The sequence below is a fragment of the Schistocerca americana genome, chromosome 1 (genome assembly GCF_021461395.2).
Source record: "Schistocerca americana isolate TAMUIC-IGC-003095 chromosome 1, iqSchAmer2.1, whole genome shotgun sequence".
NCBI classification, from domain to species: Eukaryota; Metazoa; Arthropoda; class Insecta; order Orthoptera; family Acrididae; genus Schistocerca; species Schistocerca americana.
In genome coordinates this window covers 144,106,177-144,362,216 of record NC_060119.1, presented here as the reverse complement: position 1 = coordinate 144,362,216, position 256,040 = coordinate 144,106,177, and the positions used below count along the sequence as shown (strand labels likewise).

Genomic DNA, 256,040 nt, shown 5'->3' with positions numbered 1-256,040 from the left:
GCACTCTAAAGTAAAAGTCAAATTTTGCGATAAAGTCTGGTTATCGCTGTTAGCATTCAATTGCGATTCTTATACATATTTTAACAACGCGTTTCAAGAGACCATGCTCTCATCAACAGGTTGTAAAGTCTATGTCATGAAATTAAACGGACTAAAAAGACAAAAAACCATCACAAATAGTTGGGAAGTCCATAGAGTAAAACAGAATTAAAAGTATATTGGACTGTGGGTCCTCGTCTTACATTGAAGTTGTTTACACAAGTCAATGGCTGTCCCATAGCTACCAGATATGCTGTCGCACTGCGCCGGCTCGGGAGCTGTTGTGGACTGACGTGCCTAGGTGTTGTGGCGTGGTTACAGCCATGTACTTGACGGTAACGCTATGCTATTGGGCGCCTGATTTCCTTATTGCATTGGTCTGCCATCGTTAGCCTCTCGCAACTCTGTCATTGACATGCTACAAGTTTAAAGTCGCATGCCTGCCCTAAAATAATTCTAAAAACCCGCTAAAAAATCTCATTTCTTTAAAATTATCTTGGACATTTAGGATATTGCTTTGTTTCTTTTCATGGATAGCTATCTCGAATTCCTCTAGTAAATCAAGTTTCCTCCCTTTCTTTTCTACATGCAATATTTCTACGTTGTCTTCTATGCTATTAAGGGGATGGCCTGTTTCATATATATGGTTCGCAACAGCTGATTTGTCATAATTTCCTAACCTGAACGCATCTTTATGTTCATTATACCAGATCGCGAATAATCTTCCTGTCTGCCCTATATATTTTGCATCACAAGTTCTGCACTGAATCTTATAAACTCCCGATCTCTCTAACTTATTTCTCTTCTCGCCAATATCGTGCTTAAGGCTATACCTCACTAGGTTATTAGTCTGAAAAGCTATTTTGACATCATATGGCTTAAAAATATTTGCTGTCTTTTGTGAGACTTTTCCGTAGTATGGCATCGTGATAATTTTCACTTTCTCTCCATCAGGTTTATTCTTTTTGCGCTTATTACTTTTCCGTAACAGTTTTTAACTATATCTATTCTGTAACCGTTATTCATCGCTATTCTCTTAACGGTATTAATTTCAGTCTCCCTATGTTTTTCACTCATAGGTATATTGACTGCCCTATGCACGAGACTACGGAAAGCAGCTTCTTTATAAGCCTGCGGATGGCATGAATCATTCTGGATCACGGCATCAGTCGTAGTTTGTTTTCTATAAATGGAGAACGCATGTTTGTTGCCCTGCTTTTTTATATTCAGGTCCAGGAACTGTAAACAATTGTCAGTTTCATACTCCATGGTAAATTCTATTTTATTATGTGCGTCGTTGAACTTTTTTACCATTTCCTCAATGTCCTCACAGGAACCATCGACAAGTAACACAGTGTCTTCTACATAACGTTTGTAATAAACAATTTTATCCATAATGTTATCGTCAGAATTTAGAACTTTATCTTCAAGGTCATTGATAAAAATGTCCGCCATAGTTCCTGAAATACTGTTCAACGACGCACGTAATAAAATAGAATTTACCATGGAGTATGAAACTGACAATTGTTTACAGTTCCTGGACCTGAATATAAAAAAGCAGGGCAACAAACATGCGTTCTCTGTTTATAGAAAACAAACTACGACTGATGCCGTGATCCAGAATGATTCATGCCATCCGCAGGCTTATAAAGAAGCTGCTTTCCGTAGTCTCGTGCATAGGGCAGTCAATATACCTATGAGTGAAAAACATAGGGAGACTGAAATTAATACCGTTAAGAGAATAGCGATGAATAACGGTTACAGAATAGATATAGTTAAAAACTGTTACGGAAAAGTAATAAGCGCAAAAAGAATAAACCTGATGGAGAGAAAGTGAAAATTATCACGATGCCATACTACGGAAAAGTCTCACAAAAGACAGCAAATATTTTTAAGCCATATGATGTCAAAATAGCTTTTCAGACTAATAACCTAGTGAGGTATAGCCTTAAGCACGATATTGGCGAGAAGAGAAATAAGTTAGAGAGATCGGGAGTTTATAAGATTCAGTGCAGAACTTGTGATGCAAAATATATAGGGCAGACAGGAAGATTATTCGCGATCCGGTATAATGAACATAAAGATGCGTTCAGGTTAGGAAATTATGACAAATCAGCTGTTGCGAACCATATATATGAAACAGGCCATCCCCTTAATAGCATAGAAGACAACGTAGAAATATTGCATGTAGAAAAGAAAGGGAGGAAACTTGATTTACTAGAGGAATTCGAGATAGCTATCCATGAAAAGAAACAAAGCAATATCCTAAATGTCCAAGATAATTTTAAAGAAATGAGATTTTTTAGCGGGTTTTTAGAATTATTTTAGGGCAGGCATGCGACTTTAAACTTGTAGCATGTCAATGACGGAGTTGCGAGAGGCTAACGATGGCAGACCAATGCAATAAGGAAATAAGGCACCCAATAGCATAGCGTTACCGTCAAGCACACGGCTGTAACCACGCCACAACACCTAGGCACGTCAGTCCACAACAGCTCCTGAGCCGGCGCAGTGCGACAGCATATTTGGTAGCTATGGGACGGCCATTGACTTGTGTCAACAACTTCAATGTAAGACGAGGACCCACAGTCCAATATACTTTTAATTCTGTTTTACTCTATGGACTTCCCAACTATTTGTGATGGTTTTTTGTCTTTTTAGTCCGTTTACTTTCATGACATAGACTTTACAACCTGATGATGAGAGCATGGTCTCTTGAAACGTGTTGTTAAAATATGTATAAGAATCGCGGTTGAATGCTAACAGTGATAACCAGTATAACGACAACTGCTACCTCGACTCCATAATGGATTATATCAAATGTGATAAAGTCATTATAAAAATGTGCACAAAAACTCAAAATTAAAATATATTGCAAAAATCTTACGTACTACAGTAGCAAAAATGCAGACTCGCAAGATACAAAAAGATATAATGTAATTGTATGTGTATCTCATGAGTTACAGATCCCATCAACTTGAAAAATGTTGTTTTGAAAAAAAACAAGCTTTTAAAGTTTCAATTAGTGCTTTTTTAATACTGAAGTTGAACAAACCTTTAATTGGCAATGCTAGCATCATACACTTGCCCTTTTCTTTCTCTCTGTGTCGAAACACTCCCATTTTGACAAAATAACATTGACTAACTGACTTTCATTTACAAATCGAAGAATTTTTTGCACAATTTGGATTAATTTCCAAACCTTTTCTATTCATATAAATATGTTTCTTTGTTAATTTCAATCACTTGCATTTTACTTCATATAAAAATGCAACCAAAATGACAAGTTAAGCAGATGTGGGACAAGCACATGCTTTCAGACTGTTTACCATAAACACATCATGTTACGAAGAGAAATCTTGTTGAAAATAGTATTTTAGTTGATACTTATACCCTCTGTGTTACTATGCAAAACTGCAGTTTTAACACATTGTAACACTTATGTCACACTTTATATGAAAGAATCTTAAAAACGGGCTCTCTGTGGAACATGTTAAGCCAATGAGAAAATTAGGCTAAAAAAAAAAATTCTGCCCTGGCCTACCTCCTTCATTACATTTTAGTGAGTAAAGGAAATTAAGTAGGGTACAGTCCAACATTGAAGTGAATGTCCAAGCTCTTCAGATGTTTTACTTATTCATCCTGGCAACATTATGGCACCAAGTGAGGTAGTGCAATGGTTAGCACATTGGACGCGCATCTGGGAGGATGACAGTTCACACCCGCTTCCAGCCATGATTTAGGTTTTCTGTGATTTCCCTAAATTGCTTCAGGCAAATGATAGGATGGTTCCTTTGAAAGGGCATAGCCAACTTCCTCCCTGTCCTTCCCTAATCCAATGGGACTGATGAACTCCCTGTTTGGTCCCCATCCCCAGATCAACCAGTATTATGGCCATCAGGTCCTGTCTTACATCTAATCATGGTCTACATAATTTATATTATGTTCATTATGATACCTATGTTAAACTGAAAATTATTTTTTATCTCATTTTAACCAACTTGTTCGTTTTTTCATGTCATTTTAGATAACTTGACCTCATGGAATGCAAGCGCTTGCCTGCTTAACTTTCTTTTTTGATTTTTTACCCTGGTAGGTCCACAGTGGATGTAAAGTTAAGTCTTACTCCATTTCCAAAAGGATAATACACTGTAGTGCCAAAGAAACTGGTCTAGGCATGCGTATTCAAATACAGAGATATGTAAACAGACACAATATTGTGCTGCAGTCAGCAACGCCTGTATAAGACAACAAGTGTCTGGCGCAGTTGTTAGATCGGTTACTGCTGCTACAATGGCAGGTTACCCAGAAATTAAGTGAGTTTGAACATGATGTTATAGTCAGCGCATGAACGATGGGACTCAGCATCTCTGAGGTAGCGATGAAGTGGGGATTTTCCTGTATGACCATTTCACGGGTGAACCATGAATATCAGGAATCATCAAATCTCCGACCTCGCTGTGACCGGAAAAAGATCCTGCAAGAACAGGACCAACAATGACTATAGAGAGAATTATTCAACATGACAGAAGTGCAACCGTTCTGCAAATTATTGGAGACTTCAATGCTGGGCCATCAGCAAGTACCAGCATGCGAACCATTCAGTGAAACATCATCGATATGAACTATGAATCCATGGACCTAGCGTGTCATCGGGAGACTGTTCAAGCTGGTGGTGGTCCTGTAATGGTGTGAGGCATGTGCAGTTGGAGTGATATGGGACCCCTGACATGTCTAGATACAACTCTGACAGGTGACATGTACATAAGTATCCTGTCTGATCACCTGCATCCGTTCATGCACATTGTGCATTCTGATGGGCAGTTCCAGCAGGACAATGCAACACCATAAATGTCCAGAATTGCTACAGAGTGGCTGCAGGAACACTCTTCCAAGCTTAAACATTTCCGCTGGCTACCAGACTCTCCAGACACAAACATTACTGAGCATATTTGAAGATAGTAACTGTTCTCGAAAGAACAGGTACCATTGATGACCGTGCAGCTTCTCTAGAATAAATGATAATTAACTGAAACCCTCAGCTGCTGACAGATGTTGTTGATATACCTCGGTGGGGACAGCTGAAAATGTGTACCTCAACCAGGACTCGAACCCTGGATCTCCTGCTTACATGGCAGACGCTCTATCCATCTGAGCCACCGAGGACATAGATGAATAGCATGACTACAGGGACTTATCCTTTGCACGCTTCCCATGAGACCCACATTCCCAACTGCTCGCAATCTACATACGAAATGTTCCTAATAGATATCTAGGATGCCTTGCAACAAGCTGTTCAGAAGAGATCTTCACCCCCTCATACTCTTACGGATAGCCCTGCGGGATTCATGGCATCAATTCCCTCCAGCACTAGTTCAGACATTAGTCGATAGAGTTCATGTCATGTCAAGCTGTGGCACTTTTGCTTGCTTGCGGGGCCCCTACATGAAATTAGGCAGGTGTACCAGTTTCTTTGGCTCTTCAGTGTACATTATACTATGTCTTCTTACTATAGAGAACATTCCAATAATCCCATTTAAAATTATACTGAGAGAGTTTTGCAGCATCACATATCTATATTTTCCTAAGATATTAGCTTAAAAATTCAAAAAGACAGAAGAATGAGAAGTGTTGTAATGTTCCCATGCTGGTTCTTTCCCCGATTGCAGATTTTATCTCGAGCAGTTAATACTAAATATTTTACTGCTCTCCTTTTTCTTGACTGTGGCTGTGTCAATTTGTGGATTACTAGTTTGAATTTTGCAGCCTTCACTGGAAGATAAATACTTAATGCAGTACTCATTTTCATAAATAAATGCAACTCTTCTCCGCTGTATTCATGCTAATATATTCTTCCAGCTGCGCATGTGGAACACTCTAATACAATTGCTTTCACCTTGTAACAGAACTGAGAAAATTACAACCAACTCATGATTCCAGATCAGAAATACACATGAATAACAATCTTTGTTTGTCTTCACAAATCAATACCAGGATGGTTCAACTTTTATTGACTTGCTGTTTCAAGCTGGGCGATGATACATGGAATGTGCACAAATGCCTACAAAGATATTTCCTCTCATAAAGTTAGTGTGATCACCATCCCACCATGAACATACGTGTCATCACTTGATATCTACATCTACATCTGTGCTCTGTAAAGCACTGTGAGGTGCATGGCAGGGGATACATCCCATTGTACCAGTTTTTAGGGTTTCTTCCTGTTCCATTCCCATATGGAGTGTAGAAAGAATGATTGAACACCTCTGTGCTTGCCTTAACTCTTCTAATCTTATCCTCACTGTCCCTATGTGAGCAATACATAGGGGCTGTAATATATTCCTAGAGTCATCGTTTAAAGCTGGTTCTTGATACTTTGTTTTAATAGACTTTCTCGGCGCAGTTTACGTCTGACTTCCAGAATCTTCCAGTTCAGTTCCTTCAGTATCTCTGTGACACACTCCCACAGATCAAACAAACCTATGACCATTCATGCTGCTCCTCTTTATATACATTCAATACCTCCTGTTAGTCCTATTCGGTACAGGTCCCACACACTTGAGCAGTATTCTGGAACCGGTTGCACGAATGATTTGTAAGCAGTCTTCTTTGTAGACTGCACTTCCCCAGTATTCTACCAATAAACTGAAGTCTACCACCTGCTTTACACACAACTGAGCCTATGTGATCATTTCATTTCATATCCCTATGAAGTGTTATGCCCAGGTATCTGTACAAGTTGTCTGATTCAGTAGTGACTCATTGGTGTTATAGTCATGACACGACGTTTTTTTTGTTTTGAGAAGTGCACAATTTTACATTTCTGCACATTTACAGCAAATTGCCACCTTTGCACCACTTTGAAACCTTTTCAAGATCTGACTTAGTATTTATGCAGCTCCTTTCAGACAGTACTTCATCGTAGATAATTGCATCGTCGGCAAAAAGTCTGAGTTTACTATTAATATTGTCTGCAAGGTCATTAATGTCCAACATGAACAGCAAGAGTCCCAACACACTTCTCTGGGGCACATTATGGTACTGAGTCAAATGCTTTTTGGAACTCAAGAAATACTGCATCTTCCTGACTGCCTTCATCCAGAGGTTTCAATATTTCATGTGAGAAAAGTATGAGTTGGGTTTCACGACATCAATGTTTTCGAAATCCAAGCTGATTGACACTGAGGAAGTCATTCTGTTCAAGATAGCACATTATGTTTGAGCTCAGAATATGTTCAAAGAGTCTACAACAAATTGATGTCAAGGATATTGGGGTAGTTTTGTGGATCACTGCTAGTACCCTTTGTGTAAATGGATGTGACCTGTGCCTTTTTCCAAGACCTGGGCACTTTTTTTTTTCCTTTTTCTTTTCGAGGGCTCTACGATAGATAACAACTAGAAGAGGTGCTACCTCAGCCGCAAATTCAATATAGAATGGGATACGAAACTATTGGGCCTGGAGCTTTGTTCAATTTTAATGATTTTACTTATTATTCCTCTTTCCAGTGGTATGACGGCTAAATTGAGGGAATTCTCCTGGGTTTTCCTTCGTAAAGGAACCTTTGGAAATGGAGTTATGCATTTCAGTTTTTGCTTTGCTGCCCTCAATTCAAGTTCCTGTCTTATTCACTAGGGGCTGGACACTGACTTTATTCCTACTTACAGCCTTTACATATGACCAGAATTTATTTCAGGTTTGTGAAAAATCCTTTGACAATATTCTGCTACGGTAATCATTTGAAGGCATCACACATTGCTCTCTTGACAGTCAAATACATTTCATTCAGCATCTCTCTGTCTATAGCACTATGCTCTGATTTACAAGTATTATGCAGCATTCCCTGCTTGTGACTGTGTACTATGGAGTTTCCCTCCCCTTATGAACTATTCTACTGGTTGAATATCTATCCACTGCATGGCCAGCTATTCTTTTAAACTTGAGCCATAGATCCTCTACATGCTCCTACTCTGAGCTGAAAGTTTCAAGTTCTTCTTTGAGACATGACACTACTAATGTGTTTTGTAGTTTACTGAACATATATTTCCTTCTGCTTGTTTTAGTTGTCCTTTGTATCTGGGTAAGCATCATTGCCACATCTGCAGCGTGTTCACTGATACCAGTTTCAAAGTGGATATGCTCAAAGAAGTCAGGTTAATTTGTTGCTATTTTCATCATGAATGGGGTTCCTAATTATCTGTTCTTGGAAGTTTCCAGAGAATGCATTTAGTAATGTTTTGTAGGATGTCTTATCATGCCCAACACTAACAAAACTGTATTTCCCCAATTAATTGTTGGGTGATTAAAGTCTCTGATGATGATTACAGTATGACTGGGGAAATTGCGTACAAGTGAACTGACATTTTCTCTAAAGTTTTCAGTTATATCAGGAGATTTTATGCCCACACCTAATACTGATACTTGCCCAAACAATCTCGCGTGCAGCTTCAGTTTCTATCACCTCTACTTCCTATTTGTCTATCCTTTCAATAGACAGTTTTTTTTTTTTTTTACAAAAAAAGTTGCTGTCAATTTCAGGTATATACGACTCGCCACATGAAAGATAAATAAAAAAATTGCAAAATAGTTGTGCTCTCTTATATAATAATGCATTGTATTATTTTATTGTTTGCGAGTATCAGTCATTGGAAAGGTAAACATAGGGTTACACATCACTCTTTTGGAGTGATATGTAATACCACATATTCCTCCAGTAAGACGGCTGATCTCATGACAGATTCATTTATTATACTTCATTCACATGTTAATTTATGCAAATAAATAATTACTTTCACAAGTGCAATCAATTCCTTACACAAAAAATTTCCCTACTGCTATCTCATAAGAGTTAATTTCATTTTAAGCTTTTCTTTCCTAACCATCTTGCTTTAGTGTTTTTATATACACAAACAATAAGTTCTTAACCGGAGTTACATCCACATTTAACACTTATAGCTACCTCCTATTATCTTGTTCATATCTCACATTTAACATCTTATTATCTCCTTAACTTCTCATTTCCAAGCAGCTGCAGCACTATTTTCCTAATGTTCTCTTCAAAATCGAATTATAAGATGCAGCTTTTAAAATTTTCAGCTTTTGGGATAACAGAACATATTCTGCAATATTCTATGTAATAATTTGTTACACCTTTTTATCTCAATAACCATACATGCAGAGTTACATTTTGAGACATAGTAATCTTAGACTTCCTTGCAGTTTGCATACAATGCTGCTTTTACCTTCTGAACCTTCAGTATTTTAACCACACAAACTCGGGCACTTTATCTAATTTTCAGTAATTTCTACCTTAATTTATTCAGCCATCTACTACAACTCAGGTACATTTACTTTAGCAGAAACTGTCAGTAATACCTTCCTCAGAAGCACATCTCCTTTAAGTCACACATTTTCCAAAGAGCTGGTGTTCTTATATATTGCCAATTCCAGATCAAAGTGGTCTCAGTCACTGATGTGCAGCATTTCAAAACAGAGTTTTTTTCCCCGAATGCTACAAAAAAATCAGTTTCCTTTGAAATTCTACTTTCTTTTGTGGTAGAGGAAGGACCAGTGTAACTTAGAGCATTGATACAGTGGTTGTATCTGTGGTGATAACTGTAAATTTTGAGGAATAAAGACTCAGACAACTTAGAAATTAATCAAAACCAATATATTGTTGAGTATATATAATCTCCCATACCCAATAACCCAAAAAAACATCAAATAATTATTTCTGGGGAAGCAATTTTTTATATAAGTGGTTAATTATGCAAAGTATGATATTAACTATTTTCTAAACAGTTTTTGTAAACAGAAACAAATAAATAAGACACATTTTTATAAATATGCCTAATGCAGTTTAATAGATTATTAATGATGTTCTTCTGATAGGTGGTAGTATTTGGAATATTTTCCTTCTAACTTTTTCTGCTGCAAATTTTGAAAAGGCAGCATAAAACTTACAACTTTAGCTACTATTTTATGGCCGGCCAGTGTGGCCGAGCAGTTCTAGGCGCTTCAGTCTTTTGATGACCTCAGATGTTAAGTCCCATAGTGCTCAGAGCCATTTTTTGAACTATTTTATGATTAATAAAACCGCCAAACTAGACTTGGTGTGCTGCAGATCTGGAATATTTTGTACCACCTCACATTTTTCTGAATGAAAAAGGTATCTCATGTTCACCACATAAGCCTTCAGCTACAACAGTAACTGAGGAAATAACAGCTAGGCCTATTTTTAGGTTCATAAAAAATTTTAATTTTTACACATTGACCTACCATCAACTGGGGCTACATTGGCCCAGTTATTTGCAAATTCTAGTTTAATTCTGTAATATTTTGAATAAATCTTAACAGATGTTTACTCAACTATCACACCACATTAATGGCTTCTGCAGATCTTTTTGGTAACTGATTTTATGTTTTCAAAAAGTGGGCCAATTTTGTACCAAAGTGGGGCTACTTTGTCCCAATAATTTTTTTCCTTATTAATAACCCTTTTCATCGTTTTGGGTCAATTGTACATCTGATTATAGCGAATTGTGATAGTACAGCAACAAAACATAGCAATATTTCAAGGAATTTTAGTTTATTTACAAGAAAATTCTGAACTGAAAAAATCCATTACCCATAAATGCATACAACAAATATTATTGCTACACATTACAAAATTAATTTAAATATTTAAACAAAACAGTGGAATGCTTTACACTATATCTGATATATACTGTCTTCCCCTCTTGGAAAGCAGTTTTGGTGGGGAAATTTTTCTTGCAACAGACGATCGCAGATATTTCATTATGTCTTTCTTGTGGGGCCACTTCCAGCATTTCTTACTTTTCTCCATGCAGTCCACTGTAGGGCCTTCCAGCAGGTCTATTTTTAGGATCACTCCAGGGTATTCTTGTTCATCATAAATAACTGTCACAAAGTCACCCACTTTTACAATAGTCAACAAATCCTCTCTTGGTAATATGTGTAGATTCTTGCTGCTCACTGATTTCTTCCTCAGAAATTTCCAACTCTGATAATAAATCATGAATGCTGAAATTATCAGACTCTGACTCTGAAGATTCAAAGGCCTCTTTTATTTTTCTTGGTCTTCCCTTCTTTTTCAGAATACAACTGCCGTCACTCGAAACAGAGTCAATTGTACCTGAAGTTAGGGGTGAATCATCCAAGTCTTGTGGGCAGATACTTTTTCCTGGTGGAACATTTAATTTCCTGCGTCTCCTCTTTCCTACTGGTGTCTTACATTCATTCCTTTTCTGAATCAGATGCTGTATGAAAGCATTGCTGACATTCTCTACTGCAACTTCTTCATTTGGCAAAGAATTCGAAACAGCATTTCTATCAAAGGGATGTATTCCACATTTACGGAAGCCAGAAATTAAATTTTTTGCCTTTCCACTGTGTTCCATCTCTGACATTAGTTTCCTCAAAAGTTGTGAGAAAACATCTTTTGGCAGCACTTCATGTTTCTTTCCACTTGGAGAGTCCTTCCACTGTCTCAAAATATATCTCCAGGCTTACTTCATTGGAGCAAAATATGCTACATCCAGAGGCTGTGTGAGGTGGATGGAGATAGGAGGGAGACACACAAATCTAATGTTATTTTCCTCACACTGTTGTAGGATTTCTGGATTAATGTGAGTAGACAAGTTGCCACCAATCACTAATTTCATGCCTTGCTGTTTGTTGAGTCTTGGTAGCAAAAGAACCCTAGACCAGTCCTCAAATGTTGCACCATCAAACCATCCATGTTTAGTGCGATTGTAATGGCATCCTACTAGACCACCTTCAGTCCATGTTGTCCACAGATTCTCAGCTCGATAGACAACACCTGGTGGCAACAGCTCTCCCACAGCATTCCCACACAGCATAACAGATGTTGAAGTTTTTGAGCTATTCATGATTTCCTACACATATTTAATCCTTTTCTTGCAAATTACATTGACTGTGCCAGGATTATCACTAAGGTTGGTCTCATCATAATTCCAAATGTTTTCTGGAGAGACATCCTTAACTGAAACCTCAAGGTGGTCAAATGACAGTCTTGTCAATTGCTGCTCTCACACGTTTGATACTGCTACAAAATCGTGTGGTTAGTTCTTTATGCCTTCTAAGGAAGGATTTAATAAATTTATAACCAGGCAGATTGTCTTTGAAGCAGTTGATCAAAATGCCTTTCTTGTCCAAATAGCTTTTAATAACAAATCTAAGATCAGTTTGAACAAGTGGGAAGCCAAATTCAGCCATTTTACTGATGTGATCCATAAACATTTTCTCCTCCTCAGGGCTGAATGTTGTTGGGTGACCATGTTTGTTACTAAATTTCCCTTTCAGTTTATTCTTTAAGGTCCTCCTTGGAATTCCTTATGTATTTGCAGCAGTTCTCTGACTTTTTTGACCTGACCTAATTTCTTCCAAACACTTTTGTATAATTTCTGTAATTTCTCACCCCAATCTTCCTTTTATATAGACGAATCATATTTATAATCTGAAATTAAAAAAGAAAGAAAAACAAAACATTGAAAAACAGACCTAAGACAAGTTGAGAACCGTAAGCTAATTTACCGGGGGCTACTTTGGCCCGGGACAAAGTAGCCACAAAAATGTTGCCAAGTAGCTCACAATTTAATCATTTCCAAATTAACCATGATCTACAAAGAATTAATCAACCTTATCATCTCAGCGTAATAGTAAATGCCTTAGAGGATAAACTGTCTACTTACCAAATTTTTCTCGCTTGTGCTAGTCATTCTACAACACAAAGTAGGCACAGAACAAAAATCGTACTTCTTTGTTGCAGTCAGAAAATGACGACACTGCACTCTGGTGGGCATTGTGGGAAGTTTTTGCGACATCACAAAAGTTAGACGGTGCTGCCACCTGTGATGAAGTATAAGTACTAGGAGCAATTGTTGACATGTTTGCACACACTGAAAATCAAAATCTTTTTTTTCGTTGTGGGCCAAAGTAGCCCTCGCAAGGGCCAATGTAGCCCCGGTTGACGGTACTTCAGTGGTCTACTAGATAGTAATGATGTGATTTCTATTTCAATGTGTTTATGCCTTGGATGAATAGTTAAGTTGTCACTAGCCACTTTTTATATTTTTCCATTTAGCTAAAAGTGGTTGGCATATGAATGTCAAAAAATGTAAAAAGTAAACAGTTAATCATCCTCCAGTTTCACCTATGACAAAAAATTATATGACCAACTGCTTAAAGAATTTTTTGTTAACAATCCAAAATATGTGTTCCATGTAAAGTATAGGCACAGAGTCTAAAGCGGATAGCATATTTACCAGAGTACAAGACGAGCTGCCCCCCCCCCCCCCCCGCCCCCCTTTTTGCCTTCAAGAGGTTACTTAAGAAAAATTTATAACGTATTCTGACCAATGAAAATTACAAACCGTTTCATTGACAATAATGCAAGGAGAAATAAAATAAAAAGAAATGGTTTATATTAATTTGATCCTTTCTTTTCTACATTTTTGACTTACTAACCCTGTCATCTATGGTATCACTATTCTTAATCAACATCATCATCCTAACAGCACAGCTATGAAATTTTTGGCTGTTTTTTCCGAATATGTTGTGATTTCTGACGTTGTGGTTTCTAACCGAAAACGTATAAGATTTTGCTTCTGTGCTGATATATGTAACAATGTCTCTTGCTTACAAACCTATAGTCTGCCTGCCACTCCCTCGTTGGCTGCTTAGGAAATTCTAACCGCCTTCCTTCCTGTCATACATTACGATAATCGTCGACAACATTGCAGTGCGAAAGACCGAAGTAATCACTGACTCTATCTAGATTTTTACCGTCTCCTGCAGAAATGAAGATTACCTTCCAGTTTTAAAGTCAATTCAGTTCCAACTACAAATATATTCAGGCAAACTGTAGTTTGAACATAGCAGATGTACCCAAAAAGCCAAAGTATGCGGTATGGCTTCCCATGGTTGGCAACACGGCATAATTTGCTGTTGGCTCATACGCTCCTGGCCACACTACGCTAGTTTTTAGGGAGGCTGGTAGTATCACAGTTCCCCCTCCAAACCTTCAGTAGTCCTGTGCTTGAGCAAGTGTGAAAGATGGACAACAATATCATCTAGGGTGCAAGTCATATGTAAGAACAGCAACTAATACATAAATAAATGGTCGCAACTGCAATTCAAGCTAATTTTTGAACTCCCACTCGTCTCGCGATCTAGTTACATCTGTTAGTACTATCTCCATGATTGGTCTTGCCATTGTAATTTGTTCTCGCGATAACAATGACACAATTTAATATGATTTATTTCATTTGGTAGACATTTCATTCTGGGTTAATTTATCTTCATTGTTTCATCTTAATATCACCATCAGTTCTAAAGCTGAAAATCTTTAAAGCCACTAACTATGAGAGCTTTTTTTACAAATATCTTCAGTAGCTACAACAAGAGTTTGTAAGATGATATAATTTTGTGCTATTTCCTCGTGTGTTTCACAAAATTGTCAAATTTTAACCAGAGAAATGGACTGTTGAAGTAGTTAGTTCATAGTTTTGGGATGTTCCTTGCACTAGCATCACGCGAATAAAATGTCGTGTGATTGTTCGAGCAACGTCGATTTAGTATAGAATGCTTACTGTGCGCATCTGGAAATCTTGAGCCTGTTCGAGAGCTAATAACGTTTTCCAACCCCTGCCCTTCCTAATTTTTCAAAATAAATATGCCTAAGTTTCATCTGTAAATGTAAGGCAATTCCTATATACTCTATTAAACAGCGTAAAAATGTCAACCTCGGAAGCAATAGCTTAATCTGCAGATATAAGACGACCCTGTATTTTTTAAATGACGAATCTGGGAAATATGGTAAGTAAATAACGTTGACAGTAAGAGGAAAGTGGTTCACTTTACACATATAACAATATAACCTAAAAATTTGTTGCACTACACAGTGCCCCTTCGAAGATTATTTGCATAAAAATTCGAGATCTTACCCCTCAGCGTCAAGTATTATTTCTTTCAGGAGTGCTAGTCCTGCATGGTTCGCAGGAGAGCTTCTGTAAAGTTTGGAAGGTAGAAGACGAGAGGTACTGGCGGAAGTAAAGCTGTGAGGACGGGGCGTGAGTGGTGCTTGGGTAGCTCATTTGATAGAGCACTTGCCCGCGTAAGGCAAAGGTCCCGAGCTCGAGTCCGGCACACAGTTTTAATCTACCAAGAAGTTTCATTGTATAAAATGTCTCCGATCATATTTTTGTAAAGAATATGACACTGTATGTTTAGAAATTGAAAAACTGAGAAGAATAAGCCGAAAATTTATGAAAAATGTTGGCCTGTATGAAAACTGTGGACGAATAACCATGCTATGGAGACTTAAAAGCACAATTGGGGAGGCAGACATTTGAACGAAAGAAATGATCGTTTAGCTTCTCAAAAAACTACTGAAAATTGAAATTAAGTATATTGACGATGCAAAAAATACAAAATTGAAAAATACAACCACCATTCTAGTTGCTTCTGCCGTCTACGAAATTTCCAAAGATGTGCAAAGATGTTAATCATATATCATCTCATGATTAAAGTTGTATAAACAAATAAAATGCAAATGACGCATTCAGAGTTGATTAACTTGCACATAACGACTAAGAGCCTCCCTTCAGTATTTCTCAGATTCAGGAATAGTCACTAAAATGCTACTCTTTTAAATGAGGAATAAATATTTCAAACTGGTATATAAGTCGCCATTTACTAGCTAATGAAATCTGTTTCCAGTCTTATTGTTGCTTTCTGAAAACTCATCAGGAATTTTCAACATTAAATAATCAGGTTCATAACCATAAAGCAAGGAACAGGGATGATTTTCACAGAGACACCCACAAAGGAGCACTCTACCAAAAAAGTGTAAACTACCAGCACAAAATACTTTTTAGTGCATTGCCTTCTGCAGTAAAGAAAATTTTCATAAATTCAAGGTAGATCTTAAACAATTTTTACTAACACGTAGTTTTTATAGCATTTAAGAATATCTAAATATGGAAAAGTCATATTATTTATATGTACTGATATAAAATATTTGTATTTATTATCCAAGTTTTTGAAACATATTGAAGATAAGAAACTATATTGTAATTGACTAGGCCTACATCCATACAATGTATATTGTTAATGGATGAATAAAGAGATTGATTGATTGATTGATTGTTGCAGTTTCCCAAGCAGCAAATGTAAAATCTCGCTGTGATCTCCTTCAAAATTTGCGGACAAAGCCTCATCATCACTTCTTATTCCTCATACCTCTGTTATTTTGATACTTCTTCACATACAGTCACTTTTGTGTTTTCTTTTTCTGTCACCTTTTCATCACAATAAATGTAACAGAAGCTCCCAAGCAAAGAAGGGAATTCATAACAGACTGCTTGTACAAGGAGATAACATTTGGACATGAGAACGCCCATGCGTTCTTTCCACAAATGTTTGTGTATGCGCTTTTATTCCCATGAGTATGTGACTGCACATGACGATTGTTTTAATGCCTCTGTGCGTCCAGTAATTATCCTAATCTTATCCTCACAACCCCTGTGTGAGCGATACGTAGCGGGTTGTAGTATATCCCTAGATCGTATTGCCCTTCGCTGTATACATTCAATATCCTCTGTTAGCCCTATTTGGTACGGGCCCCACACACTTTCTTTTTTTTTCTCATTTTGTTCATTATTGGTCGTTGCATTTGTTCGGAACACAGGTCCCATGACACCTGTTCTGGTTCACCGTCGATCCGTTCACGCAGTTTTTTTTTTATTATTACGGAGGGCAGCTAACCCTCTGACCAAACACGCTGAACCAAGCTTGAGCAATGTTCTGGAACCGGTCGCACGAGCGACTTGGATGTACTTCCACGGTATTCTACCAATTATCCGAATCTACCACCTACTTTACCCATGACTGCAACTATCCCTACAGTGTGTTACACACAGGTATTTATATGAGGTGGCCGATTCCAACAGTGACCCATTGAAATTAAATAGGATACTACTTTTCTCCGTTTTGTGAAGTGAAAAATTGTACATTTCTGAACATTTAGAGCAAGCTGCCAATCTTTGCAACGTGTTGAAATCTTATCAATATCTGACTGAATATTTATGCAGCTTCTCTCAGATAGTATTTGATTATAGTTGACTGCATCATCTGCAAAAAACCTGGTTTTACTATTCATATTGTCTGCGAGGTCATTAATATACAGGGTGAAGCGAAATTACGCACTTGGGCTTCGCAGCGTAACTCCTCACATGCCAAGGATAAAAAAGGTCTGTCACCAAATTTCATCCGTCGAGTACATCCGGCAGAAAAGGGATGTTGAAGAGTGGCAATATGGCAGTACCTCTGTCAGCACACCTAAGTAGTGTTGTACAGTTGGTCTTGGGTCAGCAAGCAGGAGGTCGATGGCTTGATCATGAGGCATGTGTTTTTTTTATTTGGCAAATGTAGTCCAGTTGGTACGGTATCTGGCATCTTAATCATCAACAGCAATTGCAGCAGATCCTCTGGAAAACATCTGCACTTACACACTACAATCATAGAAGTGCAAGACTGCTCAGCTTTGAAAGAACCCCTTTCCACATCGTGGGCATTAATTTATTCACACCACACCGTCTACTAGATGCGAAACCTGTTTTCTTTGTACCCTCCTCCAATGGCCCCATAGATTAGTACCAACTATTATTCTTGCCTCTTTCAGGTCCATTACATTTAGTTAGGGCATTACATTACCAGTAGGACTAACAATGTACTTTGCGAATAATGCCCAAACTCAGTTACTGTTTGTATGTTCACCATGGCCCTACTAACTATGTATTTCAACATTGAGTCTGTGTAACTGCATGCTGTTTAGTATGTATCTCAAGGCATTATTATTATTATTATTATTATTATTATTATATTAATGGGATTGTGAAAACATCATGTCTATTACCATTAGGGAAACAGTGTAATTTGAAACCAAACATAGCAAAATTAGCAGCATCCGGATGCATAATGCAGAACAATATCTCTCAGAGGGGCAATGCGCATTAGGTGAAACAGCATGCAAGACTGATGGCATGTTTATACTCTATGTGCTGTCCACCAGACAGCGACTAGTTGCGAGTGTAACGTGCCTGTGACAGACTCCAATGTACATTCGTTCACATATCGAATTTTCTCATTGTAAACCTCTAAACCAGTGTGGCAGATGCATGGCATACATAAACAATGAATATGTATATATGCTTCTGGTCCTTGGTGCATCTAATAACCGGGCCGATGTTGGTGCTCGTGAATATGTTGCTAGATATGCTCGTCAAAATGTGTTTGGTCATCTGGCGCTGTGCCTTCAGGAGTCAGGTTCTCTCCTTCCATCATCGCATGACAGAGGTCATCCATGTACTTGCCGTACTCTAGCTACTGAGGAAGCTATTCTGGAGGTCATACACCAAGAACCTCAGGGAAGTACACACAGCATAGCAAGGCAGCTGCAGGTCTCACAATGCACGGTCGTTAACGTGCTGCATGAGCATCGGCTGCACCCTTATCATTATGCTTTCACGTAACACCTGCATCATGCGGATCACCATCAGTGGATGCAATTCTATGAATGGTTCCTACAACAACAGGAAGCCAACAATGACTTCTTGAATGTCATAATAAGATCGGATGAAGCAGCATTCACTCATGAGGATGTCTTGAATATGCACAATGCCCACCTCTGGTGTGAGGTTAACCCACATGTCATCTGCGACCGTGTATATCAAGTTTGCTTTGGCATCAACTTCGGGGCCAGAATATTGGGCGACAGGTGTTTGGGCCCCTACATGTTACCTGACCGGTTGACTGCACAAAGGTATCATGCATTCCTCTCAAACTATCTGCCTGACACACTGGAAGATGTTCCACTACATGTTCGGCAGAGGATATGGTTCCAACAAGATGGTGCTCTTCCACACTCTGGAATTACTATGCGACAGTATTTGGACCGAACAGTTCCAGGGAAATGGCTTGGATGTGGAGGACCAGTTGTATGGCCATCACATTCACCTGACCTAAATCCCCCGGTCCTGTGGGGACACTTGAAGGAGCATGTGTAGTCTCTACTCCGCTGACAAATGGGGAAGGATTGGTAGCACATGTTCATGCTGCTCATGTTACTGCACCAACTATACAACACAATTAATATGTTCTTATAGAGGTAGTTACCATACATGTGGCTACAGTGTTGCCAGACTGCCACTGTTTAACATCCTTTTTCTGCCGGATGTACTCGCCAGACAAAATTTTGTGACAGACATTTTTTACCACTTGCATGTGAGGAGTCACGCTGTGAAGCCAGAGTGTGCAAATTTCGCTTCACCCTGTATAATGTCACTCAGTAGGGCAAGCAAGTACTGCCCCCCCCTCCCTCTCTCTCTCTCTCTCTCTCTCTCTCTCTCTCTCTCTCTGTCTCTCCCCCTCCCTCCAAACCCCATCCCTTTTGTCTATTATCTAAGTACTGATTTGCAACTCATTAGCCAGTTATCATCTTCACTGACTTGCAAGTACAGGGTGTTTCAAAAATGACCGGTATATTTGAAACGGCAATAAAAACTAAACGAGCAGCGATAGAAATACACCGTTTGTTGCAATATGCTTGGGACAACAGTACATTTTCAGGCGGACAAACTTTCAAAATTACAGTAGTTACAATTTTCAACAACAGATGGCGCTGCAAGTGATGTGAAAGATATAGAAGACAACGCAGTCTGTGGGTGCGCCATTCTGTACGTCGTCTTTCTGCTGTAAGCGTGTGCTGTTCACAACGTGCAGGTGTGCTGTAGACAACATGGTTTATTCCTTAGAATAGAGGATTTTTCTGGTGTTGGAATTCCACCGCCTAGAACACAGTGTTGTTGCAACAAGACGAAGTTTTCAACGGAGGTTTAATGTAACCAAAGGACCGAAAAGCGATACAATAAAGGATCTGTTTGAAAAATTTCAACGGACTGGGAATGTGACGGATGAACGTGCTGGAAAGGTAGGGCGACCGCGTACGGCAACCACAGAGGGCAACGCGCAGCTAGTGCAGCAGGTGATCCAACAGCGGCCTCGGGTTTCCGTTCGCCGTGTTGCAGCTGCGGTCCAAATGACGCCAACGTCCACGTATCGTCTCATGCGCCAGAGTTTACACCTCTATCCATACAAAATTCAAACGCGTCAACCCCTCAGCGCCGCTACCATTGCTGCACGAGAGACATTCGCTAATGATATAGTGCACAGGATTGATGACGGCGATAAGCATGTGGGCAGCATTTGGTTTACTGACGAAGCTTATTTTTACCTGGACGGCTTCGTCAATAAACAGAACTGGCGCATATGGGGAACCGAAAAGCCCCATGTTGCAGTCCCATCGTCCCTGCATCCTCAAAAAGTACTGGTCTGGGCCGCCATTTCTTCCAAAGGAATCATTGGCCCATTTTTCAGATCCGAAACGATTACTGCATCATGCTATCTGGACATTCTTCGTGAATTTGTGGCGGTACAAACTGCCTTAGACGACACTGCGAACACCTCGTGGTTTATGCGAGATGGTGCCCGGCCACATCGCATGGCCGACGTCTTTAATTTCCTGAATGAATATTTCGATGATCGTGTGATTGCTTTGGGCTATCCCAAACATACAGGAGGCGGCGTGGATTGGCCTCCCTATTCGCCAGACATGAACCCCTGTGACTTCTTTCTATGGGGACACTTGAAAGACCAGGTGTACCGCCAGAATGCAGAAACAATTGAACAGCTGAAGCAGTACATCTCATCTGCATGTGAAGCCATTCCGCCAGACACGTTGTCAAAGGTTTCGGGTAATTTCATTCAGAGACTACGCCATATTATTGCTACGCATGGTGGATATGTGGAAAATATCATAATATAGAGTTTCCCAGACCGCAGCGCCATCTGTTGTTGAAAATTGTAACTACTGTAATTTTGAAAGTTTGTCTGCCTGAAAATGTACTGTTGTCCCAAGCATATTGCAACAAACGGTGTATTTCTATCGCTGCTCGTTTAGTTTTTATTGCCGTTTCAAATATACCGGTCATTCTTGAAACACCCTGTATCTTATTTTTGTTATTATGTAGTTACACTTTATGAAACTGATATTAGGCTACAAAAAATAATAATGTTTGTTGTTATACAGGCTCACCGTTCTCTTTAAATATAACATCATAAAGAATGTTCTAAGTAAAGTACCTCACCTAATTTTCCTCATGTCAGCATCATGTTGCTGATGTCTTTAAAGTGACATCTTACTGCAGTGCACACTGTGACAGTAATTAGGTTTCTGATTTTGAGGAAAGGAAAAAAAAGTTAAGTGGTATATAATGATGTAGCAGTATGTTGCAGGGTAGATATTTCATGTAATGAATGTGTAATCCTGACTAATTCAAAAAAATGAAAGAAAGAAATAGAAAAAAGATTGGAAAATGTAACTGCAACAGAAAAGAGAAAGGCTTTTTGATGAGAATTGTTGAATGCGGAAAAACATGAAGGTTGACTTTGTACCCAAAGGGAAAAAAGTTATAAAGGAAATTGTGACATTATTATTAAAATTAATATAATTTTGTAGGGTGTACTCATCCGACTGCTTTTTATCTGCTGCTACCCCAAGCACTGTGTCCCTTCATATCCCCTGTAACTTGGTTTTTACACCAAGAATGACCAATACTAACATTATGTTTCAGAACCTTTATTCTATATCACATCATAATTATTATGTTACATTGACAAAACTCAAAAATACTGACATACTTACAACACTAACGTACATCTTACTTAAGCAATTACATGCTTCGTGCACAAAATCTCATAAGACACTGATGTAAAATGCCAACATGGCTTCCCCTTTTATATAATTCTGAACAATCCTTGGTATTGTTATAAAGGGTTTGTAATAAAATTACAATTAAAACTGTTGCCTCAAAATTAATGACATATTTCAACAGTTGCACTGGCTCTTATAGAGCAAATACATATATGGATTTTCAAGCATTTAACATTTTAGGAGTGTGCAAATACTCAAAATATGAAATATTAACAATACATTTACTATTTTTATAAAATGCAAAAGATACATGGTTCGGAAATGTTCCTGTCAATTACAGGACCTATACATCTAAATACAGTTATAATTTAGTAACCAGTTTCATTGCAATAATTCTACAAGCACAGATACACCTTTTGTTTACATGAGTGATTCCTGTTTATTTGAAATTGGATCGAAAAATTCGTGTTTTAAATGGGTTTCAATGGACTGTTAAATCTCAACAACCCCCAAAAGAATTTGTGCAACTAAAAGTTGAACAAAACCTTTTCTGGCATATCTATGTAACAGTATTCATTCTACACTCAATTGGATGGATTAGCAATTTACATATGATATGAGATCATATTTCTGCTTAATCTCCAAAATTAAGTGTACACATACATCACAATGAACTTTAAACTATGTTTTCAATTAAATATGTAAGATTATCATAAATTATTTTGTATCAGTTTCAACTGGAACTGACAAAATATTGGTTAATTGCACAAAGAGAGAACAAGTTAATTCGTAGGATTGTCTGTAGCTTGTATTTCAGCATGAATATGAGGTAAATCTATTTCAATCAGAATAATTATCTAATGGAAGTTAGCTGAATTGGTCTTGTTTCTGAATAATTATGCCAGTCATTAAAGCCTCCAATTTTCCTGAGTACAATGGAGACACTGGTGTATATAACTCTTTCTCAATACTGGCAATGCATTGTGGAACAAGTGTTTTTATCGGATACTACAATACTCAAAAATCCATATTAGACTGTACCTGGCAACCTCCTGTTGTAGGCAGATGCACCAAGTTCTTCTTACTAATGCACAGCATTAGACCACAATATACCAATGTGTTCAGTCGCCTCCATGTGTAATGAGGAGTACTGAATTGAAGCTCAATGTGGCTCTCTGCTTGTCAGAAGTTAGTCGTTGCAACACCTGGAATGTGGTTCATATTCCAATCTTCATAATCATCATATTTTTTGCAATTGATTCTTTTGAACAGAATTGTTCAATTCAGCATAATTCCAACTGATCATATTTAAATATTTCCTGTCTTAAATCTCATTTTGCAATTTTAACATAAGGTATCACTAAAAATATATTCCTATTTACTACATGAAGTAAAATTGTAACTTTGGATTTCAAATTATATAGCTAGTACAAAATTCTCAAGTGCTATTGCACTAGTCTCTTCACTTTACACAAATATTCTCATATATTACTGAATAATCACACTTCCACACATTGCCATTTGGAGCTAAGAGACAATTCTCCACAGAGTCCACTTGGGACTACATGTACAAATATTGATTGAGTCACAGTACACAGATTCAAGATTTTTTGTTTTTTCATTATTATTATTATTATTATTATTTTGCTTCATCAAATACATTATTATAATATGGTACTACACTTTATAATACAATAAATTTCTTGAAATTTGGTTCTTCAACAGTTAACATTATTTACCCTATATGCACAGAATGAAATGTCTGACCAATGACCAATTTCTTTATATTTCATTTGTCAAGACACTTTCAACACTTCTTTCCTACCTTTACAATTATTCAAACATTAATTAATGGATCACTTAAGTAACATTAATGCAACACAGTTGTTGCTTTTTCCTTCACAGTGAGTGCTAAAACACAACAAACTAAAACATAAGCAAGTAATATATCATGACAGAATATGTTTATATATCAGTATGTGTTCACCACTTTGGGTTCCAACACACAACAAAATGAAACATAAGTGAATAATATATCATGACAGAATATGTTTATACATCAGTATGTGTTCATCACTTTGGGTTCTAACACACAACAAAATGAAACATAAGTGAGTAATATATCATGACAGAATATGGTTTTACATCTATACATAATATATGTTTAAATCATTCTTATCAAAAACCACCAGTACATAAAGTTGAAAACTGTATATTTGCTCTCAAGTTAGCAAAAGTGTATCATCAATTATTGCAAAGATTATCTATACATGTGACATCTTTGAAACTCAGTATATTTAATAATGCAGAAATGCTGGCTTGTTTCCTGGATCCTCCTATACAATAGGCTTTAGTCACAAAGACAAGAACTGACACGGCAAATGAGAAGGGTTTCACCAATAGAGACATATGCATGTGGACACAAGGAAGGACAGCTCGGTACTCTGGTGAGAAGTAAGAAATGAAATTGAAGATTCAGAGTGTTGGAGCTGAAGAAGAAAAGATGACAGACCCCCTAAGACAGGAAACCCCCTACTGTTAAAGTACTTCACTGTGGTGCCGGAGGGGGAAGTGTGTTCGGCATTCCCTACAGAATGGACTTGCCACAGCTTCACCTTCCCAGTCCCCAAAAATTAACCCCAACACTCCCTATTAACTGATTGATGAAGGGTAAACAATAGCATTCTGCTAGACAGAGTAATTGAAATATTTAACTTTGTATTGGTTAATACAAACTACAACTTACAAGCAGTTCGTCTGATTTCTGGTTCAGATCAAACATAATTAATACATAAACATGAAAATATAGAAATAAGGTACACAAATATCGTATCAAATAACTATAAGTTTCAGGTCAATAAATAAACAAAGTGGAATGCCTCTTTGGGCTGATCATCCAAGTGCAAAAAATGCTCTCATTTTGAGAAGAAGTTTCCCATGCATAATTACATAAGATAAACTTATTCAATTTTTTTTAAATGAATAGTGTGTTTACCACAAGAAACAACATCTGATGAATATCACTTTATCAGAATCAGCAATATGTGTCACTGAGTATTCATAAACTTTCATTTAATTGCTAGACACATTAAAGTCAGGTGTGAAAAGTGACAAAAAAAAATTATATAACATTTTTTTTTAAATTCCAGCATAACATGGACATGAGCCGTCTCCACATCTCATCTTATTGAATTTGTTATGTTTTTGTTTCACTTGTGAATATGTATCATTTCTGGCCAGTATTTTCTTTCAGGATGCAGGTCTGAGAGATACAAAATCAAGTTACAGAATTCTGGTCCATGCATCACATATGTTCTCCTTCCAATCGACAAGGCATATGTAAAGTATAAGTTCAATGACATATTTCATGTAAGAAATCAACTTCAAGTAATAGTATATATGGTAGAGATAAAAGCTATTCAAGCAGAAAGCATGTAAATAAACAGCCGTAAGTTTGAGAATGCACAGACAATAAATGAGTATTGGAAATTATGTTACATGTAACAGTACATCAACAGCTGCTGAAGTTAAAATGGATCAAGTTAAACAGATGATTACAGTGTGGATCATATCACACTCCATAAGAAAAACATCTCTAGTCGTAATCCAGCATTAGTTCATTTCAAAAATAATTTCTCCTGTCTTACATTTCTTAGACGTGACTTACAAAATCAGCATAAAATCTTACCACCTCTTACCACAAAAATCTTTCTTACTCTGTTGTATTTTACTGGTACACAGTGACAAACTACTATATGCTGAATCTTAATAAGAAAAATGGATATAATTTTTGAAAATACTGGTTACTAAAAAATGAAATTGGTGTTGTTTTCTTTTCCCACACTGTAAGTTAAGTGACTGGCCAAGATATAGTCTTGTGTCTTGCATGTTGCACACTGTATACCCTAGGATAGTAAAAGAAACCTAACTGCTCTTACTATCTAGATAGGATGGTAGAAGAGGAGTGATTCCAGAAAATAAATATGAAGTTATGGGAATGGGATTGGTAATCGGGCTATAGAAAACTTAATTCCCATATATGTCATAGCTCGTATATATTGACACTTGACAGTGCATCCATACAGAATGAAGTATAACAAAGAACTGACCAAAGTAAAGTTAAGATGGAGGCTCAACAGAGCACTTAGAGTTCACAGATATTAATTTTCGTGGTTGATACGAACTATCGATGCCACAAAGTCACTGGATGAGGCAAGGCACCGTATGCCACATGGTGTATCTAAGAAAGTACCACAGATCCCCTACCTGTTAAATTTCACCACAAAATGACTGATGGGCGGGTGCAAACGCGTTTGTTGAAAATGCGTGTGCATCCGGCTAATGAAATCTGGCAAGGGGGGAAGTTCCTTGCTAACCTGGGGAAGAATAAGTTCCCTCGGTAGGACCATATTCTCACTGTAAACAAATTCGGATATAGTCCCCTGTAGGTCAGGTTTATAGGTTGAGCGTAGACCAAGTAGCACCCATGGGAGAGATTCCGATCAGAGACAATCATGGCATCGAAGGGCCTTATTGAGGGTGCAGTGCCATCTCTCCACCAACCCATTGCTTTGTGGGTGATAGGCGGTAGTGTGTATTTTTTTAATACCGCAGATATTGCAGAGGATGGTGAAAAGGGAGGATTCAAACTGTCGACCCTGATTGGTGGTGATAGTGGTCGAGCACCCGAAATGAGCGATCCATGAGCCAATGAAAGCCTTGGCTACAATCTCGGCAGTAATGATAGGGAGAGGGAAAGCCTCGACCCAGCGAGACAAATGGTCGATAGTTGATAAGGTATATCTATGGCCCTCCAAAGGAGGAAGAGGCCCGATCAGATCAATATGTAAGTGACAGAATAGTCCTGCGGGAATGTGGAACTTGCCCAGAGGTGGGGAGGTGTGGCGGCTGATCTTGTTGCACTGGCAAGCTATGCATCTGCGTGCCCAGATTTGACAGTCCTGTTTGATATTCTTACAAACAAAACGTTCTGACACGAGACGTGTGGTGGCCTGAACGCTCAGGTGGGCTAGGTTATGCAGGGCAATGAAAACGTGTCGGCACAGCCCGGGTGGTAGCATAGGGCATAGGGTGCCGGTCAAAGAATCACACCACACCTCGTCAGAAATTCCAGGAAATTTAGCCTTTGTGAAAACAAGTTATGTTTGTGGGTCTTGTAGGAGAGCCTAAGAATCTTCATTGGAAGCTTGGAGGGAGGCCAGATTGGAAAGATCAACGATGTACAAAACAGCACTGATCCATGAGAAGGAATCCGCAGCGATGTTATCTGCACCCTTGATGTAACGGACGTCCATTGTGAATTGAGAAACCAGGTCAAAGTGGCGGTAACATCGAGGGGATGGGTTGCAGAACACTTCTGCCAGTGGTTTGCTATCGGTGAGGACGAAAAACGAACATCCCTCAATGTCAGGGTGGAAATGTTTGATTGCCTCATAAATAGCAAAGAGCTCTCTATTGAATGCAGAATTTTCTCTGAGCCGTAGATAGTTTCTTGGAGAAGAAATGAAGGGGAGAAACTGTGTTGCCACTGCGTTGTCGCAACACTGCCCCCACCGTGATGTTGCTGGCGTCCATAGTGATGAATAACTCGGCCGAGGGGTCAGGGTGGGCGAGTGTCACAGTGTGAGCTAAAGAAGTCATCAGAGCCTTGAAGGCCTCTTGCATCGGAGCAGTCCAAGAGACAGGTTTGATACCAGAAGTTTGTTTGCCTGATAGCGTGTCCATCAGGGGTGCCTGAACAGTGGCAGCGGAAAGCAGATGGCGACGGTAGTAATTGATGGTGCTGAGGAAACGGCATAGCTCTTTGTAAGTAGCCGGGGGTGGCAGAGACATGATAGCCTGTGCACGAGATTTGGAAGGCTGTATTCCGTCAGCAGAGACGGTGTAACCTAGAAAGGAGACTGACGCCTGGCGCAACTGAAACTCGTCTTTGTTGACCTCAACACTGTTCGAGTTCAAGGTCTGGAGGACCATAGACAGATGATTTTCATGTTCCTTCGCTGAGCTGCTGAAAATGAGAATGTCTTCCAGATAAACAAAGCAAAACTCGAACTGTCGCATGATAGAGTCAATGAAACATTGCCATGTTTGTGCCGTGTTCTTTAGGCCAAACTGCATGAAGTGGTATTGGAATAAACCAAGCGGCGTGATAATAGCCATCTTAGGAATGTCTTCTGGCGCCATGGGAATCTGGTGGGAGGCGTGTTTACAGTCAGTAACACTGAAAATTGTGGCGCCCGATAGCATATGAGTGAAGTCATTGATGTTCTTCTCTGGGTAATTGTCCATGATGGTATGAGCATTTAAGCATCTGTAATCACTGCAAATTCGAAAAGATCTGTCGTGTTTGGGGACGAGGTGGATTGGTGAAGACCAGTTGCTGTCTGAAGGTTGCAGAACACCTGCTGCCAAAAGTTCATTAATCTGCTGCCGGGCCACGCGCACAACTTGATAGGGTTGAGGCGTCAGATCTTATGCCTAACAGGAGGGCTGGCTGTGGTAACTATCTTGTGTGTCATTCCATCGGTGACGGAAGAAACTGAGAACTGCACATGAGATAGGTTAATGTCCTGGTGCCGAGTCTTCAGACAAGTAGGGAGCAATGAGGCGTAGCCGTTAGCGTGAGTGGGGAAAGGTAGCACGAAAGTCACATGTCTCTTATGGGAGCGTGGCGTGCGCTTGTGTGGAGTGCTGAGCGAAGGGGGACAGGTGGCGATTGTCTGCTGTTTACCTTGCACTAGACAACCATTGAGGGCGAGAGCAGTGCTGGCGTCACACGTGGGACCACAAAGGCTGCTGGGTCATGTGGCTGGTGAGTGAGAGAGGGGGAATGTTTATCAACATGTGCAGTAGCTGTCCGAGAGGTGGGCGAGGTCGCAACACGCGTGCGACTGTCATTAGCAGCACTGTTTGAAACACATGGCACTGGATGAAGCGACGATGACAGGGGGTTTGTAACGTCACACTCAAGTATAGTTTGTGGACTAACCTGGTGAGAGCTCGAGCTAGGCTCAGCCGAGCAATCTTGTTTAGGTGGTGGCGCCATCGACTGCAGTTGCAGAAGTGAGGTACGAGCCGCGACGAGCTCACTGTAAGTGGATGCAATGCATTGTTTCAGCTTCTTGTTGTCCTGGCGGAGCTGTGTCACCGAGTTGTATTTTGACAGTAGGTCAGTAATGCTGGTCACAGTGTTGCCTGCGAGGGGGGAGCACTCGCGTATGATATTGTATGTTGTGGTGCAAACAGAGCATTGGACATAGGTGCGGGTGCACGGTACATGAGTGTTCATAGGATGGTGGTGCACTGAACCCTGTACAACTTTTGGAGATAGTTTATAATGAGATGAAAAATCCATACCAAGGATTGGTTCATCGATGTCAGCAATGTAGAACATCCACAGAAAATGTAGAGAAGGAGATGGGGTCACCGTGACCTTTACTGAGCCTGAGGTAGGTAACGTCGTTGCGTTGACAGCTTGTAGAAGCAACTTCGTCTGTGAAGAAGTGGGTGGAGCCATCAAAGTAGGTATGATCGACACGTCAGCACCAGTGTCGACCAGGAAAGCTAGACTTGACGCAATGTCACTCACATAGAGACGACCACTCAGCTGGGTGGACAAGTTAACGGAGTGTAATGTAAGAGGACGCCTGTTAGGTTCCCCGCAGGACTCAGCATCTCTTAGTTCGTGCAGTTAGCGTTAGGGTGTTGGCATAGCAACCTGCACATCTTGGCGTCATCGCTGAACACTTTGTGGTACCAGCAGTAAGGGTGAGGAGGAGGTGGAGACTGCAACAGCAGGGGCGGCTTGTCCTCGTTGATTTGTTCCGGTAAATAGACCAGTACGTAAGGTGGGTGGGCGATCCTGGAGTGCTCGGACAGCAGAGAGAGTGAGCCAATGCTGCCAGGAGAAGTAGAAGAGTTGACGGCGGAGCGAGTGGTCATGGAGGTGTGTGACGAGGCAGAGAAACTTTGAGCTGTCATCAGACACATGATGTAACTCGAACAGATGCTCAACAAGCGCAAACCACGATGCTGGGTTGTCCTCGTATAAGGGCGGTAGTTTCAGTAGGTGGCCAGGAGGGGGTGACGACGGTGGCTTCAGTGTCTCCTGGAGTAGCGTTTGAACTGAGGTTAAGTCAGAGGCCGACGCAGTAGGCCCGGATTTAAACCAGGTGAGCGAATCCGTAATAGCAGCAGCTGGCATAATTGACTGTGTGTCACGAAAACACGGCGTGGCAGGCACGGATGGTACCGAGCAGATGGGTGGATGGACGGCACATGAGGGGGGCCCGGAAACTGTACCAGGAGTGGCGAGAGCTGGATGGAAACACCTGCTTCCAGAACAGAGCGAGAGACTGGCGCGGCAGACACAGGCGGTGCTGTGTGAGCAGCAAGCGGTTGAGCGACCGGAAACGAGGACCCCTGCAGGTGAGGGGGGAGGGGGGGGGGGGGGGGTTGTAAATGCCACCCGTGTGGAAACTATCTGATGTATAACATGCCTGTAGTGCCTGTTGTGGGCCACAGAGGCGAGGTAAAGGCTCCTTGCTATGCAAAACACTGAATTGTGCATGTAAATTGGACACAACTGGAACACCACGTGCGCGGAACGGATCTGGCGTGGTTTGTAATAATGGCAGCGTTGCAAACCGCTCAACAGTAACTGGTGTAGCACGCCAGTGGATGGCTAAACACGTGTTTGAATGGAGATCACTTTGTTCTTGAAACATTCGATTTGAAAAGACACAATTCAAAATTTTGTTCAGTTCACATTTCACTGTTGGATGGGCATAATCCGGTGACGCAAAACTTGAATCCATTGTTTACTCTAATAGCATAGTTGTTGACCATTGAAAACTAATGAGGTTAGCACACATTGTTAATTGAGAACGTGAATCACTGTGCATAGATGATGAATACGCCGTTGCCGAAGAAATGACAGAACTTGGCGAGCGGAGTTGTGCTTCCAGATCTTTAAATAATGCATTATTTGGTGTGGTCATTGCGTACTGCATATAATCTGTTGCATAAACACCAGCGCAGAAGACGCTAAACACGAACGAACTGTGGGGTCGCCACATGAGAATGGGCTCGGTAATCAGGATATAGAAAACTTAATTCCCATATATGTCGTGGCTCGTACATATTTACACTTGACATTGCATCCATACAGAATGAAGTATAACAAAGAACTGACCAAAGTTAGGATGGAGGCTCAACAGAGCCCTTAGAGTTCATAGATATTAAGTTTCATGGTTGATACGAACTATCGACGTAACAAAGTCACTGGCTGGGGCAAGGCCCCATATGCCACGTGGTGTATCTATGAAAGTACCACAGATCCCTTACCTGTTAAATTTCACCACGAAATTACTGAAAAAATCTTTCTGAGAGAATTTTCACCGCCAGATTTTGCCTTGACTATACAGTGCACAGAATGTTGTCTCAACTATTTTAACTCCTCAAATCACTTTTTAATTTGTAATTCATGATGGATATAAGAATTTAAAAAAAAAAGTTTGAATATTCAGTGACAACAGAGATGAGAATAAATTTCTTTCCTTCTATTAGTTATTTCACTTTCACAGGTTTAAAGTACTCACCGTACGGTTTTGCTTAAGTATACAGTATGATCTTGACTGTGTAATGTAAGTTGCATTTCAGATAAATTTCCGATGGTGTGTTCAATATCAAAGGACAACTATCATAATGCTAAATGGGTAATTAAGGTTGTCTGTGCAATTTTAGCTGTGTAACATTCCTGAGTCTAAATAACCTTTTGGACTTTGGATAGACAAGTCTGTATGCATTTGGATGTGGGTTTTCAACAATTTCAAATGGTCATACATAAATATCAAACAATTTTTTAAGTTCATTATTCAGAGCTTTAGATTTGGTGTAACTTTTTGTCAAAACTAGATCTATAACTTTGAATTCTGTGTCTTTTATGCATTTTTCATGTCATTTCTTTCTTTTTTCATAATAGTCTTTCATGGTTCTTCTAACTACTTCCTCTCTTTCAGCTGCTGTTATGCTTTCACATGCTGGAAACTCTATAAGTTCTTGAACTAAGTAAGGTGGCTTTTGATCAAACATGATCTTGTAGGGAGAGTATCTTGTGGTAGTATGTTGTAGGCTATTCATAATATCTTCAAATTAATTGATATAATTTAACCAGTTAGGATGATCTTTATGACAGTAAGTTCTACATAATCTTCCAATTTACCTTATATAACTCTCAGTCAGGTTACATTTTGGTGAATAAGATGAAATTAAGATGTGTCTGATATTATATTCTTCTACAAATTCCTTCCAAAACTTTGAAGTAAACTGACTCCCATTGTCTGATGAAATTGCTTTTGGTATACCCAAATTTAATAAAGTAGTCTTTCACAAATTTGGTCGCTATTTTCTTGCTAGTTGCTTTCTTTAAAGGATAAAATTTTACATATTTTGAAAATAAATATAAAATAACAAAAATATACTGAAACCCTCCTTTAGCTCTCGGAAGTTGGCCATACAAATCTATTCCCACTAAATCCAACTGTTAATGAGGTTTCACATTTTGTAAAAGACTGTTGTTGGTTTTGTTACTAACTTTTGTTCTTTGACATAGATCACAACTGGTAAGTAAAGTCCTAAACCTCACAGACATATTATGAAAATATATACGTTCTTGGATTTTTAAAATACATTTCAATGCACCACAGTGTCCAAAACTTTCATGTGTATATTTTATCTAAATATTGATGTGAGAATCTGGCCAGCAAACTTTCCATACATCACTGTCTGGGTTGTGTCTATAAAACAGAATATCTTTGAAGACTTGGTAGTATATTTGTACCTTCTCATGACCTTTCTTCTGTAAAACTTTTAACAAGCTTCCAACAATCACCACCATTTTGCTATCTTCTCAGTTGATTACAGATTTTCCTAATTTCATTTTCTTCTTTCACATCTTTAAAGTACATAATTTTGAAATTCTTTTCTTGACTATCATTTACATTTCCCACTGACATTCTTGACAGGGCAGCAGCAATTACATTTCCCTTTCCTTTTATGAAATGAACTGTATATCTAAACTGCTGTAAGAACATTTACCACCTGGTAATTCTCCCATGATACAATTTACATTCCTATATGTAATTTAATGCTTTATGATCTGTATAGACTTTGACTTCATGCCCAAACAAATGATTTTTAAATTTTTTGAATCCACATACTATTGCCAAAAGTTCCTTTTCTGTAATCATATAATTTCTCTCATGTTTTTGTAAGGTTCTACTTGCAAATGCTATAGAATGATGTTCTATTTCCCCCAGTGATATCCTTTTCTTGGAACAAATGTACCCCCAAACCATGACCACAACTGTTAATCATCAAGCAAAATGGTAATGATAAATCAGGCCTATAAAGGATTTCACTTTCTATCAACTCTTTCTTAATTTCCTCAAAAGCTAATTGACAATCATCAGACCAATCCCACATGGCATTTTTTCTTAACAGGTTATTTAAACATAGTGCCTCAAGTGCCTGTGTTTTCTCATATTTTCCATAAAAGTTCACTAATCCAAAATATGACTTCAAATCTTTTTTATTCCTATATTTTTGGAATTTTGCGATGGCCTCAATCTTTTCTCCATCAGGCAAAATCCCTTTCTCGCTTATCCAATGGCCAATAAATTTTAATTTTTTCATTGCAAATTTACATTTTTCTAATTTTAGTGTCATACCCCCCTTCTCATTTTCTCTCCAATTGCCTTTAAAATTTGTATATGCTCTTCCTAGGTCTTGCTTGACACTAAAATATCATCCACATATATGATTAATTTTTCCAAGAGTTCTTCACCCAAAACAAAGTCTAATCCTCTAATGAATTCTGCCACAGATACATTTAAACCAAATGGTACAACACAATGCTGAAAACTTTTCCATTAAACAAAAATGCGATGTACTTTCTAGAATCTCTCTCCAGTTCAATCTCATGAAATCCAGAAGCTAAGTCAAGACTAGTCACATACCTTACATTTTCAAACTTGTCAAGCAGTTCATCTATACTTTCACGATGGCCAGTTTCTCTCTCTAAGTATCTATTTATATATCTAAAAACAAAGATGATGTGACTTACCAAACGAAAGCACTGGCACGTCGATAGACACACAAACAAACACAAACATACACACAAAATACTAGCTTTCGCAACCAACGGTTGCTTCGTCAGGAAAGAGGGAAGGAGAGGGAAAGACGAAAGGATTTGGGTTTTAAGGGAGAGGGTAAGGAGTCATTCCAATCCCGGGAGCGGAAAGACTTACCTTAGGGGGAAAAAAGGACGGGTATACACTCGCACACACACACCTATCCATCCACACATATACAGACACACGCAGACATATACAGAGGCAAAGAGTTTGGGCAGAGATGTCAGTCGAGGCGGAAGTGCAGAGGCAAAGATGTTGTTGAATGACAGGTGAGATATGAGTGGCGGCAACTTGAAATTAGCGGAGATTGAGGCCTAGTGGATAACGGGAAGAGAGGATATATTGAAGAGCAAGTTCCCATCTCCGGAGTTCGGATAGGTTGGTGTTAGTGGGAAGTATCCAGATAACCCGGACGGTGTAACACTGTGCCAAGATGTGCTGGCCGTGCACCAAGGCATGTTTAGCCACAGGGTGATCCTCATTACCAACAAACACTGTCTGCCTGTGTCCATTCATGCGAATGGACAGTTTGTTGCTGGTCATTCCCACATAGAATGCGTCACAGTGTAGGCAGGTCAGTTGGTAAATCACGTGGGTGCTTTCACATGTGGCTCTGCCTTTGATCGTGTACACCTTCCGGGTTACAGGACTGGAGTAGGTGGTGGTGGGAAGGTGCATGGGACAGGTTTTACACCGGGGGCGGTTACAAGGGTAGGAGCCAGAGGGTAGGGAAGGTGGTTTGGGGATTTCATAGGGATGAACTAACAGGTTACGAAGGTTAGGTGGACGGCGGAAAGACACTCTTGGTGGAGTGGGGAGGATTTCATGACGGATGGATCTCATTTCAGGGCAGGATTTGAGGAAGTCGTATCCCTGCTGGAGAGCCACATTCAGAGTCTGATCCAGTCCCGGAAAGTATCCTGTCACAAGTGGGGCACTTTTGTATTTCTTCTGTGGGAGGTTCTGGGTTTGAGAGGATGAGGAAGTGGCTCTGGTTATTTGCTTCTGGACCAGGTCGGGAGGGTAGTTGCGGGATGCGAAAGCTGTTGTCAGGTTGTTGGTGTAATGGTTCAGGGATTCCGGACTGGAGCAGATTCGTTTGCCACGAAGGCCTAAACACAGGTGAGCACAGTAGTAATGGCAGATCAAGCACCCATAGTATCCATAACACTAGCACTATCATCAAAGAAAACAAAGCTGGAAAAAATGGCAGCAGCAGCAAGTTACTCGCCAGAGCACAGAGAACAACCCTTGAGATGCAGGAAACCTGTAATTCTCAAGGATTTTTGGAACCTCACCAGCACACAGGACAGAACATGATACTGAATGCTGTAAATACGCCTGAAAAACATTTTCATAATAATAAAACACTAACTGTGATGCAAGTGAATTTACATAACATTAGGAATAAATTGTTGGAATTGGAGCATTTATGCAGTAATGAGAAAGTAGATGTTATACATGTATCAGGGCATTGGCTGAGGACTAATGAGGTAGATTTCATTCCTCAAGGATACGTTGTTGCTGATGCAATGTGTCAAGAAGTGAAAAGAAATGGTGGGTCAAGCATATTTGTTAAAGAGGGTACAAGATTCAAAAAAATTGATATTAGCTGATACTGTTCCAAAACAGATGGGGAATTCAGCTGTGTAAATCTTATGGATCATAACGTAATCATTATAAGTATCTACAGGTCTCCAAGTGGTGACATAGGTATTTTCTTTGAGACTTTTGAATTAATAATGAAAAATTTGTTAAAATCTCAAACGAAAATTGCTATCTGTGAGGATTTCAATAAAGAAATGGAAATGAGACTGAGCAAGTCACTATGTCAATTTTCAACTTCCTCAGAATGTTCAATATACACTGTAGCAATGGAAATGGAACATGTAATGAAGCATGTAGAAAACCATTGTTAACTTTGAAAGGGATTTTGACTCTATCAGTATTGTTGGTGGATGATTTGCAGACCATGATCAAATACTCCTTAGGCTTAACCAAAACAAAACTGAAGGATTCCACTCTAATGCCAGTCCCAATGCTACAGGAAAGGTGACATCGATTAGAGAGCGGAAGAAATAAGCAGTAAACCAATTCATTCAGAAACTTAGAAATTTTAAGTAGGACTGTATATACCAGTGTCAGACTGGTATAAATGAAACTGAAAACTGCTTTGTGCCAAGCTGAATGGAATGTTGTTACACAAGAGCATTACACGAATCACAAAAATAAGATATATCTTGACCCAGATAAAATTATCTTTTTTTCAGGGATTCTGTACTGATATTAGGAACAAAATTAATTCTACAAGTACCAATGCAACACCAACATGGGAACTACAGCCTTAAATGGAGGACAATCTCACCTACTTAGATTACAAAAGCATTGGCAAAGTTCTCAAGCTCCAACAGCATGGAATACTCTTGGTTGTCTAATTGTATAATTAGAAAAACAGTACATATAATTATTGAACCATTGGCCTTTCTTTTCAACAGATGTCTAAAGTCTGGAGCATTTCCTACAATACTAAAAATATCAAAAGTTATTCTAGAGTACAAAAAAGGTAACAAATGTGGCCTCAAAAATTACCAACCAGTTTTAATAGTTCCTATTTCCTCCAAAATATTTTGATCTCTAACTAACAACTACTTTGAGTCACATAATATACTTCCCAGTAGTCAGTATGGCTTCTACAAGGGAAGAAATATTGCCACTGCTGTTCTCTCAATTTGGAATGAAGTAATAAAATAGAGAAACAGAGGGCAGGACAATGGGCCAAAGAACAGGATAACATGATTATTGAATTAAAGGGAAGGGCTATAAAGAATGATTCACAGGTAACAAGGGCATTTATAATCATTTTTAAAGCACATAAAATTAAATCAGATGAGCATATCATTTACTTCTCCCTCTGAAATTAAGGAAATTGCATATTTTCTCAAAAATAAAAGTCCTTATTGATTTGATGGAGTTTATAACAGAATTCTAAAGATTTGTTCCCATAGCTCTGTCTTATCTAAAATAAGTAATGTATCACTTACTCAAGAGATTTTTTTTCAGAGAGGTTGAAATATGCCATTGTTAAACCCCTCTATAAGAAAGGTGATGAGGGACGTCAATAATTACCAACCTGTTTCACTACTGACAATATATTTCAAAATTTATGGTAAGGTAATGTATTCTAGAATAGTATACCACCTGAGCAGCTATAATATCCTCTGTAAATCACAGTTTGGATTTCAAAAGAGTTACTCTAGCAATACTGCCAATTACACATTCACTGACCATATATTACAGGAATTAAATAATGAAATAGCATCAGCTGGTATTTTCAGTGACCTATCTAAGGCATTAAACTGTGTGAATCACAATATCCTCCTAGATAAACTGTGGTTTCATGGAACTGATAGTATAGCCAACCAACGGATAATGTCGTATCTAACCAACGGAATGCAGAAAGTTGTACTTAGCAATTCAACCAATGTGGTCAGGGGAGATTCATCTGACAGAAGTAATCACATATGGAGTTCCCCAACGCTCAATCTTATGTCCAACATTGTTCCTCATATTAGTAAACAATCTTCCACCTAATATACAAGAAACAGAATTTGTGATTTTTGCAGATGGCAATAATATTGTAATCAATCACATACAGCAACAGAAGAAATGGAAAACAATGTTCTTAACAGTGGAACTGACTGATTTTCTGTGAATGGTCTAACTCTCAATTTTAAAATGACACAACATATTCAGATCTGCACATCTGTGGGTACTACACCAATGATGAGCATAATAAATGGTGAAGAAATTATAGACTGGGTCCAAACTTCAAGATTTTTTGTGCCCATGTTGGTGAGGAATTAAACTGGAAAAAGCACATTTTGGAACTCATAAAACAACTTAATTCAGTAACGTCTGGACTTAGATTCTTTGCAAATTTTGGGGAGAGACAAACAAGCAAGATGATATGTTTTATACATTCACTCAACAATGTTGTATGGAATAACATTCTGGGGTTTAGAAAGTTTTCACCTCTCAAAACTGTGCTGTTAAGAATAATATGTGGTACTAACCCATAATCACCTTATAGACATCTCTTTAAGGAGCTGAGGATTTTTATTACTACTTTACAATTATTTATTCCTTCATGATGTTTGCTGTAAATAATCCACACTACTTCAAAAGAAACAGTAATGTACATATGAGGGGGCGTCAAAAAGTTTCTAATCCGAGATAGTTACCATAATGTCTTGTCCAAACAAACCACCTACTTTTATGGTGACCCTTTGTGGCTATGCAAGTCAAATTTCGCAGCTCCAGCTTTGCTAGTTTTGTCGCTAGGATGCATTGTATACTTTAGTGTAAGCAAAATGGCGATCTCAGTTGAAAGGAATGATGCCCAAGGAAATTGTGGAGGACATGTGGAATACACATAAGGACAATGCTCCTGGGTGTCCGACTTCAAACATGGAAGTACGAGTGAGAGGTCTGTCACCATTACCACTGATGAAACAGTAACTGCAATTCATGATACGATTTTGCAGGATCGTCAAACAACATTGCAGCACATTGAAACCACATTTGGAATCTCCCATGGGCATGCTGATGACACTGTTGTGGATGTTTTGGAAATGCAGAAAGTTTCATCTTGGTGGGTCTCAAAAGACCTGAATGCAGATCAGAGTCAGGAGCATGTGCAGTGTTGTGGAGAAATCATCTACCAATTTGAAGCGGGTGGGGATGGCTTTCTTGCAAGGTATGTGGCTATGGATGAAATGTGGGTTCACTACTTTGGTCCTTAGACAAAACAACAGTCACAACAATGGAAACATCCTTATCCCCTACCCCGAAAAAATTCCGGGTGCAAAAATCAGCCGGTAAGATGATGGCATTGGTCTTCTAGGATGCAGAAGGGGTAATTATGATGAATTACTTGCAAAAGGGTGCAACTATCAATATATCATACTATTGCACCCTCCTGCGCCATTTGAGCAAAGAGAGAAAGAAAAAAAGGCACAGAAAATTGGCATGTGGAGTTCTTTTGCAACAGGACAACGCCCTGGCGCACAAAGCCTTTGCAACACTGGAAACTCTGCATGGCTGTATGTTTGACTAGTTACATCATCTGCCATATTCGCCAGATTTGTCTCCATTGTAATTACAATGGAGGGTCAAAAAGTTTCTAGCCTAACAAATAAAGAAAGACAGAAATTTCATAACACCAATTTATTTTTCAATATAATACCCGTGCACATTAATACATTTGCAGGCAAGCCCAGGTTAACTTCTGCAAACAATTCAAATAAAAGGTCTTCGATTTTGAGTCCAACCAAGCGTTCACAGCATCAATCACTGTGTCCTCATTGTTAAATCATTGTTCTTTGAGGTCTTTTTTTCCCAAACCTAAAAAAATATCTCAAAGGACAATGACGACGCAGTGATTGATGCTGTGAATACTTGGCTGTACTTGAAATCGAAGACGTCTTATTTGATTGTTTGCAGAAGTTATCTGAGCATGCCTGCAAGTGTATTAGTGTTCACGGGTACTATATTGAAAAATGAAATTGGTGTTATGAAATTTCTGTCATTCTTTATTTGTTAGACTAGAAACTTTTCGACCCTAAATCGTATACAATACCAGAAGAAAAAATGACATTCCTTGCTACACATTAAGATTGCCATTAGTGCAAAAGGGGTGCACTATGCTGCAACTAACATATTTGATCACTTACACAGTGAAATTGTGGCAACACGCTCCTCGACATTCATGCATGCTCCTCACCTGCTGAAGCAGATGACACAAACGCTACAGCAGAAGACGTGTGGCAATGTGCTAAACTGTTTGTATGTAACAAGCACTCTAGCATGGCATAGATTCTCTCCCCAGCCACCTCTTTGCTGTAAGTAGGTTCAGAGGCCTTAACCACATGACTGATACTTCCGGCATGGACACTGAGCAAGTGACACCTCAGATACCATCGGTGAGTGATTTGTGCAGTATGTAATCACCCAAAAACAGAACTTAATGGTCTCCCACATAGTGCTCTGAGATATGTGTATGAGCATTCAGAAAACCTATGTACCAGTAGGTTGGCTTTGTGTGACTATGCAGCAAGAGCATTGCAGGCTACTTGCATTATCTTGGAGAACCAGTGGGTCTACCCCTTTTATACAACCGGGAACCCATGGCCCCATTGCCCAGACAGTTATTCTGGATGTCACATCGGGCATTGTGGAGTATATGTTGGCTGTTTGAACACCCCTTCATGTAAACTGATAATTAGACGCATGTGCCACATATCTATTCCATTATTACCTCTCACCTTCACCTGAGATTGTAGACTCATGTGGTAAGAGACTTGTACCCTTTGATTTCTTATGTATATGTAGATTTAATTTGTACACTGCTGTAGTGTGCAAACTCCACACCCCTTTTTGTGAGTAGAGATAATCACTGTGCCTTTCCTGTAATGGTAGCTAAGTGTTGAGTAGTCTTTAATGCAGTGTGCATCTAGCCTGCTAAAGTAGGTGGATAGACATGTTTTCAACCATTTGGTCTCACTAGGCTTAGAATATTGACGTTTTAAACCATTTGGTCTCACTAGGATTAGAATATTGTACCCCGTTTTCTTTCTATAGATGTAAGTTGTATGTAAATGTGACCTACATCTAATAATACTGGGATAAAAATATTGTACTTTATGTTCTCTCGTATAAATGTAAGTTAGATGTGTATGTCCCACATAATGTACAGGATCTCTTTCCCTATCCTGAGAAAATTAACTTTTTATGTTTGCCCATTTTGGCTGCATTAGTGGGGAAGTGTATCTGGCCTGGATATGACAACTGCATCGTCGTGTACATTTGTCCACCTCTGCATATTTGTATATTCTCCTGTCAGGATATTGGCATCAGCATTCTAGTATGTTAATTTGTTGTATAACCCTCTGCAGTAGGTACAGTTCATTCCAATAAAAGGACCATCTGTATGCAATGCATTTAAATTGTTTTCACTCCTTCCATACCTGACATGCCTACCCCTTAACAGTCAGCTTGTATAATAGTCACTAGCGATACAAGTGAGAAGAAAACTAATTCCCACAATCTAAAATATCTTACACAAGATAAAGTAAAATTTAAAACAAATTGAAAAATTATTGCCTTCACATCTCCTACTCCATAGAAAGAATTTCTGTTACTGTTATGTGTAAAGATGATGTGTAGGAATTACTAACTCACATCTGTAAATTAAAAATAAATAAACAAACTTATAAATGTTCATCACATAGCCATTGCATGTGGCCATATTCACAAATTAATTTGTGATGTGAATGTAAAATGAATCGTTCCCCATCATTACGATTTATCATGCAAATGATCCATGGCACATGAAACTAATTAACAAACAAACTACACCATAAGGTAGTGTGCATGATGGAATGTAATTCATACCAATATTAGCCACTTTATATCCTATCACATTTATGCACTCATCAAGAAAAAAAAAATGACAATGTATACACCTTGATACTAACTCTAATCTCTCTTAGCTTATTCTTATGATTCCCACATAAAATGAAAGGGCAGAACCATTATAGTCTTTCTCAAGAATCATTTGTCTAAACTTTCCTGATAAGGTTTCAGGGAAACATCATCACCTGTCTTCCTCAGATTTCCATTTTATTCCACTAAGCATCTATTTTGTAAAGATGTCATGAGTCTTCTATATGCCGTCACTAACACTGATTTCATATTTGACTTCATAGTAAATCACTTTGCTAGTCATATAAAGAATGAAGCACTATGGGGGAAAAAAAATAAAAAAGAAGAAGAAGAAGAAGAAGAAGCTGTATGTGATTGGTGTAGAAACACTAGAAGCTGATAATAAATTTAACACTACATCACATTACCATAAAAAAGGTTTCAAATATTTCCACAATTTGCCTAAACATGTAGAAAATTAAAACAACCTAAACAAATTTCTGGGTACTCACTTTATTCTTCATTTAAAAAATTGTAAATCTGATCAAAGATTTCCATTAAATTGTTTTATGATGAATTATACAGCATATATGTATATATATTTGTAACAACTGTGAAAGATAACATTTTAAAATGTAAACAATTGTTATACAGCATGATATTTACATGTGTTAAGATTATCTTGAAATGCAATCCAGAATATTTATTTAAGAAGTATATTATAAAAAGATTTGTAACTTTACATTTAATCTATATATACTAATGTGTTTTTACATGTTGACTTCTTATAATTCATACCAAAAATGTGCACACTGGCATATTACAAATTTTATCACATACATCTTTGGATATTTTCAATAACTGATACTGGTAACTGAAATAAATCAGACTTCACACAAGGTTTTAGCTTAACCCTGTATTTGTACAATCCTTTAGTGATATTTAAAAAGTACTGTAAAAATGTGATCAAGGGGATGGCATGTAGGAACTGCAAAAATGCAACCTTAGTGTAAAAAGACATATAGTAATTTCTATTCATAATGATTGCTTCCTCAGTGAAGACAGAAGTGAAGTATACAGAGTATTCTTTATTTATGTTATTAATATACTACAAAGTCTTATCAGTACAGCTGGAAACTGCAACAGTAAATTGCCAATGCAGTACAGTTATGTATTTATAAGAATGTTCACTGGCTTCTCAAATTATTTAAATCTTGATTAATTTGGTGGAAGGATTTGTACAGTTCCAAAATCTAATGCTACTTTGCACAATTCCGTTAGAGGGAAATACATGTTCTCAGAAGTAAAAAAATTAACAATCCATGTACTGTCTTTCCTGCTTCTGTTTTGGCACTTGTTCCTGTTAAGCAATATTCAGTCTGCTTAGTGTAGGACATAATTGGTGCTACTGCATCAACAGTGTCACACATATTTGCTCTTATGAGGGCATCGCATCGGAAGACTCTTCAACATCAATTAAACAAAGAGTCAGTCTTTAACATGAGACTCTGATCAGTTAAAATCAGGAAAGCATCTGGTACCCTTAAGTGACTCAGGAAAGAAAAAGCAATAAGCAACTGCAGAAGTAGGTAAATACCAATAAATGATAAAATAAATACAAGAAAAGCAGCAGATTTAATGGAACAGTAGTCACTTCATAGCAGTTCTGCATGTTATTACAAGTCAGCTTTACCCAGCTCAAGCTTGGTGAGAAGAGGCATACACTTATTGCAACTGCAGTGTGTCCTACAGCACCAAGATTCAAGCACCTGGCCTGCACTAGTGTGACAATGATACTGTCATAAGCATTAAAATTTCATTGCATCAACTATAAATATTACAGTATATCAAAGAAAATATTTTAGGCAGATGGAATGAAATTCGTGGAAATTCATTGTCAGGTAGTGGTACAATGAATAGGCAGCAGATAACAAGGTGTCTTGTACACTGAATAGTTTAAGGAGGGATGTATAAAGGGCACTCTGGTTACTCAGTATAAAGCACACTGAAGCACAAAAATAGGTAGGTGCACTGATCTCAACAGACTGTCAAAGATTAGTGCCATAATTTTGGTCCACGTGATAAACCAGTAAATAATTCATATTTGTCAAAAGTCATAAATGGGATACAGATGGTGAAGTTCATTTAAATAAATGCTATGTGTTTGTCAGCCATGTGAAAGTCTTTCAAATTGACATCACTTAGTGTGCTCAGATAGTGGTACAGAACTAAAAACATTATTTTTTGCAAGCATACAAAAGTATCTTTCCACCATAATGGTACACAAGCTTGCAAGGACATAAAGTGAAAAAGTGACACTTTCATTTTAGCATAGTGACAACTGTTTTAAGTGAAAAAAAGGAAAATTAATTTTATTTTCTCTCATAAATGCACTTTTATATTGTAGAAAATTACCTAAAATAAGTACGAAAACTATTATTTAAGTTGACCTAAAAATATTTTAATTGTTCATTAAATAAAACTAATGATGTGTAACTAACTATAAAGATATGGTAATTCTTTATATCAAAGAATATCATCTTATTTTGGCATCACAGATTTACCCCATAGAATTGCTTAAGGTATTGCAACAGATCTGAGAATGCTTATCTTTTTCTCCTCTCCTAGCAAATGAATAATGCAGTTGAGGAGCAAAAGCTGACTACATGGAGAAAGCAAAATCTAAAAGGTGCATTGCAACACATACACACACCAAATCTAACACAATCTATAAATCACCACTACTTATCACAAACAAACAAAAATGGTGATTTTCTCTTAAGTTCTGTGGCAAGAAGGTTATACACAGTTGAAATTTCAAGTGACTCGTATGTGTGACAAAATGAATGCCAATATTTATGATAAAAAAAGCACCGTCTTAAAACCAAGAGGAAAATGGAAAGTTAATAATCAGTACTTTCATCAATGAATTACACAAATGACAGTCATCAGTCACTTACACTGACATGGTTTTCTCACACAACTTCAACTTTTTTCCAAGTTATCTCATAACTATGTTCTTCAAAATAAGATTGCCCATTAATCACTCTTAGTTTGTTCTTGTCATTCATTTTACTAATTCTTTATACGGTAACAAGAGAGGAGTGTGACTGAAAACCGGAGATGAAACACTGTAACCAGTTACATCTAAGTTAACTCCTCTAAAATTTTCAAGCTTTATTATTTATTACACATGCCAGAATTCTAACTCAAATTTTAATACAGTACATATTTCATGCTGTACATTGTTTTGTTATTACAACAGAGTAGGTTGAATTCTTTAAGTAAAAGACAAATATCTCCACCATTTGAATCATGTGGGATAGGTCAATGAAGTACTACAGGCACAGACCAGCTGAAAATTAAACATATTCCAGTTTTTTATACTGATCTTTAGAAGACATTTATTCCACAACACACTAACTGAAAATGATGCCACTGTCTGATTTATATGACCTTCCATAAAATATCAAAATTTGTAGTTTGCCTACTGTTATTAGCTTGCAATTAATGAAGGCCTCTCATGGAAAACAGGACCAAATTGAAGAAAAATGAACTTCTACAGCTTTTGATGTGGTATCTCTACAGTCTCTATTATGATGTCATACATGTATAGAATCTAACAAGGAGCAGTTATCTATTCGTTTCCAGTGACATTTTCACTTAAAAAATAGAAATAACAATAATAATAATAATAAAACTTCAGGGAATAAGTCCTATATATATGTCTTTCTTTCAATAAACATTTTCAATTAAACAAAACCACTCAAAGATGGTTAATGTATGGACTTGGAGTATGTCACAGAATGTGTCGGTGATCCTCCTGTTCATATCTAGCCTTCTATCATTGCATAAATTCTGTACGACTTTTAGGCAGGTTTCTATTCAGTCTCAAATAACCAATGCATGTGCAAGCCAGAAAGTACACAGAAATGAGTGTAAGAAAAATACTGAAAATATGTTGTATGAGATGATATAGTTCACAGAAATGATATTTCAGTGACTTACACCATTCAGCTCAATTTAAAAATCTCGTCTCTAGCAAACAAACAACAGTAAATTGTGCAGAATAACAAGATATGCCAATTACTTCCAACTGCAAACGCCAAAAGGTAAAATGTATCAAAATTATGTGATTTTTACAAGGAGTTTTCGGTACATGATATACAAAAGCTTTACAGTAAAACAATGATTTGGTTATTTGCCTAATTTAGTAAATACAATGCACAGTATCTAAATCACTTATTGAAAATAAGTAATTCTTTGTTAACAATCAGGATGTTTGGAAATACATACAATAGAATGAGGGAACTCGTTCTTAACCCTGGAGTACTTAAATCTACCATACTTAGGCATAAATTACCTCATACTCAGAAAAATTTTTATGAAATTTATACAGAAATGTAGACTGTCGGTAACAGTTTCTCCAAACCAAAATAACTTTTCTCAAGGAGCAACACAATTTCCTCATTATTTTTTAACAATGGTACCATATCTCAAATGATCACAGACCATGATTACATTTTAGAGAAAACCAAACTTTATGTTCAGAGATTTCAATTCTGAGTCTACTCCAGCATGTACTAGAATGGTTTTCTGAAGTAACCAACACAAATTTCCTTGTCAGATCTCAAGTATGCAACAGGAAAGATCTCTAGTAATTTCAGTATTAAAAACCAATTCAAAAGTGGATCTTCATGGAATAACAAATTTCTGGCAAGAATGTCATATTTTTCTTGGAGAATGTTTTCCACTGTTTCACTCACAAAACTTACATCAGGTATGTGGAGTCCAGTTTCTAAACTCTCTGAAGAGCTTCAGCACACATAGGCCTATACTCTTCCTCTATTGCCACAATACATAAATACTATGTTCTTCAAACAATAATGCATATCAGTTTAACCAGCAGCACTATTTTTGCCCCTACTGTATTTTATCAACAATTTTGTAATCTTCATTTCAATTATTCATTACATAATGCTTTTGCTGTTTCCACTTTCAGAACCGCTCTAATATACATTTAAGTGAACTATTATTCCTGAACATGATGTGCGTATTACTCAAATTTTATTTTACAACTGGGCTGAGATTCTGTTGGTCACATAAATTCTTTTATTATACTTATATGTAATTTCACATGGAAACAAAATTATTTTGAAAGGTGAAGTTTTACATGCCCTTTCAATAAAGCAGCCCCAAATTAGACTATGAATATTTGTTCTGCCTGTTTGTATTGACAGGGGCATTAAAACACGAAGAGTAACCACTAGTCCAGCAGCACTGCTGCATGGAGGCAGCAGTTAGCACAGGCAAGGGTGGTGCTATCGCTGTAGGAGTACTAGTTATTCTTCATGCTTTAATGTCCTTGATAATGCATACTCATAAAACGAATACTGTACTAGTAGAATTTGGGAAATCTATATCAAATGTGCATCCAAAATTCTGCCTTAAAAATTCTTTGTTTGTAACGGAAAGAAACTGGCTTTTCCTGTTGAAACTGGGCATTGCATGAAAGACACGACAAGCACTATTTGTTTGGGCTGCCTCCAGCTACACATTGGAAAAAGCAAATTGCAAATATCTGCCAAAACATAAGAGAAAATGTGCCTGATGACTTTTAGGAGGAACACCCTGCATATTTATTTCATGTGTCTAATCTTTCCCGCCTTCCTCCCTGAGCATGGAACTAATAATTCTGAATGCTAGAATTAGTTTTTCCAGTTTTAAATGTGTTAATCAGCATTACTGGAATTTTGTCTCCAGTAAGTAAGAACAGATTGTAATTTTGTCATATCACTGCCTTATGTGATTAATCTAACTCACAATAAATGAAAAACATGGCATTTACTGTGTCATGCTGAACAACCTCCATCAGCAGTGACAGCAGCAGTGGATTTCAGAGAAATTGTTAAGTATGGAAATAAAATTTGTGAAGCAGAAGAAACGCAAGAAAAAGCAGAAGAAACTTCAGGTCAACATCACTCTATACTTCCATGAAAGCACGGACACCATATATAAATTATTAATAGTCATCAATCAGGTTTCTCTCATCTCTCCATGGTTTATACACTAGGGGGTATGGAGAAAAAAATTAAATGTTACTACTTAATTAACAGTAATGTGTAAAGATGTTCAGGATATAGCAATATTATGAAAAGATAGTTGCTACTCACCATATAGTGGAGATATTGAGTGACAGATAGGAACAAAAAGACTGTCAGTAAATGAGCTTTTAGCTAACAAGGCCTTCATTGAAATAGACAACACACAGACACGCACTCATGCAAATGCAACTCATACACACTTCAGCACAGTCTCACTGGCCTCAGCAGCCTGTGGTAATATATGTGAGAGTTACATTTGTGTGAGTGTATGGTGGGTACGCTGTCATTTTCAGCGAAGGCATTGTTGTCCAAAAGCTCACTTTATGACAGTCCTTTTGTTGTGCCTATCTGTGACTCATCATCTCCTCTATATGGTGAGTACCAATTATTCTTTTCATAATGTTACATTCCATGCTAGATTTTCCCTTGTTTGATGTTCAGAATATCATATTTTGTAGATGAATATTGAGATAAATCATGAAAAATTCATAACCTGACTAAACACAGAAAAATCTTTCACGTAAGGATTGAGTGACATACAGCCAAGGTAGAATTTTTAACATTTGTACCTCATACATATTTAAATAAGGAAATAAGGCAAATAAATTAATTATAAAGTGTGCTCCTTCAATTATACACTGAGAAGAACTGAAGTGAAAGCAATGAAAAGAAAGGGCCTAATAAAAATATCAGGACAGGTTACAAAAGTTTCACTGATGACGCTGCCCTTCTCACTGAATGTAAAGAATCTACAAAATAAATGTGGAATGTAATGAGCACACTTCTCAAAGAAACACTAACTTACCAATGAACAAAAGAAAATAATGAAGAAACAAAGAAGTTGAAACTTTCTGGCAGATTAAAACTGGGAGTTGAAACTGGGACCTTAGCCTTTCATGGACACATGTTCTAACAAGCACAACTCACAATCTGCCCTCACAGCCCTGCTCCACTGTACCTCTTCTCCTACCTTCCAAACTTCACAGAAGTTCTCCTACATACCTAACAGGACTATGACATCTAGAAGAAAGGATATTGTAGAGAAATGGCTTACCCACAGCCTAGGGGATTGTTTCAAGAATGAATTTTACTCTGTAGCAATGTGTGACATGATTTGAAACTTTCTTGAAGATTTAAACCATGTGGTGAACTGGGACTCAACCTGCGTCCTTTGCCTTTTGCCGCAAGTGCTCTACAAGGTCGCCAGGCATGCTTTGATAGCTGTCAGTGGAATGCTTGCCAGTAAAGTTTATAGTGAAAGGGTGATGAGTTATTTTACTACAGGCTAGTAATGATCACAAAGATCTGAGAAATCAAACTGTGCAAATAGTGTCAACAGACTGGGAAATACTGTCAATAGCTTCACAGTGAAACTAATGATTTTTCAGTATTTTAATCAAAAGGAAGAATAAAATATACCTGTTTGACACATTTCACATTCTTAAAGATTCTCCTGCATGCTACTACATGCAGAATATTTTGTGTAAGGCGTTGGGGAAGTCTCACACAAAAATGCATTTTCTCTTATTATTTTCACTTACAATATTGATAATTTGGTTTTCATACTTCCCATATCTTAGCTGCACAAATCCCATGGCAGTTATTTAAAAATACTGGGTTCTGAACAATAACTGTGAACCAATAACAGTACAAAAATATTCCATGGCTTTCTCACTGACTGACAAATGGAATGTTTTAATTTTTAAGTCATTCTCATGGCTTTTCTAATGTTAAAAATAATGAGAAAAGGACAAAAAAGGCTATTTCTTTCCAACATAACACATAATTTTGTAACATGTCTGGAATTTTGGTGTTAGTACACAGCAAAATTATATTTTAATTACGTTATAATAAAATACATTTATTGGGACTGAAATCTGACAGTATGCTATTGCTCTGGCTCCACACTGAAATCAACATAAAAATGTGACACAAATTTTTATGAGAGCTGTCAACTGGCTTCACAGTCACAACTCCCCTTGTTGTAAAACTCTTAAATGTTATATATTTGAAAAAGAGGGTAGTGGTTCCTCGATGTTTGTTCCAGTGGGAATGCACAAATATCATCCAAACTACTACGGAAATCAGAATTTGTGAGTAGTGAGTTTAATGGACTAGGGAGGCTGCATTACAGCATGTGATAAGTTGGAAATTTGAGTCAGTCAGGGACCATGTCCAGATGGCCAATGTGGTTAAGGCAACCATTCGTGAGAAGCGTTACATTGGGTTCGAGTCATGCTCGGGGACAAATTTTCAACTTTCTCCACTGCGTTACCGCAATGCTCTTGGTGGCTAGCTGTCAATTTCCCACCCATCCTTTCTCTTTCCTTTACAGTTAAATATTATCTCCTCAAACAGAAGTGAAGCCTTTCTACACACTCATATTCTTTATAGGTTTGTCCTGCTTCTAGCACTTTATTAATAGCAGTTATCTCATACAGAACTGAAATTTCATTTTAAAGCAAGATAAGAATACAGTGGAAGTACTATTACCATGTAATTGTACAAAATTGTGCGTAGTTTTTGTGATTGTTTGAGTATCTTAGGTAATTTTAAAAAATCAACATATATATTCATTGTCTGTATGTACAACAAGGCCTAAAACATTTGTGTGTTCATCAAGGGCAAATATAATACACAAGTGACATATACTGCACATCTTAATACTATTAAATGAAAAAAAGATAATATTAACTATTTCTGTTCTTGCCAAAAAAATAAATTGCACTTAACCACAAAAAAACTCAATTCTTTCATTTCAGGTAAATAATTCCATTTCACAAATTTTCCCACAACAGCTATACACAAATTTAGAGTATTTTAACTTGCATATTCAAACGTTCTTGCATGCTATCAACAATCAAAATGAAATAGCCTGAAGTTTTTCACAAATTACTTAGTGCTAATTATAAAATAGAGGAAATGCGCCCATTTCTTTGGCATTACAACTCATTTTCTTTTGTTTTATTTTTATGTTTTGCCACTTAACTGTAAATAATAATATATATGTAACTGTTCACAGAACAGAAATAAGCTTAATATTTGTAATACACATGATGTTTTTAAATGCATAAGAATAGTCAAGTCGTGCACAAGAATGTATACACTGACAAGTGAAAATTTGAAAGAAAGGCTAGTGTCTGAACACAGGAAACTTCTGTCATGGACATGAGAGACTGGAATACGTAAATAATACTTGTGCAATAACAATCATTTAAATGAAAAGCATGAGGGAACTTGTCAAAGTGATAGTTCCCATCTTTCCATTATAGTCATTCTGTATACTGGTACTCTCAAATATGCAAATCTACACTGAAAATGAGGTATAAAATGAGTCAACAGACAGTTAGCTTATCAAATGCAATCTCAGCTATCAGTTTTACTGCACAAGTCACAAACAATTCACAAAACTTCTTCCTGTGTTGATGCAAACTATTTCTCTTGACGATGCATAAAAATATTTGTCAAACAGGTAGAAAATTCAGCATATTTCCAGCCACACTATTTTAGCCAACAAGAGATTCACTCATTTCATGGAAGTCTATAGATGAGAAAATCAAAGCATTCTCTCAAAGTAAACTATATCATGATATCAGTACTATGATGACTCATTGCACAAAGAGGAATGACTCAAGCTTCTCATTTAGAAGTTCATAGGTTCATTTTTAGCTTACAGCCTTCTCATATGAGGGTGGAGGCGACTCATCACCAGGTGGATGTGGTCTCTGCTGAACTGGTAGCAGAACTGCAACATGGTAGGGTGGGGGAGGTGGTTCGGGAACTTGGACTGTATTTGACGAAGGTAAGGCAACCACTTGCCTTTCAGCCACTTCTTGCTGAACTGTCACACTCGTTGTTTCAACAGGACGTTCACGAGTCTGGTGGACAGGTGTTGCTGATGAAGAAGTTGCTACAGCCTGGGCAGATTGGACATGAACAGCACTTGATGCTACTGCAGCTGAAAGTAATTCCCGGGTCACTCTTGATCGACACAACGACACAGTACAACCTGCGAGCAGGAACACAACCAGCAACGAACAGAACACCAACACCTCCAGCCCAGTACCATGTACTCCCTGCAATAAACAAGGGAAAAAGTGATTTCACATACACAACAGAAATGAGGATGTGGCAAAATTTACTCTGCAGGCTTTGTGGGTCTTAATTTAGACAAAACTGTTTGTTAAATTTTAAAACTACACAAAATTCTTGGTTTTTATTAAATAAATGATGCAGTGCAGCTCCACTTTGCTGAGGAATCTGTAAAAGGATCCTGTGAATGCAGAGTCTGAATCAGGATCAGAATCTTCTGATTTTGATTCACCTTCTGTTATGGAATCAGACCCTTCCAGAGATTCTGTAACAAACTGAAATTTCACTGCATCTGAGTTATGGAATTTTAGGTGTGGGTTAATGATCTTAATACTTTTTTTTCTACAGCATAAAGAGAATGCAAAATTATCACTTTAAAGTATATTTACTAATTCATTTCTAACATCTTTCCATTCCCACAACCTGACAGCAAGCTAACATTTTATAAAGTGCATTCAATGAGTAAGCAAAAAATTGATACCAACAAGCTCAGAGACAGAATTCGAAATTTACTTATGAGTTACCAAAATTTTAACACTGGACCGAGGCTTACACACACACACACACACACACACACACACACACACACACACACACACACAGAGAGAGAGAGAGAGAGAGAGAGAGAGAGAGAGAGAGAGAGATTGCAAGAAAAGTTCCTTTACTTAGCTTTTAGTCACGGTTGTACCTTATGAATAGAAGTTGTATTCCATCTTTATTTGATTACATTATTAAGGATACATAAAACAATTGTGAGACACATAATCAACTGATTGCATTTTTCTTCAGAAGTAAGAGTTTTTCTTGACTTGACGAAGCTGATTTGTAATACCACCATGTAAAATTTCTTGTAAAGCTTAGAGCAGCATATGTTAACTGAAATAATACTCACAAACACATAAATAACTTGTCTAGAAAGCTCTCAACCATATGCTATGGTTTAAGAATATTAAAGTCAACAACAAACAAAACAACAGTGCTGCAGGCATATTCTGTGTAATTCCACTCTCACTGCTTCTATATGGGATCATTTTCCAAGGACACTTAACTTATAGCATAAAGGTTTTTAGAAATAAAAAAAAAGAGCTCTACAAATAACTTATGGGCTTAAAAAGAGATAGCGTCCTGTAGTCTTATTTTACTGAGCTTGATGGTATGAATGTTCCAAGTTTATTCATTTGCCTTATTCGCTAGAGACTACCTCTTGAAAACAAGCAAACTACCACAGAACAAAAATGAGCACAACTATTGAACCAGAGGGGAATCAAATATATATCAAAAACATCACAGAACAACAGGCTATCAGAGGAGCATAATTAACATCAGTGTAATATTACATAATAAGATACCTGATAGAATAAAAATTGCTGTGTATCAAATATTTAAAATTAAACTAAAGGCATTTCTAATAAAGCACTGTTTCTATTCTGTAAAAGAATTTCTGAATATATAACAAAAAACTTAATTAAATTATAATAACAAGTAGCAAATTTTAATTTGCCTACTAATTGCAAATACTATGTATTATTGCAACTTTTCTTTGACCTGTCCAATATCAATTGTACAGCTCGTGCTGTATGATAAAACTGGACATATAAAAAAAATCAATAAATCATAGAAGCAATATAGGGAGAAAAGAGTGATCTGGGCTAGGCTAGATGTCTAATTACGTAAAAACTGAAATGAAACTTAAGATCATCATGATGTTGTTGTTGTTGTGGTCTTCAGTCCTGAGACTGGTTTGATGCAGCTCTCCATGTTACTCTATTCTGTGCAAGCTTCATCTCACAGCAACTACTGCAACCTATGGTACATACTTCTGCATCTGTTTAGTGTATTCATCTCTTGATCTCCTCCTACAATTTTCACCCTCCACGCTGCCCTCCAATACTAAATTGGTGATCCCTTGATGCCTCAGAATATGCCCCACCTTCCTTCTCCTAGTCAAGTTGTGCCACAAATTTCTCTTCTCTCCAATTCTATTCAATATCCCCTCATTAGTTATGTGATCTACCTATCTAATCTTCTGCATTCTTCTGTAGCACCAAATTTTGAAAGCTTCTATTCTCTTTTTGTCTAAACTATTTATCGTCCACGTTTCACTTCCATACATGGCTACACTCCATACAAATACTTTCAGGAACGACTTCCTGACACTTAAGTCTATTCTCAATGTTAACAAATTTCTCTTCTTCAGAAACGCTTTCCTTGCCATTGCCAGTCTACATTTTATATCCTCTCTTCTTCGACCATCATCAGTTATTTTGCTCCCCAAATAGCAAAACTCATCTACTACTTTAAGTGTCTCATTTCCTAATCTAATTCCCTCAGCATCACACGACTTAATTCGACTACATTCCTTTATCCTCATTTTGCTTTTGTTGATGTTCATCTTATATCCTCCTTTCAAGACACTGTCCATTCCATTCAACTGCTCTTCCAAGTCCTTTGCTGTCTCTGACAGAATTACAATGTCATCGGCAAACCTCAAAGTTTTTATTTCTTCTCCATGGATTTTAATACCTACTCCGAATTTTTCTTTTGTTTCCTTCACTGCTTGCTCAATATACAAATTGAATAACATTGGGGAGAGGCTACAACCCTGTCTCACTCCCTTCCCAACCACTGCTCCCCTTTCTTGTCCCTCTACTGTTATAACTGCCATCTGGTTTCTGTACAAATTCTAAATAGCCTTTCACTTCCTGTATTTTACCCCTGCCACCTTCAGAATTTGAAAGAGAGTATTCCAGTCAACATTGTCAAAAGCTTTCTCTAAGTCTACAAATGCCAGAAACGTAGGTTTGCCTTTCCTTAATCTCTCTTCCAAGATAAGTCGTAGGATCAGTATTGCCTCACGTGTTCCAACATTTCTACGGAATCCAAACTGATCTTCCCCGAGGTCAGCTTCTACTAGTTTTTCCATTCGTCTGTAAAGAATTCACGTTAGTATTTTGCAGCTGTGACTTATTAAACTGATACTTCAGTAATTTTCACATCTGTCAATACCTGCTTTCTTTGGGATTGGAATTATTATATTCTTCTTGAAGTCTGCGGGTATTTCGCCTGTCTCATATATCTTGCTCACCAGATGGTAGAGTTCTGTCAGGACTGGTTCTCCCAAGGCTGTCAGTAGTTCTATTGGAATGTTGTCTACTCCCGGGGTCTTGTTTCGACTCAGGTCTCTCAGTGCTCTGCCAAACTCTTCACGCAGTATCATATCTCCCCTTTCATCTTCATCTACATCCTCTTCCATTTCCATAATATTGTCCTCAAGTATATCGCCCTTGTATAGACCCTCTATATACTCCTTCCACCTTTCTGCTTTCCCTTCTTTGCTTAGAACTGGGTTTCCATCTGAGCTCTTGATATTCATACAAGTGGTTCTCTTTTCTCCAAAGGTCTCTTTAATTTTCCTGTAGGCAGTATCTATCTTACCCCTGGTGAGATAAGCCTCTACATCCTTACATTTGTTCTCTACCATCCCTGCTTAGCCATTTTGCACTTCATGTCGATCTAATGTTCGAGACGTTTGTATTCCTTTTTGCCTGCTTCATTTACTGCATTTTTATATTTTCTCCTAATAAAGTTTGAAAATTCCTCTGTTTTTCCACATAACTGTCATTTTGGTCAATGCAGTTTTGTAAATGCTAGTGCAGTTTTCATATGTTCATGTTTTACCACCTCATAACAATGTCAACGGCTGGACCTCAGCTCTCACTCTGTCACTGCTCCTCAAGCATCTTTTCACTAAATGTTCTTCCAATTTATTAAATAAATGGTAGTCATTAGTTTCCATGTCTGGAATATACTACTGCAGGCAGTTGATGACCTAACCAAACTCTTCCAGGTGAGTGACAATTTGACAGGTGATATGGAGCAAGCTTTGTCATGGAGAAGACTTACACTCTTGCTTCAATCCTTCTTCGCCATCTCTATATAAACTGTCTGAATTGCCTAAGTGTCTTACAATATCCAATGTCAACTATTGCAGTCTTTTACTCCGAAATACAGTTTTTACGACTTTCGCTGCACAGTGTTTGTCTGAATTTTTGAGGCCTGGGCAAAGGGGAATACCAACACAATACCAACGACGCTGCAATACAGTCAATGGTTGACCTAAAACAACTGAATTCCTATATATGTTGTTTTCGTCTCCAAAGCCCTAAATAAATTCATCAGAAGAGCCAATGCACATTCCTTTGTGGCATCATCTGCACACTCCTTCTCATGTTCCACCTTTCCAGTCAAAATCAGAAACCAAAATGCAAGAGATCACCAAATGAGATCCCCAAATTTTGACTCATGATTAGTTCAACATTCAAAATTTTCTCATCAGACTATGATGGTCTCCTTACTTCTTTCATTGTCATGAATTTCAGTGCAACCAGACATGAACTTCCTACATCACTTGTGGACATTTACTCATCCAGGTGCTTTCATTAGCTGGTGATGAATTTTGATAGGATTAATACCTTTTTCCATTCAGAACCTTAAGTTCAGCATATACTTCAAATGCGGCGGAGTGGCAAGCAAGAGATTAATTACAGACAGTTGTAGAGCCAAGAATGAGCATCCCATGCTGAGTGATGGCTTGTCTGGGATTGGGGAAAGTGACAAACATAACTGTGTGACCAGCAGCCGTGAAAACAGTTCTTTTGCAAATCAAACACTTTGCAGACCTTACCTGAACCATTTTCAAAGAGTTTCCTGTCTACAAATGTTCAGTTTCAACTATAAACTTCACATCCGGTACAGTTCTCTTCTTTTGGCACACACAATCCTTTGTCAGTCTTGCAAACGTGATGACCTCATATTTCAGTTTCTTCATAGAGGATGTTTCACAATTCATGTTACACATTTCTAGAGGTTGCAGAGGGGCTTCATAGATCAAGTTTAACATGGGAACCGATGTCTGGAAACATCATCCAACAACAGTAGAGGGCATCAAAGTTACTGATGTCAGTGGCTGTAAATGTATGTACACACAGGGTGATTCTGTGATGATGTTACAAGCTTTCTAGGATGATGGAGAAGGATAAATGTATCAATATGAGTTAACGGTTCCTGTACCAGAAATGAATGAATAGAAAGTTGGAAGTGAAAATTGTTCTGATACCTCTGACAGTGGAATACATGTACTGGTACTGTTAGTGCTAAGATTGCAGGGTAGGAAACTTTCAGAAGTGGTAGCATGGACACAAACAAGAAATAATGTCTAGTAACCATGGGCGCCAGACTGCATACCTTAGAGCTATGAGCACTTCTTCAATAGAGGAGGCATATTTCACACTAGAGATGAACAACTGCTCATAGCTCCTCAGGTATGCATTTTAGAGCCCATGTTTATTGGACATTTCTCCCTCTGAAAAGTTGCCTGTGCTACAAGCTTAGCAACAACAGTACGACTACACGTATTCCACTATCAGAAGTATTAACACAGTTTTTGCTTCTAACTTTTGATTCATTCTCTTTCGGTACAGAACCCTTACCTCCTTCTCCATCATCACAGAAAGTTTGTAATGTCGTCATGAAATTACTCCATATACACATACATTTACAGGTGCTGGCACCTACAACTCTGACGCTTTGTAGCATCACTGGATGACGTTTCTGGACATCGGTTTCTATGTAAAACTTGATCTACTAAGACCCCTCTACAACCTCTACAAGTGCGTAACATGAATCGTGAAACACCCTGTATGTTAAATCCAGTAATGTATGCACAGCCATAATCTCTGAGTCATTGACTGCTGTGGTGTCCTTCAATAAAACAAGTTTCTTCATTTTAACATCATCATTCTTGCAAATTATACAACAACCTTGCAGTTTACTGAGGAGTGGTAGAGTAAATACCACTATACAGAACACAATAATGGAAATCATGTACGAATATTTTAAAAAAGAAAACTTCTCAGTTTACTCAGTCATCCTCCTAAATCATCAATGATCTTTTCAAGCATATCTAGCTTCCTTAAGACTACCTGGACGACTGCCAGAAGAATTCTCTCATGTGACGTCTTCAAGACAAAAGTATTATGGTTGAATGTTTCTTTTTCCAGTTCTGATCTCTACTGCACTGAACTGCAAACCTAATCTGTCACTACACTGTAGATTTCTTATAACTTGGTTGTTCCATTTTAGTTATCAGTAAGTTTCAGAGATTCTTTTTCTGTGATCCTGGGATAGAAACGCCGAGGAAAACTTCACATGGTATCAAAGTCATGAAACATTACTTCACTTGGACAAAAGTGGGATGGAAACTGAGTATGGTCTTTCTTAAGGACCCATCCCAGCATTTGTGCAATATATTCAGAGAAACTGCAAAAAGCTACAGCAGGATGACTGTGTAGGAATTTGAATATCACTCTTCCTGATTTCAATACCAGTGTGATATTCAAGCCATTTCAATTGTTGATCTTCTGCACAAAATATTATTGATTATCAAGAGAGAAATATGGCTGGGTTCTTAAAAATGAATCTTGTCACTCATAAACTGGAACTGTAATGTAATAGACTTAGCTTCTCTACATATCGTGTTGAAAAATGCTAGCAAAAAGAAATATTCAAAAAAGATAAAACAAGTTTCTTTCATTTGGAAAGTAGTAAAAAAGGAGAAGAACAAGGAAGAGAAACAAAAGGACAGAAAGGGAACAAGAAAAAGAAACAAGAGGATCTCTGCTAGTCTACATCCAACAGATGTTCAGTAGCTATGAAACATCTGACAATTCAATTCATTTGTATAATGAGGATCAGGAACCATTCAGCTTTAGGTGGAATGCAGATTGTGGACAAGCACACACTAAGATCAGATACTGACAAGCTATGTTTTAATCTTTCATTATCCTGCCTTGACATGCCAACATTTGAATGCCCCCCTCCTGCACACACACACAGGCAATCAGACACAACATGTACCAACTGCTAAGTGGTTGTCAAGACAGAAGACTAAGAGAGTAGATGGATAGAGGAGGGGAAGAGTGGAGCAGTGGAAAGAGGAGGGAGTGATGGGGACAAGGAGGAGTTAGATAAATATTTTGGAGTGGGACCAGAAAAGGCCCTCAGCAACAATGGTGAAACTATGGATTATTAGTATTAATATCTGGTGGCTGTAATTAACATACAGTTCTCCGAAGGTTGCAGTGCAGGCTATATATATCATAGGATATTGAAACGTCGTAAGTAGTGACCAGATTTACGAGGTGCTATCCAAAATTTTCGGGACTGGTGCTGCCATCTGTTGAAAACCTTACCTTTGGACTAATGGTCACCATCACCCTCGAAGTAGTTCCCAACCACACATACACACTGGTCCCAGTGCTTCTGCCACTGGTCAAATGTTTTCTGGATGTCCTGTTCTTTGAGGGTGTTTACCACCACCAACAATGCTTCTTGAACCCTCTCTAGAGTGTCGAACCGACAGCCATTCAACTCGAGTATCAGTTTTGGGAACAGTACGAAGTCGCAAGGTGGTAAATCTGGCGAGTACGGTGGGTGGGGTACAACCACCATGTTGTTTTTTGCCAAAAAGGTCCTGGTGAACAAGGACGTGTGACAGGACATGTTGTCGTGATGCAGTAGCCAGTTTCCTCGATGCCAAAGTTCGGGCTGTCGTCGCCACACATTTTCACAGAGCCGTCGCAAAAGGTCACAGTAGTATGTGGAATTCACTGTTTGGTTGGGTGGGACAAATTCTTTGTGCACAATCAAAGAAAACGATGACCATGGTCTTCATTTTGCTCTTCACCTGTCTCGCTTTTTGATCTTGGAGAGCCCGGGCTCTTCCACTGGGACGATTGTTGCTTTGTCTCTGGGTCATAACCGTAAATCCAGCTCTAGTTGCCGTTGATAACCCGTGACAAGAAGGTTGGATCATCAGATGCAGTCTGACAAAGGTCCGTGCACACTTCAATACGCTGTGCCTTCTGATCGGCAGTCAAGATCCTTGGCACAAATTCTGTGGCTACACAATGCATGCCCAATTCATCAGTCAACATTTGTTGACATGTCCCATACCCATACTCACTTCACCCAGAAGACCTCGAATGGTTCGACATCGATCCACACGAACCAACTTTTGAATTCTGGCAACAATGTCTGGTGCTGTGCACCTAATGGGCCTTCCAGTGTGAGCATCGTCTTCGATGTCTGTATGGCCGGCCCCGAACCGAGCGTGTCACTCAAACACATGCGTACGGCTCATGCTCTGTCCCTCAAACACTTGTTGAATCACTGCAAGGGTCTCCGTAGCACTTTTCCCGAGATTCACACAGAATTTGACACACACACACACACACACACACTATTTTGTTCACAGATCCATCATAAAATTGCCACACACCAAACACAGAGTATTACGGAAACCACTGCGGATACGCAACCCGTCCTCCCAGCTGAGTGCCATTCTGCACACTGACTCATCAGATATGCAGCTCTTGCCACCTAGCGGTGCAAAGATCTACTACTCCTACTTTCCAGAAGGCAGCACCAATCCCGAAAATTTTGGGTTCCACCTCGTATGCATTTGCATGTTGCATATGCATTTGCATATTTGGCTCCTTTTCACAGGTTTTGCATATTTTAACTAATAACTAGTGACGATGCATATTTTCACTCTATGTTTACAATATTTTAAAAATTTAGACATGCAGTCTCTAGCTCCATCTAGTTTTGATGTCTCACAGATCGACTGTCACCTAGAACTGCATGCAATCACTAACCAAGAAGCCACTGCCTAGGCCTTTACAAATGTCTGCTTGTGTCTGTGTATGTGCGGATGGATATGAGTGTGTGTGAGAGTGTATACCTGTCCTTTTTTCCCGCTAAGGTAAGTCTTTCCGCTCCCGGGATTGGAATGACTCCTTACCCTCTCCCTTAAAACCCACATCCTTTTGTCTTTCCCTCTCCTTCCCTCTTTCCTGATGAGGCAACAGTTTGTTGCGAAAGCTTGAATTTTGTGTGTATGTTTGTGTTTGTTTGTGTGTATCGACGTGCCAGCGCTTTCGTTTGGTAAGTAACATCATCTTTGTTTTTAGGTATATTTTTCCTATGTGGAATGTTTCCCTCTATTAATTCATATATATATATATATATATATTTCATTTGGTAAGTCACATCATCTAACAAAGATGATGTGACTTACCAAACGAAAGTGCTGGCACATCGATAGACACACAAACACAAACATACACACAAAATTTAAGCTTTCGCAACAAACTGTTGCCTCATCAGGAAAGAGGGAAGGAGAGGGAAAGACGAAAGGATGTGGGTTTTAAGGGAGAGGGTAAGGGCTCATTCCAATCCCGGGAGCGGAAAGACTTACCTTAGGGGGAAAAAAGGACAGGTATACACTCGCACACACACTCATATCCATCCGCACATACACAGACACAAGCAGACATTATATATATATATAAGGGTATTACACAGTTTCTACTGCTCCTGCAAGCTGATGAGCAACCTGCACTGGAACATAATGGCATGGATTCTTCATCAGCATCACCACCCTAAGGAAATTTCGCCAGGTGGGAAAACAAAAGGTGAAATCTAATGTAAAATTTGAACTAGCCATCTGAGGATGAACCTGTCAGTTCGAAACCGGTAATGGCGCTGCTTAAGTTAATAATTAGCACTGTAAAAAGTGGCTAATTGCTGTAATCTTCTGTGTAAGAGTCAAACTATAAATATGAAAAATTAACCTTGAAGCTTGGTCTTTTATAGCAAGTCTTACCTTTTAAGACATGTCAGATACAAATGTGAAAGTTAAATTTTAAGTAATGGCATAAATGGCTGGTCTTTTCTGCCCATAATTTTTCTTTGTGGATGGTTCTCGAAGTGTTCATGTTTTGAATTATATTATGAAAAGAACAGTTGCTAATCACCGTATAGCGGAGATGATGAGCTGTGGATAGGCACAACAAAAAGATTGTCACAAAATGAGCTTTCGGCCTATGAGACCTTTGTCAAAAATAGAAAAGAGACATACAACCTCAGGCAAACTGCAACTCACACACATATATGACCACAGTCTCTGGCAGACTACGAGTCTGGCTTCAACTGCCAGACTGTGGTCATGTGTGCGTGAGTTGCGTGCGTGTGTGTGTGTGTGTGTGTGTGTGTGTGTGTGTGTGTGTGTGTGTGATTTTGTGACAGTCTTTTTGTTGTGCCTATCCGCAACTCGGTATCTCCAATATACGCTGAGTAGCAACTACCCTCTTCATAATATTGTTACATTCCATCTTGGATTTTCCTGCTTTTTTCCTGGATTCCTCAGCTGTCTCGGGGCATGTACATACTGGAACACCTCTCTGAGAACATTTCAGGTAAGGTGTCTTTGATGTGAGGATGAAATGAGAAATAGTCAAAATCCTGGAGAAGTTTAGTGTGTACAGCATGTTATATTCCCTGCATCTACTGATGGCTGTGCTTGCCCCAGGCGGTCAGCGGAGTGTTTGTGTGCTTGTCGTGTTCCAAAATGTGCCTTAACACTGTGTAAGATGATTAAACGTCTTGAGTCATGACATTCTTTTGGAGTTAGTAGCAAGACTGTTGATGAATTTTGTCACCTGATGTTATTCTCTGAATGAAACTGGTTAAAAAATAAGAAAAGTATCTAAATATTATTTCCTGGCAAAAGAAGTGGTTGGATTTTTCTGGGCATGTGTGGTGTTTGGTAATAAGAGAAATTTTGATCAGTGGTTCATTAGCAGCAGCTTTGGGCTTGTCGAGGGTCATGGAAAGAAATGGTGTGGGAAAGCCATTTATGAAATATTTAGGCAGGGTACTGGCTGTATTTGCCTGCCGTCAGCATATATAGATAACTCTCACTTCCTGTAGCATTTTTGAATGTCAGCAATATACAGAGTGCACCGTAATTAATGGTGTAAACATATACAGTTGAAAATACATGATAGTAGAAGCAAAAAGGTCACAGTAAACATAGGTCTGTAAATGAACCACCTGTGAGACAATCACGAATTTGTGGTTACCAGTCACTACTGATGTGATTCTGTGTAAACAATGCATGCCAGTCCATTGTGTAGTTCTTGATTACATTTTCGAAACCTGGAGTTGTAAACAGAATGGATATGACACTAAAGTACACAGTCAGAGCACCACTCACGTCATTCGTTTGTGGAGCATAAATTGAGTTGTATGAGTATATGGGGTAACATGGAACATTACAGTAATGAGGAGTATGCAGATATGCATTTCATGTATAGTAGTGCTAACGGCAATGCACAGGAGGCTGCATGCTTGTTCCAAGAACCATACCCTACCCGAAGGCACCCTGAGAGTAGATCGTTTACATGGGTGCATCAATACTTCCAAGAAAATAGGAGATAGGCACATGCTGTGGGAGTGGGTATGCCTGCACAAATTATACCTGTGCTTGAAAATATAGTGCTGGAAACAGTCGAACAGTATCCAGAAATCTTGACAAAAATGTTCTGTCAGTGGATGCGACAACAAGCTGTAGGCAACCCTATGTTTGACAGTTACATTTTATTTACAGACGAAGTAGGGTTCACTTGTGATGTGTGTGTTTAATTATCACAAGTCTCATGTTTGGGGTCATCTAATCTCCAACCCACATGCTGTGTATGTCTCCAAATCAGTGACATTTCCCACTGAATGTGTGGTTAGGGGTACCAGGTGATCATTTTATTGGGCTATACATGTTACCAAACAAACTCTAATCCTTGGTTTCTTCATCATCATCTTGCAGGACTGGTTGAGGATGTTGCCTTCTAGAGCAACTCCAGAGGATGTGGTATACGCATGGTGGAGCACTGGCACAATTTGCTGCTATGATGAGACAATATCGACAAAGATTGATTGGGCAAGGAGGACATGTACCATGGTCTCCAAGATCAGCTTATCTGAACCCCATGGATTTTTGTGTTTGGGACCACCTTAAAGGTTAATACTATTGAAGAATTGGAGCAGAAACTTGTCAATGCTTGTAAAGAATTTTAAAGTGATCCAGGTATGTTTGAAAGGACTCGAAACTCATTGCATGGACTGGTGCAGATCTGCATCTGGGTACAGGGACGACACTTTGAACACTTCATTTAACTATGAGTAGTTATATAACTAATGTGTTTGTTCAAAACACCTGCACGTTTTTCTTAATGTTGTACAGTACTGTTACCTTTCCTCAACTCAGGTGACTTCTACACAGAACAAAGTCAGTGGTGGCTGCTAACAATGAAATCACAATTATCTCACAAAGTTTTCATTTGTGACCTGTGTTTACTGAGACTTTTTTGCTTCAAATATCATATATATTCAACTGCATGTGCTTACGCTATTAATTATGATACACTCTATATAGGTGTTAAGTACAACTGTGGATGATCACTGGTAGAGGGATTAAGTACATAGGTTTTGGGATAGGTTTAATGTTTTGAGGAGTCTTCATGATCCTGGGAAGTGAACTTAACGGCAAAGTTCATAAGTGGTGTTGTCAAATACCTCGTTTGGGGCAAGAAGGTGAAGACAAGTTGGAAATTTGGAATTTCTGGTGGGGAGGCCTCACAGCTTGAGAGGATGGAACAAGACAAAATTCAATAAGTGCTTTGGGTTGGCTTGGTTAGTAAGGTAGGTGACAAAAGAATGCTACTTCTTAAGAAAACATGAAAGAATAGGAGCCCTTGTCAAGTCTAGCATGGTTAAGCCTGGGTCTTGGCCTCAAGGCAAGACCTTATGAAGGGGACTTAGAGTTCTGTTGGCACAAGGTTTATAGAAAACATTGCTGACAGTATTGAGTGTCGAGGGAGTGGTTTGAAAGAAGGTTCTATGGATGCAGGAATGGATTAGATGAAGAAGACAGAGTCTGACAATTATAAGAAGCTGATAAGGAAGGTTTGTGGTGTATAGTCAAATAAAGGAGGAGTGATGTTACTTGGGAATGATAAATCATCTGGTGGGTAGTCGTTCTCATAGGAAGGAGTAAAATATAAGTAGTTTTGATAGGTTTTCCAGATGGTGCTGAGAAAGTTGTTTGGATCTTGAAGCAGCAGAAGCTCAATCTAAAGACAGGGTCCAGGAAACTTCTGTTATGGAATAAACAGTCTTTGTGGTAGGGACGGATATGATTTAGAAAGGCCTGTGCTTGGAAAGTGTTGTTATTTATGGCTACATTGTTGAGGGGAAGGGAGTTATGGAATCTGAAAAGTTGAACTTTTATAAGATCAGTAATATTTATTTCTTCTCTTGCATATGCTCTGTCTTCTGCCCATCCAGTTTTGTTACCACTAATAATAATCCAAAGTTATGCCATTGCCCCTTAGAACCATCCAAATACAATTTCTTGACTCCCAGTACTTCCCTGCTGACTACTTGTTCCACACATCCTATCCTCCCCAATCCTCTCCCTAATACGCAACTACCCTCCATCTTTCTCTCAAAATATTCATTGTTTTGCCTGACTGACACTCTTAGATACTAATGCTGGAAAGAAAAACAAAGATTACAAAACTAGAGACTGTGATTCACCCACACTCATCTAGATAAGAATGATTTACCTATCCTCACTGTTTGTCTGTTGCTTCCATTTTTGCGATAAGCCCATTTATAATCCTAAAACAAGATTTCCGCAACACACAGCTTTTCATTTATCTTCTGAATTATTATTTATCATCTGGCACAATGCATCATTAAGCCTGTCTTATACACTAATGTAGAAAAATAGAATAATATGTACATAATACGACTTAGTATATAACTCATCTAAAAACAAAGATGATGTAACTTACCAAACGAAAGCGTTGGCATGTTGACAGACACACAAACAAACACACAAAATTCAAGCTTTCGCAACCAACGGTTGCTTCGTCAGAAAGAGGGAAGGAGAGGGAAAGATGAAAGGATGTGGGTTTTAAGGGAGAGGGTAAGGAGTCATTCCAATCCCGGGAGCAGGAAGACTTACCTTAGGGGGAAAAAAGGACAGGTATACACTCGCACACACACTCATATCCATCCGCACATACACAGACACAAGCAGACATTTGTAAAGGCAAAGTGGCCCAAACTTTTTGCCTTTACAAATGTCTGCTTGTGTCTGTATATGTGCGGATGGATATGAGTGTGTGTGCGCGAGTGTATACCTGTCCTTTTTTCCCCCTAAGCTAAGTCTTTCCACTCCCGGGATTGGAATGACTCCTTACCCTCTCCCTTAAAACCCACATCCTTTCGTCTTTCCCTCTCCTTCGCTCTTTCTGACGAAGCAACCGTTGGTTGCGAAAGCTTGAATTTTGTGTGTGTGTTTGTGTTTGTTTGTGTGTCTGTCAACATGCCAACGCTTTCGTTTGGTAAGTTACATCATCTTTGTTTTTAGATATATTTTCCCACGTGGAATGTTTCCCTCTATTATATTAGTATATAATTCAGCACAGATTCTGTTGCAAAATACTGTACCTCATGATCAAAATAGAATTTTGCTCCTGCCACAAAAACTGTGGCAAGTGCAAATGATGCCCACATGCCACACCTAACACGACCTACAGGCAGCAGCTGTTGTTGAGCTATACTGTGGACAGTGGCTTCAGTTGCTGGTTCCAGTGGCAAGTCTAGGAAGACACTACTGTCCACCTCAACCGCATGAGGCCCAGGCTGTCGGTGGGAGCCAGAGGATGAACTAGAAACACATATAAACATTATATTGAGAAAGCGTAAAATTTACAGTTTTCAAAAGCACCGGCAGAAAAACTTTCTCTTCCAGCTTCACAATAATAAGATTTCAACACTCCATGAACAAAAATAAAATAATTAAGTGAATGATAATACAACATTATAACTGAAAACACTCTTACAGCAAATTTTTTTGAAATACATGGAACATTAATATCTTCATCACAGAAATGCTTCACGAGCTGTAACAAAGTAGACACTGATCACACAACTAATCATCTGAAAACTTATGAATCTCAGCAATGATTTGGTGTACATGCTATTATAAACAAACAGGTCATTGTTTCAGCTAAGAATAAACACCATCTTGATGGACCTGAGCTATGTTTCTAGAGGTAGAGGCAAATAACCACATACTCCCAGATATGGGATATTATATGCTTTTCTGAATGTATGAAATGTGGTCACATCAAGCACTTGTGATCAAGTCTGCAAGATTTACAGGAAAAAGGTTGCCATGTTTGAGCATTTAACCCACCAAAATAATAGTGTAGCACCACAGGTTGCCTGCACACAAAAGAGCATGGCAACAAGAGCCCAAATAATGTGTATCCATATGACAACACCACCACCACCACCAGGCATGTTATTGACAATAATTCACTGCTACTCAGGGTGTTCACCTCACCAGCAGGCAGCAGTGGCATTGCTCCTAGGAGGCACAGATACCACTGACCTATTTGCTTCCACCACAAGGGGGGAGCAGGGGCACAAATAGTCCATGACCAAGCCATTCGCCGGCCAGTACTTAAGCAATCACATAGTCAGTATCCAGCAGTTGAAGCCAGCCTGCAAACCGGGGAGTGCTACTGGAGCTACTTGGAGCTGCCAGTAGTCTTTGACCCTGCTTCACTGAGACATGGCCTCTTGAGGCTTGGCCTCCCACACTGGTATCTTGGCTTGCTACTGTCATGCTCAGAGATTATCGTCTCACCTTGCGGTCCTTGAGACACAGACTTCATCAGTTCGAGGCAAACTGTTTAGTCTTCAGTTATCCTACTAGAAGTGTTAAACTGAGACAGTTACATTGACTACTAAACTGTTTTGTGTTCTTGTTCATTAATGCTCCACTATGGAGAAGAGTGAATTAATGTTATCAATAAATCTATTGTTTGTTGTCTACCTGGTTACAAGTCCTTCCACAACTAATCCTGTACAGGCTGCTTCAATTGGCAATAAGGTTTTCGTGTGAATTTAGGCTGAACTTCTGTACTGCACCCCACGCAGACCGTGCTTTTATGTGTTTTCCCACATACGTGGTGCATTCACATCAAATTTCCATTTCATTATGTCCACAGCCACCACAGATGTCACTACATAAGTACTATTGCTTTTGCAAAATATGCAACGGGCACAGGAACTGATGTTGGAGAAAATTGCACCCGCTACCACATCACTGGAGGTTTCTAATTTACTATCTTACATCGACACCATGGTGTAGGGCTTCACGATGTCACCACTAATGTTCCCGGCATTCAACAAGAAGGCAGAACCATGGCTGATTACGTCACTGACTTACAACAGCATTTCATTGCTCGCAGAATCTCAGGTGATACCCAGCAACACCATTTTCTGTTGGCTTATGCAGGGGTAGACATCTCTCGCCTCCTGCAGCAGTTAAACCCTGAAGCACAACCATATGCAACGTATAGGGAAACATGCTTGTTGGACTATTTTGATTTGCAAATTCAAGTGGCAGCTGCAAAGCACAAATTTCTTAGTTGTTGTAAACAGAACAGGCAGTTCTACCAGGAGAGGATAGTTCAACTGCAGGTACTTTCCATGGATTGCCATTTTCAGTGCTCCAGTGGTAAGAGCAGACAGTCATATGTCACACTGTTGGTTAGGGAAATGATTCTAGACCGTTTCAAAGATGAAGGGCTCTGGACTGACATTCTCAAATTAGAAACTTGCCTTCCACTTATTCAAACTTCCAAGCTGTCAGTCTGTTCCTCAGTGGCCCTGCAAGATCTGTCACGCGTATTTTCCACCCACCCCAACCACAAGACCCAGGCCTATACCGCCCCACAAACCTACTGGTTCCACCTGACAAGTCCCCTCTAGAAAGAACATTGCAGGTAACTGACACAACCAGAAGTTACCATCATGCAAAGACTGTTTCATCACATATCACTGCTCGCAATGCTACTTTTATTGTGTGAAGTGCAAGTCTGTTGTAAAACTGGGAAATCAGATATCTGGCAGTCCATAATTAAAATGAGTGTTGATAGTACCTGTCTGGACAAAATTGACTCTGGATCGGATGAAGCGGACTGTGTGCATGGCTCAGATGCTCTCCATGTGCAGGCCATTCTGCCCATCTCCGACAGACTATCGATGTTAGAGATAGTAATCAACACCATGCCTGTCACCTTTCAAATAGATGTTGGCTTCTCCATCACCTTCGAGAACTGGGACACTTATAGATGCCTTCATTCACTACCACTACAAACATAACGCACCATAAGTCACTTCTGCCATTGTTTAAGTCTCACTCTAACATACCTAACAAGACTGCCCGCCATTGGCTGCTACCTTGCATGTTATTCCTCTCTGGATGCTGCAACAGCACTCATTCCCACTCAACAACACAGCATGTTAATGCAGGCGTATCATCCCACATTCTGGTAGAGCAGGATCTCAACTTTGATTCTGCTTTCCATAAGGACTCAAGAGTCAGAGGCCACAGTCACACATCTGCCTATAGATGCCAATAACAACATCCAGGCAGTCGTAGAAGATCCTGTCCTTCATGATGTCATCAAGTTTGCAGAATGTGGGTGGCTGACAGATTACAAATTCATACAGCATCCAAAGGTTTAGGAATACTAGCAATATCAGCATGGATTATCAATGCCCAATGGTATCCTCTCACTGCACGATGACAATTGTCACACTAGAGCCGTCATAGTATGAGCCCTCCAATGCTGGATGCTGACAATGCCGGGTACTGACACAACTCAACCAGATTCAGTGTGGGATGGTCACCACTGAAAGATTGGCTCAACAACATTTTTTCTGCAAGGGAATTGACAAAGACATCAAACAAATGTTCACAGTTAGCCAGGGCAAACAGGCAGCCAAGAAAGTCAGCATTTCCCATGGCCTGTCACAACATCTCCTCAGTCACGGATACATCTGTATTTTGGTGGGCCTTTGTGGGCTTCTCTCCTGTGGTCAATGCTGGCAGCAAATTTCCCTAGACTCATAGATGCAATCAACTTCATCACCAAAAACAACAGAAGCCTTATACTGCATTTTTCACTAAAAAACTACCAGAAACCATTGTAGGAGACCAAGAAACTCAATTCACATTGGCACAATTTTACCACTTTTTGAAGAAAAGTGGCATCCATTTGGTCCCTATGGTACCATTCCATCCAGCTTCCAATGGTCTGGTGTCAACATTTGTATGCAACTTTAAAATCCAGATGGCAAAGCTCCAAAAGTCATGGTCTCAATGACATCCTTAAATTGTTCCTTGTGTCCTACTGCTTCAAACCCCAGGGCAGGACAAGCCTGACAGAAGAGCTTTATGGTCAACTGCAATGATCCCAGTTTCCCATTGTCCATCCCTCCAATCATACACCCTCATTCTGGCAGCCTCCCTGTCACTGTTATTTCTTTTGGGACAACATATGGACAATGGCATTCTCTAGGGTGCCCACTCTCATCATCTGCCTCCTCAACAGGGCCATGGTCAAAGTCCAGCTGACAGATCAAACAAGCTGCCTCAAGCACCTCAATAAGTGCGTTCTCATAAGGCAGAAGAATTCTCCTCTATTTATGTTCCAGATATTGTATGCCCAGCATCTGGGATTGACAACTCCTGACACTGGCTGCAATACCCTCAGGAACCAGCAGCCTTGGGACTCACAGACATCAGTCTCCCAGCTAAAGTGCCTGCAGCAGGTGATGCTCCCCTTTCCCATGGACATCGATAACAGTCAACTGGGTTTGTCACTTCCTCCCAACATTAGCATAAGTGATGGCGACATCTGAGACACTGAAATATATCACAATGTCTCATCTACAGAAGGGAGGGGGAAGGGTATGCAATGTTTGGGTGTATAGCCCATCAATATGACTGTACAGCACCACTGGTTACCTATACACGAGAGTGTAGAGGTTGATGACAACAAGATTCCAAACAATAAGTGTCCATACAACAACGACACCAGGCGTGTTACTGAAGACAATTCTGGATGCCACCACTGTGACTCAGGGTGCTCATCTTGTAGGCAGGCAGCAGCGGCGCCGCTCCTAGAAGGCTACTACAGACCTCTTTGCTTCCACCACACCACGTGACCACAAATAGTCCGTGAGCAATTCGTCTGCCAGCCAGTACTTACGCAATCGAGTGGTCTGAATCCAGCAGTTGAAGCCAGCCTGCAAACTGAGGAGTGCTACTGTAGCTGCAAGCAGTCTTCATCCTTTCTAAGCTGAGAGTTGGCCTGTTGACACTCAGCCTCCTGGACTTTGGTACCTCAGATAGTTACTGTGATTGTGCTCAGAGACTGTTGCCTCATCTTGTTGCCCTTAACCAAAGGCTTCATCTACATTTATACTCCGCAAGCCACCCAACGGTGTGTGGCGGAGGGCTTCATGAGGTAGTCACTGAACCAGACATACTATGTGAACGTCAGTCTTCACTTAATCTACTGGAAGTTTTAAACTCAAACAGTTACACTGACTACTCGCCTATTTTGTGTTCTGGTTCATTAATGTTCCAGGACAGAGAAGAGTGAATAATGTTGTTATTAATAAACCAATTGTTTGGTATTTACCTGGGTGTACGTTCTGCACCGAGCCCAGCACGAGTCACTTCAAAGGTAATCATTATTTTGTACTCAGAAATGCCACAACAAACATCATGCAGAATTACAAAAAATTTAAATAAAAATCAAACATAATCGCATAGGTGAGTGTTACCCACAGTAAGCTTATCAGCATTCCTTCAAAAATGCAAGAACAAAGCATGCGAAAGCACTCTCGCTGAAAATGTAGCAGATATTACAATCAATCATATGAAGTAGATTTAATTTTTTAGGGTGAATGTCAGTTACTTTTTGGACAAATAAAGTGCATCGGGAGGTTTAAAAATATTTGGAATTTATTTATTTAAAACTGGTTATTTTTTCCAGCTACTTGTTTTCTAGAAACTTTATTTCAGCTCCTACTTCAATATCACTTAGTTTTTCTTGCTGTGTTTTACTAGCAAACATTTTTCTCCGATGGTTACACAATACCAGTTATCTCTCATTAACAGTATATTTAATCTTTATGCCTCACTTGCTTCTTTCTTCATTTCTTTATGTTCTGTTACAGATTATCATGGATACATCAGTTGGAGGTATTTATTGACCCCATCTCTTACACGAACATTACAATGATCTCATCTCTCACATGAACATTATAAGTCTACACTTCAATGTTTCTCTCAAAAGTATTCTTTCTGCTTACAAATTACATATTAACAATTTCTATTACCCGCATATCTACTGTGCAGATGGATTATTTTCTTGCTAGATTCAATGATTACTTAACAGTGAGGTGATTGGAAACTGAGCACTTGTTCACTTATTGATATGACTGGGAAATAAGAAATAATTCAGGATGGCTACCAAAAACCTGAATTTGTATAGTTAGAGGGGAAATTTAATCTAGCTCATCAAAAAACTATCCCAGTGTTTCTCACTTGGTTGCCACATAGTTAACCATTGCTACTGCTTACACTACTGTTATTTCTCAAACCTGCTATTTAGATTTTAACAGAAATTCGTAATGAACATACATAAAAAAAAGCTTTACATCACCCCGGTTCCTAGAAATCCTGAAGAAATACGTTGACTGTGGATATTGTATCACAGACACAGTCCCTTTGACTGTTCAGAGATGTCACTAAACCTGCCCAAAGATGTAAACAACCATGAATTGAGCAACGCCTATAAGATGGAGGAGGCCCGATATCTGATAATTTGCAGTCATTCCACCAGGAAGGAAGTACACGTGTTGTCTGTAGTTCAACCATGCCTCGACGGTCAATACTGCGGTTCTATTGCGTCCACATTGTTACTTTTTGCCAGGAAGGGCTCTCAACAAGGGAAGTGTCCAGGCATCTCAGAGAGAACCATAGCTATGTTGTTCGGACATGGAGGTAGAGAGAGACAGGAACTACCGATGACATGCCTTGCTCAGGCTGCCCAAGGGCTACTACTGCAGTGGATGACTGCTACCCATGGATTATGGCTCAGAGGAACCCTGACAGCAATGCAACCATGTTGAATAATGCTTTTCGTGCAGCCACAGGATGTCATGTTACAATTCAAACTGTTCGCAATAGGCTGCATGATGCGCAACTTCACTCCCGATGTCCATAACGAGGTCCATCTTTGCAGCCAAGACACCATGCAGCGTGGTACAGATGGGCCCAACAGCATGCCAAATGGACCGCTCAGGATTGGCATCACATTCTCTCCATTGATGAGTGTCACATATGCCTTCAACCACGCAATCGTCGGAAACGTGTTTGGCGGCAACCCGGTCAGGCTGAATGCCTTAGACACACTGTCCAGTGAGTGTAGCAAGGTGGAGGTTCCCTGCTGTTTTGAGATGGCATTATGTGGGGCCGACGTATGCTGCTGGTGATCATGGAAGGTGCTGTAACGACTGTACAATATGTGAATGCCATCCTTCAACTGATAGTGTAACCATAACGGTAGCATATTGGTGAGGCAACCGTCTTCATGGATGAAATTCACGCCCCCATCATGCACATCTTGTGAATGACTTCCTTCAGTACAACAACATCACTCAACTAGAGTGCCCAGCATGTTCTTCAGACATGAACCCTATTGAACATGCCTGGGATAGACTGAAAATGGATGTTTATGGATGATGTGACGAACCAACCACTCTGAAGGATCTACGCCGAATTGCCGTTGAGGAGTGGGACAATCTGGACCACAGTGACTTAATGAACTAGTGGATAGCAAGCCACGGCGAATACAGGCATGCATCAATGCAAGAGGACATGCTACTAGGTATTAGAGGTACCAGTGTGTACACCAATCTGGACCACCACCTCTGAAGGTCTCATTGTATAGTGGTACAACATGCAATGTGTGGTTTTCATGAGCAATAAAAAGGGCAGAAATGATGTTTATGTTGATCCCTATTCCAATTTTCTGTACAGGTTCTGGAACTCTTGGAACCGAGATGACACAAAATATTTTTTGATGTGTGTCCATGAAGAAGATAATGCTGTATATATCCTCATATCTTTGACAAGAGAATTTTTATTTTATTTTAATTTTTAAAGGAGATATTTCTATTTCTCTATTTGTTTAAACAATTTTAGTGTCGATTCCTTACACCACTTTTGACTAATGGCGTAAGGGATTTTATAATTGCATGCAGTAACACAAACATAGTTAATGAATGGCATGATGGAACCACTAAAAACTGTTGTAATGAATATTATTAACAAAAAACTATTTTTGATCCAGCAACCATTTTCAAGTCACAAATAAACAAAACACTGAATTTGAGTAATGTTCCTTGGTGTCCATGCTGTATTTTAAATAAATATATCAGACAAAACATTAGTCACCTCTGGACACATCACACTAATGGCGTGTAATACCACCTCCGTCCTTAATAATCATCCCAGTTTGATGAGGAATAGTGTTCAACAGTTTCTTTAGGTATGCCAAGTCCAACTGAAGCAATTTACTAATGCGTAAATCCTGTAGAGTTACCAAATTGAGGGGATGTTGACAACTATGTTTCACCTGCTGCTCCAAATATTTCCAGAGATTTTCTGTGGGATTAAGGTCATGTCGTTAAATGGGCCATTCAAGATGTGACAGAATGCTTGAGTGTTCATCAAATTAGGAATGTGTGTGCATCCCTGTTAGCATGGCTGTTGTCATGTTAGACAGTGCAAGTGTTCATGCATACTTCTTGTAGATGTAGTAGACACATAATCACTGAGAATGTTGAAGCATGCAGGCTAGTTCATATTCACGATAACTTGAATGAGTGGGGCCAATTCATCACAGAATGATTCCACAGTCCACACATTGTGGGTACTCACTAGAATGCCCCAGAAAGAAATGCAACTGATTACATATTGAGACTTCAAACGCGTTAATTTATCTGAACTTGCAACTAAGATGCAAGAAATAGTTCAGGGAACATCTCTTATTCCTTCCTCAGATATAAACAAAACTTCATTAACGAACTCACTCAACTATATGACAAATATGCTTCCCTAAAGACTGGAAATGTAAGAAGGAAACCTGTACTTTGGCTAACTGAAGAGCTAAATCAGCTCACAAATCTCAGAGACCCTGCAGATCAGGCATACTAACAATGCCTCAAGCCTGAAAATCATATTGCTTACAAGAAGAGGCAAAACAGAATCCTTCAAACAGTGAGAAATGCAAAACTCAGGCATGCCCATAGATTTACTGGCAAAGGATATATAACAGCTGTCCTATGGAAAAACCGGCATCGTTCTGGTACAGGCAAAGTAAAAGCTCCAGCCAATATCATTGTCCCAGCTGAAGAAAGTGATGCAGTACTTCACATTACCTACAACAGTTGAACTACAAATGAAACACAGGGTCATTGATTACTTTATGGAGGTACCGGACTGAAGCCATGAAAAATTCTATCTAAAACATCTATCAAAAAATCCATCATGTGAATCAGATCAGCTTCTACTGCACACGATGACAACACAGTCCAAATGATGAAGCCAAGTGCATTGCAATGGTTTCACTCACGCTTGTCATCTTGCCAGTAATGTGTCGTGTCTGGCACCGTAAGGTCACAAAGAAGACAGATAGAATCAGGCATCCCACAACATTTGGTATTTCTTTTCATTATACATAAATGATGTGTCATCAGTTTTGTCTTACTGCAAATACCACTTGTACACTAATGACCTCCAGTTGATCTAACAATAAGTGCAAAACCAATAAATCTGAGGAGAGCTATTGAGAATCTCCGTTCTGACATGTCTTCACTATCAAAATGAGTGAGGGATATAGGGTTAAAGCTCAACCCATGCAAAACTCAAGCACTACTCGTTGGTCATTCTAGGCATATTAGTCCAAAATATCAGGAATCTCTACTACCTTAAATGGGATAAATATCAACTCATCTCCTTCAGCAAAGAGTCTAGGACTTATAATAGATGAAAATCTAAAATGGACTGAGCATGTAACAACAGTGTACAAGGAGGCATCAGCAGCTCTCCATCCCCTACAAAAATATGATGTGTGATTGGAAAGTTTTAAGACTGGGCTTGTAATTTTATAATGGTGGTACTTACGTGCTACTGTGATGAATCTCCTTCAAAATAGCCCCTTCTGACTGAACACACTGACTCCAACAGCACTTTTGGAAACATTCCTGGAAATTTTTTTTCTGAAGTGTGTTAAGGATTCTCTCCATATTTGCCTGGATGTCTTCAATCAAGTCAAATCGCTCCCCTTTGAGTGAAAATTTCAGTTTAGGAAATGGATAGAAGTCCACAGGGGCCATATCAGGGGAATATGGTGGTTATGGAAACACAGGAATTTTGAGTTTGGTCAAAAATTTAACAATGGAGAAGGCACGAGGAGCTGGAGCACTGTCATGGTGTAGCACCCAAATCCTGTCTTTCCACAATGCGGGCCTTTTCTTCTGCAACTTTTGGCACAAACACTCAAGGACACATATGTAGTATTCCTGGTTAATTGTCTGTCCTCCATGGGTAAGTTCATGATGCACAGTACTGGTAGAATCGAAAAAAATCACCAACACTGTCTTCACCTTCTCCTGACTTTGCCATGCTTTTTTCAGTCGTTGTGAACCTGGAGTCTTCCATTGTGAAGACTGCACTTTGGTTTCAGGATCATATCCATATACTTATGATTCATCACCTGTAATTACCCTGTTTAACAAATCTGGGTAATATTTAGTCCAGTTAACCAGTTCTTGGCACACTTTAAGTCGGTACTGACTCTAGTCACTTGACAACACTTTTGGAATGAATTTTGCGGACACTCGACACTTGTTCAGATCTTCAGTTAAAATTGACTGAAATGCATAGGAACTTAAATTAAGTTCATCAGCCATCTCCCTAATTGTAAGCCTACAATCAGAGCACACAAAGTCACACAATTTCACAATATTTTCATTCGTTTTTGAGGTGGAAGGACGGTCGGACTGTGGTTCATCTTCAAATGATTCACAGCTATTTTTAAATCTGTTGAACCAGACAAAACATTTGACTGGCTCATACAATTATTTCCAAAAGCTGTTTTTAATAGTTTGTAAGTCTCAGAAGCTGGTTTCCCAGTTTTAAAACAAAATTTCACACAAACTCGTTACTCTGTTTTTACATCCATTTTCACACAGACAGAATCCAGCTACAAGCCCTTATAGACCTGCACTCAGCCAGCTGCCATAATGAACTGAATAAAGGAAGCACAGTTTCCTATCAGAGGGCATTCAAGGACAAGGCAATGACTCGCTCCCCACCCTCCATGTACCTGCCCGCCAAACCAGTAAGCAGTAGCGGATCCATTCTTAAAACTTTCCAATCACACTTCATACACACAGCTCTTCCCTCTTGCCCTGAAAAAGAAACTTGTACAAACACCTACACTTCCAATGACTGATAACAGCAATGTTATCCTGCAACACCTTTCTCTGGAAAGCTCACAGCACCTGGAACTGGTTATGACAGCCTGTGTTCATTATATCTGTGATGTTTGACTCTTTGATCATATTTCATTATCACATGCACAGCTATCTTTGCTGTGCAGAGAAAAGTGCAGAGATTTTCATATCCTTTGTGTTCTCTACTGTCTTATCAACATACACTGTCCCCATATCTCTCTTTGACCTTAATACTAATGTCTGAACAACACAGCAGAAACACCTGTTCCCATCGGAGCAAAATCCTTTCTGTCTCTCTCCATCATTTCAGCCACTTTCTCGACATCCTTACCAGTAGTAGGAACCCGACTCAGGAATAGTCTCCATTCTTTTTTACGTCTGCCACTAATCTTATTATTATATTATTATTATTTCTTTCTTTTCTCAGACGTTATGTCTGGTCAAAAATGGAAAGTGACGCGGACCTTGATCAAGCGTGACTTCCTTTTAACTGTACGGTATATGTTATATTGCATTTAGGAACTTTCGGGTAATTGAACATGTATCAATAATTACGGATTTCTGTAGTTGTATATATAAGTTTGGACGTAGCTGTATTGCATTGATGTACTGGTGGATATTGTGTGGTATGACTCCTGTAGTTGATAGTATAATTGGTATAATGTCAACTTTATCCTGATGCCACATGTCCTTGACTTCCTCAGCCAGTTGGATGTATTTTTCAATTTTTTCTCCTGTTTTCTTTTGTATATTTGTTGTATTGGGTATGGATATTTCGATTAGTTGTGTTAATTTCTTCTTTTTATTGGTGAGTATGATGTCAGGTTTGTTATGTGGTGGTGTTTTATCTGTTATAATGGTTCTGTTCCAGTATTATTTGTATTCATCATTCTCCAGTACATTTTGTGGTGCATACTTGTATGTGGGAACGTGTTGTTTTATAAGTTTATGTTGTAAGACAAGCTGTTGATGTATTATGTTTGCTACATTGTCATGTCTTCTGGGGTATTCTGTATTTGCTAGTATTGTACATCCGCTTGTGATGTGATCTACTGTTTCTATTTGTTGTTTGCAAAGTCTGCATTTATCTGTTGTGGTATTGGGATCTTCAATAATATGCTTACTGTAATATCTGGTGTTTATTGTTTGATCCTGTATTGCAATCATGAATCCTTCCATCTCACTGTATATATTACCTTTTCTTAGCCATGCGTCGGATGCGTCTTGATCGATGTGTGGCTGTGTTAGATGATACGGGTGCTTGCCATGTAGTGTTTTCTTTTTCCAATTTACTTTCTTCATATCTGTTGATGTTATGCGATCTAAAGGGTTGTAGAAGTGGTTATGAAATTGCAGTGGTGTAGCCGATGTATTTATATGAGTGATTGCTTTGTCTATTTTGCTAGTTTCTGCTCGTTCTAGAAAGAATTTTCCTAAATTGTCTACCTGTCCACAATGTAGGTTTTTTATGTCGATAAATCCCCTTCCTCCTTCCTTTCTGCTTAATGTGAATCTTTCAGTTGCTGAATGTATGTGATGTATTCTATATTTGTGGCATTGTGATTGTGTAAGTGTATTGAGTGCTTCTAGGTCTGTGTTACTCCATTTCACTACTCCAAATGAGTAGGTCAATATTGGTATAGCATAAGTATTTATAGCTTTTGTCTTGTTTCTTGCTGTCAATTCTGTTTTCAGTATTTTTGTTAGTCTTTGTCTATATTTTTCATTTAGTTCTTCTTTAATATTTGTATTATCTTTTCTTATTTTTTGTCTGTATCCTAGATATTTATAGGCATCTGTTTTTTCCATCGCTTCTATGCAGTCGCTATTTTTCTTACATTTGTCTGTTCCAAAAGCCATATTTATATCATTGCTGAATACTTCTGTTATCTTTAGTAATTGGTTGAGTTGTTGATTTGTTGCTGCCAGTAGTTTTAGATCATCCACATATAGCAAATGTGTGATTTTGCGTGGGTATGTTCCAGTAATATTGTATCCATAATTTGTATTATTTAGCATGTTGGATAGTGGGTTCAGAGCAAGGCAGAACCAGAAAGGACTTAATGAGTCTCCTTGGTATATTCCACGCTTAATCTGTATTGGCTGTGATGTGATATTATTTGAATTTGTTTGGATATTAAGTGTGGTTTTCCAATTTTTCATTACTATGTGTAGGAACTGTATCAATTTAGGATCTACTTTGTATATTTCCAATATTTGTAGTAACCATGAGTGGGGTACGCTATCAAAAGCTTTTTGGTAATCAATGTATGCGTAGTGTAGTGACCTTTGTTTAGTTTTAGCTTGATATATCACCTCTGCATCTATTATCAGTTGCTCTTTACATCCTCATGCTCCTTTGCAACAGCCTTTTTGTTCTCCATTTATAATTTTGTTCTGTGTTGTATGTGTCATTAATTTCTGTGTAATTACTGAAGTTAATATTTTGTACATTGTTGGTAGGCATGTTATGGGGCGATATTTAGCTGGGTTTGCTGTGTCTGCTTGATCTTTAGGTTTCAGATAAGTTATTCCATGTGTAAGTGTATCAGGGAATGTGTATGGGTCTGCAATGTAACTGTTAAATAATTTAGTTAGATGTGAATGTGTTGAGGTGAACTTCTTCAGCCAGAAATTTGCTATTTTATCTTTTCCAGGGGCTTTCCAATTGTGAGTAGAATTAATTGCTCGGGTGACTTCATGTTACAAAATTATCATTTCAGGCATTTGTGGTATCATCTTGTATGTATCTGTTTCTGCTTGTATCCACCGTGCATGCCTGTTATGTTGTACCGGGTTTGACCATATGTTGCTCCAGAAGTGTTCCATGTCTGTTATGTTTGGTGGACTGTCTATTTTAATGTGTGTGTTATCTATTGTCTGGTAAAATTTGTTTTGGTTTGTGTTGAATGTTTGGTTTTGTTTCCTTCTATTTTCACTTTTTTTGAATCTTCTAAGTCGTTTGGCCAATGCTTGTAATTTCTGCTTCTTTTCATCTAATTGCTCTATCGCTTCTTGTTGTGGGATTTTACCTAACCTTTTTCGTTTTTTTTCTCTGACATTTCATTTCCTATAGATTGTGTTAGCTGTCCGATGTCTTTTCTCAGTTTTTCTATTCTGATCTGTAGCCTGTGTTGCCATGCTGGTTTTGTGGGTTTCTTCTGTGTGTTGGTTGGTTCTGATCTCTGCCTAGTGTGTATATTTAGTGTAGTGAGTGCTCCTATATAAACCAGTAGTTGTAACTCTTCCATAGTTGTGTTTTCATTTATTTTGTTGTGTATGATTGTGTTGATAGTTTTTATTGTTGTTTCGACTTGTGGGTTATTTGGCAGTCTATGCAAGAATGGTCTAATGTCTGCATTTGTGTCTTTGTATTCTATATATGTCAGCTGAAATTTTTCTTCTATATCTAACATGTGTGTTACTTTGAGTTCTATTTGTGCTTGTTCTGGTGGCTGTCTTAAGATTTCGTTTTCCTCTGATTGTTTAATTGATGCGTGTTGTTCTTTGTTTGTTTGCTCTGGGATGTTTGAGTCCATTACTGTATTTTCTTCTTCTTCTGATTGCACATTATTTTGTTCCAGTATTTGTTGTACTTGTTGCTTGATGTTTTCTAATTCTGACTTGGATATCCTGTTATTTTTTATTATTACATGTATCTGATCAGCTAGTCGTTGTTCTGTTAAAAATTTTAATTCTGGGTAACTGATAATAAATATTGTGTATACTTGTGATCTGTATCCAGTTGTGTTGGTTCCTAGGTTTGTTGCTTGGTAATAACAGAACATGAGGTGTTGATTAACTTCATCTGACCATCTCATCCTCTGTCTTTGTTTTCCTTCTAGGGTGGTTGCAGGAAGCATATCCTGCAAAACACCTCTATTTGTATTTAAATCATTTTCGAGTTGGCTAGCAGTGTCGTTACCATTGTGGGCGGGCATAGGGTTCAAACGTTGTCCCTGACCATGATGGCGCTTGTCCGAGGCTTCTTTAGTTCTGTCCTGAACCAACTAATCGCACTAAAAAGGGGGGTTAGCCCTATTAGTGGTTTGTTCTTTTCGTCGCCTTTTACGAATGGCAGAACATACCGGAGTCCTATTCTTTTCCCGGGCCTCCAAGGGGCTTGTTATTATTATTACTATTATCACTATTACTGGCAGCAGCTGTAGTAGAACAAGTATTGCCAGTATTTATTATTTTATTATTATTTACTGACATTACCACTTCAGACACTCAAATCATTTTAATACTATCTGTCATATTAAAACTGTTACTTCTCAGGTGACTGAAGGAGAAGAGGTACTGTATGTGTGAATCCCTCGGCTGATGTAAGAGGGGCCAAATGGCCCTAATCAGATCTAGTTAAATAAATAAATGCCTCATTCTGCCATTGGTAAACTCAACATGTTGCATTATTTGGAAAAAAAAAAAAGGCAAAATCATGACATCAGCACTGAAACTGCACACACTTCCAGTCAACTACTGTCCATTTTCTGTCATTTGGCCCACTGAAGATGTGCAGTTTAGATGCTGCTGTGATGCAATGGCCTTCTGCAAGGCATCAGACTCCAATTGTACTTTGCAATGTTCACTCGGAAACTAGTTGAGGTTGATCTGCGTTCACTGATAAACAGCTGTTCCTTTTTGGTTTGAAACCATCTGTCACTGACAAGGCATGACAATCTTCCCTCATCCCTGTCGGTTGGGATCTTTTTGCAACCACTCAGTTACATGGCTTGTACACTTAGTCGACAGTCAGTATTGATACATCCACAAATTATGCAACATCCATGGTGTGGTCACTAGCATGTCCAGATATCGTTGCTCCTTTCTGCCATTGTATCACATCTTCATGTCAACCCACCAATGTACAGCAGTTCTGGACAACCAACTGGCATATACACATAACTTCACTGCCACAAGTTACAATCATTATGGAGTGTCACATTACCACCCAGTACCAGTTCCGTATCACCCATAGTCTGCTCTTTTAAGGGAGGAGGGGGTCGGGGGCACTTGTGTATTTTGTCCAGTGAGCTTACACTGAAGCTGTGCAGCACTGTCTACAGAAAATATTTTTGTTACACTGTTATAGGCAAAGTGACAAAAAACCACTCAGTATTAAAAGTATCATCATGAATATGTATTAAACATTCACTCAGCATTAAAAGTATCAAGAATAAGTATTAAAAGTAAACATACCCGAATGTGGGCGGCACTGACAGCTGGCTACGCCGCCCACAGTCAATCGGTGTAAACCGGTGGACAGGTGTAACCATGGGCTTGCAGCGGGGCCGTCTTGTCCCACAGCCCATAGGCAGTGAGCGCCGCCCGTTATACCCACACGTCTGGCTGCGCTTGTCAATCCAGAAATGCATGAGGAACTTTCCATCAAGTGTGAATGTGATTTTCACCAGAAAGCTTTCACCTGCATGCAACATAATTGCCAAAATCAGTAACCCACCTACGCTTTATGGGTAGTGTAAATAATAAATGCAATAATTTCTCCCATAAATGTACCTATACACTGTAAATATACTGTGACAGAGGGTACATTTTGGCATATGACACAAGAATATATTCTGAGCGAAACATTATTAATCTGATTTTATCTTAACAGCTCTATGGGATTAATTACACAGGGGACAGAAAACTAAAAATTGCCCTATGACAGCAAGTTCTACAAATTATTTAAAGGAGTTTTGTGACATCAATTGCACCATTTTTTGGGTGTATGTCAGTTTCAGTTTATGAAAATTTAAGCTTATTTACCTTGCCCCCATTCCTTCTTAGCAAATGGAATTAAGATTAGTATAAAAAGTGCCTCTATAAGTTCATAGGCCTCCACAGCCAGTGTCATTCTGAATAAAATAATTTTGGGTGTTGGGCTCCATCATTTTAAAACACTAAACCAACTAAATTGTCAATGTCTTGGCTAACTTGCTGTGGTGTCCTTCAGGGTGGTTAACCAAGAGTTAACTAGGGAATTAACTCCCTGAAAACAAGCACAGTAAGTCAGTCAAAATGTTGGAAATTCAGTTGCTTTAGTGTTTTAAAATGACATGGCCTAACACAAAAAAATTTTATTCAAAAAGTGCTTTTGAAATGTGATACAGCTGGCCAAAGAAAGAAAAAGTTCACTATGAATTTTATCAAATACTTTACCAGAATGGGGCAGAGAAACAATAAAATGAAAATTTAAAGTGAATACTACGAGAGCAATGTCTAGTCAACAAGAACGATGAGGTGGGAGTAGGAAAGCGCTCGGAAGAAGAGTAAAGGGCAGAGGAGGAGAGGAGACAGGTAACTAAGCACAAATTGTGCTAGAGACATTACAAATAAATACAATCAGTGGGCAATCAATATTGTTGTTGCTGTTGGTAGCAGTGTGGCCTTCAGTCAGAAGAATGGTTTGACACAATTATCCACACTAGTCTACCCTTAGCAAACCTCTTCATGTCTGCAAAACTACTGCAACCTACATTCTTTTGAACCTGCTAAATGTATTCAAGGCCTTGGTCTCCCTCTACAGGTTTTATCCCCCACACTTTCCTACTTTATCAAACTGACAATCCTTGGTGCCTCAAAATGCATCCTATCAACCAATTATTCTTTTAGTCAAGTTGTGCCATAAATTTTTATTTATTTATCTATTTATTTTTATTTAGTCCTCCTAATCCTACATGTATGGAATATATACGAGGATACTGGGCATGGCTAAGTCTTTACAACATAAAATACGGTCTGTATTGCATTGCTAGGGACTAGATATTTAAATAATTTAGCAAAGAATCTTATATACAATACACATCAGAGACAACATACAAAGTAGAATATTCAGTATGCATACTTATTTTTGTTGTTTGGTTTCTAGATACTCTGTCAGACCGTAAAACCAATGATCAATTAAATATGCCTTTAGTTCAGCCTTAAAACTACTGAGTTTACTTACTGATTTAATATGGTTAGGCAGATTATTGTAAATTTTTATCCCAATATCTAGAGAGCCTTTTTGGCACAACAATGTTCTCACCTGCTTCATATGAAGACCAGATTTTTGTCTTGTACTGTATGCATGCATATCTTCATTTTTAATAAGATACCTGGCTGTCTATTGTTATATGAAAACTGATGTTTCGTAGATAAAAATGCAAGTCAGAGGAAAAATTGGCATTTTTTTGAATATGGGTCTGCATGATTTCCTATTGTTTACACCTTCAATAATTCTTAATATTCTCTTTTGCATCCTGAAAAGTTTAATATTTGTTTTTACATTGCCCCAGAAGATTATGCCATATTTAATTACAGAATAGACATAGGAGTAGTATACATTTAACAGGTTCACTTTGCTGCAACAGCTTTTTAAGATCCTCATCATTTAGCAGGTTTTGCTTAGTTTTCTTTGCAGATATTCAACGTGTACCTCCCATCTTGTGTTGTTCAGAAGTCCGAGTCCCATAAATTTTGTGCTGTCAAAACTTTCAAGAACTATGTCCCTTAGTTCTATTTGTATATTTGTTCAGTTCAGTACCTCTTCATTGGTTATTGATATACCCACCTAATCTTCAACATTGTTCTATAGAACCAGATTCCAAAAGCTTGTATTCTCTTCTTGTTGAAATAGTTTGTCATCCATGTTTCACTTTTCTACCTGCCTACACTGCAGACAAATATTTTCAGAAAAGACTTTCTAAACCCTTAAATTTACATTTGATGTAAACAATTCCTATTTTTTAGAAGTTTTTTTTCTTACAGAGTATTAAATTAACTCCACATCTGCCACAATCAAATATTTTGCTGTCCAAATAGAAAATCTCTATTACTTTTAGTGCCTCACTTCCTAATCCAGTTTCATGACCATTGCCTGACTACATTTCAATCCCTTGTTTTACTTTTGGTGATGTTCATCTTATAACCTTTTTTCAAGACATTATACCTTCCATTCGACTGCCCTTCCAAGTCCTTTGCTGTATCTGACAGCATTACATATCACTAACATACCTCAATTCTTTTATTTATTCTTCCTGAACTTTAATGATCCCATTCTAACTCTCAGCCATCTCCCATTCTTTCAATCTGACCAGATCTCATCTCCTTAATTTCCTAACTTACTGCAATTCTTTCCAGTTTTCCTCTGCAGTTTATAACCAAAAAATTATGTCCAGAAGCCACGTATGCCACTGGAAATGTTTTGCAGTTTAAAATCTGGAAACAAACTCTCTGTCTTACAATTATATAATTTACCTGAAATCTTCCAATGTCTCCATTTATTTGAAATCTTCCAATGTCTCCATTTATTTGAAATCTTCCAGTCTCCAATTCTCTTCCACATATACAACATTCTTTCATGACTGATGGCACACTGATATTTCTTAAAGCAAACACAGTCTTTGACAAGTCCCAGCAAGTTCCTCAGTTTTACATATCTCAAAAAACACATTTTATTTTGTGTCTATTAGGGATCCTTCTGATTCTTGAGGTATTACCATCAAAGTACACCAAAAAGGCTTTGATAGTACGGGACATAATTTCTTTACTTTTTTCAGCTAGAATTTGCAATGAATTTATTTGCTGAACAGCTCTTCTATTAGGAAACCATCCTCAGATTTTGGAACTCTTTTAGCAGACTGGATCAGAAACAATGCATGCTTTCTGCATCAGTCTGTGCAAACCCCACCACAAGTGGTGACAACTTGCAGCAAACAAAAACAGATCAGTTTGAGTTCACTTCCAGTACAAGCTATGCCCCAGCATTCTGCTGACTGCACTTTGTACCAAAACATCCAGGATGGCTAATGTGCCAAGTTTTTCCACATCCAAGGTAACTTGTGTGTTTGAATAGATCAAATTCACTGAGGCTGAAGAACATGGGTAGTGTTATTGCTGAAGGAGGGCACAACAGAAGTGTATCATCAATATAACACCAAAAGCATGAACATTTAAAGCAGCTTACTCTAGTGCTTTCTCACCACTTCAAAATACTGTTGGAATGTCTAAATGAAAACTTTCTCTCCACCCACTCTGCACTGTTCAGTTCCATAAGCTGTAATATAAACTCCATCCTCAAATACTGAAAAATAACTGAATTGCCTTATCTGTTGCATTTTAAACAGTATCTTATTGTTAATATTGTGTGGAGAGAAGACCTGTATTTAAACTGTTATCTATTTCACATAGTATCAATACTGTGGAGTGAGAAACTCTACATCTAATTTGGAATCTGATAAACATAACAAACAATTACTTACACAGACATAAGCAATATACTTTTATCATTGAATATTGCAAAAGATTGTACCATCATTGCAGGATCACTTCAAAATGACAAAAATTAGTGAAACGAGCTCATCATCATGTAAATATAATGAGACAATAACAGGTCAATCACAGAAAAACAGTTTGAAAAATATATATGGTGGTCAGAAACAGTCTGAAAAGCTTGTCAGGTTGTGATGAGAACTAATTGTTAGGAAAAAAATTCGATACCCTATGCAATTTCCGAGTTAATTAGCAACGAAGTCAGCCAATCAGGCCATCGTGTGCTAATTCAAGCGGCTCCCCTCCAAATACAGTGACACCAAACACGTTCTTCATTTGGTTTCCTAAAACCAAACAAGATGGCAACATCTTCGTTTCATAGTACAACAAAAAAACAATAACAACATATTAGAAGCAGTAACACTAGAATAACAGCTTGTAACCAAACACCAACGTTATGTCGAATACAAAGTTATAAAATATGTCAAAAAGTGTCTCTTCATGCATAATAATTACTATATTCCATAAAAGACCCAAAGCAAAACCAGTTAAAGTTATAGCATTGTTACAAATACTTGTATATTTTTCTTTCTTTTGTTAGAAACTGTCTTCTACCCTTCTAACTTATGGTATATAATGTCTACCTATCATAGTTTCTCTTGCACTTTGTTTCTACTGTAATGGTCTTCAACTGTTCTTTATCAGAGTTTCATTATATCTTCTCACATTCTTATGCAGACATTTACTATAAGTTTTGTTTAATTCAGCATGCTGCATCACTTTCCTGTTGTCTTTACTTGAAACTCCTGCATCCTCCTTTAGTATTCGACTCATTCCATCTGAGATTCTCTTTTCTTTTGCATTCTTTTTGCACGCAACATCTTTCGCTGTTTGCATATGAACCTTTGTTAAATGACTGCTTCTTTGTTGTCTATGTATGTATAATCTTTGTTTTCTAAAATTCAAAGCCTGTCATCATTTTTAAATCAGAGTTTATGTGTCTGATTTTCTGCTTATTGAGTCTGTGTCTTTCCAGCTTTAGACCAACTTTTACTCTGTACTTTATGAAATTCTAAAGTGGTTTAGGCCGTCACATGCAGTAAAATTCCTTTTTAGTTAACAAATTATTACTTGAGTCTGAAGAGATGACTACATGCATCCTCCTCTATAGAATACAACAGACTCTGAAGAAACAATGTGAAGTCCAGAATGGGATAACTTGGTGCGCACAGACAGTGGCCATTTGTGTGTGAGTTGTGCTCTTTCTGCTTTGAAAGAACGACTTTGTCTGCAAGCTTACACATTTTTACAGTCTTTTTTATGATGCCTACCTGTGATGCAATGTCTTCTCTATGTGGTGAGTAGCACTGTTTTCACTCTCAACAGAAAAAGCTACAGTAGGAAATACGATACTATCAGATAAAGAATAAATGAATGGAATTTCCATGGAATTAAATATGAGTGCTTAATGAAAATGATATATTAGTACATTTCAACTTACTAAAGGAATGCAGTGTGATCTCGCATTTCCATTGCTGCAAATAGGTGACATATCAATGGAAAGGTGAAAAATTTCTCTGGATTCAGTCTAATAGGAATTAACATGTGTCAATGGAGAACAGAAACAGGGGAAAAAATGACATCCAGTATGCAGCAGAGACCTTGAAACATTTATGTGTTTATATGCCTGTGGGTTAGAGACAGCATCTAGCACATACCAGGAACTCAAAGACTACGTTATAAAAGATTTGAAATCTTTCAGATTGTTACCCTCCCTGACAGTCATGATCAGAAAATACTTAGGTGAGCATAATCACAAACTGACCAAAAACATGAAACACAAGCAAATTCACACTTTCCATGTCGAAACAGCAAAGTGTGAATTTTTGAAGAAAACAGTAAAGTGTGAATTTTTGAAGAAGTCACTATTGCATTTAGAACATGTAATGTCACCCATAAAATTAAACCCAACCCAGTGAAGTCGGATTCCATCCATAACAATTCAAAATATCAAATCAAACTAATGATGTCAAGCATAGTTTGGTACCATGGATGATTAATAAACCATTTTAATATGTTTTCTAACTACCTGTAAGCTAATTAGCATGAAACAAGCAACTATGAGGAAGGGGTGGGAGGGGGTGGAGCATGGAGCTAATGATACTACTTGTCATTGTCTATTCCAATTTCAGTAAGCCATTCATCATCACTATTGATAGCAATGAAGCCACAATAAGCAAACAGAAGTTATATCATTATGCCAGTGGTGACATGCCATCAAAATCTCATCTGAACTGACAAATTAAATGAAAAGAAAAATACACTAATGAGCAACTGAATGGAATATGTCCCCACCAGTATACAACACTTCATTCAACCAGGATAACAGCAACGGTTTACCATCCTATGGACTTCACTAATCATACTGGGGAGACAAACTAATTCATACAATAATCAATGGTAATGAAGTATCTCCATATGGATGGCAGTTGTCTTTTGTCATACAATTTTCTGTATTCCCTCTATGATCCTCCATTATTGTATTTATTATTCCACAGCAATTACATAAATGTTGAAATGAGATCCAGGTATACACATTGCTCCTGAAAAGTTCTCAGTATCGTTGTATGAGTGTGGTTCAATAGTTTCTATGCCTCTTGAAGTAACTTGCTTGCTGACAAGTTTCTACATTTGAAATCTTCATCTGAATTACAAGCCAGTGAACAGATTAAGTTTAAGTTTCATAAATGATGTAAAAACTCTTTAGCACGTATCTACTCAACTCCCCAAAATGTTTTCTAACAACGGCCCCTTAAAACTTTAATAAAGACTATCATTTTTTCTCCCTCAATACTTTACAGTTCAACCAGCATGTAAACGTAAATGTAACAAGGATGGTTGTGCGAGAGGTTGGAGGAGGGGGGCAGATGATATTATCCATAAAAGAGATGTGATAAATATTTTGAGTTCTGTTACTATTATATGTCTTGCATGTTTCTTTGTTCATTTCATTCAGTATCTAAAGGGGGTTTTCCATTTTATACTTAAAGAATCATACTATTAATCATTTACTTCAAGCGGCTCCCTCTACTCATTATGATTTCTGAGTTTCCATTCAAATGAAATAGTTCAGCGTGATTGAAAGGACGACTGGATTAGCAGATCCAGAAAAGTTTGATCTTTGAGAAGTAATTAACAAGGAAAAGTGCCACAGAGTTGTGTCATTTACCAAGAAAACGTTGAAGACTAAAGCAAAGTACATTAGAATATGACTGTTTTGATTTGTTATGGCAGTTACTCAGGTTTGAGAGGCAGGCAATGTGGACTTATTGCATAAATTGAGAAAAAGCAATCTTATGAACTGGTAAAGTGGTGAAAATAACATACCAGTAGCTATGTGTAAATGGTATGTTACAAACTACAACTTTGGAGAACAATGACATTGTGCACCATAAAAAAAATGAGCCCACATAGGTAGATTTAAAAATGCACTAAATTGCATTGACAAAGAATTTATCGACATCATATTAGAATGCTATATAAAACACAAACATGTAGCACGTTGTGCAAAAGTAAAAAGATTCAGGATGGCTATATTTTTCATGTGCTCCTCAATGAAGAGCAGAAAAAATACAAGATGTAATGTAAAATAATTTCAGTTGAAATTGCGTAGTAAAAAACGTTACATACAGGTACGAGAGGATGGTGACCCTCATTATCGAAGAAACTCATCCAATTTCGTAGTTTAAGAAAATGATGACGGCAAATTTATTAGGAAATGCCAGGACCAGATAATCCAGTTTGTCACAACAATACGTAAACTGTAGCATAAAACACGAAATTCAGAATTATTGGCCCTAAAACATTTATATATGATATCTGCTGACAGGTACTGGGGCAAATACAGTATTAGGCAAAGTTCACATTTGATCTCCGTTTCTGCACCATATGTTGGGATTTTAAATATGCACCGGTACCAGTTACGTGTGAAGAAAGAGCTATGTTACGTGGAATTTGATGAGGAAACAAATGTGCTGCTTCTGTGCAATGAAAATAAACCGCTTGTGGCCTTGTAATATTTAATACTAACACTGTAAATTTCCGTATAATTGACTGAAACAAAACTACAATCATCCTGCTGTACGTGCGCTTCTTCTATCTGTTAAAGCTATATTTACTTCTGAACCGTTATTTCACGTGACAGCTTGACAAATAAATATGCGCGAATTTAATATACAGATTAACGTCGTACAACCGTGTAATATGTCTAGCGGTATGTGTTTGAGTTTCAACATCGCCCATTCTGTCATAGCTATAATTATTAGCTGTGTTTCTTCGCGCCGTTATTTTTCATTTCCTCTACGAAAAATATACTATCGGTACAAACAGGTGGAAGCGCACACTTGCAGACGCTAATTCTTTGTTCTTTGTGTGTTTACGGTAGACAAACAACTGACACTAGACGATCAACAATTAAGCATTATTGTTAAGAAACGCTAAAGAAATGCTAAATGCATTTCATGTTTCACTTTTTATTGTGAAAACAAATGCCGCACTACAATATTACGACTGTGACTAATAGGACGTCGTAAACAACAGCCACGGTAATGTCTACAAACCCTGTTCAGCTTTCCGAATGTGCCTACCTGACACACCTCAGCGATGACATTCCACTCCGACAGCATTCCAGCTCTTGATGCCTTATTACTGGCCACCTGGTCACTATTGTGCTCACCAGACAGTACTGTTGATACAACAATCATATTACTTGTGAAAGAAGAACGAGAACACTAGTCATGGCGATGTACACTTCCACAACGCGCATGTCCGGAGCCCACTGGCAGCTGCGTTAACAGCTCCGCTATTGATCACTTCCAAGCTAGGGCGAGACATTCAGGATCTAGGGGTGGAAGGCGCAAGAGCAGCGAAAGCCAGAAATAAAGTCAGTCTTAAAATACACAAAGGCGGAAAACAAATAGAAGAACACGGTGAGAGAAGATGTAAAACACATCAGAGGCAGGAAACATACATTTTGGAAGGCTACAAGAGCCTCAACGTGCAGAACGATAGTGGTCTCTTTGTGTTGCAATTTCGCTGGGCTAAAGCGCACTGGGGTCATATTTAAGAGGACTAGGATCCATAATTTTAGATGTTCTGGTACGAACAAGAAACAAATCCTGATGTGGCCATAGAAATTTAAATCTTTTACGATTCGCTGTCGGGGCGACAAGTGAATGCTGCGACAATTCGTTGCAACAAAAGTGTCCTTTCTCTGTCCGCTTCAACCTGTGTGCTTCTCTCCGATAAAGGCCGGCGTTTAACATAAACTTTGTCCCTCCGCCTCGCTTTGACCATGTTCAGCATCAAAGGACTCTTAATTTAGTCGACTTTATCAAATACGTAACTTACCATACGCCACATTATCCTCGCTCAGTTGCATTATTAAAAAAAATATAACAAGGAAGCGAAGCGAACAGAACTTAACGTACCAATTTTTCAAAAAAAGACAAATCGATGACATGTTCTGTGCAAATTCGCAGTTTCCCTTCGAGCATATTGATACGCTTATTTGTAAGTAATGAGTTTAAAATGAGCGAAACGGAGATTAGATTTAAGATCTCGCCGAAATGGAGGTCATAGGAACGGAGTACAAACTCCAATCGCACAAAGATGGGCAACGGACTGGTTGTAGCATTGTGATCCAAGGAAAGTATGAAAAACGTAAATGAATGTATTTTTGGATCCCACTCCAACCAAAAGTGAGATTAGTCATAGCATATTCCTGCAGACGAAACGTGTGAGTTTTGCTCCGACGGAATTAATTTTTAATCTGGAAAACAGTTTTCGCATCTCAGAACTTACACAAATGTCGGCCACCTTTCGAAGTTCAGAAAGCAATGAAGAATTTGTGTTTGGTGAACCCGGGGTTATCAGGCTACGAGCCCTCCAGCCTCGCCAGCCCTCATATTATTGCAAGCTCTTGAGTATTCTTCAGTGAGCTCTCAATTGATGTGATTGTTACGCGTTGTGTGTCATACAGTCACCGCATTTACATAGGGCTTCCAAATCCGGATTTAGTAAACCGAATTTCCAATGCCGCTTATGGGCGGTCCAAACTGATTTTGGAAATCCGCGTCTAGTTGCCGGTTTTGCAATTACGCAATCCATTTTCGCTCCCATGTAAACGCAACCAGTTTTGAAACGTGCTTGGATTGTCAAGGTACGTCTTGTTTTCAGAATATTCGGCTAACGTGAACTTATGTGCAGTGAAGCAGAAATATTAGATGAGCATGAGCTGTCTAGCTGTAATATTTAAGTGAAGAGAAATAACGATTGTGTTGACTAGCAAATCCGCTGCAGATCTTTTTATGTAAATACGACAGCCAGCGTCGTATTGCTGGGGGAACACAGGTCCACTCCGTCCCCGTCCCCCCCCCCCCCCCCCCCCCCTACCACTTTTTTTCCAGGGTGTACACGTTTCCCTGACAAGTTCAGGTGGAGAATATTTTCTTTTTACAGTAACTCTCTTTCATCGTCTCTCTAAATTAATTATCGTCGATTTTGAGTTATGACCGTGGCACGTAAAGTGCCCTCCGCCACACACCGTTGAGTGGCTTGCGGAGTATAAATGTAGATGTAGAACTCTTAGAACATGTTAGCTGTGGAATGAACTGAGCATCGATAAATGGCCCAGACAAACAGCGCAATAGAAAAGAACAACGAACATCAGGCGTGTAGTGCCGGGCATCCGCGCAAAGCCAGGAAGAAGGTTCGGCGCGGCCGGTGGGTACGTCATAAGAGAGAGCGCCGCTCTGCACAACAATGAATAAGTTCGGTACAGTATCGGAACATCAGAGGAAATGAGGGCTCTGTTTAAACGGCATTTCTCGTTTACCTTTATTATTGACACACATGCGAGTACCACTGGAGCACTCCTGGACACCTACAAAGACTCTGCTCCTTTCTTGGCAGTTCTGGGCTGCTCTGCGCCGGCCTGAGCGATGATGCGCGGAGTTGCACATCCGATGTCGACTCACCTTTAGACGCTCACATCGCGTGACATGATAATATTGTCTGAAAACACTTACTTTCCTTCTTCGGCACTCTGTATTCTTTAACCCTTTAACGCCCAGTGACAACTAAAGTTGCATATGAACTTAAAAATTAATGTTGGCAAACCTGATTATGCTGTACACAATTTAACTGTTGGAAGCAGTTATGGACACTTTTCTTTGTTCGTCTGTGCGGCCATCTTCCGCAGCAGCTGTTAACATCTATTATTATACACTACCGGCCTTTAAAATTGCTACACCAAGAAGAAATGCAGATGATAAACGGGTATTCATTGGACAAATATATTATACTAGAACTGACATGTGATTACATTTCCACGCAATTTGGGTGCATAGATTCTGAGAAATCAGTACCCAGAACAACCACCTCTGGCCGTAATAACGGCCTTGATACGCCTGGGCATTGAGTCGAACAGAGCTTGGATGGCGTGTACAGGTACAGCTGCCCACGCAGCTTCAACGCGATACCACAGTTCATCAAGAGTATTGACTGCCGTATTGTGACGAGCCAGTTGCTCGGCCACCTTTGACCAGACGTTTTCAATTGGTGAGAGATCTGGAGAATGTGCTGGCCAGGGCAGCAGTCGAACATTTTCTGTATCCAGAAAGGCCCGTACATGACCTGCAACACGCGGTCGTGCATTGTTGTTGTTGTTGTGGTCTTCAGTCCTGAGACTGGTTTGATGCAGCTCTCCATGCTACTCTATCCTGTGCAAGCTTTTTCATCTCCCAGTACCTACTGCAACCTACATCCTTCTGAATCTGCTTAGTGTATTCATCTCTTGGTCTCCCTCTACGATTTTTACCCTCCACGCTGCCCTCCAATACTAAATTGGTGATCCCTTGATGCCTCAGAACATGTCCTACCAACCGATCCCTTCTTCTGGTCAAGTTGTGCCACAAACTTCTCTTCTCCCCAATCCTATTCAATACTTCCTCATTAGTTATGTGATCTACCCATCTAATCTTCAGCATTCTTCTGTAGCACCACATTTCGAAAGCTTCTATTCTCTTCTTGTCCAAACTATTTATCGTCCATGTTCCATCCAGCCTTTCGCTCCCTGTATTTTACCCCTGCCACCTTTAGAATTTGAAAGAGAGTATTCCAGTCAACATTGTCAAAAGCTTTCTCTAAGTCTACAAATGCTAGAAACGTAGGTTTGCCTTTCCTTAATCTTTCTTCTAAGATAAGTCGTAAGGTGAGTATTGCCTCACGTGTTCCAGTGTTTCTACGGTCGTGCATTATCCTGCTGAAATGTAGGGTTTCGCAGGGATCGAATGAAGGGTAGAACCACGAGTCGTAAACATATGAAATATAACGTCCACTGTACAAAGTGGTACAAAGTGACGTCAATGCGAACAAGAGGTGATCGAGTCGTGTAACCAATGGCACCCCCAACCATCACCCCGGATGATACACCAGTATGGCGATGACGAATACACGCTTCCAACGTGCGTTCAGCGCGATGTCGCCAAACACGGATGCGACCATCATGATGCTGTAAACAGAACCTGGATTCATCTGAAAAAATGATGTTTTGCCATTCGTGCACCCAGGTTCGTCGTTGAGTACACCATCGCAGGCGCTCCTATCTGTGATGCAGCGTCATGGGTAACCGCAGCCATGGTCTCCGAGCTGATAGTCCATGCTGCTGCAAACGACGTCCAACTGTTCGTGCACATGGTTGTTGTCTTGCAAACGTCCCCATCTGTTGACTCAGGGATCGAGACATGGCTGCACGATCCGTTACAGCCATGCGGATAAGATGCCTGTCATCTCGACTGCTAGTGATACGAGGCCGTTGGGATCCAGCATGGCGTTCCGTATTACCCTCCTGAACCCACCGATTCCATATTTTGCTAATTGGATCTCGACCAACGCGAGCAGCAATGTCGCGATACGATAAACCGCAATCGCGATAGGCTACAATCCGACCTTTATCAAAGTCGGAAACACGATGGTACGCATTTCTCCTTACACGAGGCATCACATCAACGTTTCACCACGCAACGCCGGTCAACTGCTGTTTGTGTATGAAAAATCGGTTGGCAACTTTCCTCTTGTCAGCACGCTGTAGGTGTCGCCACCGGCGCCAACCTTGTGTGAATGCTCTGAAAAGCTGATAATTTGCATATCACAGCATCTTCTTCTTGTCGGTTAAATTTCGCGTCTGTAGCACGTCATCTTCGTCATGTAGCAATTTTAATGGCCAGTAGTGTTGGGTATGTTTCATGAGCTGGGCCGGCCGCAGTTGCCGGGCGGTTCTACGCGCTTCAGTCTGGAACCGCGCGACCGTACGGTCGCAAATTCGAATCTCGCCTCGGGCATGGATGTGTGTGAAGTCCTTACGTTAGTTAGGTTTAAGTAGTTCTACGTTCTAGGGGACTGATGACCTCAGATGTTAAGTCCCATAGTGCTCAGAGCCATTTGACAATTTGTCTTGAGCTGACTGCAACCTAGTTCAAAAGAATTACACTATATGCGTTTCACTTTTATTTACAAAGCATCTTCTGTGGTATTGGTGTTTCTTTACATAATCTGCTCCTTCCCTTCTTGCTAGCAGTGGTTGCTGTCGACTGGCTTCACTTCGTATTTGCACTTGGCAGTTTTTGGCATTTTGCGTTATTTCCTACACTGCACTATTTACAATTGAGTTTCTTAACTGTTTTTCATTCATCATTGCCACACTGTTTGTCACAAACACAGTAGCCCATGGCTAGATGAGGAAGAAAATCTAAGAAGAACGAATGAGCGTTTTCTTAAAAAAAAAAGAAAAAAAGTTCGAATGGATCTAAGCACTATAGGACTTAACATCTGAGGTCATCGGCCTCCTAGACTTAGAACTACGTAAGCCTAACTAACCTAATAACATCACTCACATCCATGCCAGAGTCAGGATTCGAACCTACGACCGTAGCAGCCGCGTGGTTCCGGACTGAAGCGCCTAGAACCGCTCTGCCACAGCGGCTGGCCCGTTTTCTTCTTTCTTTTCCAAATGTAAGAGAATTTTTCAGAGATTATATAGACGACAGTGGACAGAACATTCCTGAAAACCTGAAACCAGTTTTTGTTTGTTTTGATACAGTCTCTGTGAGAGCATCGGGCTGTGAAAAACGTTTCAGCGCAATGAACTTCGTTATGACAACACTGCTGAATTCGGTTTTTCTCTGCCATCTCTCATCCTTAATGTTTATTTCAATTATGGGGCCTCCACTGCATCTCTGGAACCCCGAGGATTACATTAAAGTATAGATCAAAAGCCAAAGGCACGCGGAGCACTAAAATGCAAAAGGCTAACCCACATGTGCAGCAGAGTGACCGGTACTCCAACATATGGGAGCCTCTTTAGGTCACTTGCCAATTGTAGCCAGCTGATTTTAAATGACCAGTGACTGAACTGCAGCAGGCGACGGGTTTTGTAGCCCTGAATTTAAACTCATGTTCTAACCTAACCACAACCTCGTAGTATGCAATGTAGCCGAAAAAACGACGAACAGCAATCTGGGGCAGAAATAAAATCATGATCGCTTTTTTCACGGTTTTTAAGGCTAACCTCTAAAGATAGGAAACTTTCATAATATGTTTGTTTGCACAGCCATCTTCCGCAGCAAAATTTCAGTTTTATCGGTAAAGGCAAACTGTAATTTCTCGCTGTCGTTGGTTACCTGATACCTTTCTAACGCTGGCTACACGGGATGCTGCGTCAACAACCGATGAGCAGTCCTAGATGGCATTTGATTGCAGATTTCCGGCAACACAAGCAGGCTCCAAACGAAAAAACAGAATAATAGGAAGAAAAATAAAATCCAATAAAAAAGCCAACACGATGATGAAAATGACGTGGCAAAGTATTAGAAATAAAAGAATTACATTTAAACCAATTAAATGAATAAAAATGATAAAGTCTTTCGATTAGATTTGCAAAACTACAAAACCTCACTACATTTGAGAAGATTCAAACCTTTGACCTTTTACATGGCATACGCTAGGAAGTTGAATTTATAACTCTCGTGTACCAGTCGCAACAATTAATTGTGCGACTGCTACGGTCGCAGGTTCGAATCCTGCCTCGGGCATGGATGTGTGTGATGTCCTTAGGTTAGTTAGGTTTAAGTAGTTCTAAGTTCTAGGGGACTGATGACCACAGCTGTTAAGTCCCATAGTGCTCAGAGCCATTTGAACCATTTGAACAATTAATTGACATCCTTAAAAAATTCGGCGTCACGGAATGTCTTGTGAAGCTTCTATAATGAGCCCAAATCTGTGATAATAATAATTGTACAAAGGACGCTGAATCGCGTCTCGTGAGGAAGCATTCAGTAGTGTGCTGATGCTGTGTATGAAACGTGTGTATTTCGTCAGCATCGTTGTGTGTGTGTTGGTTGAGGTGTGGTTATCATATGTGATGAAATACGAGATAAAAGAGCCAGACCCAGGAATCGGAATCCAAACATATCAAGAAAGAAATGCGGACAAAGAATTGGAAGTGAACTAATTGTTGTTGCAGTTCGGCAACAGCGATAGCGTGTCAACTCTCCAGCAATTTTAATCGGACTATAGTCAGTATGGTAGAAACCTCTAGTTTAAAAGGAAACGGAACCCTCTACGTCAATGCCTGCAATACCACACACGTCATTAGAGTATGAATTACAGGATTGCGGTTTTAACGTCCAGACAAGGTCGTTAGGGAATCTCAGATAGAGCAACGAAAGGGGCGAGAATCAACCGTATCCTTCTCAAAGGAGTTGTCTTAGAGATACCTCGATCAGTTTAAGGAAAACATAGGTATCCGCAAGGTCGGAATGGGGAAAGAGAGGCGGAGGGGAGCTTGCCCCTTCCTGAACTCTGTACACAGACTTTTTTTTATTCATTACGGAATTCTCTCAAATTTCTATCAGTTTTCTGCGACTCCACTAAACTGGAGATTTAGCGTTCTCGACCACGAAGAGAAATGCTGCAGCTTTATCAGTGACTATGTATCTTGCGTTTTCTTAGTTGTCACTGTTCACGGGAAATTATCCCAGTCTATTCGAGAGGCTGCGGTTTCGGCGCTGGTCTATAGTCAGGATAGATACGAACCTTTACATAACCGTGCCGAAATAATGGCTTCAGTCTTTGTACTGTCGCTTCTTCGTTGAGTACGTACTAATTGGTACCACTATTCGTGCATATTATCCGTCCCCAGTTTCCATAATGACTCCCTTTCCCCTTCATGCACAACGGAAAAAACAGTAGTCTACCATTTCTCCGCGGAAGCAGAAAATCCACGATTGTTTGTTGATTCTGCATTCTGTTTTACATGACAGAGCTATTGTAGTACACTCGGAAGAACACACCCATACTATATGAGGGTGACTTGATAAGGCTAGTTAAAAAGCAAGAAAAAATGTTTGTTCCGCAAACAGCGATCTCCAGGTTTTTCATTACATCGGAAAAATAGTTTCAGTCAAACTCTGCAAATATTCGTTGACTGAAACCATCACTTTCTTATTTGATGAAAATTTCTTCCCAGAAAGCCAAACTTTAAAGTTATGGAGCAGGGATAAGTCACTTGGAGTTAAGTCTCGTCAACAGGGTGAACGATTCAAAGCCGAATTCATGCACTTTCGCCATTGTTATCTCTGATGTGTGGGATGACGCATTATCCTTGTGAAACAGCACTTTTTTGCATGCCAACCTAAGCCTTTTTTCACCCAAAGTAAGTTTCAAACGATCGAACAGTGAAGCATAACAGGGTCCAATTATATTTCCGCATTTTTCAAGTAATCTATGAGGATTATTCCTTGAAAAAAAAAAAAAAAACAGTGGCCGTCTTACCAGCTGACAAAATGGTCTTTGCTTTTTTCGGTGCACTTACACCAGCTTCTGTTTTGACTGTCGTTTTGACTCTGGTGTATAAGGACGGATCCAGCTTTCATCAACAGTGACAAACTGGTGCGAAAAGTCTTGCGGATTGAGATTAAACATCGCCAGACATTGTGCTGAAATTTCTGCCGGATACACTTTTGGGACGACTGTGAGGTATAGCGGAATACACCTCACACACAGCTTCCTGATGGGCAGTTCTTCGTGCAGGATATTACGTGCTCGCTCAATTGAGATGCCTGTAGTCTCAGCAGTCTCACGAACTTTTATTCGGCGGTCTTGCGTGACCTTATCACGAATTTGGTATTTGTTTCTTAACTGGTGGATTCAATTGGACGGCTGGAGTGCGCTTTGTTATCGGTACTTGTCCGACCGCGTTTAAATTCCATAATCCAAAACGAAAAAGTCTTCAGTGATGGTGCAGAGTCCGCAAGAACTTCATCCAACTCTGTTTTGATTTGTCCCGCAGTCCAAGCCTTCAAATGAAAATGTTTAGTATCAGCACGAAACTCGGTTTTCTCCATTTTCAATCGCAGCCGACACACTGACCAATTCAGACAGCTGTCAACAATGAACTAAACACTGTACATTGTTGAAATTCTTTATACTGTCCTTGGAATTACAAACTTACCGACCGTGATGCTCAACAAAAAATGTTTCATTCTTTCATGGAGATTTATCAGAGTTATAAAACCACCTTCGTACACTCCTGGAAATGGAAAAAAGAACACATTGACACCGGTGTGTCAGACCCACCATACTTGCTCCGGACACTGCGAGAGGGCTGTACAAGCAATGATCACACGCACGGCACAGCGGACACACCAGGAACCGCGGTGTTGGCCGTCGAATGGCGCTAGCTGCGCAGCATTTGTGCACCGCCGCCGTCAGTGTCAGCCAGTTTGCCGTTGCATACGGAGCTCCATCGCAGTCTTTAACACTGGTAGCATGCCGCGACAGCGTGGACGTGAACCGTATGTGCAGTTGACGGACTTTGAGCGAGGGCGTATAGTGGGCATGCGGGAGGCCGGGTGGACGTACCGCCGAATTGCTCAACACGTGGGGCGTGAGGTCTCCACAGTACATCGATGTTGTCGCCAGTGGTCGGCGGAAGGTGCAAGTGCCCGTCGACCTGGGACCGGACCGCAGCGACGCACGGATGCACGCCAAGACCGTAGGATCCTACGCAGTGCCGTAGGGGACCGCACCGCCACTTCCCAGCAAATTAGGGGCACTGTTGCTCCTGGGGTATCGGCGAGGACCATTCACAACCGTCTCCATGAAGCTGGGCTACGGTCCCGCACACCGTTAGGCCGTCTTCCGCTCACGACCCAACATCGTGCAGCCCGCCTCCAGTGGTGTCGCGACAGGCGTGAATGGAGGGACGAATTCAGACGTGTCGTCTTCAGCGATGAGAGTCGCTTCTGCCTTGGTGCCAATGATGGTCGTATGCGTGTTTGGCGCCGTGCAGGTGAGCGCCACAATCAGGACTGCATACGACCGAGGCACACAGGGCCAACACCCGGCATCATGGTGTGGGGAGCGATCTCCTACACTGGCCGTACACCACTGGTGATCGTCGAGGGGACACTGGGTACATCCAAACCGTCATCGAACCCATCGTTCTACCATTCCTAGACCGGCAAGGGAACTTGCTGTTCCAACAGGACAATGCACGTCCGCATGTATCCCGTGCCACCCAACGTGCTCTAGAAGGTGTAAGTCAACTACCCTGGCCAGCAAGATCTCCGTATCTGTCCCCCATTGAGCATGTTTGGGACTGGATGAAGCGTCGTCTCACGCGGTCTGCACGTCCAGCACGAACGCCGGTCCAACTGAGGCGGCAGGTGGAAATGGCATGGCAAGCCGTTCCACAGGACTACATCCAGCATCTCTACGATCGTCTCCATGGGAGAATAGCAGCCTGCATTGCTGCGAAAGGTGGATATACACTGTACTAGTGCCGACATTGTGCATGCTCTGTTGCCTGTGTCTATGTGCCTGTGGTTCTGTCAGTGTGATCATGTGATGTATCTGACCCCAGGAATGTGTCAATAAAGTTTCCCCTTCCTGGGACAATGAATTCACGGTGTTCTTATTTCAATTTCCAGGAGTGTATTTTACAAATTGTACATATTGTATATGTAAACGTAATTCGAAACACATCTATTGAAAAAAGAAAATGCGTCTATATCCACTAGAGGAGAGGGAAATTTGAAGTTAAAAAAATGTGCTCTTCAGTACTGCGACCTTCTTAAAGTCTGTGGGTGTAGCAAAGCACCATATACGAGGTGCTATCCAAAATTTTCGCGACTGGTGCTGTCGTCTGTTGAAAACCTTACCTTTTTACTAATGGTCACCATCACCCTCGAAGTAGTTCCCATCCACATGTACACACCGGTTCCAGCACTTCTGCCACTGACCAGACGTTTTCTGGAAGTCATGTTCTTTGAGTGAAGCTTCTTGAATCCTGTGTAGAGTGTCGAACCGACGGTTTTCGACTTGAGTTTCAGTTTTGGGAATAGCGTGAAGTCGCAAGGGGCCAAATCTGGCAAGTGCGGTGGGTGGGGTACTACCGCCATGTTGTTTTTTGCCAAAAAGGCCCTGGTGAGCAAGAACGTGGGACAGGGCGCGTTGTCGTGATCCAGCAGTCAGTTCCCTTGACGCCAAAGTTCGGGCCATCGTCGCCACACGTTTTCACGGAGCCATCACAAAACGTCACAGTAGTACACAGAATTCACTGTTTGGTTGGGTGGGAAGAATTCTTTGTGCATAATTCCCTTAGCATCAAAGAAAACGATGATCATGCTCTTCATTTTGCTCTTCACCTGTCTCGCTTTTTTGGGTGTTGGAGAGCCCGGGCTCTTCCACTGGGACGATTGTTGCTTAGCCTTTGGGTCATAACTGTAAATCTAGCTCTCGTCGCCGGTGATAACCCGTGACAAGGAGGTTGGATCATCAGATGCAGTCTAACGAAGGTCCATGCACACTTCAACACGCTGTGCCTTCTGATCGGCAGTCAAGATCCATGGCACAAATTTTGCGACAATACAATGCATTCCCAATTCATCAGTTAACATTCGTTGACATGCCCCTTAACCAATACCCACTTCATCCGCAAGGTCTTGAATGGTTCGACGTCGATCCGCATGGTCCAATTGTTGAAGTTTGGCAACAATGTCTGGCGTTGTCCGGCTAACGGGCCTTCCAGTGTGAGCATCATCTTCGACGTCTGTACGGCCGGTCCTGAACCGAGCATGCCACTCAGACACACGCCTACGGCTCATGCTTTGTCCCCCAAACACTTTTTGAATCATTGCAAGGGGTGAATCATTGCAATGGTCTCCTAGCACTTTTCCCGAGATTCGCACAGAATTTGATACACACGCGCTGTTCTGTTCGCGGATCCATAATAAAATAGCCACACACCAAACACAGAGTATTACGGAAATCACTGTGGATACGCAACACGTCCTCCCAGCTGAATGCCACTCCGCACACTGACTCGTCAGATATGCAGCTCTCGCCATCTAGTGATGCAAAGATCTACTACTCCTACTTTCCAGATGGCAGCATCAGTTACGAAAATTTTGTATTCCACCTTGGACAGTCACAGAGCTGCATTCCAGTTGCTATTCTTCTCCATAATGTGAAAAACTGGAGTATTACCTTGGTGCAGCTGTATGCTGCTAACAGTTTATTCTATCGTCCTATTTGAGAATGGTTTTTGGAGGTTCTTCGTGTTCTAGAGTGGTCATATATTGGCCCCAGGCTACACTTGACCTAATTAAACTAAAAGCATGTAGGTTTAAAAAAAAAAAGTTTCTAATGGCTCTGAGTGCTTTGGGACTTAACATCTGAGATCATCAGTCCCCTAGAACTTTGAACTACTTAAACCTAACTAACCTAAGGACATCACACACATCCATGCCCGAGGCAGGATTCGAACCTGAGACCGTAGCGGTCGGGCGGTTCCAGACTGAAGCGCCTAGAACCGCTCGGCCACTGCGGCCGGCCAAGTAGCTTTCAAAACACATTTTGTTCTACTTTAGTTATGCCGGCCGACACTAAAAGTACATTGATCTTGAAAGTAATGCAAAACATCCATTCATATCCATTCATGTGAAGAGATGTGAATAAGTCTTTATCAAAGTTTATGTCCTTTTTCTTCACTTCGAGAAGTATTAATATGGCATTTTTGTTGATGTCAAGCAGGAATTTTTCAATAACTCTATAATTTTTTCTATTTCAGCATTTTAATTCTCAGTTTCAGCCTAACATTATGGGAGTGCCAATAAACATTTTTTGTGAATTTTCTCTAGCTTTATTCCGTAACTCGTTGAATATCCTCATTCACTATACAAGAATGTAATTTCAGATCGTCGAATCAAACAAGCGGCATCATATTCATGTCAACAACATAAAAAGTTGTACTTTGCGTATACTAGATGTATAACTATCAGTCCTTCTACATACTAAAAATGTTACGCACTTATGTCGAATTTAAGTCTTGGGACACGACACGTTTTCAGATTCATCGAATCAGTAGCATAAAAATAGGGAAGTTTTGAACTTTGCTCCTTTCTGGAAAACAATCTGTGGAAGCCCATGAAGAAAACCATGGAAGCTTAAAACAGGGGTCTGAACGCAGTCCCTCTGGAACTAACGAGTCACGTCCACCGCTAGAAATGGAAAATATGGCAGGTTTTGTTCCAGGAAATAAGTTATTTCATATCATTTTATTATCCCTCCCGCCGTACAGATACAGTCATTCACTTGTTATTAGAAGTTATAAACCACCACAGGTCTGAGAAGTAATGTTCAGGTTTCTCGTACAAACCGAAAACTTGTTGCATCAGGGCCGTGGGCTGTGATGATAGGTGGATTACGCCCCAGGTCGTTTCCACATTCCGTGGCATGTCACAAATACATTTTGATCCAACTTAATTTAAATTGTATTACAGAATAATAATACCAGACACCTGAGATATGCCTCTTTTACAAATACTTTATCACGCATCAAAAGTGAGTTTAGACTGAAAATCAAGATAACAGTTCAAGTCCAGAAAGGTAACATTTTCACTGAAATTATTACTTGATATCCCTTGGGAAGTTAAACGCCACAATTCAATATCAATGTACATAACAATAAGTAACAAGAAAACAATATAAACGAGGGAAGATCGGAAAGTAGCGTTCAATAATTTCGTTGTCAAAATGGTTAATAGGTAACAAAACAAAAAACGTCACAAATGGGCTTACATCTTTTACCTACTTCTCTACAGTCACCATCGTTTTCAACACATTTCTCCCCTCGTGGTACCAGTTTTAATATGCCCTATCCGCAGAAGTCTATTTGGCTGGAGTACAATCATCTGCGGACTGCTGATTTCACTCCCACATCTGTCGCAAAGCGTTGGTCGATCAGGAATATCTTACGGGAGCACCTCCTACCCAAATTTGGCGAGTTTCTCACGAACAGAAGCGGCAACATGGGGGCGAGCGCCGTCGTGAAGAAATTTGACAGCGCCAGCCATAATGTTGGGGCTTTTGTCACGGTGGACACAACACTACTTAACCGAAGTTTTAATGTAGGCTGCAGCATTTAAATGGTCCCGTGTTCAGCGAAGTCCACCAGTGATACAACATGCATATCTCAAAACACTGTCACAAACACTTCTCTAGCAAACTAAGTCACTTTGAAATTCTTTCGTTCTGGGGAACCAGCATGTTTCTACTCCATTGGGGCCAGCTTAGTTTCTGGCGTGTAGTGGTGCGCCCACGACTCATCGCCAGTGACGATACCTTTCAGAAAGTCACGCCCTTCTGCACCATAAGTGATCTAAGCTTGTCGTCATTTGTTGGCTCTTGGGTTGCGTGTCAGGTTCTTGGGCACCCAGCGAGCACTAACTTTACGAAATTTCAACGTGTCATGAACAGTATCGTACACCGCAACATAGCAAATGTTGGAACGCTGTGGTAAGTGCGCAGTTGCACACGCCGGTTGCAGCCTCAATGACTGCGAGATTCTGCGTGGTTGCAGCTGCTATAGCCGACCGGAGCGTGGCGAATCACTAAGAAGCACACAGCCCTCTTGGAAGAATGCACACCATCTGGAGATACTGCTACTGTCCATACAGTCGTCCCCAAACACGCCACGCCTGATCCTGTGAATTCCACTAGGTTTTTGCCATTTGGCCCACAAGTATCGAACTACATTTCGCTGCCCTTCACAAGTTAACGACAGTAATTTGTGTACCATTTTTATTTAGTACTTCAGACTTCTCTAGCTAGAGCTGCACATGAATACAAAATACTCTCTGTAGCGCAAACTTCAAACTATACACATAAAAAAAAGTTTTGAATCAGCCCAGTTCCCAGAACTCCTGAAGACAGACGTTAACTATGGATATTATATCACAGACACAGTTCCTTTGACTGTTCAGAGATGTGACCAACCCCGCTCCGCCCCCAAAGATGTAAACAACCATGCATGAGCAGTGCCTATTAGACAGGGGGGGGGGGGGGGCGACAACCGATCAGTTCCAGTCATTCCATCAGGAATGGCACGTGTTGTCCGTAGTTCAACCAAGACCGTCAGTACCGCGGTTCGATCGCGTCCGCATTGTTACTTTGTGCCAGGAACGGCCCTCAACAAGGAGTCAACCAAAGCGATGTCGTTCGGACATGGAGGAGATGCAGAGAGACAGCAACTGTCGATGACACGCCTCGCTTAGGCCGTTCAAGGGCCACTACTGCAGTGGATGACCGCTACTCATGGATTATGCCTCGGAAGAACACTGACAGCAACGCCACCATGTTGAATAATGCTTTTCGTGTAGCCACAGGACGTTGTGTTACGACTCAAATTGTGTGCAGTAGGCTGCATGATGAGCAACTTCACTCCCCGTCTTTGCAATCACGACACCATGCAGCGCGGTACAGATGGGCCCAACAATATGCCGAATGGACCGCTCAGGATTGGCATCACATTCTCTTCGCCGATGAGTGCCGCATATGCCTTCAACCAGACAATTGTCGGAGACGTGTTTGGAGCCAATCCGGTCAGGCCGAACGCCTTAGACACGCTGTCCATCGAGTGCAGCTAGGTAGAGGTTCCCTGCTGTTTTGAGGTGGCATTATGTGGGGCTGACGCACGGCGCTGGTGGTCATGGAAGGCGCTGTAACGGCTGTACGATACGTGAATGCCATCCTTCGACAGATAGTGCTACCATATCGGCAGCATATTGACGAGGCATTCGTCTTCATGGACGACAATTCGCACCCTCATCGTGCACATCTTGTGAATGACTTCCTTCAAGATAACGACATCGCTCGACTAGAGTCGCCAACATGTTCTCCATTCATGAACCTTATCGAACATGCCTGGGATAGATTGAAAATGACTGTTTATGGACGACGTGACCCACCAACCACTCTGAGGGATCTACGCCCGAGTCGCCGTTGAGGAGTGGGACATTGTGGACCAACAGTGCCTTGATGAATTTGTGGATGCCACGACGAATACAGGCATTCATCAATGCAAGAGGACGTGCTACTGGGTATTAGAAGTACCGATGTGTACAGCATCTGGACCACCACCTGTGAAGGGCTCGCTGTATGGTGGTAAAACATACAATGTGTGGTTTTCATCAGCAATAAAAAGGGTAGAATGTTTATGTTGATCTCTATTCCAACTTTCTGTACAGGTTCAGGAACTTTCGGAACGAAGATAGTGCAAAACTTTTTTGATGTGTGTATATCGTCGCGAAATTTCAACATTCCAGCTCCAATACCAGGGGAGAAAAAAATTATTTTGCGTTACTTTCCGATCCTCCCTCGTAGATTCCATAGACTTCTCAGTCTTCTCTGCATTTCTCACATCCAGCTAACCGCTTAGCTTTCTGCATCTGTCTGCCATGCAGAGCAGTCCCTGAAAGGAAGCTGCCGTGATAGTCAGTAGGCAACTTGGGCGCTATGTGGTAGTTTTTTTCGCAACTGGAGATTATCATCTAGAACGGAATGAATCACAGGTACAATTAATTCTCTGAGTCCGAAGTCTTCAGGTCATCTGAAAAAAGGCAGCCTGTTGCTTGGTGCAGTGACAGGTGTCACTTTGGAAACAAGGTCAGATGTGTTCAAACTAGCTCCACAGAAGTTCGTGGCCTTAAAGATGTAAGGACCAAGGCACAATTGACAATTACAGGGACAAAGAGAAGCTCGTGGTGAGTGTAACTGTATACAATCGATGTATTTCACTAGTTTAACACGAGTATGGTGGTCCGTTAAGTGGACTTACGGGTAAAAAAGACACTGTGGGCGACCGGTAACACTGTACTGGGACCGCTACGGTCGCAGGTTCGAATCCTGCCTCGGGCATGGATGTGTGTGATGTCCTTAGGTTAGTTAGGTTTAAGTAGTTCTAAGTTCTAGGGGACTGATGACCTCAGTAGTTAAGTCCCATAGTGCTCAGAGCCATTTGAACCATTTTGAACACTGTACTGGAGAAAGGTTGCTTGTGAACATCACCTGCAGATTCGCCCAGATAGTGGTGGAACACTGCCAACACCCCTGCTACAGCCTAGCAGTAGCCAAAATTCCTTACCGTAATGTCAATACATAGTCAATAAAAGAGCTTATATTCGTCCAGACCGCGCCGGAACTCCCGTCTGGCGCCAATGAATTCTTTTCGAACTCACTGGAACACGTCGGTACAGAAGATTTAAAATAATATCAAAAGAATGTACAGTGTTCGATGGAAAGCTACAGGTTATCTTGAAATCTCTGAAGCAGTGGAGACATACACTCTAAGAAGAAAAAAAAAAGACGCATCACGAATGAGTTATGCAAATCGGTGGTAAATTGCTATTCATATTGGTATCGGCGGAAAACGCAAAAATGCAAACTTTGGCTGCCTATGGATGCCTTTATGTCGCTGCAGCGCAGTTTCACCGTGCAGCTGGCGGGGATAGTAAACAGGGGACACAAAATCTTCGCGAATTTCGTTCCGTGCATTCAACTGGACATTAATTACGGCTCGCAGACAGGCACGTGAACAATACGCGCAGATGACAGCACTTGAGAGGGAACGCGTAGTTGGCTTTAAGCAGCTCGCCATTTCAATAGGAGCGAAGCCATTATTCGGCGATGTCGGCAGGAACGGGTGAACCGTGGCCAAACACAGTGTCAAGAAAGAAGAGGTCGACCTAGAGAGACGGAACGTGTGTACCGAGCAATCGTCAGGGAGGCACTCAGAGCCCCGAAATCATCATTGACATCGATCCAATGTGCAGATGGTGCTTCAGTGACCACCAGGACCACCAATAGGCGGCTCATGGAAACCGGGCTGTCTCTGTATGTCCATCATTATACAAGATGGTTGCGGGACCTCGGCTGTTCCATACAAAATGTCAAATCAAAAGATTTCCAAATTTCCAGTTTTATTTTATTTGTGCTACCAATTTCACCGTTACACTACACGGTCATCAGGCCCCCTGACCGACGGGTAGGAAGAATCCCAGGGCCAGCACACTGTCACTGGTGTGAGTAGACTCCTTTTTAACAAAGCGATGCTTTCGATCATTTATTTTATTTAGCGTATGACACATAAAAATCACGATAACACATAAAATGCAGTACCACAGACACATTAAAATACAGTGTAGATCTTTATATCTAAGCCATTGATCCAATCCCCCACTTCGGAAGTAACCAGGTTCGAATCCACTAGATTTCCAGTGAAGGCATGTAGGGGGCAGTCCCCTGCTATATGCTTCATTGTTTGTGGAACGTTAGCACCCAAGCCCATTTATGAAGCCTGCTCCGCAGTGTATCTTGGCAAGCTGAAACCATTGAGCGTTGCTGTTGGATCTTTCAAGATGCCCTGTGGAGTAGAAGATGTCGATTTTTCCGCCAGCTGTCTTTGGGGTCGAAATGGTTGCTTAACAATTCCGTGGCCGTTTTATATACCGGTTTACGGGACTTCAACCTGGATGATTTTAGCTGTCTCACATCTTCGTGAATTGGGAGTGACGAGTTATTCAGTATTCTTGACCACAGCTGGCCAAGATGTTTTTGTCTTCTGATGTGAGGAGGTGGTACGTTAAACAACACCGGCAGCCATTGGACTAGAGTAGCAAGTAATGTTCCAGATATGATAGGCATAGTGTGATGAAGTTGAATGTCCACAAGGTGAGTATGGCAGCTATTAAGCCATACTGCAGATCAGTACTCTGCTGAGGAATAGACGAGTGCTAGAGCAGATATTCTCAATGTGTTGGCGTCACCTCCCCATGATGTACCTACTAGACGCTAAAGCACGTTATTATGGCTCTTCAGTTTTGCAGCAGATTTACGTAATTGGAGTTTATATGTTAGGGTCTTTTCCAAAGTCATACCCAGATATGTAGGCGCGCCATTGAACCGTAATAATTCCCCTCTAAAATTGACTCTTGGTTGGTAATTTGAGAGCCTATTGTCCAGGTGAAAAATAGATACCTCACTTTTGTGAGGGTTCGATTTCAAACGCCATTTCTTAAATTATTCATCCAGGAGTACAATGTCTTGGTTGAGGGTATTCTTTGCTTCTGCAAAATTAGTGCGTTGAATAGTGAGGTTGATATCAGCCGCATATATGAATTTGCGGGAGAGTGTGTTAGGCAGATCATGAGCGTGTAAACTGAAAAGTGCTGGAGAGAGTTTCGAACCTTGCGGTAGACCATTACTCAATTTGCAGAATCGGCTTCTGCTGTTTTCTGAGTAAACTTGAATTAGTCTATTACTTAGCATATTTTCGTTTAAAGTTGATATCTTCACACAGGGGACCACGTCGAACATCACTTGCAGTGACTGTCTGCTGACCACTATTCCGATAGTACATGTGGTGGGATCCTTCCTTCAGGTCGGTCAGGAGACCTGAAGATTGCGTAGTGTAACCCTGAAACTGGTGGAAAAAATGAAACAAGACTGGAAATTTAGATTGCTGAAGGTGTTTGGATTTAACATTTTTTATTATGAGAGTGCGCTGAGCTCATGGCGTCCCTTGCGCCACTACCACTGACCTCTGCGCACCGACAAGTCCGTCTGCAGTGGTGTCGAGGACATTCGCCCTGGAATCTCATTGACCTGAGTAGTTGAGCCCAGATGCCCAGAGAAGACGCGTCTGGAAAAGCCCTGAACAGGAATGGGATACCAAGCCGACTTTCGCTCGCTCTACCGCCTGACAAACAGGGGTGGTGGTTGTCATCCGTGGCCCTCTTTCAGCACAGCGATACGTAGACGATATTTTACGCCCCTTTTTGTTATCCTTCATGGCAAGCCATCCTGGGGTTACATTTCAGCAAGATAATGCCCGCCCGCAGACGGCGAGAGTTTCTAGTGCTTGTCTTTGTGCTCGACAAATCCTACCTCGGCCAGCAACGTCGCTAGATCTCACCCCAGTTGAGAACGATTGGAGGATAATGGGCAGGGCCCTCCAAGCGGCTCGGGATTTTGACGATCTAACGTGCCAATTCGACAAAATTTGCCACGGAATCCCTTAGGAGGACCTCCAACAACTCTACCAATCAATGCGAAGGCGAACAACTGCTTGCGTAAGAGCCAGAGGTGGACCAACGCGTTATAGACTTGCTGAATTTGTGAAGCTCTTTCTCTTGAATAAATCACCCATTTCTTCTGAAATTGAAATCGTTTATTTGTCTGTAAATGTGCCTCACATCTACCGACTTTCGCCCCGTTCCTGTAATTCCTTCGTGGTATGACGTTATTCTTTTTTTTTTTTTCTTGGGGTGTATTCATGCTTCCTCCCACTGAGCACATAAACATGTCTAGTCCAACCATGTCCATTCTTCGCCTACACAGGCGTGGACAGGAGATGTTGTTTTGTGGATATTAGCGGACATAAAACTAAGGGAACAATTTCGAAAATGGCAGCCAGGAAAGCTGCTCGACAGATACTTTATCCCAAAGGATTGTCCCTTACATACTTCACAACGCTGTTAAACACCAAGAAGAAATGAAGATGGTAAATTGGTATTCATTGGGAAAATATACTAGAACTGACATGTGATTACATTTTCACGCAGTTTGGGTGCATAGATCCTGAGAAATCAGTACCCAGATCAACCACCTCTGGCCATAATAACGGCCTTGATACGCCTGGGCATTGAGTCAAACAGAGCTTGGATGGTGTGTATAGATACAGCTGCCCATGCAGCTTCAACACGATACCACAGTTCATCAAGAGTACTGACTGACGTATTGTGACGAGCCAGTTGCTCGGCCACCATTGACCAGACGTTTTCAATTGGTGAGATATCTGGAGAACGTGCTGGCCAGAGCAGCAGTCTAACATTTCCTGTATCCAGAAAGGCCCATACAGGACCTGCAACATGCGGTCGTGCTTTATCCTGCTGAAATGTAGGGTTTCGCAGGGATCGAATGAAAGGTGGAGCCACGGGTCGTAACACATCTTAAAGGTAACGTCCACTGTTCAAAGTGCCGTCAATGCGAACAAGAGGTGACCGAGACGCGTAACCAATGGCACCCCATACCATCACGCCGGGTGATACGCCAGTACGGCGATGACGAATACACGCTTCCAATGTGCGTTCACCGCGATGTCGCCAAACACGGATGCGACCATCATGATGCTCGATTCATCCGAAAAAATGACGTTTTGCCATTCGTGCACCCAGGTTAGTCGTTGAGTACACCATCGCAGGCGCTCCTGTTTGTGATGCAGCGTTCGGGGTAACCGGATCCATGGTCTCCGGGCTAATAATAGTCCATGGTGCTGCAAACGTCGTCGAACTGTTCGTGCTGATGGTTGTTGTCTTGCAAACGTCCCCATCTGTTGATTCAGGGATCGAGATGTGGCTGCACGATCCGTTACAGCCATGCGGATAAGATGCCTGTCATCTCGACTGCTAGTGACACGAGGCCGTTGGGATCCAGCACGGCGTTCCGTATTACCCTCCTGAACCCACCGATTCCATATTCTGCTAACAGTCACTGGATCTCGACCAACGCGAGCAGCAATGTCGCGATACGATAAACCTCAATCCGATAGCCTACAATCAGACCTTTATCAAAGTCGGAAACGTGATGGTACGCATTTCTTCTCCTTACACGAGGCATCACAACAACGTTTCACCAGGCAGGGCCGGTCAACTGCTGTTTGTGTATGAGAAATCGGTTGGAAACTTTCCTCATGTCAACACGTTGTAGGTGTCGCCACCGGCGCCAACCTTGTGTGAATGCTCTGAAAAGCTAATCATTTGCATATGACAGCATCTTCTTCCTGTCGGTTAAATTTCGCGTCTATAGCACGTCAGTAGTGTATGTGTCAGTGGGATGGAGAGTGACTGAAAATGATTAACAACATCTGTGGAACGCGAGGTCAACTATGCGTGCCTTCCTTCGGCCACGCAGTAGCGATGGAATCCTTCAAGTGCACCTGCGAGTTCGGCACATTTCCTTGACAAACGGTTTCGTGTATAATAAGAGGATCCCCTACATGCGGGCTTGTGACATACAGGTGTCATTGTGCCACATTCAGTCTGTGTTTTATACGGGTATAAAGGGACAAAAATTAATTTACTTACTCATCTGCCCTCTGTTTTATGAGAACAACTTGTACTAATTGCGTCTGGCACGCCACTTTAATTTGCGCGCGCAGCGGCCTGATTGGCTAATTTCAATGCTGATTAACTCGGAAACAGCGCAACTTATCGATTTTTTCCCTAACGATTATTTCTCGGCACAATCTTCCTTACAACACGCTTACAAGCTTTTCAGTCTGTTTCTGACCACCCTGTATTTTTACATTCGCGATTACAGTCTATTACACCACTCTCAAGTGACAATTATAAAAAAATAAATAGTTTAAAGACCAGTTTAACTTTAAAGACTCATTCTGTCTTCAAAATTGTTTATAAAACAAAATTAATGTTGAAAATTGATACTTCCCATCTCACTATCTACATCTACATCTACATTTACATGGTTACTCTGCAATTCACACATAAATGCCTCGCAGAGGGTTCATCGAACCATTTTCATACTACTTCTCTACCATTCCACTCTCGAATGGCGCGTGGGAAAAAGGAACACCTAAATCTTTCCGTTCGAGCTCTGATTTCTCTTATTTTATTGTAATGATTATTTCTCCCTACGTAGGTGGGTGTCAACAAAATATTTTCGCATTCGGAAGAGAAAGCTGGTGATTGAAATTTCATAAATAGATCTCGCCTCAAAGAAAACCGCCTTTGTTTCAGTGACTGCCACCCCAACTCGCGTATCATATCAGTGACACTCTCACCCCTATTGCGCGATAGCACGAAACGAGCTGCCCTTCTTTGCACTTTTTCGATATCCTCCGTCAATTCTACCTGGTAAGGATCCCATACTGCGCAGCAGTATTCCAGTAGAGGACGGACAATGTAGGCTGTCTCTTTAGTGGGTTTGTCGTATCTTCGAAGTGTTCTGCCAACAAAGCGCAGTCTTTGTTTCGCCTTCCCCATAATATTATCTATGTGGTTTTTCCAATTTAAGTTGCTCGTAACTGTAATTCCTAGGTATTTAGTCGAATTGACAGCCCTTAGATTTGTGCGATCTATTGTATACCCAAAATTTATCGGATTTCTTTTAGTACCCATGTGGATGACCTCGCATTTTTCTTTGTTTAGTGGCAACTGCCACTTTTCGCACCATACAGAAATTCTCCAATTTTGTAATTGGAATTGATCGTCTGGTGATTTTACTAGACGGTAAATTACAGCGTCATCTGTAAACAATCTAAGGAGGCTGCGCAGATCATCACCTAGATCATTTATGTAAATCAGGAAAGCAGAGGGCCTATGACACTACCTTGCGGAACCTATGACACTACCTTGCGGAACTGTTCTGCTCGATGATTTACCGTCCATCACTACGAACTGTGACCTCTCTGAGAGGAAATCACGAATCCAGTCACACAACTAATACGATACTCCATATGCACGCAATTTGATTAACAGTCACTTGTGAGGAACTGTATCAAAAGCCTTCTGGAAATGGAATCGATCTGAGATCCCTTGTCGACAGCACTCATTACTTCATGGGAATAAAGAGCTATCTGTGTTGCGCAAGAACGATATTTTCTGAATCCGTGTTGGTTATGTATCAATAAGTCATTTTCTTCAAGGTGATTCATAATGTTCGAGTACAGTATATGCTCCAAAATCCTACTGCAAATTGAGGTCAGTAATATGGGTCTGTAATTCAATGGGTTATTCCTATTTCCTTTCTTGAATATTGGTGTGACCTGTGCTACTTTCCAGTCTTTAGGAAAAGACCTTTCATCAACTGAGACTTCACAGTGAGCTAAAAAGATGTATAAATTGTATATTTTGGACATGTCTTGGTATTACTGTTTAAGAACAAGAAAACAACGTAATTAGTACATACAGGCTCTTACATATTTACAGGCGTAGTAGTTTGACAAGGATGCGACAAGTAGTCGGCCGTGATCTTGGAACCATTCCGGAATTTTCCTGAAGTAATTTAGGAAAACCACGGAAAATCCAAAGCAGGATCGCAGGACGAAGACGGGAGTCTCCAGCCTCCCGAATACAAGGCCTGACAGTTTAAAAAGGTGCTACATCATTCGGTTTATCCCTAAATAAGTTTTACAAATAAGTTACAATGAGCTGACAAAAGTCATGGGATACTTTCTAACATAGTGTCGGGCTTCATTTTGTCCGGCGTAGTGCAGCAGTTCGACGTGGCACGCGTCATGGACCCAACAAGCCGTCAGAAGTCCCTTGCAGAAATATCGACCCATAGCCTCCCATAACTGCGGAAATTTTGACACTGCAGGATTTTGTCCTAGAACTGACCTTTGGATTATGTCCCATAAATGTTAGATAGTACTGATATCAGGTGGTCTGGGTGGCCAAATTATTCGCTCGAATTGTCCATAATGTTATTCAAATTGATCGTGAACAATTGTGGTCCGGTGACAGGGCGCATTGTCATCCATAACATGAAGTCCATGAATGGCTGCAAATGGTCTCCAAGTAGCCGATGACAACCATTTACAGTCAATTATCGGTTCAGTTTGTCCAGAGCACCCATTCAAATCCATGTAAACACAGCCCACACCATTATGAAGCCACCACCAGCTTGCACAGTGCCTTGTTAACAACTTGGGCACATGGATTCGTGGGGTCTGTGCCACATCCGAACCATACCACCAGCTCGTACCAACTGAAATTGAAGCTCACCTAACCAGGTCACGATTTTCCAGTCGTCTAGGGTCCAACCGATATGGTCACCAGTCCAGGAGATGCTCTGCAGGCGATGTCATGCTGTTAGCAAAGGCACTTAACTTCGGTCGTCTGCTGCCATAGCCCATTAACGCCAAATTTCGCAGCACCGTCGTAACGGATACGTACGACGTATTTTGCACATTGATTTCTGCGGTTATTTCTCGCAGTGTTGCTTGTCTGTTAGCACTGACAACTCAACGCAAACGCCGCTGTTCTCGGTCGTTATGTGAAGGCCGTCGGCTAGTGTGCTGTCTGTTGTGAGAGGTAATGACTGAAATTTGGTATTCTCAGCACAGTGTTGGCACTGTGGATCTCGGCATATTGAACACCCAAACGATTTCCGAAATGGAAGGTCTCATGCGTCTAGCTCCAACTACCATTCCGCATTCAAAGTCTGGTAATTCCCGCCGTGCGGCCATAGTTAGGTCCGACACCTTTTCACATGAATCAGCTGAGTATAAATAACAGCCCCACAAATCCACTGTCTTTTCGTACCTTGTGTACGCGATACTACTCCCATCTCCGTATGTGCATATCGTTACCCCGTGAGTTTTGTCACCTCAGTGTATTTAATAATGCTAAAGACTAGTGCTACACTGCTTGTTCGTTTCGCACTCCCAGTCACTGCGCACTGTGCACATATTGTTTCATAACGTGTCCCCCGCGATATGCCGGCACGGTAGCTCAGCGTGTTCGGTCAGAGGGCTGCGTGCTCTCTGTAATAAAAAAACTGAGTAAAGGCATCAACGATCAACTTGAACGGATGTCTTGTGACGTCCGCCCAGACCAAGCGCAACGAACTATGTCGAAGATAGTTGTCAGCTTGACGGATTGCCGTCCTATGGGCCCGGGTTCGGGGATTTTCTCCGCTCAGGGACTGGGTGTTGTGCTGTCTTCATCATCAACATCCCCATCCGGCGCGCAGGTCGCCCAATGCGACGTCGAATGTAGTAAGACCTGCACCAAGGCGGCCGGACCTGCCCTGCAAGGGGCCTCCTGGCCAATGTCGCCAAACGCTCATTTCCATTTTTCATAACGTAACACTAAACCACAGCGACGATGCTTTGTTTCCATTTTGTGTACCGCAACTTCTCATTTGCTAGATTGAGAAAACTGAGGCAGTATCCCTCTATAACGAATGGGATGTTGCACGTCTTACATTTTTTTTTAAAAACTCCTACTAAGTAATCCTTCAATGTATCGAACATATTGCAAGATTTTAAACATGGCTGCAGCAGCAACTGTTAAAATTCTTCACAATAAAGGATGGCAGCTCTTACAGCACACGCCAAGAGAACTGGACGACGTAGAGCTGCTTCATGAAGCTGATAAAGGTGACAAACTAGACTTGCTCGAAGAATTAGAGATTTTCAAGCATCTGTCTCTAAAAGATGGTTTTGTTCTTAATGAACAGGTGCAGCTTCGAAACAAAAATTTTTTAGACAGTTTCAAACCCCTCATTGCCTTAATGTAATATAGTCTGGCTGACTAGGAGTTATTTTCTTGCTTGTTGATGCCGGTGAAATGCGCTTTTCCTATCTTGTTGGGATCTACATATTGTGATGTTTGTTAATTATGAATTTCAATGTGTATGTGTAGTTAAATGACTACTATGTTTTATTCATACAGACAGATGGTTTCGTTTTATTATAACATTTTGGTTGTTTCGCTAGTATGTATTTCACTACCTACGTTACGCGAGACTCTCGCGCATTACAGTAGTGCCCTCTCTCGTTAGATGTTCCAAGCGCAAGCTTTATCCGTTTGACACTAGGACACAAGTAAATTTGGTTCTATATTTCTAGTTTACATAAATGTCTTTAATTGGCGTGATACGCTTTATTTATTAAGACAAAGTTTGAATTAACACAACCTTTAATAATTTTGATGCGCTTATGTATGTATTCATGGATTGTAATATGCGCGAGTCGGGCACATGCAAGTGCCCTCTCTCGGCGAAACAATATACCTTAGTGCCTTCACACTCGTGTCTCAACAGTTCATAGGCGAAGTAACATTGTTAAACTGTTCGCTTTGATCCTGTACCCATTACACATGTCGTACAAATGGAGATGATATTTTAATTACTGACGACGCCTTTTGGCATAATTGTTTCATTATTCTCCAGTGCATGATGTAATTTTAGTAAGTACTAAAGATTGTGTGCCTGTATTACTTTAGCAATTTCACCGTTATTTAAGCTTCTGTTTCTCACTTTCGTCGATATGGCTTTTCTAATGAATGTGTCTTTCTATTCAGGAAATGTACTTCTGATGAAGGTATATTTATATGTACCGAAACCTTGGTCAAGAATTTTAATAAAAAAATTCTATCCTGCAACTGTTTTTGGCTGCCATCCTTTATTGTGTCGAACATATTGCTTGACAGGTACTTTGAACTGCCTTTTAAGTAAGTAAAACAATAACTTCAATCTCAATAAAAGTCTAGGCCGAAAATGCTGTTATTTCTTGTTTTAGTCTTTTCTCTGTTAATTATCCGGGTTATCACAACGATTTTTGGTCAAAGAATATGTTTCGCTTCTACATTCTCTGTGGTTGAGTGAGATGGCGCCGGCGAAGTCGGCACATCCAAACCATATAGGTTACATTAACTAAGATGCTAACAACCGTTCTTTTGAGCACCTGCCATACAGAAGTATTCACACGTGGTCGTCAAAGATGAAAATGTCATGCAGTCGTAATTGTGACTCAGGAGGTAATTGTAACTCAGAACGTAACTTTATTTTCAAGACTACAGTAGACAGAACCATGTAAGAGATAAGTAAGACTACTAAAAATTTCTGTAAGTAACTGGCTTCAGAGAGAAGTTTAAAGTATGATTTCTTTAATATCTCGTCGACCGTTGTGTTAGCTTTCTTGTATGGTCGTTATAATACCATTAATCACTCATTATCCTCTGTACCTGACATGATCGCCTAAACCAATGGATACTAAATGGTCTGTATTGTAATACGGTGCAGAGATACTGCGCTCATCGTTGTAGAATCATAGGGGAACAATTTTCAGTGTCCTGACAGCAATTTCCGCTAACATAGGATATTAAGAATCTCATTTGAGAATAGAAATATCGTCGTAGCTGATTGCCTGGGGTAATTTTACGCATGAGAAACTGTAAACTCGTCCCATATGAAACAGTGGCAATAAAAACAATTCTTGGAAAGCGTTGTCAGATGACTAGGTCTGTGGTACAACTAAACCAATATATGTGTCGTGTGTGTGTGTGTGTGTGTGTGTGTGTGTGTGTGTGCCACAGCCGATACAACATAATGCTGGCACTGCAGCAAAGCATGTTTCTATTTACTTGTCTCTGCGCACCCCAATGGACATAAAATTTAACTATTAAACGATATTTAAGAGACACTTCCCCTTTTGGAATCTGAGGGTATAGAATTTATGCTTATTACAAAATTCTCGCCAACTTCTAGCAATGTTTCTTCTCTGCGAGTCTACTGAATAGCAGATTTAACATCGACAAGCGCCATGGAAAAACACTGGGATTTTTCAAATTTAATTCTATTTCACCACTTTGGGTGGTAATAATTTGGGATTTTTTCCTGATTATTTTTGCTGCCATCCAATAGAATTTTCTCAGTCGTAATGATTTTTTTCATATTTTTCATTTTGCGTGAAAACTTTACAGTATGTTATGCCAACAATTTTTTTTGTATGAATAACTCGTTGAGTATTATGGTTTTAATCGTAAGAGGGATGTAACTTTACATCGTTGAATCAAAATGATGAAATTCACATTTATAATAACACCATAAACACCTGTACTTAGCGTATACTAATGAAATATCCACACCATTTTAGCATCGAAGTAATATACAAAAAAACTTTGGGTGGATACTTGTTAATTGTTTGAGTTATAGTAAATTTTGTGTACATTTATTTTTTGCGTCACTATACTTTTTCAAACTCAACGAGTTAGTTATATCGAAAATGACAATTTTAGAATCTTTCTCCGTTTTAGATAAATTTCTGCGGACGCCCATGGTCGAATATTGAAATGAATTCCCAAACACAAGTAAATATTTGCACTTGGCCGTTACTGTTAAGAGAAGTATTGAAAGGGCAATGGTTCTCTGTACAAAACTTGATTAGTTCTGCACAATTCCGCGAAGAAAATGAGAATACTCCGGAAAATTTTAATCTTGGAGAAAAATAATGTGCCAATTTGCGAAAAAAATCTGATAATTCTGAGTAGCACCCCACGAGCTCTACGGGAACCCCTAATGACACTTATGCGCAGATAATAATTTATAAGGTTATTTGCAATAATGACTACATTTTAACTTCATAAAGTATACAAAATAACACTAGAGTTATGATCACAGTTCTGGATAGCACCAAAAACTTCTATCGAAAATCCTAATGCAATTTTTTGCGAGGTTTTGTTTATGAGAACTTGGAATAATGCAGGACCCACTTCACCAACACACAGCCTTGCGATCGGAAGCTCAGTTTCGCTTCCCTTCGGTTATGTCGGAAGTCGGCACATTTCGTGTCAACAGTCTCATGAATCCGACTGCTCACAGCCTCAGCAGTCTCGGTAGTTGCCATTTTTTCATCTACTTATTGCAGTGTATTACAACTACTTTAATTTAATTTGACATTCTTTGCTATAATTAAATACCGAATCTGAAGATAACTGTCTCTATAGTGTGCTTTCACGAACTCCAGTTACTTCAGTGTTGGAGGTAAACCGGGATTTGCCAGCTTTTAGCAACTTTTTTTTTCACAGAGTACAGATGCGCCATACAACTCAAGCACCTTTTGTAGCTTCATAAGTTCAATGCCAGGTTGAATAATAGAGATAGGTGTAGGATCTTCTTCACTTAGAAAAGACAAAAGAATAACTCAATCACACAATTACATCAATTAATTTACATCAGTTCAAAAGACACTCGTTTATTGCAGCACTAATCATTAGTAGCCAGAAATGATCTCTTGGATGAGAGGTGAGATGGAGTGAAGAGCATGTCCCTCTCTCATCGATCGCTTCAAATTCTTCCGAGCCGAGAAGACGTTTCAGTGCTGGTAAATGGCACATTTTTATGCGTGTTATGGTTCACAAATACCAATTACACTAGAGCAGGGGTTACCAAACTTCTCTTATGACGAAACACGTTGAGAATCCTGGTACTCTGATGGAACACCTTGTTTATTTTTTAGGTTAATAAATATTAAAATATGAGAAAAACTTGTTTTATTCAGTGATTACTAACACAGCAATCATAACAATATTTTTGAAAAATAAGAAAAAATGTCGAAACAACGTCCTGTCATTGACAGTTTTTCGCGGAGCACTTATTCACTTCCCGTGGAACACCAGGGTGGCGCCAAAAAGAGTTTGGCAAATCCTGTACTGGACCGACGGCTGCGCTAGATCACCGATTGAACGAGCTTAACAATACTGTTTAAGCGAGTAGTATCGTGCGTGTACCCCTTAAATTCTTATTAGTTAAAGCTTACTTTGTTGTCTAGTTATACCTACTTCTTTACGAATAAGCTTTAAAGATATCTCATCCAAATCTCCCCCTTTTTCTCCTAACACGAATTCCATGATACTTGTCTGATAAATATTTTGGTGCTACTGTGCGGTAACGATCGTGTTCCAAACGCAAAAATAAGTTTTCACTCATTCCAACAAATAAGGCCGGCTGTTGTGGCCGAGCGGTTCTAGGCACTTCAGTCTGGAACCGTGCGACCGCTACGATCGCAAGTTGGAATCCTGCCTCTGGCATGGATGTGTGTGATGTCCTTTTGTTAGTTAGGTTTAAGTAGTTCTAAGTTCTAGGGGACTGATGACGTAAGATGTTAAGTCCCATGTGCTCAGAGCCATTTGAACCATTTGTACATAATGTACCCCGTTTCCACAGTGAAGAGTCTAGCCATATACTTACAAATGTCTTCCTTTCCTTTAGAGAAGACAAGATTTTCATCTGAAATAGGGTAGTATCACAACATGGAGTTTCTACTTATCATAGTGTACTGTATATGAAGTATATATACTTACACTAAAATGCCTCTTGGCTTTACCTTCCTAGTAACTATGTACATACATATATTTCACCCATTGTCCGAGTAACACAGCAGTGCAGGCTTAGTAATCAGTTTATTTGATATATACAGAGTTTGGTTACAAGAGTACCGCAAATTCTTACCACAGCAATTCCGTAGCACTTCATATTCAAGAATGCTTCGCATGCAAATTAAATTTGTGTTACTAAGATCGTTAAAAAGCACTGCAAAAGCTACCTCTGCCACATGTTTACTTTAAATAGCTAACTTAAATTTGACTACGAAACGCTGTAATTTTGGGCAGATGGCTAACCAGTTGGAGTTCGGACCGTCCTGCTACTTCAGGACAAAGTTTTTCGAGTTCGACTTGGGTTTAACAGATCATTTTAGGTAGAATGCTAACCATAACTGTGACCAGAACAGTTGTAATCGTACAATTTTTTTTATGTATTGAAAGTGGGTTCCTCATTACTGCAATTATCTCATAAAACATTATGTGAACAAAAAATGTTATCAGGGTTTTCTGTGAAGCTCTTGGGGAGCTGCTCAGAATTGTGATCATAATTTTTTTCGCAAACTTTACAATATTAATAATTTTCCCGAGTATACTGTTTTCTTCGCGAAAGTTTGCAGGACTATTCAAATTTTGTACAGAGACGTCTGGAACTATAGCGTATCTATCCAGAAATTTGAAAAAAATGAATATTTCTTAGCGGTGGGTGCCAACTTCACCCGACCCTCCGGCTGTAGCAATCATTTCACATTATGTCGGTCTGCAAGTATCATTTAAATTTCACGGCTGAACACAAGCAGCAGTACATTACCATACGCAGCGTAGACGATTCTGATGACGGTAGGCAGTGGGCAGCGGATCTTGCTGAGTAGCTCTAATAAATGTCTTTTTTGGCTCTTCCTTTTTCCATTTCCAGAATCAGGATGGAGGAAGTTGCCGCGTTTCTCTTATGTGTCGTCCATACGTGCGCGATGCTACGTTTCTATTGTTCGCTGGATGTTTTTGAGCTCTTATCTCCCGCTGGCTGGAAAGTAACTGCACATTGCGAGAGCCCTGTCTTCCGACCATGGAGGTAAGAATAAGGGGAGATGGCGCTACGTATCCCAGCCGTACTACGTTTTGAAGCCATGGGGGCGTGGCTCGCTGCCATGACACTCTGACCAAAACATTGCCAGTGTGCTATAGCGCTGCGTGTATTACAGTCGCTAATTGCACCATGTACGCATGTAACGTCATCAGATTGGTTGTTTCAAAGTTTTTGTTTAAAATAAAATCTCGTGAAGGCGAAATTCCGCGTTTCTTCTGATTAAAAATAGTTTTTAATGTAATATTACGAATTGCTAGTCTTCAATGTAAACGATACAATTTTGTTAATTTAGTAATAAACGTGTATCACAAACTAAATAATAGAGACTGAAAACTAAGTTAGCTATACCCTCCCTCCAAAGCCCCATAAATACATCTTGTTTGTAATACGTACTGGGACATTTCAGTTACGTTACACTACTGGAAAACACTGTTCATTACCACCAATATTCACTGAAATACGGTACATAGAATGGCAAATCTACACAGTGTCCTGTTTAGGCCTATACTTTACGCCAGTTAATGTAGTGTTAGCTTTTAATTTGGTACATGATGAAGACAAAGTGAGTTACTCAACACTTCGATTATCGACGATACGTACGTATTATACTGAAAGGTGAACTTGAAAACTAAGAATTTAATTCTTTGAATTAACATACCTTTTGCAAATGTTTTGAGTGTGTAGGGAAAACTGATGGTACAGCATTTTCTCGGAGCCTTACTGTTGAAAGGGAAGCTCCATTTAGACGCACGCCAATTCTTCCTCCTCACGGCATTCTCCCACACAGCTTTCCGACTTTCATTTTTAGGAAATCTAAAATCGTACAGGAAAAAACACGCTATAGTACAAGTACCGATGTGCACACGTTCGTTCACAATGAAGTTGTAAAATCACACTTAACGAGACAACTTACACATGAAATGTTATTCCCTTCGATTTCGCATCACAATCAGAACGATTCGTACATCCGAACATCACACAAGTCACCATAATAGCGCAAAATCCTTCCAAAAGCGAGCGACAAGCTATGCACACATGCTTACAGCAGCAATGTTTTGGTCGGATTGAGATGGCTACCCTCGGCTTCACAACTGTGACGTCACAGTGTCTCCCTCTATTCTCACCTCCATGCTTCCGACTGAGGGAAGGCGTGTGCACGGAAAGAATTCACGCTCTCTGCGGTTCACAAACAGGAATCGGGGCCCCCACAACAGCACGGGTGGTCGACTGTGAAGAGCGGACAAATTGAATAGCTGGCCGGCGGCCATTAGAGTGGTAAACTGACGCGCGGAGTTCGAATGTTTATACATCGCTTTTGGTTATAAAATGCCTTCCCTTGAGTTAGGTCACAAACACAATGCCTCATTTAAATACGTTACTACAATATACTTTTTAATTTATGAACAAACACCAACTAGTCACTGCTTATGGATTTATCTTACGTACTACATGGAATCTGCCGTAGCTAAAAGTTATGTACTGGACCCCTAGCACATTTCGTAGTTCGTTTACGATAGATGTACGCAAAATGCATCAACATACTCGAAGATTTGCCCACAATATTAATACATATTTTCTGACTCTACCTTGCTTTAGATTTTATGACGAGAAGTGCGTTATATATGGCATAGTGCTTTGGCAACTCACGACCAAATTATCAAGTTTCAACCTAACCTGGACCATGAAAACACTACCGATCAGCCAACTTTCTTCAAAATGATCAGAACATATAAAATGGTATTCTGTTGGTCGGAAATCTTGCCTCCTGCCACCGTGTAACCATTTTTGTAACAACTGTGGTTTTGAGAAAAGAAACCTACAAATAGATGCACAGACATTATGCTAATACCGTGTTACAAAAACATTTATTAAGAAAGTGCACTGACATACAAAACAACTTAAAATATTCACATACCTGTGAAGTGTAATATTCGTTCCTTTCTCGAATTTATTTGTACAATTAATCGCTACACAACTCTTCACCATTGTACATCTTTTGATTGGAACGTACAGACAGCAGAATTAAGAGTAACAAATACTGTATGTACGCCCCAACAAATATACAACGTTGAATCAGGGTCTTCATAAACAACAATACTACACAACACATCAGACTACAACCACTATAATGGCGTCCAGCCGAAGTTTCAAATTATCCCGCGACTGCAGCGCCATCAGTGAGTCTAGTTATATTTTACAAGGTCTTTGACAGGAATGCCGCGGCCTGCTTATCGCCGCATGTCACTGTTAGGGGCCGTTAACGTGGTCCTTCGTGTTTGCCAGACAGTGCACCATTAAACGACGTGCACACAACCAGGGATGAAATCACAGTTTCTCCGAATTATGCCGATACTGCTGAGCCATGTAACAAAACGTTTATCCCAACCGCGATATGTCACAACCACTTACTGAAGAATACATCTGTAACTCCAGGCATTATCATTTCGGGATTTAATGAAACTGTCTTACATTTCACGCTCTTGTGTCAGATGAAACAACACGCATGAATTAGTTATCATTTTATTCAGTTAACGAGTACCCTTTTGAAGTGCTAGGCATCCATGTTTGGCGTCAGAAACTTTATGACTTTAGGAGAAAGTTAGCTTAAAACAATTATACGGTGGTACATGAGGAGCAAACTATATGGACAAACTTTACAGATATGAGAATAAAAGCCAGAAGCAGTATAACTCTAAAGGGGCTGTAACACTGGACAAACATTGCAAGCAAATTTTCTATGGTTAAATGGTCGTTTAAAATGAGAAAAACGTGTTGAACTACTGAGCAAAAGATCAAGTAAATATGATTAATTCTTAATAATCCTTAGGGACTAGCTGTATGACGTGCTGTTCTCGGGAATTTGCAAATTTTACAATCATTTGAAATTAAAAAAAGAGCAAGACCAATAATGAAATGAGTTTCAATGGGCAATCACACATGAACATTGCTAAAGAATATAAAAGTATGATTTTTCCAGAATTACGTTTGTATCACTTGAAATAATCTAGGGAATTTTCAACATTAGAAAACCAGCTTCACTGTTATGAAACTAGAATAAGTAATGCTTTTTTTTTTTTTTTTTAGACAAGTTCGTAACAAGCCTTACATCATAAAAGTATTTCATACTAACCTAAAACTATCGTAAAAATTTGGATACAGAAACAAAAACATGAAAAGACTATGTTAATTCTAGGAAGAGTTGAAAAAGATACTAATATCTGATAGTTTCTATCGCAGGAGGAGTGTATAAACTAATCACTTTGACAAACATCAGCCACTTTGTTCAGTAATGTGTGTGATGTGTTAGTTCTTTACCTGAAGAATATCTTTGCTCGCAGTCGGGTTCCCAGCAGACTGTCAGAAAAGAGCCTGCTGAAGTGCAGTGATTATCGTATAAGTGAAGCTGCATGTGTGAAGTTAAATGAATGAGTTTTGTGTTTTTAGTGAGACACATAAATTTGTGTCACTATGATAATATGTAAGTATGGTATAGTTCTCCAGACGTGATTCGCTTGGTATCACTGTACAAGACGTTCAAATTATGAATAAATATTATTATTGTTATTAGTATTAATATGATTATAATACACAAACGACGTGGAGATTTCACACTCCCTGGTTGCAGCTGTACAGTACCAATGATTTTCGCCTATTTATATTTTTTTCTGGTTGGAGAATCTGAAATATTGGTAAAATCGCACTGAAAATGAATTTAATTATCATTTCGTAGTTTTATTCTGTTGCCTCCCATTAACCCCCACAGATCATCAGGAAAATCAGTAGAAACGTGCCTACCATAGCGCACTCGAAATTATTTCAGTATCATCATAGTTAACCCGTATTTACTGCGAGGTTCACGTGGGCAGGTTGATAAAAGTTGTGTGAAATGAAAGAAAATCTCTTCGAAGTGTAATCGGTGCCAAATTTTAACTGATTTATCTAAACTTCTAAATCATCGGCTAGGTCAGTGTGAAAATTTGCGTGTGAATTAGAAACTTGATATATCACCCAGAGAACGAAAAAGATTATGCTTTGTCGTCCTATCGACGACAACCCCGGATTCAGAAATTCTGGTAATCGACTTGAGCAATACAGGGAAAGCACTGAAAGCCTTAATCTGTGTTGCCAGACGGAAATGTGATCGCAGGGAACCAGAACAAGGTATTACTAACTAGGTATCAATTCCAGTCACCGGCATATACCTTCTTTTGTTTAATATCTTTCCAGGGACACTCGCTATCTGCATCGGTAATCACAATTATGGCTTCCTTTCAGTATAGAATGAAAAAATAATTATCGTGTGTAAGCAGAGGAAAGATATTTAGGTACATCTCCATTTTACACAACGCTCGGAAAAGAACACCGTATAACGCGCTCTGTACGAACGCAGCATTATTGTTTTTCGGCGTTAATAATTGGCGTACAGAGTACAATGCTACATAGACCAACGATACAAAATTTTTATATTCATAGAAGATTATTTTGCATGATGAGCGCAATGTTTTTGACGATGCTAGCAAGATGCTGTAGGAAAGGAATAATTTAGCTGTCTCAGTTTGTACCTAGACGTGAAATGCTTGGAGGTAGTACACGTAACACTGAATTGCAACTAAGCATCATTACAAAACCTTTTGCGTATCTACTCTTCAGAACGAATACTTCATTTATTTCGTGTAAATTGATGCCAAAGTTTCATTAACTAATTATTCAGTTGTCTCTCCACTTATAGTAGTGATTTTTTGATATGGTACTAGTCACTGCTTGTCACAGTGAACTGTGGAACATTTGCAAACCAATGTAATAAAAGTGCAACATAACTTTCCGTCGCGCGGGATTAGCCGAGCGGTCTAGGCGCTGCAGTCATGGACTGTGCGGCTGGTCCTGGCGGAGGTTCGAGTCCTCCCTCGGGCATGGGTGTGTGTGTTTGTCATTAGGATAATTTAGGTTAAGTAGTGTGTAAGCTTAGGGACTGATGACATTATCAGTTAAGTCCCATACGATTTCACACACATTTTAACATTTAACTTTCCCTTACCTCACTCTTCGTAAAATTGCTGGTGCAAAAGTAGGCTTACAAGAAATTGGTATCTGATCATGCTATTCAAACATCTCACGTATTTTCACATCTCACTTACCACTGCGCTCGTTTTTATAGTCGATTTATGACAGAAAATTCCCTTTGTCCCATTTTTTCTTCCAGAAATTAACAATTTACTTGATAGACATTTTCCTAGTTAAACCCCAATGTTAGGATGATATGATTTGATTAATAAAAACTAATTATTATACAAATATTCAATTTTATTTATGATTATTCACGAGAAAAAAACTCAACAACAAAAAATTAAGTTCCATTTGTTAAATAGAACCTTGCCATCCCAAAGAACTTGTAGCAGAAGACAGCTAGAAAATTGTTACGCTAACAACTCATTTTCTTCATTTCTTCAGTTGGAACCTTGTTATTCCAAACGGTCGCTATGTCGGTTGAGGCATTTCGCTTGCTTCTCATTACAACGGAGAAGAAAATTTAAAAGCAGAATCCTAGTGTCGACAATGAACATAAAGCGAAGAGAGGCTACCATCAGTTATTAGCAACGAGAGACATTTACGTTATGATTGTTTCATTTTTCAATAGCTACTAAATCTCAGGTAGTTTCTTAGGCCTGCAGTGACATATACAAAGTAACCCAAGCATTGTATTGAAGTACGTTTAGGAAAGATAATGCCAATAAAATATTCTTAATAGACTGTGAAATACACTTTCGATCTGTTACATATGGTATTAATATAATCTTATATACCGTTTGTTTGAGGGCAGATCGAGCGATGCCAGGTAAATGATTTTTATTTATCACGAAAATCTGTAACGTAACAGTGAAACATCTTACTGCTCTCATATATGAATGATCAGGTCTTTTGTATATTTCTAACTTTAATCAGCATTATCATTACAACATGGAAGCTCTGTAACAAAAATGTTTGAGAAGGGCGCGCGCAGTATTGCGTTTTGGGGGGGAGGGGGGGGGGGAGTGGCTTAATGCTCAGTTCCTATTTGAGTTAGGAGAAGGTTTTTGGTTTAGCCCGGACACGTAATCATTTGTAAAGTCATTCAAATATCCGTCTTACTGTAAATATCTTACAGTATATTAAGCGAGGTTTGAACGATGAACCGGAGCTAACGTCCAGGCAAATTGTGCGAATCTATTAATTTCTTTTGCAAAAGTTGTTAACTGGGCTGAAATTAACGCATATCTAAGGCACTAATTGTATTGGTATTATTGTTGTTGTTGTTGTCTTCAGTCCTGAGACTGGTTTGATGCAGATCTCCATGCTACTCTATCCTGTGCAAGCTTCTTCATCTCCCAGTACTTACTGCAACCTACATCCTTCTGAATCTGTTTAGTGTATTCATCACTTGGTCTCCCTCTATAACGTTACCAGCGAAAATATAGAAAATATGGACTGAGGTATCCTAGCGCTCACAATACTTCATTTGAATATATAATGGAATATGGACGATCTGTGATATGGCATTAGGCTAAACAGCTCTGAAACATGTAACAACATGTGACGCTTTCAGGCAACAAGGCAATGGTACACGGACAAAATGAGTGAACATAGGATAATAACAGAACAACAGTGACAAGAAATGGTAACACAGGTCATGCTAAGTAAATCGTCACATGTATGATACATTATGGACTTGACTGACGTAAAATAAAATACATAATAACCAACACAAATCCAATATGTGAGTGTAGTAATGTAAGCAGTGAAATAACAAACATAAATGATCGCGACGATTGCCCTTCATTACACAAGCAATAATGATGTGGAAAGTTGCTAAAAGGTGGAACAACTAAACGAATGGGAGAAAAAGAAGCCTGAACCTGACAGACTTGTAAAAATTTGATCACTCATTTTGCCTATGTTCCATAGTCCTGCTGCTTCAAAACGTCATATGTTATTACGTGGTTGAGAGCTGTTTAGCCTAATGGCATAACACAGGTCGCTCCTATTCTACTACGTTTGTAAACGAAATATTGTAAGCGCTCGAACAGTCAGCCTCGATTTTCTATATCTTCGCTGATAGTGTCAGTTCTCTGGCATTGGCGTCTGCGCCGCACCGTGCCTACAGACTTCTGGTGCCGCCCTCCACTCAGATGTGGTTGGCGTTCATAGAGTGCGGCTGCCCGACAGCGGACAGTGTGAGTACAGTGTTCATTTTCGGTTTCTGTTTCCATCGATTTTACTGTTCATGAGAAGATGTGTATGGATGTATTGTATATTAAAAAATTAAGTGATTTGTTATCTCACGAAATAAGCGTCAGACGAACAAACTACAAAGAACTAAACTTGTCTAGCTTGAAGGGGGAAACCAGATGGCGCTATGGTTGGTCAGCTAGACGGCGCTGCCATAGGTCAAACGGACATAAACTGCGTTTTTTAAAATAGGAACCCTCATTTTTTATTACATATTCGTGTAGTACGTAAAGAAACATGAATGTTTTAGTTGGACCACTTTTTTTCGCTTTGTGATAGGTGGCGCTGTAATAGTCACAATCTAATGGCTCACAATTTTAGACGAACAGTTGGTAACAGGTAGGTTTTTTCAAATTAAAATACAGAACGTAGGTACATTTGAACATTTTATTTCGGTTGTTCCAATGTGATACAAGTACCTTTGTGAACTTATCATTTCTGAGAACGCATGCTGTTACAGCTTGATTACCTGTAAATACCACATTAATGCAATAAATGCTCAAAATGATGTCCGTCAACCCCAATGCATTTGGAAATACGTGTAACGACATTCCTCTCAACAGTGAGTAGTTCGCCTTTCGTTATGTCCGCACATGCATTCACAATGCGCTGACGCATGTTGTCAGGCGTTGTCGGTGGATCACGATAGCAAATGTCCTTCAACTTTCCCCACAGAAAGACATCCGGGGACGTCAGATCCGGTGAACGTGTAGCCAAGGTATGGCGCTTCGACGACCAATCCACCTGTCATGAAATATTCTATTCAATACCGCTTCAACCGCACGCGAGCTATGTGCCGGACATCCATCGTGTTGGAAGTACATCGCCATTCTGTCATGCAGTGAAACATCTTGTAGCAACATCGCTAGAACATTACGTAGGAAATCACCATACATTGCACCATTTAGATTGCCATCGATAAAATGGCGGCCAATTATCCTTCCTCCCATAATGCCGCACCATACATTAACCCGCCAAGATCGCTGATGTTCCACTTGTCGCAGCCATCGTGGATTTTCCGCTGCCCAATAGTGCATATTATGCCGGTTTACGTTACCGCTGTTGGTGACTGACGCTTCGTCGCTAAATAGAACGCTTGCAAAAAATCTGTCATCGTCCCGTACTTTCTCTTGTGCCCAGTGGCAGAACTGTACACGACGTTCAAAGTCGTCGCTATGCAATTCCTGGCGCATAGAAATATGGTACGGGTGCAATCGATGTTGATGTAGCATTCTCAACACTGACGTTTTTGAGATTCCCGATTCTCGCGCAATTTGTCTGCTACTGATGTGCGGATTAGCCGCGACAGCAGCTAAAACACCTACTTGGGCATCACGATTTGTTGCAGGTCGTGGTTGACGTTTCACATGTGGCTGAACACTTCCTGTTTTCTTAAATAACGTAACTATCCGGCGAACGGTCCGGACACTTGGATGATGTCGTCCAGGATACCGAGCAGCATACATAGCACACGCCCGTTGGGCATTTTGATCACAATAGCCATACATCAACACGATATCGACCTTTTCCGCAATTGGTAAACGGTCCATTTTAAAACGGGTAATGTATCACGAAGCAAATACCGTCCGCACTGGCGGAATATTACGTGATACCACGTACTTATACGTTTGTGACTATTACAGCGTCATCTATCACAAAGCGAAAAAACTGATCCAACTTAAAAATTCGTATTTCTTTACGTACTACACGAATATGTAATAAAAAATGGAGGTCCCTATTTTAAAAAAAACGCAGTTCATATCCGTGTGACCTATGGCAGCGCCTTCCTGCGGGCCATCTGGTTTACCCCTTCAAACTAGACGAGTTTCGTTCTTTGTAGTTTTTTCGTTTGATGCTAATTTCGTGAGATATTTGGCCCGGTCACTATCAATGGACCACCCTGTATATGGGGGGAGTAACATTAGATAAAGCAACTGTGGCAGCTCGATGCTGATGCAACGCCCCCCGCGTGTGACGCCGCTTCTGCTGCTTGGTGACGATGCAGTGTCGCCAGTATGTGATGCTATGTAAACGCCACCTCTGCCGCTCAGCACTGATGGCTGTATACGAGTGTGGAAGGAGTACAATTGTGCAATGACTGCCTTGGACACAAGAATCCAGTTGCATTTACCTCATGCAAATACAGGAACGACTTGTAACACTACGCTACTGAGTACGATACTTATTAAAGCCTGTACTATGGTAAGTTGACGGGCTTCACCTTATAAGAAAGGATTTTGGTATATATGTTGACCGCGTGTACCAGAATGGAGGCAAAATCAGACTTTCAGCCACTCAGTAACAACAATGATACGTCAAGCAAGCCTGAAGTGCAACTACACGTTATGACGGACAAGAAACAACACAGCAGATGCTACCAATTTGTTAATAAAACGGTCGCCAGCCTAAATAGGCATTAACTGAGTTTCTTCCCAATACAAGTTGATGTACGTTCATACAAAACAACACGTAATAACACTGCATACTATGGTAAATTTTAGAACCAGAAAATTTACTGAACTAATGATTTCACTTTCTGTACTAATATGGACAAGCCATAAATACACAACAATACACTATAATGTTTACTACAAACTTCGTACTGTCCATTGATCTGATTAAAATCGGGCATAGGTTACCCTAGAAATAGCACTTTCGAAACACACATACAATGTCGATTTTGAACAAGGTAAAACACTAATAAATTTTGGTTTTATATTGACTTTAACTTTGCTGTTCAAATCAGTTCAGTACACTTCAAAATTTAAATGAATAGAAAAGAAAAGGGGGGGGGGACCCTGAAACTGTTATGATCACTATACTGAAATTTTGATTATTGAGATCATGAAGCACTCAAGACTTCCAATATATGAGTTACTACTCTTTTTAGCCTCATTTCCTGCTCATTTAACTACCATTATTTTTGTCTCAAATTAATTAAACTTCATTGCCAAACCAATTTCAACATTATCTTCCAACTTTGTCAGACCTATATTATTTGCATATATATTCAATGACAACAAAGTTCTTTAAACATCATTCTAACATAGATAGGTCTGCAGGTAAGTATTATTAACATAAACTTTAAATCTTCATTTCGGGACACTCGGATTGCACAACATGTGGAAAGGACCCTGTCTAGGTTAGTGATGAGGATAATTAAATGATAGGACAGTTCTGGTAAAAGTTAAGTTGTTATTGAACAGTCAGGAACAAAAGTAATACTGGTCCACACGAATACAGTACTAAAAGTTTCAACCTGTTCGTGTCGATGCGGCGGTTGGCGGGCAGCGAGATGGCGAGGCGCAAAGCACACATACAATCACAGCTATGGCTCTTGATGTATCGGCACTTTGCTTCTTCTTAGCGTCGCAATACTTTTCCATTTAGTGCCTATGGAATATAGCCATGCTGTATAGTCGTCGGAAACGGCACATCCGAGGCTCAATGAAATCACGTTTTCCAGGAGAGCCTCCTCGATCCAGAGCGTGTTTCTCAGACCGATGCCCAACTCCGACTACTACTGCTGAGCCCGTTATGCCGTGCCGCGCCCGTGTGCATTTTCCCGCGCTCGCCTGCCATCCACCTTTTACCGCTCCCCTACAGACAGGATATTCACCAAAGGTTTTGCATTCCACATATCCTAATACATTGCCTACGTATGGACCAGGCGCATAATTACAACTTTAACATCTTACAACAGTTTCAACATTTCTTACATTTCCATTTTGTTATAATATTGCTTGCTATTTGACACAAACATTAATATTCACATCGAAAATTGGTTACAGTTCCTTTAAAAGAAATGAAATCACAACATCGATTACACTAATTTAACGAAAATCAGAAGAAAAAAATTATTATATTTACAGTTGTTGTTGTTACAGACTGTGATGTGTGTGTATGTGAAAAAAAAGTGAAAGTGATAATTTATTCTAATCTTGAGTGCTGTTTGTACTAAGACTAACATGGGCATCTATTTCAGGTAATTCAAAGAATTGATTATCAAATTATTAGTAACATGTTTAGGTAAAGATACATCAATAAGATTTAAGTTGATACTTGTATATGTATGGTTCAAATGGCTCTGAGCACTAGGGGACTTAACTTCTGAGGTCATCAGTCCCCTAGAACTTAGAACTATTTAAACCTAACTAACCTAAGGACATCACACACAGCCATGCCCGAGGCAGGATTCGGACCTGCGACCATAGCGGTCGCGCGGTTCCAGACTGTAGAGCCTAGAACGGCTTGGCCACCCCAGCCGGCTGTATATGAATGCTAGAGATAATGCTCTAGCTGACTGATTCACCACTCACAAAATTTCTACACGAGTTTTGGCATAGTTAAATATCTGAAAAAATTGGTATTACTTGGCATTATACGAAGAGTGAGGTATGGTGCTACTTCATATACCACTCAGAAAGTGACTGACGTATGAGGCTGGGATATGTGACGTTACAAGCAGCTCGTTTGCCTGCTACAGGATGAATTGAATCTGAGAGGTCGGCTGTGGCCCGTGTAAATGAACGTTGCGGTGGTGCACACGGAGACCCACATGCAGTATAAGGAAGCTGGACAGATGTTTTGCCAGTCTTTAAGTTGGTGACCCTATAGTGTTCAGAATAGGGCGAAGAGGAGAACCCGTTTCGTGGATCAAGAAGACCGGCGCTTTTATCAACCGAATTAGACATCTGCGTCTAGAGCAAGGCGATATAATGGTCAGTTTTGATGTGGTCTCCCTATTTATGTGTGTTCCCGTCGAAGATTGCATAGATTTTCTCTCCCAGTTATTCGATAGTACAATTGTGGGATTATTTATGCACGCTGACATCATCGTACTTCCTATATGGCGGCCAGTATTTCGACCAGTTGGACAGCGTGGCGATGGGAAGACCGTTAGCTCCATTCATAGTCAACCTTTTTATTGAGCGATTTGAAGACATCGCTTTGGACACGGCCCCAGAAAAGCCAAAACTGGGAGAATTCTTAGAACACCTGAACAGCATAAGGTTAACGGTGGAAGTAGAGAAAGATGGTGCATTGCTCCTCCTTGACGTCTTCATTCGCCGGAAAACCTAGACACGTGGATCGGTAACTGCACGCCCTTAGCTACGACCAACCGACACAAAAAGGTGGCGTTCTGAACAACCTCATCCTCCGTACTGAAGTCGTCTCAGATGCTGAAAATCTGCCACTAGAACTAAGCCACCTCCAAAAAGTCTTCTGGGAAAACGCCTACATTCACCGCCAGGTATCACAGGCTGTTTCTGGTGAGACACACAGGAAAAATATCACCGGAGAAGAGCATAAGAAACTTGCGCTTCTGTCTTTCAGTGGCTCAGTGTCGGGAAAAATTAGCCGGCTCCTGAAGAGACACAACGTTTCATCAGTGTTCAGGCCCATAGCAAAAATACAACTCATGTGCCCTGTGAAGGACCATCTAGGACTTAGAACGCCAGGTGTGTGGCTGCTAATGCGTTGGCCAAATACGAGGGTCACTCCAAAAGAAATGCGCACTATTTTTTGTAAAAATAGGGTTTTCATTCTGCATGTGTGAACGTTTTACAGTGTGTAGATACATCCTTGTTTTCAATCTTAGTTCAACCTGTTCCCGTGAGTGGCGCCATCATAGCTTGTCTTCAAGATGGCTGCTACACTTGACGTTCGTCAGAAGCAACGTGCTGTCACAGAAATCCTGTGCTGTGAAAACGAGACAATGGGAAGCATCCACAAGAGGTCGAAAAAGGTGTGTAGAGATGCTGCTGTCGATCGCAGTACAGTTAGTTGGTGGGCAAGCAGGTTACGTGATGAAAGCGGGCACGGCAATATTGAGGACTGTCCTCGCAGCGGCAGGCCTCGTACTGCACACACTCCAGACAATGTGCAGAGAGCTAACGAACTGGTGACTGCTGACAGACGCATCACAGTGAACGAATTGTCACGCTACGTTGGGATAGGGGAAGGAAGTGTTGGCAGAATTCTGAAAGTGTCGGCGCTAAAAAAGGTTTGTGCCAGGTGGGTTCCCAGGATGTTGACAGTGGCTCACAAAGAAACAAGAAAAACTGTATGCAGTGAAATTTTGGAACAGTACGAGAATGGTGGAGATGTATTTCGTGGAAGAATTATGACAGGTGATGAAACATGGCTCCATCATTTTTCACCAGAGACGAAGAGGCAATCAATGAAATGGCATCATACAAATTCACCCAAGAAAAAAAATTTAAAACCACACCTTCTGCTGGAAAAGTTATGGCTACGGTGTTTTTCGATTCCGAAGGACTCTTGCTTGTGGACATCATGCCAGGTGGAACCACCATAAATTCTGATGCACATGTGACGACACTGAAGAAACTTCAAGCTCGATTGAGTCGTGTTCGACCACATCAGCGAAAGCAAGATGTTTTGCTATTGCACGACAATGCACGGCCACATGTCAGTCAAAAAACTATGGAAGCGATCACAAAACTCGGATGGACAACACTGACACACCCGCCTTACACTCCTGACCTGGCTCCAAGTGACTATCATCTCTTTGGGAAACTGAAGACTCTCTTCGTGGAACAAGGTTTTAAGATGATGACTCCCTTGTGCACATTGTCAAACAGTGGCTCCAACAGGTTGGTCCAGAATTTTACCATGCGGGTACACAGGCGCCGGTTCCAAGATGGCGTAAGGCTGTTGAGAGGGATGGAAATTATGTGGAGAAATGAAAATATTGTTCCTAAAGGATGTATCTATCCGCTGTACAACTTTCAAACACGTAGAAAAAACGATGGATTTAAAAAAAATAGTGTGCATTCCTTTTGGAGTGACCCTCGTAGTAAGCACTGTGGAGCAATGCAAGACGGTCTACGCTATCCTGAAAAATCAGCTGTGGCAGAATATGCTTTAGAAAACTGACAGTTCTATTTGACGAATCACCTGCCATTATGAAGATGAATGGATTTTGGAATAGCGTCATAAAAGAGGCGTTGAAAACAAAAATATCTGAAAACACCATCAACAAGGACTGCAGTTTACAGCTCATCACAGCTTGAGACACGGCCAGCGTGGGGTTGAAGCGGTAAGAAAACATTACCACAGTTGGCGAGGAAGAGGGCCCCAGTGACGTCACAGTCAGAAGCGGGTCTATGTAACAGCGAGGCCACGGCGACACGGCAGTCGTTTACTTGACTATGACCGAGGAGGACTCGGTCGAAAGCTCATGGGATTTTGACCACCTGACATCGCCCAGGAAGATTTTATTAATTCCTATTGCCACGGGACACTGCATTCATACACTCTTTAAAAGACTTTGACAGAAAAGCGGGGAAACAGTTGCCTCAATACTCATTCCGCCTTCCTAACCAAAACTTCTGGCATGCGAACATATTCGTGCTTTTTTAACACAGAATATTCTAAATTCTTTTACCCAGTCTCTCTTTGTAGTGGAGCCTTTGTACTCAGCATCTCCCTCTCACTACCACTGTCTGTAATATATATATATATATATATATATATATATATATATATATATATATATATATATATATATATATATTTCACAGTCCCTTTTTTCTCCCATTGATTTACAGTATATCCCCTGCCACTGTCTCCTGCTGTATGATTTGGTACTTCATGAGTCAGCCTACTTAGTCTACTCCTCGGACCAATTATTTAAGTAAGGTTATGGGCATCACTACACGATGTACAAAGGTAAAGCAAGGAGCCCTCATGTAACAAGTCAAAATTGGGAACCTTGATGTTCAGAATCCTTTGTACACGGAAACTTACAGTAAATATGTCCATGAATTTTCCTATGTATGGAAGGCGGATACATTTGGGTTTTTAAGACGTGTCTTTTTTGGATTTTGTTTGTTTAATGTACGTATGTGTCCAATACAAAGCCGGCCAGTGTGGCCGAGCAGTTCTAGGCGCTTCAGTCTGGAACCGCGCGACCGCTATGATCGTAGGTTCGAATCCTGCCTCGGGCATGGATGTGTGTGATGTCCTTAGGTTGGTTAGGTTTAAGTAGTTCTAAGTTCTAGGGGACTGACGACCTCAGATGTTAAGTCCCATAGTGCTCAGAGCCATTTGAACCATTTTTTTCCCAATACAAACAGACAATAATGTGGACCCTACAAATTCAACTGATTTTATTGACGAAGAACAATAAATTATAGAACTATAAGAATCGTAAGGTTTACAATTTAAGCAACAACCTTGTGGCTGGTTGCTGCTTAAATTATAAACATCATAACTGTAATGTCGACACAGTTCTCAGTATGTCGACTTTCGACAAGATAGTGTTGACTTTAGGAATCAGTGATAGGTTATTGGAGTTGGACGAGGAGTTAATTAAACTCAAACGGAATATGGTGGGGTTATCAGAAGTGCAGAGAAAAAACGAAGACCATATTGAATTAAAAACAGGACATGCGTTTTGTTTCATAGGAGCAGAACAGAAGGAACTAATGATTTCAAGACTATTGCAAACAAGGAAATAAGAAACAAAACAGGAATTTCAGGCAGAATGGTGAGACTGTTTTACAAATGAGCAGAAGATATTCCACGTAAATCATTCCAGTCTACACGCCAAAATGATCATATTCTGGTGAGGAATTAGGAAACGTCCAAGAAAACTACAGAAACTAATAAATGACAGCAGATCCTACAGTAAAATGATAACGAGAAATTTTAATGCGAAAATAGGATAAACACTAAAACTGATTCGACAGTGGAGATAGTTGAGCAATTACGTCATCAGAAACGACAAAGGTCGTATGTTAGTTGAGAAATAGATGCTGCTAGATTCTTCCAGAAGGAAATATACAGGAACCGTACTTGATGAGGAGCAAATGGTACCAAGAAGGAAGTGATTATATTGTATCGAACAATGCATAAATTGTGTATTTGATGCGACAGTCCTGATCATTTTCGAATTGTAAGTGAGCACAGACTCATACAAACCAGTGGAAAAATAGATACAGAGGTAGAGAGAGAAAAATTACGTATGACACGCGATCGTACTGGATCTTATTACAGATTAATAATCCGTATTGGTCGAAAAATATTTTGACTACAGAATTACTGTGAGAGACGAAACTGGCAATGACTAGAAATTGTTGGGTAATTAAGAGAGATAGCTGTCTTGTAATAAAAAGCACATTATACGTGTGAGATTGAAGTTCAGTTTACGAGGCTCGATGCTTTTAAACGCCTGTATAATGAGGAAGGGTTTAACATTTATCTTAAGAATTTTAATTAAATTCATCGACTACGAAATAATTATTGTGGCTGCTCCAACAGACATCAGAAGGAAAAAATCTTTCGGACTGAAATTGTAAGAATATAAAATATTTATCTGAAGATGATGCAGTGGTGGTACAACGTTTAGATAAAACATAATCTGCATTAATTCTCCATAAGTGAGAATTTGCGAATGTTTATCACAAAATTATGTGCAGATGAAAGCATGTGTGATTATAACGAGGGAAAATTGCCCATCAGTAGTGAAGACGCGGTGCAAAACAGTGATAGTAAGGATGTGTCCTCATTTGCAAAAGGCACAACATATAATGGAAGTACTTATGTAATAGGTAGGGCTTGAAGAGTAGTTGACATTTAAACAACACGAAACTATTACGTCTCTACAGAAGTTGGTTAAAAAGCAAAGATTACGACGAAGACATACAAGAATACGCTATTTTTCATTGGTTACCTGATAATTTGGTAATCTGTTCTTACATAACTGAAACGCTATCCTGAAAACCGTTACCAGCAGCAGTATGAGAGCAACAAAAATTCAGTTTTCAATGTCTCGCGTAGTTATTGACCGAATTTAAAAATTCAAAGTGCTGTAATAATGTACTCATTAAGAGGTATAATCCTATGTTAAAAGTTTAACGCAGTAAGACATAGAAAATGTGTGTTTTGTGTTGAGGCAGCGCAACAGACGGCGCGCAAATACATGGATTTCGCTCATCCTGTTTTTGAGAATGGGAGAACTTAGCGACTTCTAGCACAGATTACAAGTAATTTCAAACCTTTACTCAAACTTTTTCTCACTGACATTCGTACAAAACGATTAAAGGCTGTCCTAATCGTTTACTACATTTTCGCTGTTCATGCAGTCGACTTCAACATTAGGCATGACGTTTAACTTATTATTTCTTTACTAATTACTCCATTCGCAACACAATTTGCAGACAGTACCCACATATACAACCGAATTTACCTGCAAAATTTATGTCATTGTACGGCACATAATTCAGTAAATATGGCGCAATAAACATTTAGATGCGCGAAAAACTAGCTTTTTCTTAAAATGGAGTGCAAATTACCCCGTTTATATCCATCCAGTGTCACATAATGAGAGTATTTAACAATTTAGAACAAATTTGAAAATTAATTTCGAACCTTTGTTCAAAATTTTCAAATGTGTATGAATTCCTAAGGGACCAAAGTGCAGAGGTCATCGGTCCCTAGCCTTACACACTACTTAAACTAACTTATGCTAAGAACAACACACACACCCATGCCCGAGGGAGGACTCGAGCCTCCGGCGGGAGGTGCCGCGCAATCCGTGACATGGTGCCTCAAACCACGCGGCCACTCCGCGCTGCATCAAATCTTTACTAAACTTTTTCTCACTTACATGCTTAAAGGTAAATATTTAACACATTAACTCATTTGTGAAGTAATCAGACTATGAAGTTGTTTTGTACATGGGGGTTCGATTCTTTAAACAATCGTGGGTTTACTCGTATGTTGACTAATGAATGATGCTTATGCACGTCTCCGCGCAGAACGTTGTTACATGAACTAGAGGGGTGCGCCAGACCACAATTAAATCCTGCGGATTGGCTATGGGCTATTGGTCGGAAACAGCAGCCAAATGGAATGCGGTCTGCGTGCGGTTTTCCCTACCCATTAGCACCTCAAATACACAATACGGCAAGGATGACATTTGTAAACACACAGAGTAGAGATCACACGGTTGCGAAGAGGTGGTCTATATAACTGTCCTCCCAGAATAATTTCGACAAAAAGGCCATCCGAGCATACAGTTTATGCCATATCCATAAAACGCACTGACGGTGGTAAACTCCTAAGTGAGATTACTGCTGTGGTGTTCAGTCTGAAGTTTGATTTGATACAACTCTCCACTTTAGTCTAGCAAGTGCAAGAATCTTCATCTCTGTATAATTATAGCAACTCACATATATTTGAACCTGATTTCTGTCTTCATCTGCAGTCCTTCTTCTTCCTTCCATTACCAATCAGATGATTTCTGCATTCCTAAGGATGCGTTTTATCAATCGATCCCTTCTTTTAGTCACATTGTGTCATATATTTCTCTTCTCTCTTGTTCGATTCTTCATTACCAACTGGAGCTACAAATCTAATCTTCAGCATTACTCTATAACGCCACATTTCAAAATCTTCTTTTCTCTCCTTTTTGAGCTGTTTATCATCCACGTTTCACTTCCTTACGAAGCTACACTCCAGATAAATAACTTCGGAAAAGAATTTCTAACACCTACTGTAAATTTTTATTCAATGTTAACAAATTTATCTTTTTCCGAACTGCTTTTCTTACGATTACAAACTTGCATTTTGTATCCTCTCTACTTTGGCCATTTTTCTGCCCGAATAGAACAACTCGTCTGCAACTTTGATGGTCTTATTGCCTAATGTAATTCCTTTCCAGACTTCAGAAGCTTGCCGAGCGCATATACCCTGAGGAACAATGTGGGTTTCGTCCCCAACGATCTACAGTTGATATGATCTTCATACTCCGGCAAATTCAGGAAAAGTGCCGCAAGCAGAAAACCCCTCCGTTAAATGCCTTTATCGACCTAAACAAGGCTTTCGATACAGTCAGCAGAGAAATGCAGTACTTTTGATGATAGGCTGTCCTCCAAAACTCTTAAAGGTGATCAAGGCTTTTCATGAAGATCTGGAATGTGCTGTGGTCTTAGACGGAATCACATCTGGCCCGTTTGCTGTGAAAAGAGGGGTTCCTCAAGGCTGTGTATTGGCTCCCACTGTGTTTAATATTTTTTTCTCAGCTCTCCTCAAAGTTGCTTTTGATTAAACTAATCCGGGCGTTTATCTGTATACTAGAGCTGATGGGAAACTCTACAATATTTCTCCACTCAAATCCAAGCGCTTCCGAGAAGACTTGCTTGTAAATAGCCTTTTATTGCTGACGATGCTGCATTTGTAGCGCATACTTAAGACGATCTGCAAGAGCTTGTGTATAAATTCTCTACTGAATGCAAGCTCTTCTCCATGTCTATAAACGTAAAGAAGACGGTTGTCATGGCACAAGGATACACAGGTCCGCCTGTTATCAAACTGGACGGCTCCTTGTTGAAGGCAGTCGATAAATTCTGCTATTTTGGTTCAATAACGACAGAAGATCTCTCTCCCTGGATGACGAGATAAATGCAAGAATAGGAAAGGCTGCCAGCACTTTTGGACAGTTCCACACACGAGCGTGGGAAAACAAACATCTTGCATTGTCGACAAAAATACTTGTGTATCAATCGCGTGTGCTGAGTACTCTCATGTACGGAGCTGAGACTTGGACGTCGTATGCCAAACAGGAACGAAAGCTCAACGCCTTTCGCCTGTGTTGCTTACGGAGCATCTTGGGAATATCATGGAAGGATCATGTGACAAATGGCTTGGTTCTGAAAACTACAAAACAACAAAGTGTCACTGCCACGCTCAAGCAATGTCGCCTGCGGTGGTTAGGACATCTGCATCGTATGGACCACTCATGTCTGCCCCGGCGCACATTACCCGGTGCTTCACTACGCTTTAGGGATTGTGATCAAGTGTGATACGTGCGCATTTAATATTGACAGTGACAAGTGGGAGCAACTCGCTGACCATCGCAGCATATGGAGGAAACTGGCTGCAGATGGATGCAAGATGCACGACCAAGTATGGCTTAATAACTTACAAGGGGAGGCCGCCAATTGTGAAATTCAGATTCGATTCATACTGCGCATAATAAAAGCTCATGGCCAGAGGTGTAATGTGGCAAAGCACCAAGATGCACTTCTCATCCGTTGTCGAGAAAATCGACAGTTAAAAGAAACCGTTGCGGTGAAATACTCTCTACGATTGGTAGTTTTCTACAGCGTGGTTGTGCAGTGGTAAGCGCTCGGGTTCGTAATCCGATGGTCGCCGGATCGAATCTCGCTCCATGCAACTTTTTTTTTTAGTATTTGTTTTTTTGTAATTCATATATATATATATATATATATATATATATATATATATATATCAGTTGCAACAATTATGCATATAATAAGTTGTTGAAAGTCGTTTGTCGTGGAAAAACTGGCGACTTCGAAAATCATTATGTTTTCCGCAAACAAAGTTGTATTTCACAAAGGTTATTAATTGCCTTCATAATGTTAACCACGTATAGTTAACGGAAGACGTAGAAACGAATACGTATAGCGTAAGTCAAACGTTCGAATAAGAATAGAGACCCCACGAACACAAACTTGCTGTGGCAGGTATGAAATATAAACTCCGTTACTCGCTCGTTACACTTGAAGGACAGATGTTGAATGGGCCGAAACGAGCCGCCCCATAACAGCGTAGTTGCCTGCTAACTTCGAAAGAAGGTAGATGCGGTCCCTAGCGCAACTTATAACATCGTCGAAAATCAGTGCGGACGGGACAGCTTTGGTACACCCTGTTAAAAAAAACGGAAAAATGGAGGCGGTACAATTGGAGAGCGATCCGCCTTCACCAACATGCATAAGCAATTCATTAATAGTTTATATATATATATATATATATATATATATATATATATATATATATATTTGAATTGCAAAAAACTAATAATAAAAAATATTGCATGGCGTGGGATTCGATCCGGTGACCTTCGGATTACGAACCCCAGCGCTTACCGCTGCGCCACGACGCTGTAGAATATTGATAATCGTAGAGAGTATTTCACCGCAACCGTTTCTTTTAACTGTCGATTTTCTCGACAAAGGCTGAGAAGTGCATCTTGGTGCTTTGCCACATTACACCTCTGGCCATGAGCTTTTCTTATGCGCAGTATGAATCGAATCTGAATTTCACAATTGGCGGCCTCCCCTTGTTAGCTGCAAAACGATCACGCAGACATGAGCTTATGACTAACTCTCCCGTTGGAGCGACTCATATTTGCCTCGCCTGTGGGCGCCAAGTCGGCTCTCGCATCGGACTTCTGAGCCACCAGCGAATATGTCTCCAGGATGCCACTTGAATCTTCCGACAGGAAGCACCAGGCCATTGTATATAATTACTTTCCATCGTCTTACTCAGTTCCACTACATTCCATTACAATTATTTATTTATTTATTTAACCTGATCAGATTAGGGCGATTAGGCCCTCTCCTACATCGGACCAGTGTTCCACACATCAGAGTTACATCATGACAATAGTTTAAATAAGAAAATTAGATTACTCTAGTGACAATATGAATAAATAGTAATGACTAAGACCTAATAAAGTAAATGCTGGCAGTATTTTTGCAACAGGTGCTATACATGCAGATTATGATAAAAGCAATCATAATAACAGTAAAAAAATCAAATAATAATGATAAACATGAGAAAAATTGGCAATAGTAATGAAGATTTGTGCAAATGTACATTAATATCTTGGTGTGTAAAGTAGATGTTTACTAGTATAGCGAGTTTTGGGGAAGGGAGATTTAAGGAGAGGGAAAGAGGGAAGTAATGAGGTGAAGTGCATGGATGTACAGTCATTAACTGTGTTTTGAAGCCGGACATGTTTTTAAGTTCTCTAACAGAACGAGGGAGGTTATTCCAGAATCGGGTTCCCGCTACTGTAAAGGACTTGGAGAAGCTGACCGAGCGATGCTGTGGAACAGAGAGGATTTTATTATGATGGGAACGTGTGTTTCTGTCATGTTGTTCCGACATAAGCGTTAAGGACGAGGAGAGATATGAGAGACAGTGTACATTTATAAGGCAGTAGATGAGACAGAGTGTATGGAAATCTCTGCGTTTGTCTTCACGCAGCCAGGACAATTTTGCATATGCTGGTGAAATGTGTTCAAAAAGTCGAACGTCACCGATATATCGGACGCAGGCATTCATGACCAGTTCCAGATCTTCGCGAATTTTCCTGAGAGAGGCCTTGTAGGATAATATCGCTGTAGTCAATGATTGAGAGTATAAGCGTTTGTACTAATTTCTTTTTCAGATCGAAAGGGAAGAGTTTTTTATATTTTTGTAGGACATGAAGGGATGCTGATGCTTTTTTGCACACTGCAGTTACGTGCTCTGTCCAATTTAGATTTTCGTATATTATTACTCCCAAACTCTCTGCTGAGGGAGAGAAGTTAATATTTGTTCCATTTAGGATAAGAGATGGTACGGATTCCCGATGTTTTGGGCTAATGAGCTTAGAGTGAGCAACAAGTACCGCTTGGGTTTTAGATGGGTTTAATTTTAGACCTATGTCCTGTGCCCATTTTGATGGTGCATCGAGGTCAGTTCTGAAATTTTCAATAGCTTTCTTAAGATTGCTTGGTTTCGCACTTAGATACAACTGAAGGTCATCAGCATACATATGATATTTGCAATAGGTCAGAACCGATGACACATCTTGACATACAGAGAGAAGAGTATAGGACCTAATACTGAGGCTTGGGGAACGCCTGACACTATCTGCCGCCATTGTGATTTTATATTGCCAGACAGGACGCGATGCTGACGAGACGTAATGTATGAGCGAAACCATTGCACTGCAATTGGTGAGAAATTTAGACCGCTAAGTTTGGGTAGTGAGATGTCGAAGTCGACAGTATCAAATGCTTTCCTGAATTCTAAGAAGCAAATGATAGTCGCTTCTTGTCTGTCCATGGCAAGTTTCAGGTCATCTGTCACCTTTATCAGTGCGGAAGTTGTGCTTCGATGTTTACGGAAACCTGATTGGCATTCGTCTAGTAGGTTGTTAGTAGTTAGGTAGTTGGTGAGCTGGTTATGAACTATATATTCTAAGGCCTTTGATAGTGCAGGAAGAAGACAGATGGGGCGGTAGTCAGAGGGTGCTGTGGCGATGTCCTTTTTAGGCAATGGCTTAATTTGTCCCAGTTTCCAGGCCTCAGGGAAAACACTTGTGATTAATGAATCGTTGAAAATGTCTGTTATAGAGGGGAGTAGTTGGTCAATAATAAGTTTTACCATCTGGACAGTGATGCCATCATGTCCAGTAGATGGTGATCTAATCCGCAGGGTCAACAGAAACATCCGATCTCACGCGTCGGCTTTGACCCGTGACGTAAGGGTGTTGTGGTGTGTGACGTCATTACGGCGCGGAGTTTGGTTTGTGAGTGTGGCGTATTTGTAGATGTTGCCTCGTTGACGTTACCTTAGTAGGAGTTTTAGGGCCTGTAATATATAGTTTACCTTTTTACTGTACTTTTTGTTTTAACGTCGTCTATGAGGCTTTTATCAGTTTGCCATTAGATTGTTCAATCTTTATGGTCTATATGTTTTGTCGCTACTCGTTATGTCTAATGAATCAATATTGTTTTTTCTTTTTTTTTTATTTGTTTCTTTTTTTCATCTTTTGATTGACCTACACATTGATCTGTAGCGTAGCCCTGAATACGAGGTTAGGTTGGGAGTTTTTCTTTGGCGGGGGGGGGGGGGGGGGGGGGGGTCAGGGGAGGGCTGCGCCCCCCCCCCCTGCCTGGCCTTGAGTACCACTTGTTTATTATTATCTTTGTTTGCTATCAATGTTAGCAGATTGTTCTTGTGAAACCTTTGTGTGTGTTGTTTTTCTGTGTGTTTTCGTCTTTGTGATACGTATGCAACGTTTCTATATCCGCCATATTGGAATTGTCGTTTCCGCTATATTTGTGACGTCATGGGTCAAAGCCGACGGGTTAGATCGAACGCTTCCGTATTTCCAATCCGCATTATGGCTTTCTTGACAGTATTGCAAGTGACGTGCTGTAGATAGAATTTTTCTTTGCTACAGTTGTTCATCCCCATGAAGTAATCAATGATCAATGAGTCTCTGTTTTTTTTTTCTGTTCAATTGTGGTTGTAGGTAATGTGAAGAATCGGTTTAGCTCTTCAGCTGGGACCATGAGATTTTCTGCAACTTTTATTTTGCTTAAACCGAGACTACGGAGATTTTTCCACAGGATTGCTGGTCTACATCTATTGTCAGCTAATGTACGGGCATGCCTGAGCTTAGCGTTTCTCACCGCTTGACTGCCTATGTTTCGATTCTGCTTGTATACAGTATGATTTTCAGGTGTAGGGTGTATGTTTTATGCTCGATGTACAACGTCTCTGAGATTCATGAGCTGTTTTAATTCATTAGTCAGCCAAGGACCAGGTTTCCTTTTTACTTTTCTGGCCTTCATTGGAGCATATTTGTCATATAGTTATATTATTTTAATTATTTCGATGTCCATCTTGTAACCTTTTTTCAAAACACAAATAATTCCGTACAACTGATCGTCTTAAGTCGTTTTTTGTCGCTAACAGAATTACGTCATCCGCAAATCTCAACGTTTTTCCTTCTTTGCCCTGAACCTTCTTCTATTTCCAAGTTTCCCTTTGATCTCCTTTATTGCTTGCTTAATGTACGAGTACAGACTGTATAACATCGAGAATAGGCTACAGCCCAGTCTCTCTCTATTCTGAATTGCTGCCTACTTTTCATATCTTTCGACACTCCTAACTGCAACCTGGTTTCTGTACCAGTTGTAGATAACCTTTGCTCTCTATATTTTATTCGCACTACTTTCAGAATTTCAAATAGTGTTCTTCAGTCAATATTCTCAATAGCTTTCTATAAATCTTCCAATGCTTGCATAAATTTAAGTTCTTCTTTTTTCATTCTATCTTATAAAATAAGTCATAGAGTCATTATTGTCTCGCGTGTTCGTACATTTCTCTGGAACTCAAACTGATCTTCCTCAGCGTCAGCTTCTACCAGTTTTTTCATTCTTTTGTGAAAAATTCGTGTCAGTATTTTGAAACAGTGGCTTATTAACCTGAACGTTCGGTAATATTCTTTCCTGTTTGAACCTGCCTTCTTTGGTATCGGAGTTATTACATTCTTACTGAAGTATCTCGTATCTTGCACAACAGGTAGAAAAACATTGTCATGGTTGGATCTCCCAAACGTGTCAACAAGTCGTCATTCAAATCAGGTCTTTCATTTCTCTCTCAGTTTCTTCCAGCAGTGCCATACTTCTTATATCAGCAACGTCCACTTCCTCTTTCCTGTCCATAATATTGTCTTCAATTTTGTTTCCTTTGCGTAGCCCTTCTGCATGCTCCTTCGATATTTCGGCTTCTTTTCTTTGTTTAGACGCTTGCCTTCTGAGCTCTTGATATTCATACCACTGCGTCTCTTTAGTTTAAAACTTCCTTCAATTTTCCTGTACAAGGCAGATATCTTTCCCATAACCACGCATGCTTGAACAGCTTTGTTTTGTGCTCTAGCTATTCCTGCTTTCACAATTTGCATTTCCTAGGATGCTCTCTTCGTTTTCCTGCTTCATTTTTATGTTTTCTCCTTTCGTCAAATAAATTTAGTGTGTGATTCATGGATTTCTTTTTGGTTTTCGTGTTTTCGGCCTGTTTGATTCTTTGCTGCATCCCATTTCTCTGAGCTACCCATGTATCTTCTACTGTATTACTTTCCCCTGCTTCAGTCAACCCTAACAACCTCTGGCACTTCCGATTTATCAAGCTACCATCTCCTTAATTTCCTACCTTTCTGCCACTTCTTCGGTTTAAATCTGCAGTTTATGAACAATAAATTATGGTCGTAGTTGACATCTACCCTTGGAAGCGTTTTGCAGTTTAAAACCTGGTTTCAAAATCTCTATCTTAACGTTATGTAATTTATGTGAAAACGTCTGGTGTTTCCAGGTATTTCCTCATACACGGTTATATTACGATTTATAAAGTACGTGTTTGGAATGATTAAATGGTGCTCTATGCAATATTCTACGAAGCGGTTCCCCCTACATTCCTGTCGCTCCCCCCCCCCCCTTCCCCCAGCCATATTCTGTAATTTTCCCCTTTCTTCATTTTCTTGCTATCGAATCCCATTCCGCAGTCGCAATTAAAGTTTTGTCACCCTTAACGGAATGTACAATTACTTTTAACTTATCATACATTATTTCCGTATCCTCATAATCTGTGGAGTTAGTAGGCATATATTTTTGTACTTCTGTGGTGGATGCTGGCTTTGTGTCTGCCTAGGCTGTGATAATGCTTGTAGAAGAAATCACAATGACACAATGTCAAAGACTTACAGTAATTGTACTGCAGAAAGCTATCTCTTACGCTTACTCAGCTACTATCTGTGGAATTGTCGTTATTCTAGTGTTTTAAAATGTAAAAACGAGGTGCAACTTACTTTCGTTCTGTGCCCTTTTAGAGCTTACAGATGAGAAGGTTCTGTATCTTTTGTTGTCATATTTACTAATGAAACAGCAACTAATGCATAATAGCAGTAGTGTAATAAGTGCTTGCTCCACTCATCCACAATTTGTTATGTATTTTCAGCCTGTTATTTACTTAGAAGTGACTGGTTTGGTGATACAAAGATTGCGTGCCATTTCTCCCAAATTTCAGAGTACATCATTGAAGCCTGCAGTTTATAATGTTAACTAAATTTGATCATCATAATTATTATCATGCAAATCATCCTTTACATTAAAGTGTAACATAAAGCGCTGTTTTGAGTCACCAAATTTTTCCGCTCTTCAATACCCTGTGCCTGATGAATGTTTCATAAAAACAATAGTTATTTAATCAGTTCAAGATATTAGCTGAAGCAAGAAAATTTTGCTTCAACTCATTAATCCTAACAAGTTTCTGATTTTATTGTTTTCTTGCGGTCGTCAATGTAATGTAACCTCTATTCACGAACATTTTACTTCTCATTCTAAAACATTTAAAAAACCCACATTGGACGGAACAAGGCAGCATTACACTGACGAATCAGTTACTAAACTTGTATTTGATGTATATTTGTAAATATAAAATTTTATTGACATTATAATGTCACAATTTTTTGTGTTTGTTTCAAATACTATCAAAATTGGCAAGTAATGAAATATTGATGAACAGATGAAAAACAATCTAGTTATAAAAAAGGAAATTAAAACCAACAATTGTAATATTTTCCAGCATAAACAAATTTTTGCAAAAAAAACTGAGGATAGCAATCTACTTTACGACATAATACACAAGGTAAGGGTAACACTGTTTATCCTCCTTTTTCTATGCATAGAGTAGCTCCTGCAGGACAGGCGTAATCATTCAAAATGCAATTTTATTTGGCATTTGAATATTTTAAAATTTTAAGAGTAATTAGTTTTCATATTAGTAAAACTTTTTTTTTGGAAGAAGAGACAGCATTGGTCGTATATTTTTGACTCAATGAGTCTATGTGATTGCCGTAAGCTTATTGACACCAGTGCTTACTAATTTAAGTTATATATTACAGCACTGAAGATGGTCACTAAGTGACCGAAAATCGATTTTGCGATAATAAACAAAAATATACGACCAATGCTGTCTCTGCTTCCAAGTATACCCATTATCTGGTCGTAGTGCACAGGACACTATGGAGTCGCCAATCAATAAAACTTTTTTTGTACACGATGGGTGACTTCGCATCTCAAGAGTGCAGAATAGGGCAGCATTTCTTTATTGTTTTAACAAGTTAATATCGTCTTTTCAGAATATTCATGTTCAGCAATATCGTTATTTGTGTGCTCATATTAAAATGAGATACGTGATTTTATACATGTGAATTAATCCACCTTTTATGCTGTGGTAAAAATAGGAAACTTCACAAAAATGGAAGCTGAAATACGAGATGATATAGAATCAAATTCCACTGATGACAGATTTACTGATGTGAACATTGAGAACACTGAAGCCTCTGCTAGCAAAATGGCATGAAACGCTGAGAGCGAGGAAATTAAACCAACCATCAGCCCCACACAAGTCTCATTAACCACAATATATTGTAGTTTGGTAGAAATGATAAAAACAACTGTTGTACAATTATCATTAGAATAAGACGAAATGATAACCATACAAAATGATATATCGTCAAATTGACAAAGTTGTTGGCATAGCAAAATGTCTTAACGAATGAAATTACAAAACTAGAAACTTAATACCAGGGCATTCATGATGCAATAAAACAATTAAATTATGAACAAGACATACGAAAGAATCTGTTCGTAAACTGAACGAAAAGCTAGATGATTTTACACTAGAGCAGGAAGTTAAAATTTGAGAACAATTTGATGCATAAAGAGAATGATTTTCTAAAGATTTTTCTGAGTGGTTTTTAAGTAAGGAAACAAATGTAAATGAAAGATTAGACGCAGAGCCACCATGTGTTGTTCGACAGACCGTTACTGCGTTGTTATCTCAGGAAGGCACTTTGGGAGAAATGATTAACACAGAATTAAACCGAATTAAAACTGCGCTAAGGAAAGGTTTACTGGATGGCGAAATAATGTTATGTCACAAATTACAACTTAGTAGCGTACTGCAAGAACTGTTTTTTGTTAAACAGACAGCGTATGACACAACAACTTTAACAGAGTGGCAGAATTATGTCGCATCACAAATTAGAAGCGCACAAGAGCTCTCCATTGTTAAGCAGATAGTACTTGACACACCAGCCCCTGTTGCTACGATCAATGACGAAAATATTAATCCTATGTTATATGAAGGAATGTATAGAAATGATGTAGGTCAAATGGGTAGCACCTTCATTCTCATCCATTCTATTAGAGAAGAGCTTATTAAAGCACAAACAGTTTATGGTTTTTACGCCTGACGAAATGTATTCATCTTGTCATGTTTATCAACTCTTTAAGGGTCTGTTATCAATGTCATGGACAGATGAACAAAAGATCCTTTTCATAACAGGCTTTATTCAGGGAGAAGCCGCACATTGGGCATCCAGGACCGCTGAAAATTGTCAAACCTTCAAAGAGTTCGAGGAGACATTTATCAGAATGCTGGTCAGGTTGTGTGCATGAAAGACTCCGCAAGAAGGTATTCAATCCTCAACCATTTAACAGCAGACAAGGAAGTCTACGCAATTATTTCAAGAATTACTTGAGTAAGACACAATATCACACAGGAACGTTCTATGAATACTACAAGCAAAATTCCCATTGGACCGAAGGGAAAAATTAGTCATTGTGCCATAAATCAATCTTGAACACTTCATGTCTGTACTAGATTCACTTCATCTGAGACAAAACGATTTAAAATTGGCCATAAACAATAATGGTGCACCACAGTCCTTTCCACTGTGCACGCAACCTTACAATTATGGAAGAACAAAAGGCTGTAGTGTCAACTGTATGACGCAGCTGTCGTTACCCCAATATGTAACACTTAACCAATCGATCACAATCTATAAATTTTAATAGAAAGAGAGGAAACGATAAGAGATATCATCCTGGTTATTATCGTAACGTGGCAGAGCACTGAGAGAACGACATTAACAATCTATGGATTTCCCAAATGTGGACTACAATCAACCAAATATGATGAATATGTGCAACACCATGTGACTGAAGCAAACTGGTAAAACCTGAATCCCTCTGCAAATATTATTGAGGTGGTGGAAAAGCCATGATCCACAATGACGAATGAAACAAAACAAATTCGGCTGCATTACGCACTCAGATGTCGGCTGTGGGGTGGCGTGAGGGCGAAGTATGCAACGCAGTAAACCTATTATGATACAACAATGATACAGACATTAGAGACAAATTAACTACTGGTCACTTGAAATTCCGTGATCATAGTAAAGAAATTGTTCAAGCTGCTGTTCATGCTGTCATAGAGAAAGTATCAACTACAATTGTTTTGGACACAAGTGCTATAGTGAATGTTATGTCGGCCAATTTATTTAGTAAGATTCGTGAGGTCAGTAGGGAACCAACATTTTCTTTGAAGGATTATAAGATTATTGAAGCTGTCAGATCTCGAAATGTCAAAATCAAGACTTAGGTGGAAGTTGTAACAGGAAATGGAGCGATTATACGCCCGTGCCTAATTCTGTGTGGATTGATTGATTTCATTTTTGACAGAGTTCTTAAGCTATAACTATGCAGTGACTGATATCTCTTCAGGCAAATGCTTTCCGAAAATCGAGAGCAAAAATATTGTTGTAGACTCAATAAAAACAATGACAGCATGGTAAATAATGCCAGTTCTTAAAGGTAAAGTTCGTTAAGGTGAAAGCAGCATACATCTATAGTACACCTTCCCACTGTGGTCAAACTTGTGAAGGCATTGCTAATTACGCATATAAAATTTTTTTCGTGATTTTCTTTAGATTTCTATTCTTTTTCTTTTGTTCATATGGGCATTTCTAATTGTGATTATGTAACATTCTACTGTGGTTTTTAAATGTAAAGATGTAATTGTTATTATTTCGTTTGCCAATAGATAAATATGTTTCTTGCTTTGTACCTGTGGTAAAGTTTCTAAAGTTCTCTTTTGGAATATTATTAATTGTGAAAAATGCAGTCAATAACATTTATAAAGGTTTATGTAATTTACGATAACGATATAACATCTATAGACAGGGGACAGCGATAGTGATATCGAGAGTTGAAAGGTTGTTGCGTGGTAGAGGGGATGGTGGATGGCGTGTCTGTGAAGTGTGAGCGGGAAAAATAGTATTGTGTTCCATGAAAAGCATACGTAATTGTATGGACAGTGATACCGAATTATCAGATTGTTAATTCTCTTTACCACTGCGGTATGTAATGCCATCGCCAGCGAAGAACTTTAAGAGCAAATAAACCGGAGTGTGAAAGTGCCGCTAACATTACTTTGTTGTTGCCGACACGAACTGTGCCTTTATTCGAATGAACTTTGCTGGTATTGGTTTTGGGTGGTGGAACTGTTGTATATCACATTCTATCAAGCCATGAAAGTGAAGACTAATTAACTGTGCAATATAAATGGCTTTCAGTGACGTTGTCGAAGTGTCGGTGTGCTTCACATACATGAACAATTCTATGAACTGTGTATTTGTGGCTAAGACTATATGAATGTGACGAACCGTGTAATTATGGACGATAGCGTCACGGACAGTGAATAAAGTGTAAAAACGAGCGATGTCTACGTCATGTACTTTGAAAGAGAGGACATGTCAACAACGTTCGTATACTAGCGTCTTGTGGTTTGTTAATCACCACGGGGTTAATGATACAGCTGTGCCGGAACTTCATTTGCGTTTCGCCGGAGAGGATTAACCAGCGGAACTGTCTGTATCCTGCTCTCATCATCGTAACCCGCCGACATCGTGCTGCCTAACGCAACGCTTCGTATGCAACAAAAAGTTAAGGGATTTCGCCGAACGCTATCCCCTGACCCAGGAACTTTCTTTCTCTATTAAAAGAATGACAGACTCTATTTAATTAAATTCATTGTTTAGTTTGTTTGCGTTCTGCTAACGAAAATAAAATTACAATCAGTGAATTAATAGTTACCTGGTAGTCATCGTTGAAACACCAGTAAATTTAAACTTCTTCCTCTCATTAGGACTAATTCTCCTTGCATGTCAAAATTATTGTAGTTATTTTATGTATTGTTATGAGACTAGATGTATGTCAGTGACTAATAAGAATATTTTGTCGCGAAATATGGCTTCGCGCGAAAATTACGGCGACCGCCATAATTGCTTGCGTTCTGACCAATAACGTAAAAGCTGCTATTCCCGTATTGGTGCTTTTCCTGACGTGAGCGGGAATTATAAATGTCAGCTGTCAAATCGCGTAGTGACTGTTTACCCAGTAATAAAAGTTTTTGATATTGTATTGCTGCGAGTCGTATAACACTGGTTATACTCAAAAGTGGGTAGATGTATGGTGAAGCCCCCCAGTGTTCATGCGATTGTTAACAGTATTGTGTGTGATTCACGAAATTTTGTAACTTTTTCTAATTCCTTTCAGATATTGTCTTAGATGTCTTTGAAGTTTCAGAGAATATATACGCAATTTTGTCGGTTCAGGTTAATTTCAGAGCAGTTTCTCGTGAGTACTAGAGTTTTCAGTTCATAAACAACGTGGGATCGTGACCAATTGAGAAGTATAACAGAGAGTGTGGTTTTCCAACTAGAATTTTGGATGACTTCACAGTTCAGATTTTGATAATTATTTTTCCTGTGGGTTGAGGTCATCACAAACTGCCATATTGAAAGTCAAATAAAGGATAAGATTATAGCGTCTACGGCAGTTCACCGTTATGAAATATACTGGTAGAATACGTATTTCATCCCATGGACCAAGAAAGTGACGGTCACAAAGGAAAATGGCAAATGTTCGAGAAGAGAAGAATAGAGTCCTTGATATCACCATATTGTAGCTCTCTACTAGCTGTGGTAAAGCGCAGTGGAAACTTTTGCATCATTTTAGATGCAAGAGCTATCAAAAAAATTATTATTCTGTATGAAATACAACAGATAATTAGGATGCACAGCTGCAAAAGTTTCATAGTATTGAATACATTATCAGCAACGATTTGGGATCTTTGCATTGGCAGGTAAGCCTATCAAAAGAAGCCAGAAAATATACTGCTTTCATAAATGGAGGAAGGAGTTATCAATTTTTTATATTGCCATTCAGATAAAAATTAGGTTCAGACATATTCATTTCTGCCTTTGACACAGCCTTGTGGCCTGACTTACTAGATAGGGTAGCACTTTATTTCGACGATCTATTAATGGCCACCACAATGTGGGAAGACCATTTAGACTTGATGGATTTTCAGAAGCAGGAGTGGTGGTTAATCATATTTGTGTATTAAATAAATTACTTGTGTATGTATGAATTATTAAATGTGATTTAGAAACTAACTTAATGAGTGATGTTTCTAGCAACTTTTGGAGCCATGTCTACGCTGAAACAAGGCTATGTGATTAGTACTATTGGTATGTAGACATTTATTACAGGGGAAAACTTTAACAATTAGCACTTAGTTTGACCACACTCTCCAACAGTACTTGTAAATAGCAAATAAACTGATTACTAAGCCCTGCACTGCTGTGTTAAAGTCGGACAATGGGTGAAATATATGTATGTACGTAGTTACTAGGAAGGTAAAGCCAAGGGGCATTTTAGTGTAAGTATATATACTTCATATACAGTACACTATGATAAGTAGAAACTCCATGTTGTGATACTACCCTATTTCAGATGAAAATCTTGTCTTCTCTAAAGGAAAGGAAGACATTTGTAAATATATGGCTAGACTCTTCACTGTGGAAATGGGGTACATTATGTTCAAATGGCTCTGAGCCCCGCGGATTAACGACGACAGCCGGCGTGATGGCCAGCCTGGATGTGGTTTTTAGGCGGTTTTCCTCATCCCCCTAGGTGAATACTGGGCTGATCACCCACATCCCACCTCAGTTACACGGCTCGCCGACATTTGAACACTTACATACTATTCCATGGATTACCGTGGAAGGGCATCCGGCCACCCCTTCCACTAACATTGCCAAATCCGATTAACCATGCCGACCCTGCCTAACTCCGGGAAAAGACACAAGCGAAAGAAAGTATTCAAAAGGATGTGAATAGCAACATTGCCCATACAAGTGGGCTTTGAATGATTACATTCGTCCTGGCACCTCGCGAGTTCCAAGAAAGTATTCAGCTCAGATTTGAGCGTGTTTCTTATTCATTCTCTGAATCTTGCCGATTTTCGCGAGTGGTTTTGCTTAACTCTCTTAAATAAAGATTGATTTTGTTCTAAGAATACACGACGTGGTCCTGATCGGCATAATGCTAAAATGAATAAATTTATTTAGCAGTCTCACCAAATGACTTGCGGCCCAATAAAAAATACTAACTACAATCAAGGCAAAAACAAAACTTTAAAGTACTTTACAATTTTAAATACATGGGAGTTTAGCACTAGTCTGACGATTTTACGAAATCAAACCAGAGCTGCAAAAGAAAACTGCTGTAATGATTGCAAATTTATTTGTGCAATGGAGAATGGATATAATTCCTACAGAACGATGTATACATTTTGTTCAATAAATATTTTATCTGTATTTTGCTTTACTACAAGTATTGAGATCCATGGGGGGGGGGGGGGGGGGGGGATGAAAGAACGTAATGTAAATAATATGTATTGATAGAATAAAAATCTCTCGGTGTACATGCCGCGTTAGTTCAGGATAAAACTCCAAGCTTTCGACCACTACCTTCATGGTCGTCGTCAGGGCTAAAACTGACTGTCGTGAACTAGCGAGGCTCCCACTTTTATATGCGAAGGACGGCTTCTGATTGGCTGGAATGCGTCATAGCAACAGCGATATGGCGCGTAGTGAAGTGGTGCCCTCTACTTCCAAAGATGTAGTTTCTATCCCGCGTTGCTTGCAGCGCCATCCCTTGAAGTTAAGTGTTTAGCAAGCCTGTACGAAGGAGAGCCAATAGCGCTAACAATCGGTCTCAACGGGACGTTCTCCTTATGAACCTTTGGCAAATCGTACAGTCTTGGTGGCCTAGGTGCTCTCGGCCGTAAGTTCTTCACCAGTTCGTCGGAGAGGCCAGAGTTTTTTAGTAGCTCCCTTGTCTTCCTACTGAGCGCCGATGTGGGATCCCGTCTGAGAATCCGGTATGTGATGTCCTCCAGTAACAATCCAACTTTCTTGTGGTAATCTGTAGCGTTGAGGATTATCATGGCGTTCCCCTTGTCAGCAGGTAAAACAACTAGATCTTCATCCTTCTGCAACAATTTCAGTCCTTGTCTCTCCTCTGTGCTGATGTTTGACTTAGGCGGCTTGGATGTCGCTAAAATCCGGCTAGTAGCAAGCCTTACGTCATCCGCTGCTTCTTGAGGAAGATGACGAACTGCTTGTTCCACTCCACTAATAATCTCAACCACCGGTAACTTACGTGGAGCTGGTGCAAAGTTCAATCCTTTACTGAGAGCCGAGATGGTAGCTTCATCAAGTTCCTTGTCAGAGAAGTTGATAACAATGCGGTGAATGCCGTTGGACCCAGTAGTTCCTTGATCACGGTTAAGCCGCTCAAATTTATCGGCCTGTTTCGCCGTTGTCCTGCTTAAATTGGCTCATTGGTGTGACGCCAAAGTCATATCCACCCATTCCTAGTCCAATGGTGAGAGGACTCCGGCCAGAAATAAATACCAGGTATGAACTAGACATGAACGCTCGCCTGTTATTTAGTTGCCATGGGTCCGTCACTGTCACCAGCAATAGCGAATTTTTTCATGGAGGATTTTGAAGAACGAGCGTTGAGCAGTGCTCACCTCCGACCATCATGCTTCTACCGATACGTCGACGATACTTTTTTAATCTGGCCACACAGCAGTGACATGCTGAAGCAGTTCGTCGAACATTTAAATGGTGTACATCCAAACATAAAATTTACATTGGAGGTAGAGAAGGAAGGGAAGTTACCTTTTTTAGATGTGTTGGTGGAGCGAAAGCCGGATGGACGACTGGGCCATTCTGTGTACAGGAAGCCAACCCATACAGACTTATATCTGCATAGCCACAGCATCCATCATCCGTCTCAGAAGAGAGCTATGCTGAATAGTTTAGTACACAGAGCCAGGACTATTTCCGACAAGGACCACCTCGGTCCTGAGATTAACCATTTGACGACTGTTTTCAAGAGGAGCGGTTATTCTGCCAGTGAAATTAAATCAGTATTGTCCAAGAAAGTAAGACACGATGCAGTCCATATACAAGAAGAGGAGCAACACATAGCGCGGCTTCCTTTTTGCGGTGCTGCAACAAGCAAGATAGGCAGAGTCCTAAAGAGCAACGAATAAAACCACCCGGCCGGGGTGGACGAGCGGTTCTAGGCGCTACAATCTGGAACCGCGCGACCGCTACGGTCGCAGGTTCGGATCCTGCCTCGGGCATGGATGTGTATGATGTCCTTAGGTTAGTTAGGTTTAAGTAGTTCTAAGTTCTAGGGGACTTACGACCTCAGAAGTTGAGTCCCATAGTGCTCAGAGCCATTTGAACCATTTTTTTTTAATAAAACCAGTTTTTCGACCACCTAGGCAAATTAAGGAAATGTTGAGACCAGTCAAAGATAGTCTCGGCTTAAGAGTGTCGGGAATTTATACTATTCCTTGCGAATGCGGCAAGAATTACGTGGGCCAGTCTGTAAGAACCGTCGCCGACCGCTGCATCGAGCACCAGCGCCACCTGAAATACAGGTATTTGGAAAAATCAGCCGTGGCTGAACATAGCCTGCTTAACAAGCATAAGATTTTATTTGAAGAAACCCGAGTAATAGCCCATGCATCGAATTACTGGGACTCTGTGATCCCGGAAGCAGTCGAAATTAGACTTAGCGATAATAACTTTAACAGAGACAACGGCTATGCACTTAGCAACACTTGGAAGAATGCACTGGATAAACAAAAATCGCAGAGAAAAACTTCCCGCACTTTACCTCCTGATTCAAGGAATGGCGCTCCAAGCAACGCGGTACAGAAACTACATCTTTGGAAGTAGAGGGCACCACTTCACTACGCGCCATATCGCTGTTGCTATGAAGCTACCATCTCGGCTCTCAGTAAAGGATTGAACTTTGCACCAGCTCCACGTAAGTTACCGGTGGTTGAGATTGTTAGTGGAGTGGAACAAGCAGTTCGTCATCTTCCTCAAGAAGCAGCGGATGACCTAAGGCTTGCTACTAGCCGGATTTTAGCGACATCCAAGCCGCCTAAGTCAAACATCAGCACAGAGGAGAGACAAGGACTGAAATTGTTGCAGAAGGATGAAGATCTAGTTGTTTTACCTGCTGACAAGGGGAACACCACGGTAATCCTCAACGCTACAGATTACCACAAGAAAGTTGGATTGTTACTGGAGGACAGCACATACCGGATTCTCAGACGGGATCCCACATCGGCGCTCAGTAGGAAGACAAGGGAGCTACTAAAAAACTCTGGCCTCTCCGACGAACTGGTGAAGAACTTACGGCCGAGAGCACCTAGGCCACCAAGACTGTACGATTTGCCAAAGGTTCATAAGGAGAACGTCCCGTTGAGACCGATTGTTAGCGCTATTGGCTCTCCTACGTACAGGCTTGCTAAACACTTAAGTTCAAGGGATGGCGCTGCAAGCAACGCGGGATAGAAACTACATCTTTGGAAGTAGAGGGCACCACTTCACTACGCGCCATATCGCTGTTGCTATGACGTATTCCAGCCAATCAGAAGCCGTCCTTCGCATATAAAAGTGGGAGCCTCGCTAGTTCACGACAGTCAGTTTTAGCCCTGACGACGACCATGGAGGTAGTGGTCGAAAGCTTGGAGTTTTATCCTGAATTGACGCGGCATGTACACCAAGAGATTTTTATTCAAGAAATACGTCGCGAAAGACTTCGTAGCCAATATGTATTGATAAACTGTGATGCAGTGAACTTATTTTCTAATAGATTATTGTGTTTGTGGTTATATGACGAAGTTATGGAACACTGATGAATACATATGGTGTAAAGTTGAGACCTAGTCAGACTAACACTCTGTTAAGACATGTTGAAGTGCGCGACAAAAACTGAAATACCGACAGAACCTATGAAGTATATTGCACTTTCCTAATATGAACTTATCAATCTGCTATCCCTTAGTGGCATAGTACAAGATGGCGAAGTTTTCTTTGCGTAGTGTGAGACAATTTCATGCACACTTTCACACGTGCTAAGGAACTCAATGCTCGACGTGCAACTGGTACAGTGACACAGTGGCATGACTAAGTGTTCTGCATGCCACGTGCCTAACTTGATTGTCGTTGCGAAACACTGTGTGCGCTGTCATTATTGATTTGGACTTTATATTCATAATGATGAAAAATTGCCCTACACAGACACGTAGTACAAGTTGTGGACATTAATTGCAAAATTGATTTCGACTGTATGAAAGCGTTCTTCCCAAACTTTGATGATTTAAATCATTGTCTACTAGACATAGAGTGATGCTACATAGATGAAAAATTTAAAACAAGAGATCCCCGCACGCAACCACGAATCCATTTAATGTATAGCTTATCTTTAGACATTGCTAACCGTGCAAAAATTCTACTTCTACGTTAACAACGAATTTTCTTTCATAGGACCAATATAGGTCGTACATATGTACAGGAAATTTTGTTGCAAAACTGTTGCCCATAACCTAATAACGATAGACTATCTCATGGCATAATTAGATACAACCCTAGCTACAATGACGTGACCTTCCTGCTGTGCAGCCATTAACCTCTGTCTGGATCTTGACTACAGAGATGGGTCCCAAAAATAACTGACAACGTCTCCCTCACTATGTCCTTAGACCCACTGTATCTTGTTAACGTCTACAAAAAAGCTATTCAACCACCACCACCATCCAGCATCTCCTGACTTCAGACATTTATTATACTGAAACACAAACGGTAACAGTCATTTCAGTGCACAAATACTACGTTTTATATGTTGTTCGTACGATGCTATCTGTGAGATAAAATGGAGAAGAAAAAATAACAATGAGAATTTTAACTGAAATCACATCAACTGAATGTTTATCTGATGCGTCTGAGCTATATAAACAGAGACTTTAAAAGTGTACTAGCTAATAATTTTGCTGAGCACTGCCTTATGATAAACTGTTCTATCTTTAACCATAATTAATAGAATTAGTATCTACAATTTATCCTGTACCGTTCTCACCGTTCAACGCTTCATAACATCTCTAACACTGTAAAATGTTAACGTCTGATGACGTCGTCGCAATTTTCTCAGGTTTCCTGATGACTACTCTCAAATAGAGCCGGGGGGCGGCAAATATTTACTTAAATAGTTCTGAGCGTACTAACTCATGACGTCCAATATTTTCTTGAGAAACCTTAAGCAATCTGTTATGATCAAACGGCTTACATGAATGTCATGATAAGGAAATCCATTCCCTCGTATTAATTATCTGAAAATGTTTGCAAAACCTGTTGTGTACCTACCGCCATACACTTATTTAGCCAAGCAGCTTCATATTCCATTAACTATAACTATGAAATTACTATCATTATGTGTCAACGATGAGCCTCTGAATGAAACGTCATTGAATGGCGCTTCCGAAACCTGTGACAGACACTGTCTCCGTAGGGGCAATATAAGAAATCGCAATGACTCAACGTCAAAGACATAATAGTACTACAGAAACTTTATCTCCTGCGCTTATTCGGCTACCTGTGGAATTTTCGTTCTTCTATTGTTTTAAAATACAAAAACAAGGTACAACTTACTCTTGTTCTGCTTACTGTTGCACGTTCCATACAAGAAGGTTCCATATTTTTTGTTATCATAATTACTAATGAAACAATATCTAAATGCTTAATAACATATTAATAGTAGTGTAATCAGCACCAGGTTCACTAATCCAGAAAGTTTTATGGATTATCAGCCTGTTAATTATACACATCAGAAAAAGTTCGTCACCTCGAAGCCGAGAGTTCCGCAACCTGTACAGAAGTTGGAACAGAGATCAACATAAACATCATTTCCGCCCTTTTTATTGCTCATGAAAACCGCACATGGCATGTTGTTCCACCATACAGCGAGACCTTCAGAGGTGCTGGTCCAGATTGCTGTACACATCAGTACCTCTAATATCCAGTAGCACGTCCTCTTGCATTGACGCATGTCTGTATTCGTCGTGGCATACCATCCACAAGTTCATCAAGGCACTGTTGATTAACGGCGATTCGGTTTAGATCCCTCAGAGTGGTTGGTGGGTCACGTCGTCCACAAACAGCCCTTTTCCACCTATCCCAGGCATGTTCAGTAGGGTTCATGTCTGGAGAACATGCTGGCCACTCTAGTCGAACGATGTCGTTATTCTGAAGGAACTCATTCACAAGATGTGAACGATGGGGGCGCGAATTGTCGTCCATGAAGACGAATGCCTCGCCAATATGCTGCCGACGTGGTTGCACTATCGGTCGGAGGATAGCATTCACGTATCGTACAGCCGTTACAGCGCCTTCCATGACCACCAGCGGCGTACGTCGCCCCCACATAATGCCACTCAAAAACAGCAGGGAGCCTCCACCAGGCTGCACTCGCTGGACAGTATGTTTAAGGCGATCAGCCTGACCGGGTTGCCTCCAAAAATGTCTCCGTCGATTATCTGGTTGAAGGCATATGCAACACTCACCGGTGAATAGAACGTGACGCCAATCCTGAGCGGCCCGTTCGGCATGTTGTTGGTCCCATCTGTACTGCGCTGCATGGTGTCGTGGTTGCCAAGATGGACCTCGCCAGGGACGTCGGGAGTGAAGTTGTGCATCATGCAGCCTACTGCTGAGTCGCAACACGGCGTCCTGTGGCTGCACGAAAAGCGTTACTCAACATGGTGCCGTTGCTGTGAGAGTTTCTCCGAGTCATAATCCGTAGGTAGCGGTCATCCACTGCAGTAGTAGTCCTTGGGCGGCCTGAGCGAGGCATGTCATCGACAGTTCCTGCCTCTCTGTTTCTCCTCCGTGTCTGATCAACATGGCTTTGGTTCCCTCCGGGACGCCTGGACACTTCCCTTGCTGAGAGCCCTTTCTGGCATAGAGTAGCGATGGGGACGCGATCGAACCGCCGTATTGACCGTCTAGGCATAGTTGAACTACAGACAACACGAGCCGTGTACCTCCACGTCAGTGGAACTGATAGGCTGTCTGACCCCCTCCGTCTAATAGGCACTGCTCATGCATGGTTGTTTACATCTTTGGGAGGGTTTAGTGACATCTCTGAACAGTCAAAGGGACTATATCTGTGATACAATATCCACAGTCAACGTCTGTGTTCAGGAGTTCTGGGAACCAGGGTGATGCAAAACTTTTTTTGTTGAGTGTATTTGGAAGTGATTGGTTTGGTGAAGCAACGACTGTGTGCCTTAAGCATGCAATCCGTTCCAAATTTCAACATACATCATTAGAGCCTTCACTTTATAATATTAACGAAGTTCCATCATTATTACTATTATCATGCAAATCATTCTTTGCATTGAATTCTAACACAGACCGCAGTTTTGTGTCAAACGACGGTTCCTCTCTCCAACAACGAATTCTGTACCTGATGATTCAGTTTAATAAAGATGATAGGTATTTAACCAATTCAAGATATTATATGAGCTGGAGAATTTTACTTCAACTCATTAATTCTAAGGACTACATTTTCATACTTTTATTATTCTCTTGCTGTTGTCAATGTATGCTACCTTGATTCGCGAACATTTTACTTCTTATTCTAAAACATTTAGAAACCCTCACTGGTCGGAACAAGGCAGCATTACAGTTCATTATGCTGCTCATAGCACTTCACCAGCATTCCAGATTTCTTGTTCGTTATTAGTCCTACTCCTGCATTACTCCTATTTGACTTTGTGTTGACAACTCTTTGCACAACTGATCAGAAATCACGTTCCTCCTGCCAATGCACTTCACTCATTCTGACTAACCTGTCCAGGTCCCATTTCGGGTACTCTCATTTATTTAATCGATTATGGTATCTAACTTTGTACATCTACATGGATACTCTGCAAATTACACTCAAGTGCTTGGGCGACAAACAGAACGCCAGGATTTTTTCCCCCCAGATGACCTACTCCTGAAGAGTCCTGCCTCGTGATTTGACATGCAATCATATTTTTGCAAGAAAATCATCCTCACAACACCGAAGGTAGAAACGGCAGATAAGCCTGACAACTACTGCACAATTAGCGTAATGACCGGTGCATCCGAGTTGGCGATAAGGATAATATACAGAATAATGAAAAAGAAAATGAAGGATCTGTTACATAACAAGTAGTTCGGCTTGTGAAAACGTAGAGCACTAGAGAGACAGTTCTGAAGTTGTGGTTGTTAATCGTAACAAGCCTTAAGTAAGAACAAGACACATTACTAGGTTCTATGGACACTGAAGAATGTTTGATGATGTGAAATGGAGCAAGACGCTAGAAATTCTGAGAAATATAGGAGTAAGCTATAGGGAAAGACGGATAATATGAGGGTAATCACAAAAGTAAGGTCTCCTATTTTTTTTTATAAGTACAGAACTCTGTTTGTGTGGCAGTCGGTCACACTGTTATCAAGATTGCTTCACGCGCTGTGTGTAAACATGCGCACGCCATGGCTCAGGCAGCCGTTAGGAATGGAGCTCCCGTTGGATGCTACCGCCAGGTGCGAATTGCGCGCAGTTATTCGGTTTTTGAATGCAAAGAGCACTGCGCCGATTGAAATCCATCGCCAATTGACGGAAGTGTATGGTGAATCGGGCATGGATGTCAAAAATGTTCGTAAGTAGTGTAGAGAGTTTGCAGCTGGTCGGACCGAAATTCACGACGCATAGGGGGGCGGGAGACCGTCAATTTCTGATGAGACAGTGTTGAAGGTTGAGCAAAGTATGCGTGAAGCTCGGCGGATCACCCTGGATGATCTCTGCACGTTGGTTCCTGAGGTTTCCCGAAGCGCCGCTCACAGAATTTTAACGGAAACATTGAACTACCAGAAGGTGTGAGCAAGATGGGTGCCACGCATGCTGACTGAAGACCACATGCGGCAACGAGTTGATGCTTCCTGCGCATTTCTTCACCGCCTTGCAGCCGAACAGAACGACTTTCTCAACTGGTTAAAAGAACATTTGGCGGGAAAGCGATTCAACTCCGACGACGAGGTGAAAGAAGAGGCTCATAACTTTCTGAACAGCATGGCAGCGAGCTGGTATGATATGGCCATACAAAAACTGTCACAGCGACTGCAAAAATGCATCGACAGAAATGGTGATTATGTCGAAAAACAACTAAATGTTCAAGCTGTAAACTGATGTAAACCATTGTAGAAATAAACAGGTCTATGTGCTTATAAAAAATAGGAGACCTTACTTCTGGGATTACCCTCGTATTAGGGGAGCCGTAGAGGGTAGATACTATAGTGGAAGTAATACAACAAATACTCGTAATATAGGATGTAGACTGAAAGTCAAATCTGAGGCACAAAAACGGAATTCGAGGCAGTCCACATCAAACCAGACTAATGATTTCCCCCCCCCCTCCCCCCCCCCCCCTCCCAAAATTACATCCGTAAACGACATATGCATCTATACTCTTCAGACAACTGTGGAGTGCATGGTAGAGGGTGCTTCCCATCATACTTCACGTTAGGGATTCTTCCCGTTACATTCGCATATGAAGTGTGGGAAGAATGACAGCCGAAATGCATCTGTGCATGCTGTGCTTAGCCTAATCTGTTCTTCACTAATCCTACGGGAGCTACACATCGACGTTTGTTTTATATTGCTAGATTCTTCAGTTCACACTGGTTACTGAAACTTTGTAAGTAGGCTTTCGCGACAATTGTCGTCGACCGGCATTTCTGTGAAGCTCTCCCATGGGTCAGACAAACCTACTACCATCCACATTGCATACGTTCAAGAGCCACTGTTTATTCCTATTTAGTATGAGTCATGCACATTTGAGAAACATTCTGGTATGGACCACACGAATGTTTTCTAAGGCCTATTTTTTATACTAGAAGTACTTCTTTTGCTGGGTACGACCTCTTTGCCTGTGCTAGTCTGCTTTTTACACCATCCAGTGATATTAATGTGACCACCTGTCAAAACGCCTGAACATACAGGTTTTGCAGTCAGTCCGCTGCGAGATGTGCAGGAAGAAAGTCAGCCAGATTCTGGAAGGTTCCAACAGGAATAAGGAGCCTTGCCGAATCTAGTGTCATGTCCTAACACAGGATGGAGGGAAAGCAGGGGGTTACAAGTCAGTCTGCAATTTACGACTGGTTAGGAGCAAATGAAAGGGACAAACTTTCAGTGAAAGCACGTTGATTGTTTGCCTTAGCACCAAGGGTCTGGTTAATGCTGTTTATTTGCAGTGAGGCTAAGTACTACAATGAAGGGTACTTGTAAACATTAGAAAAAGCAAAGGGTGCTAGTGGTTGCACAACAGAAGTCACTGTCTTGAGCCCGTGGAGTGAGCACTAGCAAGAGCAGCGAACACGAGCAGCATTTTAAGTACAAACTTTGTGAGCAGCACACCAAGTGAGAGAAACAGACTTGTCGGAACTTACCGAGGCTGGCAATGAGCGACATGGAGTTGGCGCCCCAATGATCTGACTGACAGCTCCCTCTGACTACAAAAACAACTGGTTTTAAAGGATTGTGGCGGCGCACTATTTTTCCCTTCCCATACTTGGCCCACCAATCCACCGTCACTTCAGAGGCTTCGGCCAATCTGACGAGTTGCTCTACACTTCCAGGGCGTCTCTGGCCAATCACATTCAGATTCCTCCCCTTCTCCTAGTCGGTAGGTAGGGATGTATCTGGATTTTATATTAATGAACTCCAAGTTTGGTAGCAACAGGGTTCAGCTGAAAGCTAAACGTTACTGCTCTTCCTCTTACGGCCAGCAACAATAGTGTTTTACGTCACTTGGCCCAATCCAGAGGCTTTTCACTGCTGTTGTGACGCTCTAACCAGTGTAAACCTACTGATGTTGAGGTTCTCAGGGGTAAGTATTAAGCTTGCTGGATCTGCTTAGACATGCCTTTTTGTGACTCTCTTCTACTGAGACGCCTTACAAGAGCGTCTAGGCGGCGGATGGAGTAATCAGTTAATTCTATGAAGTGAAATTTCTTCCGCGGAACAGCTGGCCAGAGCGTCTGCAATTCTCTCGGCTCCAGCGCTACTGATGGCCTCCAATAACTTAAACGCTACCCCTTTTGCCTGCTCTCTGCAATGTATTTCCTATCTCGGAGCCCCTTTGCTGGCTTCCTACAGCCTTAAGCTTAACAGTGTACAAGTCAATACATCGTCCATTTCAGACACTGTAGCCAGTTGCGACAAGCTTCTCGGTTGTGGATCCATGGCATGAACAGCCGATCGAGAAGGTCGCAAAGATTCTCGATTTGATTTAAATCAATGGCGTTTGGTGGCTAGTGGAGTACAATAAACTCAGCCACGCGCTCTTTGAACCACTCACGAACACGGCGACCTGTGTGAGACGTTGCATTGTGTTGCTGGTAGATCTCATCACGCCGAGAAAATCAAACAGCATGTTGAGGTGGACATGGTCCCCAAGGATAGATGCAGTTAGCTAGTTACTTATTTAATTAGTTTCATGTTCCACGAATCATTTTTCGCGATAGATCATAATGACGTGGAATGAGTAATTTTACATTCATGTTGCAAATTAATTTGTACATATGTTTACATTCTGAACATTTCTAAGCTTTTTCCCCAAAAAGAAAAGATACAGATTGTGATTCAAAAGTTTCATGACTTAACTCAGAACTAGAAATTTATTGGACTTGTAAGTACAGCGGACTAAAATTCTTCAAAACATGATCCTTCAACGTCAACACAGCGCTGCCAGCGCGCCTCCCACTGTTCATGGCTCTTCTGGAAGGCCTTGGGCGTCATGCTGTCAAAGGCTCTCGTCGAAGCCTGCTGGATGGCGTCGATGGAGTCGAATCGCTTCCCTTTTAGGCCTGTCTTGATTCGGGGGAAGAGGAGAAAGTCACTTGGAGCCAAGTTGTGGCTGTAGGGTGGCTGTGACAGTGTTGTCACGTTGAACCTGACCGAAACTTCGGCGGCGGCGCGCGACGTGTGAGCGGGCGCATTGTTGTGGTGGAGAATCCAGTCGCCGTTGATCGCCGGGTGGACGCGGCGAACTCGATCCCTCAAGCGGCGGAGCACTCACACTAAGAGGATGGTTATTGTTTAAGAGATCCCACACTCTCTCCACATTGTGATCCGTTCGGCTTGAAGATGGCCTCCCAGAGCGGTCGTCATCTTCAACATTCCCGCGCCATCTTTGAAACGTTTATACCACATGAAAACCATTGCATAGGACACGGCTTCTTCCTTAAAGGCATCTTGAATCATGCCGAGAGTCTCCGTGGCGGTTTTGTTCAGTCGCATGCAAAACTTATTTTCACCTCTCCCACTTTTCAACCGAGGTCAATGACACGCACTCACGATGCAAGCGATGCGCACTCTCCAGTGTTCCGGATAGTGATGGGGAGCTCGTGAATGAGTCGATCAAATGAACGCTTCACTCCAGTGAAGTGTGAACTAACCACTCAATTTCAATGAACTGGTACTTCAAACTCTTGACAGATAGCACACTCCACACTTTTTTCTAGTTCACTCACTCTCTTCCCCTCTCCCTCCCCCATGTCACTCCTCCTCCCATCACTTCGCTCCTCCCTGTCCTGCCTGTCGACGAATCACGCGGTGTTAGTGCGGAACGATAGGTTTAGGACGGGTGGAGGAGGTGAGGGGTGAGGAGAAGGCAGCGTCAGCTGCTATCTGCAGGGCTGACATCATTACCCGTGACTATTTGTGCAGTTAAACTTCGCGTCTACGGGTAGCCTACCGTTGGCAGCGCTTGAAGACGAATGAATATTAAAGATAGAAACCAAGTGGCTATCTGTGTGAGCACGCACAGCAAACATGAAAATAAAAGGTTTGTTAATAACACTGAAAGAGGGATTTTATCTGAAATCGTACCAGTGACTACAGGTGACAGTTTACGTTTTGAACCTAGTGGGTTATTATTGTCAACAAAAATAAAATCTAAAGGAAAACTTCTGAATAATTACTTAACGTAGGTATATAGACTTTGCGACAGTGTTGAACATACTCATTCTATTTTGGATTAAATTTTATAAGGAACATAAAATTGGACTGCATTTCGTTGGTAGCCCTATTTTTCAGTTCATGAATACAACAAATAATGTTTCATTTGGCAGATAAAGACTTTTTTGGGCGCTTCATGAGAAAATGTCGAGCAAGATTAAATGTAGTACCTTCTTTATATGTGACAGCCTTCTCTGTTTATCTTTCCTTTGTCCCCCTTTGTTTTTTCTTTATTGTCATTTTGAAACCTGTATACAGGCAGGCCTGCAGCAGCATACTACGCCGCTCTTTGGCCGCAGAGAAACACAAAAGATAGAAATGAAGACAATTAGAGAAAAAAGATAGTGGACATATAAACGGAGCCAAACACTTTTTAAAATACAAGGTGCCGTTCACGGGCGTAAAGTCCAAGATAAAATTGTTCAGACACTTGGACACAGACAGAAACGCCCTTTGTCCCCTTCGACCATGCTGTATTTAAGATAACTCAGACGCTGTAAGAGCGTAAAACGTTGCGTGCACGTTACTCCATAGTTCCGCCATCTGTTGGTAAAATTGTGAAGTATTACGAAGCTTTATTGTACGAGCGAGGCGAAGCGAGCGTAGCAGCGGCTGAGCGGCGAACTGGGCAACTTCGCTAGGCTTCCGTACTTCACGAATGAACTACTTCATTTGAACGCTTCACGGCAAAGAGTGAAATGAATGAAGTAGTTCACGGGAATGAACGAGTTCGACCCACCTCTAGTTCCGGAGGCAACTGTCGCAGCGTCAGTTCGTTCCCTGAGACGCTCCACTACTTCCCCCACCCGGCGGAACCAGTCCGCGCGCGCTCCCCTACTCAGAAATGAATCAGTCTTGAAACTTCTGAATCACAGATGTTTTGGGTTGGTAAATCCTAGGCATCACCTCTTACACGTTACAATAATAGAAAGTCTTCTGCGGAATAGAAGGAGTTGCAAAGGAGAAACTTTCTCAGTTTCTTTTCAAATTTTACTTTGCTGTCGGTCAGACATTTTATATCAATGAGTACGTCATAAAAATTTTTTGTTTCAGCATTTTGCATACTTTTGATGGTCCATTGTGCCTTATGGGACGACAAGGGAATAGCATGAAATCATTCTCCAGACTATAACGCTCCCTCCTCTCGCCTGGACCCTTCCTACGATTGTTGCAGGGAGTCTGCTTTCAGACGTTTCACGTCATACGCGCCACCAGCCACCTGTCCGATGGTGCATAAAACGTGATTCACCGTAAAAGGCCCACTGACCCACAGTTGTGGCACTGGAGTGCAAATTCCAGCCTTCGTCGCCTATTGACAGCTGTCAGCATGGGTGCAGAAAGAGGCGCCTGCTGTAGAGACCCGTACGCAGGATGTTCACTGAAAAGTTTTTGAGGAGACAGCGCAATTTTGCGATGCAGGGTATTCTTTAATCAAGGCGCCACGCAAACAGTTTATAAAGTTAGCCATTTCGGATATGCCTCCACACTTGGCCCGAAAGCCAATTACCCTATCCTTTGGCAAGTCAGACGATCCGCTCCGTTTCCGCATTACGACAACGACTGCACTGTTATCCGCGTCCCCCTGACGCGCTTTATATGCCCTCCAGCGCTGCCGTCCTTATTTCGTCGATCGTGTGTTATATTGCTTAGAAAGTAGTTAAATTACTTCACGTCGTCTACTTTGTAGTCTCCAATTTTCATGTTAATTTTATTGCTAATCTTATTTCTGCTGCCGGCTGCTGTGGCCGAGCGGTTCTAGGCGCTAGTCTGGAGCCGAGCGACCGCTACGGTCGCAGGTTCGAATCCTGCCTCGGGCATGGATGTGTGTGATGTCCTTAGGTTAGTTAGGTTTAAGTAGTTCTAAGTCTAGGGGACTGATGACCTCAGATATTAAGTCCCATAGTGCTTAGAGCCATTTTTTTTTTATTTCTGCTAAACCTCATTTCAATAGTCTCTGTCTGGCTTACTCTCAGTCCATAATATGTATTCATTACACTGTTCATTCCATTCAAAAGGATATGTAATTCTTCAAAATGGTTCAAATGGCTCTGAGCACTATGGGACTTAACGTCTAAGGTCATCAGTCTCCTAGAACTTAGAACTACTTAAACCTAACTAACCTAAGGACATCACACACACCCATGCCCGAGGCAGGATTCGAACCTGCGGCCGTAGCGGTCGCGCGGTCCTGGCTGTAGCGCCTAGAACCGCTCGGCCACCGCGGCCGGCGTAATTCTTCCTCACATTCATTGAGAATAGCAATATAATTGGCGAATTTTATCTGTGATATCCGTTCACCTTGACTTTTAATACCACTCTGGAACGTCAGTTTTGTTTCCATCATTTCTCCTTCATTGTACAGTTTAAACAGTCGGGATTCTTCATTGTATAGTTTAAACAGTGGGGATGAGAGATCGCATTCTTGTCTTACAGGCTTTATAATCCGCGCACTTCATTGTTCGTCTTCCATACTTATTACTCACTCCTGATTTTTGCACGTACCGTAGATTACTCGCCTTTCCTATAGCTTGCACCTATTTTTCAGACAGTTTGGATCATTTTGCACCATTTTACATTATGGAACGTTTACTCTAGATCGAAAAATCCTTTATCAAGGGCAATGTCACAATTATCTCTCTGGTGTCTTTGTCTTTCTAAAGGCCGAACCGATCGTTATCTAAAAAATCTTCAACTTTATTTTCTATTCTTTTATGTATTATTCTTGTCAGCAGCTTTGGCGCATGAACTGTGACGCTGATTGTACTGTGACGCTGGCTATACGATAGTTCTGGCACTTATCTGCCCTTGTTATTTTCAGGATTGCGTGGTTCATATTTTTCCGAAAGTCTCACAGATTCTACACATCAATCTGAATATCCCGCGTCCGGCCATCCTGATTTAGGTTTTCCGTGATTTCCCTAAACGGCTCCAGGCAAGTGGTGGGATGGTTCCTTTGAAAGGGCACGGCCGACTTCCCTTCCCATCCTTCCCTAATCCGATGAGACACATGACCTCGCTGTTTGGTCTCTGCCCCCTACCAACCCCTCATTCTGAATAGTCGTTTATTTTCCACTTCCCCCAATTACTTTAGAAATTCCAAGAGTGTTATCCATGCCTTCCACTTTATTTGATCTCAAGTCTTCCAGAGCTCCATTAAAATCTAACGGTAGATCAACTATATCCTCCATATCGACTCCCATTTCTTCTTCTGTCACGTCTTCAGTTAGTTCCTCTCCCTCGTAGGCGGTCTTCATTGTATTCCTTCCTCCTATCTGCTCACTCCTCTGCGTTTGACAGTGGAATTTTTCTTGCACTCTTAATGTTGATACCTTTGCTTCTTCTGCACCTAATTTTGTTTTGACCATTTTTTACTTAGTGAATCCGTCCTTCGGGCTACTATTTCTTTGTCGATTTTCTCACAGTCTTCTGCAATCATCTCGCCTAGGCCTTCCTGCACTTCCTATTTGTTCCATTCCTAACTGAATTATACTGCTGTACTCTGTCTTCTCTGAGCATTCTTGTGTTTCCTTCTTTCGTTGATCAACTGAAGTATCTCTTCAGTTACCAAACATTTTCTCGAAGCTACGTTCCTTATAACTACGTTTGTCCTTCCAACATCTGTGAATGCTCTTTCTCGAGATGTCTACTCCTTTTCAACTGAACTGCCTGATGTTATATTCCTTATCGCAGTACCCACATCTTCAAAAAATCTTCAAATGAGAGTCATCCTTCCTCAGTACTTCAGTCTCTCACTTCCCTTCATGCTGATTCTTCCGCACGAGTCTCTTAAACTTCAGTCTGTTCTTCATCATTAATAAATTGTAATCTGAGCTTACATTTGCAGCTGGGTACGCCTTACTATCCAATATATGATTTCCGAATCTCTGTCTGACCATGATGGAATCCAGCTGGAATCTTCCCAGGCATTTTCCGTGTATACCTTCTACTCTTGCGATTCTTGAACAGAGTGTTCGCTATTAGTAGCCGAAATTTATTGCAGAACTCAATTAGTCTCTCTCTCTCTCTCATTCCTATTACCAAGCCTGTATTCTCCCATAACCATTTCTTCTATTTCGTCCCCTACTGCCGCATTCCAATCCCCTATAATTAATACATAATATGCCCATTTAGATAATGAATTATCCGATCAGTATCTTCATACGTTTTATCTCTTCATCTTCTGCTCGTGACGTCGTATATAAACCTGAAGTGTTGTTGTTGTTGTTGGCATTGGTTTACTGTCATTCTGATGAGAACAAATCTGTCATTGAACTGCTCACAGTAACTCACTCTCTGCCGTACCTTCCAATTTACGACGAATCATACTCCCATTACAGCATTTTTCCTCTGCTGTTTGTGTCATTACATACTCATGTGGTCAGGAATCCTTACCTACGTTCCATTTCACCTCACAGACCCCCCCAATATATCTTGACTGAGCCTCAGCATTTCTCTTTCCAGATTTACTAGCTCAGCTGCCACATTCAAACTTCTGGCATTCCACCTATCTATTCATAGAATGTTACTCATTTGTTGGTTAGTCAATTTTTTTTTTGTGGTCACCTCCCACTTGGCAGTTTCTTCCTGGAGATTCGAATAGGGGACTAATCAGGAATCCCTTCTCAATGGAGATATCACCATTGTACTTTTTGAATTACAGGGGACGTGTCTTGTGGATACACATTGTATGTCTTCAATACAGTAGCTTCCATTGCCTTCTGCACCCCCTTTCCGTTGATCATTTCGGATTTGTCCGTCTTTAGGGGCAGTGTCCCACGATAACGGCAAAGATTTCGACGAATTCTCTCCGTTTCCCCGCCCTCTTTGACAAGGCCACTGGCAAAATGAAAGTGATTCCCTACATCGGAAGTCCTCAGCATCCACTGCTGATGATTTTTAACCAGAATGTGAGCAGGACTGGAATCGAATCTTGGACGGAGAATGTTTCGATTACTGGTCAAAGATGCTACCCTCCCCTTACTTTTTTCGTCTATGTACTTATCTAACTATGTTCAATCTCTTTTTTTTAAAAAAAAGAAAAATAGAAACAGGAATCAGAGCTTCCCTTACCTAACAACGTCACTTTTGTCACTTTTTCCTTGCTATGAAAAACTTATTATTCCTCTTCAGGTATTGCCCCTAATTATTCCCAAAAATTCTCCCAAGGCGATAGTACCACGGATGTTTACATGATTATAAGTAGGAACCTTGAACAACGAATATGCCATAAAATATAATGTTATAAACAAAATTATTCAAAGGATAAACATAAATAACATTTGTCAATTACTTATGCAGCTTCAGCTATGATGACCTTTCTTCGGAAAATGGTGCAACAGGTTTTTTGGTCCACAGCCATCGCCGTTTTCTATCTCCAACAATGCCATGTAAAAGTATGCATGACAGACACATTCCGAGTTGCTAATGCCTCATTGAATGCAGCTTCCCATGAATCAGCTAATAGCTTTCCTTCGTCGCTGATGACAGTTCAAGGACGTTCTGTCTACAGTGTGGTGTTGTGCGGAACGTCAAATTGCGCCTGGCACTTCCCAACTAAAGTTACGTTGTGCAAGACGCGACAGTTGGCTGCGACTGCGACACTGCCCCCTCCTCTTTTCCCACCCTGGCAGACGGCGACACGGCCGCAACACGACTGGAGTCGTCGCTGTTTCCCAAGCTCCGGTCGGCGGCGGCGGATTCAAATACATAAGAAAAATAAGAATTCCGATTTTCTTGCTGTAAAAAATACTGTATGTTAATGCAACAAAGTTACATCGGCTCCCAGAGTTAGTTTTTCGATACAGATTCTCCTTTAACTTTAAAAAATTGAAAAGTATCTCTTCCGGTTTTGCGTGTTTTTTTCCGCTGTATATTACTTCTCTATCAATTGTGAGGAAAGTAAAAGGCACAAAAAATTGATGTTTGCGTATCTTACAGTTTCACATCACAGCTTGATAATGAGGTGTCTATTTTTCCGATATTCGTCACAGTTATTCCGATACTTAATTTACAAGTAACCTACTGCATAAAATTTTAAATTGTGTACAGTGAAAAATGTGGTCGCTGGCTACTTTACGTATGGTTCACGTTAGGTCATACATCGTTGTCGATGAAAAGAAGCTAACATATCGAAATTATTTTTAAAGTTGAGATCAGAATGATATCGATCTCCGTTTCCGAGATTTGGGCTCATATATCTCCAGGAGCGTCGCGACTAGCCGCCAGTTCTGTCGACACGCAACGAGAATCGTGTGGTCATCACACGATAGAGAATGCGTTTGTTTTGTTTCGCTGACACATTTGGACCTAATGAAACCATTTTATGTCATATTTCTCCGGTATGAGTTACTAATATTTCTTCATATGCTCTTGACAATTTCATTTAAAATGCCACGAAATGTAGGTTTCTTAAAGCCAAGTGATCAAGCAGAACCCATTTTCTTGGTTTTGCTGAGGCATCTGAACCTGTTCGAAGCTTTCTTTCTCGTTTATTTCTCTGATACGAGTCACGCGACGGGTCGCTACGTGACGTCAGAAGTTGCCTGCTACCGCATGCGCAGTTCGAGTTTGGGATGCGACGCGCGACTGTTGCGGCAGCTGCCGCAGCACTGCACCAGTGAGCAGTGTTGCGACGGAAGTAGCACGACACAAAGACGTACAGCTGCCAGAAAGATGTCGAGCCAGTCAAGGAAAACTGAAATGAGCCACTCACAGGATGTGATGCTCTGTGAGCTGGTCTCGCAACATCCTTGCCTTTACGATTTGAAGAACCCTAAATATAGAGACACTATGTTCAGAGACAGAATTTGGGAAGAAATTGGTGCACAGTTGAAACTGGCAGGTGAGTGAAATATATAATATTTTCCCATTAATGCAAATTTTTCAGGCCTGTTATGAAAATCAGTATAATCCATGCAGATGTAGAATTAGAATGATGAAAATGAACTTGAAGGTCAATTTTCGCATTACTCTTTTTTGTGACGATAAAAATTGAAAACAGCAAGTACATTATAAAATGAACAATCTAAAGTACAGCGAGAAAGTTACATTTTACAATACCTTCACTTTGAAAGTAAACGGTAGATTGGTGTCTTGATAATACCTTCTAGTTGTGAAAAACCACCACCAGATTGTTGTACAGCTTTCTGTAATCAATAGATGTTCGTTTTTGAGGAAGGCGTTTCTCAACAGATTGCGCAAACAGTATGCTGCAATAAGTAATTTGTCACAATCACTTCAATTCATTGGTAGAAGGTGCTGCTCAAAAAACTTGTGCCAAAAGTGCACTACTGTTTTACAAGGCCCTTCTGGTCTGACACAGTTCACAATTGAAATTCGTCTTTTGTAAATCCTGGAGTCATCTTTTGAGTGCAGCTTGGCAAGATTAAATGTTCATGTCATCCATAACGATGTATGCTGTGAGAATATAAGAATATGGAAGTTCATTTGGATGGGAATAAAAATTCAGTCGGCTATGAAAGTTGCCTTAGCTTGTTCCAAAAGTTTCTGCATGGGAGAAACTGACAAGTGTAATTTTGGGAAATTTTGTGAACAAGCACGGACATTATGTCTTCCACATTTCTGCCAGTGTATACTGTAGACGTTCAGAATCAAAATTCTAGACATGTTTAAGGTGTAACCCTATCTTGTTGTCAAGAACTTGAAACAATGCAATGACGCTAGCGTGCGCTTATTGTTAATAAACTTATCTTTCATTGGAATTTTAGGTGAACTGTGCAAAAACAGATGGAGGAATATTCGGGACTCGTATCAGAGAAATAAACGAGAAAGAAAGCTTCGAACAGGTTCAGATGCCTCAGCAAAACCAAGAAAATGGGTTCTGCTTGATCACTTGGCTTTAAGAAACCTACATTTCGTGGCATTTTAAATGAAATTGTCAAGAGCATATGAAGAAATATTAGTAACTCATACCAGAGAAATATGACATAAAATGGTTTCATTAGGTCCAAATGTGTCAGCAAAACAAAACAAACGCATTCTCTATTGTGTGATGACCACACGATTCTCGTTGCGCGTCGACAGAACTGGCGGCTAGTCGCGACGCTCCCGGAGATATATGAGCCCAAATCTCGGAAACGGAGATCGATATCATTCTGATCTCAACTTTAAAAATAATTTCGATATGTTAGCTTCTTTTCATCGACAACGATGTATGACCTAACGTGAACCATACGTAAAGTAGCCAGCGACCACATTTTTCACTGTACACAATTTAAAATTTTATGCAGTAGGTTACTTGTAAATTAAGTATCGGAATAACTGTGACGAATATCGGAAAAATAGACACCTCATTATCAAGCTGTGATGTGAAACTGTAAGATACGCAAACATCAATTTTTTGTGCCTTTTACTTTCCTCACAATTGATAGAGAAGTAATATACAGCGGAAAAAAAACACGCAAAACCGGAAGAGATACTTTTCAATTTTTTAAAGTTAAAGGAGAATCTGTATCGAAAAACTAACTCTGGGAGCCGATGTAACTTTGTTGCATTAACATACAGTATTTTTTACAGCAAGAAAATCGGAATTCTTATTTTTCTTATGTATTTGAATCCGCCGCCGCCGACCGGAGCTTGGGAAACAGCGACGACTCCAGTCGTGTTGCGGCCGTGTCGCCGTCTGCCAGGGTGGGAAAAGAGGAGGGGGCAGTGTCGCAGTCGCAGCCAACTGTCGCGTCTTGCACAACGTAACTTTAGAGGGTGATGGGAGTTAACGAAAACACTGCGTAAATAACTTGCGAAGAGCGTACGGTACCTGTGTGTGCGTTCGAGTGCGTTGTGAGCGCTTTGTGGGTACTACCAGTATTCAACCTCCACTTTCGCCAAAGACAGTCGATGGTCATCCCCTCGAACCAGGTAAGCGCATGATATTTGTGGGCTGGAAGAGATACTCATCTGGACAAAGGAGTGTTCGAGGTTCAGTCATGTCAGGTGTGACGCAGAAGTAACAGGGTAAGATCGGTGTCAATCACAAAACGTCGGATGACGACAAGCACGTGAAGCGACGTTCATCGGCGGCCAGGAAGAGAAAGTCAGGGCAAAGTTAATCCAACAGTGTGGAGCCGGTGTCCTGTCGCATACTCTTTGTAGGTGACTTGCTACCGTTTCAGCACACGGTGATGTGGAGAGATGGTGGCGTATGATTTTCCACACTCGTGGCCAATAATAAGTTAACAAAAGGTAAAACTTATATACAAATAAATATACTAATTCTATCATTATTAAAAAAATTATTAAATTAAATCAAGAATCTTAATACAAACCCTAAAATAATTATAAAATCAAAATATAAAATAATGAACTAAAACGTAATCTTGAAGATAGCTGGTTTAAATGCTACTATTATATTCCAAAAAAAAGCAAATTATAGGTTAATAACTTTAAAACCTACCTCTCAAAGAATACATAAGTTGATATTTATATTCAAAAAATTAAATGAAAAAATCAACTTTAAAAAATTTTCTTGTTAAGAAACTAGATATCTTAGGAAACGATTAACATTTCATTTCTATAAATAATTCCTATAAATAATTTAACAATAATTATGACACGTTAACTATAAATTATCTATAAAAATAATAAATATAAATCAACCCAAATCGAGACAAATAATATAAATTCTAAAACTGGGCACTTGGTTTCTACCGCATTATGCGGAACGGCTGACAGAAGTGTGGTGTAAAAATGTTTAGCCTTCAACGGGTATTAGAGATGGGTCGTTCGCGAAATAACGGGTCTAAAGCAACGGTTCGCCATGATGAACGGAAGGAGCGAGGAACGATATCTAAGGAACGGTTTCTCATATGGCCGTTTCACACTGGGACATTGGTGACGGTCACCAGTGACGGTCACCGACAGAGACACTTTCGTCTGGACTGGAATATTCACACCGAGACACTACGCTGCCTTATCGAGCCACTGTGGCCCAACAGTGACTCACACTCGCCACATGTGACGGATGAGGTCACTGTGTTAGCTGTAGTCACCACCAGACATGCATTAGTTTGAACTGGAATGTTCACACTGGAACACAGATCACAACCACAGCGCTGCACATTTGCCAACTGACTGGCAGTCATTTCTGAGACAGTGACGCGAAATATTCATAGTACATTACACTGCACGTATTGTAGCCATGGGTTTAGATTTGATTAACATGGAAGATTTTGTAAGTGAAGTAGTAAGTCGTTCTGCTATTTGGGATGTGAAAAGTGATGACAAGAGCAACAAAGTGATGAAAACGAAAGCGTGGCAAGAAATTATAACGAAGTTTGTGCCAGAATTCAGTGAGAAGAGGATAGATGAGAAAAACAAAATTTGTAAATTATACAGGGTGATTCAAAAAGAATACCACAACTTTAGGAATTTAAAACTCTGCAACGACAAAACGCAGAGCTAAGCACTATCTGTCGGCGAATTAAGGGAGCTATAAAGTTTCATTTAGTTGTACATTTGTTCGCTTGAGGCGCTGTTGACTAGGCGTCAGCGTCAGTTGATGCTAAGATGGCGACCGCTCAACAGAAAGCTTTTTGTGTTATTGAGTACGGCAGAAGTGAATCGACGACAGTTGTTCAGCGTGCACTGAGAATCTGCGGGAAACAACTCAGTTTGAACGTGACTCGCCTAAGGTGAACGTTTTCTGTGCCATTTCAGCCAATAAAGTCTTTGGTCCCTTTTTCTTCGAAGGTGCTACTGTAACTGGACTACAGTATCTGGAGATATTAGAGAATTGGCTGTTCCCTCAGATCGAATAAGAAGCACAACAATTCATATTTCAGCAGGATGGAGCGCCACCACATTGGCACTTGTCTGTCCGTAACTACCTGAACGTCAACTACCCGAGGCGATGGATCGGCCGCCAGGCAGCCCGTGACAGAGCACTTCATCACTGGCCTCCAAGAAGCCCTGATCTTACCCCCTGCGATTTTTTCTTATGGGGGTATGTTAAAGATATGGTGTTTCGGCCACCTCTCCCAACCACCATTGATGATTTGAAACGAGAAATAACAGCAGCTATCCAAACTGTTACGCCTGATATGCTACAGAGAGTGTGGAACGAGTTGGAGTATCGGCTTGATATTGCTCGTGTGTCTGGAAGGGGCCATATTGAACATCTCTGAACTTGTTTTTGAGTGAAAAAAATCTTTTTAAATACTCTTTGTAATGATGTATAACAGAAGGTTATATTATGTTTCTTTCATTAAATACACATTTTTAAAGTTGTGGTATTCTTTTTGAATCACCCTGTATGTTCAAAAAATGGTCCAAATGGCTCCAAGCACTATGGGGCTTAACATCTGAGGTCATCAGTCCCCTAACTAACCTAAGGACATCACAAACATCCATGCCGGAGGCAGGATTCGAACCTGCGACCGTAGCAGCAGCGCGGTTCCAGACTGAAGCGCCTAGAACCGATCGGCCACAACGGCCGGCAGTTGCATGTTTTTTTTTTTCAAATTTAATACCTTATTTTTCGGACCATGAAAGACTAGCGAAATTTAGTTGTTACCCCTGTACGAGTCCATTTCACTAACTAATCAGTTGGTAAAACCACAGTCACCGGTGACCACCACTGGCAACCGTCACCAGTGTCCCAGTGTGAAACGTGCCACAGTTCACTTCGGTCGCGGCTTTCTACTTATAGTTCCTGGGAACGGGAAACGGTCGATCTCGTTCCCGCAACGGCACTTCGGCCGGTCTCGTTCCAGCCTCCGTTCCGTTCCCGTCTCGGTCTCGCTCTTCCTCGGCCGGACTCGTCCTTCTTCGCGTGGCCACTCGTCGTAGTTCCACTGCCGAACGCTCCTAGTTAGTTCAGTATCGAGTTGCTGTTCGTTTCGTTCGCTGGGCACGTCCATTCTAGATCTGTTTCAAACCTTTCTTGAACTCTGTACTTCTGGTTCTTTTCGTATGCTACTCATCATCTACGACCGGTAATTAAAATGTACACTCACGCTCATAAACTAAGGACAATTGGAGAATGTGGTGCCACATAACGTGGCACTACCCAAAACTGGCGCTAATAGCATAGGCACATAGGGAATACACACGACACAGATCTGCAAGTCCACGGTATTGGTGATAAGTTGAGAAAACCGTCCCGAAACACATGTGCTACAAAACGCCACTGTTTCCTGCGCATGTACTCCGACTTCAATATGAGATATGATCACCATGCTCATGTACACAGGCCGCACAACGGGTTGGCCATACTCTGGATCAGGTGGTCGAGCAGCTGCAGGGGTGTAGCCTTGCAGTCTTGCACCAGTGCCTGTCGGAGCTCCTGAAGTGTCGTAGGGGTTTGAAGACGTGCAGCGATACGTCGACCGAGAGCATCCCAGACGCTCGATGGAATTTATGTCTGGAGAACAGGCAGGCCACTCCATTCTCCTAATATCGTCTGTTTCAAGGTACCCTCCACGATGGCAGCTCGGTGGGGCCGTGCGTTACCATCCATCAGGAGGAAGGTGGGACCTACTGTACCCATGAAAAGGCGGACAAACTGGTGCAAAATGACGTCCCGACACACCTGACCTGTTACAGTTCCTCTGTCAAAGACATGCAGGGGTTTACGTGCACCAATCATAATCCCACCCCACACCATCAAACCACAACCTCCATACAAGTCCCTTTCAAGGACATTAAGGGGTTGGTATCTGGTTCCTGGTTCCAGCCAGATGAAAAAGATGAAAACCCGTCGAGAATCACTGTTCAGACTATACCTGGACTCGTCCGTTAACGTAGCCTGGGACCAATGTTCCAATGACCATGTACTGTGTTCTTGACACCAGGCTTTACGGGCTCTCCTGTGGCCAGGGGTCAGTGGAATGCACCTTGAAGGTCTCCGGGCGAATAAACCATGTCTGTTCAGTCGTATGTAGACTTTGTGCCTGGAGACAACTGTTCCAGTGGCTGCTGTAAGGTTCCGAGCAAGGCTACATGCAGTACTCCGTAGCCATCTGCGGGCACTGATGGTGAGATATCGGTCTTCTTGTGGTGCTGTACACTGTGGACGTCCCGTACTGTAGCGCCTGGACACGTTTTCTGTCTGTTGGAATCGTTGCCATAATCTTGAGATCACACTTTGTGGCACACAGAGGGTCCGTGCTACGATCTGCTGTGTTTGACCAGCCTCCAGTCGCCCTAGTATTCTACCCCTTGTAACGTCATCAGTATGTGTTCTTTGTGCCATTTTCAAGACACAATCACCATTAGCACGTCTGAAAACGTCTGCACACTTACTCGCTGCACCGTACTCTGACATGCACCAACACACCTCTATGTATGTGGACTGCTGCCAGCGTCACCGTGCGACGACCGCAGGTCAAATGCCCATCATCTCGCTAATGGTCATATTTATTGGTGGTATACGCATTTTAGTAAGACGCTACGCAAAATTCGAAAAGTTTGCAATGAACAAATAGGAGTCGTTATGATTTTGCGTTTGGTGCGTATTACACCATATGTTGCTACGTATAAAATTTAGATAACATGTTTAATTTTTGTTTAGACTTGGGAGGAGGTCTCTATCTGCCTCCGATCTCGAGAAAATGGATCCTATGTAGCGTACTCACTTCCAATCTCAAGCCCGTGAGAATGAAATACTCGAAACATCTCTCATATCTCCTAAACCGCTCGAGATATCGAAACGAAAATTTGGCGGATGTTAGCACACAAGGAGGAGAGTATTTTGACAAATCGTAAACAAACGTAACTTTCTTATATATGGCGATATATCAGAACTTATACTTCCCTTTTTATTTTTTTCACTCCTGTGATTAATTTTTTAAGTTATCGACAGCTAGCGAAACAAGAGTTTCCTGCTATGAAAATAAACATGAAATTTCTTCTCTTATGGTACTGCAAACCGACACTATGAGGTTTTTCGTAAGCTATTGAGCTCTGTGATTGCCAATTACTTGTTTAATGAGGCACTCTGTTTCAGAATTTTTTCGCAGTAGCTGCTGTGAGATGAGTTCGTGCAAACTACACTGTGTTTTGACAAAGGAAGTACAATTAAACCTGTCAACAAGAGAAATGTGGCCGTTACTCATAATTGGTGACGCTTCTTCGAATGAGAAAAGGTTAACAACTCACACAAAAATAAATTGCCAATACTGTTGGAATTTTGGTTGAATTCCCATAACCCATCGTATTTTTAACTCTGAGCGACTGGAATGGAAACTGACCAAATGATTTTATTCCGTCTCTTGATATGAGCAGTATTAATATAATGGCGAGCGTTCCTTTAGGCGGAGTGATAGGCACATGCCAGATGCTGGTTACTCACCTACGGCTTGCCAAACTGGCAATGTGTGATCGAGAATAAAATAGTTGTTACTGAGAAAAATAAACAATTCATCTGTAGCACAACACAATGGTCAGTGTATTGTCAGCAGTGGAGGTTAACGCGCGCAGGAAGAACGCAGAAGTTAGCCAAGTGTGCCTTGTGAGCTGGAGTTCGAAAAACATTGTCATGAAAGTGGATATAACTGTCAGCAGTACATTCCAACAAGTTAAATACATCTAATCACCACACTCTTCTAGGATATTCCTACTTTCGTAACAATACCGACCATTATTTTCATTTGTGTAGCCTGTTGTATAAAAAGTTTATTAACGCTGATAATGTGCGTGCAAAAATTGAAACGCTTTTTCTCATCACAGTGAACCAATTAAAATATTGTTATTTGTGACTGCTTTCCGACTGCTTCTAGTTTGCAGTGGGAATTTCGTGTCCAGATGTACAGTTGTGGACAAAACGAGCGAGACCCCTCGCCTTTTCCTTATGCTGATCTGCACAGCTTTAAAGTCTGCTACACAGCATAGCAAGCAAGGCGACGAAGTGCTACCAACATACTATGCACAGGCGTGAAATTGAAAACCATCCGAACTTGGTCAGACTGTTTTCAGTCATGTGTAAGACAATATTAACGCTGATTAGTGTGTTAAACACAACACGTAAATATAAGATATAAATGAAAGAAGAACGCTAATTAGTATGAACTGTAATAATAAAAATGAATTTCAGCTTATCGAGATAACACAACTGTTTTAGTAAGACAAAGTACCCCAGATCGTTCGGCCGCGAAACGGTCTGTGTCAACGTTCAGACCGGTCATACTGGATTACCGTTACTGACCTACCATGAAAGTGTGCAAATTTAGCAATGCGCGAAAAATCATAACGAAATTCAGATAAAAATCATTCAGTGCCTTACTTAAGTCGGTTCAGTTATTGACAGAAGTGGAAAAAGTAGGCAGTAACAAGTATGAAATTCTACAAGAGTTTCATACTGACATCCACAGGGCGCCGGTACAGAATAAAGGTACCAATAAAACGTATTGGGGGCGCGAGAATTTCTTAAAGTTGCTTTGCTGATAGTCTATCTGCCTCCGTCGAAATTAGAACCAGACCTCCCTTGCAGTAGCAAACACCTTTCACTACGCTAGACAACCCAGGTAAACAGTCCACTATCATCGCCCCAGACATGAATAAGCCGAGAATATCGCAACGAAAATGGCAAAATAATCTGCAGTTTCTGTTGCACAGAGCTTTCTAGACTCAAAAACATGAAATTTCTACCATTATGTCACCGCTTATGTGACAAACATTCGGAATGTTTATCGAAATAACAAAATACTGTAATTAGCGAGTAAATTTAGTAGGATAATTCTGCACCACCCCATGAAATAAACGGCGACATAGCTGCCAAACGTATTCTACAATATTTCGAATTCTCCATTAGACTCGCCACAGCCAGAAAACGTTCATTAGCCGAAGTGTTTCTTAAGCTAGCTAGCAATGGGAATGCTCGCACTTCTAAAACGCGGTGGAATTAATACTGGGATCTGAATTACCACGTGTATAGGCAAATGGATTTTGTTTGTATTCCTGTAAACGTGATTTGGATCCAAAGCGTAGATACGATTAATATGCGGATGTATCGACTGCAACTAGAACATTTCTAATAAAGAGTAGGGGGAATTATTCATTCGGCCCTCATCTTCAGTAACCGTCGTAGATATTTTCTTTGTTAGGATTTCGTCACCTAAATCGGTAAAAATGGAACCCTCTTAGTCTCAATTTATGGACCGTCTATCTGTCTACTCAACCCTTAAAACCCGTTTACCTCGAGTACGGGTAGACATAATAAGCGGAAATGTATAGCACTTCCTGCTATATAGGGTCCCTTGGTGGTGTAAGAAAGTGAGCTATGTCAACGCAATCTAAAGATACGGCCGTTTATGTAAAGAAAATTTACGCGACAGGTCAAAAAATTGCTTTAAGAGCTATGCGACCAAACTGCTTAATTCATCAGTTCCCTAGACCTAGAACTACTTAAACCCACCTAGCCTAACACACATCCATGCCCGGGGAAGGATTCGTACTGACGGCGCAATCAGCCGTGCTGTCCGCGATATGACGCCGTTGAACGCTCGGCTAACCCGCACCGGCAAGCTGTTAATGTCATCTGGAATTGCTAAAAAGTTATTCACTTGTGGTGAATGATTTTATGCGCTGTCGATTGAAGATAGAATAACTAAAATATATTTGATGTTACGGAAGAGGAAGGACGCCTAATTCGTTTCCCCTTGTCTTTATTTATGATGTTAGATTCGCAAACTGAGCACACGTACTATCCACAACCACATTTTAGCACCAAGTCACAGTCACAGATATGCGAATACAAGACATTGGCTCATACTTGAGGTATTTCGTTTCCCACGAAGTGGTGGCAGACGTTGCTGCGGCGTCTTCGAAGCGCGAACTTCGCCTGTGCTAGCTATCTCAGCACACCAGCTGAGCGAACGTTTTCTTCCCGCTTCTAGTCTAATGGACAGTGGCAACACCGTAGAATACGTTTGACAACTATGTGACCATCGATTTACGTTCTTGAGTGGTTCATAATTATGTTAGTAAATCCACTCTATATTTTTATGTCCTTTAAATTACATTTGCTACATGATTCGCACCGAAGACGTAGGAAATGTATGTTATTTGGCCCAGGAAGCACGTTCCAACAGAAATTGCTGCTTACATTGTCGTTTATGTAGTGAATTAGTAGTCTTATCCATTACATGGACAACGAAGATGCTCTGTTTTGCTACAGTTGGTTCAAAAATGGTTCAAATGGTTCTGAGCACTATGGGACTTAACTGCTGTGGTCATCAGTCCCCCAGAACTTAGAACTACTTAAACCTAACTAACCTAAGGACATCACACACATCCGTGGCCGAGGCAGGATTCGAACCGGCGACCGTAGCGGTCACGCGGTTCCAGACTGTAGCGCCTAGAAACGCACGGCCACTCCGGCCGGCTGCTACAGTTGGTTCAAAGCTTAGTGGTATTGTGTGTTGGTGGCGTTGCCAGTTTACATATTGCGCATGTAACACACAATAAAAACGTTGGATGCCTACAGTGCTCAGTCTGCTTGAAACACGATTGTTGTCATCGTAATTTCTGTAACTTGCTCTTCGACTTCCATTTTGACAATTTGTGGGAAAATGTTTTACCTTGCTAGTTCTAGTTTCAAACATTGTCTGACTGAGAAAACGTAGGCATGAAGGAGTCAGTGAAAGCAATTATTCGATATTATAGCAAACTTTTGAATCCACTGGACACTTGAATTCTCTATATTGATTGAGACTTTTGTTATTCCTCTTTTTATTTACTGTCTCAATGTCATCCGTGAGAATAAAAGTGAAGGCATTGGGATTAGGCTCCTGATCTGTATGCTGTATATTAATATTCTACCCTGCTACGTATATTTTAAAGGTTATATTCTTTACTTAAAACAGAATATCGGTTTCAGCCCTAGGATCGACGATGAACTTCAGAATTACAATTACAGAATAATAGCATATCGGTTATGGCTCCTCACCATCAACAAAAGTTGTTACCCATAGTTTTGTATTTGCTATTTGACCGTCGTCACCCTTTAGAGACCAACCTGATCTTTCCACAATGCCGTTTTTGACTTGCTTCTTAATCTGTCCTATAACTACGGATTTGTTGAGAATGTCAACTGTTAAATATTCTATTCCACAAACTAAAAACTTCCAGTTACTCTTTATATCTTTAAACTTACTACTGTTCTCTTTCACTGAAGAAAAGATACATAATAATAAAATGAAATCATAGATTAGAATCTCAAAGCATACTGTGAATGGTTAAAATGAAATGAACTAAAAATCATCTTCTTGTCTAAAACACGTTACTGTTCCAGAGTACTTCGGCACCTCTCAAATTTTTTTGCACCTCTGATATCTAGCCACATCTAGACAAACAGTGGGTCTCATGAAGCAGCACTGTTTAGCCGTCACAAAATAAAGCCTCAAAAATCAGTAAATAAAACTATTCTCCTGCTGTTGCTCCGAATCGCATATACCAACCACCCTCTGCAGCGACAACGACTCGAAGTCTATTAGGTATTTGATTTTTCTCTTCTTTTTCGGGCCTCCTTACCTCCCCTCCTAGCCCAACCTTCGCTCTCCAACTACGCCTTCATCGGCGAGCTTCTCCTCAATATTTTTCATTTGTGCTGAACTGTTTTTTACTCTTCTTGCATACACATGTGTGTCATGTATTTTTTAGAGACTGCATGAATATATAACGTATTTCTTCTCTTACAAAATTAAATATTACATATCTTTTTGTGAATTAATTTGTTTGTCGAGATTCCACTTACGGCGTTTCCTTAAAATTATATAAAATATACGTCTGTAAAAAAAAAAACTTGAAACATCTGTTGCAGTTGATTTGTTAAGGGCTGAAAGAAACACCTCTGCCGATGCTGCTTAGTATCGCGTATAGCCTCCTTCGGCATCCGCAACGGCTCGAAGTCTGTTGGGCATTGAGCCCACAACTCTACTCACATAAGTAGGAGGTTCAAGTAACTCATTCCAAGGGTCATAAATCACACCAGAAAGCTGTGGGCGAGTTGACGGTGACCGTCCCTTTTCCCGTATTACTCTGACCATTTCTGCCCAAATATTCTCAGTGGGATTCATGTCAACTCCTTTAGGTGGCCATTCCATTACCGTAATATTACTATGGTCGTCGAACCATCCTTTAACCACGCGTGCCATATGAATAGGAGAGCGATCTTGCTGGAACATGATCTGATCATCGCCAAATCTTGCTGTCACAGAAAGCTACATCACGTTCTCCAGAACTGATATATAATTGGGCTCATCGAGTCTTCCTTCCACTTCCCACAGGAGCCCACACCCTTCGGTCGATATCCATGCCCATACCGTTAGCGACTCACTGCCACTCCTTCGGCAACTGTAAATATATTTTGGATTATACGTAGCACCCTTTGTCCGGTAAACAAGTACTTTTCCGGTTGATGCCGTAGGGGAAACCTTTTCGTACGTGAAAATCACTCGCCTCCAAAACTGGAGAGGTTTGTCGACATTTTCAGCAGCAAAAGCAAGGCGGACTTCTCTGTGGGAAACAGTCAATGTCTCTTTCACAGCAGCGCTTCTTGCTCTCAGTCCACCTTCCCTTAGTCGACGAGTGATGGTATTACTGCTAACATCGCGATCCAAAGTCTGCTGAATTTGTCGTGTGTTGACAAATGGGTGGTTCTCACTGACACGGCGTATCTGCCGATCCAGAGCTGTTGTTGTTTTGTGGCGACGGCCATGAGGCCTTCCATTCAGGTTACCACTTTCTACCTTACGTCTAATCCACCTGGCTACCGTCGACTTGTGAAGACCCATAGTTGTTGCTATATACTCATTTGAAAATCCCTCTGCATGGAGTGCTATTATAGCGCCCTTGTCTGCCTCAGCCAGATGGGCCATTTGGCGTTGACTGAATGATTCGTCGCGGTTAGTAACCAGTGCTAGTAGGAAACAGACTGCCCCTCCACGACTGCAGCCACGATGCAATGGCCAAGTATGTGTAACACGGAAATCGATTGCATGAACGATACATCGCAAGGCCGTACCCGTGTCATTACATAGTGGAGCTACTTAGAATCTGTAATTTTTCTCAGAAGGGACTGGTTCGCTCTTGTCATGTCTTACCTTGATGAAATGTTTATGTTTTGCATATACGGTGCCGGCCGATGTGGCCGAGCGGTTCTAGGCGCTTCAGTCTGGGACCGCGCGACCGCTACGGTCGCAGGTTCGAATCCTGCCTCGGGCATGATGTGTGTGTGATGTCCTTAGGTTAGTTAGGTTTAAGTAGTTTTAAGTCTAGAGGACTGATGACCTCAGATGTTAAGTCCCATAGTGCTCGGAGCCATTTGAATTTGCATATGCGGCAGGCCTAGTGCAAGAAACATTTCTGAAATATCTGAGGCAACCTGAAGAACACTCCGAGAATTTTAGCTGTACAAGGTTGCCTTATAAGAATGAAAACGTGTTTATCCTGGCCCACCGTGTTTCCAAGTGGCGCAGTTTACTCTGAGGCATACATAGTTATCGCCGGGCGTAAGAAGCGACTCGCCAGGTGCTATACGTTGTTTGTCCGGAAACGTTGCTCAGAAATGGTTCAAATGGCTCTGAGCACTATGGGACTTAACTTCTGAGGTCATCAGTCCACTAGAACTTAGAACTACTTAAACCTAACTAACCTAAGGACACCACACACACCCATGCCCGCGGCAGGATTCGAACCTGCGACCGTAGCGCCTAGAACCGCTCGGCCATCCCGGCCGGCAGCTTTGCTCAGGGAAGGAGAAGACAAAATAAGCGAACATGTGTTTCGGCTTATATGCAGACACTTGACCGTTTCCGAGAAAACAATGGTCAAAGTTATCAACGCGCTGTTGCTAGAGAGTAGATATCTTCTGCGTCCGACAACGCAATTGAAGCGATGGCTCAGTGGCTACCGTCGTTCCTTCTTAAGTTTCTCACTGAGGCCTCATGAGGCCTTCCATTCAGGTTACCACCCTCTTCCTTTCGTCTAATCCACCTGGCTACCGTCGACTTGTGAAGACCCATAGTTGTTGCTATATAGTCATTTCTCGTTATTTTTTCCTCCCTCTCTATCAGAATTAACTACAAATATTTTTTTTACAATTTATGTTGAATTAATGTAGTCGTTATTCGTCATTTAACTTCCTGTGTAATTAATAAAGTAAAAAAATAATAAATAAATGAGAAAATAATGTGAAATATTTTTGAACCTCCTTACAACCTTGAACCTCCTTGCAAGGACATTCACAAATATTTCACATCATTTTCTTATTCGTTTATTTTTTTAACTTCTTTCATGACACAGTAAATTAACTGACGAATAACGACAACATTGTTTCAACGTACATTAGAATAAACATTCGTAGACAATTCAGAGAGTGAGGGGGGGGGGGGGCGAAGAAAAGGTACAACCGGGTTTCCAACTCGCAGCGCAAAGTTTTGAAGTCGCGACGGTAGCTGCTGAGCCACCGCTTCAATTGAATCCCTACATGTTAAAAGATATCTACACTACACCAACAGCGCAATGAAAACTTTGACCGTCGTTTTCTCAGAAACGGTCGAGTGTATGCAAATAAGACGAGACACGTGTTCGCTTATTTGTCCCCTCTTTCACTGAGCGAAGTTTAAGCAACATCGGGTTATGACACTTGATAATTCATGAAAACAAAAGCGTTTTTCGTAGCCGCGAGATCTTTTCACGAAATTTCAGTCACCAACAGCTATTCTGAATGCCAAAACATTATTACCAAGGGAACTTACAGACAACGAAATGACCATAGTAATAATGTAATTCAGAGCTCGTAAGAAAAGATTTAAGTGGTCCTTTTTCCCACACGCTGTTAAAGAGTGGGACGGTAGAGAAATAGTCCGAAGGTGGTTCGATGAACTCTCTGCCAGGCACGTAAGCCTGGATTGCAAAGAAATCCTGTAGATGTAGTCACGTAGATGTAACAACGAAATTATGTTGTAATTGCGACATGTGAGTTACATTTGATTTGAACATCGAAGTTGTTCGCTGTTTATTTATTTATTGTTCATTATTTTCAGCCATAGACAAACTCCTAGGTGCGTTAAATTAATACCGAAGTAAAGTGTCATGCATGGACCAATACCAAGAAATTCTTAACTACTTGTTATGGTTCTGCAGTATCTGCCAGCGTCTTCAAAAGTGGATATCGCATACGACGTTACTAGAGTGTTTATAAGTGGATATTGCAGACGACTTCGAACAAAATGTGAATGTAGCTTCATAAAAATTCCGTGATCAAACGATCTCAGTTGCTAGCGAATACAGTTCATCGTCACTAGACAGTATATATTATCATTATACATGAGGCGAAAAGGGTTTCGCCGGGTGCGGTGGCCCAGCGGTTCTAGGCGCTCGGTTGCTTCACTCGCAGGTTGGAATCCTACCTCGGGCATGGAAGTGTGTGATGTCCTTAGGTTAGGAAGGTTTAAGTAGTTCTAGGTCTAGGGGACTGATGACATAAGCAGTTTGGTCGCATAGCTCTTAGGGCAATTTTTTGACCTGTCGCGTAAATTTTCTTTACATAAACGGCCGTATCTTTAGATTGCGTTGACATAGCTCACTTTTTTACAACACCAAGGGACCGTATATAGCAGGAAGTGCTATACATTTCCGCTTATTATGTCTACCCGTACTCGAGGTAAACGGGTTTTAAGGGTTGACAGATAGACGGTCCATAAATTGAGACTAGTAGGGTTCCATTTTTACCGATTTTGGTGACGAAATCCTAACAAAGAAAATATCTACAACAGTTACTGAAGATGAGGGCCGAATGTATAATTCCCCCTACTCTTTATTCGAAATGTTATAGTTGCAGTCGATACATCCGCATATTAATCGTAGCTACGCTTTCGACCCAAATCACATTTACAGGAATGCAAACAAAATCCATTTGCCTATACACGTGGTAATTCAGATCCCAGTATTAATTCCACAGCGTTTTAGAAGTGCGAGCATTCCCATTGCTAGCTAGCTTAAGAAATACTTCGGCTAATGAACGTTTTCTGGCTGTGGCGAGTCTAATGGAGAATTCGAAACATTGTAGAATACGTTTGGCAGCTATGTCGCCGTTTATTTCATGGGGTGGTGCAGAATTATCCTACTAAATTTACTCGCTAATAACAGTATTTTGTTATTTCGATAAACATTCCGAATGTTAGTCACATAAGCGGTGACATAAAGGTAGAAAATTCATGTTTTTGAGTCTAGAAAGCTCTGTGCAACAGGAACTGCAGATCATTTTGCCATTTTCGTTGCGAAATTCTCGGCTTATTCATGTCTAGGGCGATAATAGAGGACTGTTTACCTGGGTTGTCTAGCGTAGTGAAGGGTGTTTGCTACTGCAAGGGAGGTCTCGCCCGCATCTCGTGGTCATGCGGTAGCGTTCTCGCTTCCCACGCCCGGGTTCCCGGGTTCGATTCCCGGCGGGTCAGGGATTTTCTCTGCCTCGTGATGGCTGGGTGTTGTGTGCTGTCCTTAGGTTAGTTAGGTTTAAGTAGTTCTAAGTTGTAGGGGACTGATGACCATAGATGTTAAGTCCCATAGTGCTCAGAGCCACTTGAACCACTTGAGGTCTCGTTCTAATCTCGAGGGAAGCAGATAGACTATCAGTAAAGCAACTTTAAGAAATACATTTTATTGGAACATTTATTCTGTACCGGCGCCCTGTGGATGTCATACTTGTTACTGCCTACATTTTCCGCTTCTGTCAATAACTGAATCGACTTAAGTAAGGCACTGAATAATTTTTAACTGAATTTCGTTATGATTCTTCACGCATTGCTAAATTTGCACACTTTCATGGTAGGTCAGTAAAGGTAATCCAATATGACTGGTCTGAGCGTTGACACAGACCGTTTCGCGGCCGAATGCGCATAGTATTTTGCTAATTCGTAACGATCTGGTTTACTTTGTCTGACTAAAACAGTTGTGTTATCTCGATAAGCTGAAATTTATTTTTATTAGTACAATTCATACTAATTAGCGTTTCTTCTTTCATTTATATCTTATATTTACGTGTTGTGTTTAACACACTAATCAGCGTTAATACAGTCTTACACATGACTGAAAACAGTCTGACTAAGTTCGGATGGTTTTCAATTTCACGGCTGTGCGTAGTATGTTGGTAGCACTTCGTCGCCTTGCCTGTTATGCTGTGTAGCAGACTTAAAAGCTGTGCGGATCAGCATAAGGAAAAGCCGAGGGGTCGCGCTCGTTTTGTCCACGACTGTACATGGTACATTGTCTCTCATTACATCCATATCCAAGTAACGATACGGAAACTTATGTACTTCACATCTTGACGCTTTGTACCAGAAGCACAAAGGGGTTATATCTGTGGAAATTACGCCTTTTCGACTTTTTGCATGAGATCGTAGAGATACGTCAGCATAACAGGCAGCAAGTAGGTAACCTAGTTTTTCTTTCCTGCCTTGCTTCTAAATCACGTGATTTTATAATATTCCTTACTTCCTTACTCACTACCCTCACGATGAATCGTCTGTCCCTTCTGATGATCTGGGCTGGGACGTGGCGTTGTGGTTGCGGCACAGTTTCTCGCGCCCCGCGCTACGCGGGCACTGCGGGAGGGGTGAAGCATTTGTCAGCGCAAAACGTCCTCAACCGGCGCGTGCAAATACACTCCTGGAAATTGAAATAAGAACACCGTGAATTCATTGTCCCAGGAAGGGGAAACTTTATTGACACATTCCTGGGGTCAGATACATCACATGATCACACTGACAGAACCACAGGCACATAGACACAGGCAACAGAGCATGCACAATGTCGGCACTAGTACAGTGTATATCCACCTTTCGCAGCAATGCAGGCTGCTATTCTCCCATGGAGACGATCGTAGAGATGCTGGATGTAGCCCTGTGGAACGGCTTGCCATGCCATTTCCACCTGGCGCCTCAGTTGGACCAGCGTTCGCGCTGGACGTGCAGACCGCGTGAGGCGACGCTTCATCCAGTCCCAAACATGCTCAATGGGGGACAGATCCGGAGATCTTGCTGGCCAGGGTAGTTGACTTACACCTTCTAGAGCACGTTGGGTGGCACGGGATACTTGCGGACGTGCATTGTCCTGTTGGAACAGCAAGTTCCCTTGCCGGTCTAGGAATGGTAGAACGATGGGTTCGATGACGGTTTGGATGTACCGTGCACTATTCAGTGTCCCCTCGACGATCACCAGTGGTGTACGGCCAGTGTAGGAGATCGCTCCCCACACCATGATGCCGGGTGTTGGCCCTGTGTGCCTCGGTCGTATGCAGTCCTGATTGTGGCGCTCACCTGCACGGCGCCAAACACGCATACGACCATCATTGGCACCAAGGCAGAAGCGACTCTCATCGCTGAAGACGACACGTCTCCACTCGTCCCTCCATTCACGCCTGTCGCGACACCACTGGAGGCGGGCTGCACGATGTTGGGGCGTGAGCGGAAGACGGCCTAACGGTGTGCGGGACCGTAGCCCAGCTACATGGAGACGGTTGCGAATGGTCCTCGCCGATACCCCAGGAGCAACAGTGTCCCTAATTTGCTGGGAAGTGGCGGTGCTGTCCCCTACGGCACTGCGTAGGATCCTACGGTCTTGGCGTGCATCCGTGCGTCGCTGCGGTCCGGTCCCAGGTCGACGGGCACGTGCACCTTCCGCCGACCACTGGCGACAACATCGATGTACTGTGGAGACCTCACGCCCCACGTGTTGAGCAATTCGGCGGTACGTCCACCCGGCCTCCCGCATGCCCACTATACGCCCTCGCTCAAAGTCCGTCAACTGCACATACGGTTCACGTCCACGCTGTCGCGGCATGCTACCAGTGTTAAAGACTGCGATGGAGCTCCGTATGCCACGGCAAACTGGCTGACACTGACGGCGGCGGTGCACAAATGCTGCGCAGCTAGCGCCATTCGACGGCCAACACCGCGGTTCCTGGTGTGTCCGCTGTGCCGTGCGTGTGATCATTGCTTGTACAGCCCTCTCGCAGTGTCCGGAGCAAGTATGGTGGGTCTGACACACCGGTGTCAATGTGTTCTTTTTTCCATTTCCAGGAGTGTACGTGTACGCGTCTCAATATGCGTACGTCCCACGCGACATGTGCGCGTCGTGCCGTAGTGTCGTGTCGCGTTTCACGTGCTATACACGTCTCAATTTGCGCCTAGCCTCAGATGTCGACGAAACCCCAGTAAACTGTCGACGATAGCTAGTTCCTAATAAACGAACCAGACGGAAATGTATAGAGACCTGTGATCGTCAAACTTTTTTGCTCAAAATCCACCACTAACATTGTGGGGAGGCGCCCCGGGCCGCATATTTACTGCTTTTATTATTGATTGGTAACGAGCACAAGTTAGTATGTTATGAGATCCCCGGTAGACTAACCATATTAAGGGCGCGGTAAGTTAACCCCCGGCTCCAAGTGCTGATCGTTAAAAGTCGGCACCATCGGAAACACTTCCTGTCGGTTGTTCTCTGATTCACAATGCTGCTATCTACAGCGACCTCAGAGTTGTGACACTGTAACTGCCCGACGATGGTTTTTCTTTCTGTGTGAGGAGATGATTAACAGATTCATATTAGACATTGTACTTATATTCAAATGCATTCTGAATATAAGATACAATAACAAAGGTTTAGCAATTTTTTTAACGTCATCTTACTTTCACTCACTGCATTATATTGCAATAGGCTTAATTTTATTTCGTATTCCTTGCTACACATACACTGGTACACCTATCTAATATCGTTTAGGGCCCCCCGCGAGCAAGCAGAAGTGCCGCCCAGGCGTGACATGGACTCGACTAATGTTTGAAGCAGTGCTGGAAGGAACTGACAGCATGAATCCTGCAGGAGTATCCATAAATGCGTAAGTGTGGTGTCACCGCCAGACACCACACTTGCTAGGTGGTAGCCTTTAAATCGGCCGCGGTCCGTTAGGATACGCCGGACCCACGTGTCGCCACTGTCAGTGATAGCAGACCGAGCGCAACCACACGGCAGGTCTAGAGAGACGTACTAGCACTCGGCCCCAGTTGTACAGCCGACTTTGCAAGGAACGGTTCACTGACAACTATGCTCTCATTTGCCGAGACGATAGTTAGCATAGCCTTCACCTACATTTGCTACGACCTAGCAAGGCGCCGTATTCAATTGATACCGAGATTCTATTAATGTATCATCAAGAGCGATGTTCTACAAATGTGGATTAAAGTTAAGTATTCCAGAAGCTACGTACTTTTCTTTATAGCATTCATTACGTATCCTGTTTCAGACCTCACGCCAGCCTGCGTGAGTTTAAGCGCGTGCCTTTCGGCTTCCTCTCATTGTGTCTAGGCTGTGTTGTCTAGACACAACAGTAACAGTGCGACGGAAGATCACGTCTGAACAGAACGTTGCAAGGCGTCCCAGATATACTCAATAATGTTCACGTCTGCTGAGTTTGGTGGCCATCGGAAGTCTTTAAACTCAGAATAGCGTTCCTGCAGTCGCTTTGTAACAGTTCTGGACGTATGGGGTGGTCGCATTGTCCTGCTGGAATTGCCCGAGTCCGTCGGAATGCAGAATGGACATGAATGTATGCAGGTGATCAGACAGGATACTTACGTACGTATCACCTGTGAAGAGTCGTGTCTAGAGGTATCAGGGGTCCCATATCACTCCAACTGTACACGTCCCACATCATTACTCTCTGCTGACATTCAGATGGTTTTTACGTTTTTTAAATAAAGACAAACATATGGTAGTAATTCCTAAGCATCACCATTTACACAAAAAAATGGTTCAAATGGCTCTGAGCACTATGGGACTTAACATCTATGGTCATCAGTCCCCTAGAACTTAGAACTACTTAAACCTAACTAACCTAAGGACATCACACAACACCCAGTCATCACGAGGCAGAGAAAATCCCTGACCCCGCCAACCATTTACACATTACAGTAATAGATAATCTCCCGCAGAATAGGAGTAGTTGTCAAAGATAAACATTTTCAGTTCAGTTTCCAATTTTACTTTGCTGTGTGTCAGGCACTTTATATCAATGGATAAGTGATCAAAACTTTTGGCTGCAGCTTTGTGAACCTCTGTTTAAGCTACAGGCAATGTTATTGTACAACATTGTTTCTGTTGAAGTGCAAGGCGTTATTTACAACAAACTTCACGAGGGAATGACTACACTGTGAAACGGGTTGATTGCTACTCATACGCCGAGCAGGACGAAAAGAGTGTTCACATAAAATTTCAGCCAAAGCCTTCTTTAGACAGGAAAGAAAGCACGCAAACACATTCATACAATGATACACACGAAACTCACGCACATCCAACCGCTGTCTCCGGCTCTTCTAGACAGAATCCTTTTTAAAGGGGATGGAAATGTAAACAATGAAATAATAGTTGTCGGTGCGAGGAAATTGCCATGAGATGCTGCCCCAACAATCAGCGCGGTTACGTAGCCGTGTGTAGCGCGGGCACGACACCGCTGGCTCGGATGTCGGAGCGTTTGGAATTGGAAGGTAATGGAAACACAAGAAAGAAGACAAAGAACGGACAGTGAGTAAAATAAGGCAAATCTTAAGTCAAATGGCAGAAATAAAACCACTTGAAAAAAAAGTTCAACAATAATTCATGTATACAAAAGAACATATTGCTTTTCGGCTCCACCTGCGAATGAAATGTAGGTGCTTTAAACCTAAGATTACGATCGGATCGATGTTTACACCCACAAACAACGCAACCTGTCATTCTTGATGAAACTACCACGTCTCCACACAATCAAAGCACCCTATATGGTTTAAACGGTGCGCCGGCCGCTGTGGCCGAGCGGTTCTAGGCGCTTCAGTCCGGAACCGCTGCTACGGTCACAGGTACGAATCCTGCCTCGGGCATGGATGTGTGTGATGTTCTTAGGTTAGTTAGGTTTAAGTAGTTCTAAGTCTAGGGGACTGATGACCTTAGATTTAAGTCCCATAGTGATTAGAACCATTTGAATCATTTTTGAAACGGTGCACAGGCACGTCAGAGTGACGTCACGAGGAAGTATCACCGCAGTGAACTATGGAGGTATGAATGCGGTGAACCTGATGTTTTGGGCTACTTAAGATGGCGGACATCGGCTTCAAGTTTGTGACCTAATGACACCTCCCTTCTTTTCTTACCTCAATGCATTGAAACCATTCTTTGGCTTCACAAGATTAACCTTTATACAGAAACTACTGTGAGAGATTATATCTCACTACACGCAAAAATAAGTTCTGGTTGCTCTGAAAGAACAAACATGCAAGCATCACATTATTAGGCGCTGTGGTGTCTCAGTTGTCACGAGGCAGCACGTAGACGGCACCCTATTGACAGTTTGCAGTTTGAAGTGTCGCCAATGCCAATAACTGTCTTTCGTCAGCGATGTCGGTCATTTCAGAGGAGCGGCAAATGTCGTCAATTTGCATTAACGAAGAACTGGAGTAAGCAAGTTAATATTAGCAAAAACTAAGAGTGATGATTGTTGTTGTTGTTGTTGTTGTGGTCTTCAGTCCTGAGACTGGTTTGATGCAGCTCTCTATGCTACTCTATCCTGTGCAAGCTTTTTCATCTCCCAGTACGTACTGCAGCCTACATCCTTCTGAATCTGCTTAGTGTATTCATCTTTTGGTCTCCCTCTACGATTTTTACCCTCCACGCTGCCCTCCAGTACTTAAATGGTGACCCCTTGATGCCTCAGAACGTGTCCTACAAACCGATCCCTTCTTCCAGTCAAGCTGCGCCACAAACTTCTCTTCTCCCCAATTCTATTCAATACCTCCTCATTAGTCATGTGATCTACCCATCTAATCTTCTGCATTCTTCTGTAGCACCACATTTCGAAAGCTTCTATTCTCTTCTTGTCCAAACTATGTATCGTCCATGTTTCACTTCCATACATGGCTACACTCCATACAAATACTTTCAGTAACGACTTCCTGACACTTAAATCAATACTCGATGTTAACAAATTTCTCTTCTTCAGAAAGGCTTTCCTTGCCATTGCCAGTCTACATTTTATATCCTCTCTACTTCGACCATCATCAGTTATTTTGCTCCCCAAATAGGAAAACTCCTTTACTACTTTAAGTGTCTCATTTCCTAATCTAATTCCCTCAGCATCACCCGATTTAATTCGACTACATTTCATTATCCTCGTTTTGCTTTTGTTGATGTTCATCTTATACCCGCCTTTCAAGACCCTGTCCATTCCGTTCAACTGTTCTTCCAAGTCCTTTGCTGTCTCTGACAGAATTGCAATGTCATCGGCGAACCTCAAAGTTTTTATTTCTTAATAAATAACGTGCAGGATTACAATCTGAGTTTGTCAAACTCGACTTCACTGAGAGAACAGTTCTCTTCATACTGTGAGTATATTAACGTTCTTTGAATGGACAAACAAATTTTTAACGACTTCTTGGAATTATTTCGTCCTCGTATTGAGTAAAAGGACACATTTATACGAAAATCTATTCCTTTACATACCATGTTGGGCACATGTAGATTTCTTGATTTTCTTGTACACGCACTTCTCAGTTCTGCTTTTAGGATTAATTTTTCACCTGCTTGATATGGATATGAGCTGTTTATCAGTTTATTAGAAATTGCATTTTATACTACAGGAAGAATCGCCTGCCTCACGCACGGTTGACTTATCGGCTGTCTACGGGCAATGGGCGGATAAAATAACTGATGACATACGACAAACGCTTGTAGAAAAAGGCCCTTTTCAAGTAACTGATGTTAACTTTTCCACCGATAAGAGCGGTGGAAGATATACTCCTGCAAACTACAGAAGAAACTTGTTTAGCGGTGAAGAAATCTGCAGAGAGTGGCTCATTTATTGTTTAAAAGAATTAAATTTTTCTGTGTTTGTTGCAAACTTTTTAGCGCTGAGACTATCTTGCTTGCAAGTACGTCAGATTTTTCAGGCGGAAAAATATTTTCGGATTCCTAGCCCAACACAAAAAATTCTCATGCCGCATAAGAGCATACCAGTTATGAGAATTACACTTGAGTTCGCGACTAGGCAAAGCGCTGGATGAAGATCAGAGACTCGTTCAGGCTCAGACCGAACATTAGTATGAGGTATGGCTTTGCGCCAGAAAGCTCTCGGGCACACAGAGGTGGGCGTTTAGAGGAACAACAGATACTCCCTTTAAAGGAAATAAGGGTAATGTGTTGAAAGTAATTGAGTACGTCGCTACATTAGATGTTGTGTTGAAGGAGCATTTGCGAAGGGTAAGTTCTCGTGAAACCAATGTTCCCTGTCTCAGCAAAGTAATACTAAATGAATTCATCACCTCATTATCAACACGTATTCATCACATTTTAAATGAGCTTAAAAAAGCAACATACTACCCAGTAGACTGTACTTCTGACGTAAGTCATACAGAACAAATGTCAGTGGCCGTTCGTTTTGTGCGAGCAGAGCCTGATAAAGAAATAATTGTCAAAGAACATTTCCTAGGCTTTATTCCAGTTACAGACACTGCTGGTGGATGTCTAAACAATGTTCTCTTAAACGAGTTGATAAGACGGTAGATTCCTCTGAAAAATATGCGAGGCCAAGGATACGATAACGGTTCCAATACGAAATGAAAAAAAAACGAGAGATCAAAAAAGAATTGGAGACCTTAACCCCTGAGCATTTTATGTCAACTTTTTCAGTACTGTTCAAGAACTTTTCAGTATTTTGAAGAAGCATATATCTAATATGACTGTAAAAGTTCTCAGCGGCACCCGTTGGGAAAGCCGAATAGATGCCTTGGAGCCTTTTAGATACTACGTCGAGCAAGTCTATGATGCTGTTTATGAAGCTAGCGAAGATTCTAAAGCAGTTGCTTCTGAAACAAATATTCACTGGTATTCCAAGAAAGCGACATCAATTCAGATTTCTTTGTTGTACAGTGGTCTGGTATGAAATAAAGTTTAAGGTAAATCAGATCAGCAAAGCTCTTACTGTTAATCTACAGAACGCTGTCGATCGAGTTGAAAGTGCTGACAGTTTTTCGAAGAAGATGAGATCAGAAGAGGGCTTTAATAGCGTGATAATGGATGGGAGAGTACTTGCAGACAAAATTGGATCTCATCGAGACTTTGAAAAAGAAAAGGAAACTCGTCTCAGACGAGTGAAGAAGCTATTTATCTTTTGATGAAGATGTAGCAGAACGCTCCTTTAAGGCAAATTTTTTCTACCTTATAGGCGATACAACTATCTGCTCACTAAAAGATAGATTTGAGCTTATGAATAGTCATAATTACAGCTTCAACTTTCTGTACGGTATTCATGATCTGCAGACGTGGGATGGTGAAAAATTAAAAGCTGCTTGCATGGCTCTTGAGAGTGTGTTAAGTGATGGAGAAGGATGTGACGTCACTGGGAAGGAACTATATATTTTAGCAACCACTCTTCCTGCTGGAAATTCTCCACAAATCTCATTATCTTATATACCAAAAAGCAGTTTCATTGATATTTTTCCCAATAATTTCGTAAGCTTACGAATACTCCTGACTTTACCAATATCTGTAGCAAATGGTAAAAAGAGTTTTTCGAAACTGAAGTTGATAAACTGAGGTAAACTCTATCTCAAAAACGATTTTGTGAATTATCAGCTTTAGCCATTACAGTCAACAGATTCAGAGTTTGTTTTGAAAGGTTTTGGTAAATTAAAAGCAAGAAAAATTTCTATATAATGTTCCTGTCTAAGAAAGATTTGTCATTCTATGCACTGAACAACTTCAGGTTTTATATATGACTTTATTAATAAAACGTTTCTCTCTCAGCAAGTTGTACCATGTTTCTCGATTAGCAAAAATTTTCATGTTAAATTTACTAACTACCTGCTTGTAAGTTTTCTTAAAACGTGACATAGAACTTACACAGTTAAACAGTGTCAGATATTTAACATGTCATTAAAAATTAATGATCTCTTAATTTCTGTCCTGCTTTTTCTGATTAGAAGTGAATTAATTTGTAAATTATAGAAACAAATATTCTATTATGAAACTAAAAGACCACATAAATTTTATATTTTCATTCTTTCCACCAATTTAAATAGACAGTCAGTTTTATTGAAGCTAGAAAAATACACTGTCTAGTTCTTCCTGCTTTTACTAAAAACTTTTAAACATCTCAAGATTTACCTTAAATATATGTAAATTTTCTTTTCGTCTCATATTTAGACTGGGATAAGGTTCAGAAATTCACTATCTGCCACAGAGGAATATCTATGTAGTATATATTTTAAAAGAAAATTCAGCTGAATTGCATACATAGTTGATTTAGATTTATGTCTAAAGATCTGGTTGGGGGGCGTATGGGGGGGAGGGAGCCAAATAATATGCTGCTTGTGTGGAAAAATGTTCTCAATCCGGCCCTGCATATAGAGGGCAGCTGTCCATGTCTGGACATTAAGCGGTCCAAGCACTCCATTGTGAAAGGATGAGAGTGTCGTAACATACTTTATACAGGGTGTTACAAAAAGGTACGGCCAAACTTTCAGGAAACATTCCTCACACACAAAGAAAGAAAATATGTTAAGTGGACATGTGTCCGGAAACGCTTACTTTCCATGTTAGAGCTCATTTTATTACTTCTCTTCAAATCACATTAATCATGGAATGGAAACGCACAGCAACAGAACGTACCAGCGTGACTTCAAACACTTTGTTACAGGAAATGTACAAAATGTCCTCCGTTAGCGAGGGTACATGCATCCACCCTCCGTCGCATGGAATCCCTGATGTGCTGATGCAGCCCTGGAGAATGGCGTATTGTATCACAGCTGTCCACGATACGAACAAGAAGAGTCTCTACATTTGGTACCGGGGTTGCGCAGACAAGAGCTTTCAAATGCCCCATTAATGAAAGTCAAGAGGGTTGAGGTCAGGATAGCGTGGAGGCCATGGAATTGGTCCGCGTCTACCAATCAATCGGTCACCGAATCTGTTGTTGAGAAGCGTACGAACACTTCGACTGAAATGTGCAGGAGCTCCATCGTGCATGAACCACATGTTGTGTCGTACTAGTAAAGGCACATGTTCTAGCAGCACAGGTAGAGTATCCCGTATGAAATCATGATGACGTGCTCCATTGAGCGTAGGTGGAAGAACATGGGGCCCAATCAAGACATCACCAACAATGCCTGCCCAAACGTTCACAGAAAATCTGTGTTGATGACGTGATTGCACAATTGCGAGCGGATTCTCGTCAACCCACACATGTTGATTGTGAAAATTTACAATTTCATCACGTTGGAATGAAGCCTCATCGGTAAAGAGAACATTTGCACTGACATGAGGATTGACACATTGTTGGATGAACCATTCGCAGAAGTGTACCCGTGAAGGCCAATCGGCTGCTGGTAGTGCCTGCACACGCTGTACGTGTTACGGAAACAACTGGTTCTCCCGTAGCACTCTCCATACAGTGACGTGGTCAACGTTACCTTGTACAGCAGCAACTTCTGTGGCGCTGACATTAGGGTTATCGTCAACTGCACGAAGAATTGCCTCGTCCATTGCAGGTGTCCTCGTCGTTCTAGATCTTCCCCAGTCGCGAGTCATAGGCTGGAATGTTCCGTGCTCCCTAAGACGCCGACCAACTGCTTCGAACGTCTTCCTGTCGGGACACCTTCGTTCTGGATATCTGTCTCGATACAAACGTACCACGCCACGGTTATTGCCCCGTGCTAATCCATACATCAAATGGGCATCTGCGAACTCCGCATTTGTAAACATTGCACTGACTGAAAAACCACGTTCGTGATGAACACTAACCTGTTGATGCTACGTACTGATGTGCTTGATGCTAGTACTATAGAGCAATGAGTCGCATGTCGACACAAGCACCGAAGTCAACATTACCTTCCTTCAATTGGGCCAACTGGCGGTGAATCGAGGAAGTACAGCACATACTGACGAAACTAAAATGAGCTCTAACATGGAAATTAAGCGTTTCCAGACACATGTCCACATAACATCTTTTCTTTATTTGTGTGTGAGAAATGTTTCCTGAAAGTTTGGCCATACCTTTTTGTAACACCCTGTATATGTGCCGTGGAAAAGTGATAACTGAAGGCCACCTGAAGTCTCAATCTATCAGCATGAGTAGTGGGAAGACCTGTGCCACGTGACTGAGTTTTGATGCCACATGTAGGTAAGGTATTCCATACATTGCAACTGGTTCAAGTACTGGAGCAGGTTCTGGTGCACTATCACACAATCTGTAGTAACCATCGATAGTTTGCCGCGGCGGTTCTGGACACTTCGTTTGTAAATGTGTTTCCCAAATATCTCATATGGTCACAGGTTTGAATCCTGCATCGGGCATGGGTGTGTTTGATGTCCTTAGGTTAGTTAGGTTTAAGTAATTCTAAGTCTAGGGGACTGATGGCCTCAGATGTTAAGTCCCATAGTGCTCAGAGCCATTTGAACAATTTTTGAACCCAAATATCTCAGTTCAACAATTGCTGATGGGAGGGGGCGACAACGACGATGGCAGCGTGCATCCCTAGACCGCGTCCAGTGTCGAACACCATCTGCTAGTTGTTGTTCAGAAGACTGCCCACGGCCTGTCTGTAACACTTGATCCAGCTTGGTATGCAGGGGACTTCATTGGTGGCACAAAACCAGCAGTAGCAGTTCGTCCACATATGCACTTTCGCGAAAGGCGAAGGGTGATTCCAGATAGCCTTTGGCTGAGACCCATGAAAGTGGCTCAAATCCAATTGCATAAAGGTAGGTAGGAAGGGGAGAACCTTGTTGTAGAGACCTCCTAATGGATATTGGGCCCACCATTCATCCGTTGGACTGTATGGTGTCGGTGGGGCTCAGGGGAAATCTCATATGGTCAGTCACTTGTAGAAGAAAGCTATGGTGCTCTCTATCGAAGGCCTGATCGAAATCAATGGTGACGATCGCTACTCTCAGGCGGCATGCTGAGGCGATCGTTATTAAGTCCCTGCAACTACCTGTGCCTACAGGATCAGCAGGCATCACTTACGTTGCATAACTATAGAAGTTCGGGAGAGTGTACATTTGCACTTCTTGAATGAATGCAAAATCAACTCCTGTGGCTCGTATTGTTTCTCCCAGGAGTTAGATCTTGGCAGTGGAGCTAACCATGTTGATATTCATCATGGCCAAGTGATAAGCCTGGCATTACAGAGGATGGGCAGATCCGTTGCGATCGTGAGTGATGTCACACCCCACCAACATCGGCCCTCCCAATGTTGCTTAGAGTGGATGGTCCGATGGCACCTTTGGGGGCCCTGGATTGGGGCCCTGCTCAGTCTTGACTTCCTTGGCCCATGGTGTGGGCGCTGAAGTCTATTCATATTCCACAAGGTCATAGTGGCTGATACGAAGAGACTGAGCAGCTTCACAGCCTGCACTGGGACCTTCCTGCAGTTCACTGTTCGTGGCAGACAGATGCTGCCCATCCCGCCATCCATTCTGAAGGGGTGGTGATGGTGGCAATGGTGTCACCCCTGTGTTTGGTGTCCAGCAAGGTTATTTCGTTTTCTTCTGGTGATTGGGAGCTACACAGCCCCGCAGCATCACTATCGGCATTTTGGTGAATGCTGTTTTCGTGTGTGGCTTTCTGTGTCAGACGGTGGAATTGACTCACGCCTCGCCACACAAGGGCTTCAGTTAATATACTGACTGAATCGATCGGCATCCAGTGTTGGCGGTGCCTGCAGTACTCGGTGGTATCACTGGCATCGTACAGAGTACTGCATGTGAGCGGGCAAACTGATTGGCAGGTGTCGGTCTGCGGAGAGTTATTCTGGTACAACAGGCAGGACGTCATGAGTGATGCCATGTAAGTCAGTGGGAGGATCATCGGCGTCAGTGAAGGTACCAAGTCCTGTGGTGGACGTTGTGTGGTCTGACACTGGAGGCACTCACATTCTTGCAGTGTCCACCTCTGCCTAGGAACCACTGCTGTACATTCCCTGTAGCCCCCACTTGGTGTGTTGTTCGGCAGGCCAACCCGACACCCCTTGGCTGTTAAACTCCACCTTCATTATGGAGTTATGTCCAACAGACAAACCAAATAACTGCTGCAAGAGTTCTGTTGGAGCTTTGGATAGCAGCCTGGAGACAACTAGCTTCAGGAAACACACCTACTCAGCTAAAATACTGGAATCCCGCCTTTACTGTAGGAATTAAATTGCAAAAGTACGTATAAAGCCTCAGTCAGTGATAAAGTAATAGGCCGGCGACACAGGAGACCATGTTTGCATGGTTACAACTGCTTTTGAACTACAACCAACAGGTAGACATGAGCCAGCAGCTACACTACCATTGTGGAAGAGGACTTTACTGCATGCTAATCTTCGTGTTTCTGCTTTAGCAGTATGTAAACTGTTCGGTAACGTTCTTTAGAAATTGCTAAGCTTTGTTTCAACAACTTCCAAATAATCAGTCATTTTGACATCCTGTGTCTCTCAACTTAATGTTCATGATTAATGAATTATCATTTATTGTGTTACGACCGGTTTCGTTCGTTGAACATCTTTAGGTTGCCGAGCTGCCATGACAACTCGGCAACCTGAAGACATTCAACGAATGAAATAGGTCGTAACATATTAAATGGTTTTTGCTTTGGTCTTTGCACCTTTACCAGTGCAACTCAGTATTTTGACTGTAGTATCTTCTCTACAGAAAACTGTGTTTTAACTTTTCCAGACGCAATACTGAAATGTCTTTTCATCTAATCTTTGTGGCCTATGGTCAACAGATAGATATTATGTACTCATAATAAAAGAAGCCAATCAGTTCAAAAATCTTTTCAAACTTGAACTGATCGTCATCTATCACGATACCAGTAACAATCCTGAATGTTGAGCATCACATCTGACACTAATGTTCATGATTAATGAATTATCATTTATTGTGTTACGACCGGTTTCGTTCGTTGAACATCTTTAGGTTGCCGAGCTGCCATGACAACTCGGCAACCTGAAGACATTCAACGAATGAAATAGGTCGTAACATATTAAATGGTTTTTGCTTTGGTCTTTGCACCTTTACCAGTGCAACTCAGTATTTTGACTGTAGTATCTTCTCTACAGAAAACTGTGTTTTAACTTTTCCAGACGCAATACTGAAATGTCTTTTCATCTAATCTTTGTGGCCTATGGTCAACAGATAGATATTATGTACTCATAATAAAAGAAGCCAATCAGTTCAAAAATCTTTTCAAACTTGAACTGATCGTCATCTATCACGATACCAGTAACAATCCTGAATGTTGAGCATCACATCTGACACTAATGTTCATGATTAATGAATTATCATTTATTGTGTTACGACCGGTTTCGTTCGTTGAACATCTTTAGGTTGCCGAGCTGCCATGACAACTCGGCAACCTGAAGACATTCAACGAATGAAATAGGTCGTAACATATTAAATACGTAATAATACAGATGAGGAAGTTTGTATTAATATTAGTATACCAGTAATTTTATTGACGATGGAAAAAAATTCAGTTGTGCATTTAGAATGTGCAAACATGGAATGATCGTATGGCCGCACTTAAATTTGTCCATGCACTTGTGTTGAATACCAGTGCAGAATCTGAGACGTTACCTTGTGCTTTTATTGACTGCAGGGTAAATTAAAATTATTTCCATGGTCAGCTCCTGAAGATCACCATCCTCTGCTCATAGTCATTATTGAAAGTACTAATTTTTGAGAACATTTCTCGTGGAGAACAGCGGTCTGGCAAAAGGAATTTAAAAATGGACACAAAAAATCTCGACCGCAAAAACATTTATTTTGATGGTAACCAGTTTCGGTCAGTGTTTCACCATCCTCAGACCCTCATATCATGATGGTAGGCGCTGCTGGTGAATAGAGCAGGTGTTGTAACTCGACGAGCAATTGACATTCGAGGAGTTAACAACACCCATTCCATTCACCACCACCGCCTACCATCATGGCATGAAGGTTTGAGGGTGATCCAAAACTCACTGAAACTGTTTACCATTTTGCGGTCGGGACTGTTTGTGTCCATTTTTAAATTACTGTAAGTGGTATGGATGGTCTGGTGACCAGAATACCTCTCCCCTACCTTGTGGCCACTTTCGTTCATCAAGTAGCCTCAGTAAGCTGAAATTAACCTGCTCCAATCCTTTCACCAATGATGACCATGTGGTCAACTTTGATTCCTTGGAGCCGCTATTTTCTACTGAAGTAGCCTCACGAGAATGACTCCACCTCGTATCAGCACTCCCGTCAAAGAAAAATCGACGCCAGTATCGGGAATCGAGCTCTGGTACTCCGCTCTGATCACTCGGCTAATGAGCCAGAACTTGTGACTTACCACCGCATATTTATCCATTTCGAAACACCTTCGATACCCGTCACTTAAGATAGCTGCAATAAATGACTCCCTATCGATCCGTGCACGGCGTTTCACGCTACCAATACGTTCCAATGCGTTCCGCCGCGATGGAAAAGACGATTTTTCAGGGGATCATATGTCGGTTTCTACTGATCAGAGATAAGGGGTCAAGTGTTTTGGATCATCCTTGACCTAGCTACCATTTATATACATATCGGAAGAACGTGCGTACTGTAAGTATCCTAAAGTACAGTGTCAAAATTTAAACATTACACATATAATTTGATCCATTAAAAATCACAAAGTAAAAATTGGGTTTTCTACATCTAATAAACTACAACAAAAACTAATACACAATATAAAGTCCAAGCATGATCCTCAGATAAAGTGTAACAAGGTCACACGCCAGGAATGCTCCATGTTCTACCTAGGACAAACAGGTCGAAATTTCAACACCAGGTACACAGAGCACATAAAAGCCTACACACACAACAGACACACTACATCAGCCATAGCACACATGTACATAATACAGAACACCAATTTGGAAAAATAGAGGAAAATGTCAAAGTACTCTACCGACTAAATAAAGGATATAAAATGGATTTTCTAGAAGAACTGGAGATATATTCACATTACAGAAAATGTGAAAATAAAATATTAAACGAAAAATTTGAAAGTGAATCAGTGAATTTCTTTAGATGTTTCGATAGTATACTTAAATAAAAAAAATAACACAAGGAAATAAGCACACTTGTAAAATAGACATAAATAAATTATGATCCAAATTGTTAAGGTAAATAACCACTGTGCAAAAGCATATCATACTCTGTGGAAGACCTATAATGTCATCTCTGGTGACTACTTGTAAGAACATCTGTGTCACTGTTTCTTTTATATAAAATGTTTCCGATGTTTGAAAATGAACAAGTTTTGTGTGATGTTTAATGTGTGTGAGATTCTGAACAAATGGACCACAAAGGAAACTGTAAGTACAAATTCTTCTAAATTTCGCCACTAACTTCACAAAGAGTTCGACAGTCAACTGAACAATCGCGTTTTTTCTTATATATTGCAATAAAGTCAACAAAATCAAGCAGAATCACACACATCGACAACAACACATAGGAATGACATAACAAACACAGAAAACGCACTTGAAAATAGGAATCATTTTCCGAAACGCGTCGTGCGAAAAATAAAATAAATAAAATCTTGACTGTTAGCAGATGATTTATTTATAAACAAACCTATTATAAACATTACACACTTCCCCCCGGACAGACTAAATGAATAATTGGTTCGTTCTTTTGCATTAGGTGTGGTCTAGGCTGGACGATAGGCGGCTTATAAAAGCATGGACTGTTACTGAGAAAACTCCGAAAAACCACGGTTTTTGGGTAACAATGGTCCAATCGTCAATATTCCCACATCTATAATTTCTGTCCATGACAAATCGTCAAAATTTTCACTATATTTTTTTAAGACGATGTTCTCGGGGAACTTGACAACTTTTTTCGATAGCGTCATCCGTTACCGAGGAGAAGAGGTTCAAAGTTACTGTAGTTATGCAGGAAACAAAAAAACCGGTTTTGATCTTTTATTGCACCGTGGGACGCAATGATTTAACTAACCATGGAAAATGGCTCAAATTTTAACTGAACATTCTTTAGATAATTACCTAGAAACACCTTTTCCAGTTTTAAAGAATCTTTATCCGTTATCAAAATACAACCGAAAAACCATGATTTTTGGGTACCAAAAGTACCAATGGTGGGGATGGCCAATAGCCGAAATTTTTGCCATATGTTCTAGATGATGTTTTTCACTATCCGTTACCGACATCGAGAAGCTCAAAGGTATGCACGTAAAATATGCACATAGCACCCGGTCCGAGGCATGAATGTAGTTTTAACTGACGTAGTGAATACATGGCAAGGGTACTGGGATCATCGCAAGGGTTCTGAGATCACCAAACTATGTTTTAGTCAGCATTTCTCACCAGTAAAACTTTCTGACGCGCATCTCTGTATAATGATTATTTCACGTCTATACAGGCTGTCCTGACCGGGCGGTGTAGTCACAAAATTATTTGTACATGCGAATTAAGCACCGCATTTCTTGGCATACTGTACATTTAGCCTAAAGATGTTGTCCATTTTTATGTAAAGTAGTATAGAGTGAACTTGCCTCGGAGGGGAGACGCTTTTGTCAAGTACTACATCGCGCAGTTTAAAATTAACAAATTAAAACTCAGAAAAAATACTTCTAGATCTGCAAAACCCTACCCAGAGCGTTAACTTGGCAGCTCATCTGTAAAGCATTGAATGAAGGGACTTGCGGTAAATGTGATTGCATTATACGTACTTATTTGTTGTTTATATGTGTCAAAATATGTAAATGTGTCAAGTGTATAAATAAACTGTCAAAACTTTACAGAGTTGCAGAATTCGTTTTATATAAGCAGCACACTCTTCTGTAACAGGGAAAAGGAGGGAACCAGTCAGAGCACAAAAAAGGTGAAAACGCTCCTCTTTAGAAGACTCTGACAGAGAAGTGAGAAACTAGGTGCATCAAACCTCATTCCGCTTTCCTCGCCAAACATTTTAGCATGCGAGTATGTTCATGCTTTTTTTGTGCTGAAAAAGAGTAGCAGAGAGAGAGAATGACGGTGGAAGAGAGAGGAGGCAGTAACAGTGGGAGAGAAAGAGACAGTGATGGTGGGAAAGCAAATGTGGCAATGAAAGAGAGATGGCTGAAGGTAGAGACAGTGGGAGCAAAAGAGAGAGTAGACGTGTAAATGAAAAACACAGATGAGTGGAGACCGTACGTAGTGTTGGGCGTACGTAGTGTTGGGCGTATCTGAACCCTACCAGACCGTCGAACTTTAACACTTAGATATAGCGGACCGGGCATTTCGAACCGAAATTTTAGGCATGTGGGTAAAGGTGTAGAAGTATGAAACCGGAATTTCCTATAGATGGTGCTAGCCGTCAGTGAAGGGCCCGTGAGACCGCATTGCAGCGCCATCTGCTTCCTGTAACGGCTGAGGACGAATGTCAACACACGGTAACCCAAGTTCCGTATATCGGTATCTGTTTCAAACCCGTAAACATGTCGAGTTTTGTGCCTACGAACTACGATTCGCAGTCAGCACTGGTGTTCTGCGATCATTTGAAAAAAACTGCTGCAGAATAGCACCGAATGCTTGTCGAAGCTTTCGGCGAACGCGCTCTCGGGAAAAGTCAGTGTTTCGAGTGATTCAAAAAATTCAAAAGTGGTGATTTTGACGTGAGAAACGACGAGCGCGAAAAAACCACCGAAAAAGTTCGAAGATAACGCATTGCAGGTCTTATTGGATGAACATGATACTCAGACTCAACAGGAACTCGTGGAACAACTGAATATGACGGAAAAGCCGTTTCTCTTCGGTTGAAAGCTATGGGAAAGGTGCAGAAAATGGGAAAATAGGTTCCGCATGAACGGAATGAAAGACAACAAGCAAATCGAAAGACCGCTTGAGAATGGTGACAGGTGCTGAAAAATGGATACATTTCGAGAATCTTAAGGGTCGTAATTCGTGGGTGAATCTAGACAAACCATCGACATCCACTGCAAGACCAAATCGCTTTGAAAAGAAGACGGCCCTCTCTGTTTGACGGGATCAGAAAGGTATCATCTATTATGAGCTGGTGAAACCGTTTACACCGATCGTTACCAACAGCAAATGATTGATTTAAATATAACATTACGTGAAAAACGACCGGAGTATGGAAAAAGGCAACACAAAGGCATATTGCTCCATGATAACGCCTATCACACACAGCAGAACGGGTCAGGAAAATGATCTAGGCGTTCATTTGGGAAATACTAGGGCATGCGGCTTATTCTCCAAACTTGCCTCAGTCCGATTATCGTTCATTTGCATGACTGTGTAACGCTCTCGCTGACCAACGCTTCAATTCGTATGAAAATGTAGGAAAATGGCTCGCTGACTGGTTCGCTTCAAAAGAAGGACTGTTTTTTTTATTATTTTATTTTATTTTATTTCGACGTGGCATTCATAGCCTGCCAGAGAGGTGGGAGAAATGTGTAAATAGCAATGGAGATTATTTTGAATAAAATATTGTTTTTTAGATTCAAACAACAGACGTGTAATTATTGCGACCAAATTCCGCTTTCATACTGCTACACCTGGTAAGTTGGAGCCACCAGAAGTTTTGCCGAGATATGGTAGAGACAGTAGCAGTGGAAAGGAAAGACAGAAGAAGACAGTGACAGCGGCATAGACTGTAAATCAATGGGACAAAAACTAGACAATGGGAGAAAAACGTACATAGACAATGATAGTGAGAGGGAAATGCTGTGTATGAAGGCTGTACAACAATAAGAGACTGGAATATGGGACATTAGAGAGCAAATATTTTCGTGTGCCAAAATTTTTGTTGAGGAAGGCGCAATCAGGATTGAGCCAGCTGGTCCCCACTTTCCTGTCAGAGTCTTGAGCATAAGTAGAGGGACTATCTTCGTACGAGCACATTTTGTTAGTGTAGGTTGCCTAAATCAAGGGCAGGTATGCACTCAAGGGCAAACCTATTGTTCTCCTTTGATTGACAGGTACTTAACCTATTGTTCTCCTTTGATTGACAGGTACTTAACCTATTGTTCTGCTAAAAGGATCCTTCCTTTTGATTGACAGTCACTGATCCAATTGTTCCCCTCCCCCTCTCCGCCTCCCTCCAACCCCCCCCCCACCCTTAGTGCTACAACTCCACTTTCAGGTTTGAGTTAGCCCCTCCCACTCTTATTAATTTGATTGATTACTTAATTAAATTGATAAAATAATTAACCTCTCCCCCACTGGTAAACCCCGCTCCCCTCCCACCCTACCTCCTGGAAATAGATGGGAAAAAGACTCAGTTGATCGACCATTTGGAGGGAATTCGATTGTAGTGTATGGAATATTGTTTAAACAATTTAGCCATTATGTTGAATATTGTTTATTTAAACAATTTAGGGGACTCAGGGCAGGGTATAGAATATACAGAAATTGGAGGAGAGGAAGGATCTCATAACAGGAAATTCAAGGGTATATTGTTTATTTATAAAAAATTCAGTTTGTGGGGTTGGATTTCTCTAGCTCATCATTCTCTGTTCTTCTTGTAAGAAGCAAGTACATGGGGCAAATATGTTGCATAACCTAATGTTCAGCACTGTACTCTGGATGTCTTAACCTAATGTTTGGGCCTTTGTCAGCACTTACATTATTATTCTGTTAAGGTTTTCCATGTCATGCCCATTTCGTTAAACTATTGTATCGCCTTTGACACCAAATTAAATAATTAGTTACGCCCTCCCACCACTTTCTGGTACACTTTTCGAATTTAACATGCTTTTGAACGCCATTTCTGGCACACTCTACTTTGTCACCCACTCCCTTAAACTATTGTACTGCGTTTTACATAAAAATTATGCAAATTAACCTAGTGTTCTGCACTTAACATGCTGCTCTGCTCCATGTCACCCATTCACGCACACCCTCCCTTACCTATTGTACCACTAACACCACGTTGATATAAAAAAAATATATGCAAATTAATTGAATCGATATTTTTCACATGTATGGGGAAGATGGTTTTTTAATTCGCAGCATCCCGTTGTCGGTGAAATCGATGGAATACAGTTTAAACAAAAGTTCGCTAGCAAAAAACACATCCCACCACCCGACGCCCGACGCCGCCGCCGCTGCCCCTGGCTCTGACCCTACCGAAAACCGACTGAAAGGAAGGCCTCGGCGCTTGTTCGTGACGTCACGTCAGCTAGGCACGGCGAACTCCAGTGCTGTTGCAGGCATACTCATAATGGTGGTGTCTCCCTCCCTGACACAGGAAAATGTGAAACTATTGGCGGTACTTGACCAACACACATTGTTCTGAGAGAGTTCTGCAAATCAATTACTTGTGCAATTCATTACACTTCTTAACAAATAGTGTACTCCTGAACTTAAATTTCCACTTGTTCTAAGGATTGACATACAAAAACAACTTCATGGTCCAGCAGCAACAGAATTCGTGCTTCTTTACCTTATTTGTAAATCTGAGGAAGTTACGTTTGTACTGGGTTGCTTTTACAAGAAACTGTGAACATATTGGTGCTCTTCTTTAGGTATCTTGGTTGACTATGGGGTGAGGAGCACTGAATGTTAATGAAATATCTTGCGATTGTACACGTTGGGGGAGGGGGTGGGGGACAGAAGAAGAGGCAAAAGAGAGATACGTGTTTTATCAATTAAATTTTTTTATCTTATGAAGTTTCTCCTTTCAATTGCAAGAGGGGAATTTTTATCTTTTCTAATGTGCATGTTTAAAAAAGTTTAAGCTCAGCAGTATTTTCGATCTATGAAGCTATTTTGTTTCCTGTTTAGAATTCCTTTCGTTGAAAACGACTGTAATCTAATGACTGGCAACAGTTGGACATTTACACATGTAAATTAGTTCACATTTCCAGTGACGATGTCAAACGAAAATAAATAAATAAATAAAAGAAACGAGTTCGTTGTAAGGGGGTTGGGGTAAGTTTCGATAGCAAAATGGATCAAGTAAATATACACTCCTGGAAACTGAAATAAGAACACCGTGAATTCATTGTCCCATGAAGGGGAAACTTTATTGACACATTCCTGGGGTCAGATACATCACATGATCACACTGACAGAACCACAGGCACATAGACACGGGCAACAGAGCATGCACAATGTCGGCACTAGTACAGTGTATATCCACCTTTCGCAGCAATGCAGGCTGCTATTCTCCCATGGAGACGATCGTAGAGATGCTGGATGTAGTCCTGTGGAACGGCTTGCCATGCCATTTCCACCTGGCGCCTCAGTTGGACCAGCGTTCGTGCTGGACGTGCAGACCGCGTGAGACGACGCTTCATCCAGTCCCAAACATGCTCAATGGGGGACAGATCCGGAGATCTTGCTGGCCAGGGTAGTTGACTTACACCTTCTAGAGCACGTTGGGTGGCACGGGATACATGCGGACGTGCATTGTCCTGTTGGAACAGCAAGTTCCCTTGCCGGTCTAGGAATGGTAGAACGACGGGTTCGATGACGGTTTGGATGTACCGTGCACTATTCAGTGTCCCCTCGACGATCACCAGTGGTGTACGGCCAGTGTAGGAGATCGCTCCCCACACCATGATGCCGGGTGTTGGCCCTGTGTGCCTCGGTCGTATGTAGTCCTGATTGTGGCGCTCACGTGCACGGCGCCAAACACGCATACGACCATCATTGGCACCAAGGCAGAAGCGACTCTCATCGCTGAAGACGACACGTCTCCACTCGTCCCTCCATTCACGCCTGTCGCGACACCACTGGAGGCGGGCTGCACGATGTTGGGGCGTGAGCGGAAGACGGCCTAACGGTGTGCGGGACCGTAGCCCAGCTTCATGGAGACGGTTGCGAATGGTCCTCGCCGATACCCCAGGAGCAACAGTGTCCCTAATTTGCTGGGAAGTGGCGGTGCGGTCCCCTACGGCACTGCGTAGGATCCTACGGTCTTGGCGTGCATCCGTGCGTCGCTGCGGTCCGGTCCCAGGTCGACGGGCACGTGCACCTTCCGCCGACCACTGGCGACAACATCGATGTACTGTGGAGACCTCACGCCCCACGTGTTGAGCAATTCGGCGGTACGTCCACCCGGCCTCCCGCATGCCCACTATACGCCCTCGTTCAAAGTCCGTCAACTGCACATACGGTTCACGTCCACGCTGTCGCGGCATGCTACCAGTGTTAAAGACTGCGATGGAGCTCCGTATGCCACGGCAAACTGGCTGACACTGACGGCGGCGGTGCACAAATGCTGCGCAGCTAGCGCCATTCGACGGCCAACACCGCGGTTCCTGGTGTGTCCGCTGTGCCGTGCGTGTGATCATTGCTTGTACAGCCCTCTCGCAGTGTCCGGAGCAAGTATGGTGGGTCTGACACACCGGTGTCAATGTGTTCTTTTTTCCATTTCCAGGAGTGTAGTTACTTAAATGTAAAATTTCCGAAGCTTGCAATGGGGCAAAGCGTCTTCTCATATTGATCTACGTTTGTTTCGATAGGATTCAGTAATACAGAACTATGATCTTCATTTGTAGCTTTGCGATAGTAAGAAAATCTTTCATCTAAATAAAACTGCAGAATCCAAAACAATACCAAACATTTTGTCCAAAAATAAGAGATTTATAGTGATAAGCTCGCCCAGGCGTTTCTGCCTGCAACAGACCTGGTGTTCGCCGTGCCTAGCTGACGTGACGTCACCAACAAGCGCCAAGGCCTTCCTTTGAGTCGGTGTTGCCCTACCTCGGCCGCGGCCGCCACAGCATCGCTGTGGCGTCCTGAGCGGCTCTCCCTCAGGGTTAGGGCTGCAGCAACCAGGCTGTTCGCAGTGGCCCGATGCTGCAGCATCTCCTCCTCTGCCGACAAGTCCTCGCTGATCACGTGAGGTACGCCACACACACCTGTCCACATCGCCACAGAACTCCAAGACGCACTCACACCAATCCCATACGTGAAATGCCTCTGAGCAGCACGTGTTTACCATTGCTGACGCTATACCTGTGGATACTCACATCTCAGATCGCACTGTAGAAATCTGCTCCAGAATAGCACAGCCTGCATTCTCCCTAGCAATCCGAACGGGACATACGAGCTGCGTCCAGCCGTGCTTACCTGCTCCAGCGTAACTGATGACGCGAAACGCCTGCGTGTTGACTCGCCATCTAAAAGGTTCTCAATGTTATACTGACGTCACATGGCTATGTAAAATAAGAGCCAAGTCGACCTCTCGGAAATTGTATAGTGTCGCAGAAATAGTTAACGGTCACTTTTGTAGGAGCTTTTATGACGTCCCAGCTTGTCCGCATGGAAATTCTTGTCCTAAGAGAGCCTGTTTACGAAAATAGCGCGGAATAACGCCGAATGCATTCGTCCTGATGGTCCTAATGGGGCACCCCATTCATCAGGTCTTATCCTTCCTGCTTTCAACATACACAAACGTTCTCACTGCTTTGTAGAGGCTCCTGTATCCCAGCACAAAGGATGTCTTGTGAATGAATGGGGGATTATGATTGGCTCGTACCGAATTTACCTGCCGAATTACTGATGCGACCAGTGTGGAAGCACAGTCCGGCTTTTTTTTTTCTTTCTGCAGACAAGATTTTCAGCCGCAAAAACTATTTTATACAGATAGCCATATTGCACCCACAATTAAACCTTGCAAAGTGTTCTACATATCGTCAAATATGAAAAGACTCTTATTGAATTATACTGCTATCCGACTAAGGGCAGGCGCTTGAAACCAATCTCCAACCCAGCAATATATCACCACGTACCGTGTCGATGTAGTAAACATACAATTTCTATCCTGCGCCATACTAAATCAACCCTTTTACACCATTCATACACATACCTTGAAGACAGTCAACATAAGCAACGCAGGTATATTCGTGGCACTAGTATTTCCCGTGAGGTCGGGTGGGGAGCACCCTCAGTGGATCAAAGTGACTCTCAGAACTGTTCTGCAAAGACTGACTCGTTTCCCACTTGGCACAAATGCATTTCTGTTTCTGGTCCGGACCTGCTTGCTTGTTCGCTTTTCTGCACACATCTCCAGACTCTGTGATTACAAGAACATATCTAATTTCGCATGGTTTGTTAGAATATCATACCATTTTCGCGGTACTTCTCGATATCAAATATATCAACATCGCTTGCATAGCAGTATCGCTCATTCGATGTAATTCCGAAGATATAGACTGGAAATTATTTCTCTAGAAATCCGAAACTTTAGCTAGGTGGAGCGTGCGGTAAGCCATAGAGTAACTAGAAACTTATCCCGTCTGTGAAGACTGGAAAAACTCGACAAAAGAAAAATGGAGGAAACTGATATTTCCGCTCGCTAATAGCGATGTCGATGATGTAACAGATTCCAAATCATCCCCATAGTTTAAAAGCCAAATAATGTGTTTCTCATGTCTAGAGAACTAGCAAACGTGTCCTCCACTTGCTAGATTCATTCACCAACTCTCAACTAAATACAGATGCGAAATGTGAAGAAGCACTCAACAAAACAATTGACATGGACGGGAATAATGACCCAGTGCAAACACACGTCCATATTGAATCTTCTCAAATTTCCACGCAATCACGAAAGCTGTCCAACACATACTAGGTATTAGTTCGCTATTCAGCCATCTAGAGGACTACACGGTTAAGTCACCTACATTCCTACACTCCAACAGGCCTTTCCATTTGGACAGCTCCTACTGTTAACGGGAAACTTCAATCATTCCCGCCACCAGCGCAGTATGCCAAGCACACATAGGCAGAACCACCCTAGAAAACCGATCACATATATGCTTTATCATTGTACTTACAATTAATGTTACGATCGTGGTCTCAATTAACGACATTCGGCAATGAGCGAAATATCGGAAATACACCCTGCTGATGGCTGTGGAAGTATCTGTACCATTCTTATGCCCTGACATACTCTTCCCTTTGCTGTCACAGTATTCCACATCGAATCCGTACCTTCCTTTGCACATGTTGTAACAACACCAACGCTATACTATTGTACATATAATAATTTTTTCTTCTGATTTTCGATAAATTAGTGTAATCGATGTTCTGATTTCATTTCTTTTTCTTTTCTTGCCATTGTGTTAAAGAAACTATAAACAACTTTCGATGTGAATATTAATGTTTATGTCAAATTGCAAGTAATATTATAACAAAATTGAAATGTAAGAAATGTTGAAACTGTTGTAAGATGTTAAAGTTGTAATTGTGCGCCTGGTCCATACGTAGGCAATGTATTAGGATATGTAGAATGCAAAACCTCGGGTGAATACCCTGTCTGTAGGGGAGCGGTAAAAGGTGGATGGTAGGCGAGCGCGGGAAAATGCACACGGGCGCTGCACGGCATAACGGGCTCAGCAGCAGTAGTAGTCGGAGTTGGGCATCGGTCTGAGAAACACGCTCTGGATCGAGGAGGCTCTCCTGGAAAACGTGATTTCGTTGAACCTCAGATGTGCCGTTTCCGACGCCTATACAGCATGGTAATATTCCATAGGCACTAAACGGAAAAGTATGGCGACGCTAAGAAGAAGCAAAGTGCCGATACATCAAGAGCCATTGCTGTGATTGTATGTGTGCTCTGGGCCTCGCCATCTCGCCGCCTGCCGACCGCCGCAGCGATAGGAACAGGTTGAAACTTTTGGTACTGTATTCGTGTGGACCAGTGTTATTTTAGTTCCATACTGTTCAATAACAACTTTAGCCGGCCGCGGTGGTCTCGCGGTTAAGGCGCTCAGTCCGGAACCGCGCGACTGCTACGGTCGCAGGTTCGAATCCTGCCTCGGGCATGGATGTGTGGGATGTCCTTAGGTTAGTTAGGTTTAAGTAGTTCTAAGTTCTAGGGGACTGATGACCACAGAAGTTAAGTCCCATAGTGCTCAGAGCCAATAACAACTTAAATTTTACCAGAACTGTACTATCATTTAATTATCCTCACAACTAACCTAGGCAGGGTCCTTTCCACATGTTGTGCAATCCGAGTATCCCGAGATGAAGATTTAACATTTATGTTAATAATAATTACCTGCAGACCTATTTATGTTAGAATGATGTTGAAGGAACTTTGTTGTTAATGAAATAATAGATGAATAATACAGGTCTGACAAAGTTGGAAGATAATGTTGAAATTGGTTTAGTAATGAAGTTTAATTAATTTGAGACAAAAATAATGGTAGTTAAATGAGCAGGAAATAAGACAAAAAGAGTAGTAACTCATATATTGGAAATCTTGAGTGCTTAATGATTTCAATAATCAAAATTTTCAATACAGTGGTCATAACAGTTTCAGGGCCCCCCCCCCCCTTTTCTATTCATTTGAATTCTGAAGTGTACTGAACTGATTTGACCAGCAAGGTTAAAGTCAATGTAAAACCAAAATTTATCAGTGTTTGACCTTTTTCAAAATTGACGTATGTGTGTTTCGAAAGTGCTATTTCTAGGGTAAACTACGCCCGATTTTAATCAGATCAATAGACAGTACGAAGTTTGTAGTAAACATTATAGTGTATTGTTGTGTATTTATGGCTTGTTCATATTAGTACAGAAAGTGAAATTATTAGTTCAGTAGATTTTCTGGTTCTAAAATTTACCATATAATGCAGTGTTACTACGTGTTGTTATGCTTGAACGTACATCCACTTATACAGGGAAGAAACTCAGTTAATGCCTAATTAGGCTGGCGACCGTGTTATTAACCATTGGTAGCATCTGCTGTGTTGTTTCTTGTCCGTCCTAACGTGTAGTTGCACTTCAGACTTGCTTGACGTATCATTGTTGTTACTGAGTGGGTGTAAGTCTGATTTTGCCTCCATTCAGGTACACGCGGTCAACATATACACTAAAATCCTTTCTTATAAGGTGAAGCCCGTCAACTTACCATAGTACAGGCTTTAAAGAGTATCGTGTGCATTAGCGCAGTGTTACAATGTCTGAACACAAACATATACTTTATAAGCCTGATGTCCAAGGCAAACCTGTCATACATCCCCTACTACTAAGCATAACACCTCATCAATAACTGATTGCCGGCGATACGAAATAATATTGACCGAAAATCAACCATTGGCGGGCATGTCTCATAAGTTTTTCTTGTGAGTGGTAGCACTGTGTCTCAGAAAGAGAGGCGTAATCGTCTTACAAACCGTCAGATGTTAAAAAACACAACCATATAACCATCACAAGCGGTTTTGGTTCTACAGTTGCACACAAGTAGCCATGTTAAAAGCTATACCGCCGAATGAATTGGTTTTTTCAGACAAATACCGAGACGGTGATCGTCGGAATGTATATTATCAGATCAGCAGCAGTCCAGTTACACGTAGTCCCGATGCAACCTCGTGATAAAATAGCTGAATTTTGAAAGTGATTCGGCTAAGGACGTGGTATGAAACCATTGTTTGCAACTCCCTCACACTGCTAGATATTTTTCCAGTATTTGTAACATATTCTGTCTGTATACCATGTCAGAGGTTCGGTGATATATCCACTGAGTTATAGGCGATGACTGATTGAGGAGGATCACAAACAGTAGTAGATGTTGTGCTGACTGACGTCGTGAGAAATATCCATTACCTTATCAGATCTCTAGTGTCACGCTATCTGCTAGAAATGATGTCTATAATCTGGAATCAAGTCCCTCCATTGAAGAACGTACATGAAGCATTGGAGCCAATGGAGAAGCGCTTTAATGATTACGGCCACTAAAGTGCGCGTCATTTATGACGGCGGCCGAGTTTAGGTTCGTTATGCGCATCTGACGTCAGAAAACACAGTCAGCCGATGAACAGAGAACGACGTTGCCACAGCTCGACTGCAGTGCAGAGCACGGACGAGTGTCTTCAGTTTTAGAAACGTTCAGTCATAAATAAAGTAATTGAACAACAGCAGTGTCTCGATAGCAGACTTTCTTTTATAGAAAGTTTGTAAAAAGCATTCTTTATACCAATTGCTTCATATTGTATTAACTAATTGAACCAAACAAGCAATAAGCCTCCTAATTCAGGCGATAGCAAGGAAAGGTAGTATCATTCTCACTAACCACTCTTTCGCAATAAAGAACAGCGGTAATTGTTTATTTCCTATTGTACTTTGACGAAACGTGAGTAATTCATAGTCATACCAACAGTGTTCGTCGGTATATTGCATGACATTTTAAAGTCTTCCGCGACGCAAATTAAATGACAAGCTGCGTTAGCGTAATGGTTAGAGTGTATGGCTGCTAATTGACAGGTAATGAGTTCAAACCTTGTTTGGTGCTTAATATTTTCTTTATTTAAAAACAATATCGAAGTGTCTTACTTCATGAATTTTATTCGTTTGAATGTAATTTTTTGATATTTCTAGTGGCAACTAAAATCGACCATACGGAAAGTATACGCTATGGACTTTTACCTCTGCAAACTCTTCAAAATTTCGTCCAATGATTTACTACATCTAATGCTGCACAATAACTGCGTTGAACTTCGAAACAAAATTAAGTCATTTATGTGGGGAAGGTATCAGTCAAGAAGATGTGTAAAAATCAAATTTTTGGGCCAAATAGTTTTTGTGAAATCGAATGATAAAGTGTGTCAAAGCAGTCGAAACACCATGTGTCTGCACAGGCGAGCAGTGCAATGATGACAAAATCGCGCACATCGCGGAATGCGGGGAGCACGTCTCTGTAGCAGCGAAAGGGTTAATGCGGCTGTGGTGGCTTTACTTCATAAACTGCGCGCTCCCCCCTAAACGTAAGTTTGCGAACTATACTAGGGCGCTGCTTCTCTTGGCGCGTACAACAGGCAACGCAGCAATCTCCCGCGTCTGGGCGGGCATGCGCGAACCGCCAAGATAAAAGAATTGAACTATAGTGAATCATATTTCTGGCACTCTCATATCTCGAAACGAGTCACCTCTCTCGAACCTATCTGCTGCTGTAAAAGTCCAGCCTGGTTTTAGGTAGTCGCTATGCATCATGCAATAGCCCTCTCAGACTCTGCACTACCATCCCTGCAGCTCTGCATGTGTGATTGTTCCAATGTAAGTTGGAACTGAGTAGAAGTCAGAGGAAACTATATCTACCACCTTCTGCATACCGTGTAGAAACAGGCTAAGCTGCATTACTGCAACAGGACTGTATTTTGACCATTCGAAGGGAACTGAGAGAAGGACGAGGATTTTTGCTACTCTACTGTTGTGCACCTCCAAACTAAACTACATACAAGTACTACAGATCGACTACCATTCACATCTATCTCCCCAACATGCTATCTTCGTTATTCTGTACCATCCATCAGAGAAAATTTACGAACTATAAAGCTCAACTAACTTCATCTGATAGAGAACTAGATAAGATTTTTACCGCGTCTCTCTCCTACCATATATCGGAAACATATACTGCATGTATGCAGGCTCGAGCACATGTGATGATCCTATTAAATATACAGGTATTGATCAAGTGCACAGAGCAGTTTAAAGTTTTATCACCTGTACTGTAGGAGGATGTTCATATCCCTCGGACTATACTGTATGTCGCAAGAGACGCCCCCTGTGGCCCTGTCTCGTTGTTTGAAACATTGTTTTTTTCTGCTCTAACATGCTTTGTACACTGCCCAACATTTTCTACTATGACTTCGAGGTCTGTGTCAGGTTCTAAACTGACATTAAGACATTCTGATCCACGACCTCTTGCAGACAACAAGGACATCACCCCAAAGTACCATTCTCCACGACGTTGCACTGTGATGCGATTGACATCATTCAAGACGGTTGCTGTGACGTCAGCTGATGATGCGAGTGACGTCATTCATTAAGACGTTCTGATCCACGGCCTCTCACTGACAACAAGGACATCACTCCAAAGTACTGTTATCCAAGACGTCGCACTGTGACGCGATTGACGTCATTCAAAATGGATGCCGTGATGTCAGCTGATGATGCAATTGACGTCATTCAAGATGGCTGCCGTGACGTAAGCTAATGACGCGATTGACGTCATTCAAGATGGCTGCTGCGATGTCAGCTGATGACGCGAGTACCATTACCCAAGATGGCTGCAAAGTGCCACACCCCCTGCCAACCCTCCATGGCGGGAAGTTTGAATTTTGGAGGGAAGATAGGTCACTTGGGTTACCTCTAGACGTCGCACGATGTAAATCATATTGTTACTGCTGTACCATAACACACCGCACACACTGGACGATTTTAAATAAAAGTCATTTACAACATATGGAAATTGGAAGAGTTTTGCAGCGCTGGCATGGGTTTCCAAACTACACTACTGGCCATTAAATTGCTACAGCACGAAGATGACATGCTACAGACGCGAAATTTAACCAACGAAAAGAAGATGCTGTGAGGCGGCCGACACTTACAACGTGCTGACATGAGGAAAGTTTCCAACCGATTTCTCATACACAAACAGCAGTTGACCGGCGTTGCCTGGTGAAACGTTGTTGTGATGTCTCGTGTAAGGAGGAGAAATGCGTACCACCACGTTTCCGACTTTGATAAACGTCGGATTGTAGCCTATCGCGATTGCGGTTTATCGTATCGCGACATTGCTGCTCGCGCTGGTCGAGATCCAATGACTGTTAACAGAATATGGAATCGGTGGGCTCGGGAGGGAAATACAGAACGCCGTGCTGGATCCCAACGGCCTCGTATCACTACCAGTTGAGATGACAGGCATCTTATCCGCTTGGCTGTAACGGATCGTGCAGCCACGTGTCGATCCCTGAGTCAACAGATGGGGACGTTTGAAAGACAACAACCAGCTGCACGAACAGTTCGACGACGTTTGCAGCAGCATGGACTGTCAGCTCGGAGACCATGGCTGCGGTTACCCTTGATGATGCATCACAGACAGGAGTGCCTGTGATGATGTACTCAACGACGAACCTGGGTGCACGAATGGCAAACCGCCATTTTCTCGGATGAATCCAGGTTCTGTTTACAGCATCATGCTGGCTGCATCCGGTTGGGCGACATCACGGTGAACGCACATTGGTAGCGTGTATTCGTCGTCGCCATACTGGCGTATCACCCGGCGTGATGGTATGGGGGGCCATGGGTCACACGTTTCGGTCACCTCTTGTTCGCATTGACGGCACTTTGAACAGTGGACGTGACATTTCAGATGCGTTACGACCCGTGGCTCTACCCTTCATTCGATCCCTGCGAAACCCTACATTTCAGCAGGGTAATGCACGACCGCATGTTGCAGGTCCTGTACGGGCCTTTCTGGATACAGAAAATGTTCGACCGCTGCCCTGGCCAGCAGATTCTCCAGATCTCTCACCAATTGAAAACGTCTGGTCAATGGTGGCCGAGTAACTGGCTCGTCACAATACGCCAGTCACTACTCTTGATGAACTGTGGTATCGTGTTGAAGCTGCATGGGCAGCTGTACCTGTACAGGCCATCCAAGCTCTGTTTGACTCAATGCCCAGGCGTATCAAGGCCATTATTACGGCCAGAGGTGGTTGTTCTGGGTACTGATTTCTCAGGATCTATGCACCCAAATTGCGTGAAAATATAATCACATGTCAGTTCTAGTATAATATGTTTGTCCAATGAATACCCGTTTATCATCTGCATTTCTTCTTGGTGTGGCAATTTTAATGGCCAGTAGTGTACATTTAAACTCATCTGTCACATTGACGGAATAACTGATTGTTCTGCATTCCGTTTCAAATGATTCCTCATATTACAGTCATCTACACGATCACTGTTTCGGTGCTAGCCATCCCCAGATGGTGTCACCCCTCCACAGAACTCTTCCTCCAACTCAAACAAGCGTTGTCAGTCAATCATCATATGGTAACCAACAGTGTGCCAGTGGACGGATGGGATGGAACAGACACGATCGATTTACAAACTTAACCATTTCGAAAATGCTTTTTATCCGTTTCAGAGATACAGAAGTTCAAAGTTACCCTACTTGTACGCATAAATTACGTACTTAAAATCCTGTGTGAGGCGAAACTATAGTTTACAATGTTACGGTGTAAAGTCAAGCGCCGGCACACCAGTCGGGAACGATAGAGAAGAGATGGCTGTGAGAAGACGTCAGCCAATCGCACACTGATTGACCCCTCTTCAGGATGACAACGCGACAGCAGCAGTCCCTATGTGAAGAGGACATAAGCGCCGCGACCGACTGGAGCAGCGACAACGCTCGTTACTTTTATAGATGTAACTTCAACAAACTGAACTTATTTGGTTACACCCTGTTTTGGTTTGGGACAGATCTGAATATGACAGTAGCCCAAAACCGTTTATAGTGAATAAAATTTTTTGTCTGATCAAAACGGTCCTGTAAAATAAAGTAATTAGGGTTTGGGTCTTCAACAATAAGGTTTTGCATGCCTAACGTCATAAATTTAACACAGTAACTCATTTATAAAATACTCTACATCTATATGACTACTCTGCAGCTCACAGGTTAGGTTAGGTTAGTGTTGTTTAACGTCCCGTCGACAACGAGGTCATTAGAGACGGAGCGCAAGCTCGGGTTAGGGAAGGATGGGGAAGGAAATCGGCCGTGCCCTTTCAAAGGAACCATCCCGGCATTTGCCTGAAACGATTTAGGGAAATCACGGAAAACTTAAATCAGGATGGCTGGAGACGGGATTGAACCGTCGTCCTCCCGAATGCGAGTCCAGTGTGCTAACCACTGCGCCACCTCGCTCGGTCTGTAACTCACACTGAAGCGCCTGGTACAGGGTTCATAGAACCACTTTCAAGCTACTTCTCTACCGTTCCACTCTCTGACAGCGTGTGGAAAAAATGAACACTTAAGTCTTTCTGAACGAGCTCTCATTTCTCTTGCTTTATTACGGTGATCATTTCTCTCTTTGTAGGTTGGTGACAATAAAATATTTTCATATTCAGAGGGTAAAGTTGGTTACTGAAATTTCGTGAACAATATCTCGCCACAACGAAAAACGTTGACCAACTCGCCTATCATATCCGTGACACCCTCTCCCCTATTTCGTGATGATACAAAACGAGCTGCCCTTCTTTGTACTTTTAAGATGTCCCCCGTCAATCCCATGTTGTTGTTGTTGTTGTGGTCTTCAGTCCTGAGACTGGTTTGATGCAGCTCTCCATGCTACTCTACCCTGTGCAAGCTTCTTCATCTCCCAGTACCTACTGCAACATACATCCTTCTGAATCTGCTTAGTGTATTCATCCCTTGGTCTCCCCCTATGATTTTTACCCTCCACGCTGCCCTCCAATACTAAATTGGTGATCCCTTGATGCCTCAGAACATATCCTACCAACCGATCCCTTCTTCTGGTCAAGTTGTGCCACAAACTTCTCTTCTCCCCAATCCTATTCAATACTTCCTCATTAGTTATGTGATCTACCCATCTAATCTTCAGCATTCTTCTGTAGCACCACATTTCAAAAGCTTCTATTCTCTTCTTGTCCAAACTATTTACCGTCCATGTTTCACTTCCATACATGGCTACACTCCATACAAATACTTTCAGAAATAACTTCCTGACACTTAAATCTATACTCGATGTTAACAAATTTCTCTTCTTCAGAAACGCTTTCCTTGCCATTGCCAGTCTACAATTTATATGCTCTCTACTTCGTCCATCATCAGTTATTTTGCTCCCCAAATAGCAAAACTCCTTTACTACTTTAAGTGTCTCGTTTCCTAATCTAATACTCTCAGCATCACCCGACTTAACTCGACTACATTCCATTATCCTCGTTTTGCTTTTGTTGATGTTCATCTTATATCCTCCCTTCAAGACACCATCCATTCCGTTCAACTGCTCTTCCAAGTCCTTTGCTGTCTCTGACAGAATTACAATGTCATCGGCGAACCTCAAAGTTTTTATTTATTCTCCATGGATTTTAATACCTACTCCAAATTTTTCTTTTGTTTCCTTTACTGCTTGCTCAATATAGAGATTGAATAACATCGGGGAGAGGCTACAACCCTGTCTCACTCCCTTCCCAACCACTGATCCTCTTTCATGTCCCTCAACTCTTATAACTGCCGTCTGGTTTCTATACAAGTTGTAAATAGCCTTTCGCTCCCTGTATTTTACCCCTGCCACTTTTAGAATTTGAAAGAGAGTATTCCAGTCAACATTGTCAAAAGTTTTCTCTAAGTCTACAAATGCTAGAAACGTAGGTTTGCCTTTCCTTAATCTTTCTTCTAAGATAAGTCGTAAGGTCAGTATTGCCTCACGTGTTCCAGTATTTCTACGGAATCCAAACTGATCTTCCCCGAGGTCGGCTTCTACTAGTTTTTCCATTCGTCTGTAAAGAATTCGTGTTAGTACTTTGCAGCTGTGGCTTATTAAAGTGATTGTTCGGTAATTTTCACATCTGTCAACACCTGCTTTCTTTGGGATTGGAATTATTATATTCTTCTTGAAGTCTGAGGGTATTTCGCCTGTTTCATACATCTTGCTCACCAGATGATAGAGTTTTGTCATGACTGGCTCTCCCAAGGCCGTCAGTAGTTTCAATGGAATGTTGTCTACTCCGGGGGCCTTGTTTCGACTGAGGTCCTTCAGTGCTCTGTCAAACTCTTCACGCAGTATCGTATCTCCCATTTCATCTTCATCTACATCCTCTTCCATTTCCATAATATTGTCCTCAAGTCCATCGCCCTTGTATAGACTCTCTATATACTCCTTCCACCTTTCTGCTTTCCCTTCTTTGCTTAGAACTGGGTTTCCATCTGAGCTCTTGATGTTCATACATGTGGTTCTCTTATCTCCAAAGGTCTCTTTAATTTTCCTGTAGGCAGTATCTATCTTACCCCTAGTGAGATAAGCCTCTACATCCTTACATTTGTCCTCTAGCCATCCCTGCTTAGCCATTTTGCACTTCCTGTCGATCTCATTTTTGAGACGTTTGTATTCCTTTTTGCCTGCTTCATTTACTGCATTTTTATATTTCTCCTTTCATCAATTAAATCCAATATTTCTTCTGTTACCCAAGGATTTCTACTAATCCTCTTCTTTTTACCTACTTGATCGTCTGCTGCCTTCACTACTTCATCCCTCAGAGCTACCCATTCTTCTTCTACTGTATTTCTTTCCCCCATTCCTTTCAATTGTTCCCTTATGCTCTCCCTGAAACTCTCCACAACTTCTGGTTCTTTCAGTTTATCCAGGTCCCATCTCCTTAAATTCCCACCTTTTTGCAGTTTCTTCAGTTTTAATCTACAGGTCATAACCAATAGATTGTGGTCAGAGTCCACATCTGCCCCTGGAAATGTCTTACAATTTAAAACCTGGTTCCTAAATCTCTGTCTTACCATTATATAATCTATCTGATACCTTTTAGTATCTCCAGGGTTCTTCCATGTATGCAACCTTCTATCATGATTCTTAAACCAAGTGTTAGCTATGATTAAGTTGTGCTCTGTGCAAAATTCTATCTGGCGGCTTCCTCTTTCATTTCTTAGCCACAATCCATATTCACCTACTACGTTTCCTTCTCTCCCTTTTCCTACACTCGAATTCCAGTCACCCATGACTATTAAATTTTCGTCTCCCTTCACTATCTGAATAATTTCTTTTATTTCATCATACATTTCTTCAATTTCTTCGTCATCTGCAGAGCTAGTTGGCATATAAACTTGTACTACTGTAGTAGGTGTGGGCTTCGTATCTATCTTGGCAACAATAATGCGTTCACTATGCTGTTTGTAGTAGCTTACCCGCATTCCTATTTTCCTATTCATTATTAAACCTACTCCTGCATTACCCCTATTTGACTTTGTGTTTATAACCCTGTAGTCACCTGACCAAAAGTCTTGTTCCTCCTGCCACCGAACTTCACTAATTCCCACAATATCTAACTTTAACCTATCCATTTCCCTTTTTAAATTTTCTAACCTACCTGCCCGATTAAGGGATCTGACATTCCACGCTCCGATCCGTAGAACGCCAGTTTTCTTTCTCCTGATAACGACATCCTCTTGAGTAGTCCCCGCCCGGAGATCCGAATGGGGGACTATTTTACCTCCGGAATATTTTACCCAAGAGGATGCCATCATCATTTAATCATACAGTAAAGCTGCATGCCCTCGGGAAAAATTACGACCGTAGTTTCCCCTTGCTTTCAGCCGTTCGCAGTACCAGCACAGCAAGGCCGTTTTGGTTATTGTTACAAGGCCAGATCAGTCAATCATCCAGACTGTTGCCCTTGCAACTACTGAAAAGGCTACTGCCCCTCTTCAGGAACCACACGTTTGTCTGGCCTCTCAACAGATACCTCTCCGTTGTGGTTGTACCTACAGTACGGCTATCTGTATACAGCACAGCAGTACTTTAACAGAGAACGAACAAGCGCAGTTTTCGCAGTCTCTTTAGTAGTCCTGTTTCATCTAACTGTTATGCCAATCAAAAGTAGCCTTCGGTTCGCATTCCCCATAGCATTTTCTATGTCATTGTTTCAGTTTTAGTTTTTCGCATATTGAAACTCCTAGGTGTTTAATCAAGTTGACAGCCTTTAAATTTGTGTGATTTATCGTGTAACAAAAATTTAACGGTGTATATATGAAGATGGTATCTGTACTTTCGGACATGTCCGAAAGCTCAGCGCGTGGAAAAAATGAACACTTAAATCTTTTTGAACGAGCTCTGATTTCTCTTGCTTTATTACGGTGATCATTTCTCTCTATGTAGATTGGTGACAATAAAGTATTTTCATATTCAGAGGAGAAAGTTGGTTACTGAAATTTCGTGAACAAGATCTCGCCGCAACGAAAACTGTTCTTTCGGACATGTCCGAAAGCACAGATACCATCGGTGACTATGCAGCTCGTTAGAATGAAATTACAATGACATGAATACCCCTAGCTGCATATACCAGGTGTGCCGGTAAGAAATGAGCGTTAAGATACAAATGTGTCGATAGGGAACATTTGTTGTGAACGAGCCTTAATTTTTTTTGTTTGCTTGGTATGACATCTGTCAAAGATATTTAGTATACATCAAATCATGGAAGAAACAACATCATATGTTGTCATCGTGTTAACAATCTCGAATTTTGTACCAGAAAGTGATGATTTGCGGAAAGCATTAATTTTTTGTTTTCATTTGAAAAAAAAAGTGCTGCAGAGTCGCATCGAATGCTTGTCGAGGCATATGGTGATCATGCTCTATCAGAAGCAACATGCAAAAGATGGTTTCAAAGGTTCAGAAATAATGATTTTGATGTAAGAAATGAAGAACGTGGAAGAACCACCAAAAAAGTTCGAAGGCGCCGAATTGCAAGCAATATTGGATGAAGATGATACTTTAGTCAGAACCATCTATCATTTCATTATAATTAAATTTAACGGATTTCTTTTTGTACCCGTATGGATGACCTTCCACTTTTCCTTACTGAGTGACAATTGCCACTTTTCACACCTTACAGATTCGTTTCTAAGTCATTGTGGAGTTGATTTTGTTCTTCCGATGACTTTACTAGACCGTAAAAGGCGGTACCACTTGCAAACATTCTGAGAGGGCTTCTCAGATTGTCTCCTAAACCGTTTATATACTAGGTCTACAACTTAGCTTCCGCCGTTTTTTCTCGAAGTTCGGGGCTTTATTTTGAAAAACCTACAAAAAAATTATGATTCATAGTACTGCCCATCGCTGGCCACTACATTCTTCCATCTTTCGGATAGCATACGAACCCCGTGGCGGAATAACTGGGCGTCTTTTGTGGGGATCCATGAATCGATTCAATTTTGCACATGTCCATATGATCGGAAGTGCTGGTCAGCCAGACTGTATGCCACTGATCGGAAAATGTGGTAGAGAGAGGACCCTATGGAGAAAAAGAGGGGAGGGATAGGACTTCTCATTTCAACGTTTCCATGAATATTTTGACGGGTTTTGCGACATGGGGTCGAGCACCGACCTGCTGTAAAATTACCTTTACCTGTCTATCGCTGTATTGTGGCCGTTTGTTTTTCGGTGCTGGGCTCGAATGCATCAATTGCTTTCGATAATTATGTCTTGTGACTGTCTTCGTCTGTTTCAGTAGCTACGAAAACGTTCTGCCTTCCCCCGCCATGCCGGTCTTCGACACCAAAATTACCGCTCTGAAGGCGTTGAAAAAATTCTCTGCACTTCTTCCACTAATAGTTCCCTCACCATTGGTCTTACCCAGCGTTTTAAGCGCTACAACCGCAGATTTCTTCATGTTAAAGCAGAAAATTAAAACTTCCCGCAAATGATGAGAAACGGGTACGTAAGTTGATCTACTTAATCAAGAATAACCTTATGATGCAATCACAAACCGGCTAATATTTTTATGGCATTATGTTTACAGATGCCTAAGCTTATTGTATTACACCTAGGACCAACCACCAGAACCCCACTTGCCGCTGTCGTTGTTGTTGTTGTTGTCTTCAGTCCTGAGACTGGTTTGATGCAGCTCTCCATGCTACTCTATCCTTTGCAGCGTTCTTCATCTCCCAGTACCTACTGCAACCTACATCCTTCTGAACCTGTATAGTGTATTCATCTCTTGATCTCCCTCTGCGATTTTTACCCTCCACGCTGCCCTCCAATACTAAATTGGTGATCCCTTGATGCCTCAGAATATGCCCTCCCAACCGATCCCTTCTTCTAGTCAAGTTGTGCCACAAATTTCTCTTCTCTCCAGTTCTATTCAATACCTCCTCATTAGTTATGTGATCTACCCATCTAATCTTCAGCATTCTTCTGTAACACCACATTTCGAAAGCTTCTATTCTCTTCTTGTCTATTTGTCGTCCATGTTTCACTTCCATACATGGCTACACTCCATACCAATACTTTCAGAAACGACTTCCTGACACTTAAATCTATACTCGATGTTAACAAATTTCTCTTCTTCAGAAATGCTTTCCTTGCCATTGCCAGTCTACATTTTATATCCTCACTTGCCGCTACTGCCGTCTATTGCAAAACGGTGGAAGCAAAGTTGTAGACCTAACAGATTAGGAGAAGCAGACGGCCTATGACACTTCCTTGGGAACACCGGATGTCACTTCCATTTTACTCGCTGATTTTCTGCGGGTTACTAGGTACTGTGACCTGTCTAACAGGAAATCACTAGTCTAGTAGCAGAACTGTAGCGATACTCCATAGGAACGGAATTTGATTGGAAGTCTCTGGAGAGGAACGGTGTCAAAAGCCTTCTGGCAATCTACAAATATCGACTCAATTTGAGATCCCTTGTCAATTTCTCTCATTACTTCGTACTAATAAAAAGCTAATTGTGTTTCATAAGAACGATGTCGGTGCTGACTGTGTGTCCATAGACCGTTTATCTTCGAGGTAATTCATAATATTCGAACACAGTACATGTTTCAAAATCCTACAGCAAATCGACATTAGTAATATTAGTCTGTAATTAAGCGGATTACTGTTATTTCCTTTCTTGAGTATAGGTGTTACCAGTGCCGCTTTCCAGTCTTTTGGTACGGATCTTTGGCGATGCGAGCTGTTGTATACGATCGCTAAGTAGGAGGCTGCTGTATCAGCATATTCTGCAAGGAACCTTATTGCTATGCTGTCTGCACCGGAAGACTTGACGTTTGAAGCTGTTTTACGTGCAACAGTTCGATTTTTTAAAGAATCGGTTGTGGGGGTCACTGGTAAAAACTAATACTCGCCGCATAACACATATTCAGGCTATTTACAATTTGTACAGAAACCAGATGGCAGTTATAGGAGTCGAAGGGCACGAAAGGGAAGCAATGGTTGGGAAGGGAGTGAGATAAGGTTGTAGCCTCTCCCCGATGTTATTCAATATGTATATTGAACAAGCAGTAAAGGAAACAAAAGAAAAATTCGGAGTAGGTGTTAAAATCCATGGAGAATAAATAAAAACTTTGAGGTTCGCCGATGACATTGTAATTCTGTCAGAGACAGCAAAGGACTTGGAAGAGCAGTTAAACGCGAAGGACAGTGTCTTGAAAGGAGGGTATAAGATGAACATCAACAAAAGTAAAACGAGGATAATGGAATGTAGTCGAATTAAGTCGGGTGATGCTGAGGGAATTAGATTAGGAAATGAGACACTTAAAGTAGTAAAGGAGTTTTGCTATTTGGGGAGCAAAATAACTGATGATGGTCGAAGTAGAGAGGATATAAAATGTAGACTGGCAATGGCAAGGAAAGCGTTTCTGAAGAAGAGAAATTTGTTAACATCAAGTGTTAACATTTAAGTGTCAGGAAGTCGTTTCTGAAAGTGTTTGTATGGAGTGTAGCCATGTATGGAAGTGAAACTAGGACGATAAATAGTTTGGACAAGAAGAGAATAGAAGCTTTCAATGCTGAAGATTAGATGAGTAGATCACATAACTAATGAGGAGGTATTGAATAGAATTGGGGAGAAGAGAAGTTTGTGGCACAACTTGACAAGATGAAGTGACCGGTTGGTAGGACATGTTCTGAGGCATCAAGGGATCAGAAATTTAGCATTGGAGAGAAGCGTGGAGGGTAAAAATCGTAGAGGGAGACCAAGAGATGAATACACTAAACAGATTCAGAAGGATGTAGGTTGCAGTAAGTACTGAGAGATGAAGAAGCTTGCACAGGATAGAGTAGCATGGAGAGCTGCATCAAACCAGTCTCAGGACTGAAGACCACAACAACAACAACATATATTCGCTATCAGATAGTTTATTTCCGTCAGTGTTCCAGTGATGGTGACTTTCCAGTGCGCACAACGACTGCTGCTGTTCCTGGCGCTAAGGCGTGCGACAGCGATCGGCGACCCTTGGCATTCGGATGTGGAAACCCAGTGCATTATCGATGGAGCCGGCGTGGGTGGCGCTGCCCTGACAGACTGGCAGCGTAACCGAAGCACTCTGTTTGTGCAGCAAATGGACCTTCCCTGGTAAACGAAAATAGCTTTATCTTACCGCGTACAACACTGACCTTTCACAAACAGGGCAAATAAACGTGGAATGTAAAGAAACTGAAACGTTCTAAATGTTAGTCGCTATACAGTTCTTCATTACCGTAGAGGAAACAAGCAGAAATACCGGGTGATCAAAAAGCCAGTATAAATTTGAAAACTTAATAAACCACGGAATAATGTAGATAGAGATGTACAAATTGACACACGTGCTTGGAATGACATGGGGTTTTATTAGAACAAAAAAAAAAAAAAAAAAGTTCACTAAATGTCCGACAGATGGCTCTGGACAGCAAAACGTCAGTGAGTACGCATGATACTCGTGTATAAAAGGAGCTGTAATGAGAGAGAGAATCAGATGCGCCAGCAGTCGCAGCATGTTGACTTTACCTGAAGAGGCGCTTTAGTGAAGCTGCTTTATCAGAATAGGGAATGTGCTAGTTCAGCGTTACGATCCTATCGCCATAGGAAGGGGATTCGAACGGCTAAAGGTCCGTTGACAAATGCAGTTGTGGTGAGAATGATTTCGAAGTTCGAAGCCACGGGTTGTTTAGGCGATAGACCCCGTAGTGGCCGACCGAGCATATGGCGTAATTCTGCTGAGACAGTTCAGGAAGAGACTGTAGCGGGTTCGTCTATGCACGGGGAAGTCAGCGCTCGTGCAGTCGCACGTCGCACCAGCATTCCATACACTACTGTTTGGTTGGCACTTAGGCGTACCCTACGATGCTATCCGTACAAAATCCATCAGCATCATGAACTGGTACCTGACGATTTAGTGAAGCGGAGGGCATTTGCGGTGTGGGCGTTTCAAAAGATGCCGGAAGATGACGATTGGTTGAGTAACGTGTTGTGGACCGACAAAGCTCATTTCACGCTCCGAGGGTCTGTCAACGCCCACAACTGCAGAATTTGGGCTACCGGATATCCTAGAACTGTCGTGGAAACTCCATTGCACGACGAGAAAACCACGGTATGGGTTGGATTTACCACATCTACTGTTATCGGGCCTTTTTTCTTCGAGGAAATGCGTGATTCTGGTTTTGTAACTGCTACCGTGACGGGTGAGAGGTACACCGATATGTTACAGGATCACATCATCCCTAGCCTGGCTGATAAACACCTGCTGGAACGTACGATGTTTATGCAGGATGGCACTCCACCCCATATTGCTAGACGCGTGAAAGATCTCTTGCGCGCGTCGTTTGGTGATGATCGTGTGCTCAGCCGCCGCTTTCGTCATGCTTGGTCTCCCAGGTCCCCAGACCTCAGTCCGGCAATTATTGGCTTTGGGGTTACCTGAAGTCGCAAATGTATCGTGATCGACCGATATATCTAGGGATGCTGAAAGACAACATCCGACGCCAATGCCTCGCCATAACTCTGGACATGCTTTACAGTGTTGTTCACAACATTATTCCTCGACTACAGCTATTGTTGATGAATGATGGTGGACATATTGAGCATTTCCTGTAAAGAGCGTCATCTTTGCTTTGTCTTACTTTGATATGCTAATTATTGCTATTCTGATCAGATGAAGCGCCATCTGTCGGACATTTTTCCTAGTCACGCTTCTTTATGGACAACAACACTGTATCAGTCAAGGTACAAGGTGATACAGAAAAACGGGAACATTTCCACAATCCAATAAAACTAGAAGTGATGAAGGAAAGAAATTGCATCCACGGTTACTGAAACCTTACAACTTTGCCATTTACGAAACATTGATGGCATTAATCATTTTTTAAAGATTACGCCTTTTAGATGGCGTCCTCCTGTACGAATACATTCGTAAAATCTACTGTCGAGATTCCTCATTCACCGCTGCAACATCTCATCTGGGATACTGTGAATTGCATGCTGAATTCTCTGTTTTAACTCATCTCGATCGAGTTGTGTAGACTTTGCTCTCGACGTAGCCCCACAATGCTAAATGGCTCTGAGCACTATGGGACTTAACTTCTGAGGTCATCAGTCCCCTAGACTTAGAACTACTTAAACCTAACTAACCTAAGGACATCACACACATCCATGCCCGACGCAGGACTCGAACCTGCGACCGTAGAGCCCCACAAGAAAAAAATCACAAACGGATAAATGTGGCGATCTAGGGAGTCAGGGAATGTTACCGAATCGTGAGATCACACGGCTGACAAACAATTCTCACACATATGCCATTGATTGCCGTGCGGTTTGTGATGTCGCTCCGTCCTGTTGAAATCAGGCTTCTTGAACGTTTGGAAAGTTGTTCAATGCAGGTGTAACGAAAGTTTGTAACATTTCCACGTAACGATCGGTATTGACAGTTAATGTGTTTCCCTGTTCATTTGCGAAAAAATACGGCCCGATAATCCCATGTGTTGAAACACCACACCATACCGTCATTTTACCAGCGTGTAAAGGGCGCTCATGAACGTCATTAGGATTTGTGTTTTCCCAGTAACGGTAGTTCTGTTTATTCACATAAGCTGTGAGATGAAAATGTGCCTCATCTGACACCGACAATTAGCTTAGAAATTCATCGTCTGTGTTAATGTTTGCCATCGTTTGTTGACAGAATCCTAATCGTAACCGGTAATCGTTGTCATTCAATTGTTGCACAATCTGTAATTTGTAGGGATGAACTTTTAAATCAAGATGAATTCTGCGAACACTTTCCCATGACATTCCAGCCACTGCTGCTTGCTTACGAATCGAACGCCGTGATCTCCGTAAGACAGACTCGCGTACATAAATGTTCGCTGGAGAATGCACAGTCCTTGGTCGTCCTGTTGGTTTCTTCTTGAGGGCAAGTCCAGTCTCTTCAAAGTTATTAATCCATCATTTTATCGCGTGTTTCGACGGAACGGCATCATGACGTCCTAAATTATAAAAACGCCGAAACTCCCTCTGCGCCGCTACCAAACTATCATTGTTTTTATAAAACATTTTTATGGCTAACGCTCGCTGTTGTCCGTTCCACTGATCCATGATTACTGAAATGGTGGGCTGTTTACTCGCTAACTGTCACGAACTACCCGTGCTGCCACCTGCCCATGGCTGCCACTACTAATTTCAATCATTTCCGTCATTTTGTGTCGCCCTGTATTATGTAACTGCGCTGACTGACTGTTCCGTCGGTTCTGGATAGAATATATTATACATTATGAATATGACACACCACACTAGTGTAATATTCTGCAATATGTATTATACATATAAATCACATCGGGGTTTTAGCTGTTACATCATCAGGTACAAAGATAAATAAGTGGCACAGAGAATTTTTTGCAGGATCAAAGATTTTAAACTAATGCATCTACTCTGAATCTCCGTTTCTAAAGATGAAAATTGTTAATGTTAATCTAACATTTCGCTGCACCACATATTTATCTTTCTACCTGACGATGACGTAACAGCCGAAAACTGATCTGCGAAATAAATAATAAATATTTTAGAATATTACATTAGAGTCGTGTATGTTTTTATTCATAATGGATTATGTAGTGTTGGCCAGATCGTCGTAGAACACCATTTAGGAAAATTAGTCATAAATACAGGAAAATAAATGCTTACTGTGCTGATTTAAAATAAGTGAAGATAATGATTACCTCAAAAAATGTCAAAATGTTTCTAAATCGACAAACACATATATCTGCGCATGCTATTGAAATTCGAACGGAGTGAATAAAAATCACTCTTTACATGCAGCCGTACGCGTCCTAGATTCTCTTATCTAATTCTCATGACCCCTACGCAAGATATACGACGGGGCAGTAGATTTGTCGCACAGTCGGTTCTATAATTTATCCAGCGGAGTTTTCCGAGAACAGCCCTGAAGATTTCCATAGAAGTTCACCGAGGATCTCTGTTACACTTGCGAATGGTTACACTAGTCTCAAAAGTATTTTAATCCGTCCAATGTCTGTACTCGTTACTGTTTGATAAGGACCTAAAGTGATGTGAATTACACTAGAAAACTGACAGCACTAGCGTCTCACATACGGTTTTCGTCATATATACAGCATACTTTCCCAGAGTCAACCCAATAAAACTGTGTTCCATTGGCCTTCCCTATGAACACTAATTTTACTTGTTTGTCCCGTTTCATACCGTTTCGTCGTGCGACACCTACATATTTAAACGATGGCACGGGCTCCACAGTTCAGCGCCAATACTGTAATCGAATACCATCGTGTTCATTCCCTTTGTTAGACAAATTGTCATGTGGTTATCCACATTTACAGAGAGCTACCTCTCATTCCACGAAGTGTGTAGTATTCATTTCAGTTTTGCTTAAATTTCTAGAATAATTATTGAGGAGTTATTTTTTACTAGCGAATTTTTATATCTCTCGATATATGATTCTTGGTCATATCGACCACTACATTGTTTCGCTGGTGCGAGTCCACGTCCCAGCACCAGTTTTTAAATTTATTCTACGTTTTGTCACTTTCTTCTGGGTAGCTGTGAAAAATTTATATATATATATATATATATATATATATATATATATATATATATATATATATATACCCAGAAGAAGAGTGACAAAACGTAGAATAAATTTTTCACAGCTACCCATATATACATATATGGTGTTTCAAAAAGGTACGGCCAAACTTTCAGGAACCATTCCTCACACACAAATAAAGAAAAGATGTTATGAGGACATGTGTCCGGAAACGCTTAATTTCCATGTTAGAGCTCATTTTAGTTTCGTCCACCTGCGCTCAATGGAGCACGTTGTCATGATTTTATACGGGATACTCTACCTGTGCTGCTAGAACATGTGCCTTTACAAGTACGACACAACATGTGGTTCTTGCGCGATGGAGCTCCTGCACATTACAGTCGAAGTGTTCGTACGCTTCTCAACAACAGATTCGGTGACCGATGGATTGGTAAAGGCGGACCAATTCCATGGCCTCCACGCTCTCCTGACCTCAAGCCTCTTCACTTTCATTTATGGGGTCATTTGAAAGCTCTTATCTACGCAACCCCGGTACCAAATGTAGAGACTCTTTGTGCTCGTATTGTGGACGGCTGTGATACAATACGCCATTCTCCAGGGCTTCATCAGCGCAACAGGGATTCCATGCGACGGAGGGTGGATGCATGTATCCTCGCTAACGGAGGACATTTTGAACATTTCCTGTAACAAAGTGTTTGAAATCACGCTGGTACGTTCTGTTGCTGTGTGTTTCCATTCCATGATTAATGTGATTTAAAGAGAAGTAATAAAATGAGCTCTAACGTGGAAAGTAAGCGTTTCCGAACACATGTCCACATAACATATTTTCTTTCCTTGTGTGTGAGGAATGTTTCCTGAACGTTTGGCCGTACGTTTTTGTAACACCCTGTATACATTTCATAGCTTCCCAGAAAAAGAGTGACAAAACGTAGAATAAATTTAAAATCAGGTGCTGGGACGTGGACTTGCACCAGTGAAACAATGTATTGGTCGACATGATCAAGAATCATATATAGAGAGATATGAAAATTCGCTAATAAAAAATAACTTCTCAATAATTATTCTATATAGTGAGCGGTGTGAATTCTGGCTTCACTTGGGATTTCTCTTATTGTATGAAGAAACAGTTCGATTGTGTACTCAGGACTTGGGTTTTAATGAATTTACACTGATGAAAAGCACGATGCCATGATTTTATAAACAAAAACAAGGACGTACAGGAACAATTTCTTATTATTTTTAGTTCATTGCTGCAATCCATCGCCGAATTAATCCATATTTATTTATCTCCAACATTTTGTTGGGAAATTTTTACTCAAATTTTCTGCCGCAGTTGCTTGTATTTTATACAGGTGACCAGTTTCGAATGTAGTCGTTCGTTTTCAGACCAGACCTGACATTGCAGTCTTAGGAAAACATACAACGAAATAACATTAACATGATATAACTTGATCAGTTATTAATAGTACAATCAACATTTTTTTCATTTTAACATACTTGTACCGAAGTGAGTGCGTATCAAGCAAAACTTCACAGACATACTGTGTAAGGCTGCGTGATGTTGGTCGAATATGTCGGTGAGGTTTTGCTTCGATAAGCACTTCAGTGCAAGTAAGTTGAAATAAACAAAGTTAACTGCGCTATTAAGAGCTGGTCAATTTATATCATGTTTTCCTAATCCGACAATATTCTGTAGTTCTAGTTTGAAAATGAACGGCTTCGTTCCAAACAAGTCACAGAGTAAAATACACGCAAACTGCGACAGAAACTGTGAATAAAGAATAATTCACATTTGTTCAAGCATTTTTGTAATCCCACGACCATCGCTGCTGTTGCGAGACAGGTATTGAATAGTCATCTTCGTATCCCAGCAGAATTAGATGAAACGAGCCTGCTGAAAGTCAACTGATCTGTAAGACTGGAAAACAAATTTGAAAAAAAAGTAGTTAAAAATTTAGTGAAATCATTTGCCTAAAAGTAAGGAATAAAACAGATTAGAGAAACATATGAGGTGCCTTTGAATAATTCTCGAAATAATATTTTTTTATCGGGAAAAGTGAGTGAGCGAGAGCAGTGATAATGACAACGCTTGCAAGGCAGACATAACGTATTGTGTCACAAGTATTCTTTGTTAGTAAGTTAGTTGCATGCTCCGTGAATGATTTGCACGGTAAATCGTAATGATGTGGAGCTATTAATTTTACATTCACATCGCAATTAATTTGTAAATATGGCTATATGCTGAACGTTTATAATTTTTTTTAAATATGCGGATGTGAGTTGTTAATTCCTACCCACCACCTTTTATACATTATAATAACAGAAAATGTTCTATGGAATAGGAGTTGTCAAGGAACTTTTTCAATTTGTTTTCAAATTTTACAACGCTGGCTTTCAAACATTTTACATCACTGAGTAAGTTACCAAAAATTTTAGACGCATTATTGTGCAACCATTTTTGTGCTAAAGACAAATTTAGTATGGAGTAGTAAATGTTATTTTTTCTTCTGGAATCGTAATTACGCACATCAATGTTCCTCTTGAACTGTAGCGGATTATTTACAGCAAACTTCTTGAGTGAATAAATATACTGTGAAGCAGTAGTCAGAATGCCCAACTCCTTAAGCAGATGTCTACAACATATTAGTTGGTCACCATAGCATATTATTCTTACAGCGTATTTTTGAGCAATGAAGACTTTCTTTGTTATAGATGAGTTAACCTAGAACGTTATTCCATGAGACATTACTGAATAAAAGTGTGCAGAATATTCAGGTTACTAATTTGTCCCTCCCCAAGATTAGCAATGATTGTAAGGCAAATGTGGCTGAATTGTTTTAGGAGTTCCAAAATGTGCTTCTTTCCGTATTTCCTGATATTTGAAGGATTCTCTATTGAAACATTTTTGAGTCTGAAAAATTGTTGAAATTTTGTATACCTTCGGGCATAGTTAGAGATGTGTCAAGGCCACACGGTCTACGTTAGGGGTGTGCAGACTTGCTAGTACCACTGCCCGAAAATTCCTCACAGTGACTGCAGCGTTGTGCACACCTTCTTGCGCTATAGACAACCTTAATGTGGAGTAATAAATGTCATTTTTTCTTCTGGAACTGTAATTATGTACATAAATGTTCCTTTTGAACTGTAGCGGATTATTCACAACAAACTTCGAGAGGGAATAAATATAGTGTGAAGCAGTAGTCAGAATACGTTATTTGTTTCACAAACATTCATTTTATTTATATTTTATACATTTTTATATTATTATTGGCCGATGATCGTCAAGTAAAATGCTTACAGCTTCTCAGAAATAAGTAAAATTGTTGACTACCTTCATCGCAGAAAAGTTCAACGCAGTAAAGAGTAAGCCGACGAAGCTCACTGACGCGAGGTATGTAGATGTGCTGTAGAATACACGAACCACTGACCACCAAACAATCATGCTCCTTGCAGGCCCACGTGCAGCTCTTTTTGCCGCGACTGCATTGTTGCCCAAGTTAAAAAATAATGAGCCGTCGGACAAGGCATAATTCCAAATTGGGATCCCTATGCTCCAGTTCCAGCTAGACTGGCGTGGCGCAGAAGAACCAAGTTCTACAAGTGCGCGCCGTCTCCTTCCCTGAAGAGAATGAAACCAAAGTCAACTAAATTTACAAGAACCAGCAGTGAGGATCGTATCTCCATGAGACCAATGGCGGGCTGTATGCGGCCCTCTGGCTGAGGTCTCTGCTTCCCTGGTCTCCATAATCGACCAGTCAAATATCGTCTAGTACTGAAACTTTCTGGCAGATTAAAACTGTGTGCCCGACCGAGACTCGAACTCGGGACCTTTGCCCTTCGCGGGCAAGTGCTCTACCATCTGAGCTACCCAAGCACGACTCACGCCCCGTCCTCACAGCTTCACTTCTGCCAGTAACTCGTCTCCTACCTTCCAAACTTTACAGAAGCTCTTGCCTGCGATAGGCAAAGGTCCCGAGTTCGAGTCTTGGTCCGGCACACAATTTTAATCTGCCAGGAAGTTTCATATCTGCGCACACTGCACTGCAGATCGAAAATCCCATTCTGGAAACACCCCCCAGGCTGTGGCTAAGCAAGTCTCCGCAATATCCTTTCTTTCAGGAGTTGTAGTTCTGCAAGGTTCGCAGGAGAGCTTCTGTAAAGTTTGGAAGGTAGGAGACGAGGTACTGGCAGAAGTGAAGCTGTGAGGAGGGGGCGTAAGTCGTGCTTGGGTATCTCAGTTGGTAGAGCACTTGCCCGCGAAGGGCAAAGGTGTCGAGTTCGAGTCTCGGTCCGGTACACTGTTTTAATCTGCCAGGAAGTTTCATATCAGCTTACACTCCGCTACAGAGTGAAAATCTCATTCTGGAATCGTCTAGAACTATTTGAAATTATAAGATTATAAGTTAAACATTGAACTTGAAATTCTCAATCGGCACCTCATTTGCTGTAAATGATTTAGAGTATTATTCAAAGCTGCGACAAATGTTTCTTTAAGCTATTTTATTTCTTACTCTTAGACAAATAATTTCACAAAACATCTGTCCCGTTTATTTTTCAATTTTTTTTTTCAAGTTTTCCTCAGAAAGCGTTAAATGTAATATATTCAAATATTAGTTGGAAGAACGAGGAGATCTACCTCTTGATGCAACAACCAACAATCCTACAGGGGGCGAAGAGCAAAAGATGCAGTGGGCGGGCCGTGTAGCCCGTATGCCAGAAGAAAGGCAAGAGAAGAAATCGGGGAAAACCAAATACCAGACGCCTCATAGGACGACCGAGGCAGCAGTTGATGGACGACCTGACGAAGGATTTGGCAGCCCTTAGGACTGAAGACACCTGAAGAAACCGGGCACAAAACAGAAAGGAATTGAGGTAGTCTGTAGAAGCAGCTGGTTGTCTGCGGGGCCTGTGACCTCCGTATGTGTATATGTTTTCTGTTATTATTGAGAGTCCTTAGTAGCGCTCGATTCTGTGGCCGAGTAGGCATAATAATTTTCTTGACGTCTAGCAGCATTCTTGCCAGCTTTCAACTATGAAGCGCTAATGGCTCCAGGAGAGACAGTAGTCATCTACTGAACACCGAAGCGTTACCGCAGAGACGTTTACAAAATCACTTTACTAGCATTTTGTTCTGAAAATGTCGAGGATGTAGTACTTGATTCGGTGGAGACCATTTCCGCAGTTAAAAATCACACAAATTCAAATGAAAAAATTGAAATGAGCGTATGTCATTTTTGGCCGGGAGGCCCCATGCGGGGGAGTTGGGCCGCCGTATTGCAAGTCCTATTTGGTTGACGCCATATCGGCGATTTGCGGGTCAGTGTTGATGAAAATGATGAAGTACAACACAACACTCAGTCGCCTGCCGGGAATCGAACCCGGACCCCCTATGTGATAGGCGGAAATGCTACCGCTACGCTACGGAGACGGACACGAATTCAAATTTTATGCAGGAAACAGCTCTGACTCGAAGAAATCAACTTTTTGATACCTCATTTGCCTTGCTGGCATCTCTTCTTCTCAAAATGTCCTAAATTTAGTACGACTTTCGGATGATACCTTTTAGACAGTTAAATGTCAGACCAATGCAAAATGGCTAGGGCTTGAAAAGATAAACTGTTTTCAACATCACTTACGTAGGTAGCAGCACCTATTCGTGAAATACACTCTAAGAAAAGCAAAAAGAACGATAAACCACGAACGAATTATACGAATGGAATGGAGATCGGCAGATGTGATGTACAAACAAACAAATGACAACAATTTCAGAAAAAAATAGATGCTTTATTCAAGAGAAAGAGCTTCACAAATTGAGAAAGTCAGTATCGCGATGGTCCACTTCTGGCCATAGTGCAACCAGTTATTCAGCTTGACATTGATTAATAGAGTTGATGGATGTCCTCCTGAGGAATATCGTGCCAAATTCTGTCCAACTGGCGCGTTAGGTCGTCAAAATCACGAGGTGGTTGGAGGGCGCTACGCATAACACTCCAGACGTTCTCAGTTGGGGGGGGGGGGGGAGATCCGGCGATCTTGCTGGCCAACGTAGGTTTTGGCAAACACGAAATGTCCAGACACTCTGTGACCAGAATGGTACTGAAACAGAAGAAGACAGATTAAAGGCCGAAATAATAAATGTCTTTTTCCAAAACTGTTTCACACAGGAAGACTGCATTGTAGTACCTTCTCTTAATTGTCGCACAGATGAAAAAATGGTAAATATCGAAATATATGACACAGGGATAGAAAAACAATTAAAATCGCTCAAAAGAGGAAAGGCCGCTGGACCTGATGGGATACCAGTTCGATTTTACACAGAGTACGCCAAGGAACTTGCCCCCCTTCTTGCAGCGGTGTACCGTAGGTCTCTAGAAGAGCGTAGCATTTCAAAAGATTGGAAAAGGGCACAGGTCATCCCCGTTTTCAAGAAGGGACTTCGAACAGATGTGCAGAACTATAGACCTATATGTCTAACGTCGATCAGTTGTGGAATTTTGAAACACGTATTATGTTCGAGTATAATGACTTTTCTGGAGACTAGAAATCTACTCTGTAGGAATTAGCGTGGGTTTCGAAAAAGACGATCGTGTGAAACCCAGCTCGTGCTATTCGTCCACGAGACTCTGAGGGCCATAGACAGGGGTTCCCAGGTAGATACCGTGTTTCTTAACTTCTGCAAGGGGTTTGATACGGTTTCCCACAGTCGTTTAACGAAAAAAGTAAGAGCATATGGAATATCAGACCAGTTGTGTGATTGGGTTGAAGAGAAGTCTTCCGAAGTAAGAGTGATTTCAGGTGTGCCACAGGGGAGTGTCGTAGGACCGTTGCTATTCACAATATATATAAATGACCTTGTGGGTAACATCGGAAGTTTACTGAGGCTTATTGCGGATGATGCTGTAGTATATAGAGAGGTTGTTACAATGGAAAATTGTACTGAAATACAGGAGGACCTACAACGAATTGTCGCAAGGTGCAGGGAATGGCAATTGAATCTCAATGTAGACAAGTGTAATGTGCTGCGAATACATAGGAAAGAAAGATCCTTTATCATTTAGCTACAATATAGCAGGTCAGCAACTGGAAGCAGTTAATTCCATAAATTATCTGGGAGTAGGCATTAGGAGTGATCTAAAATGGAATGACCATATGAAATTAATCGTCGGTAAAGCAGATGCCAGACTGAGATCCATTGGAAGAATCGTAGGGAAATGCTGTCCGAAAACAAAGGAAGTAGGTTACAGTACACTTGTTCGTCCACTGCTTGAATACTGCTCACCAGTGTGTGATCTGTGCCAGGTAGGGTTGACAGAAGAGATAGAGAAGATCCAACGGAGAGCAGCGCGCTTCGTTACAGGATCATTTAGTAACCGTGAAAGCGTTACGGAGATGATAAACTCCAGTGGAAGACTCTGCAAAAGAGACGCTCAGTAGCTCGGTACGGGCTTTTATTGAAGTTTCGAGAACATTCCTTCACCGAGGAGTCAAGCAGTATATTGCTCCCTCCTACGTATATCTCGCGAAGAGACCACGAGGATAAAATCAGAGAGATTAGAGCCCACACAGAGGCATACCGACAATCTTTCTTTCCACGTACGAGACTGAATAGAAGGGAAACCGATAGAGGTACTCAAGGTACCGTCCGCCACACACCGTCAGGTGGCTTGCGGAGTATGGATGTAGATGTAGAAGACAACCAGTAGAAACTTTTACCGTCTGTGGGCAGGCGTTATCTTGCTGAAATGTGAGCTGAGGATGGCTTGCCAGAAGGACAACAAAACGGGTCGTAGACTATTGTCGATGTATCACTGTGCCGTAAGGGTGTCGTCGTGGAAACCATAGGGGTCCTGCTACGAAAAGAAATGATTCCGCAGACCATCACTACAGGTTGTCGGGCTGTATGGTGGGCGGAATTCAGGTTAGCATACCACCAGTGCTCTGGGCGCCTCCAGACACGTCGTCGGTCTAGAATCTCGTTGGCTGGAGTAAAATTATCTTCACTGGCAAGTCCCGCTTCGGACTGAGTCCTAATCACCAGCGAAGACGTGTCTGGAGTCGCTCCGGACGCGGCGGGATACGGACCTGTCTGTCGCCTGCCATACAGCCAGAGTGATGATCTGGCAAGTGATTTGATTACATCACAGGGCCCCTTTGGTTGACACTCGCGGCACTCTTACAACACAGCGATACTTCTACTATATTCTACGTCCAGTTTTGTTGCCCTTCTTGGCAAGCCATCCTGGGCTTACATTTCAGTAAGATAACGTCCGCCCGCATACGGCGAGAGTTTCTACTGCTTGTCTTTGTGCTTCATAAATCCTACCTTGGTCAGCAAGGTCGCTGAATCTCTTCCCAGTTGCGAACGTTTGGAGTATTACGGGCAGGGTTCCTGCAACCAGCTCGGGATTTCGACGATCTAACGCGACACTTCGACAGAACTTCGCGCAACGTACCTCAGGAGGACGCCCAACAACTCTATCAGTGAATGCGAACGGAATAACTGTTTGCGTAACGGTCAGAGGTGGATTAAACGTTACTGACTTGCTCAATTTGTGTAGCTCTTCTCTTCAATAACTCAATCAGTTTTTCTGAAATTTTGTAATCATTTATCTCCCTTGAAGGGAGGATATAAGATGAACATCAACAAAAGCAAAACGAGGATAATGGAATGTAGTCGAATTAAGTCGGGTGATGCTGAGGGAATTAGATTAGGAAATGAGACACTTAAAGTAGCAAAGGAGTTTTGCTATTTGGGGAGTAACATAACTGATGATGGTCGAAGTAGAGAGGATATGGAAAGGAAAGCGTTTCTGAAGAAGAGAAATTTATTTGTTAACATCGAGTATAGATTTAAGTGTCAGGAAGTCGTTTCTGAAAGTACACTCCTGGAAATTGAAATAAGAACACCGTGAATTCATTGTCCCAGGAAGGGGAAACTTTATTGACACATTCCTGGGGTCAGATATATCACATGATCACACTGACATAACCACAGGCACATAGACACAGGCAACAGAGCATGCACAATGTCGGCACTAGTACAGTGTATAACCACCTTTCGCAGCAATGCAGGCTGCTATTCTCCCATGGAGACGATCGTAGAGATGCTGGATGTAGTCCTGTGGAACGGCTTGCCATGCCATTTCCACCTGGCGCCTCAGATGGACCAGCGTTCGTGCTGGACGTGCAGACCGCGTGAGACGACGCTTCATCCAGTCCCAAACATGCTCAATGGGGGACAGATCCGGAGATCTTGCTGGCCAGGGTAGTTGACTTACACCTTCTAGAGCACGTTGGGTGGCACGGGATACATGCGGACGTGCATTGTCCTGTTGGAACAGCAAGTTCCCTTGCCGGTCTAGGAATGGTAGAACGATGGGTTCGATGACGGTTTGGATGTACCGTGCACTATTCAGTGTCCCCTCGACGATCACCAGTGGTGTACGGCCAGTGTAGGAGATCGCTCCCCACACCATGATGCCGGGTGTTGGCCCTGTGTGCCTCGGTCGTATGCAGTCCTGATTGTGGCGCTCACCTGCACGGCGCCAAACACGCATACGACCATCATTGGCACCAAGGCAGAAGCGACACTCATCGCTGAAGACGACACGTCTCCATTCGTCCCTCCATTCACGCCTGTCGCGACACCACTGGAGGCGGGCTGCACGATGTTGGGGCGTGAGCGGAAGACGGCCTAACGGTGTGCGGGACCGTAGCCCAGCTTCATGGAGACGGTTGCGAGTGGTCCTCGCCGATACCCCAGGAGCAACAGTGTCCCTGATTTGCTGGGAAGTGGCGGTGCGGTCCCCTACGGCACTGCGTAGGATCCTACGGTCTTGGCGTGCATCCGTGCGTCGCTGCGGTCCGGTCCCAGGTCGACGGGCACGTGCACCTTCCGCCGACCACTGGCGACAACATCGATGTACTGTGGAGACCTCACGCCCCACGTGTGGAGCAATTCGGCGGTACGTCCACCCGGCCTCCCGCATGCCCACTATACGCCCTCGCTCAAAGTCCGTCAACTGCACATACGGTTCACGTCCACGCTGTCGCGGCATGCTACCAGTGTTAAAGACTGCGATGGAGCTCCGTATGCCACGGCAAACTGGCTGACACTGACGGCGGCGGTGCACAAATGCTGCGCAGCTAGCGCCATTCGACGGCCAACACCGCGGTTCCTGGTGTGTCCGCTGTGCCGTGCGTGTGATCATTGCTTGTACAGCCCTCTCGCAGTGCCCGGAGCAAGTATGGTGGGTCTGACACACCGGTGTCAATATGTTCTTTTTTCCATTTCCAGGAGTGTATTTGTATGGAGTGTAGCCGTGTATGGAAGTGAAACGTGGACGATAAATAGTTTGGACAAGAAGAGAATAGAAGCTTTCGAAATGTGGTGCTACAGAAGAATGCTAAAGATTAGATGGGTTGATCACATAACTAATGAGGAGGTATTGAATAGAATTGGGGAGAAGAGGAGTTTGTGGCACAACTTGAGAAGAAGAAGGGACCGGTTGGTAGGACATTTTCTGAGGCATCAAGGGATCACAAATTTAGTATTGGAGAGCAGCGTGGAGGATAAAAATCGTAGAGGGAGACCAAGAGATGAATACACGAAGCACATTCAGAAGGATGTAGGTTGCAGTAGGTACTGGGAGATGAAGAAGCTTGCACAGGATAGAGTAGCATGGAGAGCTGCGTCAAACCAGTCTCAGTACCGAAGACCACACGTGCACGCACGCACGCACGCACACACACACACACACACACACACACACACACACACACACACACATTATCATAGAGTGCTTTTCAAGTTTCCCTTCATAATTAATTAAATTTTCCCTAATAATCCTTCTTTCTTTGAAATTTTTTTTGACTACATCTCACGTTGAGCTATTTGATACCCTCATCTGTCGATCACGCCCCTTCGGAGAAAAACCGTTCTATAATTCAGAACGGGCTATATTTTCGTTGTCAACGGCCTTGCCGCTGTGGTAACAGCGGTTCCCGTCAGATCTCCGAAGTTAAGCCCTGTCGAGCTGGGCTAGCACTTGGATGGGTTACCATCCGGACTGCCGCGCGCTGTTGGCAAGCGGGGTGCACTCAGCCCTTGTGAGGCAAACTGTGTAGCTACGTGATTGAGAGGTAGCGGCTCCGGTCTCGGAAACTGACATACGGCCGGGAGAGCGGTGTGCTGACCACATGCCCCTCCATGTCCGCATCCAGTGACGCCTATGGGCTGAGGATGACACGGCTGCCGGTCGGTACTGTTGGACCTTCTTGGCCTGTTCTGGAGCAGTTAGTATATTTTCGTTGCACTCAAACATCTGACAAAGAAGAAGACTTTCTAAATATAACTTGCAAGTATTATTCCATTTAAGATAAAAGTGATGAAATTAAAATCTTGTACGGACGCTACAAGTGGAAATGCTTTTAATCCGTCCTGCTCAGTGATGATATTTTTTCTGTAGACAGCGGCGTCGTCAGTGACCTATCTGATAAATTGTTTCTGTATGCGGCTGGTCACGGCGGAGGTTCGATTCCTCCCTCGGGCATGGGTGTGTGTGTTTGTCCTTAGGATAATTTAGGTTAAGTAGTGTGTAAGCTTAGCAGTTAAGTCCCATGTGATTTCGCACACATTTTAACATCTGTTTCTGTATTTTGTTAACATTAGTGGTCGTGTTACTATCCTTTCAGACTGTGAAGATACTTCGTACGATCGAATTTTAGTTATCAACGCTTTTCGGAAGTGTAGGAGGACGGCCGCTGTGGCCGAGCGGTTCTAGGCGCTTCACTCTGGAACCACGCTGCTGTTGCAGTGGCAGGTTCGAATCCTGCCTCCGGCATGGATGTGTGTGACGTCCTTAGATTAGTTAGGTTTAAGTAGTTCTAAGTCCCACAGTGCTTACAGCCATTTGAGCCATTTGAAGTGTAGGAAGACAGAAACTACCTCTTCACCTGCATCTAGTATTTGGAAGATATAATGTGTGAGTAAGACGAGCTGCATCTTACAAATGTAGTTTTGTTAAAATTGTCTTGGAAAATATGCTGTTTATTAATGTTTTCCAGGAAATTAATATCATTGATGTAATCAGTGCTCTTTTTCTGGGAGAACGCCGGAGGACTCGTGCCCCTAAACTTTTTTATCCGCAAAGAAACTTTTTTCTCACTTTCGTAAACGAACGATGCCTGTGCAGTCTACGGTGGGATGAGCGATACATTTCGCAGTTTGGAAGCAGCAGGCCACCGTGCTCGACAGCTGAATCGCTGGCAGCCAGACAATGAGACTACTTTCTTGTTCTGTCAGTGAGTCGACACATGGGACACGGAATACTTGGTTATACACTTACCGTTCCCTTCTTGTTGGTTGTATGCGTGACTGCCCTGCCCTTCGTTGCAAGGTAGCTTAGATGTTAAGAAAGATGTGCCGCAAAATAACAAACTATTTACCAGAATGAGATTTTCACTTTGCAGGGGAGTGTGTGCTGGTTTCAAACTTCCTAGCACATTAAAACTGCGTGCCGGACCGAGACTCGAATTCGAGATCTTTGCCTTTCGCGGGTAAGTGATCTACCGACTTCTTTTTTCTTTTTTTATATGATTTTGTTCTTTATTGGTCGTCGTATTTCTTCGGGGCGGACGTCCCATGACGCTTGTTGAAGTTCGGTGTTGATCCATTAACTCAGTTTTTTTTTTAATTAACACGCTGAGATACCGTGCCAGCACCGACTGAGCTATCCAAGCACGACTCACGACGCGTCCTCACAGCTTCAATTCTGCCACCTCGTCTCCTACCTTCCAAACTTCACAGAAGCTCTCCTGCGAAACTTGCAGAACTATCACTCCTGGAAGAAGGATATTGCGGAGACAAGGCTTCGTAACAGCGTGGAGAATCATTCCAGAATGATATTTTCACTCTGCAGCGGAGTGAGCGCTTATATGAAACTTCCTGGTAGATTAAAACTGTGTGGCGGACCGAGACTCGAACTCCCTTTCCCTTTCGCGGCCTGGTGCTCTATCGATTGATCTACCCAAGTACGACTCACGGCTTCAATTCTGCCAGTACCTCGTCTCCTACTGCACCTATAACTATCAAACTTGCCAATAATTCTTGTGCGACTGAAATGTGGGGAATTTCATCGTTGTCGGTGAATGATAAAAGTAAAATGTCAACTTAAATACTGAATAATAAGTGGAAATACAGTGCGCGAACGTATGCGCAATAGCAAGTCAAATGAGCCTTCAGAATGTTGGACTTTGGATCAAGAAACCGCATTTTGCGAAAAAAAGTCGTTCCAGACAAAAAACTTGGTTACAAAATTTACAAAGAAGGAATTTGGGCCTAGAAAGAAATAAACAAGGCATGAACATTTCACAGTCTTCAGCTAACCCAACTGCCCTACGTCATCTTCAGGTGATTCAAGAAAAGAGGAGATGATTTTCTTGCGGAAAAAAATATTTAAACACAAAGAAAGTTCTGCTCATCAAGCTGCTGCCGAAATACTACTTTGTGCTACAGAGAAAATTAAGAAAATGCTTGCACTAGGACATTTCAAAGTGAATAGGAGGTGACAACAAATATGTTTCTCACTGCTTTAAAGTAGCAAACCAGAATCAACCAATCAGTGCTAGGTAATATTAATTACAATGCACTTTTATAGTTAAATAAATACTCAGCTATATTCAAAACTTCAGTAATTCTAATCGCATTATATCTAGTGTGAGTGTACCACCAAATAGGTTTTTTTAAGAGCTAGAGCACTCTATTTAATGATATTTGTATGGTACTTCTTACATCAGTTATTCTTAAATAACTACACTTATCACTGAAACCCAATCTTCTTAAATAACAATCCCCACATTTCTTATTAGTCCGCTACTGCCTCGAAAACATCACATCTAGTTTTTTCAAAATACCACATATGAAGCAACTCAAAAGAATCAACATGCATGTGACGTTAGGCACTTCAGCGTAAGGTACATGCTTCCGTCGCCAGGGCTCGGATATATTGCTCGGTACTGGAGTTTACAGTTTTTCAGTCCCCCCCAAAATGCAACATATCGCCCAACCACATTTAACGTATCAAAGACGCCTAGGATTTTAACAAATATATAAAACGTTTTAAGATAAGCATAATAATTTGTTTACGTAAGCGGTTAGTACAGTACTTTCGATGGGACCTTATGGCGTCGTGACCCCTAGAAACCTCCTCCCCTTCATCTCCCCATCCGTGGCAAAGTCTGGAATGAAACAACGTATTCCCGAGCGAAGAGTGAGAGCCGTATGCCCAACATGGCTCACGAAAGTGATGAAAAGGGGAAAAGCAAATAGTAATCGTAGGAGTAATTGTTGCTGCTCTTGCACTGGGTAAAGTCTGGATGTTAAATTCAGACAACAGTAAAAGTACTGCCGCATAAATTTATATTCATTCTGTTAGATCTAGGGTTGTTAGTTGCAACAGTACGCGAACAACGTGCTTAATGAAAAATTACAGCCGCAGTTATCGTTTCGTGCTTAAGGTGGACTGGCCAAGACAAAGATTTACTGACAAGCGCTGTAGCATGTGCTTCACCTCGGAATTGCAGCCTGCCAAATTCCTTCCAGGTACGTCATAGACTGAAAAATTAACTTGTCAGCAGACAAAATAAGCTGACTGAAATCGAACAAGAAACTGTTTAGCAAGCTTTACTGTTATTAGCTACGCACGGCAAGCTGACAATGTCACACTGGTGAAGTAACAGGCTGATGAATTTCCACTTACCAGGAACGTGACGTACGGAAAACCAATGGGTAACTGTGCCTCGATCCTCTGTTTCCAGGAACTGCAGGTCTGCTAGCTACATCGCCTCGGATTGCCAGCTGGCAGTCTTCTGCTTACAAAAGGATAGCTGCGCTGTGTCTGAATGAAGGATGCTGGATTCTGGCCAGTTTCCACATCCGAAGCCAACAGCTGTGCTACTGGCAGATGAATGGTTCGACTACAACGAACTGGGGTATAATTAGCATGCTTGCGAGCTTTCTCATTCGTCTAAAGCAGACAGACGTCTGTAGAGCGTGGTACACAATCTCGGTTAAAGTCAACGATGTTTGAGGTGTCTCATAAAACCTAAAAGCTAACAATTGGCTTATTAACAGTGTCAAAGGAATTAAAAACACGTGGCCTCTAATGTTTTGTATTCCTGAATGATAATACAAAAGTTATAGCCATTGTATCAAAGAATTGATAACAATGTGTTAGCAAGCGATAACAGGAAGTCTACGGGGGGTGGAGGAAATAATACGAACACCATGCAGTATAGTAAATCTTACACGTTGTCTTCGTTGTGTTATGGCTTCTTTTTTCCACAGATGCTGATATACAAGTTGTGTAAGTTAAATGTAGTCTTTTGTAACTATAATGAAAGTCTTATTCAGAACAAACGCGTTTCGCTTTATTCTAAAGCAACTTCAGTAGTCACTCTAACCATCTGGTCTTTTTCTCTTACAATTTTGTTTGGTAGGATCATGAAGAGTTCGCATGTTTCACTTACCACTACAAACAGTGTTAATTCTGAAATTACAATTAAATTAATACAATGAAATGAATACCCTTAGCTGCATAGAGGCGTTGATATGACTCAATGGGGACATTTGAAAATGTGTGCCCCAATCGGGACTCGAACAAGGGATCCGCTGCTTACATGGTTCAAATGGCTCTGAGCACTATGGGACTCAACTGCTGAGGTCATTAGTCCCCTAGAACTTAGAACTAGTTAAACCTACCTAACCTAAGGACATCACAAACATCCATGCCCGAGGCAGGATTCGAACCTGCGACCGTAGCGGTCTTGCGGTTCCAGACTGCAGCACCTTTAACGGCACGGCTACTCCGGCCGGCCTGCTTACATGGCAGACGTTCTAGCCATCTCAGCCACCGAGAACACAGAGGATAGTGCGACTCCAGTAACTTATCTCTGGTACGCCCCCCTTGAGAC

General features: G+C 41.1%; 2 protein-coding genes across 2 annotated transcripts; both read right to left on the bottom strand.

Moving 5' to 3' along the window:
• Positions 1-11,565: 11,565 nt before the first annotated feature.
• LOC124608507 (MFS-type transporter clz9-like) lies at positions 11,566-11,949 on the bottom strand. Its single transcript, XM_047139995.1, has one exon. It carries the CDS (start codon positions 11,947-11,949, stop codon positions 11,566-11,568), a length of 384 nt encoding a protein of 127 aa, XP_046995951.1.
• A 39,368-nt stretch (positions 11,950-51,317) lies between these two features.
• Positions 51,318-254,910, bottom strand: LOC124608348. Its single transcript, XM_047139982.1, has 4 exons — positions 254,828-254,910; positions 82,315-82,540; positions 66,163-66,382; positions 51,318-51,728 (listed from the first exon to the last, which is right to left on the bottom strand). Exons 2-4 carry the CDS (start codon positions 82,488-82,490, stop codon positions 51,318-51,320), a joined length of 807 nt encoding a protein of 268 aa, XP_046995938.1. The 5' UTR covers positions 82,491-82,540; positions 254,828-254,910.
• Positions 254,911-256,040: the final 1,130 nt, after the last annotated feature.

Bases quoted from the DNA above. Each gene is read 5' to 3' on its own strand.
- LOC124608507 (XM_047139995.1), bottom strand. From the start codon at position 11,949: ATGAATAGCTCAAAAACTTCAACATCTGTTATGCTGTGTGGGAATGCT.
- LOC124608348 (XM_047139982.1), bottom strand. From the start codon at position 82,490: ATGCATTTCTGGATTGACAAGCGCAGCCAGACGTGTGGGTATAACGGG. The intron at 66,383-82,314 runs GTATGTTTACTT...ATGTGTTTCTAG, and splicing joins TCAGTGCCGCCCACATTCGG to TTCATCCTCTGGCTCCCACC. The intron at 51,729-66,162 runs GTACAGTATTTT...TGTTTATTGCAG, and splicing joins AATTCTATTTTGATCATGAG to GGAGTACATGGTACTGGGCT.